Below are 288,358 nucleotides of genomic sequence, written 5' to 3'. Positions count from 1 at the left end.
GACTGTCAAAGAACAGCTTGTTTCCAGCAAACTGTATCTTTGCTTATACAGATGAGTAGAGCACAGAAAAACACTTTCTGGCTTGTTTGCAATGAGCACCAGAAAGACAGTTTTATTAACTGAACTGCACTCAGTATTCAAGACTGTCAAAGAACAACTTGTTTTCAGCAAACTGCAACTTTGCTTTTACAATCCATTATGAAGCATAAAAACACTTTCGGACTTGCTTGCAATGAAAGGCAGAAAGAGTTTTATTAGCTGAACTGCACTCCATAAGAAAGACTATCAAAAAACAGCTTCCTTTCATCAGACTGCATATTTGTTTATACTAACAAGTAGAACCCAGAAAGACACTTTCTGGCTTGTTTGCAATGAGCACCAGAAATACAGTTTTATTAACTGAACTGCAGTCAGAATTCAAGACTGTCAAAGAACAACTTGTTTTCAGCAAACTGCAACTTTGCTCTTACAATCCAGTATGAAGCATAAAAACACTTTCGGGCTTGCTTGCAATGAAAGGCAGAAAGAGTTTTATTAGCTGAACTGCACTCCATAAAAAGACTGTCAGAGTACAGCTTATTTCCAGCAAACTGCATCTTTGCTTATACAGACAAGAAGAACACAGAAAAGCACTTTCTGGCTTGTTTGCAAATAATGCCAGAAATAGTTTTATTAGCTTAACTGCACTCAGTATTCAAGACTGTCAAAGAACAGCTTGTTTCCAGCAAACTGTATCTTTGCTTATACAGATGAGTAGAACACAGAAAAACACTTTCTGGCCTGTTTGCAATGAGCACCAGAAAGACAGTTTTATTAACTGAACTGCACTCAGTATTCAACACTGTCAAAGAACAACTTGTTTTCAGTAAACTGCAACTTTGCTTTTACAATCCATTATGAAGCATAAAAACACTTTCGGGCTTGCTTGCAATGAAAGGCAGAAAGAGTTTTATTAGCTGAACTGCACTCCATAAGAAAGAATATCAAAGACCATTATGCTTTCAGCAAACTGTATATTTGTTTATACTAACAAGTAGAACCCAGAAAAACACTTTCTGGCTTGTTTGCAATGAGCACCAGAAAGACAGTTTTATTAACTGAACTGCACTCAGTATTCAAGACTGTCAAAGAACAACTTGTTTTCAGCAAATTGCAACTTTTCTTTTACAATTCATTATGAATCATAAAAACACTTTCGGGCTTGCTTGCAATGAAAGGCAGAAAGAGTTTTATTAGCTGAACTGCACTCCATAAGAAAGACTATCAAAGAACAGCTTGCTTTCAGCAGACTGCATATTTGTTTATACTAACAAGTAGAACCCAGAAAGACACTTTCTGGCTTGTTTGCAATGAGCACCAGAAATACAGTTTTATTAACTGAACTGCAGTCAGAATTCAAGACTGTCAAAGAACAACTTGTTTTCAGCAAACTGCAACTTTGCTCTTACAATCCAGTATGAAGCATAAAAACACTTTCGGGCTTGCTTGCAATGAAAGGCAGAAAGAGTTTTATTAGCTGAACTGCACTCCATAAAAAGACTGTCAGAGTACAGCTTATTTCCAGCAAACTGCATCTTTGCTTATACAGACAAGAAGAACACAGAAAAGCACTTTCTGGCTTGTTTGCAAATAATGCCAGAAATAGTTTTATTAGCTTAACTGCACTCAGTTTTCAAGACTGTCAAAGAACAGCTTGTTTCCAGCAAACTGTATCTTTGCTTATACAGATGAGTAGAACACAGAAAAACACTTTCTGGCCTGTTTGCAATGAGCACCAGAAAGACAGTTTTATTAACTGAACTGCACTCAGTATTCAACACTGTCAAAGAACAACTTGTTTTCAGTAAACTGCAACTTTGCTTTTACAATCCATTATGAAGCATAAAAACACTTTCGGGCTTGCTTGCAATGAAAGGCAGAAAGAGTTTTATTAGCTGAACTGCACTCCATAAGAAAGACTATCAAAGAACAGCTTCCTTTCAGCAGACTGCATATTTGTTTATACTAACAAGTAGAACCCAGAAAGACACTTTCTGGCTTGTTTGCAATGAGCACCAGAAATACAGTTTTATTAACTGAACTGCAGTCAGAATTCAAGACTGTCAAAGAACAACTTGTTTTCAGCAAACTGCAACTTTGCTCTTACAATCCAGTATGAAGCATAAAAACACTTTCGGGCTTGCTTGCAATGAAAGGCAGAAAGAGTTTTATTAGCTGAACTGCACTCCATAAAAAGACTGTCAGAGTACAGCTTATTTCCAGCAAACTGCATCTTTGCTTATACAGACAAGAAGAACACAGAAAAGCACTTTCTGGCTGGATTGAAAATAATGCCAGAAATAGTTTTATTAGCTTAACTGCACTCAGTATTCAAGACTGTCAAAGAACAGCTTGTTTCCAGCAAACTGTATCTTTGCTTATACAGATGAGTAGAGCACAGAAAAACACTTTCTGGCTTGTTTGCAATGAGCACCAGAAAGACAGTTTTATTAACTGAACTGCACTCAGTATTCAAGACTGTCAAAGAACAACTTGTTTTCAGCAAACTGCAACTTTGCTTTTACAATCCATTATGAAGCATAAAAACACTTTCGGGCTTGCTTGCAATGAAAGGCAGAAAGAGTTTTATTAGCTGAACTGCACTCCATAAGAAAGAATATCAAAGAACAGCTTCCTTTCAGCAGACTGCATATTTGTTCATACTAACAAGTAGAACCCAGAAAAACACTTTCTGGCTTGTTTGCAATGAGCACCAGAAAGACAGTTTTATTAACTGAACTGCAGTCAGAATTCAAGACTGTCAAAGAACAACTTGTTTTCAGCAAACTGCAACTTTGCTCTTACAATCCAGTATGAAGCATAAAAACACTTTCAGGCTTGCTGGCAATGAAAGGCAGAAAGAGTTTTATTAGCTGAACTGCACTCCATAAAAAGACTGTCAGAGTACAGCTTATTTCCAGCAAACTGCAGCTTTGCTTATACAGACAAGAAGAACACAGAAAAGCACTTTCTGGCTTGTTTGCAAATAATGCCAGAAATAGTTTTATTAGCTTAACTGCACTCAGTATTCAAGACTGTCAAAGAACAGCTTGTTTCCAGCAAACTGTATCTTTGCTTATACAGATGAGTAGAACACAGAAAAACACTTTCTGGCTTGTTTGCAATGAGCACCAGAAAGACAGTTTTATTAACTGATCTGCACTCAGTATTCAAGACTGTCAAAGAACAACTTGTTTTCAGCAAACTGCAACTTTGCTCTTACAATCCAGTATGAAGCATAAAAACACTTTCAGGCTTGCTGGCAATGAAAGGCAGAAAGAGTTTTATTAGCTGAACTGCACTCCATAAAAAGACTGTCAGAGTACAGCTTATTTCCAGCAGACTGCATATTTGTTTATGCTAACAAGTAGAACCCAGAAAAACACTTTCTGGCTTGTTTGCAATGAGCACCAGAAAGACAGTTTTATTAACTGAACTGCAGTCAGAATTCAAGACTGTCAAAGAACAACTTGTTTTCAGCAAACTGCAACTTTGCTTTTACAATCCAGTATGAAGCATAAAAACACTTTCGGGCTTGCTTGCAATGAAAGGCAGAAAGAGTTTTATTAGCTGAACTGCACTCCATAAAAAGACTGTCAGAGTACAGCTTATTTCCAGCAAACTGCATCTTTGCTTATACAGACAAGAGGAACACAGAAAAGCACTTTCTGGCTTGTTTGCAAATAATGCCAGAAATAGTTTTATTAGCTTAACTGCACTCAGTATTCAAGACTGTCAAAGAACAGCTTGTTTCCAGCAAACTGTATCTTTGCTCATACAGATGAGTAGAACACAGAAAAACACTTTCTGGCCTGTTTGCAATGAGCACCAGAAAGACAGTTTTATTAACTGAACTGCACTCAGTATTCAAGACTATCAAAGAACAACTTGTTTTCAGCAAACTGCAACTTTGCTTTTACAATCCAGTATGAAGCATAAAAACACTTTCAGGCTTGCTTGCAATGAAAGGCAGAAAGAGTTTTATTAGCTTAACTGCACTCAGTATTCAAGACTGTCAAAGAACAGCTTGTTTCCAGCAAACTGTATCTTTGCTCATACAGATGAGTAGAACACAGAAAAACACTTTCTGGCTTGTTTGCAATTAGCACCAGAAAGACAGTTTTATTAACTGAACTGCACTCAGTATTCAAGAATGTCAAAGAACAACTTGTTTTCAGCAAACTGCAACTTTGCTTTTACAATCCATTATGAAGCATAAAAACACTTTCGGGCTTGCTTGCAATGAAAGGCAGAAAGAGTTTTATTAGCTGAACTGCACTCCATAAGAAAGTATATTAAAGACCATTATGCTTTCAGCAAACTGTATATTTGTTTATACTAACAAGTACAACCCAGAAAAACACTTTCTGGCTTGTTTGCAATGAGCACCAGAAAGACAGTTTTATTAACTGAACTGCACTCAGTATTCAAGACTGTCAAAGAACAACTTGTTTTCAGCAAATTGCAACTTTTCTTTTACAATTCATTATGAATCATAAAAACACTTTCGGGCTTGCTTGCAATGAAAGGCAGAAAGAGTTTTATTAGCTGAACTGCACTCCATAAGAAAGACTATCAAAGAACAGCTTGCTTTCAGCAGACTGCATATTTGTTTATACTAACAAGTAGAACCCAGAAAGACACTTTCTGGCTTGTTTGCAATGAGCACCAGAAATACAGTTTTATTAACTGAACTGCAGTCAGAATTCAAGACTGTCAAAGAACAACTTGTTTTCAGCAAACTGCAACTTTGCTCTTACAATCCAGTATGAAGCATAAAAACACTTTCGGGCTTGCTTGCAATGAAAGGCAGAAAGAGTTTTATTAGCTGAACTGCACTCCATAAAAAGACTGTCAGAGTACAGCTTATTTCCAGCAAACTGCATCTTTGCTTATACAGACAAGAAGAACACAGAAAAGCACTTTCTGGCTTGTTTGCAAATAATGCCAGAAATAGTTTTATTAGCTTAACTGCACTCAGTATTCAAGACTGTCAAAGAACAGCTTGTTTCCAGCAAACTGTATCTTTGCTTATACAGATGAGTAGAGCACAGAAAAACACTTTCTGGCTTGTTTGCAATGAGCACCAGAAAGACAGTTTTATTAACTGAACTGCACTCAGTATTCAAGACTGTCAAAGAACAACTTGTTTTCAGCAAACTGCAACTTTGCTTTTACAATCCATTATGAAGCATAAAAACACTTTCGGACTTGCTTGCAATGAAAGGCAGAAAGAGTTTTATTAGCTGAACTGCACTCCATAAGAAAGACTATCAAAAAACAGCTTCCTTTCATCAGACTGCATATTTGTTTATACTAACAAGTAGAACCCAGAAAGACACTTTCTGGCTTGTTTGCAATGAGCACCAGAAATACAGTTTTATTAACTGAACTGCAGTCAGAATTCAAGACTGTCAAAGAACAACTTGTTTTCAGCAAACTGCAACTTTGCTCTTACAATCCAGTATGAAGCATAAAAACACTTTCGGGCTTGCTTGCAATGAAAGGCAGAAAGAGTTTTATTAGCTGAACTGCACTCCATAAAAAGACTGTCAGAGTACAGCTTATTTCCAGCAAACTGCATCTTTGCTTATACAGACAAGAAGAACACAGAAAAGCACTTTCTGGCTTGTTTGCAAATAATGCCAGAAATAGTTTTATTAGCTTAACTGCACTCAGTATTCAAGACTGTCAAAGAACAGCTTGTTTCCAGCAAACTGTATCTTTGCTTATACAGATGAGTAGAACACAGAAAAACACTTTCTGGCCTGTTTGCAATGAGCACCAGAAAGACAGTTTTATTAACTGAACTGCACTCAGTATTCAACACTGTCAAAGAACAACTTGTTTTCAGTAAACTGCAACTTTGCTTTTACAATCCATTATGAAGCATAAAAACACTTTCGGGCTTGCTTGCAATGAAAGGCAGAAAGAGTTTTATTAGCTGAACTGCACTCCATAAGAAAGAATATCAAAGACCATTATGCTTTCAGCAAACTGTATATTTGTTTATACTAACAAGTAGAACCCAGAAAAACACTTTCTGGCTTGTTTGCAATGAGCACCAGAAAGACAGTTTTATTAACTGAACTGCACTCAGTATTCAAGACTGTCAAAGAACAACTTGTTTTCAGCAAATTGCAACTTTTCTTTTACAATTCATTATGAATCATAAAAACACTTTCGGGCTTGCTTGCAATGAAAGGCAGAAAGAGTTTTATTAGCTGAACTGCACTCCATAAGAAAGACTATCAAAGAACAGCTTGCTTTCAGCAGACTGCATATTTGTTTATACTAACAAGTAGAACCCAGAAAGACACTTTCTGGCTTGTTTGCAATGAGCACCAGAAATACAGTTTTATTAACTGAACTGCAGTCAGAATTCAAGACTGTCAAAGAACAACTTGTTTTCAGCAAACTGCAACTTTGCTCTTACAATCCAGTATGAAGCATAAAAACACTTTCGGGCTTGCTTGCAATGAAAGGCAGAAAGAGTTTTATTAGCTGAACTGCACTCCATAAAAAGACTGTCAGAGTACAGCTTATTTCCAGCAAACTGCATCTTTGCTTATACAGACAAGAAGAACACAGAAAAGCACTTTCTGGCTTGTTTGCAAATAATGCCAGAAATAGTTTTATTAGCTTAACTGCACTCAGTTTTCAAGACTGTCAAAGAACAGCTTGTTTCCAGCAAACTGTATCTTTGCTTATACAGATGAGTAGAACACAGAAAAACACTTTCTGGCCTGTTTGCAATGAGCACCAGAAAGACAGTTTTATTAACTGAACTGCACTCAGTATTCAACACTGTCAAAGAACAACTTGTTTTCAGTAAACTGCAACTTTGCTTTTACAATCCATTATGAAGCATAAAAACACTTTCGGGCTTGCTTGCAATGAAAGGCAGAAAGAGTTTTATTAGCTGAACTGCACTCCATAAGAAAGACTATCAAAGAACAGCTTCCTTTCAGCAGACTGCATATTTGTTTATACTAACAAGTAGAACCCAGAAAGACACTTTCTGGCTTGTTTGCAATGAGCACCAGAAATACAGTTTTATTAACTGAACTGCAGTCAGAATTCAAGACTGTCAAAGAACAACTTGTTTTCAGCAAACTGCAACTTTGCTCTTACAATCCAGTATGAAGCATAAAAACACTTTCGGGCTTGCTTGCAATGAACGGCAGAAAGAGTTTTATTAGCTGAACTGCACTCCATAAAAAGACTGTCAGAGTACAGCTTATTTCCAGCAAACTGCATCTTTGCTTATACAGACAAGAAGAACACAGAAAAGCACTTTCTGGCTGGATTGAAAATAATGCCAGAAATAGTTTTATTAGCTTAACTGCACTCAGTATTCAAGACTGTCAAAGAACAGCTTGTTTCCAGCAAACTGTATCTTTGCTTATACAGATGAGTAGAGCACAGAAAAACACTTTCTGGCTTGTTTGCAATGAGCACCAGAAAGACAGTTTTATTAACTGAACTGCACTCAGTATTCAAGACTGTCAAAGAACAACTTGTTTTCAGCAAACTGCAACTTTGCTTTTACAATCCATTATGAAGCATAAAAACACTTTCGGGCTTGCTTGCAATGAAAGGCAGAAAGAGTTTTATTAGCTGAACTGCACTCCATAAGAAAGAATATCAAAGAACAGCTTCCTTTCAGCAGACTGCATATTTGTTCATACTAACAAGTAGAACCCAGAAAAACACTTTCTGGCTTGTTTGCAATGAGCACCAGAAAGACAGTTTTATTAACTGAACTGCAGTCAGAATTCAAGACTGTCAAAGAACAACTTGTTTTCAGCAAACTGCAACTTTGCTCTTACAATCCAGTATGAAGCATAAAAACACTTTCAGGCTTGCTGGCAATGAAAGGCAGAAAGAGTTTTATTAGCTGAACTGCACTCCATAAAAAGACTGTCAGAGTACAGCTTATTTCCAGCAAACTGCAGCTTTGCTTATACAGACAAGAAGAACACAGAAAAGCACTTTCTGGCTTGTTTGCAAATAATGCCAGAAATAGTTTTATTAGCTTAACTGCACTCAGTATTCAAGACTGTCAAAGAACAGCTTGTTTCCAGCAAACTGTATCTTTGCTTATACAGATGAGTAGAACACAGAAAAACACTTTCTGGCTTGTTTGCAATGAGCACCAGAAAGACAGTTTTATTAACTGATCTGCACTCAGTATTCAAGACTGTCAAAGAACAACTTGTTTTCAGCAAACTGCAACTTTGCTCTTACAATCCAGTATGAAGCATAAAAACACTTTCAGGCTTGCTGGCAATGAAAGGCAGAAAGAGTTTTATTAGCTGAACTGCACTCCATAAAAAGACTGTCAGAGTACAGCTTATTTCCAGCAGACTGCATATTTGTTTATGCTAACAAGTAGAACCCAGAAAAACACTTTCTGGCTTGTTTGCAATGAGCACCAGAAAGACAGTTTTATTAACTGAACTGCAGTCAGAATTCAAGACTGTCAAAGAACAACTTGTTTTCAGCAAACTGCAACTTTGCTTTTACAATCCAGAATGAAGCATAAAAACACTTTCGGGCTTGCTTGCAATGAGCACCAGAAAGACAGTTTTATTAACTGAACTGCAGTCAGAATTCAAGACTGTCAAAGAACAACTTGTTTTCAGCAAACTGCAACTTTGCTCTTACAATCCAGTATGAAGCATAAAAACACTTTCGGGCTTGCTTGCAATGAAAGGCAGAAAGAGTTTTATTAGCTGAACTGCACTCCATAAGAAAGACTATCAAAGAACAGCTTGCTTTCAGCAGACTGCATATTTGTTTGTACTAACAACTAGAACACAGAAAAACACTTTTTGGCTTGTTTGCAATGAGCACCAGAAAGACAGTTTTATTAACTGAACTGCACTCAGTATTCAAGACTGTGAAAGAACAACTTGTTTTCAGCAAACTGCAACTTTGCATTTACAGTCCATTATGAAGCATAAAAACACTTTCGGGCTTGCAATGAAAGGCAGAAAGAGTTTTATTAGCTGAACTGCACTCCATAAGAAAGACTGTCAGAGTACAGCTTATTTCCAGCAAACTGCATCTTTGCTTATACAGACAAGAAGAACACAGAAAAGCACTTTCTGGCTTGTTTGCAAATAATGCCAGAAATAGTTTTATTAGCTTAACTGCACTCAGTATTCAAGACTGTCAAAGAACAGCTTGTTTCCAGCAAACTGTATCTTTGCTCATACAGATGATTAGAACACAGAAAAACACTTTCTGGCCTGTTTGCAATGAGCACCAGAAAGACAGTTTTATTAACTGAACTGCACTCAGTATTCAAGACTGTCAAAGAACAACTTGTTTTCAGCAAACTGCAACTTTGCTTTTACAATCCAGTATGAAGCATAAAAACACTTTCGGGCTTGCTTGCAATGAAAGGCAGAAAGAATTTTATTAGCTGAACTGCACTCCATAAGAAAGACTATCAAAGAACAGCTTGCTTTCAGCAGACTGCATATTTGTTTGTACTAACAACTAGAACACAGAAAAACACTTTTTAGCTTGTTTACAATGAGCACCAGAAAGACAGTTTTATTAACTGAACTGCACTCAGTATTCAAGACTGTCAAAGAACAACTTGTTTTCAGCAAACTGCAACTTTGCTTTTACAATCCAGTATGAAGCATAAAAACACTTTCGGGCTTGCTTGCAATGAAAGGCAGAAGGAGTTTTTTTAACTGAACTGCACTCCATAAAAAGACTGTCAGAGTACAGCTTATTTCCAGCAAACTGCATCTTTGCTTATACAGACAAGAAGAACACAGAAAAGCACTTTCTGGCTTGTTTGCAAATAATGCCAGAAATAGTTTTATTAGCTTAACTGCACTCAGTATTCAAGACTGTCAAAGAACAGCTTGTTTCCAGCAAACTGTATCTTTGCTTATACAGATGAGTAGAAGACAGAAAAACACTTTCGGGCGTGTTTGCAATGAGCACCAGAAAGACAGTTTTATTAACTGAACTGCACTCAGTATTCAAGACTGTCAAAGAACAACTTGTTTTCAGCAAACTGCAACTTTGCTTTTACAATCCAGTATGAAGCATAAAAACACTTTCGGGCTTGCTTGCAATGAAAGGCAGAAAGAGTTTTATTAGCTGAACTGCACTCCATAAAAAGACTGTCAGAGTACAGCTTATTTCCAGCAAACTGCATCTTTGCTTATACAGACAAGAGGAACACAGAAAAGCACTTTCTGGCTTGTTTGCAAATAATGCCAGAAATAGTTTTATTAGCTTAACTGCACTCAGTATTCAAGACTGTCAAAGAACAGCTTGTTTCCAGCAAACTGTATCTTTTCTCATACAGATGATTAGAACACAGAAAAACACTTTCTGGCCTGTTTGCAATGAGCACCAGAAAGACAGTTTTATTAACTGAACTGCACTCAGTATTCAAGACTGTCAAAGAACAACTTTTTTCAGCAAACTGCAACTTTGTTTTTACAATCCAATATGAGGCATAAAAACACTTTCGGGCTTGCTTGCAATGAAAGGCAGAAAGAGTTTTATTAGCTGAACTGCACTCCATAAGAAAGACTATCAAAGAACAGCTTGCTTTCAGCAGACTGCATATTTGTTTATACTAACAAGTAGAACACAGAAAAACACTTTCTGGCTTGTTTGCAAAGAGCACCAGAAAGACAGTTTTATTAACTGAACTGCACTCAGTATTCAAGACTGTCAAAGAACAACTTGTTTTCAGCAAACTGCAACTTTGCTTTTACAGTCCATTGTGAAGCATAAAAACACTTTCGGGCTTGCTTGCAATGAAAAGCAGAAAGAGTTTTATTAGCTGAACTGCACTCCATAAGAAAGACTATCAAAGAACAGCTTGCTTTCAGCAGACTGCATATTTGTTTATACTAACAAGTAGAACACAGAAAATCACTTTCTGGCTTGTTTGCAAAGAGCACCAGAAAGACAGTTTTATTAACTGAACTGCACTCAGTATTCAAGACTGTCAGAGTACAGCTTATTTCCAGCAAACTGCATCTTTGCTTATACAGACAAGAAGAACACAGAAAAGCACTTTCTGGCTTGTTTGGAAATAATGCCAGAAATAGTTTTATTAGATTAACTGCACTCAGTATTCAAGACTGTCAAAGAACAGCTTGTTTCCAGCAAACTGTATCTTTGCTCATACAGATGATTAGAACACAGAAAAACACTTTCTGGACTGTTTGCAATGAGCACCAGAAAGACAGTTTTATTAACTGAACTGCACTCAGTATTCAAGACTGTCAAAGAACAACTTTTTTCAGCAAACTGCAACTTTGTTTTTACAATCCATTATGAGGCATAAAAACACTTTCGGGCTTGCTTGCAATGAAAGGCAGAAAGAGTTTTATTAGCTGAACTGCACTCCATAAGAAAGACTATCAAAGAACAGCTTGCTTTCAGCAGACTGCATATTTGTTTATACTAACAAGTAGAACACAGAAAAACACTTTCTGGCTTGTTTGCAAAGAGCACCAGAAAGACAGTTTTATTAACTGAACTGCACTCAGTATTCAAGACTGTCAAAGAACAACTTGTTTTCAGCAAACTGCAACTTTGCTTTTACAGTCCATTGTGAAGCATAAAAACACTTTCGGGCTTGCTTGCAATGAAAGGCAGAAAGAGTTTTATTAGCTGAACTGCACTCCATAAGAAAGACTATCAAAGAACAGCTTGCTTTCAGCAGACTGCATATTTGTTTGTACTAACAACTAGAACACAGAAAAACACTTTTTGGCTTGTTTGCAAATAGTGCCAGAAATAGTTTTATTAGCTTAACTGCACTCAGTATTCAAGACTGTCAAAGAACAGCTTGTTTCCAGCAAACTGTATCTTTGCTTATACAGATGAGTAGAAGACAGAAAAACACTTTCGGGCTTGTTTGCAATGAGCACCAGAAAGACAGTTTTATTAACTGAACTGCACTCAGTATTCAAGACTGTCAAAGAACAACTTGTTTTCAGCAATCTGCAACTTTGCTTTTACAATCCAGTATGAAGCATAAAAACACTTTCGGGCTTGCTTGCAATGAAAGGCAGAAAGAGTTTTATTAGCTGAACTGCACTCCATAACAAGACGGTCAGAGTACAGCTTATTTCCAGCAAACTGCATCTTTGCTCATACAGACAAGAGGAACACAGAAAAGCACTTTCTGGCTTGTTTGCAAATAATGCCAGAAATAGTTTTATTAGCTTAACTGCACTCAGTATTCAAGACTGTCAAAGAACAGCTTGTTTCCAGCAAACTGTATCTTTGCTCATACAGATGATTAGAACACAGAAAAACACTTTCTGGCCTGTTTGCAATGAGCACCAGAAAGACAGTTTTATTAACTGAACTGCACTCAGTATTCAAGACTGTCAAAGAACAACTTTTTTCAGCAAACTGCAACTTTGTTTTTACAATCCAATATGAGGCATAAAAACACTTTCGGGCTTGCTTGCAATGAAAGGCAGAAAGAGTTTTATTAGCTGAACTGCACTCCATAAGAAAGACTATCAAAGAACAGCTTGCTTTCAGCAGACTGCATATTTGTTTATACTAACAAGTAGAACACAGAAAAACACTTTCTGGCTTGTTTGCAAAGAGCACCAGAAAGACAGTTTTATTAACTGAACTGCACTCAGTATTCAAGACTGTCAAAGAACAACTTGTTTTCAGCAAACTGCAACTTTGCTTTTACAGTCCATTGTGAAGCATAAAAACACTTTCGGGCTTGCTTGCAATGAAAGGCAGAAAGAGTTTTATTAGCTGAACTGCACTCCATAAGAAAGACTATCAAAGAACAGCTTGCTTTCAGCAGACTGCATATTTGTTTATACTAACAAGTAGAACACAGAAAAACACTTTCTGGCTTGTTTGCAAAGAGCACCAGAAAGACAGTTTTATTAACTGAACTGCACTCAGTATTCAAGACTGTCAGAGTACAGCTTATTTCCAGCAAACTGCATCTTTGCTTATACAGACAAGAAGAACACAGAAAAGCACTTTCTGGCTTGTTTGCAAATAATGCCAGAAATAGTTTTATTAGATTAACTGCACTCAGTATTCAAGACTGTCAAAGAACAGCTTGTTTCCAGCAAACTGTATCTTTGCTCATACAGATGATTAGAACACAGAAAAACACTTTCTGGACTGTTTGCAATGAGCACCAGAAAGACAGTTTTATTAACTGAACTGCACTCAATATTCAAGACTGTCAAAGAACAACTTTTTTCAGCAAACTGCAACTTTGTTTTTACAATCCATTATGAGGCATAAAAACACTTTCGGGCTTGCTTGCAATGAAAGGCAGAAAGAGTTTTATTAGCTGAACTGCACTCCATAAGAAAGACTATCAAAGAACAGCTTGCTTTCAGCAGACTGCATATTTGTTTATGCTAACAAGTAGAACACAGAAAAACACTTTCTGGCTTGTTTGCAAAGAGCACCAGAAAGACAGTTTTATTAACTGAACTGCACTCAGTATTCAAGACTGTCAAAGAACAACTTGTTTTCAGCAAACTGCAACTTTGCTTTTACAGTCCATTGTGAAGCATAAAAACACTTTCGGGCTTGCTTGCAATGAAAGGCAGAAAGAGTTTTATTAGCTTAACTGCACTCAGTATTCAAGACTGTCAAAGAACAGCTTGTTTCCAGCAAACTGTATCTTTGCTCATACAGATGATTAGAACACAGAAAAACACTTTCTGGACTGTTTGCAATGAGCACCAGAAAGACAGTTTTATTAACTGAACTGCACTCAGTATTCAAGACTGTCAAAGAACAACTTTTTTCAGCAAACTGCAACTTTGTTTTTACAATCCATTATGAGGCATAAAAACACTTTCGGGCTTGCTTGCAATGAAAGGCAGAAAGAGTTTTATTAGCTGAACTGCACTCCATAAGAAAGACTATCAAAGAACAGCTTGCTTTCAGCAGACTGCATATTTGTTTATACTAACAAGTAGAACACAGAAAAACACTTTCTGGCTTGTTTGCAAAGAGCACCAGAAAGACAGTTTTATTAACTGAACTGCACTCAGTATTCAAGACTGTCAAAGAACAACTTGTTTTCAGCAAACTGCAACTTTGCTTTTACAGTCCATTGTGAAGCATAAAAACACTTTCGGGCTTGCTTGCAATGAAAGGCAGAAAGAGTTTTATTAGCTGAACTGCACTCCATAAGAAAGACTATCAAAGAACAGCTTGCTTTCAGCAGACTGCATATTTGTTTGTACTAACAACTAGAACACAGAAAAACACTTTTTGGCTTGTTTGCAAATAGTGCCAGAAATAGTTTTATTAGCTTAACTGCACTCAGTATTCAAGACTGTCAAAGAACAGCTTGTTTCCAGCAAACTGTATCTTTGCTTATACAGATGAGTAGAAGACAGAAAAACACTTTCGGGCTTGTTTGCAATGAGCACCAGAAAGACAGTTTTATTAACTGAACTGCACTCAGTATTCAAGACTGTCAAAGAACAACTTGTTTTCAGCAATCTGCAACTTTGCTTTTACAATCCAGTATGAAGCATAAAAACACTTTCGGGCTTGCTTGCAATGAAAGGCAGAAAGAGTTTTATTAGCTGAACTGCACTCCATAACAAGACGGTCAGAGTACAGCTTATTTCCAGCAAACTGCATCTTTGCTCATACAGACAAGAGGAACACAGAAAAGCACTTTCTGGCTTGTTTGCAAATAATGCCAGAAATAGTTTTATTAGCTTAACTGCACTCAGTATTCAAGACTGTCAAAGAACAGCTTGTTTCCAGCAAACTGTATCTTTGCTCATACAGATGATTAGAACACAGAAAAACACTTTCTGGCCTGTTTGCAATGAGCACCAGAAAGACAGTTTTATTAACTGAACTGCACTCAGTATTCAAGACTGTCAAAGAACAACTTTTTTCAGCAAACTGCAACTTTGTTTTTACAATCCAATATGAGGCATAAAAACACTTTCGGGCTTGCTTGCAATGAAAGGCAGAAAGAGTTTTATTAGCTGAACTGCACTCCATAAGAAAGACTATCAAAGAACAGCTTGCTTTCAGCAGACTGCATATTTGTTTATACTAACAAGTAGAACACAGAAAAACACTTTCTGGCTTGTTTGCAAAGAGCACCAGAAAGACAGTTTTATTAACTGAACTGCACTCAGTATTCAAGACTGTCAAAGAACAACTTGTTTTCAGCAAACTGCAACTTTGCTTTTACAGTCCATTGTGAAGCATAAAAACACTTTCGGGCTTGCTTGCAATGAAAGGCAGAAAGAGTTTTATTAGCTGAACTGCACTCCATAAGAAAGACTATCAAAGAACAGCTTGCTTTCAGCAGACTGCATATTTGTTTATACTAACAAGTAGAACACAGAAAAACACTTTCTGGCTTGTTTGCAAAGAGCACCAGAAAGACAGTTTTATTAACTGAACTGCACTCAGTATTCAAGACTGTCAGAGTACAGCTTATTTCCAGCAAACTGCATCTTTGCTTATACAGACAAGAAGAACACAGAAAAGCACTTTCTGGCTTGTTTGCAAATAATGCCAGAAATAGTTTTATTAGATTAACTGCACTCAGTATTCAAGACTGTCAAAGAACAGCTTGTTTCCAGCAAACTGTATCTTTGCTCATACAGATGATTAGAACACAGAAAAACACTTTCTGGACTGTTTGCAATGAGCACCAGAAAGACAGTTTTATTAACTGAACTGCACTCAATATTCAAGACTGTCAAAGAACAACTTTTTTCAGCAAACTGCAACTTTGTTTTTACAATCCATTATGAGGCATAAAAACACTTTCGGGCTTGCTTGCAATGAAAGGCAGAAAGAGTTTTATTAGCTGAACTGCACTCCATAAGAAAGACTATCAAAGAACAGCTTGCTTTCAGCAGACTGCATATTTGTTTATGCTAACAAGTAGAACACAGAAAAACACTTTCTGGCTTGTTTGCAAAGAGCACCAGAAAGACAGTTTTATTAACTGAACTGCACTCAGTATTCAAGACTGTCAAAGAACAACTTGTTTTCAGCAAACTGCAACTTTGCTTTTACAGTCCATTGTGAAGCATAAAAACACTTTCGGGCTTGCTTGCAATGAAAGGCAGAAAGAGTTTTATTAGCTGAACTGCACTCCATAAGAAAGACTATCAAAGAACAGCTTGCTTTCAGCAGACTGCATATTTGTTTGTACTAACAACTAGAACACAGAAAAACACTTTTTGGCTTGTTTGCAAATAGTGCCAGAAATAGTTTTATTAGCTTAACTGCACTCAGTATTCAAGACTGTCAAAGAACAGCTTGTTTCCAGCAAACTGTATCTTTGCTTATACAGATGAGTAGAAGACAGAAAAACACTTTCGGGCTTGTTTGCAATGAGCACCAGAAAGACAGTTTTATTAACTGAACTGCACTCAGTATTCAAGACTGTCAAAGAACAACTTGTTTTCAGCAAACTGCAACTTTGCTTTTACAATCCAGTATGAAGCATAAAAACACTTTCGGGCTTGCTTGCAATGAAAGGCAGAAAGAGTTTTATTAGCTGAACTGCACTCCATAACAAGACGGTCAGAGTACAGCTTATTTCCAGCAAACTGCATCTTTGCTTATACAGACAAGAGGAACACAGAAAAGCACTTTCTGGCTTGTTTGCAAATAATGCCAGAAATAGTTTTATTAGCTTAACTGCACTCAGTATTCAAGACTGTCAAAGAACAGCTTGTTTCCAGCAAACTGTATCTTTGCTCATACAGATGATTAGAACACAGAAAAACACTTTCTGGCCTGTTTGCAATGAGCACCAGAAAGACAGTTTTATTAACTGAACTGCACTCAGTATTCAAGACTGTCAAAGAACAACTTTTTTCAGCAAACTGCAACTTTGTTTTTACAATTCAATATGAGGCATAAAAACACTTTCGGGCTTGCTTGCAATGAAAGGCAGAAAGAGTTTTATTAGCTGAACTGCACTCCATAAGAAAGACTATCAAAGAACAGCTTGCTTTCAGCAGACTGCATATTTGTTTATACTAACAAGTAGAACACAGAAAAACACTTTCTGGCTTGTTTGCAAAGAGCACCAGAAAGACAGTTTTATTAACTGAACTGCACTCAGTATTCAAGACTGTCAAAGAACAACTTGTTTTCAGCAAACTGCAACTTTGCTTTTACAGTCCATTGTGAAGCATAAAAACACTTTCGGGCTTGCTTGCAATGAAAGGCAGAAAGAGTTTTATTAGCTGAACTGCACTCCATAAGAAAGACTATCAAAGAACAGCTTGCTTTCAGCAGACTGCATATTTGTTTGTACTAACAACTAGAACACAGAAAAACACTTTTTGGCTTGTTTGCAATGAGCACCAGAAAGACAGTTTTATTAACTGAACTGCACTCAGTATTCAAGACTGTCAAAGAACAGCTTGTTTTCAGCAAACTGCAACTTTGCTTTTACAATCCAGTATGAAGCATAAAAACACTTTCAGGCTTGCTTGCAATGAAAGGCAGAAAGAGTTTTATTAGCTTAACTGCACTTAGTATTCAAGACTGTCAAAGAACAGCTTGTTTCCAGCAAACTGTATCTTTACTCATACAGATGAGTAGAACACAGAAAAACACTTTCTGGCCTGTTTGCAATGAGCACCAGAAAGACAGTTTTATTAACTGAACTGCACTCAGTATTCAAGACTGTCAAAGAACAACTTGTTTTCAGCAAACTGCAACTTTGCTTTTACAATCTAGTATGAAGCATAAAAACACTTTCGGGCTTGCTTGCAATGAAAGGCAGAAAGAATTTTATTAGCTGAACTGCACTCCATAAGAAAGACTATCAAAGAACAGCTTGCTTTCAGCAGACTGCATATTTGTTTGTACTAACAACTAGAACACAGAAAAACACTTTTTGGCTTGTTTGCAATGAGCACCAGAAAGACAGTTTTATTAACTGAACTGCACTCAGTATTCAAGACTGTCAAAGAACAACTTGTTTTCAGCAAACTGCAACTTTGCTTTTACAATCCAGTATGAAGCATAAAAACACTTTCGGGCTTGCTTGCAATGAAAGGCAGAAGGAGTTTTTTTAACTGAACTGCACTCCATAAAAAGACTGTCAGAGTACAGCTTATTTCCAGCAAACTGCATCTTTGCTTATACAGACAAGAAGAACACAGAAAAGCACTTTCTGGCTTGTTTGCAAATAATGCCAGAAATAGTTTTATTAGCTTAACTGCACTCAGTATTCAAGACTGTCAAAGAACAGCTTGTTTCCAGCAAACTGTACCTTTGCTTATACAGACGAGTAGAAGACAGAAAAACACTTTCGGGCTTGTTTGCAATGAGCACCAGAAAGACAGTTTTATTAACTGAACTGCACTCAGTATTCAAGACTGTCAAAGAACAACTTGTTTACAGCAAACTGCAACTTTGCTTTTACAATCCAGTATGAAGCATAAAAACACTTTCGGGCTTGCTTGCAATGGAAGGCAGAAAGAGTTTTATTAGCTGAACTGCACTCCATAAAAAGACTGTCAGAGTACAGCTTATTTCCAGCAAACTACATCTTTGCTTATACAGACAAGAAGAACACAGAAAAGCACTTTCTGGCTTGTTTGCAAATAGTGCCAGAAATAGTTTTATTAGCTTAACTGCACTCAGTATTCAAGACTGTCAAAGAACAGCTTGTTTCCAGCAAACTGTATCTTTGCTCATACAGATGAGTAGAACACAGAAAAACACTTTCTGGTCTGTTTGAAATGAGCACCAGAAAGACAGTTTTATTAACTGAACTGCACTCAGTATTCAAGACTGTCAAAGAACAACTTGTTTTCAGCAAACTGCAACTTTGCTTATACAATCCAATATGAAGCATAAAAACACTTTCGGGCTTGCTTGCAATGAAAGGCAGAAAGAGTTTTATTAGCTGAACTGCACTCCATAAAAAGACTGTCAGAGTACAGCTTATTTCCAGCAAACTGCATCTTTGCTTATACAGACAAGAGGAACACAGAAAAGCACTTTCTGGCTTGTTTGCAAATAATGCCAGAAATAGTTTTATTAGCTTAACTGCACTCAGTATTCAAGACTGTCAAAGAACAGCTTGTTTCCAGCAAACTGTATCTTTGCTCATACAGATGAATAGAACACAGAAAAACACTTTCTGGCCTGTTTGCAATGAGCACCAGAAAGACAGTTTTATTAACTGAACTGCACTCAGTATTCAAGACTGTCAAAGAACAACTTTTTTCAGCAAACTGCAACTTTGTTTTTACAATCCATTATGAGGCATAAAAACACTTTCGGGCTTGCTTGCAATGAAAGGCAGAAAGAGTTTTATTAGCTGAACTGCACTCCATAAGAAAGACTATCAAAGAACAGCTTGCTTTCAGCAGACTGCATATTTGTTTATACTAACAAGTAGAACACAGAAAAACACTTTCTGGCTTGTTTGCAAAGAGCACCACAAAGACAGTTTTATTAACTGAACTGCACTCAGTATTCAAGACTGTCAAAGAACAACTTGTTTTCAGCAAACTGCAACTTTGCTTTTACAGTCCATTGTGAAGCATAAAAACACTTTCGGGCTTGCTTGCAATGAAAGGCAGAAATAGTTTTATTAGCTGAACTGCACTCCATAAGAAAGACTATCAAAGAACAGCTTGCTTTCAGCAGACTGCATATTTGTTTGTACTAACAACTAGAACACAGAAAAACACTTTTTGGCTTGTTTGCAATGAGCACCAGAAAGACAGTTTTATTAACTGAACTGCACTCAGTATTCAAGACTGTCAAAGAACAGCTTGTTTTCAGCAAACTGCAACTTTGCTTTTACAATCCAGTATGAAGCATAAAAACACTTTCGGGCTTGCTTGCAATGAAAGGCAGAAAGAGTTTTATTAGCTGAACTGCACTCCATAAGAAAGACTATCAAAGAACAGCTTGCTTTCAGCAGACTGCATATTTGTTTCTACTAACAACTAGAACACAGAAAAACACTTTTTGGCTTGTTTGCAATGAGCACCAGAAAGACAGTTTTATTAACTGAACTGCACTCAGTATTCAAGACTGTCAAAGAACAGCTTGTTTTCAGCAAACTGCAACTTTGCTTTTACAATCCAGTATGAAGCATAAAAACACTTTCAGGCTTGCTTGCAATGAAAGGCAGAAAGAGTTTTATTAGCTTAACTGCACTCAGTATTCAAGACTGTCAAAGAACAGCTTGTTTCCAGCAAACTGTATCTTTGCTCATACAGATGAGTAGAACACAGAAAAACACTTTCTGGCCTGTTTGAAATGAGCACCAGAAAGACAGTTTTATTAACTGAACTGCACTCAGTATTCAAGACTGTCAAAGAACAACTTGTTTTCAGCAAACTGCAACTTTGCTTATACAATCCAGTATGAAGCATAAAAACACTTTCGGGCTTGCTTGCAATGAAAGGCAGAAAGAATTGTATTAGCTGAACTGCACTCCATAAGAAAGACTATCAAAGAACAGCTTGCTTTCAGCAGACTGCATATTTGTTTGTACTAACAACTAGAACACAGAAAAACACTTTTTGGCTCGTTTGCAATGAGCACCAGAAAGACAGTTTTATTAACTGAACTGCACTCAGTATTCAAGACTGTCAAAGAACAACTTGTTTTCAGCAAACTGCAACTTTGCTTTTACAATCCAGTATGAAGCATAAAAACACTTTCGGGCTTGCTTGCAATGAAAGGCAGAAAGTGTTTTTTTAGCTGAACTGCACTCCATAAAAAGACTGTCAGAGTACAGCTTATTTCCAGCAAACTGCATCTTTGCTTATACAGACAAGAAGAACACAGAAAAGCACTTTCTGGCTTGTTTGAAAATAATGCCAGAAATAGTTTTATTAGCTTAACTGCACTCAGTATTCAAGACTGTCAAAGAACAGCTTGTTTCCAGCAAACTGTATCTTTGCTTATACAGATGAGTAGAAGACAGAAAAACACTTTCGGGCTTGTTTGCAATGAGCACCAGAAAGACAGTTTTATTAACTGAACTGCACTCAGTATTCAAGACTGTCAAAGAACAACTTGTTTTCAGCAAACTGCAACTTTGCTTTTACAATCCAGTATGAAGCATAAAAACACTTTCGGGCTTGCTTGCAATGAAAGGCAGAAAGAGTTTTATTAGCTGAACTGCACTCCATAAAAAGACTGTCAGAGTACAGCTTATTTCCAGCAAACTGCATCTTTGCTTATACAGACAAGAGGAACACAGAAAAGCACTTTCTGGCTTGTTTGCAAATAATGCCAGAAATAGTTTTATTAGCTTAACTGCACTCAGTATTCAAGACTGTCAAAGAACAGCTTGTTTCCAGCAAACTGTATCTTTGCTCATACAGATGATTAGAACACAGAAAAACACTTTCTGGCCTGTTTGAAATGAGCACCAGAAAGACAGTTTTATTAACTGAACTGCACTCAGTATTCAAGACTGTCAAAGAACAACTTGTTTTCAGCAAACTGCAACTTTGCTTATACAATCCAGTATGAAGCATAAAAACACTTTCGGGCTTGCTTGCAAAGAAAGGCAGAAAGAATTGTATTAGCTGAACTGCACTCCATAAGAAAGACTATCAAAGAACAGCTTGCTTTCAGCAGACTGCATATTTGTTTGTACTAACAACTAGAACACAGAAAAACACTTTTTGGCTTGTTTGCAATGAGCACCAGAAAGACAGTTTTATTAACTGAACTGCACTCAGTATTCAAGACTGTCAAAGAACAACTTGTTTTCAGCAAACTGCAACTTTGCTTTTACAATCCAGTATGAAGCATAAAAACACTTTCGGGCTTGCTTGCAATGAAAGGCAGAAAGATTTTTTTTTAGCTTAACTGCACTCCATAAAAAGACTGTCAGAGTACAGCTTATTTCCAGCAAACTGCATCTTTGCTTATACAGACAAGAAGAACACAGAAAAGCACTTTCTGGCTGGATTGAAAATAATGCCAGAAATAGTTTTATTAGCTTAACTGCACTCAGTATTCAAGACTGTCAAAGAACAGCTTGTTTCCAGCAAACTGTATCTTTGCTCATACAGATGAATAGAACACAGAAAAACACTTTCTGGCCTGTTTGCAATGAGCACCAGAAAGACAGTTTTATTAACTGAACTGCACTCAGTATTCAAGACTGTCAAAGAACAACTTTTTTCAGCAAACTGCGACTTTGTTTTTACAATCCATTATGAGGCATAAAAACACTTTCGGGCTTGCTTGCAATGAAAGGCAGAAAGAGTTTTATTAGCTGAACTGCACTCCATAAGAAAGACTATCAAAGAACAGCTTGCTTTCAGCAGACTGCATATTTGTTTATACTAACAAGTAGAACACAGAAAAACACTTTCTGGCTTGTTTGCAAAGAGCACCACAAAGACAGTTTTATTAACTGAACTGCACTCAGTATTCAAGACTGTCAAAGAACAACTTGTTTTCAGCAAACTGCAACTTTGCTTTTACAGTCCATTGTGAAGCATAAAAACACTTTCGGGCTTGCTTGCAATGAAAGGCAGAAAGAGTTTTATTAGCTGAACTGCACTCCATAAGAAAGACTATCAAAGAACAGCTTGCTTTCAGCAGACTGCATATTTGTTTGTACTAACAACTAGAACACAGAAAAACACTTTTTGGCTTGTTTGCAATGAGCACCAGAAAGACAGTTTTATTAACTGAACTGCACTCAGTATTCAAGACTGTCAAAGAACAGCTTGTTTTCAGCAAACTGCAACTTTGCTTTTACAATCCAGTATGAAGCATAAAAACACTTTCAGGCTTGCTTGCAATGAAAGGCAGAAAGAGTTTTATTAGCTTAACTGCACTCAGTATTCAAGACTGTCAAAGAACAGCTTGTTTCCAGCAAACTGTATCTTTGCTCATACAGATGAGTAGAACACAGAAAAACACTTTCTGGCCTGTTTGAAATGAGCACCAGAAAGACAGTTTTATTAACTGAACTGCACTCAGTATTCAAGACTGTCAAAGAACAACTTGTTTTCAGCAAACTGCAACTTTGCTTATACAATCCAGTATGAAGCATAAAAACACTTTCGGGCTTGCTTGCAATGAAAGGCAGAAAGAATTGTATTAGCTGAACTGCACTCCATAAGAAAGACTATCAAAGAACAGCTTGCTTTCAGCAGACTGCATATTTGTTTGTACTAACAACTAGAACACAGAAAAACACTTTTTGGCTCGTTTGCAATGAGCACCAGAAAGACAGTTTTATTAACTGAACTGCACTCAGTATTCAAGACTGTCAAAGAACAACTTGTTTTCAGCAAACTGCAACTTTGCTTTTACAATCCAGTATGAAGCATAAAAACACTTTCGGGCTTGCTTGCAATGAAAGGTAGAAAGTGTTTTTTTAGCTGAACTGCACTCCATAAAAAGACTGTCAGAGTACAGCTTATTTCCAGCAAACTGCATCTTTGCTTATACAGACAAGAAGAACACAGAAAAGCACTTTCTGGCTTGTTTGAAAATAATGCCAGAAATAGTTTTATTAGCTTAACTGCACTCAGTATTCAAGACTGTCAAAGAACAGCTTGTTTCCAGCAAACTGTATCTTTGCTTATACAGATGAGTAGAAGACAGAAAAACACTTTCGGGCTTGTTTGCAATGAGCACCAGAAAGACAGTTTTATTAACTGAACTGCACTCAGTATTCAAGACTGTCAAAGAACAACTTGTTTTCAGCAAACTGCAACTTTGCTTTTACAATCCAGTATGAAGCATAAAAACACTTTCGGGCTTGCTTGCAATGAAAGGCAGAAAGAGTTTTATTAGCTGAACTGCACTCCATAAAAAGACTGTCAGAGTACAGCTTATTTCCAGCAAACTGCATCTTTGCTTATACAGACAAGAGGAACACAGAAAAGCACTTTCCGGCTTGTTTGCAAATAATGCCAGAAATAGTTTTTTTAGCTTAACTGCACTCAGTATTCAAGACTGTCAAAGAACAGCTTGTTTCCAGCAAACTGTATCTTTGCTCATACAGATGAGTAGAACACAGAAAAACACTTTCTGGCCTGTTTGAAATGAGCACCAGAAAGACAGTTTTATTAACTGAACTGCACTCAGTATTCAAGACTGTCAAAGAACAACTTGTTTTCAGCAAACTGCAACTTTGCTTATACAATCCAGTATAAAGCATAAAAACACTTTCGGGCTTGCTTGCAATGAAAGACAGAAAGAATTGTATTAGCTGAACTGCACTCCATAAGAAAGACTATCAAAGAACAGCTTGCTTTCAGCAGACTGCATATTTGTTTGTACTAACAACTAGAACACAGAAAAACACTTTTTGGCTTGTTTGCAATGAGCACCAGAAAGACAGTTTTATTAACTGAACTGCACTCAGTATTCAAGACTGTCAAAGAACAGCTTGTTTTCAGCAAACTGCAACTTTGCTTTTACAATCCAGTATGAAGCATAAAAACACTTTCAGGCTTGCTTGCAATGAAAGGCAGAAAGAGTTTTATTAGCTTAACTGCACTCAGTATTCAAGACTGTCAAAGAACAGCTTGTTTCCAGCAAACTGTATCTTTGCTCATACAGATGAGTAGAACACAGAAAAACACTTTCTGGCCTGTTTGAAATGAGCACCAGAAAGACAGTTTTATTAACTGAACTGCACTCAGTATTCAAGACTGTCAAAGAACAACTTGTTTTCAGCAAACTGCAACTTTGCTTATACAATCCAGTATGAAGCATAAAAACACTTTCGGGCTTGCTTGCAATGAAAGGCAGAAAGAATTTTATTAGCTGAACTGCACTCCATAAGAAAGATTATTAAAGAACAGCTTGCTTTCAGCAGACTGCATATTTGTTTGTACTAACAACTAGAACACAGAAAAACACTTTTTGGCTCGTTTGCAATGAGCACCAGAAAGACAGTTTTATTAACTGAACTGCACTCAGTATTCAAGACTGTCAAAGAACAACTTGTTTTCAGCAAACTGCAACTTTGCTTTTACAATCCAGTATGAAGCATAAAAACACTTTCGGGCTTGCTTGCAATGAAAGGCAGAAAGAGTTTTATTAGCTGAACTGCACTCCATAAAAAGACTGTCAGAGTACAGCTTATTTCCAGCAAACTGCATCTTTGCTTATACAGACAAGAGGAACACAGAAAAGCACTTTCTGGCTTGTTTGCAAATAATGCCAGAAATAGTTTTTTTAGCTTAACTGCACTCAGTATTGAAGACTGTCAAAGAGCAGCTTGTTTCCAGCAAACTGTATCTTTGCTCATACAGATGAGTAGAACACAGAAAAACACTTTCTGGCCTGTTTGAAATGAGCACCAGAAAGACAGTTTTATTAACTGAACTGCACTCAGTATTCAAGACTGTCAAAGAACAACTTGTTTTCAGCAAACTGCAACTTTGCTTATACAATCCAGTATGAAGCATAAAAACACTTTCGGGCTTGCTTGCAATGAAAGGCAGAAAGAATTGTATTAGCTGAACTGCACTCCATAAGAAAGACTATCAAAGAACAGCTTGCTTTCAGCAGACTGCATATTTGTTTGTACTAACAACTAGAACACAGAAAAACACTTTTTGGCTTGTTTGCAATGAGCACCAGAAAGACAGTTTTATTAACTGAACTGCACTCAGTATTCAAGACTGTCAAAGAACAACTTGTTTTCAGCAAACTGCAACTTTGCTTTTACAATCCAGTATGAAGCATAAAAACACTTTCGGGCTTGCTTGCAATGAAAGGCAGAAAGATTTTTTTTTAGCTGAACTGCACTCCATAAAAAGACTGTCAGAGTACAGCTTATTTCCAGCAAACTGCATCTTTGCTTATACAGACAAGAAGAACACAGAAAAGCACTTTCTGGCTGGATTGAAAATAATGCCAGAAATAGTTTTATTAGCTTAACTGCACTCAGTATTCAAGACTGTCAAAGAACAGCTTGTTTCCAGCAAACTGTATCTTTGCTTATACAGATGAGTAGAAGACAGAAAAACACTTTCGGGCTTGTTTGCAATGAGCACCAGAAAGAGAGTTTTATTAACTGAACTGCACTCAGTATTCAAGACTGTCAAAGAACAACTTGTTTTCAGCAAACTGCAACTTTGCTTTTACAATCCAGTATGAAGCATAAAAACACTTTCGGGCTTGCTTGCAATGAAAGGCAGAAAGAGTTTTATTAGCTGAACTGCACTCCATAAAAAGACTGTCAGAGTACAGCTTATTTCCAGCAAACTGCATCTTTGCTTATACAGACAAGAGGAACACAGAAAAGCACTTTCTGGCTTGTTTGCAAATAATGCCAGAAATAGTTTTTTTAGCTTAACTGCACTCAGTATTCAAGACTGTCAAAGAACAGCTTGTTTCCAGCAAACTGTATCTTTGCTCATACAGATGAGTAGAACACAGAAAAACACTTTCTGACCTGTTTGAAATGAGCACCAGAAAGACAGTTTTATTAACTGAACTGCACTCAGTATTCAAGACTGTCAAAGAACAACTTGTTTTCAGCAAACTGCAACTTTGCTTATACAATCCAGTATGAAGCATAAAAACACTCTCGGGCTTGCTTGCAATGAAAGGCAGAAAGAATTGTATTAGCTGAACTGCACTCCATAAGAAAGACTATCAAAGAACAGCTTGCTTTCAGCAGACTGCATATTTGTTTGTACTAACAACTAGAACACAGAAAAACACTTTTTGGCTTGTTTGCAATGAGCACCAGAAAGACAGTTTTATTAACTGAACTGCACTCAGTATTCAAGACTGTCAAAGAACAACTTGTTTTCAGCAAACTGCAACTTTGCTTTTACAATCCAGTATGAAGCATAAAAACACTTTCGGGCTTGCTTGCAATGAAAGGCAGAAAGATTTTTTTTTAGCTGAACTGCACTCCATAAAAAGACTGTCAGAGTACAGCTTATTTCCAGCAAACTGCATCTTTGCTTATACAGACAAGAAGAACACAGAAAAGCACTTTCTGGCTGGATTGAAAATAATGCCAGAAATAGTTTTATTAGCTTAACTGCACTCAGTATTCAAGACTGTCAAAGAACAGCTTGTTTCCAGCAAACTGTATCTTTGCTTATACAGATGAGTAGAAGACAGAAAAACACTTTCGGGCTTGTTTGCAATGAGCACCAGAAAGAGAGTTTTATTAACTGAACTGCACTCAGTATTCAAGACTGTCAAAGAACAACTTGTTTTCAGCAAACTGCAACTTTGCTTTTACAATCCAGTATGAAGCATAAAAACACTTTCGGGCTTGCTTGCAATGAAAGGCAGAAAGAGTTTTATTAGCTGAACTGCACTCCATAAAAAGACTGTCAGAGTACAGCTTATTTCCAGCAAACTGCATCTTTGCTTATACAGACAAGAGGAACACAGAAAAGCACTTTCTGGCTTGTTTGCAAATAATGCCAGAAATAGTTTTATTAGCTTAACTGCACTCAGTATTCAAGACTGTCAAAGAACAGCTTGTTTCCAGCAAACTGTATCTTTGCTCATACAGATGAGTAGAACACAGAAAAACACTTTCTGGCCTGTTTGCAATGAGCACCAGAAAGACAGTTTTATTAACTGAACTGCACTCAGTATTCAAGACTGTCAAAGAACAACTTGTTTTCAGCAAACTGCAACTTTGCTTATACAGACAAGAAGAGCAAAGAAAAACACTTTCTGGCTTGTTTGAAATGAGCACCAGAAAGACAGTTTTATTAACTGAACTGCACTCAGTATTCAAGACTGTCAAAGAACAGCTTGTTTCCAGCAAACTGTATCTTTGCTCATACAGATGATTAGAACACAGAAAAACACTTTCTGGCCTGTTTACAATGAGCACCAGAAAGACAGTTTTATTAACTGAACTGCACTCAGTATTCAAGACTGTCAAAGAACAACTTTTTTCAGCAAACTGCAACTTTGTTTTTACAATCCATTATGAGGCATAAAAACACTTTCAGGCTTGCTTGCAATGAAAGGCAGAAAGAGTTTTATTAGCTGAACTGCACTCCATAAGAAAGACTATCAAAGAACAGCTTGCTTTCAGCAGACTGCATATTTGTTTATACTAACAAGTAGAACACAGAAAAACACTTTCTGGCTTGTTTGCAAAGAGCACCAGAAAGACAGTTTTATTAACTGAACTGCACTCAGTATTCAAGACTGTCAAAGAACAACTTGTTTTCAGCAAACTGCAACTTTGCTTTTACAGTCCATTGTGAAGCATAAAAACACTTTCGGGCTTGCTTGCAATGAAAGGCAGAAAGAGTTTTATTAGCTTAACTGCACTCAGTATTCAAGACTGTCAAAGAACAGCTTGTTTCAAGCAAACTGTATCTTTGCTCATACAGATGAGTAGAACACAGAAAAACACTTTCTGGCCTGTTTGCAATGAGCACCAGAAAGACAGTTTTATTAACTGAACTGCACTCAGTATTCAAGACTGTCAAAGAACAGCTTGTTTTCAGCAAACTGCAACTTTGCTTTTACAATCCAGTATGAAGCATAAAAACACTTTCAGGCTTGCTTGCAATGAAAGGCAGAAAGAGTTTTATTAGCTTAACTGCACTCAGTATTCAAGACTGTCAAAGAACAGCTTGTTTCCAGCAAACTGTATCTTTGCTCATACAGATGAGTAGAACACAGAAAAACACTTTCTGGCCTGTTTGCAATGAGCACCAGAAAGACAGTTTTATTAACTGAACTGCACTCAGTATTCAAGACTGTCAAAGAACAACTTGTTTTCAGCAAACTGCAACTTTGATTTTACAATCCAGTATGAAGCATAAAAACACTTTCGGGCTTGCTTGCAATGAAAGGCAGAAAGAATTTTATTAGCTGAACTGCACTCCATAAGAAAGACTATCAAAGAACAGCTTGCTTTCAGCAGACTGCATATTTGTTTGTACTAACAACTAGAACACAGAAAAACACTTTTTGGCTTGTTTGCAATGAGCACCAGAAAGACAGTTTTATTAACTGAACTGCACTCAGTATTCAAGACTGTCAAAGAACAACTTGTTTTCAGCAAACTGCAACTTTGCTTTTACAATCCAGTATGAAGCATAAAAACACTTTCGGGCTTGCTTGCAATGAAAGGCAGAAGGAGTTTTTTTAACTGAACTGCACTCCATAAAAAGACTGTCAGAGTACAGCTTATTTCCAGCAAACTGCATCTTTGCTTATACAGACAAGAAGAACACAGAAAAGCACTTTCTGGCTTGTTTGCAAATAATGCCAGAAATAGTTTTATTAGCTTAACTGCACTCAGTATTCAAGACTGTCAAAGAACAGCTTGTTTCCAGCAAACTGTATCTTTGCTTATACAGACGAGTAGAAGACAGAAAAACACTTTCGGGCTTGTTTGCATTGAGCACCAGAAAGACAGTTTTATTAACTGAACTGCACTCAGTATTCAAGACTGTCAAAGAACAACTTGTTTTCAGCAAACTGCAACTTTGCTTTTACAATCCAGTATGAAGCATAAAAACACTTTCGGGCTTGCTTGCAATGAAAGGCAGAAAGAGTTTTATTAGCTGAACTGCACTCCATAAAAAGACTGTCAGAGTACAGCTTATTTTCAGCAAACTGCATCTTTGCTTATACAGACAAGAGGAACACAGAAAAGCACGTTCTGGCTTGTTTGCAAATAATGCCAGAAATAGTTTTATTAGCTTAACTGCACTCAGTATTCAAGACTGTCAAAGAACAGCTTGTTTCCAGCAAACTGTATCTTTGCTCATACAGATGATTAGAACACAGAAAAACACTTTCTGGCCTGTTTGCAATGAGCACCAGAAAGACAGTTTTATTAACTGAACTGCACTCAGTATTCAAGACTGTCAAAGAACAACTTGTTTTCAGCAAACTGCAACTTTGCTTTTACAATCCAGTATGAAGCATAAAAACACTTTCGGGCTTGCTTGCAATGAAAGGCAGAAGGAGTTTTTTTAACTGAACTGCACTCCATAAAAAGACTGTCAGAGTACAGCTTATTTCCAGCAAACTGCATCTTTGCTTATACAGACAAGAAGAACACAGAAAAGCACTTTCTGGCTTGTTTGCAAATAATGCCAGAAATAGTTTTATTAGCTTAACTGCACTCAGTATTCAAGACTGTCAAAGAACAGCTTGTTTCCAGCAAACTGTATCTTTGCTTATACAGACGAGTAGAAGACAGAAAAACACTTTCGGGCTTGTTTGCATTGAGCACCAGAAAGACAGTTTTATTAACTGAACTGCACTCAGTATTCAAGACTGTCAAAGAACAACTTGTTTTCAGCAAACTGCAACTTTGCTTTTACAATCCAGTATGAAGCATAAAAACACTTTCGGGCTTGCTTGCAATGAAAGGCAGAAAGAGTTTTATTAGCTGAACTGCACTCCATAAAAAGACTGTCAGAGTACAGCTTATTTCCAGCAAACTGCATCTTTGCTTATACAGACAAGAGGAACACAGAAAAGCACGTTCTGGCTTGTTTGCAAATAATGCCAGAAATAGTTTTATTAGCTTAACTGCACTCAGTATTCAAGACTGTCAAAGAACAGCTTGTTTCCAGCAAACTGTATCTTTGCTCATACAGATGATTAGAACACAGAAAAACACTTTCTGGCCTGTTTGCAATGAGCACCAGAAAGACAGTTTTATTAACTGAACTGCACTCAGTATTCAAGACTGTCAAAGAACAACTTTTTTCAGCAAACTGCAACTTTGTTTTTACAATCCATTATGAGGCATAAAAACACTTTCGGGCTTGCTTGCAATGAAAGGCAGAAAGAGTTTTATTAGCTGAACTGCACTCCATAAGAAAGACTATCAAAGAACAGCTTGCTTTCAGCAGACTGCATATTTGTTTATACTAACAAGTAGAACACAGAAAAACACTTTCTGGCTTGTTTGCAAAGAGCACCAGAAAGACAGTTTTATTAACTGAACTGCACTCAGTATTCAAGACTGTCAAAGAACAACTTGTTTTCAGCAAACTGCAACTTTGCTTTTACAGTCCATTGTGAAGCATAAAAACACTTTCGGGCTTGCTTGCAATGAAAGGCAGAAAGAGTTTTATTAGCTTAACTGCACTCAGTATTCAAGACTGTCAAAGAACAGCTTGTTTCAAGCAAACTGTATCTTTGCTCATGCAGATGAGTAGAACACAGAAAAACACTTTCTGGCCTGTTTGCAATGAGCACCAGAAAGACAGTTTTATTAACTGAACTGCACTCAGTATTCAAGACTGTCAAAGAACAGCTTGTTTTCAGCAAACTGCAACTTTGCTTTTACAATCCAGTATGAAGCATAAAAACACTTTCAGGCTTGCTTGCAATGAAAGGCAGAAAGAGTTTTATTAGCTTAACTGCACTCAGTATTCAAGACTGTCAAAGAACAGCTTGTTTCCAGCAAACTGTATCTTTGCTCATACAGATGAGTAGAACACAGAAAAACACTTTCTGGCTTGTTTGCAATGAGCACCAGAAAGACAGTTTTATTAACTGAACTGCACTCAGTATTCAAGACTATCAAAGAACAACTTGTTTTCAGCAAACTGCAACTTTGCTTTTACAATCCAGTATGAAGCATAAAAACACTTACGGGCTTGCTTGCAATGAAAGGCAGAAAGAATTTTATTAGCTGAACTGCACTCCATAAGAAAGACTATCAAAGAACAGCTTGCTTTCAGCAGACTGCATATTTGTTTGTACTAACAACTAGAACACAGAAAAACACTTTCTGGCTTGTTTGCAATGAGCACCAGAAAGACAGTTTTGTTAACTGAACTGCACTCAGTATTCAAGACTGTCAAAGAACAGCTTGTTTTCAGCAAACTGCAACTTTGCTTTTACAATCCAGTATGAAGCATAAAAACACTTTCAGGCTTGCTTGCAATGAAAGGCAGAAAGAGTTTTATTAGCTTAACTGCACTCAGTATTCAAGACTGTCAAAGAACAGCTTGTTTCCAGCAAACTGTATCTTTGCTTATACAGATGAGTAGAAGACAGAAAAACACTTTCGGGCTTGTTTGCAATGAGCACCAGAAAGACAGTTTTATTAACTGATCTGCACTCAGTATTCAAGACTGTCAAAGAACAACTTGTTTTCAGCAAACTGCAACTTTGCTTTTACAATCCAGTATGAAGCATAAAAACACTTTCGGGCTTGCTTGCAATGAAAGGCAGAAAGAGTTTTATTAGCTGAACTGCACTCCATAAAAAGACTGTCAGAGTACAGCTTATTTCCAGCAAACTGCATCTTTGCTTATACAGACAAGAGGAACACAGAAAAGCACTTTCTGGCTTGTTTGCAAATAATGCTAGAAATAGTTTTATTAGCTTAACTGCACTCAGTATTCAAGACTGTCAAAGAACAGCTTGTTTCCAGCAAACTGTATCTTTGCTCATACAGATGAGTAGAACACAGAAAAACACTTTCTGGCCTGTTTGCAATGAGCACCAGAAAGACAGTTTTATTAACTGAACTGCACTCAGTATTCAAGACTGTCAAAGAACAACTTGTTTTCAGCAAACTGCAACTTTGCTTATACAGACAAGAAGAGCAAAGAAAAACACTTTCTGGCTTGTTTGAAATGAGCACCAGAAAGACAGTTTTATTAACTGAACTGCACTCAGTATTCAAGATTGTCAAAGAACAACTTGTTTTCAGCAAACTGCAACTTTGCTTTTACAGTCCATTATGAAGCATAAAAACACTTTCGGGCTTGCAATGAAAGGCAGAAAGAGTTTTATTAGCTGAATTGCACTCCATAAGAAAGACTGTCAGAGTACAGCTTATTTCCAGCAAACTGCATCTTTGCTTATACAGACAAGAAGAACACAGAAAAGCACTTTCTGGCTTGTTTGCAAATAATGCCAGAAATAGTTTTATTAGCTTAACTGCACTCAGTACTCAAGACTGTCAAAGAACAGCTTGTTTCCAGCAAACTGTATCTTTGCTCATACAGATGATTAGAACACAGAAAAACACTTTCTGGCCTGTTTGCAATGAGCACCAGAAAGACAGTTTTATTAACTGAACTGCACTCAGTATTCAAGACTGTCAAAGAACAACTTTTTTCAGCAAACTGCAACTTTGTTTTTACAATCCATTATGAGGCATAAAAACACTTTCGGGCTTGCTTGCAATGAAAGGCAGAAAGAGTTTTATTAGCTGAACTGCACTCCATAAGAAAGACTATCAAAGAGCAGCTTGCTTTCAGCAGACTGCATATTTGTTTATACTAACAAGTAGAACACAGAAAAACACTTTCTGGCTTGTTTGCAAAGAGCACCAGAAAGACAGTTTTATTAACTGAACTGCACTCAGTATTCAAGACTGTCAAAGAACAACTTGTTTTCAGCATACTGCAACTTTGCTTTTACAGTCCATTGTGAAGCATAAAAACACTTTTGGGCTTGCTTGCAATGAAAGGCAGAAGGAGTTTTATTAGCTTAACTGCACTCAGTATTCAAGACTGTCAAAGAACAGCTTGTTTCAAGCAAACTGTATCTTTGCTTATACAGATGAGTAGAAGACAGAAAAACACTTTCGGGCTTGTTTGCAATGAGCACCAGAAAGACAGTTTTATTAACTGAACTGCACTCAGTATTCAAGACTGTCAAAGAACAACTTGTTTTCAGCAAACTGCAACTTTGCTTTTACAGTCCATTGTGAAGCATAAAAACACTTTCGGGCTTGCTTGCAATAAAAGGCAGAAAGAGTTTTATTAGCTGAACTGCACTCCATAAGAAAGACTATCAAAGAACAGCTTGCTTTCAGCAGACTGCATATTTGTTTATACTAACAACTAGAACACAGAAAAACACTTTTTGGCTTGTTTGCAATGAGCACCAGAAAGACAGTTTTATTAACTGAACTGCACTCAGTATTCAAGACTGTCAAAGATCAGCTTGTTTTCAGCAAACTGCAACTTTGCTTTTACAATCCAGTATGAAGCATAAAAACACTTTCAGGCTTGCTTGCAATGAAAGGCAGAAAGAGTTTTATTAGCTTAACTGCACTCAGTATTCAAGACTGTCAAAGAACAGCTTGTTTCCAGCAAACTGTATCTTTGCTCATACAGATGAGTAGAACACAGAAAAACACTTTCTGGCCTGTTTGCAATGAGCACCAGAAAGACAGTTTTATTAACTGAACTGCACTCAGTATTCAAGACTGTCAAAGAACAACTTGTTTTCAGCAAACTGCAACTTTGCTTTTACAATCCAGTATGAAGCATAAAAACACTTTCGGGCTTGCTTGCAATGAAAGGCAGAAAGAATTTTATTAGCTGAACTGCACTCCATAAGAAAGACTATCAAAGAACAGCTTGCTTTCAGCAGACTGCATATTTGTTTGTACTAACAACTAGAACACAGAAAAACACTTTTTGGCTTGTTTGCAATGAGCACCAGAAAGACAGTTTTATTAACTGAACTGCACTCAGTATTCAAGACTGTCAAAGAACAACTTGTTTTCAGCAAACTGCAACTTTGCTTTTACAATCCAGTATGAAGCATAAAAACACTTTCGGGCTTGCTTGCAATGAAAGGCAGAAGGAGTTTTTTTAACTGAACTGCACTCCATAAAAAGACTGTCAGAGTACAGCTTATTTCCAGCAAACTGCATCTTTGCTTATACAGACAAGAATAACACAGAAAAGCACTTTCTGGCTTGTTTGCAAATAATGCCAGAAATAGTTTTATTAGCTTAACTGCACTCAGTATTCAAGACTGTCAAAGAACAGCTTGTTTCCAGCAAACTGTATCTTTGCTTATACAGATGAGTAGAAGACAGAAAAACACTTTCGGGCTTGTTTGCAATGAGCACCAGAAAGACAGTTTTATTAACTGAACTGCACTCAGTATTCAAGACTGTCAAAGAACAACTTGTTTTCAGCAAACTGCAACTTTGCTTTTACAATCCAGTATGAAGCATAAAAACACTTTCGGGCTTGCTTGCAATGAAAGGCAGAAAGAATTGTATTAGCTGAACTGCACTCCATAAGAAAGACTATCAAAGAACAGCTTGCTTTCAGCAGACTGCATATTTGTTTGTACTAACAACTAGAACACAGAAAAACACTTTTTGGCTTGTTTGCAATGAGCACCAGAAAGACAGTTTTATTAACTGAACTGCACTCAGTATTCAAGACTGTCAAAGAACAACTTGTTTTCAGCAAACTGCAACTTTGCTTTTACAATCCAGTATGAAGCATAAAAACACTTTCGGGCTTGCTTGCAATGAAAGGCAGAAAGAGTTTTTTTAGCTGAACTGCACTCCATAAAAAGACTGTCAGAGTACAGCTTATTTCCAGCAAACTGCATCTTTGCTTATACAGACAAGAAGAACACAGAAAAGCACTTTCTGGCTTGTTTGCAAATAATGCCAGAAAGAGTTTTATTAGCTTAACTGCACTCAGTATTCAAGACTGTCAAAGAACAGCTTGTTTCCAGCAAACTGTATCTTTGCTTATACAGATGAGTAGAAGACAGAAAAACACTTTCGGGCTTGTTTGCAATGAGCACCAGAAAGACAGTTTTATTAACTGAACTGCAGTCAGTATTCAAGACTGTCAAAGAACAACTTGTTTTCAGCAAACTGCAACTTTGCTTTTACAATCCAGTATGAAGCATAAAAACACTTTCGGGCTTGCTTGCAATGAAAGGCAGAAAGAGTTTTATTAGCTGAACTGCACTCCATAAAAAGACTGTCAGAGTACAGCTTATTTCCAGCAAACTGCATCTTTGCTTATACAGACAAGAGGAACACAGAAAAGCACTTTCTGGCTTGTTTGCAAATAATGCCAGAAATAGTTTTATTAGCTTAACTGCACTCAGTATTCAAGACTGTCAAAGAACAGCTTGTTTCCAGCAAACTGTATCTTTGCTCATACAGATGAGTAGAACACAGAAAAACACTTTCTGGCCTGTTTGCAATGAGCACCAGAAAGACAGTTTTATTAACTGAACTGCACTCAGTATTCAAGACTATCAAAGAACAACTTGTTTTCAGCAAACTGCAACTTTGCTTTTACAATCCAGTATGAAGCATAAAAACACTTTCGGGCTTGCTTGCAATGAAAGGCAGAAAGAATTGTATTAGCTGAACTGCACTCCATAAGAAAGACTATCAAAGAACAGCTTGCTTTCAGCATACTGCATATTTGTTTGTACTAACAACTAGAACACAGAAAAACACTTTTTGGCTTGTTTGCAATGAGCACCAGAAAGACAGTTTTATTAACTGAACTGCACTCAGTATTCAAGACTGTCAAAGATCAGCTTGTTTTCAGCAAACTGCAACTTTGCTTTTACAATCCAGTATGAAGCATAAAAACACTTTCAGGCTTGCTTGCAATGAAAGGCAGAAAGAGTTTTATTAGCTTAACTGCACTCAGTATTCAAGACTGTCAAAGAACAGCTTGTTTCCAGCAAACTGTATCTTTGCTCATACAGATGAGTAGAACACAGAAAAACACTTTCTGGCCTGTTTGCAATGAGCACCAGAAAGACAGTTTTATTAACTGAACTGCACTCAGTATTCAAGACTGTCAAAGAACAACTTGTTTTCAGCAAACTGCAACTTTGCTTTTACAATCCAGTATGAAGCATAAAAACACTTTCGGGCTTGCTTGCAATGAAAGGCAGAAAGAATTTTATTAGCTGAACTGCACTCCATAAGAAAGACTATCAAAGAACAGCTTGCTTTCAGCAGACTGCATATTTGTTTGTACTAACAACTAGAACACAGAAAAACACTTTTTGGCTTGTTTGCAATGAGCACCAGAAAGACAGTTTTATTAACTGAACTGCACTCAGTATTCAAGACTGTCAAAGAACAACTTGTTTTCAGCAAACTGCAACTTTGCTTTTACAATCCAGTATGAAGCATAAAAACACTTTCGGGCTTGCTTGCAATGAAAGGCAGAAGGAGTTTTTTTAACTGAACTGCACTCCATAAAAAGACTGTCAGAGTACAGCTTATTTCCAGCAAACTGCATCTTTGCTTATACAGACAAGAATAACACAGAAAAGCACTTTCTGGCTTGTTTGCAAATAATGCCAGAAATAGTTTTATTAGCTTAACTGCACTCAGTATTCAAGACTGTCAAAGAACAGCTTGTTTCCAGCAAACTGTATCTTTGCTTATACAGATGAGTAGAAGACAGAAAAACACTTTCGGGCTTGTTTGCAATGAGCACCAGAAAGACAGTTTTATTAACTGAACTGCACTCAGTATTCAAGACTGTCAAAGAACAACTTGTTTTCAGCAAACTGCAACTTTGCTTTTACAATCCAGTATGAAGCATAAAAACACTTTCGGGCTTGCTTGCAATGAAAGGCAGAAAGAATTGTATTAGCTGAACTGCACTCCATAAGAAAGACTATCAAAGAACAGCTTGCTTTCAGCAGACTGCATATTTGTTTGTACTAACAACTAGAACACAGAAAAACACTTTTTGGCTTGTTTGCAATGAGCACCAGAAAGACAGTTTTATTAACTGAACTGCACTCAGTATTCAAGACTGTCAAAGAACAACTTGTTTTCAGCAAACTGCAACTTTGCTTTTACAATCCAGTATGAAGCATAAAAACACTTTCGGGCTTGCTTGCAATGAAAGGCAGAAAGAGTTTTTTTAGCTGAACTGCACTCCATAAAAAGACTGTCAGAGTACAGCTTATTTCCAGCAAACTGCATCTTTGCTTATACAGACAAGAAGAACACAGAAAAGCACTTTCTGGCTTGTTTGCAAATAATGCCAGAAAGAGTTTTATTAGCTTAACTGCACTCAGTATTCAAGACTGTCAAAGAACAGCTTGTTTCCAGCAAACTGTATCTTTGCTTATACAGATGAGTAGAAGACAGAAAAACACTTTCGGGCTTGTTTGCAATGAGCACCAGAAAGACAGTTTTATTAACTGAACTGCACTCAGTATTCAAGACTATCAAAGAACAACTTGTTTTCAGCAAACTGCAACTTTGCTTTTACAATCCAGTATGAAGCATAAAAACACTTTCGGGCTTGCTTGCAATGAAAGGCAGAAAGAGTTTTATTAGCTGAACTGCACTCCATAGAAAGACTGTCAGAGTACAGCTTATTTCCAGCAAACTGCATCTTTGCTTATACAGACAAGAGGAACACAGAAAAGCACTTTCTGGCTTGTTTGCAAATAATGCCAGAAATAGTTTTATTAGCTTAACTGCACTCAGTATTCAAGACTGTCAAAGAACAGCTTGTTTCCAGCAAACTGTATCTTTGCTCATACAGATGAGTAGAACACAGAAAAACACTTTCTGGCCTGTTTGCAATGAGCACCAGAAAGACAGTTTTATTAACTGAACTGCACTCAGTATTCAAGACTATCAAAGAACAACTTGTTTTCAGCAAACTGCAACTTTGCTTTTACAATCCAGTATGAAGCATAAAAACACTTTCGGGCTTGCTTGCAATGAAAGGCAGAAAGAATTTTATTAGCTGAACTGCACTCCATAAGAAAGACTATCAAAGAACAGCTTGCTTTCAGCAGACTGCATATTTGTTTGTACTAACAACTAGAACACAGAAAAACACTTTTTGGCTTGTTTGCAATGAGCACCAGAAAGACAGTTTTATTAACTGAACTGCACTCAGTATTCAAGACTGTCAAAGAACAACTTGTTTTCAGCAAACTGCAACTTTGCTTTTACAATCCAGTATGAAGCATAAAAACACTTTTGGGCTTGCTTGCAATGAAAGGCAGAAGGAGTTTTTTTAACTGAACTGCACTCCATAAAAAGACTGTCAGAGTACAGCTTATTTCCAGCAAACTGCATCTTTGCTTATACAGACAAGAATAACACAGAAAAGCACTTTCTGGCTTGTTTGCAAAAAATGCCAGAAATAGTTTTATTAGCTTAACTGCACTCAGTATTCAAGACTGTCAAAGAACAGCTTGTTTCCAGCAAACTGTATCTTTGCTTATACAGATGAGTAGAAGACAGAAAAACACTTTCGGGCTTGTTTGCAATGAGCACCAGAAAGACAGTTTTATTAACTGAACTGCACTCAGTATTCAAGACTATCAAAGAACAACTTGTTTTCAGCAAACTGCAACTTTGCTTTTACAATCCAGTATGAAGCATAAAAACACTTTCGGGCTTGCTTGCAATGAAAGGCAGAAAGAGTTTTTTTAGCTGAACTGCACTCCATAAAAAGACTGTCAGAGTACAGCTTATTTCCAGCAAACTGCATCTTTGCTTATACAGACAAGAAGAACACAGAAAAGCACTTTCTGGCTTGTTTGCAAATAATGCCAGAAAGAGTTTTATTAGCTTAACTGCACTCAGTATTCAAGACTGTCAAAGAACAGCTTGTTTCCAGCAAACTGTATCTTTGCTTATACAGATGAGTAGAAGACAGAAAAACACTTTCGGGCTTGTTTGCAATGAGCACCAGAAAGACAGTTTTATTAACTGAACTGCACTCAGTATTCAAGACTATCAAAGAACAACTTGTTTTCAGCAAACTGCAACTTTGCTTTTACAATCCAGTATGAAGCATAAAAACACTTTCGGGCTTGCTTGCAATGAAAGGCAGAAAGAGTTTTTTTAGCTGAACTGCACTCCATAAAAAGACTGTCAGAGTACAGCTTATTTCCAGCAAACTGCATCTTTGCTTATACAGACAAGAAGAACACAGAAAAGCACTTTCTGGCTTGTTTGCAAATAATGCCAGAAAGAGTTTTATTAGCTTAACTGCACTCAGTATTCAAGACTGTCAAAGAACAGCTTGTTTCCAGCAAACTGTATCTTTGCTTATACAGATGAGTAGAAGACAGAAAAACACTTTCGGGCTTGTTTGCAATGAGCACCAGAAAGACAGTTTTATTAACTGAACTGCACTCAGTATTCAAGACTATCAAAGAACAACTTGTTTTCAGCAAACTGCAACTTTGCTTTTACAATCCAGTATGAAGCATAAAAACACTTTCGGGCTTGCTTGCAATGAAAGGCAGAAAGAGTTTTATTAGCTGAACTGCACTCCATAGAAAGACTGTCAGAGTACAGCTTATTTCCAGCAAACTGCATCTTTGCTTATACAGACAAGAGGAACACAGAAAAGCACTTTCTGGCTTGTTTGCAAATAATGCCAGAAATAGTTTTATTAGCTTAACTGCACTCAGTATTCAAGACTGTCAAAGAACAGCTTGTTTTCAGCAAACTGTATCTTTGCTCATACAGATGAGTAGAACACAGAAAAACACTTTCTGGCCTGTTTGCAATGAGCACCAGAAAGACAGTTTTATTAACTGAACTGCACTCAGTATTCAAGACTATCAAAGAACAACTTGTTTTCAGCAAACTGCAACTTTGCTTTTACAATCCAGTATGAAGCATAAAAACACTTTCGGGCTTGCTTGCAATGAAAGGCAGAAAGAATTTTATTAGCTGAACTGCACTCCATAAGAAAGACTATCAAAGAACAGCTTGCTTTCAGCAGACTGCATATTTGTTTGTACTAACAACTAGAACACAGAAAAACACTTTTTGGCTTGTTTGCAATGAGCACCAGAAAGACAGTTTTATTAACTGAACTGCACTCAGTATTCAAGACTGTCAAAGAACAACTTGTTTTCAGCAAACTGCAACTTTGCTTTTACAATCCAGTATGAAGCATAAAAACACTTTTGGGCTTGCTTGCAATGAAAGGCAGAAGGAGTTTTTTTAACTGAACTGCACTCCATAAAAAGACTGTCAGAGTACAGCTTATTTCCAGCAAACTGCATCTTTGCTTATACAGACAAGAATAACACAGAAAAGCACTTTCTGGCTTGTTTGCAAAAAATGCCAGAAATAGTTTTATTAGCTTAACTGCACTCAGTATTCAAGACTGTCAAAGAACAGCTTGTTTCCAGCAAACTGTATCTTTGCTTATACAGATGAGTAGAAGACAGAAAAACACTTTCGGGCTTGTTTGCAATGAGCACCAGAAAGACAGTTTTATTAACTGAACTGCACTCAGTATTCAAGACTGTCAAAGAACAACTTGTTTTCAGCAAACTGCAACTTTGCTTTTACAATCCAGTATGAAGCATAAAAACACTTTCGGGCTTGCTTGCAATGAAAGGCAGAAGGAGTTTTTTTAACTGAACTGCACTCCATAAAAAGACTGTCAGAGTACAGCTTATTTCCAGCAAACTGCATCTTTGCTTATACAGACAAGAAGAACACAGAAAAGCACTTTCTGGCTTGTTTGCAAATAATGCCAGAAATAGTTTTATTAGCTTAACTGCACTCAGTATTCAAGACTGTCAAAGAACAGCTTGTTTCCAGCAAACTGTATCTTTGCTTATACAGATGAGTAGAAGACAGAAAAACACTTTCGGGCTTGTTTGCAATGAGCACCAGAAAGACAGTTTTATTAACTGAACTGCACTCAGTATTCAAGACTGTCAAAGAACAGCTTGTTTCCAGCAAACTGTATCTTTGCTCATACAGATGAGTAGAACACAGAAAAACACTTTCTGGCCTGTTTGCAATGAGCACCAGAAAGACAGTTTTATTAACTGAACTGCACTCAGTATTCAAGACTATCAAAGAACAACTTGTTTTCAGCAAACTGCAACTTTGCTTTTACAATCCAGTATGAAGCATAAAAACACTTTCGGGCTTGCTTGCAATGAAAGGCAGAAAGAATTGTATTAGCTGAACTGCACTCCATAAGAAAGACTATCAAAGAACAGCTTGCTTTCAGCAGACTGCATATTTGTTTGTACTAACAACTAGAACACAGAAAAACACTTTTTGGCTTGTTTGCAATGAGCACCAGAAAGACAGTTTTATTAACTGAACTGCACTCAGTATTCAGGACTGTCAAAGATCAGCTTGTTTTCAGCAAACTGCAACTTTGCTTTTACAATCCAGTATGAAGCATAAAAACACTTTCAGGCTTGCTTGCAATGAAAGGCAGAAAGAGTTTTATTAGCTTAACTGCACTCAGTATTCAAGACTGTCAAAGAACAGCTTGTTTCCAGCAAACTGTATCTTTGCTCATACAGATGAGTAGAACACAGAAAAACACTTTCTGGCCTGTTTGCAATGAGCACCAGAAAGACAGTTTTATTAACTGAACTGCACTCAGTATTCAAGACTGTCAAAGAACAACTTGTTTTCAGCAAACTGCAACTTTGCTTTTACAATCCAGTATGAAGCATAAAAACACTTTCGGGCTTGCTTGCAATGAAAGGCAGAAAGAATTTTATTAGCTGAACTGCACTCCATAAGAAAGACTATCAAAGAACAGCTTGCTTTCAGCAGACTGCATATTTGTTTGTACTAACAACTAGAACACAGAAAAACACTTTTTGGCTTGTTTGCAATGAGCACCAGAAAGACAGTTTTATTAACTGAACTGCACTCAGTATTCAAGACTGTCAAAGAACAACTTGTTTTCAGCAAACTGCAACTTTGCTTTTACAATCCAGTATGAAGCATAAAAACACTTTCGGGCTTGCTTGCAATGAAAGGCAGAAGGAGTTTTTTTAACTGAACTGCACTCCATAAAAAGACTGTCAGAGTACAGCTTATTTCCAGCAAACTGCATCTTTGCTTATACAGACAAGAATAACACAGAAAAGCACTTTCTGGCTTGTTTGCAAATAATGCCAGAAATAGTTTTATTAGCTTAACTGCACTCAGTATTCAAGACTGTCAAAGAACAGCTTGTTTCCAGCAAACTGTATCTTTGCTTATACAGATGAGTAGAAGACAGAAAAACACTTTCGGGCTTGTTTGCAATGAGCACCAGAAAGACAGTTTTATTAACTGAACTGCACTCAGTATTCAAGACTGTCAAAGAACAACTTGTTTTCAGCAAACTGCAACTTTGCTTTTACAATCCAGTATGAAGCATAAAAACACTTTCGGGCTTGCTTGCAATGAAAGGCAGAAAGAATTGTATTAGCTGAACTGCACTCCATAAGAAAGACTATCAAAGAACAGCTTGCTTTCAGCAGACTGCATATTGGTTTGTACTAACAACTAGAACACAGAAAAACACTTTTTGGCTTGTTTGCAATGAGCACCAGAAAGACAGTTTTATTAACTGAACTGCACTCAGTATTCAAGACTGTCAAAGAACAACTTGTTTTCAGCAAACTGCAACTTTGCTTTTACAGTCCAGTATGAAGCATAAAAACACTTTCGGGCTTGCTTGCAATGAAAGGCAGAAAGAGTTTTTTTAGCTGAACTGCACTCCATAAAAAGACTGTCAGAGTACAGCTTATTTCCAGCAAACTGCATCTTTGCTTATACAGACAAGAAGAACACAGAAAAGCACTTTCTGGCTTGTTTGCAAATAATGCCAGAAAGAGTTTTATTAGCTTAACTGCACTCAGTATTCAAGACTGTCAAAGAACAGCTTGTTTCCAGCAAACTGTATCTTTGCTTATACAGATGAGTAGAAGACAGAAAAACACTTTCGGGCTTGTTTGCAATGAGCACCAGAAAGACAGTTTTATTAACTGAACTGCACTCAGTATTCAAGACTATCAAAGAACAACTTGTTTTCAGCAAACTGCAACTTTGCTTTTACAATCCAGTATGAAGCATAAAAACACTTTCGGGCTTGCTTGCAATGAAAGGCAGAAAGAGTTTTATTAGCTGAACTGCACTCCATAAAAAGACTGTCAGAGTACAGCTTATTTCCAGCAAACTGCATCTTTGCTTATACAGACAAGAGGAACACAGAAAAGCACTTTCTGGCTTGTTTGCAAATAATGCCAGAAATAGTTTTATTAGCTTAACTGCACTCAGTATTCAAGACTGTCAAAGAACAGCTTGTTTCCAGCAAACTGTATCTTTGCTTATACAGATGAGTAGAAGACAGAAAAACACTTTCGGGCTTGTTTGCAATGAGCACCAGAAAGACAGTTTTATTAACTGAACTGCACTCAGTATTCAAGACTGTCAAAGAACAACTTGTTTTCAGCAAACTGCAACTTTGCTTTTACAATCCAGTATGAAGCATAAAAACACTTTCGGGCTTGCTTGCAATGAAAGGCAGAAAGAATTGTATTAGCTGAACTGCACTCCATAAGAAAGACTATCAAAGAACAGCTTGCTTTCAGCAGACTGCATATTTGTTTGTACTAACAACTAGAACACAGAAAAACACTTTTTGGCTTGTTTGCAATGAGCACCAGAAAGACAGTTTTATTAACTGAACTGCACTCAGTATTCAAGACTGTCAAAGAACAACTTGTTTTCAGCAAACTGCAACTTTGCTTTTACAATCCAGTATGAAGCATAAAAACACTTTCGGGCTTGCTTGCAATGAAAGGCAGAAAGAGTTTTTTTAGCTGAACTGCACTCCATAAAAAGACTGTCAGAGTACAGCTTATTTCCAGCAAACTGCATCTTTGCTTATACAGACAAGAAGAACACAGAAAAGCACTTTCTGGCTTGTTTGCAAATAATGCCAGAAAGAGTTTTATTAGCTTAACTGCACTCAGTATTCAAGACTGTCAAAGAACAGCTTGTTTCCAGCAAACTGTATCTTTGCTTATACAGATGAGTAGAAGACAGAAAAACACTTTCGGGCTTGTTTGCAATGAGCACCAGAAAGACAGTTTTATTAACTGAACTGCACTCAGTATTCAAGACTATCAAAGAACAACTTGTTTTCAGCAAACTGCAACTTTGCTTTTACAATCCAGTATGAAGCATAAAAACACTTTCGGGCTTGCTTGCAATGAAAGGCAGAAAGAGTTTTATTAGCTGAACTGCACTCCATAAAAAGACTGTCAGAGTACAGCTTATTTCCAGCAAACTGCATCTTTGCTTATACAGACAAGAGGAACACAGAAAAGCACTTTCTGGCTTGTTTGCAAATAATGCCAGAAATAGTTTTATTAGCTTAACTGCACTCAGTATTCAAGACTGTCAAAGAACAGCTTGTTTCCAGCAAACTGTATCTTTGCTCATACAGATGAGTAGAACACAGAAAAACACTTTCTGGCCTGTTTGCAATGAGCACCAGAAAGACAGTTTTATTAACTGAACTGCACTCAGTATTCAAGACTATCAAAGAACAACTTGTTTTCAGCAAACTGCAACTTTGCTTTTACAATCCAGTATGAAGCATAAAAACACTTTCGGGCTTGCTTGCAATGAAAGGCAGAAAGAATTTTATTAGCTGAACTGCACTCCATAAGAAAGACTATCAAAGAACAGCTTGCTTTCAGCAGACTGCATATTTGTTTGTACTAACAACTAGAACACAGAAAAACACTTTTTGGCTTGTTTGCAATGAGCACCAGAAAGACAGTTTTATTAACTGAACTGCACTCAGTATTCAAGACTGTCAAAGAACAACTTGTTTTCAGCAAACTGCAACTTTGCTTTTACAATCCAGTATGAAGCATAAAAACACTTTCGGGCTTGCTTGCAATGAAAGGCAGAAGGAGTTTTTTTAACTGAACTGCACTCCATAAAAAGACTGTCAGAGTACAGCTTATTTCCAGCAAACTGCATCTTTGCTTATACAGACAAGAAGAACACAGAAAAGCACTTTCTGGCTTGTTTGCAAATAATGCCAGAAATAGTTTTATTAGCTTAACTGCACTCAGTATTCAAGACTGTCAAAGAACAGCTTGTTTCCAGCAAACTGTATCTTTGCTTATACAGACGAGTAGAAGACAGAAAAACACTTTCGGGCTTGTTTGCAATGAGCACCAGAAAGACAGTTTTATTAACTGAACTGCACTCAGTATTCAAGACTGTCAAAGAACAACTTGTTTTCAGCAAACTGCAACTTTGCTTTTACAATCCAGTATGAAGCATAAAAACACTTTCGGGCTTGCTTGCAATGAAAGGCAGAAAGAGTTTTATTAGCTGAACTGCACTCCATAAAAAGACTGTCAGAGTACAGCTTATTTCCAGCAAGCTGCATCTTTGCTTATACAGACAAGAGGAACACAGAAAAGCACTTTCTGGCTTGTTTGCAAATAATGCCAGAAATAGTTTTATTAGCTTAACTGCACTCAGTATTCAAGACTGTCAAAGAACAGCTTGTTTCCAGCAAACTGTATCTTTGCTCATACAGATGAGTAGAACACAGAAAAACACTTTCTGGCCTGTTTGAAATGAGCACCAGAAAGACAGTTTTATTAACTGAACTGCACTCAGTATTCAAGACTGTCAAAGAACAACTTGTTTTCAGCAAACTGCAACTTTGCTTATACAATCCAGTATGAAGCATAAAAACACTTTCGGGCTTGCTTGCAATGAAAGGCAGAAAGAATTGTATTAGCTGAACTGCACTCCATAAGAAAGACTATCAAAGAACAGCTTGCTTTCAGCAGACTGCATATTTGTTTGTACTAACAACTAGAACACAGAAAAACACTTTTTGGCTTGTTTGCAATGAGCACCAGAAAAACAGTTTTATTAACTGAACTGCACTCAGTATTCAAGACTGTCAAAGAACAACTTGTTTTCAGCAAACTGCAACTTTGCTTTTACAATCCAGTATGAAGCATAAAAACACTTTCGGGCTTGCTTGCAATGAAAGGCAGAAAGAGTTTTTTTAGCTGAACTGCACTCCATAAAAAGACTGTCAGAGTACAGCTTATTTCCAGCAAACTGCATCTTTGCTTATACAGACAAGAAGAACACAGAAAAGCACTTTCTGGCTTGTTTGCAAATAATGCCAGAAATAGTTTTATTAGCTTAACTGCACTCAGTATTCAAGACTGTCAAAGAACAGCTTGTTTCCAGCAAACTGTATCTTTGCTTATACAGATGAGTAGAAGACAGAAAAACACTTTCGGGCTTGTTTGCAATGAGCACCAGAAAGACAGTTTTATTAACTGAACTGCACTCAGTATTCAAGACTATCAAAGAACAACTTGTTTTCAGCAAACTGCAACTTTGCTTTTACAATCCAGTATGAAGCATAAAAACACTTTCGGGCTTGCTTGCAATGAAAGGCAGAAAGAGTTTTATTAGCTGAACTGCACTCCATAAAAAGACTGTCAGAGTACAGCTTATTTCCAGCAAACTGCATCTTTGCTTATACAGACAAGAGGAACACAGAAAAGCACTTTCTGGCTTGTTTGCAAATAATGCCAGAAATAGTTTTATTAGCTTAACTGCACTCAGTATTCAAGACTGTCAAAGAACAGCTTGTTTCCAGCAAACTGTATCTTTGCTCATACAGATGAGTAGAACACAGAAAAACACTTTCTGGCCTGTTTGCAATGAGCACTAGAAAGACAGTTTTATTAACTGAACTGCACTCAGTATTCAAGACTATCAAAGAACAACTTGTTTTCAGCAAACTGCAACTTTGCTTTTACAATCCAGTATGAAGCATAAAAACACTTTCGGGCTTGCTTGCAATGAAAGGCAGAAAGAATTTTATTAGCTGAAAGGCACTCCATAAGAAAGACTATCAAAGAACAGCTTGCTTTCAGCAGACTGCATATTTGTTTGTACTAACAACTAGAACACAGAAAAACACTTTTTGGCTTGTTTGCAATGAGCACCAGAAAGATAGTTTTATTAACTGAACTGCACTCAGTATTCAAGACTGTCAAAGAACAACTTGTTTTCAGCAAACTGCAACTTTGCTTTTACAATCCAGTATGAAGCATAAAAACACTTTCGGGCTTGCTTGCAATGAAAGGCAGAAGGAGTTTTTTTAACTGAACTGCACTCCATAAAAAGACTGTCAGAGTACAGCTTATTTCCAGCAAACTGCATCTTTGCTTATACAGACAAGAAGAACACAGAAAAGCACTTTCTGGCTTGTTTGCAAATAATGCCAGAAATAGTTTTATTAGCTTAACTGCACTCAGTATTCAAGACTGTCAAAGAACAGCTTGTTTCCAGCAAACTGTATCTTTGCTTATACAGACGAGTAGAAGACAGAAAAACACTTTCGGGCTTGTTTGCAATGAGCACCAGAAAGACAGTTTTATTAACTGAACTGCACTCAGTATTCAAGACTATCAAAGAACAACTTGTTTTCAGCAAACTGCAACTTTGCTTTTACAATCCAGTATGAAGCATAAAAACACTTTCGGGCTTGCTTGCAATGAAAGGCAGAAAGAGTTTTATTAGCTGAACTGCACTCCATAAAAAGACTGTCAGAGTACAGCTTATTTCCAGCAAACTGCATCTTTGCTTATACAGACAAGAGGAACACAGAAAAGCACTTTCTGGCTTGTTTGCAAATAATGCCAGAAATAGTTTTATTAGCTTAACTGCACTCAGTATTCAAGACTGTCAAAGAACAGCTTGTTTCCAGCAAACTGTATCTTTGCTCATACAGATGAGTAGAACACAGAAAAACACTTTCTGGCCTGTTTGCAATGAGCACTAGAAAGACAGTTTTATTAACTGAACTGCACTCAGTATTCAAGACTATCAAAGAACAACTTGTTTTCAGCAAACTGCAACTTTGCTTTTACAATCCAGTATGAAGCATAAAAACACTTTCGGGCTTGCTTGCAATGAAAGGCAGAAAGAATTTTATTAGCTGAAAGGCACTCCATAAGAAAGACTATCAAAGAACAGCTTGCTTTCAGCAGACTGCATATTTGTTTGTACTAACAACTAGAACACAGAAAAACACTTTTTGGCTTGTTTGCAATGAGCACCAGAAAGATAGTTTTATTAACTGAACTGCACTCAGTATTCAAGACTGTCAAAGAACAACTTGTTTTCAGCAAACTGCAACTTTGCTTTTACAATCCAGTATGAAGCATAAAAACACTTTCGGGCTTGCTTGCAATGAAAGGCAGAAGGAGTTTTTTTAACTGAACTGCACTCCATAAAAAGACTGTCAGAGTACAGCTTATTTCCAGCAAACTGCATCTTTGCTTATACAGACAAGAAGAACACAGAAAAGCACTTTCTGGCTTGTTTGCAAATAATGCCAGAAATAGTTTTATTAGCTTAACTGCACTCAGTATTCAAGACTGTCAAAGAACAGCTTGTTTCCAGCAAACTGTATCTTTGCTTATACAGACGAGTAGAAGACAGAAAAACACTTTCGGGCTTTTTTGCAATGAGCACCAGAAAGACAGTTTTATTAACTGAACTGCACTCAGTATTCAAGACTGTCAAAGAACAACTTGTTTTCAGCAAACTGCAACTTTGCTTTTACAATCCAGTATGAAGCATAAAAACACTTTCGGGCTTGCTTGCAATGAAAGGCAGAAAGAGTTTTATTAGCTGAACTGCACTCCATAAAAAGACTGTCAGAGTACAGCTTATTTCCAGCAAACTGCATCTTTGCTTATACAGACAAGAGGAACACAGAAAAGCACTTTCTGGCTTGTTTGCAAATAATGCCAGAAATAGTTTTATTAGCTTAACTGCACTCAGTATTCAAGACTGTCAAAGAACAGCTTGTTTCCAGCAAACTGTATCTTTGCTCATACAGATGAGTAGAACACAGAAAAACACTTTCTGGCCTGTTTGAAATGAGCACCAGAAAGACAGTTTTATTAACTGAACTGCACTCAGTATTCAAGACTGTCAAAGAACAACTTGTTTTCAGCAAACTGCAACTTTGCTTATACAATCCAGTATGAAGCATAAAAACACTTTCGGGCTTGCTTGCAATGAAAGGCAGAAAGAATTGTATTAGCTGAACTGCACTCCATAAGAAAGACTATCAAAGAACAGCTTGCTTTCAGCAGACTGCATATTTGTTTGTACTAACAACTAGAACACAGAAAAACACTTTTTGGCTCGTTTGCAATGAGCACCAGAAAGACAGTTTTATTAACTGAACTGCACTCAGTATTCAAGACTGTCAAAGAACAACTTGTTTTCAGCAAACTGCAACTTTGCTTTTACAATCCAGTATGAAGCATAAAAACACTTTCGGGCTTGCTTGCAATGAAAGGCAGAAGGAGTTTTTTTAACTGAACTGCACTCCATAAAAAGACTGTCAGAGTACAGCTTATTTCCAGCAAACTGCATCTTTGCTTATACAGACAAGAATAACACAGAAAAGCACTTTCTGGCTTGTTTGCAAATAATGCCAGAAATAGTTTTATTAGCTTAACTGCACTCAGTATTCAAGACTGTCAAAGAACAGCTTGTTTCCAGCAAACTGTATCTTTGCTTATACAGATGAGTAGAAGACAGAAAAACACTTTCGGGCTTGTTTGCAATGAGCACCAGAAAGACAGTTTTATTAACTGAACTGCACTCAGTATTCAAGACTGTCAAAGAACAACTTGTTTTCAGCAAACTGCAACTTTGCTTTTACAATCCAGTATGAAGCATAAAAACACTTTCGGGCTTGCTTGCAATGAAAGGCAGAAAGAATTGTATTAGCTGAACTGCACTCCATAAGAAAGACTATCAAAGAACAGCTTGCTTTCAGCAGACTGCATATTTGTTTGTACTAACAACTAGAACACAGAAAAACACTTTTTGGCTTGTTTGCAATGAGCACCAGAAAGACAGTTTTATTAACTGAACTGCACTCAGTATTCAAGACTGTCAAAGAACAACTTGTTTTCAGCAAACTGCAACTTTGCTTTTACAATCCAGTATGAAGCATAAAAACACTTTCGGGCTTGCTTGCAATGAAAGGCAGAAAGAGTTTTTTTAGCTGAACTGCACTCCATAAAAAGACTGTCAGAGTACAGCTTATTTCCAGCAAACTGCATCTTTGCTTATACAGACAAGAAGAACACAGAAAAGCACTTTCTGGCTTGTTTGCAAATAATGCCAGAAAGAGTTTTATTAGCTTAACTGCACTCAGTATTCAAGACTGTCAAAGAACAGCTTGTTTCCAGCAAACTGTATCTTTGCTTATACAGATGAGTAGAAGACAGAAAAACACTTTCGGGCTTGTTTGCAATGAGCACCAGAAAGACAGTTTTATTAACTGAACTGCACTCAGTATTCAAGACTATCAAAGAACAACTTGTTTTCAGCAAACTGCAACTTTGCTTTTACAATCCAGTATGAAGCATAAAAACACTTTCGGGCTCGCTTGCAATGAAAGGCAGAAAGAGTTTTATTAGCTGAACTGCACTCCATAAAAAGACTGTCAGAGTACAGCTTATTTCCAGCAAACTGCATCTTTGCTTATACAGACAAGAGGAACACAGAAAAGCACTTTCTGGCTTGTTTGCAAATAATGCCAGAAATAGTTTTATTAGCTTAACTGCACTCAGTATTCAAGACTGTCAAAGAACAGCTTGTTTCCAGCAAACTGTATCTTTGCTCATACAGATGAGTAGAACACAGAAAAACACTTTCTGGCCTGTTTGCAATGAGCACCAGAAAGACAGTTTTATTAACTGAACTGCACTCAGTATTCAAGACTATCAAAGAACAACTTGTTTTCAGCAAACTGCAACTTTGCTTTTACAATCCAGTATGAAGCATAAAAACACTTTCGGGCTTGCTTGCAATGAAAGGCAGAAAGAATTTTATTAGCTGAACTGCACTCCATAAGAAAGACTATCAAAGAACAGCTTGCTTTCAGCAGACTGCATATTTGTTTGTACTAACAACTAGAACACAGAAAAACACTTTTTGGCTTGTTTGCAATGAGCACCAGAAAGACAGTTTTATTAACTGAACTGCACTCAGTATTCAAGACTGTCAAAGAACAACTTGTTTTCAGCAAACTGCAACTTTGCTTTTACAATCCAGTATGAAGCATAAAAACACTTTCGGGCTTGCTTGCAATGAAAGGCAGAAGGAGTTTTTTTAACTGAACTGCACTCCATAAAAAGACTGTCAGAGTACAGCTTATTTCCAGCAAACTGCATCTTTGCTTATACAGACAAGAATAACACAGAAAAGCACTTTCTGGCTTGTTTGCAAATAATGCCAGAAATAGTTTTATTAGCTTAACTGCACTCAGTATTCAAGACTGTCAAAGAACAGCTTGTTTCCAGCAAACTGTATCTTTGCTTATACAGATGAGTAGAAGACAGAAAAACACTTTCGGGCTTGTTTGCAATGAGCACCAGAAAGACAGTTTTCTTAACTGAACTGCACTCAGTATTCAAGACTGTCAAAGAAAAACTTGTTTTCAGCAAACTGCAACTTTGCTTTTACAATCCAGTATGAAGCATAAAAAACACTTTCGGGCTTGCTTGCAATGAAAGGCAGAAAGAATTGTATTAGCTGAACTGCACTCCATAAGAAAGACTATCAAAGAACAGCTTGCTTTCAGCAGACTGCATATTTGTTTGTACTAACAACTAGAACACAGAAAAACACTTTTTGGCTTGTTTGCAATGAGCACCAGAAAGACAGTTTTATTAACTGAACTGCACTCAGTATTCAAGACTATCAAAGAACAACTTGTTTTCAGCAAACTGCAACTTTGCTTTTACAATCCAGTATGAAGCATAAAAACACTTTCGGGCTTGCTTGCAATGAAAGGCAGAAAGAGTTTTATTAGCTGAACTGCACTCCATAAAAAGACTGTCAGAGTACAGCTTATTTCCAGCAAACTGTATCTTTGCTTATACAGATGAGTAGAAGACAGAAAAACACTTTCGGGCTTGTTTGCAATGAGCACCAGAAAGACAGTTTTATTAACTGAACTGCACTCAGTATTCAAGACTATCAAAGAACAACTTGTTTTCAGCAAACTGCAACTTTGCTTTTACAATCCAGTATGAAGCATAAAAACACTTTCGGGCTTGCTTGCAATGAAAGGCAGAAAGAGTTTTATTAGCTGAACTGCACTCCATAAAAAGACTGTCAGAGTACAGCTTATTTCCAGCAAACTGTATCTTTGCTTATACAGATGAGTAGAAGACAGAAAAACACTTTCGGGCTTGTTTGCAATGAGCACCAGAAAGACAGTTTTATTAACTGAACTGCACTCAGTATTCAAGACTATCAAAGAACAACTTGTTTTCAGCAAACTGCAACTTTGCTTTAAAAATCCAGTATGAAGCATAAAAACACTTTCGGGCTTGCTTGCAATGAAAGGCAGAAAGAATTTTATTAGCTGAACTGCACTCCATAAGAAAGACTATCAAAGAACAGCTTGCTTTCAGCAGACTGCATATTTGTTTGTACTAACAACTAGAACACAGAAAAACACTTTTTGGCTCGTTTGCAATGAGCACCAGAAAGACAGTTTTATTAACTGAACTGCACTCAGTATTCAAGACTGTCAAAGAACAACTTGTTTTCAGCAAACTGCAACTTTGCTTTTACAATCCAGTATGAAGCATAAAAACACTTTCGGGCTTGCTTGCAATGAAAGGCAGAAAGTGTTTTTTTAGCTGAACTGCACTCCATAAAAAGACTGTCAGAGTACAGCTTATTTCCAGCAAACTGCATCTTTGCTTATACAGACAAGAAGAACACAGAAAAGCACTTTCTGGCTTGTTTGAAAATAATGCCAGAAATAGTTTTATTAGCTTAACTGCACTCAGTATTCAAGACTGTCAAAGAACAGCTTGTTTCCAGCAAACTGTATCTTTGCTTATACAGACGAGTAGAAGACAGAAAAACACTTTCGGGCTTGTTTGCAATGAGCACCAGAAAGACAGTTTTATTAACTGAACTGCACTCAGTATTCAAGACTGTCAAAGAACAACTTGTTTTCAGCAAACTGCAACTTTGCTTTTACATACCAGTATGAAGCATAAAAACACTTTCGGGCTTGCTTGCAATGAAAGGCAGAAAGAGTTTTATTAGCTGAACTGCACTCCATAAAAAGACTGTCAGAGTACAGCTTATTTCCAGCAAACTGCATCTTTGCTTATACAGACAAGAAGAACACAGAAAAGCACTTTCTGGCTGGATTGAAAATAATGCCAGAAATAGTTTTATTAGCTTAACTGCACTCAGTATTCAAGACTGTCAAAGAACAGCTTGTTTCCAGCAAACTGTATCTTTGCTTATACAGATGAGTAGAAGACAGAAAAACACTTTCGGGCTTGTTTGCAATGAGCACCAGAAAGAGAGTTTTATTAACTGAACTGCACTCAGTATTCAAGACTGTCAAAGAACAACTTGTTTTCAGCAAACTGCAACTTTGCTTTTACAATCCAGTATGAAGCATAAAAACACTTTCGGGCTTGCTTGCAATGAAAGGCAGAAAGAGTTTTATTAGCTGAACTGCACTCCATAAAAAGACTGTCAGAGTACAGCTTATTTCCAGCAAACTGCATCTTTGCTTATACAGACAAGAGGAACACAGAAAAGCGCTTTATGGCTTGTTTGCAATGAGCACCAGAAAGACAATTTTATTAACTGAACTGCACTCAGTATTCAAGACTGTCAAAGAACAACTTGTTTTCAGCAAACTGCCACTTCGCTTATACAGACAAGAAGAGCAAAGAAAAACACTTTCTGGCTTGTTTGAAATGAGCACCAGAAAGACAGTTTTATTAACTGAACTGCACTCAGTATTCAAGATTGTCAAAGAACAACTTTTTTCAGCAAACTGCAACTTTGTTTTTACAATCCATTATGAGGCATAAAAACACTTTCGGGCTTGCTTGCAATGAAAGGCAGAAAGAGTTTTATTAGCTGAACTGCACTCCATAAGAAAGACTATCAAAGAACAGCTTGCTTTCAGCAGACTGCATATTTGTTTATACTAACAAGTAGAACACAGAAAAACACTTTCTGGCTTGTTTGCAAAGAGCACCAGAAAGACAGTTTTATTAACTGAACTGCACTCAGTATTCAAGACTGTCAAAGAACAACTTGTTTTCAGCAAACTGCAACTTTGCTTTTACAGTCCATTGTGAAGCATAAAAACACTTTCGGGCTTGCTTGCAATGAAAGGCAGAAAGAGTTTTATTAGCTTAACTGCACTCAGTATTCAAGACTGTCAAAGAACAGCTTGTTTCAAGCAAACTGTATCTTTGCTCATACAGATGAGTAGAACACAGAAAAACATTTTCTGGCCTGTTTGCAATGAGCACCAGAAAGACAGTTTTATTAACTGAACTGCACTAAGTATTCAAGACTGTCAAAGAACAACTTTTTTCAGCAAACTGCAACTTTGTTTTTACAATCCATTATGAGGCATAAAAACACTTTCGGGCTTGCTTGCAATGAAAGGCAGAAAGAGTTTTATTAGCTGAACTGCACTCCATAAGAAAGACTATCAAAGAACAGCTTGCTTTCAGCAGATTGCATATTTGTTTATACTAACAAGTAGAACACAGAAAAACACTTTCTGGCTTGTTTGCAAAGAGCACCAGAAAGACAGTTTTATTAACTGAACTGCACTCAGTATTCAAGACTGTCAAAGAACAACTTGTTTTCAGCAAACTGCAACTTTGCTTTTACAGTCCATTGTGAAGCATAAAAACACTTTCGGGCTTGCTTGCAATGAAAGGCAGAAAGAGTTTTATTAGCTTAACTGCACTCAGTATTCAAGACTGTCAAAGAACAGCTTGTTTCAAGCAAACTGTATCTTTGCTTATACAGATGAGTAGAAGACAGAAAAACACTTTCGGGCTTGTTTGCAATGAGCACCAGAAAGACAGTTTTATTAACTGAACTGCACTCAGTATTCAAGACTGTCAAAGAACAACTTGTTTTCAGCAAACTGCAACTTTGCTTTTACAGTCCATTGTGAAGCATAAAAACACTTTCGGGCTTGCTTGCAATGAAAGGCAGAAAGAGTTTTATTAGCTGAACTGCACTCCATAAGAAAGACTATCAAAGAACAGCTTGCTTTCAGCAGACTGCATATTTGTTTATACTAACAACTAGAACACAGAAAAACACTTTTTGGCTTGTTTGCAATGAGCACCAGAAAGACAGTTTTATTAACTGAACTGCACTCAGTATTCAAGACTGTCAAAGATCAGCTTGTTTTCAGCAAACTGCAACTTTGCTTTTACAATCCAGTATGAAGCATAAAAACACTTTCAGGCTTGCTTGCAATGAAAGGCAGAAAGAGTTTTATTAGCTTAACTGCACTCAGTATTCAAGAGTGTCAAAGAACAGCTTGTTTCCAGCAAACTGTATCTTTGCTCATACAGATGAGTAGAACACAGAAAAACACTTTCTGGCCTGTTTGCAATGAGCACCAGAAAGACAGTTTTATTAACTGAACTGCACTCAGTATTCAAGACTGTCAAAGAACAACTTGTTTTCAGCAAACTGCAACTTTGCTTTTACAATCCAGTATGAAGCATAAAAACACTTTCGGGCTTGCTTGCAATGAAAGGCAGAAAGAATTTTATTAGCTGAACTGCACTCCATAAGAAAGACTATCAAAGAACAGCTTGCTTTCAGCAGACTGCATATTTGTTTGTACTAACAACTAGAACACAGAAAAACACTTTTTGGCTTGTTTGCAATGAGCACCAGAAAGACTGTTTTATTAACTGAACTGCACTCAGTATTCAAGACTGTCAAAGAACAACTTGTTTTCAGCAAACTGCAACTTTGCTTTTACAATCCAGTATGAAGCATAAAAACACTTTCGGGCTTGCTTGCAATGAAAGGCAGAAGGAGTTTTTTTAACTGAACTGCACTCCATAAAAAGACTGTCAGAGTACAGCTTATTTCCAGCAAACTGCATCTTTGCTTATACAGACAAGAATAACACAGAAAAGCACTTTCTGGCTTGTTTGCAAATAATGCCAGAAATAGTTTTATTAGCTTAACTGCACTCAGTATTCAAGACTGTCAAAGAACAGCTTGTTTCCAGCAAACTGTATCTTTGCTCATACAGATGAGTAGAACACAGAAAAACACTTTCTGGCCTGTTTGCAATGAGCACCAGAAAGACAGTTTTATTAACTGAACTGCACTCAGTATTCAAGACTGTCAAAGAACAACTTGTTTTCAGCAAACTGCAACTTTGCTTATATGGACAAGAAGAGCAAAGAAAAATACTTTCTGGCTTGTTTGAAATGAGCACCAGAAAGACAGTTTTATTAACTGAACTGCACTCAGTATTCAAGATTGTCAAAGAACAACTTGTTTTCAGCAAACTGCAACTTTGCTTTTACAGTCCATTGTGAAGCATAAAAACACTTTCGGACTTGCTTGCAATGAAAGGCAGAAAGAGTTTTATTAGCTGAATTGCACTCCATAAGAAAAACTATCAAAGAACAACTTGCTTTCAGCAGACTGCATATTTGTTTATACTAACAAGTAGAACACAGAAAAACACTTTCTGGCTTGTTTGCAAAGAGCACCAGAAAGGCAGTTTTATTAACTGAACTGCACTCAGTATTCAAGACTGTCAAAGAACAACTTGTTTTCAGCAAACTGCAACTTTGCTTTTACAGTCCATTATGAAGCATAAAAACACTTTCTGGCTTGATTGCAATGAAAGGCAGAAAGAGTTTTAATAGCTGAACTGCACTCCATAAGAAAGACTATCAAAGAACAGCTTGCTTTCAGCAGACTGCATATTTGTTTATACTAACAAGTAGAACACAGAAAAACACTTTCTGACTTGTTTGCAATGAGCACCAGAAAGACAGTTTTATTAACTGAACTGCACTCAGTATTCAAGACTGTCAAAGAACAACTTGTTTTCATCAAACTTCAACTTTGCTTTTACAATCCATTATGAAGCATAAAAACACTTTCTGGCTTACTTGCAATGAAAGGCAGAAAGAGTTTTATTAGCTGAACTGCACTCCATAAAAAGACTGTCAGAGTACAGCATATTTCCAGCAAACTGCATCTTTGCTTATACAGACAAGAAGAACACAGAAAAGAACTTTCTGGCTTGTTTGCAATTAATGCCAGAAATAGTTTTATTAGCTGAACTGCACTCAGTATTCAAGACTGTCAAAGAACAGCTTGTTTTCAGCAAACTGTATCTTTGCTTATACAGATGAGTAGAACACAGAAAAACACTTTCTGGCTTGTTTGCAATGAGCACCAGAAAGACAGTTTTATTAACTGAACTGCACTCAGTATTCAAGACTGTCAAAAAACAACTTGTTTTCAGCATACTGCAACTTTGCTTTTACAATCCAGTATGAAGCATAAAAACACTTTCGGGCTTGCTTGCAATGAAAGGCAGAAAGAGTTTTATTAGCTGAACTGCATTCCATAAAAAGACTGTCAGAGTACAGCTTATTTCCAGCAAACTGCATCTTTGCTTATACAGACAAGAGGAACACAGAAAAGCACTTTCTGGCTTGTTTGCAAGTAATGCCAGAAATAGTTTTATTAGCTTAACTGCACTCAGTATTCAAGACTGTCAAAGAACAGCTTGTTTCCAGCAAACTGTATCTTTGCTCATACAGATGAGTAGAACACAGAAAAACACTTTCTGGCCTGTTTGAAATGAGCACCAGAATGACAGTTTTATTAACTGAACTGCACTCAGTATTCAAGACTGTCAAAGAACAACTTGTTTTCAGCAAACTGCAACTTTGCTTATACAATCCAGTATGAAGCATAAAAACACTTTCGGGCTTGCTTGCAATGAAAGGCAGAAAGAATTGTATTAGCTGAACTGCACTCCATAAGAAAGAATATCAAAGAACAGCTTGCTTTCAGCAGACTGCATATTTGTTTGTACTAACAACTAGAACACAGAAAAACACTTTTTGGCTTGTTTGCAATGAGCACCAGAAAGACAGTTTTATTAACTGAACTGCACTCAGTATTCAAGACTGTCAAAGAACAACTTGTTTTCAGCAAACTGCAACTTTGCTTTTACAATCCAGTATGAAGCATAAAAACACTTTCGGGCTTGCTTGCAATGAAAGGCAGAAAGAGTTTTTTTAGCTGAACTGCACTCCATAAAAAGACTGTCAGAGTACAGCTTATTTCCAGCAAACTGCATCTTTGCTTATACAGACAAGAAGAACACAGAAAAGCACTTTCTGGCTTGTTTGAAAATAATGCCAGAAATAGTTTTATTAGCTTAACTGCACTCAGTATTCAAGACTGTCAAAGAACAGCTTGTTTCCAGCAAACTGTATCTTTGCTTATACAGATGAGTAGAAGACAGAAAAACACTTTCGGGCTTGTTTGCAATGAGCACCAGAAAGACAGTTTTATTAACTGAACTGCACTCAGTATTCAAGACTGTCAAAGAACAACTTGTTTTTAGCAAACTGCAACTTTGCTTTTACAATCCAGTATGAAGCATAAAAACACTTTCGGGCTTGCTTGCAATGAAAGGCAGAAAGAGTTTTATTAGCTGAACTGCACTCCATAAAAAGACTGTCAGAGTACAGCTTATTTCCAGCAAACTGCATCTTTGCTTATACAGACAAGAGGAACACAGAAAAGCACTTTCTGGCTTGTTTGCAAATAATGCCAGAAATAGTTTTATTAGCTTAACTGCACTCAGTATTCAAGACTGTCAAAGAACAGCTTGTTTCCAGCAAACTGTATCTTTGCTCATACAGATGAGTAGAACACAGAAAAACACTTTCTGGCCTGTTTGCAATGAGCACCAGAAAGACAGTTTTATTAACTGAACTGCACTCAGTATTCAAGACTGTCAAAGAACAACTTGTTTTCAGCAAACTGCTACTTTGCTTTAACAATCCAGTATGAAGCATAAAAACACTTTCTGGCTTGCTTGCAATGAAAGGCAGAAAGAGTTTTATTAGCTGAACTGCACTCCATAAGAAAGACTGTCAGAGTACAGCTTATTTCCAGCAAACTGCATCTTTGCTTATACAGACAAGAAGGGCAAAGAAAAACACTTTCTGGCTTGTTTGCAATGAATGACAGAAATACATTTTTATTGGCTGAACTGCAGTCAGATATCAAGGCTGTCAAAGAACAGCTTGTTTTCAGCACACGGCAACTTTGCTTTTACAATTTAGTATGAAGCATAAAAACACTTTCTGGCTTGCTTGCAATGAAGGGCAGAAAGAGTTGTATTAGCTGAACTGCACTGAAAGTAGACTTTCAGAAAGATTGTCAAAGAACAGCTTGCTTTCAGCAGACTGCAAATTAGTTTATACTAACAAGTAGAACACAGAAAAACAATTTTCTGGCTTGTTTGCAATGAGCACCAGAAAGACAGTTTTATTAACTGAATTGCACTCAGTATTCAAGACAGTCAAAGAACAACTTGTTTTCAGCAAACTGCTACTTTGCTTTTACAATCCAGTATGAAGCATAAAACACTTTCTGGCTTGCTTGCAATGAAAGGCAGAAAGAGTTTTATTAGCTGAACTGCACTCCATAAGAAAGACTGTCAGGGTACAGCTTATTTCCAGCAAACTGAATCTTTGCTTATACAGACAAGAAGAACAAAGAAAAACACTTTCTGGCTTGTTTGCAATGAATGACAGAAATACATTTTTATTGGCTGAACTGCAGTCAGAATTCAGGACTGTCAAAGAAAAACTTGTTTTCAGCAAACTGCAACTTTGCTTTTACAATCCATTATGAAGCATAAAAACACTTTCGGGCTTGCTTGCAATGAAAGGCAGAAAGAGTTTTATTAGCTGAACTGCACTCCATAAGAAAGACTATCAAAGAACAGCTTGCTTTCAGCAGACTGCATATTTGTTTATACTAACAAGTAGAACACAGAAAAACACTTTCTGGCTTGCTTGCAATGAAAGGCAGAAAGAGTTTTATTAGCTGAACTGCACTCCATAAGGAAGACTATCAAAGAACAGTATGCTTTCAGCAGACTGCATATTTGTTTATAATAACAAGTAGAACACAGAAAAACACTTTCTGGCTTGTTTGCAATAAGCACCAGAAAGACAGTTTTATTAACTGAACTGCACTCAGTATTCAAGACTGTCAAAGAACAACTTGTTTTCAGCAAACTGTTACTTTGCTTTTACAATCCAGTATGAAGCATAAAAACACTTTCTGGCTTGATTGCAATGAAAGGCAGAAAGAGTTTCACTAGCTGAACTGCAGTCCATAAGAAAGACTATCAAATTATTCATTCTCTAACTACTTGTTAATGTTTTAATTATTTAAGTCAATCATAAAATTAATAATTATTATTATTAGTCAAACATCAGTAAACATAAGGGTTTGAATAAGATCAAAAGCTACAAACACAATATATAAATCAATATAATATATATATATTTATATATATGACGGTGTTTACACAACATACACTATATATATATATATATATATATATATATATATATATATATATATATATATATATATATATATATTTGGCGCCCAACGTGGGGCCAGGAAAAAGGCTTTTTAATGAACAAACACTGATAAATCATCTATGCTTGGGTTTATGGAAATGCTTTCCGCTGTTTATGTTGCTAAATAACGATTGAGATTCAAAGCTTGATGTGGGCTTGTTCCTAGCAAACTGTATCTTTGCTCATACAGATGATTAGAACACAGAAAAACACTTTCTGGCCTGTTTGCAATGAGAACCAGAAAGACAGTTTTATTAACTGAACTGCACTCAGTATTCAAGACTGTCAAAGAACAACTTGTTTTCCGCAAACTGCAACTTTGCTTATACAGACAAGAAGAGCAAAGAAAAACACTTTCTGGCTTGTTTGAAATGAGCACCAGAAAGACAGTTTTATTAACTGAACTGCACTCAGTATTCAAGATTGTCAAAGAACAACTTGTTTTCAGCAAACTGCAACTTTGCTTTTACAATCCAGTATGAAGCATAAAAACACTTTCGGGCTTGCTTGCAATGAAAGGCAGAAAGAGTTTTATTAGCTGAACTGCACTCCATAAGAAAGACTATCAAAGAACAACTTGCTTTCAGCAGACTGCATATTTGTTTATACTAACAAGTTGAACACAGAAAAACACTTTCTGGCTTGTTTGCAATGAGCACCAGAAAGACAGTTTTATTAACTGAACTGCACTCAGTATTCAAGACTGTCAAAGAACAACTTGTTTTCAGCAAACTGCAACTTTGCTTTTACAATCCAGTATGAAGCATAAAAACACTTTCGGGCTTGCTTGCAATGAAAGGCAGAAAGAGTTTTATTAGCTGAACTGCACTCCATAAGAAAGACTGTCAGAGTACAGCTTATTTCCAGCAAACTGTATCTTTGCTTATACAGACAAGAAGAACACAGAAAAGCACTTTCTGGCTTGTTTGCAATTAATGACAGAAATAGTTTTATTACCTGAACTGCACTCAGTATTCAAGACTGTCAAAGAACAGCTTGTTTCCAGCAAACTGTATCTTTGCTCATACAGATGAGTAGAACACAGAAAAAAAACTTTCTGGCTTGTTTGCAATGAGCACCAGAAAGACAGTTTTATTAACTGAACTGCACTCATTATTCAAGACTGTCAAAGAACAACTTGTTTTCAGCAAACTGCAACTTTGCTTATACAGACAAGAAGAACAAAGAAAAACACTTTCTGGCTTGTTTGCAATGAATGACAGAAATACATTTTTATCGGCTGAACTGCAGTCAGAATTCAAGACTGTCAAAGAACAACTTGTTTTCAGCAAATTGCAACTTTGCTTTTACAATCCATTATGAAGCATAAAAACACTTTCTGGCTTGCTTGCAATGAAAGGCAGAAAGAGTTTTATTAGCTGAACTGCACGCCATAAGGAAGACTATCAAAGAACAGTATGCTTTCAGCAGACTGCATATTTGTTTATACTAACAAGTAGAACACAGAAAAACACTTTCTGGCTTGTTTGCAATAAGCACCAGAAAGACAGTTTTATTAACTGAACTGCACTCAGTATTCAAAACTGTCAAAGAACAACTTGTTTTCAGCAAACTGTTACTTTGCTTTTACAATCCAGTATGAAGCATAAAAACACTTTCTGGCTTGATTGCAATGAAAGGCAGAAAGAGTTTCACTAGCTGAACTGCACTCCATAAGAAAGACTATCAAATTATTCATTCTCTAACTACTTGTTAATGTCTTAATTATTTAAGTCAATCATAAAATTAATAATTATTATTATTAGTCAAACATCAGTAAACATAAGGGTTTGAATAAGGTCAAAAGCTACAAACACAATATATAAATCAATATAACATATATATTTATATATATGACGGTGTATACACAACATACACTATATATATATATATATATATATATATATATATATATATATATATATATATATACATATATATATAGTGTATGTTGTGTATATTATATATTATTTTTGGCGCCCAACGTGGGGCCAGGAAAAAGGCTTTTTAATGAACAAACACTGATAAATAATCTATGCTTGGGTTTATGGAAATGCTTTCCGCTGTTTATGTTGCTGAATAACGATTGAGATTCAAAGCTTGATGTGGGCAATTTCGTGTTGTGTATGATACTGTTGAAAATCTGTTCTGTGGTATATACCATTGAAAAAAAATAGGCTTGTTTTTTTTTTTTTTTTTTAAGTGCGCGGCCATTTTGCATGCATTAAATTGTGGCCTAGGCCTAGGACATTGCCACGGTTCGACCCTCGGCCGCAGATTCCGGCGGGAACGACCACCAAACCGAATTCCTCCGTTCGTTTTAAAACTGGGTCACTACCAGCGTTAAAACGTATCGCGCGCTAGGCGATTGGAGATTAATAAATAGAACAGCCAAAAATACAGCTTGTGTAGAGAGCGGTCTGCTCTGCTCAGCTCTCCCTGTTAAACTGAACGCAAATTCAGGAAAGGAACGACCCCTTTGAAGGGGCGGAGCTGAAACTAAGGAGGGAAATTCAAAACGCCCCCAAAACAGAGGAAGACTAATTCCCTCTTGTGGTTAAAGTGTGTAATTGCAGGGAAATCACTTCATAACTAGCGTCTATTGAAGCGTGTCCTCCCGTGCCCCTCCTTGTGGTCAAGTGTGGTGCTACCCTTGACGTTTGATTCCTGTACACCCTCCACCCTCTAGTGGTTGGGAGGTTGTCCGCCGAGGCAACCTTAAGTGTTTAGCAGCCCTCTGGTGCTTAAAAGCTGTCATTACAGATGAAATTCTTTTAAAGTACCTTAGTCTAAAATCTCTGTTCCATTGTAGATTTTAATTTTTATAACGTACCTTAGTGTCTAAAATCTCTGTCCCATTTGAGATTTTAATTTGATAACACCCTCTAGTGTTAAAACTTCCCGCTACATTGGAAATTCCCATTTGTGTTACATTGTGTCTGCTCGTGCCGTGTGTATTAGAATTTCCACCAGCACCGACTGGTGTTCATTGCTGCTATTGCTTTATAAAACTTGCTTGTCGCCCTCTGGTTCCCCAGTCTGGTATTACAATTTAAGTTCAACTTTAATACTGAAGCTTGCTGTTGCCATTCAGATTTACCTTCAGTACCCTTTAGTGGAGAAACTTGCTATAGCAATTGAAATTGTTGACCAGTTCACACTAACAAGATCTGGTATTACAGCTCTGGTGGCTGTCTCTAAACTCTGCACATCTGAATAATTACAATTAAAGGCTTGGAAACATAGTAAGCTGATACAGCTATAGCAGACAAAGTGCAGTAGTTAGAGATTGATGCTTTAACTTGATACCAGATCATAAACGCAGTTAAAAGGGAATGTCTTTTAATTTCGTTATTCTTAATAACTCTTTAATTTGGAAAATTCTTTTACTTTCATAATTCTTTAGTTGGAAATTTTATTTAGTTTAATAAATTTTACTTTAAATTTTTCTTTAATTCTTTAATCCAATTTTTTTTGACAATTCTTTAATTCAATTTTTTTTAAATAATTTTAATAATAATATTGATAATAATAATAACAACACATTACATTTAGATAGCTCTTTTCTAAAACTTTGTCCTTAACAAACAGTATAGAACAAGCACGAATAGGTTAAGTTACGTTTATAAAATTCTTCACAAAGATATATTACTGTGACTTGGAGAATTGCACAATTTTGTAAAACATGAAATTTTAAATAATTATTCAATTATGATTAACTTCAGCGACAACACCATTCAGCACAGGAAAAATGTATTTAAATAAACACTTTATTTCATTACAGTATTAAATGTGTAAAATAAAAACCTTGATCGTTTGTTGGATGGGCTTGACATCTGGCAACATATTCAGGCATGACATGGCTTCAGCAAAAATGCTGAAAATGACTTTCTACAAAAGTTTCATAAATTCTCATATTAAAACAAAAAACAGTAGTAAAATATTGTAATAGTCATCACAGTTAAACTGAGTTATTTGTTTGTTCAATTTCAATATAAAGTGGTTTCAAAGAATTCTGTCTCATATAGGTACCTTAAGGACGACACATCCTCAAACCAAGATCTAGACCGATCCATACAAATGATTTCAAAGCTGTGAGGAAACATTTACACACACTACTTGATGCAGGAGTGATTCGCAAATCGCAGTCCCCTTACTCCTCACCAGTCGTAGTGTTTGGGAAAAAAACTGTAGAGGTCTGTCTTTGCATCGATTTTCTGCAAGCTGAATGCACTCACCATACGAGATGCATATGCTGTTCCTAACTTGGAAAAAGCTTTCTCTGCCTTTGCTGGATCCAAATGGTTTTCAGTAATGGATGTGAAGTCCAGTTATTATCAGATTGAAATGGGGGAACATGATAAGGCTAATATAATATCATAATATTTAAGAAATAATACATGAGAGATATTTTGAACGTAATGTCTCACGTTCGTAACAGATTTAAACTTTGTCTTACCGGAATTCTGTGAAGCTATAAAAAGTGATATACAAATAAATTTGACTTGATTTGATTATGAATGCATACGAGTGTATTATTGCAAAAAATAATAGCCAGTGTTACGGTCAATTCAGCTCCCGCTCTTCCCGCTAAGTGAACATGTGTGAAATCATGGCGTTGTTCAGCTGGCACAGCATTAAAAGGAGCAATCGGTGCTTGTAGTTTTACAGTGTTTTTTTCTATCTATCCCTCAGAGTAAACTAAGCGTTACTTTGGTTTATAAACAATGTATAATAATAATAATAATAATAATAATAATAATAATAATAATAACAACACATTACATTTAGATAGCTCTTTTCTAAAACGTTGTCCTTAACAAACAGTATAGAATAGGCACGAATAGGTTAAGTTAATTGTTTAAGAAGCTGTCCATCTGAACCACTAGCAGCAAAACCACCTTCCCTAATTGACTTTGCTCATGGTTGACAGAAATGGCAAATGTTACAGTAAAAAGGTTACAGATACAGTGTTGAACCCAGCTACTCTCCTTCCCACAGAAATGGAAGGGGAGCCCCATGACTGCACACACTAGACCTTGTCTGCTCTCCACGACTTGATCTAAAAGATGTTCCACTCGATAATGCTGATTTAATCCTCAATGTAGATGGATCCAGCTACAAAGATTCTAAAGGCGTGACAAAACCGGGCTTTGCTGTTGTTACACTAACAGACACTTTGCTTACCTCCCAGTTTTTCTGCACAGCACAGTAAACTAGCCACAGAAAAGGTAGTCACCATCTACACTTACTGCAGGTAAAGTTACGGGGTTGTTCACAGCTTTGGGACCTTGTGGAAACAAAGAAATTCCCTAACATCATCAGGTAAGGCAATTACAAATCACATACAAGTGTCAGCACTTCTGGATGCCATTCTTTTACCAAAACAGGTGCCAGTAGTAAAAATAGGCCATCCATTGATAACAACATTTTAACACATCTGCAAAGTAATTGGTATGCCACTACACAAACAATGTGCCAATCACCCTAGGAGTGCAGGGGCAGTAGAAAGAGCAATTGGCACAATAAAACAAAAACTGATCAAACTGTGTCAAGAAACGGGGCTAAATTGGCTGGAAGCACTGCCGCTGGTGTGCATGAGTATGAGACAAAGAGTGTCGTACAGAACGACACTCTCCCCTTTTGAGATAATGTTTGGCTGTCCGTCAAATACAGGATGTGCTCCAAAAAGAGAAACACTGACCTTGGAAGACGATTACATTAAAAAAAAAATATTGGTCAACGTTGTGTTCTGTTTTGTCTGATGTGCACAGGAGGTTGAACGAATCTCTAACATGCCCAGCAGTTACAGCACACACGGTGAAACCTAGGGATTGGACTAAGGTCTATAAGAGGGCGAACTGGAGAGTGGATCGCTGGCAAGGACCATTCTGGGTGCTCCTGACTACTCAAACCGCAGTGACGATTGCTGAGAGGGACACATAGGACACATGATGAAGTGAATAAAACTTGTATGGGTTTGGACACAACTAGTTTTAATCTTACTAGCAAATTCATGCAGGAACTTTTAAATCCCCATTCTCCATTCTCAGTTCATCTTGTTACCTCTAAAAAAAGGTATCTATATGAGACAGAATTCTTTGAAACCACTTTATATTGAAATTGAACAAACAAATAACTCAGTTTAAATGTGATGACTATTACAATATTTTACTACTGTTTTTTTGTTTTAATATGAGAATTTATGAAACTTTTGTAGAAAGTCATTTTCAGCATTTTTGCTGAAGCCATGTCATGCCTGAATATGTTGCCAGATGTCAAGCCCATCCAACAAACGATCAAGGTTTTTATTTTACACATTTAATTCTGTAATGAAATAAAGTGTTTATTTAAATACATTTTTCCTGTGCTGAATGATGTTGTCGCTGATGTTAATCATAATTGAATAATTATTTAAAATTTCATGTTTTACAAAATTGTGCAATTCTCCAAGTCCCAGTAATATATCTTTGTGAAGAATTTTATAAACGTAACTTAACCTATTCGTGCTTGTTCTATACTGTTTGTTAAGGACAAAGTTTTAGAAAAGAGCTATCTAAATGTAATGTGTTGTTATTATTACTATTATTATTATTATTATACATTGTTTATAAACCAAAGTACCGCTTAGTTTACTCTGAGGGATAGATAGAAAAAAACACTGTAAAACTACAAGCACCGATTGCTCCTTTTAATGCTGTGCCAGCTGAACAACGCCATGATTTCACACATGTTCACTTAGCGGGAAGAGCGGGAACTGAATTGACCGTAACACTGGCTATTATTTTTTGCAATAATACACTCGTATGCATTCGTAATCAAATCCAAGTCAAATTTATTTGTATAGCACTTTTTATAGCTTCACAGAATTCCGGTAAGACAAAGTTTAAATCTGTTACGAACGTGAGACATTACGTTTGAAATATCTCTCATGTATTATTTCTTAAATATTATGATATTATATTAGCCTTATCATGTTCTCCCATTTCAATCTGATAATAACTGGACTTCACATCCATTACTGAAAACCATTTGGATCCAGCAAAGGCAGAGAAAGCTTTTTCCAAGTTAGGAATAGCATATGCATCTCGTATGGTGAGTGAATTCAGCTTGCAGAAAATCGATGCAAAGACAGACCTCTACAGTTTTTTTCCGAACCACTACGAATGGTGAGGAGTAAGGGGACTGCGATTTGCGAATCACTCCTGCATCAAGTAGTGTGTGCAAATGTTTCCTCACATCTTTGAAATCATTTGTATGGATCGGTCTCGATCTTGGTTTGAGGATGTGTTGTCCTTAAGGTTTATAATACACTTCACTTTTGATGCATGCCCAAAATCTAAATTATGCTGGGCAAAACATAAGCATAAGAATTTAAACACTTTGTTATCCTGTCATTTCATTCTTTTGGAAGAAGAGAATCAGCAAAGTAAAACAACAGATCTGATTTGGGAGATTTTGTGATTGGCTGTATAACATTTTACAGTGTGAGCATCTTGATTTGAAGCAGGTAAGTAATCATATATCTTACTAGGCGTGTGAATTTCGGCGAGAACACATCTCGGGGGGGGGGCGTGATGTCATGATCAGCTTCATTTCTAATCCACTCAGGTAATTTGTGAGAATGCTGCTTAGGTAAAGTGACAAGACAACACTCTAGAAAACTACCACCTGTCAGAACAGAAGTTGTTGGTTGCACAATAATTGCACATTCACCAGCAGCATTAGCCATGAGAAAACCCTCAACCAAAACCCTTCCTTGAGCAATTACATTTAACCCCTGAAACAGCAACGTTGGCTATACCTTTCTGTCCTACTAGTCCTTTAGATAGTTGGGTTTGGGGTACTACCTTGTAAAAATGAATGGATGGTTTATTCTGAGTTCTTTCTTTGGGACGTTCACAGTTAATTTCAGTTCCTGGTAGGTAGTCCCTCCAAAGGAACTGAATTCAGTTTAAACTGTCACCAAATGTTCATCCCATGACCATTGTTTTTTGCTTATATTCTTTGCGTTTCATCTCAACTAGTTTAGGGTTTGGTTCATTACTCCATGAGGATGCAATGTGGCCATCCTCGCCACACTTAAAACAGTACCAGAGACGAGGCTTCTTTGTAAGCATGGAACCCTTGGTATAAACCCTTTATACTTTCAAGGAAGCCAGTCATCTGGGCTTGCAACTTCACAAGTTGTTTTTCCAACTTGTGTGCTCTATGTAACGATGCCTTTTCTGGAGTAGCTGCTATGTCAGTCTCATTAGTGGCATGTTCTTCCACCATGTGCTTTGGCTCTGGGAACACCCAAGTGTTGTTTCATTTGGCTGGACTTAGCAGTTTGCCTTGGCTCATAACAGAAGGAGTAGCTCTGGAAATGAGGGTGGGTGCTCATTTTTTTTTGTTCAAGCTAAAGACTGGTTATTAGGTCATTACTCCAACAACCTCTACAGAATTGTTTAAGAAGCTGTCCTTCTGAACCACTGAGGTATTTTAAATCAGAAGGCCTCATAAGTGCAGTATTAAGGAATGCTCAGTGTTTTTTCATGTTCAGCCATATGCTCTATGTCTGTGCTAAACAGAGAGAAATGTTTAGGATGAGCTGTCAGTGAGAGCAGGAAACTATCAATTTTACACCCTCCCTTAAGAACATGCAAATGTAAACTATCCTCTATGTTTGCCTTATTTGGAAAGGAGAGAACTATATAGATTGGGTCCTAGCAAGATGTGAGTGAGAGATTTTTAGACATGGAACAGAGATTATTAGAGATGAAGAGGAGAGAGAATCTGAGCGCTCAAATGAACACTACTCTCACGGGATCCTTAAGAACCCGTAAGACACTGTTTTGGTAAATAAAGATGTATTTACACTTTTAACCGTGTCTGCGGAGATTCTTTTCCATCACCTGTCTTCACAACACAGCAAAAGTTAACAACAAAGATGGCGACGAGGATGGGATTCGAGCTGTCACCTACCTGCTTCGAACGGCCCCTGCATTCGAACCCCTGCTTAAATGCCGGCAAATAGAAGGTGAGATTTTCACAAATTTGAGCGCTGGTTGGGTGTTTGGGCTGTCTGATGCAGAAAGAGTTGCACCGAGATAGACTCATTAGTGTATGTAGAGTTGTGTTGATGATGGTGTTGGATAAAGTTTCTCTGTTCTAAATTTCTAACTATAGTCATAGTAATAGAGAAATGAAGGAAATAAAAGGGAATAATGAAGAAAAAGTAAAAAGGAAAAATAAAAGGAAAGGAAGTATAAGTGTAGAATAGCTTAATTAGTAACGATAAGGAGAGCTGATGATGACATGCACGTTTGGGTAAACAGGGCCCTATTTTTGCTTGAAACTGTAAGACATGAATCACAGTTATTGCGTGAAAGTAAGCTTTGTGTATTGTGGAATTGGATTGTATTGAAATAGTGAGAAGCCCTGGGCCCAGTGGCATTTGGTTAAAATTTATTTAAGGTTAAAAGGAATTTAAGGTTTTAAGGATAACGAAAAGGAATAAAAGAGGAATATATGGAAAAAAAGAGGAAAAGAGACAATAAGAGAGTTAAATAAAGAGAGGATGCCGCTGATTCGGATAAGCCCTTGTGGAGGCGGGAATAGCCCAGCCGCAAATCCTGAAAAATTCACTAGGTGATTTTTTGGGTCAGTTTGATGAGAAACTGGAAGTGTGATGCAGAGATTTAATTAGGGGTGCCCACTCGAAACACTGTTGACGAACACTGTATTGATGCTGCCTCTTTTTGAATTATTACACCTCATAAGGTAGCATAAATTAAAATAAGGAATAAAGAAATAAGGAAATAAGCAATAAAAGAAAGGGCGGCAATAAAAAAGCATGCTGTTAATGTGTGAAAGAGTCGACTATGAGAATTGTGTTAAATGTTGAAAGTGATGTGATGTGTGTGTAAGTGCTGTTTGGAGGATGTTGGATGATGTGTATGTGTGTGTGCTTAGTGAGTTAAGAAAAAAAGTGTGAGTGTCTTGCTGTGTATGTGTGTGTGTCAGCTGAGTGTGTGTGCCTCACCCCCTCCCTTTTCCCATCTTATAACTTTGTCCCTTAGTCTGTAACTATGTGTGTGTGTCAGCTGAAAGAATTTGTTTGGGAGAAAAAGAGAAAGTGGGGGAATGATCAACCCCCTCCCTTCTTGTGTTGTTCATGAGTGTGTGTGTGGGGAGAACTAGTCTCTCCCTTGCGCTGTAAAAGAGCCATGAATTTTCTGTGGGTGTGTTTAGAGAAAGGGGGGAAAGGACACCTCTGCCCAGAGAGTGTCAGAGAGAGAGAGTGTTTAAAGAAAGAGGAGAACTGTAATAAAGAATGAGAGATTTAGAAATTAATAGAGAAAGAAATTTGTAATGGTAAAAATTATGAGCTTCGTTCAAAGGACAGTTATTTAAAGAATATGAACCTCAATAAAATGAGGGGTTTGTTTATTTATGACAATGAGCCTGAACGGAAGACGTTTTTAAATTAAAAATATATAAAGTAAAAATAAATGAGCTTTCTGGGAGACAGTAAATTAAAGAAAACAGTAGAAAATGAGCTCCAGAGAGACGATTTTATGAGCTTTCTGTGAGACTATACATTAAGAAAATATAGACAATGAGCTCCAGAAAGACGTTTTTAGATGCTGAGAATAGGAGAAAGGAGAGCAAGGGGTAAAGCTGAGTAATTAATAGGGTACATTGGGGAAACTGTAAGGTTTAATCATGGGAATTAAAGGGAAAATTGTTATTGGGGAAAGGAGAAACATTTTGAAATCTCCATATGATGGCTTTTATTGGAAAAAGAGGGGTCTAAGTGACAAGTGTGTAAGGCCTAAAATTCACTCTTGAAAAAGAGAAAAATGGCAGGACTTTGATTTGTGACCTACTGATAAAATTCACGTTGCTTTGATTTAAATTGAAACTAATAGTTATTGGGCAAATTAGAAAATATGGATGTATAGTGCTGTGCAGGGGTTTGGAGCTCCTGATAATGGGTGCATTGGGTGAGTTTTTCTATGGGTGTAGTGCTTGTGTTGTGCTTATGATCTAAAACAGAAGGGAATAGAGGATTAATTTAACGTAGTGTGTGAGAGTGAATTGGTGGAGCAGTAATTTGTTTGTGTTCTCTTTGAATGCAATAGTTTGATGAAATTGAGATACATACATGGGGTTTGGATCTCTGTGAGGTGCTGTTGCTTTGTGTGAAGAAATTTTTAGCTGCCAACTGATAAGTGCAAGTACTGCAAATTGTTTGAATATTGGAAAACTCTGAGTGTTTGACATTGGTGCTTTCTGGGGTTTAAACATACCACTGCGATGTTTATATGTGAAGATTGCAACATAGTACATTAATCTTATCTTAATATATACATCTTAGGAACCAAGATGCAGGGTTGGAAATTTACTATCATGTGGTCATAGAATAGTATGTGAAATGTTTATGTTAAACTGGTTAAGCCGGACCAGATGTTAAAGGAAGCTGCATTGAGGATGAACTTATTGCCATCAATCACTTTAGACCCTTTTTTAGGGGGGTTGAGATTAAGGTCATTTAGGCTTCAAGCCAATGAAAAGATTTGTTGGAGGTGTTTACAATATTGAATGAAGGGTAAAAATGTTATGAATGAACTAAATGTTGGTAAATAAAATACAAATAACCATATTGAATGTTTAATTACTAAGAAGTAAGCTGAATGTATTAAATTTCTATTTGTCTTTTATCCTGTGGGGTGTGTGTGTGTGTGTGTGTGTGTGTGTGTGTGTGAGTTCTCTCATCTGTGAGGAGACGGTGAGACGAGGACCAGGAGGAAAAAAGGGAGGTCAAAGTTACCCAGAGCAGAGCAGACTGCACAAAGGCCAGTCATTTTATCCACAAACTTATTTCACAAACACCTGCATTGATACATTTAGATTAAATCATTAATAGGTCTCATTATTAAAAAGTAATAATTAGAAATTCGTTGATTTGTTTATCTATTTGCATTTAGTCCATTATTGGTGCTATAGTACATGACATAGGCTTCTTCAAAGAAAGCTTGGCAACAGGTTGTTCATTTTTAAGATAATAATTTGATTATAAAGAATTAACAACGAGGTTTATAAAGAAAAATTATTATTTGAAAAGGGGCTTCTGATTTAAGCTTTGCTATAAGTGTAATGTGGTTGCAAATATTTAGTGGTAATCATATTTAGAAGTGCTTGTTGAGCCTTATATAAGTTTGTATATTCTTTAATTACAAGATAGTTATTGAATGTTTAATAAATCTAGGTTTATGGTGCACTTAGTAGTTATATCACTTAGTAAAGGGGATTTAGTGGTGTGAATTGTATTGCATATTAAGGTTTGATTTCTCTGAATTTGGCAAATTCAATTGGGGATTAATTTTTATTGATTGTGGTAATATAGTGGCATATAAACAGAGGAAAAAAGGGGAGAGAAATAATTAATAAGTGTAAGTTGGGAACATATTTATCCATTATTATGCCAAAAATGGGCACTAATGTTTCAAAAGGGGTTACTCCTGTTGATATAGTTAAGAAAAATAATCCTTTAATAAAAGGCATTGCAAGAATATCAGAAAAATTTTAAAAGCGATGGCCTGACATAGACCAACCATGGCCGGTAGAGGGGACACTTAACCCAGATGTAATTAAAACAATAGAGGTACTTGTATCAACATATAAAGCAGGACAGAAGAAAGGGCATCAAGGAGAAAAGCGAAAGGAAAAAAGAGAAATAGAGCTTGGCATTCTCCAGTTATTTGAACAAGAGAGTCAGAAACTGATGAAGGCGGCGAAGGACAAGAGGGAGAAAGGTGTAGAAGCGATTAACCAACTTACTAAGAAAACTGAAAGACAGATGGCCGAAGTTAATGTGTCTTTTTCACATGTGGACTCAGTTAAGACACCACCACCTTATGAGAAGGAAGTGAAAACTGAAAAAGCCTATCCTCAGCTTCCAGAGATTAGTCAAGGTGGATATTATCACACTGAAGACGAAGATGAATGCATCATTGAAACAGGACAAGCAGAGACAACGATAAAACTGTATCCGAGTTCCAAAAGCAAGAAGAAAACTCGACGTCTGCAGACTAGAGGTGAACTGAGAATGAGAAGAAGGACCATTGGAGATGAGGATCTGAGTGACCAGGAGGAGGCCATGGGTGGATATGACCCAGCCATCAGACAAATGCTAGCTAAAGCAGAAAAAAGAGGAGATGTGAGTAGAAGGAAAGAGGACTCGAGAGATGGAAGTTCTGATGAAACAGAGAATGAAGAAAGTGATGATGGATGGAAGAGTAAGGGATCTTTCTCTGAAAGAGGATTCTTTCCTGCAACATCCAGCGCAAGAGGAGAAGACAGACGGAGAGCTTTGAGAGAAGTAGAAAAAAGTATAGACCAGTGTTTATTGAACTTAGATAATGCTTCTAGCTCACTGGAGACACAACTGAAAGAGTTGCAGGCATATGAGGAGGATCTGAAAAATTTGAAAGACAATACACATTGCATCCAAGGAAAGGGAAATCACTTGAAAAGATGTGTCCAGTGATAGTCCGTGTACGGAATTTGGAATACAAGCCTTGGCAAAATACAGATATGTCAGATATCATGGAAAAGTTGCCTACTTTGCAAGAAGGAGCACATCCTTGGATTTCAAGATTAGAAGAGCTTCTTGTGGGAACGCAGCCTGCAATAGGTGACATAAAGAGACTTTTAGCAAATCTCCTGGGAGTTCCAGCCATGGAAGAAATTCTACATAAAGCGGGCCTAGAATGATATGTAAGAACTGCTGTTAATGATCCAGAGCTGTTTGCTGCAATCAGAGGTCGAATGTGGAGAGCATTGAAAGATTCATTTCCAACCAATGTGCATCCTGACAATATCCTGATTAAGCCTTTGGGAGAAGAAGAGAATCCGAGAGCCTATGTGTCAAGAGTCCATCAGGTATGGAGAAATGTCACAGGAAATGATCCAGATTTAAATCAGATGGAGCAGTCAATTTTGCGAGCCAAATTACAGAAGGGACTACCCTTACCAGTGAGTAGTAAACTGGCAGAAGTAGTGGGTCTCGGAAGCATAGAGTGTCTATACAGATCATATAGCCCATCAAGTGGAGCTATATAGAAAGAAGGAACATGATCAGAAAATACAGGATGAAGAGACCCTCAGAAAGCTGAACCAAATACAACTGGTGGACAACAAGAAAAAAGAAAAGAAACAAGCTGTAGTCATACAAAGTCAGCCTCCTAATCAGCCAGGACCACATCTGGATCAGACTCAACCTCAAGTGAGCCAGTCAACATCAGATGCTCCAGTGACTCCCTGGCCACAGCCAGTGTTTGGTCAGGTGCAGACATGGAGAGGAAGAAGTCAAGGAAATCTAGGAAGAGGAACACCAAGAAGATTCAGTCTGAAATTTCAGCAGCCTCCTGAAGTGTGCTATAATTGTGGACAGTTTGGTCATTTTGCTCGTGAGTGCAACCGGCCAGGAGGAAACTTCAGGGGATACTTTAGAGGGGGATACAGAGGAGGATTCAGAGGACAACCAAGGGCAATCAAGGGACCTGTGAACCCTTATAGGGGCCCGGAACCAGGATTCTAGGGATGCCCGGAGAACTCGTGTGGGAGGAGTCAGCTGGTAGCAATAGGGCCGGAGAGAGATCCAAAAATAGAGGTGAAAATAAATAATCGACCATTGACAATGATGGCAGATAGTGGAGCTGCTTTCACCTGTATTCGGCCTGAAGATGCTATACACCTCCCCAGGTCTGGTCAGATGATTCGGACAATCGGGTTTGAGGGAGTAAAACAGCTGATTCCTCTCACAGAACCAATTGAGCTCTGCTATAAACATCTGAAGACTACAATACCCATACTGGTATCAGAACATACACCTATTGCACTTTTGGGAAGAGATGCTTTGTGCAGACTGAACTGTACAATAAAATGCACACCAGACGGCTGCCTGGTGGAAGTGCCGAGTGAAATGATTGATCAATTGATGATGAAAACAGAGACTGAAGCTTCTTCAGTATTTTGGATTGGAAATCTTAGTGAAGAATTCTTGGAACCAGCCAAGAGGTGGGAGAAGTTTATTGTAGCAAACATGCCTGATGCAAAGACTCCAGAGTATCTATTTCATTGTACACTGAAATACTTTAAGGATGCTGAACAATCAGATGCAGAACAATGGCTGAGTCATCAACCAAAGCAAGTTGAATTACGTTCATGTTGCATAATTTTGGGACCACAAGGAGCTGCTATGAAGATAGACAAAAATGATTACTTGCATAAAGAGTTTGAAATGGGAAAAAGTGTACCACATGTGACTTTACTGGTGTCTGAAGATTGTGAGCAGAAACAAATAGGTGAAATGATGGCAGAAGCAGAAGAAGTTGTCTTTAAACCGCTAAAAGAGAATCTTTCCATCTGGAGGAGTGAAGATCAGCAATTTATTAAGATTATGATTACTGCTCAAGGACAAGGACAGCCACAAGTTGTCAGGATGACACATGAATCACTTTACAATGAGAAGATGGATTCAAACTCTTTGAAAGAGGAAATGCTGCGATGTGTTCCAAAATGTTTATGGTCACAACATAGTACTGACTTTGGATTTGTGAAGTCAGCTCAACCAGTGAAAGTTGAACTCCGACCAGGAACAAAACCTCCATGGAAGCCTCAGTTTCCTTTGAATGAAGAGGCAATCAAAGGGATTGAACCACAAATTGAAGGTCTTGTGAAGGCAGATGTTCTGAAGATAACACAGAATCCGCAGAGTAATACACCTTTGTTGCCTGTGAAGAAGCCAGATAACTCTTATCGTTTAGTACATGATTTGAGAGCAGTAAATGAAGTAGTTGCAGACTTTCCAGCAGAAGTGCCAGATCCACATGTTTTGTTAGCCCAAATTCCTCCTTTAGCTTTTGAGACAAAAAAACAGAGGTTACAAGAGCATTAGCTCTGCCAGATTATTCTAAGAATTTTTTGTTATATGTGTCCACTTCTACTGGAGGAAAATATGCATGTGCAGTTCTTTGTCAGCCAACAGGTACGGGAACCAATCCGCAACCAATTGCTTATTATTCAACTGCTTTTTCAGAAGTGGAATTGGGGTTACCAAGTTGCTACAGAGCAATGGTGGGAGTGTACTTAATGTATGAGAAAGCATCATCTGTCACGATGGGTTACCCAGTGACAATTCTTACCCATCATAGTCTTAGAAATCTCCTAAATTTTGGTAAATATACTCTAACTATGCCTAGATTTAGAGATTATCATAGGCTCTTAGAACAAGAAGATGTCACCCTAGCGAGGTGTGTAACAGTAAATCCAGCTGAGAACTTGCCAACTCCAGAGGATGGTGAACCACATGACTGTGTACGAGACGTAGAGAGATATTCGAGACTTAGATCTGATTTGCAAGCTATTCCATTGCGTGAGGCTGAAGTGGAGTATTGGACTGATAGGTTCTGTTATCATGTAGGAGATAAATTGAGGGCTGGCTATGCAATAGTAAGAGCACAGGGGACCGAATTTGTTGTTGAAAAGGCTGAAGTAATTCCACAGCCTGCATCTGCACAACTTGCTGAACTTGTGGGGTTAACAGAAGCATGTTTGTTGGCTGAAGGTAAGCGAGTGAACATATACATAGATTCGGCGTATGCCCATAATGTGTGTCATTTGTTTGGATCAGTGTGGAAAAACAGGGGGTTTAAGAAAACTGATGGGTCACCAATACAGCATCATGCTCAAATAATGAAACTGTTGCATGCTATGATGTAACCTAAAGAAATAGCAATAGCTAAATGTGCATCTCATAAAATGGATGCATCAAGAGTCTCACAAGGGAATAGAGCAGCTGCCAAAGCCATTACAGGAGCTGACAAACTCAGGGAAGTGTTTTTGGTAACTCATGAAGTGGACTTCGAAGAGAAGGTGACTTAATGATGTACTTTTAATGCAGGAAGCTGTTCCTGAAATAGATAAGCAATTGTGGTTAGATCGAGGTGCCAGCAGGGATTCTACTGGTCTCTGGAGAAACCATGAGGGGCTGATAGTAGCACCCCCAGACTTGTTAGGTCTGATGATTCAAGAGGCGCATGGGTTAGCTCATGTGGCTAGGGGAGAAGTTAGGAGGAAGATTACAAAGGAGTATGGTTTTTGTGCACCATATTTGCTTTAACAGATTGATTACGTAATTAGCAGATGTACAATTTGTTTGAAAAATAAAGTTCGCAATAATGTTGATGGCTCCGCCTGGTTACATTCCAACACCAAGGGGTCGTATGCGTGAGTTAGTTGTGGACTTTGTTGACATGATAAAACCAGTTGAAGGTAAGAGGTATATGCTGGTTGTTGTGGACAGGTTTTCACGATGGCCTGAGGCATGTCCAACTAAGCGTAAGGATGCTCAATCGGTTGCCAAGTTTTTGTGTAGAGAAGTCATAAGCAGGTGGGGACTTCCAAAAATGAATGGTGTCTTGAAAAATCGGATTGTTAAAATCTGTCAGCACACGGGGTTAAATTGGATAGGAGCACTTCCATTAGCATTAATGGTGTGGCGCTCAAGTGAGCTGCGTGATTTACACGTGACTCCTCATGAGTTGATGACAGGCAGACGAATGCCAACACCATGTTTGCGTACAAGTGGGAAAGGTCCAAGTTTAGCTCTTTTAGAAGATGATATGAGAGCATATGTTTCATACTTAGCTAATTTACATAAAAGAATATCCACATACGTTTCAGAAAAGCAAAGAAAAGAGGAGGAGCAGGAGAGGCTGGATGAGCACAGTGCAGCCTGGAGAGAAGGTGTTTGTAAAGGTATTTAGAAGAAAATGGTGTAACGAACGCAGAGAAGGACCTTTTGAAGTTGTTCGCAGTACTGGAACGGCAGTTCAAGTCAAGGGGTCTCCAACGTGGTATAATTTATCTCACTGTGTTAAAGCACCAAGTGAAGAGGAGCCTTTCTCAAAGGGAGGAGAGGTTGCAGGTTCAGGAGAACCAAAAGAACATGGAGAATAGGTTGAAAATAACATGCAAGAAACAAACCAGAGTAGATCTCCTGAAGAGGAGATTGTCCCTGGCTTGGATGATGCTGATGACTCTGTGTATATTTCTGACGATGCCAGACATGACACAGCAGATTGTAAACGAGACAAAAAGTTTGGAGAAATTGAATTTCAATATGTCCCAGAAACAGCAGGTCCCATTCCAGAAAGCAGTAATTCCATTTCAAAACAGTTCAGAGACTTGGATCAAGAGAAGAGTCCAAGACCAGTTCGGAAAAAGGTTAGACCTAAACGGTATGAGAACTAAAGAGAATGAAACTTTAAAGAATTTTACTTTTAGAGTGTCAAAAGTTAGTGAGGGGGTAAATGGATCACATCTAACTACACTAGTGCCTTTGATAATTTCAACAACGTCATCACCTTTCAAGACAGTGGTTAAAGCTAAATTAGGTAAAGCAGTTCATCTTCCCTGTAAATGTGGAAGATTTAATACAGGGAGTAATAGTCCTCCTGAGTGGAAAAATAGTCGTGGTGAAAAAGTGGTGTTAACAGGACCTGAAGTTGATCATTTGCCTCATGACCAGAGAAAGTATCTTTTGTTTAATGCCTTTAGGCGGTTCAGAGTTAGAGATGATTGTCCAATTCTTGTACGTAATGTTACATGGGAAGATCAAGGGTAATACACTTGTACTTATTTTGAACCAGAGCTTAAGTTTGTGCCATTTCAAATGTGTGGAGAGAAGGGTACATAACTCGTACAGTGATAGTGATGATAAAAGACCAGAGTCCTATTGAAGTTTTTACATCTACTAAAAGAGTTCAGGACCAAACCACTATGGCAATGGCTTTAAAGGTTACTAAAGAACAAATTAAGCCATTTACTTTAGCTCCAGAAATAAGTAAAGGAAATAATGTAACTAATCGGATTACTACTTTAGATATGCCATTAAAGGAGATGAATAGTACTACACTGCCAATGATGACTTCTGCTTCGGGTACATCTGAATCTAGCACAACTGTTGAAAATGGAAAAATAACAAGATCACATAATGTTGTAAAAGTAACCCAGACTCCAGAAGTAATGTCCTTTCCATTGCAAAAGAAAATAAACATAACACAGGGTCCAGAGTTAAATATGGAGCATGAAGTGAATATCAGTCAAGTGACTTTTGAAGCTAGAAACCCAATGGAACACATGGATTCAAATGGTTTAGTAACCACTCAGAAAATAACTTTAGAAGGGCAGAGAGAGTTTTTTGATTTTGACTGGACATCTGAAGAAATGACTGACCATTACCATGCATTACAGAAAAGAGAAGCAAAATGGAAAGCATATGGATTTGATTCTTCAGTGTTACAAATCACAGACCCATGGGCATATAGAAATTTATGGTTTCAGCAAATAACCCATTCCGTAAGAATGAGTACGATGTTGACTGGTCCATGTGTGGTGAAAGTTCCATCACCAAGCACATGGCCATCAATTTTAGAGACAGTACCAGAACCACTGCATGCTATGTGTCAATCTTATGCTTTATCGTGGTTAGTATATCAGCAAAACTCTGAAGAAGATAGAATAATGGCTTTATCAGTGCATTTGTTTAGACCTAGATTAAATTGTACTTGGTTGATGGTACAAATATGGTTGCCATATGTGAATTTCCTTAATCAGCATGAAAATATACTAACAGCACGGCCTGATGTGATGGAAGTAAAATCTGTGGAGACTAAAGACTGTTTTTGTTCCAATGATACTCACAATGGACAGGGGATGTTTATGGGAATATCTGATTGTGTTCGTTATAAGATGAATTTTAAAGAGCCTAAACCTAAGGCTTTTGTTTAAAGTGAATTTTCATACACCAGATAGCAAACAGAGTAGAACATTAATGGTGCAGTATGACATTTTGCCTGTAAATGTGACTATAGGAAATTTTAAAGATATTTTGTGGGTTCGTGGAGATAAAGCATACATATTTCTACCATATGGGTGGAGAGGCTGTTGTTATATGGCAACATTAAAGCTTCCTTATGAGGTTTATACTCTCCAAAAAGTTGAAGCAACTGATGAAGGGAATTCTGAAGGTAATTCTGTGAGAAGAAAGAAAAGGGAAATGGCTCAATTTCATAACTTGGAAGCCTACCATTGGAGAATCAGTATAGGAGAAAAATGGGGTATAGGATTATTCCCATGGTATGGTGTGACATTTTTAGCAGATCATATAGATAAATATTACGTACAATTTACAAGGGTTTGCTAATGAAACAATAAGAGGGTTTCAGTTTTTGTCAAATACTCAAAAAAGTCACAGATTAACATTGTTGAAACATGACATGGCTCTGGATTACATTTTAGCTAAGCAAGGGGGTTTATGTGTGGCTTTGAATCTAACAGGGGATGCAGGTTATACTTTGATTCCGGATTATTCTGATAATATGACTAGTGTTATAGAAGCATTGAAGCATATAAGGGAGGCGTTTGGTCCATCAAAAGGAGCTGGATGGTCTGTGAATGCTTGGTTATTGGAGAAATTAGGACCACTAGGAGCAATGTTCTAATGCTCAAGTTTTTGGAGCAGCTCTTTTAGCAGTGTGTATAATGTTTTGTTTTTGTACACTGTTGTTAGCTTGTGCAAAAGCTATGATTTTGAAATGGGTTGGAGTTGTAATGCCTGGAGATCACATACAGATGCCATTATTAAGTAGAACAGACTCAGACAAACATGAAGAGGAAATGTTGGAAAACAACCTGGTAGAAAGATATCCATTTTGAATATCCACTATTATATATTTTTCTATTTACTTATGACATTATCTTTTATTTTGTTAGGTTTCTTATTTAGTAATCAAAGATAAAGATTGTAGTATACACTGTAGCTTATAAAACGTATTAATCCTTTAGTATTACTATTATTAAAGTTTTATTTGATGTTTATTTGCATCTGTCGTTTTTGCAAAAGATACTGGCTGTTGTTTCTTTCTTCCAGAAAGAAAAAGAGGGGAAGATCACTGTAAGGGAGGATGGTTGTTCGAGATTCCTGAAATGCTACAGGGATCCAAACACTCAAAAGGGGACAATAAAACAGAAGGACTTTGAAACAGAATAGTGAAGACTTGCTGAAGCTCAATATGTCATCAACATCACATCAGAAGACAAAATTGCTGAAAAGACAATATTATGTCATATGTTTCTATTGAATTGTTTATTATTAGTAATCTTTGATATTGATAAACCATTATACGAGTGATATTAAAAATTGTAACAACTGTGTATTATGAAGACTTATAGACTGATGAAATGTAATCTGTGTAAGTGTATTGAAATCTCAGAGTTTTTTTTTTTTGTTTTTATCGATGTTAGGGCCAAGGGGTGTGTCAGGTAGGGACAGGTCCACTGGAAGGTCCGATGGGTCGACCAGCCGGAATTTGGACATTGGTTTGATTTTATTTTCTGAGATTTTCATATACATTTACTTAAGTCAACTCCCTACACATATAGAATAAATTTAATTGGACTGGAGTACAATTTTGTGATCGCCTAGGCAGAGGGATTGTTGAGGGAATTTTTCCTGTCTAAAATGTTTGAAGGATTTTCAAGAAAGAAGGCTGCTGGGCAGGTTTTTTCGCCCTCACACTCCATGAAATTTTGTTACATCATAATGCAAGTGATGTTAAAATTGTGTGTAGGAAGGTATCACTTATTTGTTATGACATTAACATGTATGAGTTGCTTAAAATTTTACGAAACTTTAACAGTCTCGAAGGGAGGAAATTATGAGGTATATTAAATCAGAAGGCCTCATAAGTGCATTATTAAGGAATGTTCAGTGTTTTTTCATGTTCAGCCATATGCTCTATGTCTGTGCTAAACAGAGAGAAATGTTTAGGATGAGCTGTCAGTGAGAGCAGGAAACTATCAATTTTACACCCTCCCTTAAGAACATGCAAATGTAAACTATCCTCTATGTTTGCCTTATTTGGAAAGGAGAGAACTATATAGATTGGGTCCTAGCAAGATGTGAGTGAGAGATTTTTAGACATGGAACAGAGATTATTAGAGATGAAGAGGAGAGAGAATCTGAGCACTCAATTGAACACTACTCTCACGGGATCCTTAAGAACCCGTAAGACACTGTTTTGGTAAATAAAGATATATTTACACTTTTAACCGTGTCTGCGGAGATTCTTTTCCATCACCTGTCTTCACAACACAGCAAAAGTTAACAACACCACTAGCAGCAAAACCACCTTCCCTAATTGACTTTGCTCATGGTTGACAGAAATGGCAAATGTTACAGTAAAAAGGTTACAGATACAGTGTTGAACCCAGCTACTCTCCTTCCCACAGAATAGGAAGGGGAGCCCCATGACTGCACACACTAGACCTTGCCTGCTCTCCACAACTTAATCTAAAAGATGTTCCACTCGATAATGCTGATTTAATCCTCTATGTAGATGGATCCAGCTACAAAGATTCTAAAGGCGTGACAAAACCGGGCTTTGCTGTTGTTACACTAACAGACACTTTGCTTACAGGTAGCCTACCTCCCAGTTTTTCTGCACAGCACAGTAAACTAGCCACAGAAAAGGTAGTCACCATCTACACTTACTGCAGGTAAAGTTACGGGGTTGTTCACAGCTTTGGGACCTTGTGGAAACAAAGAAATTTCCTAACATCATCAGGTAAGGCAATTGCAAATCACATACAAGTGTCAGCACTTCTGGATGCCATTCTTTTACCAAAACAGGTGCCAGTAGTAAAAATAGGCCATCCATTGATAACAACAATTTAACACATCTGCAAAGTAATTGGTATGCCACTACACAAACAATGTGCCAATCACCCTAGGAGTGCAGGGGCAGTCGAAAGAGCAATTGGCACAATAAAACAAAAACTGATCAAACTGTGTCAAGAAACGGGGCTAAATTGGCTGGAAGCACTGCCGCTGGTGTGCATGAGTATGAGACAAAGAGTGTCGTACAGAACGACACTCTCCCCTTTTGAGATAATGTTTGGTCGTCCGTCAAATACAGGATGTGCTCCAAAAAGAGAAACACTGACCTTGGAAGACGATTACATTAAAAAAAAAATATTGGTCAACGTTGTGTTCTGTTTTGTCTGATGTGCACAGGAGGTTGAACGAATCTCTACCAAACCCAGCAATTACAGCACACACGGTGAAACCTGGGGATTGGACTAAGGTCTACAAGAGGGCGAACTGGAGAGTGGATTGCTGGCAAGGACCATTCCAGGTGCTCCTGACTACTCAAACTGCAGTGACGATTGCTGAGAGGGACACATAGGACACATGATGAAGTGAATAAAACTTGTATGGGTTTGGACACAACTAGTTTTAATCTTACTAGCAAATTCATGCAGGAACTTTTAAATCCCCATTCTCCATTCTCAGTTCATCTTGTTACCTCTACAAAAAGGTACCTATATCAGACAGAATTCTTTGAAACCACTTCATATTGAAATTGAACAAACAAATAACTCAGTTTAAATGTGATGGCTATTACTGTTTTTTTGTTTTAATATGAGAATTTATGAAACTTTAGTAGAAAGTCTAACATGTAATAGTGGATGTTCAGTACTTGTATTTTTTACAGGTTTTGTAAATGTTTTATAAATTATTTTTTCCTCTTTTAACCTATGTGTCGTAATATAAGTTTCCTTATCAGCAGGATTTTTTTTTTTTTAAGGCATTTTTGCTGAAGTCATGTCATGCCTGAATATGTTGCCAGATGTCAAGCCCAACCAACAAACGATCTAGGTTTTTATTTTACACATTTAATACTGTAATGAAATAAAGTGTTTATTTAAATACATTTTCCTGTGCTGAATGGTGTTGTCTCTGAAGTTAATCATAATTGAATAATTATTTAAAATTTCATGTTTTACAAAATTATGCAATTCTCCAAGTCACAGTAATATATATAAGTCACTTAAATATCCTATGCATATTTTAGAATTTTCATGATGCCTGGTGCCAATAATCTAATCAAGCCCTGAGTTACAAAGAAAAATGAAAACACTACAATATACTGAAAATGGGTACTTCAGGGTTAGGACTGAGAAACTGGTGTACTTAAACACTGAAAAACTATAACCTAGTCATTTAATCTTAGTAAACATTATAAAAATCAAGCTTGTTGTAACTTGTTATTTAACTAAATAGTAAATTTTAGAATAAATTGATATTAAATTCGATTTAAAAAGCATACAGCAGCTGGAGAAAATGTGGATCCAGGTCAGAGGAGAAACAGATCTGAAATGCCTGTCTGCAGATCTGGGCTAGAGCTGGACCGGATCTGATCCAGATGAGGTTGCTGACCATGGATCTGGACCGCATCTGGACCGGAGGAGCACAGGAAGCATGAAGATCTGGGACATGGTCGGCTCAGCTCAGTTCTAGGTCCGTAATCCTTGTTTATCTAAATAAATAACTTTTATATATTATCCGAGTGTGCTGTGTTTATGTGGAATTTGTTCATTGAAGTAAATTGTAAATCTGAAAAAAAAGAGGCTGCAATAACCTTTTGTATTAGTTATCCACTCAGCAGGTCAATCATAATGAAATTAATCAAATTGCATTATTGCTGTTTCTGCTACATGTCTAAACTAATGAAATAGTAATAAATGTTTTTGCATAATTTTTACACTTTTAATTGCATTCTAGCAGTAATATAGACACAGGAAAATGTTTCTTCGGTTCCCCCTGTATTCAAAGTATAAAGGTGAGTTGGTTCACTCTAATTTACTATGTAAACTGATCATACAGTGATAACTAATTTGGATCATTTTTAACACTAATATCTCTCGTGTATTATTTCTTAAATATCATGAATTAAGCAAGTAAATACAATAGTTGCACAAAAATAATTCTTATACTTTTAATTTGCCTCTTTAGATCATCTAAAAATAATGTGGTATCTGTCTTTTTCAGTGATGTATGATTTTTATTTTTTTAGTTTTTCTTTAGAAAAGTGTTCAGAGCCAGTTCTTTAGATTTGAGGTTTCTAAAATCCAGATATGCATAAAACTTTATATGCATTAAAATCCAATGTGTGCCTCTTATTGTTGTTCCACATAGATTCATCTTTATTTTATCTTTGTTTTATCTTTATTCATGCAGAAAGTTGTGTCCCATTCAGTTAGTGATTTGCCCAAAGTACACAATGTGTCAACTGGACAATGAGTCAGATATAACTTTATAAAACTTCAAACTCCTGCTTGCTAATGTTATTCTTTCCATCATGTACAATTTCACTGTTGTTGTTTCGCTTCACTGTTGTGTACTCTAATATTATTGATATTCTTAAGATGGTAAAATGCTGATCTAGTAACTGCTTTAACATGAGTTCTAAAAGACCTGAGTCCGTTAATACACCAAGGTGTCAAAGAAAGCACTGAGATCAAGAAGGAGATAAAAAGGGATACTTTTTCAGACTCTGTATTTAAGTGAATGTCATTAATATCCAGAATTAGAGCTGTCTTAGTGCTGTGATTGGCCCAGAACCCAGACTGGAATTTGTCTAGGTAGCGGTTTAGGGAATAGAAACTATTGATTTGCTTGAAAATAATTTTCTCAATGATTTTGCCAGTGAACAGTAAATTACAAATAGGTCTGTAGTTACTAATCTGAAATGATTCTATTTTTTTTTTTGAGAAGTGGCTTCATAACTGCAGTTTTTAATGTGCTGAAAAACAACAACACATGGCTGTAGAGTGAAACTCATTCTTTAAAAATTTGGTTGGAAGTATGTTGAGACTGCATGTGGATGCTTTGAGATGACTAAGTTTATCAATTAAAACTTGAGTTTAACTTGAATTTAAACTCTGACATTTTTACCAAGATGTCTTTACGAACTGATGGAGAAGGTACAGGCTAATTGATATGGATGTACTAATTGTTAGTTTAATATTCTGGATTCTGGTGTTAAAAAAAAATCCAGAAACTCATTACATGTCTCAGCAGCTAGAAGTCCAACTTCTCTGCTGGCACATGATACATTTAAAGACTGAAAATTTGGAGGAGTTCACTCCATTAACACAGTTGCAGCACTACACTCATTTAGCCAAGTCTCAGTTAAAAGAAAAAAAACCATGGGACGTAATTAAATCATTAATTAAATGTGATTTGTTTGTAAGAAAAGCACTAACTTAGTAACTTGTGCACTTTGCCAGAGAATCTTTGTCTCACATTGTAAATTGCCTAGCTTCACAGAATATACTGTCTTTGAAATGGTGTCATTGTACTGTAGGGTTCATGGGTGTTGTAGGGTTCAAATCTGGCACTTTCTGTGTTGTGTTCACTGCATTTTTATTCTCTCCAAGGGCATGCAGTGGTTCAAAAAATATTTTTTCAGCTGAAGTGATTAAGGCCAATATTTTGGTCTGGTTACTTCTTGTGGTCTAGGAGCCGCAAATGAATTTTCTGGGCAGGCTGTGGTAGCAGTAGTAGATTAAACTATAAAGCATAGCATTTGGGTCTATCAATTTGCACCCACTGCTCACCCCACCATCAGCGTTGCCACCTGTACTATCCTCTAGTGCTTTTCTGCGTATCTCCACTGTCCACTGTTCTGTTAAGTCCGCCACCCACTGTCTGCTGCCCACAATCCCACACTGATACTCCTTGCACAGCACTGAAATGCCAGTAACTCTGATAGCAAGCTCAGAAAATTCCTTTACATAGCTGTCATTATTTGTAGAATTTTGATAGCACATATTGAAAAAAACTGATAAAGCATTTTAAAAATTTGCTCTGCTGTAACCTGTTGGAACTGTCCTGGTTCCTAAAACGATCACACTACTTTAAAAAGTATATAAAAAAAAAACATAAAAATATCCAGTTATGGCTATGTAGTACTGCTGACTTGTGTATATTTAAAAAGCTCAGATACACTATCGCAAAAATACAAGAAGCTTTTAAAAATAAAGAACTAAAATGTAGCAGAGCTTAGCAGCAAAGCATATGAATGACAAGGAAGCAGTATGTCACATCTGCTGCTGCAGTTCTTCCTCCAGGCCAACAGAATTGTCGTCAGAATTCTAGGCTTTGAACTTTCAGCTGTTTCTAATTAGCAGCAATTTTAGTGTTTGGATGAGTGTCTTTGTGAAGTCTTGTATGAGTAATGTCAGTTGTTGTGGGTTCCTGTGTGACACTAAGTGTTCAAGGAGTTATTTGCCAGAACACTGTTTTGTCTTTTCAATATTCTACAACTCCTGGCCAATAACAATGCAGTTTGGGTTTTCAAGTAAACTCATTTGATCTATTTGTTCTTTGTGGCGGAACAGATCCTCCCATGGCTGACACCAGAGCAAAACAACCAACTAAAGTGTAGAAGATAAAAAGAGCAAGAGAACTAGATGAAGTTATTATAATTAAAATTAAAAGCAGTACTTATAAATTAGCTTGTGTTTAGGGTGTATTTCTGATTCTTCTTTTATTTCAGTTCTTCCCACATATTACCCATCCACAGATTTCTTTTATAGATTACCTCCATTGGAAAATTTATTACATAGGCACTACAACTGCTGCTTGACCCTGTAGCAATGTCTCTGGATTTGGTTTCCTAAAGCAACCAAAAGCAGCAAGTATTATGGTTATGGTTACTGCTGGGTTTTGTTGCTCAGTGTGGGGCATGTTTAGTTTCATTCCCATTTTCACCTTTAGTGATAATGACAGTGGCTGAGGTTGTGCTAAGTGCCTGATAATTAACTCTCTGGTGGAAAACGTGGACAGCTAGGTGTGCATCTGGGAATTATTAGGGGATAGAAAGTGAGATTTGCAGCTAGCAGCCCCAGGAGTCTTGGGGAGAGTCAGCACTCCCTTGACTCTAGCTTTAGTGCCCTAACAGTGGGGCATATTCACATGTCTAACAGGTTTGCCCTGCTCAGTGAAGCACTCGCCGAGTAGCCTGTTAAATGTGCTCTGGTTATAGAAGACACACAAAACTATTCAACACACAAAATTAGCTAATACTTTAGGGATGCCAGCAGTAAGAGTTAGCTGTATACCAGAAGCCAGAGCATCGGATTTTAGTGGCAACCTTAGACTGTAGCTAATAAGAGATTTGAGGCTAGTCATTCATGTAGTGACCAATTATATTTGTCTGTACTTTGAGGTAACTATGGGTAATATTAGAGAGGTGATTAAACTGGTGCAGATGTCCAATGCTGTAATGTGCTTTGGTCCCATCCCAAGTCTTACTTTCTTGCAGTATATCTCAATCTTTTAGTTGGCAGAGAAATGTGAACAGCTCAATCCAGGGCTGGGACCAGGCTGCAGACAGACAGGCAAATCTGACCATGTGCAAATTGCCTTGGTGTCACCTAGGTTCAGCTGTACTGAGACTGTCTTTGCCCTGAATAAAATCTAAATGTAGAAAAAGTCAATCAGCTCATTTCAACAACCTAATCATTATTAAATTATATTCAGATTATAGCAGCAACACGTCAAAGTTTGGTTTACTCCATATACAACCACTTAACTCAAAAGAAGTCATGGTAAATGAAATTATAAGTGATCATAAATTTGATGATTTTTCTCATCAAAACATTGGGTAGACATGATGAATATGTAGCACCTGCAGGCTGTGATTATGTACACAGCCCAAGATCAGGCAACTGAGGTACCAAAATACCCTAGATATCAGTCAGAAACTACGTGACATTCACTTTTGAGGTTCTTTCCATCAAAATTACAAATCCGCTCACAAATAAGAATGAATTATCATTCGTTTTATGATTTTGCAACAAACCTAGCTGTGTGCCATGATTAAATAATAATGGTTGGAGATTTTAACATCCATTTTGAGAAGGCAGATTACCTATTAGATGTTAAAAACATTACAAATCATAGTTTTTCAAAAACTTTATTTCCAGTCACACACAACTGTTGCAGCAGACGACTGGTAGTGGAGATAAACCATCATTCTCACTCTGCCATCTGAAATAGAAAGAATAGAATATATAGTTTATGGTAATTTTTGTGATTGATATATTATGAAACTGCTTAGCTTGCCTTGCTGCCCTGGTCTCTTGTACGGCTCCGCAGCTTATTGACCTGAGACTCAGCAATTTCAGCACGTTCTTCTGCGTCATCCAGTTCATGTTGAATTTTTCGATATTTAGTCAGATTTGCATTTGCTTGCTGCTCCTGAATATAGGCAATGGGATAGGTCACTTTAATTTATGGTAATTAAACATTCAGTAATAGAGAAATTTTGTTTTCTTAGAGTTGTGAAATAAACTGGCAACTCACCGCATCCTCTGCTTGTCTCTTAAAGCTCTTAACCTTTGCCTGTAGTTTGTCAATAAGATCTTGCAGACGTACCAAATTCTTTCTGTCCTCTTCTGTCTGTGATTACAGAGAGCAGTACAGGCTCATTTTTTTCTTGATGTATACAACATAATTTCTTGTATCAGAGGTACATGCAGGCATATGTATTTTCTTTCCATGCTAACAGCAATTTTACCATTTTTAACATTTTAACATTTAAACAGAAGACATGCTGTTTTTGATTAGGATATTTGTGTGTATACATCACAAAAGCATAATTTCAGCAACACAATTAATTTTGAAAAGTATAAAAATCCCCACCTATTTCTGTTAGTAAAAAAAAATATCTATTGAATCTGTACCTGATAGGTGAGTTCTTTGATCCTCCTCTCATATTTCCTAACTCCTTTCTGATATTCGTTACTCTTCTTCTGCTCAGACTCCAGCTCACTCTCCAAATCCCTCACCTATATCACACAAACATTATTAAACATGACAATATAAGATCTTTATTTAAATTGTATGTAAAGGATTATTAGAGAATGTTGTAAGCATCATGTCTGTTTCTCACTTTGCATTCTAGTTTCTGTATTTGTTTTTTGCCCCCTTTGAGGGCAATTTGCTCAGCCTCATCCAGTCTCATCTGCAGATCTTTTATTGTCTGCTCCATGTTCTTTTTCATCCGTTCAAGATGAGTACTGGTGTCTTGCTCTTTCTTCAGCTCTTCCGCCATCATTGCTGCCTGCAAACAAATACATAAACACCACACTCTTACTTGGAGTTAGGGCATTTATATTAATATGGATTCTGTGGTCATAATATTTCCTTGTAGTCATATTTCCTGAGTGAACAGCACAGACAAAATAGGAAATCAAATCAAATTTATCTGTAAAGCGCTTTTTAAAACTGATATTGTCACAAATCATCTATAGAATTCCAGTAAAGACAGAGCTTTAAAATGAAATGTAAAACCTCCAGGTGAGCAAGCCAGGTGTGACAGTGGCAAGGAAAAAGTCCCTCAGAGCAGAGGAAGAAACTTTGTGAGGAACAAGTGGGGACCTATCCTCCTCTGGTCAAACTAACTACAAATTACTGAGAAAAAAGGTCCCTCCTAAGGACCATCATATAGCTGTTATGCTAATGTGTACTTATATATTATTAAAAATAGATAAATCAATGATGGTGATAATAGCAATTATAAACATAGTAATAGAATTCCACAAAAACGTTAATATAGGGTGGGCAGCTATTCAAGGCAAGTAGCGGTAGCTAGAGGCATGTGGGCAGTCATTTACTCAGAAAAAAGATAGAGGAGATGGGATTAGTTTGGTTTTATGTAAAGCAGAGAATGTGAACATATCCAGAGTGTGGCTGCGACGGCCCACTAAGGTCCCCACATGTAAGAATAAGAGATGCAGTGTGCTGAGGGAGTAAAGTATGAATTTTAATTTGTTCAGCAGAAGTTCAGAGTACATTGTTTATTGTTAGGTACTTTGCAGTAATAGCCCTAGCTCTGATTTTAAGATTGCCCAGAATGTATACATTGGTTATATTTACTCATTTTAAAGTTAATGTTTTCCATTTAAAGTTAAGTAAAAATTAAATTTTACTAGTTGTGCACGTTAGTAAAGAAGAGTCAGACCATAAGATGGGACAGCTTTAACATTTTTATTGATCTCACCATAACATTTCTGCTGACTTCTTTGTTTAATTCCCAGGAGCCATGTCTGCAGCGTGGGTCAGTGGGTGTTGGTTTAGAGGAAGTGTGGTCTTACTGAGCATGTCTTTATAGAAATGCCTGGAATTCTGGGTAATCTAGACTGTACTACTTGGAGCCTTTCTAGGGGGTAAACCATGTTCGTACAAAGAGCTAGTCAGTATTTTACAACATTTTTTCCATTGAAATTTAATATTGAAATATTGTGATAGTTAATGCAAAGTGTGAGACTGAATGTGAAATAGTGATGCCCAGCTAAGTGGAGTTCTTCACATTCACTGTTAGTGGGGAATGTACCTTGAATGTTAAATGGTTTGATCCATGGTGTTAAAAGAGGACTGATTGTGCTGTCAAGGATGATTTTTTTTCTGTTCTCTCTAGCTCACAGGCTAGAAGCTGTGCTTGTTGCATAAACTTTAAATTTGCAAGTGTCAATACATGTCTAGATATGGCTCCTTAATGTGCCTCATAGCCTTGTTTTTGGTCACACCCTGACAGGTTTATACCTTTTTCTGTTTCTGTGTCCATTTTCTCTAACAATTAACAAATTATTTTCCCTTTTAGTCAAAAAGTAATTATTTTAAAAATATAATGTGTCTTACAAATTCTACACATTGTTCCATTGTAGGGAGTTCTAACCTCTAAAAATGGTTTTGCTTTTTTGCTTGCTATCAACAATTTTTGAAATAGCACTATTTAGAACAATTATTATTGCCATGACACATAAATGATTTTTTTTTAGGTTTTATGTAACCCAGGATGTCTTTGATGCTGTCATTATATTCTCCCAAAAAGCCTGTAATTTATTATGTAACACTGAAGTTACTTAAAGGATTTCAGTTTACTAAAATGTAAAATACTTCATTTTTGATTTGGTTTGGGCCATAAGGTGCAGCTCATGCGGGAGATGGGAAAAGAATGAGACTCAGACAAAAGCTTAAAGTTTTGAACATGCCTGGCTTGTGTATTTAGACAAAACAAGAAAAATAAATAAAATATTTGGAGCAAATAAAATAAAATAATTTGTTTTCTTAAATAAAAGTTCTCTTTTTGGTACCAATAGTTCTATTCAATCACAATCCTATTTCACAATAACAGTTATCACTACTTTCAACTTATTTGGGTGCACCCTTCTAATTTACAATAGGCTTCATTTCACTTCAACTTCAAAATAAATCTCAAATTGCATTGATCTCACCAACTGTTGCAACTAAACCTTATTTGGGGGGATGGATCCAACCTGTCCATACCAAGTCCACATCCTGCTGTGTGGAATGTGTAGAGTCCTTAAAAGTCCTTAAAAGTCCCAGCAAAGCATCCAAAAGTCCAAGGGAATGTCTGTGTGTGTGTGTGTGTGTGTGTGTGTGTGTGTGTGTGTGTGGTGGGGGGGGGGGGGGGAGGGACAGCAGGTGCAGAATGGTGCAGCAGAGGTCCTTGTTGTAGCTGGCCTACTGCACTGTGCAGGGAAGCACGGGAAAAGGTTAACCGGCTCGTCTGTGGGGTTGGCTAGCCATCACATCATGGAATGATCCAAATCAAGCGACACAATTAAAATAAAACCAAGGAAAAATAAACCTGACCTGTCAACGACAGCGTCATAAATCACAATGAGTTTTCAATTAATCACAACTCACAACTTGTTAGCAATTTCTGTAACATTAACCATGTTTACAATTTAATGAAGAGTCGTTTAACGCTACTCTTAAGAGTTTAAACATTCACCATTTCACTCACATTCTTAATAAAATTTACAATATAAACAATTTCTTTAATCACCCTTAGGAACATTTTACTCGCACTAAACTGATGAAACTGCAAATTAACCATAGACAGAGAAAACAGTTTGCTCACCGATCTCACAATAAGACAGCGCAGCAGCACAAAAATGGCGCCGCCTCTAATCTAACTCTCTTTTCTCAGCAAATCTCTGTCTCCTTTATTCAATAAGCCCGCTCAACACTGAAACTGCAGCCGGAAAAGAGAGAGCAAGGCCTGCACTTGGAGGCAAAAGCAGTGGGCGGGACAATGCGCCGGTTGGCAGCAACCCATTGGCTAAGAGCGATACCTCTTTAATTGCCGACCATGACAATAATTCACTATAAACAAAACACAACTATTAACCATACAAGATGTTTTACAAGATCAAAAAGAATTTTTTAGATACAACCATAGTTAACTATGGGTTACAATTACATTCCCAGGAAATGTGGGCATTATTGGCCTCCATAGTTGCACATCTCCTCCAACATAAAGAGCACAGGTGGAACAAAATCAGTTATTTCAGGAGTAATAAAATACAGAGAAAATTATTTCCAGATTCTTGAATTAGTGGGAGCCATGGAGTGTGGTCTGTGGGATCCAGCATGGTGGCAGGCTCTCTGCACGCCACCCCCAGAATCTGAACATTCCTTGTAGCAACAAATATTGCATCCTGGAAGAACTGGAGGACATTTATGTCCGTAGATCAGCTGCCTCCTCACCTCCTATGCCATGTGTTTACCAGATAATACTCTCCTCCACAACAAGCCCTATCAAGGCCACACTCACTCCAGGCCCTGACACTGAACACAAATGCAAGACAAATGCACCGGCTCCCATTACATGACCCAAACACGCAATCCCTGCCACTGGAAACCAACGAGCAGAAAATATGCTGATTTCCACCACTGGAAACCAACGTGCAGCAAACACACCGATCCCTGCCATAGGAATATTGCAAGCAAAAGGGGTCAGAATTCCCCAGGGTTGTGACGATGCATGCGCTTTGTCTAAAAACGCCGTCCAGAACGCCGTTAACTAAACAGAGCCAGGCATTCTCAAAATGATGTGCATAAACTATTAAAATACAAACATCATAACATCATAGAGTTTATAATGCAATAATGTCATTTAAAATAAAATGTAGTAAATGTACATTTGTCTTACTGAGTTTTCACTGTTTAGTTTATTCATTTATATGCAGTACCATTAACAATCAGGTATAAGCATTCATAAAAGCTTATATAATGCATGAAAAATTAATGTCATTTTTTTTTTACAGTAGGTCAAAGGCAGTTCTCTAAACCAAATTAAATCTACACATTTTAGCTGGTGATGTTTCTGTTTGGACAGTCACGTCCAGTTGAGCTCCACCCTAGGAACCAAGCCAGTTGAAACAAATTCTCCAGGAGACTCACAGCAGAGCTAAGATGAAGTCAGAGGGCTGACCCTATCAGAGAATGAGGAGAGATGTTAATTCAACTCTTTTCTATTAATAAGACATGTGGTGGCATTAACTAAATGCCTGACGCTACCTGGCATTTTGAGAATGTTTGGCAGTGTCAGCCATGTAGTTAACGCTGTTCAGGATGGCATTTTTAGACACCTTCAAAACCCTGCCGAATTCTGACCCCTTTGGCTTGCCATACAGGAAGCCAATGAGCAACAAAAACGGCAATCCCTGATGCAGGAAACCAATGAGTGGTCAACAAACCCATCCCTACCACAGGAAACCAATAAGTGGCTAACACGCGACCTTCCGCCACTGGAGACCAACATGCAGCAAACACCCCGCTAGATTCAAACATGCATCAATCATGCCGGCCAAAACAACTAACAGATCCTGTTGGTTTCTGTCAAAGAAAAAGCCTAGGCATAATACATTTAAAAATAACTGGATAAAAAATTTTAATTTCACAATCTGATCCAGATATTTTAGTACAGACAGAATCCTAGTTGAAACATCTCTCTAACAAATGACAACATCTACAGAGCAGACAGGAATGCAAGTGGTGGAGGTGTGGCTATTTATTTTAAATCCAACAGGTAAAAAAAAATATAAAAATACTAAATATACTATCCAAAGAAAATGCTTTGTATTAATAGCTTTTCGAATCTGATTAGGGTGAAATAATAGTCTACAAAACTCCATCAGTACCCTCTCACACTCTGGATGAAACAGCTGGGATTTTATTCACATATATTGACTCTGAAATGCTGATCCTAGGGGACTTTAATCTAAATTGAACGATCTCTCTCAATCAACTAATTACAGAATCAGCAAGACCAAACATGCATGACCCCACTAAGTCAACTCTAAAAGGTTTAATTTTATCAAAGAAACAAATAACAACTATCCAATCGGATATATCAGATAACATTAGCTGCATAAAAAAGACAGGCTTTCGGATTGGGGTTAGAAAGTATTTTAAACAGTTTAATGATCACGCCTTTCTAAATGATCTGGTGTTTAGTGACATTAATTATACCTATGAATGAGAGGGGCTTAAAGATGCAATGCAAGATGAAATGTTTCACAGAAGCATCGATGACAATGCACATAGGTCACTTCTGGTCAGACACGGGAGGAGCCTGGCCCAGAGACAACCCACAGTGCCCTGAGCCTCCTAGTGTCACCAACATCTATTTGCCAGCAGCTCACCTGCCACTTTGAGGCCCCCCAAAGAAGCACCATCTCTGAACAATCCGCAGGACCCCCAAGGCCAGCAAGTGTCTGCAACAACTAGCTGTGTTCCTTCAGCCCAAGGGTCCAGTGGCCCCAGTCCTCAAAAAGAACAGAGTTGAAGCAGTTTAAGGAGGATGTGGATCAGATCCTGGAATTGACAGCCAAAGGCGACATGGATCATCAGCTGGAAACGATTACCACCCTGATAGTAAACATCACAGCAGACCAATTTGGGACTGAAGCAACAAAGCCTGCACCAGAGACATATGTCCAGTGACTCAGGGAACAGCTCAAGCTGTTAAAGTGGCAGTACAAGACAGCAGGTGATGTTGAGAGAGCTGGCGTAGCGGACCTGACAGCAATACTAAGGAAACATCCTGGCCAATACCTTTAAGTTGACCAAGCAGCTTCTTGGCCATAAGAGGACTGGCCTCCTCGCCTGCTCAAAGGATGCTATTTACAACTACCTCAAGGCCACATACTGTGATCCATGCAGAGATCAACTGCTAGGCCCATGAGATGCACTGACAACACCACCAGAGACCATGTTAGACTTTAACCTGAAGGAGAATTTGAGGAAGTGGTGAGGAGAGCAAGGTCAATCTCAGCACCAGGCCCAAGTGGTGTGTCCTATAAGGTGTATAAGAACAGGGTAGCTCGTCTATCACTGGGGCTGAGGTGGCCAAGGTGGTAGGGAAACTCCTTGGCGGTAGTGCCCCGGGGCTGGATGAGGTTCGCCCCGGGTTCCTCAAGGCTCTGGATGTTGTGGGGCTGTCCTGGCTGACACGTCTTTGCAACATCGCGTGGACATCAGGGGCAGTGCCTCTGGACGGGCAGACTGGGGTGGTGGTTCCCCTTTTTAAAAAGGGGGATCGGAGGGTGTGTTCCAACTATAGGGGGATCACACTCCTCAGCATCCCCGGTAAGGTCTATGCGGGGGTACTGGTGAAGAGTTGGTGAAGTGATAGTTGAACCTCGGATCCAAGAGGAACAATGCGGATTCCGCCCCGGTCGTGGAACACAGGACCAGCTCTTTACCCTCGCTAGGATCCTGGAGTGTGCATGGGAGTTTGCTCAACCAGTCTACATGTGTTTTGTTGATCTGGAGAAGGCATTCGACCGTGTCCCTTGGGGTGTTCTGTGGGGGGTGCTCAGGGAGTATGGGGTACTGGGCTCTTTGCTACGAGCTATCCAGTTCCTGTACAAACAGAGCAGGAGTCTGGTTCGTATGGCTGAGAGTAAGTCTGACTGGTTTCCAGTTGGAGTTGGACTCTGTCAGGGATGCCCATTGTCACCGGTTCTGTTCATAATTTTTATGGACAGAATTTCTCGGCGTAGCCAAGTAGCGGAGGGTGTCTGGTTTGGTGGTCTCAGGATTCCATGTCTGCTTTTTGCAGATGATGTGGTCTTGTTGGCTTCATCGAGCCGGGACCTCCAGCTCTTGCTGGACCAGTTTGCAGCCGAGAGTGAAGCGGTAGGGATGAGGATCAGCACCTTCAAGTCCGAGTCCATGGTACTCAGTCGGAAAAGGGTGGAGTGCTCTCTCCAGGTTGGAAGTGAGATCCTGCCTCAAGTGGAGGAGTTTAAATACCTTGGGGTCTTGTTCACGAGTGAGGGAAAGATGGAGCGTGAGACTGACAGGCGGATCGGTGCAGCGTCAGCAGAAATGCGGGCTCTGTACCGGTCCGTTGTGGTGAAGAGAGAGCTGAGCAATTTACCGTTCAATCTACGTCCCAACCCTCACCTATGGTCACGAGCTTTGGGTAGTGACCGAAAAAAAGAGATCGTGGGTACAAGTGGCTGAAATGAGTTTTCTCCGCAGGGTGTCTGGACTCTCCCTTAGAGACAGGGTTAGGAGCTCGGACATCCGGGAGAGACGCGGAGTGGCACCGCTGCTCCTCCACGTTGAGAGGAGCCAGTTGAGGTGGTTCGGGCATCTGGTCCGGATGCCTCCTGGACGCCTTCCTGGTGAGGTGTTCCTGGCATGTCCAATGGGGAGGAGGCCCCGGGGCAGACCAAGAACACGCTGGAGAGACTACATGCCTCGAGTGGCCTGGGAATGCCTCAGTATACCCCCGGAGGAGCTGGAGGCGGTGGCTGGGGAGAGGGAGGTCTGGGTTTCTTTGCTCCAACTGCTTCCCCCACGACCCGGACCTGGATAAGCGGTAGATAATGGATGGATGGATGGATGGAGGTATGCTGAGGGAGTGTACATACGAAATGAAGGGAAGTCCAAGAACATCCACCAGTTTCAGGTAATGTCCTTGCTCAGTGTGGAGAGCAAGATCTTCAGTATTGTGCCTAAGAGACTCCCCAGCTTCCTTTTGAACAGCAAGTACATCGACATGTCTATGCAGAAGGGAGGAATACCTGGAGTCCCTGACTGCCTGGAACACACAGGTGTGGTAACCCAGCTCATCAGGGAGGCAAATGAGAACAGAGGTGATCTGGCTGTACTGTGGCTGGACCGCACCAATGCATATTGCTCCATACCCATAAGCTGGTGTAGGTCATACTGGAGAAACACGCACCCCTGAAGGTTAAACTCCTAATTCTGGATTATTACAGCAAGTTCATGTGGTCAGCTGACATCTGACTGGCACCTGCTGGAAGTGGGTAAAATCACTAAATGTAACATATCAGTGATGCCGGCATTGAACAAGGGAGCTGAGAAAGATTGTAGAGGCACTTAGCAAGTCTGGAACAAGGCAACCACCTATCAGAGCCTTCATGCATGACCTCATGGTGACAACAACAGCTGTACCTAGAGCCAGGTGGATTCTCCAGGTGTTGGAGAAGATCATGGCATGGGTATGCATGAGTTTTCAACCTGCAGTGTCCAGATCCATGATTCTAAAGAAGGGGAAGGTCACAGACATATTCCGCTTCATGCTGGGAGAACAGCTGATTCCATCAGTCACCGAGAAGCCAGTGAAGAGCCTGGGGAGGGTCTTTAACTGAAGCCTGAATGACATAAACTTGACCAAGGCAACCAGAGCTGATTTAGAGGTCTGGATGAGAACAGTGGAAAAATCTGGGCTTCATGGAACATTCAATGCCTGGATATACAAGTAAGGAATTCTTGCAAGAGTCCTCTGGCAGAGGCTCATCTATGTGGTCCCCATGACTGTGGTTGAAGGTTCTGAGCAAAAAGTAAGCAGCTATCTTTGCTGATGACTGAGTCTGCAATGCAGCCTAAGTAGCTGCTCCAAGGCGTTGGGCGAGGGGCGTTATCGATGGAGACATGACCAAGTCCTAAAATCCATCGCTGAAGCAATCAGCAAGGGGATTAAAGGCAGTCGATGAACCCAAGCTACAGCCAATCAGTTTGTTAATAAAAGACAAAAGTCAGAGAGAACATCAAAGAAACACTCTGCTGGGTTGCTCTCCACTGCCCAAGACTGAGTAATGACATTTGACTTGGAGAGGCAGCTGAAAATTCCATCATACATCACCCAGTCCAAATTGAGACCAGATATCATCTTGGTCTCTGAAACCACAAAGCAATTGGTCTTAGCTGACAGTTCCCTGGGAAGAGAGGATGCACGAGGCACAGGAGAGAAAGAGGGAGAAGTACCAGGAGCTGGTGGAGGATTTTTGGAGGAACTGTTGGAGGAGAAGATGCATGCCAGTGGAAGTGGGCAGTTGAGAATTTGTCAGCCATTCCCTGAATAAGGCCTACGGCACACTGGGCATAATAGGTGACAACTGGAGAAGAGCCATTAACAACAATGCGGAGGCTGCAGAAAAAGCATCCAGATGGCTCTGGCTGAAGAGGGGCAAGAGGTGGAGGTAGTAGAATGCCACTTGGACACAGGCTGGGTTGGCTAGCCTGGATGAGGGTGTCTGTTGTGAGACCCGACCTGTTTGCCTTAAATTTCTCTGTTCCTCTTGTTTACTCATTTATGAATTTTATTATCAGATTCTTATTTTATTTTATTTATTTGTATTTTTTTTCTGGTTTTAGATTATTTAAATGTCTTGTATTCCTTTACAATTTATTTTACTTGATTTTATCATCATTTTCATTACATTATTTCTTTTATATTTTATTTTCCCATATTAAAATGTATTTACATTTCTTTTCTTTTTTCAATCTGTTTATGTAAGTTTGTATTGCCTGGCTTCATTGTAAATGAGGATTTCCCTCAATGTACTTCAAAGTGAAAATAAAGTTTAATTGATTTAAGTGGTCCTAATTGCACAGCCTGAAATTTATTTTTAAGATTTGGAAGAGATAGCACACCCTATATCTTTGGACAATTGTAGTGTTATGTATTTTTGGTTTTCTACCACAGATGGGGACTTGAGTCTGATACTTGAGCTCCAGTCGAATTTAAGTCGCTGAAAGAGTGACTTCAGACTTGACTTGAAACTTGCATTCAAATGACACTGATTCGACTTGAAGAGGCAATATTTAAGCCGATATTTAAAGGAAGACAGTGATGAACAGAGACAGAGAGACTGAGTCAAAATATTCCAAAGACTTGGAGCAACTACACTAAAAGATCTGCCACCCATGGTTGAGTGTCTGGTATATGGGACAATAAGAAGTCCGTTGTTGGTAGATCTAAGTGTGTAAGAGGGATGGTAAGGGAGAATCTGATCAGAAAGATAAGCAGGATGCAAGCCATGTAATGCTTTAAAGGTTACAAGAAGAATTTTATATTTTATCCGAGAAATGAGAGGGAGCCAGTGCAGTTGCTGGAGGACAGGTGTAATATGAGAAGTGCATTTGGTAGATGTAAGAACTCTAGCTGCAGAGTTCTGGATGTACTGGAGACAGTTAATTAATTTGACATGAAGGCCATAGAAAAGGGAGTTATAGTAATCGATTCACGAGAGAATATAGGAATTGATCAACATTTTAGAGTCAGTATCACTAAGCATGTGGCATAATCATGCAATGTTATGCAAATGGGAAAAACACTTTTAGTGGAAGGCTTGATATGAGACTCAAAGGTGAGTGTGAGTTTTTAACAACCTGGACTCGCTTGATAATTGCACCATCAATGAAACAAAGAAATGAGAAAGTGGTGATTTGGCTCCAACTAGTAAAACTTCAATGTAATGAGCATTGAGTCTTAGTTAATTAGTGTGCAGTGTTTTAAATCAACAATATAGAAACTCAATACCAAGCAGTGCTGATATAGATTTAAAGGCCATCAGCATAGCAGTGAAAATTAAGACCATGATAACGGATAATCTGACCAAGTGGGGTATTGTAAATAATGAAGAGGAGAGGTCCAAGGACAGATCCTACGGGGTACACCCTGATCAACAGCGGCCATAGATGATTTCTGAGATTCTAATGCAACGTAATATTGTCTATTTGTGAGATATGACCATAACCAATTAAGAGCTAGGCCAGTAAGATGATAGCCTGGAAATGAGGATGTCATAATTAACAGTGTCAAAGGCTGACGATAGATCTAGAAGAACCAGGACATTGAAAAATCCAGCATTTGTTATAGCATCATTCAGACTTCATTACAGACTTTTACAAGGGTGGTCTACGTGCTGTGCATGGTGCAAAAAACAAGATTGAAAGGGCTCATATAGATGGTGCTTGATAGAAAGTCATGTAACTGGGTGGCTACCACTTTCTTTTATTATCTGGTTAATTTAGCTGACAGCTGTTTAATTTTTACCACTATCTCTTCAGCAAAGCACAACCTACCGAAATAAAGGTACTTTATTTATATACTTTCTTGGTGTTTATAAAAAATAATGGTATTCAAAAAAATTGAATGGTAATTCTGGTGGACATGTAGAAATACAGATTACATTTTACTGTCATTAAACAGAGGTAGCTCACTGTATAATTTTCTCATGAATTTATACTGAATACCTACCGATATGGATTTCTCAAAAATACCCATAATGCCTAAACCATTCCACTGTCATTAAACAGAGGTCTCTCTTGTCTATCAACTGTATGATTTTGGCAGAATTTCACTGTGTACTTTTCTCATAAAGTCATATTAAATACATACAGATACGGATTTCTCAAAAACTACCCATAATGCCTAAACCATTCCACTGTCATTAAACAGAGGGAGCTCTTGGCTATTAACTGTATGATTTTGGTAAGATTTCACTGTATACTTTTCTCAAAGTCATATTAAATACCTAATATTGTGATATGTATATGGATCTCTACCCATAATGCCTAAACCATACCACTGTCATTAAACAGAGGGACCTCTTGGCTATCAACTGTATGATTTTCTCATAAAATCATACTGAATACCTACCAATATGGATTTCTCAAAAAATACCCATAATGCCTAAACCATTACACTGTCATTAAACAGAGGTCCCTCTTGTCTATCAACTGTATGATTTTGGTAAGATTTAACTGTATACTTTTCTCATAAAGTCATACTGAATATTTACCGATATGGATTTCTCAAAAAATACCCATAATGCCTAAACCATTCCACTGTCATTAAACAGAGGGATCTTTTGGCTATTAACTGTATGATTTTGGTAAGATTTCACTGTATACTTTTCTCATAAAGTCATACTGAATATTTACTGATATGGATTTCTCAAAAACTACTCATAATGCCTAAACCATTCCACTGTCATTAAACAGAGGGACCTCTTGGCTATCAACTGTATGATTTTGACAGAATTTCACTGTATATGCTTCGCATAGATAAGAAAGATATTTTCATAACATATGGCAAAAGCATTTGAGTTATAGTTGTATTTCTGTGATGCTTGGAAGGCAGACTGCACAGCTGTTTTTAAACAGAATCTGGAATCACACAGTAATTCAAGTTCTTCATAATTTTGATAATTATTAACGTTCAAGCTGTTAAGATGTTGGAGTGGGGGGCGGGTGGGTTAGAGGTTGGGGGGTATAGGTTGGAAACTAACCCTAGCTGTCTATGTTTTTGAACATAACCTACATGACAACCAATCAAATGAGAGCATCCATCCACTACAGAGCAACCCATAGCCCAGCATGCCATGCTTATGTAACTGCAGGGAAGAGACCACTAATGCAACAGCACAATATATAGTGCCTTGGGAAAGTATTTGCCCCCCTTGAACTTTTCAACCTTTTGCCACATTTCAGGCTTCAGACCTAAAGATATAAAATTTTATTTTTTTTAAAAAAATCAACAACAAGTGGAATACAATCATGAAGTGGAATGAAATTTATTGGATGTGTCAAACTTTTTTAACAAATAAAAAACTGAAAAGTGGGGCGTGCAATATTATTAACGCAAGGGGGCTGAATAATATTGCTCGACTTAAGACTTAAGACTTGACTTGTATAAAATTACTTGTGAATAGCTCTGTTTCCTACCATTCTGGATTCTTCCATTCTGGATTCTACCATTCTTCAAATAATTCTGGAAATTATTTTGTCCCAGATTTGGAACCTTTCCAAAGTGGGGGGAGGGTTAAAATATTTTATAGGTACAAAAGTCTAGGAACAACATTCATTTGAATGATTTCAATTCTAGAACTAAAATATAGTGGTAGGGTAGACCAATTCTCTGTATCTCTTCTAATATGCAGATGAATGAGATTGTTTTGAGCTATGAAATATTCAATATTATTTGTTTAATTAAACCAAAGACAGATTTTGCAATTTGATTTTTAATCTGCAGAAGCTATGGGTTTTAGGCTAACTACAACAACCAAAATATACAGCATTTAGTTCTGAGCCCACAATGTGACTGACTGAGAGATGTTCCAGGAGTCCCAATACTGCATGATTATGGCATTCTGACCAAAACACTTTTGGTATTGTTCTGCAAAATACATGTAATCGAGCAGCGGCACCAGTGCTTAAAAGAAACAGTGGGGTCCCTAGATTTTTTCAGCCTGATATATTGCTTTGATCTGAAGACACTGTAAATAGGCTATAAACTTTAACAAATTGTGGAGTATGTACACTTAGTAGATGGTCCCTTAACTATGTACAAACAAACGGTTTACTGCCTTGTTAAACTGTCCTGTAATTTGTTCCCTCAATTTAATAATCCGTTCCCTCAGTTTAGCAATCTGTTCCCTCGATTTAGTAATTAGTTCCCTCAATTTAACAATCTGGTTCCTCAGTTTAGTTCCCTCAATTTAAATTAGTTTAAATTGCTCCCTCAATTTAAAAATCGTTTTCAGACAGACATGACAGAGGCTATGCATTAAGACACACATTTGGTGTCTTGTTTTCATTCCTTATTTACATGTTACAACCACTTTATAGACTAAATCATTAATTGTTCAGGTAGAGGAATTTGTGAATATAGGCATAATTTTGAATCCAAAAGGACTTTTAGCTGAGTGAGTTTGCTGCAGCATGCATTCAGCTGGAGGTGGGATAAGGGGCTCCTGTTGTTCATGCACACAGCCGTGGCTAAAATCACATCTCATTCTCAAGCAAATTTTTCAATAAAATCCAATTTATCTGCTATTGTCATTATTTCTCAATTACCACGTTAAAATAAAATCTCACCTTTTGGACAGAAGTCATCTCAACCCAGGAAAATGACATAAAATCATGCAATACCTTATGTTGTCCACAAGATGGCAATAAGCTTTCATTTGACACCTCATTCAAGGTAACAGAGCATTGTGTGTGACATAAGGGGACCCTAATTTTTGCAAACAGGACACATAGTTACACACATAGTAAGACCATTATTACTTGTCAGAACCAAATATTGCCCAATATAGCTTGTCATGTCTATAACACAATCCATGCAATGTATGTTTTATAATCAATTAATATTCACATAAGCTACACTACTCCAAAAGAAAGCGGACAGTTCCAGCTTGTCACTTTCATCTTGTATCTATAAAGTATTGTACCTTTATTTCATAAGCTACTAGGCTACGCTTTGATTCAGACAACATACAATTAAGTGAATATGCATAAGTAAATAGATACATAGGTAAATTAATCAGATAATTACAAATAAAGAAGCAGCTCTACAATGGTGCCGACGGGAGTAATCCTGTCCACACTATTATTTTATATTCCAAAACAGTTGGGACACTAAACAAATTGTGAATAAAAACCGAATGCAATGATGTGGAGGTGCCAACATATAATATAATATTCAGAATAGAACACAAATCACAGATCAAAAGTTTAAACTGAGAGAATGTATCATTTTAAGGGAAAAATATGTCGTTTCAAAATTTCATGGTGTCAACAAATCCCCAAAAAGTTGGGACAAGGCCATTTTTTACCACTGTGTGGCATCCCCCCTTCTTCTTACAACACTCAACAGACGTCTGGGGACAGAGGAGACCAGTTTCGCAAGTTTAGAAATAGGAATGCTCTCCCATTAATGTCTAATACAGGCCTCTAACTTTTCAATCGTCTTGGGCCTTCTTTGTCGCACCTTCCTCTTCATGATGCGCCAAATGTTCTCTATAGGTGAAAGATCTGGACTGCAGGCTGGCCATTTCAGTACCCGGATCCTTCTCCTACGTAGCCATGATGTTGTGATTACTGCAGAATGTGGTCTGCCATTATCTTGTTGAAAAATGCAGGGTCTTCCCTGAAAGAGATGACGTCTAGATGGGAGCATATGTTGTTCTAGAACCTGAACATAGTTCTCTGAATTAATGGTGCCTTTCCAGACATGCAAGCTGCCCATGCCACAAGCACTCATGCAACCCCATGCCATCAGTGATGCAGGATTCTGAAAGGAGCGTTGATAACAACTTCTGTTATCCTTGTCCTTTCTGGTCCAGATGAGATGGCGTCCCAGTGTTCGATAAAGAACTTCAAATCGTGACTCATCTGACCACAGAACAGTCTTTCATTTTGCCACACCCCATTTTAAAAGACCCCTGGCCCAGTGCAAACGTCTGACCTTCTGGAGCTTGCTTAGAAATGGCTTCCTCATTGCACTGTAGAGTTTCAGCTGGCAACGACGGATGGCACGGTGGAATGTGTTCACTGACAATACTTTCTGGAAGTACTCCTGAGCCCATTCTGTTATTTCCTTGACAGTGGCATTCCTGTTTGAGGTGCAGTGACGTTTAAGGGCCCGGAGATCACAAGCATCTAGTAGAGTTTAACGGCCTTGACCCTTACGCACAGCAATTGTTCCAGATTCTCTGAATTTTTTGATGATTTTATGCACGGTTGATGATGATAACTTCAAAGTCTTTGCTATTTTACGCTGGGTAACACCATTCTTGTATTGCTGCACTATATTTCTGTGCAACAATGGTGGAATTGGTGATCCTCTTACCATCTTGGCTTCAGAGAGACACTCTGAGAAGCTCTTTTTATACCCAATCATGTTGTCAATTGACCTAATTAGTTTTAATTGGTCTTCCAGCTGTTCGTTATATGCTCAGTTTCCTTTTTCCAGCCACTTATTGCTACTTGTACCAACTTTTTTGGGATTTGTTGACACTGTGAAATTTTGAATCAACATATTTTTCCTTTAAAATGTTACATTTACTCCGATTAAACTTTTGATCTGTCATCTATGTTTTATTATGAATAAAATATTGACATTTGCCATTTCCACATCATTGCAATCAGTTTTTATTCACAGTTTGTTTAGTGTCCGAACTTTTTTGGAATCCGGTTTGTATATATATATATATAGCCCTGTGAAGGACTGGCACCCCCTCCAGGGTGTATTCCCGCCTTGTGCCCAATGATTCCAGGTAGGTTCTGGACCCACCGCGACCCTGAACTGGATAAACAGTTACAGATAATGAATGAATGAATGAATGAATATATATATATATATATATATATATATATATATATATATATATATATATATATATATATATATATTGTAGTGGAGTATGGATCCGGATCAAGAAATGAAAAATTAAGACTCTGACTCTCCATTCTGTTTTGTATGGAGGGAGAAGACGGGTCCTGCATTCCACAGAGTGTGTGTGTGTTGAAAGACTACGCACCCCCACACACACGCACACACACACACACACACACACACACACACACACACACACCTATATCTGATATCGAAGGCTAAGCAGAACACTTTTCAGTGACCCCCAGGATGGCACTGAGTGGTCTTCTTCAAACTTTATGATGACCAGATGACTAAGACGCCCTTCTTCTGACACTAAGTCGTACCCCCCAATTTTATGACCCCATTAAGCCTAAAAGATCAATCAGAGCCTTGGAGACCGGGATTAAAGAACCTCAGCGTTTATTATGATCAGCGTCGGACTGGTGAACAGCAATCTTATCGCAAAATCAACAGATGGATCGGACGCATATGTTTCTGCTGAAACTAAGCATGTATTATGCAATGTGTTATTAATGTTATCCTGTTATTCTCCGGTGACTGTCTACTAACTAACCGAGTAATGTGAATTACTGTTTTAATCACGAGGAAAAATTCCTGTCTCAATTTATAAAAATGAATTAATCTCTAACATCTAGAATAGTTGATAATATACTCGATCTATATATATATATATATATATATATATATATATATATATATATCTATAAAAATACTCCAGTATACTCATTATGCTATATTCAAGTATGTATGAAGTATTTTTATTCATTGAGGTTATGTATTCGCCCAGAAAATGTGACCTTTTTCTTTCTCTGGAACTGGAGACGGTCACGTGGACTCCCAGGAGCCAATCAGAGGACGGAGACCTCCCAAATGGGCGTGACCGCGCCACCTATGAAAAAGGGAGTCGCGTTCCCTTACGCATTTTCTTCTCGCTTACGCTTTTTCCTCTTCTTGCACTCTCGATTCTTAAGCTCTCATTTTCACTCCTTGTTTTCTCTCTCCACTGACAAAGCCGACTCTTCCAAAGACTCTTAAAAGAAGACATACCTTCGTAAAATTAATATTAGCTAATTAATTCCAATAGCTCCTGAAGATCGGATGAAACAGAACGCTTCCTTGCAACGCTCTCCCTCACTCCGGGAAAACCAGCCAGGCCAGCAGCTCTCTGTGAAGGGAATCCCCGACTGACGTCACTCCATCTAAAGGATGCTGAAAGTGGCTGACCCATCCTGGAGGGAATTCCCTCACTAACTAGCCTACCTCCAGCTGTGACAAGTCAAGCACCGGAAGAACAGTTTGAAAATCTGCTGGACCCATCAGCTCGGTTGTGAGTTGCACCAAAGAGTAAGCAAATTCCTCATTTTCAGAAGCTGATGCCGAATTAAGTCTCTTGATAAATTTATACACTAATTAAATCATTTAGCAACACATTATTCACAAGTCATATAGCCTAGCCAATTATTAAATTCGAACTGGTTTCACCTGCGTTGATTCCGTGAGATTTTGATGATTGTGCTATGTTTATAAACAATTATCATTCCTTCTAATAAAGTATTTCCATTAATTGAAATAATACAGTGTGTGGAGTTTGTTCCTTAAGAGTCTGAAAATCCTGAGAACTCATCCCTAGTGTTGAAAGTATTTCAATCTCTGATAAATTATTAATATTTTTGTCATTTAATTCTGTAATAATAATAATTATTATTATTATAAGTGATAATCACCATTAAACATAACCAACTCAAATACTGTTACTACGCTACTATTTATATATATATTTGTGGCCACTCACATCAGTCATGGCTTTTTTGGCTTTCTCTTCTGCATTTCTGCATTCCTGCACTGCTTCATCCACTTCACCTGACAGCACTGATAGATCACTCTCCAGCTTTTTCTTCTGGTTAATCAATGCTGTGTTCTAAACAAACACAGACAAATATACATTCATTACAAAAACTCATTCTCACAATCTACTTTTTGAAAATGTCTGTATTTTTCAAAGGAAAATTGGTGGTTTCCTGTGTACAGTTTATAATTAATGTGTGATGCTTGTGTTGATCACCTGTGAGTGCAGCAGGTTTACTCTTTCCATTGCCTCCAACAACTCATGTTCAGCCAGTTTTCGGGCACGGTCAGTCTGTTCCAGCTGACCCCTTAGCTCTTCCACTTCTGCAGCAAGCAAATTGTTCCTACGGTCAGTGACGGCCACCTGCTCCTTTAGGTCCTCATTTTTATGAATTGTTTCATCAAGTTCTATCTGCAGGTCCTGTAGTTAAACATTTTAGCTCATGTTAATAATAAAAAATGTCATATGTATCAGCTAAGAGTGTTTGATACATTTGTTATGTTTTGTTTCAATTTTGTGTGTGAAATTCTAAAAATTGAACTAAAGAACAGTTATACAAAAGTTCTCCTGAACATTATGGAATATATGATATCACAGTTTTTGTGTTGCATCCAAAACTACCTTACTGTATATAGTACAATATGCACTTTTAATGCTGGTTTACCATTATTTTGAAAAACCAATGCAACATCTAACAGTATTTGAATTGTGCAGTTACATACACCGGTTCACAACTACATACATACCCATATATGTATTGTTAAATAAAGTGAAACCAATTATTTGCAAATTATAATCCAATAACAGGAAAAACTTTTGTTCTTACAAAATTTTATTGATCTACATAAGATTTGTATTACAAAACTTTTTTGTCCATGTATAATTAGGTCAACATGGTGTCATAGACAAGGAAAAGCAAGGCAAGTTTATTTAAAGATTACCTTTCATACACAAGGGCAATTAAAAGAAAACATGATTAGAAATATTCAAACAATTAAAATGATACAATAAAAGAAAGAAAAAAAACACTAATGTGAGAATAAAATGTGAGGAGTATTTTAAACTGAGCTGTAAGCATGCTCAAAGAAGAATACCTTCAATCTTGATTTAAAAGTGTCTAAAATCTTTTCTAATCATCTCAGTAAGCTGGTTCCAGTGTAAGCAGTTATCATTTGGTGACTAAACAACATTCAAGTACCTCTGTGCAGGTCTGAAAGGGACACCACAGATATTCCTAGTAACAGTCTACAGGCCTCCAAAGTACAGTGCTAATTTTATTGACGAATTTACAGAGATGCTGTCTTTTATTTCTATGGACTTCGACCATTTTGTTATTGCTGGTGACTTTAACATACATATTGACAATCCCAAGGACTCTTTTAGCCTTTCACAGGAAAAAAATGGCGCCGAGGATGGCAGCCACGGTGACGAGCTCCTCCGTGTTATGTTTGTTTTTGTTAATTAATGTTGTCTATTGTACCTCAAACTTGGTCAGCTGGAACAGAGAACAGTTACTAACCGCCAGGGACAACATTTCTCCTGATTTTATGCCGGAATTTATTCAAGAACCTTCAGAGTGTGTGGAAATCTTTGCAACGGCCGCGCTGACGCTGCTCGGCCTCGCAAGGAGACGCTGGAGGCGCAGACGAAGGGGCAGATGCACGGGGGCGCTCGTGCGTCTCAGGCAGCGTGGGCCTCGCACACCTCTACCATCATTATTCCTCTCCAACCTCCGATCTCTCAGCAACAAAACTGAGGAACTACTCCTGCTCCACCGGACCAACAAGGACTTCTCCTCTGCTTCTGCCCTCTGCTTCATGGAGACCTGGCTGAACGAGCTGATCCCGGACAGTGCGCTGGACGTACCGGGCTTCCAGCTACTGAGAGCGGACAGAAACGTGGAACGTAGCGGGAAGAGTAGGGGAGGAGGAATCTGCTTCTACATCAACGAGCGCTGGTGTAGAGACACTACAGTATTGTTAACATCATGCTCTCCTCATCTGGAGTCTTTCTTCATTAACTGTCGACCGTTTTACTCTCCCAGAGAATTCAGTTCCTTCATTCTGGCCGGCGTGTACATTAGGCCGAGCGCGTGCACCAGCGACGCGCAGAGACAACTGGCCGAACAGATAATGCTGCTGATCATTCTGGGGGACTTTAACAGCGCTAACTTCACGAAGGAGATGCCCAAATACAGGCAACATATCGCGTGCGCTACACGTGAAGGCAACACACTAGACAAAGTGACTGTTGCGCGCGCCGCTCTTGGGCTCTCCGATCACAGCCTCGTTCACCTCATTCCCACGTACTGGCAGAAACTCAAAACCAACAAGCCGGCCATTACAACAGTGAAGAGGTGGACCAGTGGAGACATAGAGAAGCTGCAGGGCTGCTTCGAATCCACAAACTGGGCTGTGTTTGAGGAGGCGACAGACGGACTGGACGAATACACAGACGCTGTGACATTATATATAAGCATCTGTGAAGACAGCTGTATTTCAACTAGAACACGTGTTAAACACAGTAACAGCAAACCCTGGTTTTCTATAGAACTGAAACAGCTTAGGCAAGAGAAGGAGGTCGCATTCAGGAGTGGAGACAGAGCTGTCTACAAAAAAGCCAAGTACAGATTGGAGAAAGGGGTTAAAGCAGCGAAAATAAAGTTCTCAGAGCAGCTGGATAACCACATCACAGCTAACGACCCATCGTCAGCCTGGAACAGTCTTCAGCTTCTCACTGGCTACAAGGTGAGAAATACCCCCCTCCACCTGAACGACCGTCAGCTCACCAACGACCAGAATGAGTTCTTCTGCAGATTTCAAACAATAGACAATCAGCAGACTCTCTCACCCCATCATCAACCCCCCTCCTCCCCCACACTGGCTCTCACACCTCCACCCCCAGCTTGTCTCACCATCAGCCTGCAGGACGTCCACAGACTCTTCAGCAGACAGAAGGTGAAGAAAGCCCCGGGACCTGATTCAGTCTCTCCATCCATCCTAAAACACTGCTGTGACCAACTAGCACCAGTCTTCACCAGCATCTTCAACAGATCACTGGAGCTCCGTTGTGTTCCAGCCTGCTTCAAGACCTCCACCATCATTCCAGTCCCCAAGAAATCCACCATCACTGGATTTAATGATTACAGACCTGTCGCCCTGACATCTGTGGTCATGAAGGTCTTTGAACGCCTGGTCTTAGCCCACATAAAGACCATTACAGACCCCCTGCAGTTTGCATACAGAGCAAACAGATTTGTTGATGATGTGGTCAACCTAACTCTCCACTTCATCCTTCAGCATCTGGACAGCCCTGGAACCTACGCTCGGGTTCTGTTTGTTGACTTTAGCTCGGCTTTCAACACCGTTGTGCTGCAGCTACTTCAAAGCAAACTGTCCCAGCTGTCAGTGCCGGACTCCATGTGTCAGTGGATTGCAAACTTCCTTACAGACAGAAGACAGTATGTGCGGCTTGGGAAACACACCTCAGACCTTCGAACACTCAGCACTGGAGTTCCACAAGGGTGTGTTCTTTCACCCCTTCTCTTCAGCCTTTACACCAACGACTGTGTCTCCAAGGAACCAGCTGTAAAGCTCCTGAAGTTTGCAGATGATTCTACTCTGGTGGGCCTCATAGCCAATAGTGATGAGTCTGCTTACAGAAAGGAGGTTGGTCAGCTGGTGTCCTGGTGTAGTGACAACCACTTGCTGCTGAACACAGACAAGACTGTAGAGATGGTGGTGGATTTCCGACGCAACCCACCCCCTGTATCCCCCCTCTACATCAATGGCACCGCAGTTTCCACTGTAGAGTCACTCAAGTTCCTGGGCACCACCATATCCAGGGACCTGAAGTGGGAGAGGAACACCGTCTCCATCACCAAGAAAACTCAGCAGAGAATGTTCTTCTTGAGACAGCTAAAGAAATTTGACCTGCCACAGACCCTGATGATCCAGTTCTACACAGCAATCATCGAGTCCATCATCACCTCATCCATAACCACCTGGTTTGGTTCCTCTACCTCACAAGAAAGAGCCAGGCTCCAGCGCATCATCAGATCAGCAGAGAAGATCATTGGATGTAACCTGCCAACGCTTCAGGAGATCCACACCAGCAGGGTGAGGAAACGCGCTCGTAAAATTACGCTTGACCCCTCACATCCTGGACATCACCTTATCCAGACTCTCCCTTCTGGTAGAAGACTAAGGACCATCAAAACCAGCACAACACGACATGCTAACAGCTTCTTTCCCAGAGCTGTAGCTCTCCTCAACCACAGTGAACACCTCGGAGTCTCCAAACCACTGAACTAAACCGACTGGACCGATTCTTGAGCAATTTTAACTTCAAGATTGTACTTTTTGCAGTGTGTCTCTTCCAAAATCACAACAGCTATAACCAGCAAACAAACATAGAAAATTTAGGAAATCTTACCAGAAGAGATTTCAGAGTCACCGCTCTGATCAATAGTAATTTCTTCTCCATCGGAGTCACAGGGGTTGACATGGTTGAGGATCATGTCCAAAGCCTGCTACTGTAAACCTTTGCCATCTTTGCTTCTCGGTCAACAGAGTTAGTGAAATATGTGGTGATGTGGCTTTTTATCCACATGGAGGTGGATACATACATAATCGTTATCATCATCGTTCACGCTATCACCCACCACACCCATCCCTGTTCACTGTTACCTGGTACTGGCATATTTCCACCTAATGGCTGCAACAACAACATTTTTAAAATAAATATAGAACCCATCTCAGTTACCTCCATCGTGTATATTTGTAATATTGTATTATAGTGAGAAAGGTTTATTCTATTTTATTTCACTCAGCATGTAGCCAGATAGGCTATTTACTTTGGTGCAGTTTATTATATAAAGTTTACACACTTTATTAACAAGTTTTCCTGTGTCTGCAGTCATCTTTCTCTTTATTCTAAAACTGACACAAAGACATTTGAACTATAATTTCAAAACATCTCAAGTCTGCCTCCTTTGTACTAATTTTGGATTGTTTTCTCACTGATGATTTGTCAAAATAGCCAAAGTTAAAATTTTTTAACCATTATTTTAAGTAAATTTGCCTTTTGAAAAACTGACTCCTTTGTACTAATGTAGGATTGTTTTCACAGTGCAAAAAGTGGCATATTGATTAGTCAAAATAGCTCTGATATGTTGTAACCTTATTTTAAGTAGTTTTTGTCTTTTGAAAAACTGCCAATAGGTAAAGATATTTTTACATAAATTTATACAAAAAACAACCCTCAGCTACTTGTAAAAAGGACATTTTTACTTAAACTTTTTAAAACTCAAGTAAAAGAATATTATCAGGACATTTTTTCTTGTTTTAAGTCAAAATATCTCACCTCATTGGTTTTTCTTGAGAAGTAAATATGACTCAAATTAAACTTAAATACTATTTTTGAGCAATTTTTACTTAACTGATTTTTTAATTTATATTTCTCAAGGTTTTTGTAGGTTTCACATCAAATAATATTGCATTAGATCAACAAATATAAACTAAAAAGCTTAAATAATTCTTTATTGTGTGTATTCTAAATAAACAAGTATTATTTCATTATATTTTTAAAAGATTATAATAATAATTATTATCAGCAGCTGAAAAAACTGCCAAAGTTCCAAAATATTTTTTATTTGTTGAGACTGTTGCCCTGAACTAAACTCCTGAAAGTCTGTGCCTGCTGTGACTCTCAGAGCTTTGTCAGTCAACACAGTTCACACTATCACCCATCCCCCCGTTTTAGCACCTAGTAGTGGCTTAATGTACATAACAAAAGGTGGCCTAATGGGTTGCAAATTACCCCAGCACTGCCATTTGGCAGCCTCTGGTAGAAAAAGGGGGTATATGAAATCCTGGTAGTTCTAGTGTTAACTGCACTGAACAGGACACTTTACTCACTTGCACTATGCTATTTTGCACAGCTGTACAGACGTTCTATTTCTGTAACTCCTACAACAATATATAATATAACCTACTTTAAGAATATTTGGAAACATTTATATTCATACTCATATCTGTACAGTATAGATTTTATATTTTATGTTGTCTAATTTATGTCTTAACGCTCTTTTTTTCTAGTACTTAACTGTATTCTTTAGTTTATTTATTGTTTATTGTACCTCCTTTAGAGTTATGTTTGTTAACAGTCTGTGTTACATGTCATACATGTGTTGCTGTCACCAAGACAAATTCCTAGTATGTTTAACATACCTGGCGAAATAAAGAGATTCTGATTCTGATTACAGGGAGTATACATTGTCATGGTCACACGTTGGATGTCGTTATCTCAAAGAGTCTCAACATATCGGCCACTGTGAAGGATGTCGTGTTGTCAGATCACTACCGTGTGTTCTTTGATATGTGGGCCTCACCAGTCATCACAGGCAGAAGAGTTTGTGTCAAGAAAAGGATTATAAAGGACGGCACAGCTACACTTTTCATGAGTAAAATGTGCACTACACCATGTGAAATAATCCAACTCTGTTGATGATCTGCTGAATAGTTTTAATTAAAAAATTGTCAGTGTTATGGATGAGAAGGTTATGCAAACAGAAAGCACCATGGAGAAATGCTTCTGTTTTTCAGATCCAAAAGAGGGACTGTCAAAGGCAGAACTCAGATGGCGTAAAAAAAGTCTCATATTCACAAAGAAATCTATAAAGATAGGCTATGTGAATACAACACGATAATATGCAAAACACAACAATCCTATTTCTCTAGCATCATGAACAACAGCAAAATCCTCTTCACCATGGTTGACAGACTTACTAACTCACCCACACCAATGGACCCTGAATTAGTATCAACTGAGAGATGTAATGAGTTTGTATTCTTTTTTAACACTAAAATCCAGAATATCAGACAAGTGATTAATACATCTATATCCAACAATGAGTCTGTACCATCTACATCACCTCATAGACTCCTTAGTTAAAACGGCAGAGTTCAGTACTGTAAATAGTGAAATTTTAATTGATACAGTTAGTCATATCAAACCATCCACTTGCAGTCTTGACACACTACCAACCAAATTTTTAAAGAGTGTGTTTCACACTATAGCACCAGACTTACTCCACATTGTCAAACTCACTCATGTCAGGGGTCTTTTCCGAGCTTAGTAAAAACTGCAGTTGTAAAGCCTCTTATAAAAAAGAAAAATTTAGAATCATCTCAGATAAGTAACTACAGACAAATTTCTAATGTACTGTTCATTGGCAAAATCATTGAGGAAAATAGTTTTAAGGCAAATCACTAATTTCTTGTCCATTAACAGTAGCCTAGACAAATTCCAATCCGGTATTTCTGGTCTAATCACAACACTGAAACTGCTCTAATCAAGGTCATCAATGACATTCGCTTAAATACAGAGGCTGGAAAGGTATTTCTTCTATTACTTCTTGACCTTAGTGCTGCCTTTCATACCACTGGCCATAAGATTATTATAGATAGACTCGCAAACTCGGTTGGACTCTCAGGAACAGTCCTGAAGTTAGTTTCTTACCTGGAAGGCAAGAACTACTTTGTAGAAATAGAAAATAATATTTCAGAGAACTTGCCAGTGACCTGTGGTGTCCCCCAGGGTTCTATTCCTGGTCCACTTTTATTTAATTTATACATGCTCCCTCTTGGCCAGATTCTACAGGACTATGGGCTGTCCTATCACAGCTATGCAGATTCTACTCAGATTTATATGGCCCTGTCCCCAGACGACTCTGTTCCAGTTTAATCATTAAGCAAGTGCCTTCAACACATCACTAACTGGACGGGACATAACTTTCTGCAGCTGAATAAAGATAAAACAGAAATTATACTATTTTGGAACAGCGATGAAAGACAAAGATTGGCTGCTTATCTGGACTCGAGAGCACTCAAATCTAAGGAACTGGCAAAGAACCTTGGTGTATTTGTGGACTCAGATCTCAGTTCTGGTAGTCATATTAAAGTGGTTACTAGAGCAGCATTTTTCCATCTTAAGAACATCAGTAAAATTAGATATTTTCCGACTAAACCTATCCATGCTTTTATTTCTAGCAGGATTGATTACTGTAATGGTCTCATAAATGGACTTCCAAAAAAGACCATTAAACAGCTTCAGCTGATTCAAAATGCAGCTGCCAGAGTTCTCACTAGGAACAAAAAAGAGATCACATCACCCCCATTCTCAAATCCTTACACTGGATACCAGTCGGTTACAGAATAGACTTTAAGGTGTTATCACTGGTTTATAAATGTCTTAATGCGGTAGGACCAGTGTATTTATCAGATCTGCTACAGAGATATGAGCTGAACAAAGATCTCAGATGTTTAGTAACTTGTCAGTTAGTCCTGCCTCAGGTGAAAACTAATGGAGAAGCAGTGTTTAGCTACTATGCCGCTCTTAAATGGAACCAGCTGACTGAGAACATTAGAAGAGCCCCGACTTCAGACACTTTAAATCAAGACTTAAAACATTCCTGTTTGAGCAGGCTTACAGCTCAGTTTAAAATACTCTGCACTTTTATTCAGTAACAACACTTTAGTTCTTTTCTTTTATTGTATCATTTTAAATTGTTTTAATCAATTTTATCATGTTTTGTATTACTCTTTTTACATATTTCTTTTTATTGCACTATTTAAATTGTTTTATTGAATTACGATGTTTTTTATTTTTTTATGATTTTTATTCTTGCTTTTAATTTAACATTTTTTTCTGTAAAGCACTTTGAATTGCTTTTGTACAAAAGATGCCTTGCCATACTATATGTTTTGGCTTTAATTTAATACTTTAAGTATTTTTCCCAATATGGACCTGTGAGAGATTGTCTAAAACTACGTCAGGAAAATAGCAATGCCAACGTAGAGATTTCAGTTTCTTCTGTCCCCCTCCAACATTTGATGTTGCTTTGGTACTGCTTTTTAGGGAAATAGGTGGATATGTTTTTGAACATATAGCTTTAAACTGGCCAAAAGATGTATGGTCCCTTTTGTTACAGTGCCAGTTGTTAGGCAAGGCTCAGTAGGTGTGCTCAACTCTGCCATTACAGGATAGCTAGCAGTATGATGCTGTTAAAGCTTATAAAATACAGTGGTATGAAAAAGTTTGGGCACCCCTTACAATTTTCAGGATTTTACTTTATAATCATTGGTTGTTTGGATCAGCAATTTCAGTTAAATATATTGTATAGCATATGACCACAGTAATATTTGAAAAGTGAAACGAAGTTCATAGGATTTACAGAAAGTGTCCAATAATTATTTAAACAAAATTAGGCAGGTGCATAAATTTGGGCACATCATCAGAAAAATTACATCAATATTTAGTATATCCAATATTGAGTATCCAGCCTGGCACCAATTCTTGAATATTTTTCTTAAGAATCTGCTGATATTGACGGGAATCCACAGTACCTGCACTGGCCACACGGCCACACAGCCCCACAGCATTATTTTTATTGTGAATTAGAAAATTTTACTAGGAGTAGCAAGTGGTTATCTTGGACTGCTGTGTTCTTTTTCCGCCATGCAAACCACCCCTGTTTATGTCACAATAACTCAATTTTAGTTTCATCAGTCCACAGCACCTTATTTCAAAATGAAGCTGCCTTGTCAAAACGTGTTTTAGCATACCTCAAGGGACTCGGTGTGTGGCGTGTGCGCAGAAAAGGCTTCTTCTGCATAACCTCCCCCTATAGCCTTTCTTTGTGCAAAGTGCGCTGAATATTTGAATGATGCACAGTGACACCATCTACAGCAAGATGATGTTGTAGGTCTTTAGAGCTGGTCTGTGGGTTGACTATGACTGTTCTCACTATTCTTTGCCTCTGCTTATCTGAGATTTTTCTTGGCCTGCCACTTTGGGTCTTAACTAGAACTGTGCCTATGGTCTTCCCTTTCTTCACTATGTTCCTCACAATGGAAACTGACAGTTGAAATCTCTGAGATAGCTTTTTGTACTCTTTCCCTAAACCATCATGTTGAACAATCTTTGTTTTCAGGTCTTCTGAGAATTGTTTCGAGGCTCCCATGTGGCCACCTTAACCATTTCTAATAATTGGATTCACCTATGTCAAGGGTCTATGAGCTTACAAAACAAATTTTGTGTTCCAATAAATTGTACATATGGAATTCAAATCTATAAAACCACAAGGGTGCCCAAATTTATTCACCTACCTAATTTTGTTTAAATAATTATTGTACACTTTCTGTAACTCCTATAAACTTCATTTCATGTCTCAAATATCACTGTGTTTGTCTGCTATATGATATATTTAACTGAAATTGCTGATCTGAACAACCAATGATTTATAAAGGAAAATCATGATAATTATCAGGGGTGCTCAAACTTTTTCTTACCACTGTATGTGCATATGAACTTGTGCCTGAAGCATACTGACAAAAATTTTACATACACAAAAAGAGCTTATTTCAAACTTTTTTAGAGTTTGCCAGAGAAAAAGTGATTCTGCTGGATAAATAATGCTCTGCAAGTTAAGTAATGATTTTGCATCCTTGTGTAAGTTGATTCTGCTGCAGAAATTCAAATTCTCACATTCACTCACACCTACGGACACTTGAGTAGCCAATCCATCTATCAACGTGTGGTTTTGGACAGTGGGAGGAAACCAGAGCACCAAGAGGAAACCCACATGGACACAGGGAAAACACACCAAACTCCTCACAAACAGTCACCCAGAGCAGGGTTCGAACCCACAACCCCAGGACCATGAAGCTGTGTGACAGCTAAAGTACCAGTTGCATCACTGTGCTGCCCTTAAAGTAATATATTTAGAATATTGGGTAACACTTTACTGTAGGGTGCTGTTCTTAAAGCTACATGACACCTACATAAAGCCTTTATGACAACTGATATAAGCTTACATTTATAAAATTTTATTCCAAAAGGTGGCAATTGCCATAAAGGCTGCTTTTGTCAACTTTGATGTCAAGTTGACATAAGTATATCAAGTACAGATTTTTGGTGACATTAGGGTGTCTCGTAACCTTTTCTGGGGTGACATGACAGTACTTTATGACAACTGATGTTGCAAAACATTGTTGCTGTTATGTCAGATGACAGTGATGATGATGTGACACTGTCTGCCAAATGACATTGGCTTTTAACATTTTTAGCATGTAGATTCATGTAGTCTCACTTTTTTTTTTTGTATTTTGTTTTGCTTTACATTTGTTTCCAAGGTCTGGTTTAGTCATGGTATTTGCACAAGAATTCATAAATATATTATAAAGTATTTAATAGTACTCACTTTAACTTGAGGGCTAGTGAAAACATATAGGTGTTGTAACAGTGTCAAAGTATTTCAATAAGAATTCATAAATATATTATAAAGTGTTAAATACTACTTTACCTAAACATAAAACATACATAAAGGTGTCATAATGGTGTCATGGTACTTCGTTAGGACTCATAAATTTATACATAAAAAATAATTTTAATTTACCCACTTGCAGTTTCACTTGTTATGGGATGTATATTTACATGATTCAGTAAAGTAGAAGATAATCTTAACCAGCATAAAATATGGAACTGTGGCAAAGCAAAACAAAATACATAATAAGTCCAGAAGTTGAAAAAAACCTAAGCTGGTGTGTAGCTGTGCTTAATACCTGTAAGGTAAGAACTAATTGCTTTCTGCCTCAGCCAGGGGAGTGATCTCAACAGAAAATCACAAAAAAAAAAATTGCAACTTGCATTCTGCACCCTTGTTCTCTCTTTTATAAAGAATGAGTAAAGCATTAAAGAGTACATGCATGAGAGAACACAACTGTACACAGACATTTATAGTCCTGAGAATTGTACATTTTCCGTACTGCCATTTTACAAAAAAAAAAAAAAAAAAAACTTTATTCAGTGCATTTATTAAACTGTTGTTTTCATGTTATTTCCAAATCAAAGTACTTGCTGATGGTGCAGAGCATCATCTTAAAGTTCTCATGTTCAGTTTTTTCTCTTTTTGGCAAGTTATTTCACATCATTACCACTATGTCATTTGACATAACAAAAAAGAAAAAAAAGAGTTGCAGCATCATTTGTCGTAACGTTCTATGTCATGTCACCCTAGAAAATGTTAAGACACATCATAATGTCACCAGATATCTATGTCATTTGACATCACAGTTGACAAAATCAGTCTTTATGACAATTGCTGCCTTTTGGAATAGAAGTTTATAAACGTTTATGTATGGTTCTGTCAGTTTTCATAAAGGCTTTATGTCGGTGTCAGGTAGCCTTAATAACAGCACCCTACAGTAAAGTGTTACAGAAGATTGTAGAGCATTCTAGAAATGTATAAAAAAAACTTCCCAACATTTAAAAAAAACACATTCCATGTTAAACTGCTGGTGGGTTATGTTCACAACATTTTCTTAACTTAAAATGCATTCTTTTAATAATATGAAGAAAACTTGACATTTTCACTTTCAGAAAATATTGCAGTGAAAATAAAAGGTAAGGAGAATATTTTAAGAACTTTATAAACTGGTGTAATCCAGTGGTTAATGATGTCCTCACATCACTAAAAATCATAATCCAAAAATATTTTTGGAATTTGTAGCAGGCAAAAACTCTGGAAAGAGCATGATTTTACAAAAATATTAGATTGAGATTAGATTAATTGTAATTAATATCTATTTTTATAGTTTATATATAAAACCTATAAAACATAAGTTGTTTTTCACTTTAAACAGTATTTACTAAATCACAGCTGTTCTAGGCTCTTTGGAACTGGGCTTGTACTTAACATCAAGTGGCAGATTTTGTTTGACTTTACCTTTATTTGGGTCTGCAGATTCCGGACCATTTTCTGTGACTCTGCTGCAATGCGGTTTGCATGGTTTAGTTGAACCTCCATCTCATTCAAATCACATTCCATTTTCTTTTTCAGCCGCACAGCCTCATTGCGAGATTTTGCCTCTGCGTCCAGGCTCGCCTGAATGGACTCCAGAGCACGCTGGTGATTTCGACTAAACATGGAGAAAGTAAATGGTCATGTTCAAAGTGATCTCTGCTAATGTGCACACATAGCATGCTTGAAGACACCCACCGTAAATTATCAATTTCTTCATCTTTCTCTGCCAGCTTCCTGTCCACATCAGCTTTGACCTGACTGAGCTCAAGCTGGATTCGCAGAGTTTTACTCTCCTCGTGCTCCAGAGTACCCTAACATAGCAACAAAATGTACATTACTGACACCAAGGCTTGAGCAACATTGACTTTCTCTAACTGCAATTATGATAGAAGTTGTTGTCAAGAGTTTAATTTGAGGAGGAGTGGAGGGAAGAGGCTGGGCCCCTGTCAGACATTGTGTATGGGTGTAGGAGTGGAAGAGGTAGTGGTGATGGGCTGATGAGAGCACGATAGACTGTGTGCTTTAAATGCACTTGTGAAATTTTACCCACATATATTTGATTGTGGTCGTCCCTAGATAATAACCCAATATGGACATATTTGGTGTAGATTTTTAAAGGTGGTCCTTGGTGTTTTGGTGTTTATGTGAAAATAGAGTGTGAGAGGTAGGGGTAGTTGATAAGTGGGGGAATTTCTGGTCTGCAGAATGGAGAAGGTGGGTGTTGGGTTACAGATAGAGCTCAGAGTACAAAACTCACTCTGGTGTTTCAGCCTGGTTTCTCACCCCATCCCCAATGGATAATTATCAGCACTGTAGTGACACTGACATTGTGGTGATATATCAGTGTGTTTTGCACTCTTTTGAGTGGATCAGACACAGTAGTGCTGCTCGAGAATTTCAACCTGTGTCCACTCACTGTTTGACACACCAAACTTGTTGGTTCACCTTATAGATATAAAGGCAGAGAGAGTTGCTCATCTGTTGCATCACAATTTGTGTTGCTCGTATTCTAGTCCTTCATCAGTGGACACAGGACACTGTCGGCTGGAGGACTATTCTCATCTAAATCACTCTCAGTCCATCACTGAGGCTGAGGGGTTTATAACTATGGAGTCAAAAAGGTCTGCTCTTGCACATATTAAGCCGTTTGAGAAGGTACTGGTTCACACATTCATGACACTTGATTTAAAAATGCAAATCGTTTTTACACATTTATGAATTTAAATTATTATTATTGTTGTTGCTGTTGTAAATTTGTGCATTCCAATACATTTATGGATTTTAGTTTTACGTGTATGTAGTTGCTCAAATGCAGTTACAAATTTCGTTTTTACATGTATGTAGCTGCTCAAACGCAGTTACAAAATCCGTTACTCCATTTGTGAGTATCGTTTTACAAACTCTTTACAAAATCTTTTTGACCCTTTTTTGACTCCATATAAAACTCCAATATCTAAATCATTGCAGAATTATACTGTAATTGTAGAATTACAAAGCACTCCTGTGGACAGTGGAGCTGAGAGAGAATGGACAGTGAGTGTAGTGTTGAGAGGAGGTGTGAGGGTGGGCCTTTCAGTCAGTGTGTGTGAACGATAAGGAAATGGAGGGGTCAAGGGAATTCTGCCATAACCGTGTTTTGGCATGCAATGGTTTGAATGCAATGGTGAGATAATACCCACATATATTTGAGCACAAACTCATCCTTGGATAACAACCCAATACGGACATATGTGGTATCAGGAGAATCTTAACAACCTGAACTTTTATAATTATCAAAATTGTCCAGAATCTGCTTAAAAATAGCTGTGAGACTGCCTTCCAAGCATCAAAATATACAGCTATACCTCAAAAATGATTTTGCCATATGTTATGAAAATGCACAAGGTCCTTTCCCATGGGCTTCAGAAAATATCTTTCTTATTTTGGAGTTACTGCATCCCTAGGTTGCGCTATAAGCTATAAAAAGCTGTCGAACCAGTTTCTGGGCAATTATAACATCCCCAACGTGCATTTTGAGCATATTTTGCACACTTCTTCAGAGTAAAGCCTTACAGGTGCTAATCATAAAATTAGAATATCAAGAAAAATTTGATTTATTTCAGTAATTCCATTCAAAAAGTGAAACTTGTATATTATACTCAATGCTTATTTCTTTTAATTTGATGATTATAACTGGCAACTAATGAAAACCCCAAATTCATTATCTCAGAAAATTAGAATATTGTGAAAAGATTCAATAATGAAGACACTTGGTGCCACAAACTATTCAGCTAATTAACTCAAAACACCTGCAAAGGCCTTTAAATGGGCTCTCAGTCTAGTTTTGTAGGCTACACAATCATGGGGAAGACTGCTGACTTGACAGTTGTCCAAAAGGCGACCATTGACACCTTAGATGTGCTCATTTTAGTTTGATTTAGGTCAAGTTTTATTGAGTTATAGTTCATAGAGTTTATAAACTCCAACCATTTTCTTTAAATACTGCAGCAAAAGCATGGCAAATGTTGTACCAGGCTGGCCTAGAAGAGGCATTTTCCCTTACTGACTGTCTGATTTCCTTGACTGACTGACTCCTAATATTGAAATGCGCATGCACAAATAGGAATGTTATTTCACCTTCTACTGTTTGTTCAACTGTTTTTTACATAGCACTTTTCCACCGACAAGGGAACAATTTATCTCCCAGCTGGAACCAAAGTAGAGTAGGTTCTTCTGTGCGAACTGTACTGTGGCACAACTCCGGGGTTTTGAGAGCCCATGTTGCTCTGATAGTGGCCTTCAGCTCTTCTGCATTGTTGGTTCTGGCATACTGCATCTTCCTCTTCACAATACCTCATAGATTTTTTATGGGGTTAAGGTCAAGCGAGTTTGTTGGCCAATTAATGGACCCTATGTATATAGCTATTTTGTCATTCTGCTTTTTTTTAGTGCCTCTTTCAGTTGCATTTAAACAGTAATTATGTGACATTAGCCATATTCAATGTGTTGTTTTATTTTCTGAAGACCCTTGGCAACTCAAATATACAATCACTTGAGGTTTTCATGCTGACCTATAAGTCAATTTTTCCATAAATTTGTCATGTTTTGACCAAAATTTTACCAAGCGCCTGCTTTTTTTCTTCATATTTCTCAATGTATAGCCTTAAAATCATACTCCCACATCAGATATCTTGACACAGATTGTTAGTGTGAGGTGTATGTTAGTTGAAAACATAAGCATTTTTGATGCTAATTTATTACATGGCATATTTCTGTGACAAAATAAATTTGTAGCATTAGACGGACTTATATTTCTTGATATCCTAAGGTCTGGGATGTATGACTGATAAGGCTCTGACAGTCACAGCAGGCCCAGATTTCAGGAATTTAGTTCACGGCAAATATGGACAATATCTCAACAAATAAAAAATATTTTGGTACTTTGGCAGTTTTCTCAGCTGCTGATAATAATAACAATTATTATTATTATTATTATAATCTTTTAAAAATATGATGAAATAATACTTGTGTATTTAGAATACACGCAATAAATAATTATTTAAGCTTTTTAGTTTATATTTGTTGATCTAATGCAATATTATTTGATGTGAAACCTACAAAAACCTTGAAAAACTATACATCAATAATAGGAATATGTTTTTGCTGATGACTCATGTTTTTCTGCCCAGAGACAGCGTGGGTGCCCAGAGACAGAGTGACGAGACACTTCTGGCTTGATACAAGGATTGCGACAGCTGAAACCCATATCTTGCATACGTCTGTGTGTGGCGGTTCTTGACGTTCTGACTCCAGCTGCAGTTCAGTCTTAGTGAATCTCCCCCATATGTCCATATTGGCTACATATCCAGGGTTAAGAAGAAAAAAAGAACAAAAACTACAGGGCTAGAGCACTTTCAAGGCTTGTACCCCAAATAACTAAAAACGTACACACACACACACACACACACACACACACACACACACACACACACACTGTCACGGAGGTGTGATGAGTAGATTCAGGAAGGCGGACACACTCGCTACAACACGGAATTTAATATAGAAATGACAAAACAAATGGACTTGAAGATAAACACGAAACACGGAACAATATTGACTAGAAACAGAGCAAGCAAATACAAAACTACGTGAATGGGGGATGAAACGAGCAAGAGACCAAACGACAACACAATGAAACAAATGAACAAAATGACCGATACCAGGAAGTGAGGGAAGAGGGCTTAAATACATGAACTTAACAAGAAACAGCTGAAACGGATAACAAGGGAAACGATGAGGAGGCGGAACAAAGGTGGAGCTAGGAATGAACATAAACAAAGCCATGTGCAGGGATAGGAAAACAACAAAGAGAGCCACATAGAAAGAGGAAAACAAACCAGAAAGTGTCAAGATGTGACAGACGCCCCCCCCAAGACGCGCAACTCCCGGAGCGCGAAAAACGAGACTCTCCAGGAGCTGGCGCAGGAGGGGGCCAGAAGAACAAGACAAAAAAAAAACGAAACTAGAAAAGACTCAGGATGGAAAAAGGGAACAAGGAACTAGACTTTAAACGGACATCGGACAGAAGTAGAAAGAAGAGACGGAGATAAGGCAGGAGAAAACACACGTGACTGGACCTTGGGCTGAACACTGAACGGGGACTGAGACAAAACAGGAGCAGATACACGTGACTGGACAGAGGACTGAAGAGGACTAACAGGGAATTTGACATGAGACTGGACAAAGGGTTTAACTGGGAACTGGACATGAGGCAAGGGAACAGGGACCATGACATTAACAGGAACTGAAACAAACACGGTGACAGGGACCGGAATAGAAACAAAAACAGACAAAGGCACAGGGACAAGGACAGAGACAGGAACCAGAACAGGAACAGAAACAACTGGGTGGTACCCAGGACTGGCATGTGTCTGTGGGACTGTCCAAGGTGCCAGCCTGGGTACAGTTCTGGGGATTGGCCTCGAAGTCCTTGGGGCCAGAGCCACAGTCACAGGCTTAGAAACGGCCGGAGCCACAGTCACTGGCTTAGAAACGGCCGGAGCCACAGTCACTGGTTTAGAAACGGCCGGAGCCACAGTCTCATGGGCAAAAACGGCCTTAGCCAAAGTCACTGGAGTAGAAACGGCCGATGCCACAGTCTCAGGGGTAGAAACGGCCGTGGCCACAGTCTCAGGGGCAGAAACGGCCGTAGCCACAGTCTCGGAGATAGGAGCAGCTGAGGGAGCCGTACTCACGGAGACTGGAGACCCTGCGACGACGTCCACGGAGACAGGGGAACCTGCAGTGACGTCCGAGGAGGCAGGCGGAACTGCGACGACATCCACGGAGGCAGACGGAACTGCGACGACGTCCACGGAGGCAGACGGAACTGCGACGACGTCATCCACGGAGGCAGATGGAACTGCGACGTCATCCAAGGAGTCAGGAGGATGTGCGACGACGTCCACGAAGGCAGAGGAATCTGCGACGTCGTCCACGGAAACAGAAGAGGCGGGTGTCGCTCTCATGAAGACAGGAGAGGCGCGCGCCGCCTTCAAGGAGAGCTCCAGGCGTGCCATGATGCCTGTAAGCTTCTCCTGAATGTCAGGAGTGGGCGCAGAGCGGTGATTAGGAACTGGGGTCCTAGCGACGACGTCCACGGAGGCAGAAGAATCTGCGACGTCGTCCATGGAGACAGGCGCAGCCGGAAGCGCCGCGCTGAGGAAGACAGGCGCAGCCGTAGGCACCGCGCTCAGGGAGACAGACGCGGCAGTAGGCGCCGCGCTCAGGGAGACAGACGCGGCCGTAGGCGTTACGCTCATGGGGACAGGCGCGGCCGTAGGCGCTGCGCTCAGGGAGACAGGCGCGGCCGTAGGCGCTGCGCTCAAGGAGACAGGCGCGGCCGGAGGTGCCGCGGGCATGAAGAGAGGCGCGGCCGGAGGTGCCGCTTTTACGGGAGCAGGAGTTAAAACGCCCAGCGGGGCAGGTGCTCGTGCTGCTCGCCGAGCACGAGTTGAGGATTTAGCGGGTTTGGACGCACTCTCGAGGGACTTCTTTGAACGTAGTTCCCCCGGAGATGCGTCCCTGTTAGCCTCATCTCTCATGTCCTGTGATCTGAGGCTAACAGCCCTTGTACATAACGCCCCCCCAAAAATCTCTCCGGACCTGAGGGGGTAATTCTCTGGAGCTGGGTTTTCAGCCTGCTTTCTCCTCCGGCTCCGTCGATTCCCGCTGGAGGAATCACTCGATTCCTGAATCGAGTCTTCTGTTCGGGGGAAAGGAACCACACCGGAAATGCGCTGAAGCCGTTGACTCCACTCTGAAGCCGCTTTCAACGCCTCCTCCACGGGATCTTTGCGGAACGGGGTACGGCAAATTACACCTCTCTTAACCGGGTAGTCCGTGCTAGCTGTGTCCATTTTTCGATCGGTCATTCTGTCACGGAGGTGTGATGAGTAGATTCAGGAAGGCGGACACACTCGCTACAACACGGAATTTAATATAGAAATGACAAAACAAATGGACTTGAAGATAAACACGAAACACGGAACAATATTGACTAGAAACAGAGCAAGCAAATACAAAACTACGTGAATGGGGGATGAAACGAGCAAGAGACCAAACGACAACACAATGAAACAAATGAACAAAATGACCGATACCAGGAAGTGAGGGAAGAGGGCTTAAATACATGAACTTAACAAGAAACAGCTGAAACGGATAACAAGGGAAACGATGAGGAGGCGGAACAAAGGTGGAGCTAGGAATGAACATAAACAAAGCCATGTGCAGGGATAGGAAAACAACAAAGAGAGCCACATAGAAAGAGGAAAACAAACCAGAAAGTGTCAAGATGTGACACACACACACATATTAAATGATGTTTGTTGCCTGATATTTCATACTGGTTATCAAGGGCTGTAACCAGCTTCTTGATAGAGGCCTCTTTGGGTTTGCTCAAATGATTCATTATTCTTGCCAATAAAAAAAGAGCAGTCTTTTTGGTACTTTATATTTTTAGCTGTCAGCAACAACCACACCATATACTAGCAGAGTTTTCACAATAGCTAATACTCTAACTCATATCTAATAGCTCATATTTTCTTTCTCTCACTCAACCACCCATACTACCATCACATTACCCAATCAGAAACCATGAAAAAGTTAACCAATCCATTGCAAAACTGAGAACACATAACCTAGAAATACAATGCCCAAAAACAATCTCTGGACATCGTCATTTCAAAAACGTCTACTAATTTCTATTATTGTTGTGGTGTAAACACAGATAATTAAAATACTAACACCTACGTACCACCATTTATTTGGTTAAAGTCACTTCTTTATTCTTGAAGGGATTAAACCTACCTCAGCTTCTTCAAGTGCTGCCTGAATCTCAGTTTTCTCCAGATCTAAACCTTTCTTCATTTTCTCTAACTCATGGATGGTCTTCCCTCCCTGGCTAACCTGGTCATTCAGGTCAGAAATCTCCTCTGTCAGACAGAAAATAAAATAAAATTCTAATTAGAGAATAATAGGGAATTAACTGCTTTTGTTTTCAGTTAAAGCTTAAATAAACCCATTAAAAACGTTTGTCCTCTGACATTACCCTGTAAGTTTTTGTTCTCGCGTTTGACAGACTCCAAATGATCCATGGCTTCTTCATATGAGTTCTTCAGTTTGAAAAGTTCTGTGCTTAGGTGGCGAGATTCTTTTTGTGAAGACTCCAGCTCAGACTGGCACTCTTCATACTTCTGCTTCCATTCTGCAAGTACTTTGTCAAAGTTACGTTGCTTTCTATCAAGTGCAGTGGCAGCAGCATTAGACCGTTCCAGATCCACCAACAGATCCTCAATCTCTGTCTGTAGACGGTGTTTGGTCTTTTCCAGTGAAGAACACTTAGCATTTGATGCTTCTACCTGCTCCTCTGCTTCTTGTAGACGAACTGCAAGCTTCTTCCTGTTTTTATTTCAAAGGAAATTATACTTGCAAGCAGTAGTACACAAAACGTGGAGAGAGTCATGATCATTTAGCTTAGCATGTACAAATTTAACGATACTGATTTTGAAAATCTGAAATATTGTGAGGAAGACTACAGAGATTGGGACATTACAAACAGAAACATTCAAAACAATATTGAAAAAAAATGTGGGAGGTAGAGGAGAATGATTGGACATGGATAGGGAACATGATTGGATTTTCTCTGAAAATGACCATATTGTTGCAGTCCAAAGACAAAAACCTTAAATTTCAATGGAAGTCAATTTAAAAAAAGATTATATTCTAAGTAATTTTGGAGCATTTCTACTGGTCAATTTATCATGAAATGTCCACATAATGTGAAAACAGCTGTTTTGTTCAAATTATGTATTAAATTAAAAATCAGCACAAATGGAGATGTTTTTCTTTGGATAGTGACCATATATAAACCTGGCACTCACTTTGCTTCTTCCAGTTCCTCTGTCTTTTGGATAGCATCAGTCTCATATTTGGTTCTCCATTGGGCTACTTCAGCATTAGCCTTAGAAAATGCCCTTTGCAGCTCAGATTTATTCTCTTGCTCCTCTTCATACTGCTCCCTCAACAGGTCACAGTCATGTCGGGATGACTGTAGAGCATGAGCTAATGCATTCTTCACCTGAGGATTCACAGAAAAAAAGATTTAAGTCACAGCATGGAGGTAATCGTTTATTTATACTAAGTACATTGTCTTACACATCAAATGTATACTGTGAAGATATTCAAAGTTACATTGGGCAAAGTAAGGCCTGACTGATATAAAAACGTTTTGACCAATAACATTTCCAGTAGTTTCAGTTAAGGTGATTCATAGAAATTTAAATCCTTAAATACATCTGTTAAAAATCAACAGTGCACAGAAGTGTAAAGTGCAAACAATGTGAGCTTAATTTTATACTGTTTTACTAGTCTCAATATTATTGTGTTTTACTAGAGGCTAAATATTAACATTCATTAATTCATTCATTAATTATCTGTAACCGCTTATCCAGTTCAGGGTTGCGGTGGGTCCCAAAGCCTACCTGGAATCATTGAGCGCAAGGCAGGAATACACGTGGGAGGGGGAGCCAGTCCTTCACAGGGCAACACACACACATTCGCTCACACCTACAGACACTCTTGAGTCATCAATCCACCTACCAACGTGTGGTTTTAGACCATGGGAGGAAACCCACGCGGACACGGGGAGAACACACCTCCTCACAGACAGTCACCTGGAGCGGGACTTGAACCCACATCCTCCAGGTCCCTGGAGCTGTGTGCCCTAAATATTATCAGCATTTTACTAAAGTCTAAACATTATTGTAACTCAACATTACAGTGATTTACAGTGCCCGCAAGGTCCCCCTGCTCAAGAAGGCACATGTGCAGGCCTGTCTGAAGTTTGCCAATGAACACCTGGATGATTCTGAGAGTGATTGGGAGAAGGTGCTGTGATCAGATGAGACAAAAATTGAGCTCCTTGGCATTAACTCAACTCGCTGTGTTTGGAGGAAGAGAAATACTGACTATGACCCAAAGAACGCCATCCCCACTGTCAAGCATGGATGTGGAAAAATATTTTGGGGGTGTTTCTCTGCTAAGGGCACAGGACTACTTCAATGCATCAATAGGAGAATTGATGGAGCCATGTACTGTAAAATCCTGAGTGACAATCTCCTTCACTCCGCCAGGACATTAAAAATGGGTCGTGTCTGGGTCTTCCAGTACGACGATGACCCAAAGCATACAGCCAAGGAAACAAATGAGTGGCTCCAAAATAAGCAAATTAAGGTCATGGAGTGGCCTAGCTCCAGACCTTAATCCCATGAAAACGTATGGAGGGAGCTGAAGGTCAGAGTTGCCAAGCGACAGCCTCAAAATCTTTATGATTTTTAGATGATCTGCAAAGAGGAGTGTACCAAAATTCCTCCTGACATGTGAGCAAACCTCATAATCAATTACAAAAAACGTCTGACTGCTGTGCTTGTCAACACGGGTTTTGGCACCAAGTATTAAGTCTTGTTTGCTAGAGGGATCAAATAGTTATTTCTATCTACAAAATGCAAATAAACTTATATATTTCATACAATGTAATTTTCTGGATTTTCTTTTAGATATTCTATCTCTCACTGTTAAAATAAACATGTTCATATCTTTGTCAGTGGGCAAACTTACAAAATCAGCAAAGGATCAAATAATTATTTCCTCCACTGTAGTTGTGCTAAAGTGATCTTACTTTATTCTCTTCTTCCAGCTGTTTTCTGAGTTCCTCCAGGTTCTGTGTGAATGATTGTTTTGTACGTTGTAGCTGGTTCACTAATGCATCTCTCTCCTCCAGCTTTCTGCCTAGCTCAGCTGGAAAACAGTAAAAACAATATGTGTAAATATGAGATTTAAGCTGATCCTATTATTGCTGTTATATTATTGTTTGCATGTCTTTTGTTGGTGTACCGCATTCTGCTTGAGCACGGGCACGCTGTGTGTTTGTGTCATTTAACTGCCGTTGGAGCTCCTCTACTTTGGCCTTTGACTCATTCAGCTGATCTTCATACAGCCGGCACATTTTCTCAGAGTTTGCCTAGATAATGTAGCAGAAAGAGTAATAAGATTATTTGGTTAACTTTCATAAAATACACAACAGTATGTTATTTCGGGTGTGAATAAATTGAACAAATTACCATTTTTACTAAGCATATAGCTTAGGCACCTAGATCAAGTTTGCATGCAAGCTATAGAAACAGAATATAATAGGGAAGTATAGTCATATGATAAATTGTTTGCGTGTTTAGTTCATAACCAGACTCTGCTTATCTGACCTTGTTCTTAGCCAACTGCTCCAGGTTAGAGGCCAAGTCATCAACCTCCATCTTAGCTTCACTCCGCTCTTTCTCTAGTTTCTGTTTGACCCGCTGCAAGCTGTCTATTTGCTCACTCAGCTCAGCCACACTGTCCGAATTTTTTTTGCGCAGTGAAGCGACTGTTGCCTCATGGTGAAGCATTGCCTCCTCCAGGTCGCGCCGCAACTTTAAAAAGTCTGTCTCTCTCTTCTTGTTTATTTCTATTTGAGCAGATGTTGCACCTCCTGCTTCCTCTAAACGCTCACTTAGCTCCTCTAGTTCTCGGGTTGTGTCACCACGCTGCTTTTCCACTTTTGCTCGCACTGAACGCTCCGCTTCCAGCTCCTCCTCCAGCTCCTCAATCCGAGCCTGAGGCATGAAAACAATCTTAAATAAACATACTGTACATTTAAAATGAATATCCACTTGCTGTATGTGTAAATTTCAGTCCTTTAACATGGCTACGGCCCACTGCCATTTGTTTTGGGTAAAGGTATTTTTTTTTCTGTGTGTGTTGCAATGGCATCAAAATCATATGATATGGTATAGATGCAGCAGGATTGAAATTATTTTGCAAAATACTAGTATTCTTTTAAATATCAGTGATAGGCAATAGTCCCTCTGACCTGCAGTTCCTTGATCCTTTTTTGAAGCTGAATTACAAGGGCTTGCTCATCCTCAATCTTTGAACTCATTTGATTAATTTCAAAGTCCTTTCTGAAAAACAAAAATATATATTGTTCATGAGGTAACTTCAGAGTTATACTAGAATTCAGGTAATGGGAATACTTATTCAGAATTAAGCCTATTCCATCCAAATCACATTTTGTAAAGCCAGTTTTCTACATACATACATACATACATACATACATGTGTGTATGTGTGTGTGTGAGGGAGAACACATTCCTGGAGAAATTCCAGTCAGAATCAGACTAAAATTATTTGAATCACTATGTTAAGAACTGAAATACTCTCATGTATTACTACCAGTTTGGACACTGCAAATAGATATATATAGATTCTTTTTTATAATATGTATATAATAAGAGCAGAACAGCAGACTGGTACCACGGATTTGACCTTTACAAGAAATAATCAATTGATCCTACAGAAATACAAACAAATAAACAATTCAGAATCAACAATTAAAGCAAATTTTCCCAAGGCAGACTTGAGTGGCTGCAAATTATATATGTATGTATGTATATACCTTCTTTTGCAGTGCACAATTTATATTTATCCATTAAATGCATTCACATAATGATTCATGCAGTCAGTCATTCATTCTTTGTCTGTAAGCGCTTAGTAAAGCAGGAACAGACCCTGGATGGTGCGCCAGTCCTTCACAGGGGGACACAGACCTTCATTTTTTTATTATTATTATTTTTTACATTGTAAGTGAATATACAGGGTGGTCCATTTATGTAGAAGACATTAAAACTATGAAGGAACACATAGGGAATTATGTAGTAAACAACAAAGTGTTAAACAAACCAGAATATGTTTTATACTTTAGATTTTTCTAAAAGTAGCCACCTTTTGCTTTGATAAAAGCTTTGCACACTCTTGCTGTTCTCTCAGTCAGCTTCATGAGGTTGTCACCTGGAATAGCTTTCAGTGACCAGCTGTGGCCTCGTCAAGAGTTCATTTATAGAACTGCTCGCCTTCTTAATGGGTTTGAGACCATAATTTGGGTTGTGCAGAGGTGAGGCTGGTACACAGTTCTATAGAGTGAGATGTCCAAACTTTTGACTGGTACTGTATATCGATGGGGCGGCATGGTGGTGCAGCAGGTAGTGTCGCAGTCACACAGCTCCTGGAGGTTGTGGGTTCGATTCCCGCTCCGGGTGACTGTCTGTGAGGATTTGGTGTGTTCTCCCATATAATGAATGAATGAATGTATATCGATGTTCATTCCATATATTTTAGGGTTCATTCTACATATATCAATGATCATTCTATACATATCAGTGTTCATTATATATCAGCATTCATTCCATATATATCAATGTTCATTCCAAATACATGTGCTGGTCATAAAATTAGAATATCATAAAAAAGTGGATTTATTTCAGTAATTCAAGTTTAAAAAAGTGAAACTTGTATATTATGCTTATTCATTACACACAGACTGATATATTTCAAGTGTTAATTACTTTTAATTTGATGATAACTGACAAACTTACATCTGTAATTGCAAACAAAGGTTTCTGTACCAAACATTAAGCTGTTTTTCTATTGTATCAAATACATATTTCATGCAATTAAATGCAAATTCATTATTTAAATATCATACAGCGTGATTTTCTGGATTTTTGTTTTTTAGATTCTGTCTCTCAGAATTACAGACCTCTCAATCCTTTGTAGGTGGGAAAACTTGCAAAACCGGCAGTGCATCAAATACTTATTTTCCCCAGTGTATGTATGTATAAATAAATAAGTGAAAGAGGAAAAAAAAAAAAAAATATATATATATATATATATATATATATATATATATATATATATATACACACACACACACACACCCAAAAACTGGATTCCAAAAAAGTTGGGACACTAAACAAAGAGATGGCAGATGTCAATATTTTATTCATAATAGAACATAGATGACAGATCAAAAGTTTAATCTGAGTAATTGTAACATTTTAAAGGAAAAATATGTTGACACTGAAATTTTGAATCAACAAATCCCAAAAAAGGTGGGACAAGTAGCAATAAGTGGCTGGAAAAAGTAAATTGAGCATATAACAAACAGCTGGAAGACTAATTAACACTAATTAGGTCAATTGACAACATGATTGGGTATAAAAAGAGCTTCTCAGAGTGTCAGTGTCTCTCTGAAGCCAAGATAGCAAGAGGATCACCACTTCCACCATTGTTGCACAGAAAGATAGTGCAGCAATACCAGAATGGTGTTACCCAGCGTAAAATAGCAAAGGCTTTGAAGTTATCATCATCAACCGTGCATAACATCATCAAAAGATTCAGAGAATCTGGAACAATTGCTGTGCGTAAGGGTCAAGGCCGTAAATCTCTACTGGATGCTCGTGATCTCCGGGCCCTTAAACGTCACTGCACCTCAAACAGGAATGCCACTGTCAAGGAAATAACAGAATGGGCTCAGGAATACTTCCAGAAAGCATTGTCAGTGAACACAATCCACCGTGCCATCTGCCGTTGCCAGCTGAAACTCTACAGTGCAAAGAGGAAGCCATTTCTAAGCAAGCTCCGCAAGCTCAGACGTTTGCACTGGGCCAGGGGTCTTTTAAAATTGAGTGTGGCAAAATGGAAGACTGTTCTGTGGTCAGATGAGACACGATTTGAAGTTCTTTATGGAACACTGGGATGACCAGAGAGGACAAGGATAACCCAAGTTGTTATCAACGCTCCGTTCAGAAGCCTCCATCACTGATGGTATGGGGTTGCATGAGTGCTTGTGGCATGGGCAGCTTGCATGTCTGGAAAGGAAACCATGTTCAGGTTCTAGAACAACATATGCTCCCATCTTAATGTCATCTCTTTCAGGGAAGACAATTTATTATTTTTCCAACAAGATAATGCCAGACCACATTCTGCAGCAATCACAACATCATGGCTATGTAGGAGAAGGATCCGGGTACTGAAATGGACAGCCTGCAGTCCAGATCTTTCACCTATAGAGAACATTTGGCACATCATAAAGAGGAAGGTGCGACAAAGAAGGCCCAAGACGTTTGAACAGTTAGAGGCCTGTATTAGAAATGAATGGGAGAGCATTCCTATTTCTAAACTTGCGAAACTGGTCTCCTCTGTCCCCAGACGTCTGAGTGTTGTAAGAAGAAGTAGGGATGCCACACAGTGGAAAAAATGGCCTTGTCCCAACTTTTTTGGGATATGTTGACGCCATGAAATTTGAAACAACATATTTTTCCTTTAAAATGTTACATTTACTCAGATTAAACTGTTGATCTGTCATCTATGTTCTATTACGAATAAAATATTGACATTTGCCATCTCCACACCATTGCATTCAGTTTTTATTCACAATTTGTTTAGTGTCCCAACAAAGTCCCAACTAAAAGTTTTTAACTTTTAGTCTTTTTAGATTTTGTTCATGCCCAAAGCACAAAAATGGCCCTAAGTGGTATCAAAAGACAAACAAACAACAAAAAATGATTAGATTCCAGTAGTCAAAATTCATCTAATAACAGCAATGAAAAAAATGAGAACTGGGGAAACAAGCCAGTCTTTTGTTTTCCTTTCAGGATGGCCTATCTGTTCAACCACCCTTAGTCTCAGACACAGATGCTCTGACCACAAGTTGATGGAGAGTCTAATACCTTCAGTGGACTAACCTGGCCTCACTGTCACGATTTTGCATACTGACTGGCTCTCTCTACATCCACATATATGCACTTTCGTACTGTTTTGTCCTGGCTCTTACTGGTCCGAAGTGAAGCATAAAGCTTGCTTCCTTCTACGTGTCATGCCAAAATAGCACCCTTTTGATTGGTCATTTTGTGTGTCAGTCAAATTTCTTTTCCAGCAGTAGTAGGTGGTTCTTGGCCACCTAAAATGGCGAAAAGCACCAGACTCTCCCTATAGAGATGCAAGACTAAACCACCATTGACCCCAGTATTTGCCCTCTTTCCCCCAAATTTGCAGAAACATACAGCTGTACTCAACATTAAAGTCCCTGTTCCGGTCTTACCATTTAAAAAAAAAAAAAAAAAAAAAGAAGCAGATAACATAAATAAAAAAAAATTGATATGCATCCACCCTTTTCCAGTAACCAAATCATCTTCCCCCAGCTGAGGCCTGCTGAATTCTGGGAACTATTTAAAATCCAGTATTCTGTGATCTGAGTAAACATGGAGGCTCATAATAGGAAATAGTATCTTGACGGTATTATGGAGCAAGCCCATGTAGAACTTTATAGGTTAGTAACAGAATTTTGTAATCAATGCGGAATTTTACAGGCAGCCGATGAAGTGATGATAGAACTGGGCTGATGTGTTCAAATTTTCTAGTTTTAGTGAGGACACTGGCTGCAGCATTTTGAACTAGTTGAAGTTTTCTTAAATTTCTGCTGGTGCATCCTGATAGTAGTGTGTTACAGTAGTCAAGCCTTGAAGTAATAAAGGCATGTACTAATGTTTCTGCATCCTGCAGGGATAAGGCATTTCTAATCTTAACGATATTACAAAGATGTAAAAAAGCTGTCCTAGTGATACTGCCTATGTGTTGATCAAATGATAAATCCGGGTCAATTATGACACCAAGAGTTTTTGCTGCTGAACCAGGTTTAACTGGAAAGTCAGCGAGATTTAAAATTTTAAATTTATTTCTTGCCACCTTTGGACCCAAAAGCAAGACCTTGCTGTTTAGAAGGAGGAAGTTACGCAACATCCAGCCTTTGACGTCTTTTACACAGTGCTCTATTTTCTTTCATCTGTGTTCGTCATCAAGGCTTGGCTGAAATATACAATTGCATGTCGTCTGCATAACAATGAAAGTTAATGTCATGGTTTATTATAACTGTGCCTAGCGTTAACATGTATAATGTAAATAATAATGGTCCTAAAATAGAGCTTTGCGGAATTCCAAATCTTACTTTAGAATGGTGATAATCTTCTCTAGTTCTAACTGTGGGGGTGGGTAAAAGGTTTCAAGTCTTTCTTTTACAATTACATTATGTTTTATATCAGTCACATTGGGTGGCAGCCAGGTCAGATTTAATATGCTGTTTGTTTTAAAGTATGGGTTTTATCATTATACTATGGGCCAAGCTTTTTCTGTCCTATACTTTTTCTTTTAAGTGGTGCTACATTTTAGATCATTTAGATTGTAGATCGACAGGTATTTTCTAAATAGTCAGTTAGTACATCTAGCTCCACTGGGCCTGATGGAGTGGGAACTGGTGTTGATATTTCTGGGAGGTTTTCTATAAATTGTAGGGTGGTAGATGGTTTTATTATACGCTTTGTAGAATAGCGAGGGGACTTATATATACATATATTTGTAAGATTTGTAATAATGGTGGAGAGAACCTCAAAAGAATTGAATGTGTCACATTGTTTAAGACTAATTTCTAGGGTATTTTGGTAAATTACACATACTCCACCTCCTTTGCCTGATAATCTTGGGCTATGTACATAATTATAGTCTAGGGTGGGTGGCTTCACCCACCCTAGACTAGTGCTGAATATTCATTTGGTCTAACCCACATTTCCGTGAGCCAGAAAACATTGAATTTATGATCACTTATATCATTTACAATGACTGCTTTTGAGTTTAGTGATCTTATGTTGAGTAACCCAAATTTTAGTTCTGAGGTGTTGCTGCTCATTATCATATGTGTATGACTTAATATTGATTAGGTTGCTGAAACAGCCTGATTTTGTATTTCTACTTTTACATTTAATTCGGGAGAAAGACACAGTCTCAATACAGGACTAAATAAGTCCTGCCCATTGTGTTGGATTGTCAATGCAACCCTCTTCTCCCACTCTTCACACACTGATAGCAACACTGCAGGAGAAATGCTAGCACAGGCTTCCAGTACCCGTAGTTTCAGGTGCTGCACATCTCATATCATCACAGCATAGACAATTGCCTTCAGATGACCCCAAAGATGAAAGTCTAAGGAGGTCAGATTAGGAGACATTGGGGGCCATTCAAGTGCTCGAACCTGACACACTCAATGTGGTGGTGCACCATCTTGCTGGAAAAACTCAGGGAATGTGCCAACTTCAGTGTATAAAGAGGGAAACACATCATCATGCAGCAATTAGGCATATCCTGTTTCCATTGATGAAGAATGGCCCCACTATATTTGTACCCCATATATCACACATTAACATTATTTTCTTTTGTTCCAGGAGCCTTCTATCCAATGTGGATTAGTGTCAGACCAATAGTGGTGATTTTGTTTGTTAACTTCACCATTCACATAAAAGTTTGTCTCATCACTGAAAAAAATCTTCTATGTAAACTGAGGGTCCTGTTTCAATTTTTGTTTTGCCCATTCTGCAAATTCAGTGCATTGATCTGGGTCATCCTCGTTGAGATGCTGCAGCAGCTGGAGTTTGTAAGGGTGCCATTTGTGAGTAGCTAATTTCCGCCAAAGGGATGTTCGACTGATGCCACTCTCCAGTGGCATGCGGTGAGTGCTACGCTGTGGGTTCTTGCTGAATGAAGCTAGGACAGCCACTGATGTTTCTTCATTAGTGACAGTTCTCATGGGTCCACATTTTGGCAAACCCAACACTGAACCAGTTTCACAAAACTTGGCATGCAGTTTGCTAACTGTAGCATGGTAGATGGGTGGTCTTGTTGGGTGTCTTGCATTGAAATCTGCTGCAATGACCCGGTTACTGTGTTCACCAGACATCAACACAATTTCTATCCACTCCTCATGTGTTAAACTCTGCGACATGTCAATGGCTGTAAACAAATAGAAACTTATAAATAACTAATGAAAGAATAAAGTTACGTTAACTCCATTGTTTTTCTTGTGAAATTCCTAATAAGTTATGTGTCACATGACCCTCTTCCCATTGAAAAAAAACAAAAGTTGGATCCAAAATGGCCACCATGGTCATCACCCATCTTGAAAAGTTTTCCCCCTCTTATATACTAATGTACCACAAACAGGAAGTTAATATCACCAACCATTCCCATTTTATTAAGATGTATCCATATAAATGGCCCACCCTGTAAAATAAAAAGAGAACAGGTCCAAGGATGGTGTTGTGGCACTCTAATTTTCTATACCACACCAAAGATGTTTATTAAACGTAAAAATTATTTACACAATCATGCGGTCAAAAACTGTGTTGCTATCTGGCTTCTAACCGCTTCTTCTAGAAAAACAGCAATCTAGTATACCACTGCCCTTTAACAAAGCATAATACTCTATTTTACCTTCTTATTGTTCGTAATTTCAAAATCAAGTGGAATAATTATCATACATACTAAAATATATTCCATACGTACACATGCACAAAATTGTTGGTACCCATCATTTAATGAAAGATAAACCCACAATGGTCACAGAAATAACTTGAATCTGACAAAAGTAATAATAAATAAAATTCTACGAAAATGAACAAATGAAAATCAGACATTGAATTTGAACCACAGTTCAGCAGAATTATTTTAAAAAGTACACTCATTAAACAGGCCTGGACAAAAATGTTGGTACCCCTGAAAATAATATGACCAAAGGGACATGTTAAATCAAGGTGTGTACACTAATTAGCATCACGGGTGTCTAAAATCTTGTAATCAGTCAGTGGCCCAATATAGAGGGCTACAGGTAGTCACTGTGCTGTTTGGTGAAATGGTGTGTACCACACTCAACATGAACCAGAGGACACGAAGGAAAGAGCTGTCTCGGGAGATTAGAAAAAAAATTATAGACAAGCATGCTAAAAGTAAAAGGTTATAAGACCACCTCCAAGCAGCTTGATATTCCTGTGACTACAGTTGCACATATTATTCAGAAATTTAAGATCCATGGGACTGTAGCCAACCTCCCTGGACATGGCCACAGGAGGAAAATTGATGACAAATCAAAGAGATGGATAATACGAATGGTAACAAAAGAGCCCAGAAAAACATCTAAAGAGAGGTGAAATTCAAGCTCAAGGAACATCAGTGTCAGATCACACCATCCATCGTTGTTTGAACCAAAAGTGGACTTCATGGGAGATGACCAAGGAGGACTACATTGTTGAAAACAAATCATAAAAAAGCCAGACTGGAATTTATGTTAATTACATGTTGATAAGCCACAAAAGCTTCTGGGAGAATGTCCTATGGACAGATGGGACAAAAATGAAACTTTTTGCCAAGGCACATCAGCTCTATGTTCACAGACGGACAAATGAAGCTATCAAGAAAAGAACACTCTCCCTACTGTGAAACATGGAGGAGGCTCTGTTATGTTCTGCGGCTGCTTTGGTGGAGCTTGAAAACTAATGTCTGACTTTTATTAACCGAGGCGTACCAACAATTTTGTCCACGTGTGTACATACATAACCATATGGTCCATCCATCCATTGTCCACCATTTATCCAGGTCCAGGTCGTGGGGGGAGCAGTCTGAGTAAAGAAACCCAGACCTCCCTCTCCCTAAGCACTTCTTCCAGCTCCTTTAGGGGGATACAGAGGTGTTCCCAGGTCAGTCGAAACATAATCTCCCCGGCATGTTCTGGGTCTTCCTTGAGCCATTGGACATGCCCGAAATATCTCACCAGGAAGGCATCCAGATCAGATGCCTGAACCACCACAAATGGCTCCTCTCAATGTGGAGGAACAATGGCTCCACTTTGAGTCTCTCTCCGATGTCCAAACTCCTAACCATATCTCTAAGGGAGAGTCCAGGCTCCCTGTGGAGGAAACTTATTTCAGCCGCTTGTACCCGAAATCTCATTCTTTCGGTCATTACCCATTTACCTCATGACCATAGGTGAGGGTTGGGACATAGATTGAGTAGTAAATCGAGAACTTTGGTTTTTGGCCAAAGTTTTCATCACAACTGACCGGTACAGATTCTGCATTACTGCAGACACCTCACATCCCACTCCATGTTTCCTTCACTCTTGAATAGGACCCTAAGATACTTGAACTCCTCCACTTGCGGCAGAATCTCACATCCAACCTCCAGAAAGCACTCCACCCTTTTCCGATGAACCAGACTCCTGCTCTGTTTATATAGGGACTGGATAGCTTGTAGAAAACAGCCCAGTACCTCATACTCCAAGAGCACCCCCCCACAGAATAGTTCAATCCACTTCTCCAGATCCACAAAGCACATGTGGACTGGCTGAGCGAATTCCCATGCACCCTCCAGGATCCTAGCGAGGATAAAAGAGATGGTCCTGTGTTCCCTGACCAGGGCAGGATTCGCACTGTTCCACCTGGATCAGAGGTTCAACTATCAGCTGGATTCTCTTCTTCAGTACCCCTGCAGGTACTTTACTGGGGAGGCTGAGTTGTCTGATCCCCCTATAGTTGGAACACAACCTCCAGTCTCCCTTCTTATAAAGGGGAACCCCCACCCTTGTCTGCCAGTCCAGAGGTACTGGCCCAGATGTCCTGGCGATGGTGTATAGACATGGTGTAAATCTGGGCGGACCTCATCCACCCCCGGGGCCATACCGCCAAGCAGTTTTCTGACTACCTCGGACACCTCTGTAGAAGATTTACTGTGGGATTGAGAAGAACCTCAGAGTGTTCTTTCCACCATTTAATGACGTCCCCAGTCAAGGTCAACTATTCCCCACATCCAACATATACAGTGTTGGTGGAAAACTGCTTTCCCCTCCTGTGTCACCTGACAGTCTGCCAGAATCTTCTCGGAGCTGACTGAAGGGACAGCTAAAACCGCAATCAGCTTAACAGCCTTCCTCACCCAGGGTGTCCACCACGGCAAGCACTAACAACCCTTCAGCCACAGTTCAGGTTACACAGCTCCTCCTTAATAATGGAGGTCCAGAACATGACTCAATGTCACCAGCTTCCCCATGGATGCAGGTCTGTCCAGCATCTTCCCCCACCATCTGATCCAACTCACCACTAGGGGGTGATCAGTTGACAGCTCAGAACCTCTCTTCACCCGAGTGTCTGGAACATATGGCCAGAGGTCTGACAATATGGCTATAAAGTCGATCATCGAAATTCGGCCCAAGGTGTCCTGATGCCAGGTGTATTTACAGACACCCTTTTAGTGGAGGTAGAAGAAGTATGCTGATCACCTTCAGGATTATGGATTATTCAAATCATTTGATCAAGGAATCTAAGATTCTCCCCTTTGCCCTCCAAGTTCCTGATCACCAGGAATCCTATGGTACTCAGCTTGGGCCATAACGACTGCAATAAATCACCCACACAGTTGTCTATTTGGAGACAAAAGCCCATAAAATTACTCTTCCCCAAATTCTGAAGCATTCCTTGTGACTCCCTATAAACATCTCCTGTTGAGGAATGGTCCAGTTTAACCCTGTGCTCAAGAAGGGCTGTCATCACACAAAGAAGCCTGTTCCGGTTTGTGATCATTAGCTCTTAGAACTGGTGACCAAGTTAAGGGGTCATCGTGTGATCCAGCCTTCACACCCATTGGGGTCGACCATATCCTGATAACTAACTTGTAAACATGTCGCATGATGAAGCCCAGGACTTTCACAAAACCATCTATCATCCTAACTGTCAGACCCAATCTCAAAAGGAATCAGTGGATGGGTCAAATGAGAAATTAAAGTGATTTTTCTCTCAACTCTCCTTTAAAGAAGGAGAAAAAATCTTCTATCCTACAGATAACCTCAAGGAAACACCTACATCAGTCTACAGGATATTATGTGACAAATTGATACCACACTCGATGGTAAGGATCCTTTATTTGAATGTGTAATTTAAATCATACCTTCACAATAAAAACCGGAAGGAAAACAGCATGGACCAAAAGTGCCTCCAAGTGGACATTTGAGAAACAATACTTCACAAAACCATCCCTTGTTTCATCTCTCTTCCCCAAAAAAGAAAAATATCAAGACATAACTATTAATATTTAATCCAATAATGTGTGATTCTGCATTATTCTAATATCAAATGTGTGTAACCATGCATGTATGATTTTATATGAATTTTTGTGACAAGGAGATTAATACTTTCCTCAGTGTAAATGTGTATGAATTAATGTCTAATAACCAGCATAGTCTTTTTGTACCCATATTGATGCACTCAGTTTATTAATCCAGAAAAGAAATTGACACTAAAATATTAAAGAGGTTTTATCCACTACTATCTTCCTAAGCAAAAGGAGTAAATTGAATTCATGTGGAACTCGAGACCCCAAACCACATGACAGTCAGATAGTATCATTAATACATCATTGTATTTACAGTTCTCTGCATTTAGATCGCCCTCTGGACTGGGGCTGGTCACATGTTTAGGTTCAACAGCCAATCAGGGGATAGCTCTCTCAAGTGGGTGGAACTGCATGCAACCCTGAACAGAGGAGACACTTATTAATTCTGAAAATTCAGCTAACTTAGCTATCCTTAGTGCCATTTATTTGAGCCTTTTAAGAAATAACTCTGTCAGTGTGAGTCGCAACCTAGTGTTTGTTTGTTTTCTTTTATTTATAAGAAAAATTAATAACCAGAATTAAGCATAAATAATCCAAATACTGTTCTCACGCTACACCCATATACTCGAACATGGGGTTCGTTATGCATAGACTGTGATGGGCACAGAAATTCAATAACTGAACGCCATTCAGAGTTAGATCAGCTGGGCCGTACCTCCCAATCACACCCCTCCAGGTCATTGCCCATGTGAGTGTTGAAGTCCCCCAGCAGAACAATAGAGTCCCCAGAATGAGTACATTCCAGTCCCAAGAAGGCCAGGTACTCTGAGCTTCTGTTTGATGCATTAGCACAAACAACAGTCAGAGCCTGTTCCCCAACCCGAAGGTGCAGGGAAATTACCGTCTCATCCACTGGGGTAAACCCCAACATACAGGTGCTGAGCTGGGGCACTATGGGTAAACCCATTCCTACCCTATCCCTCTCACCTTGGGCAACTCCAGTGTGAAAGAGCAATCAGCCTCTCTCAAGGAGATTGGTTCTAGAGCCCATGCTGTGTGTTAAGGTGAGCCGAACTATATCTAGCCAGTTCCTCTCAGCCTTGTGCACCAGCTCAGGCTCCTTTCCCACCAGAGAGGTACATTCCATGTTCCAAGAGCCTGTTTCAATAACCAAAGATCAGAAGGCCAGGGTCCTTGCCCTCAGCTGCCACCTCAGCCACATTGCACCAGACCCAGATTACTACCTCTCCCACAGGTGGTGGGCCCCTGGGAGTGTGGTTGCTCTTTAAGACAAAGCCTAGCCGGACCACACGACGAGATGAGGAGCCCCTCCCCAACGACTGCATCCAGGGTGGTAGGATGATAATCCGGCCGCTATTATTGGAGGATTACAACATGTGAAAACTCTCATATTAGTCATATAAACAAATGCGCAGAGCTCCAAGACTGCGCAGTTATGCATTTCAGATGCCTGAGGAGGAACTGCTTCATTCTGTGATGAGTAAGTGAATTATACTGGACTTGTCTTGTTAGCTTCAATGCTAGGCTACTTTTGTACTATTACTTTTGTAATTCAAGTGATAGAATTAGTGAAGCTGATAGTAGATGTTTTGTAAATGCGCAGAGACACAGAGCTCAGTTGATAGAGGGAAGCTCATATGTATTGCACTGTCTTTGCTAAATAAATAGCAATTTACAACTAAATTATTCAGTTGGTCTCACTGATGGGGTGCTGTGGGGGCTAATGGGCTATTATCTTTGACAGTGGGGAGGGGATTTCTCATCTGTGTTTCACATCTGTCTAATAAATAATCAACGTGTGAGGTATTGAGAAAAACACTGTCACGTCAGATTCATAGCAATATAGAAGAAAAACTAATTAAAATATTAGAAAGCTGTAAACACCAGTGTGTAGCCAACACCCATGTCTACAAATAGGTTTTTGGGAAGTCCATGTTTAGAGTTAATATATATAAAAAATAATAATAATAATAATAAACTGATGAAAGAAATATATAGACTTCTAACACATTACTGTTGCTGGGTTTGTGCTGAATTTTAGCATATGTAGCTTTTGGGAACTAACATTTTTAGGTAGGTGAAATTTGTAAAAAAGTTAAGGCATGTCAGATCAGATCACCTCAGATGTGCCTGAAAGAGCTCAGACTCCAGGGGGTTAAGGTGGTAACCAGAGAGGGGAAGCCATTTTTCCAGTACACTGCAAAAAACAGACACTAAAGAGGCAATCCACATCCGTTCATCATCCTTTATGCCAACATCATCCAGGCAATCCAATTGAATGGTGTGATTATAAAGATATAAACAATGCTGATCAAATTCTGGACACACCTAAAGCATTAACAGCTTTCCTCAACACTGTGTTATGATATTGTTTTCCAGCAATACTATTTCTCATCCTGTCCCACTTGAAACACCAATGACATAGCATATTTAAGTTTTTTTGGATTTTAATATTTTATGTTCAGTTCACCTAACAAATATCAATGTTTTTTTTTAAACAGATAGAGATTTATAAATTCATTCATTACTTAATATATGTGAAGGGAAATTTTAAATGTGTGTTTCTTTTATAAACATGTGCTCATTGAATCACTAGTATTTAGTAGTAATCATTAGTATTTAGTAGTAATCACTGATGATTAGTAAAGGTCTTTGTTCTATATAACGATGAGCTGTTTTATGAAATGTATGTTGCATTATTCTGTCTTTAGACTGTTTCACCAACTGAGTCTTTATCAGAAAAGGAATTTGATGGGAGTACATAGGAGTGCAGCTTTAAAATCTATACTCCTGCATCCAAGGTATCAAGGGCATTTTTCTTTTTTAATGAGCACAAGATGTAGCTGGTTCCTAGAACTTTGTTTCTGTATGAAACTGTTATATTTTTCTCCTTGATAGGTGGCTCAGCTAAGAAAGAAGGGTTTTTTGTTCTCTGTCTCAGAGCAGAGCAGAGGGTTAGTGCATGCTTTAGCTGCTCTCAATAAAAGTTACTTAAAAACCACTTTAAGTCTCATTTCTTATTAGTTGATAATTTCCATGACAATACAATAGGTATCACTTTTTCCTTAAAGCCTGGTTGGACAGAATACAGCTACAATATATCCAACTCCTACATCTAGGATGAGGATTTGGGGCAGAATATAGCCCTGATTTACAAGCCTTTTATTACCTTTTTTGAAGTTGGGAATGGATAGAAGGGATGGGGATGCAATTGAAAAGGTCAGTTAGGGTCTGTAAACCTGAAAAATAAATAAATAAATAATTGTTCAACTAGTACATTAATACAAATAAAAAGCAAAGTTAACTTTCTCTCTGCTCGGTGGGGGACTTTGGTTATCTGAGGAGCTATTCACTGCACTGGTAGCAGATGCTTCAAAGCAAGTGGATGTGAGTACCTGTGGTTTTCACAAGTGTAGCCCACTGCGCCACTGAGGATCACTGCTGCATATTAACAATATTAATAAATTTTCCCGTCCCTGGATCACCACCTTAACGTGGTGGAGGGGCTTTCCTTGCTCGGAGTAGGTTTACCGGGGCCCCACCCTAGAGCCAGTTACTGAAACTGGTTCTTGGAACATGGAACGTAACCTCTCTGGTGGGAAAAGAGCCTGTGCTGGTGAGCTAGGTTGATAGCTGGATATAGTTATGCTCACCTCGACACACAGTATGGGCTCTGGAACCAATCTTCTTGAGAGGGGCTGGATGCTCTTTCACTCTGGAGTTGCCCAGGGTGAGAGGCATCAGGCAGGAGTGGGCTTACGCATAGGCCTCTGGCTTAGCACCTGTACGTTGGGGTTTACCCCAGTGGACGAGATGTAATTTCCTTGCATCTTCGGGTTGGGGAAAGGGCTCTGACAGTTGTTTGTGCTTATGTACCGAACAGCAGTTCAGAGTACCAGGCCTTCTTGGGAGGCCTGTTCAGTTATTGGATTTCAGTGCCCATCACAGTTTATCCATTACGAACACCATGTTCGAGCATAAGGGTGTCCACAAGTACACCTGGCATCAGGATACCCTATGCCACATTTCGATGATCGACTTTATAGTCATATCATCGGACCTGCGGCCGTATGTTCTGGACACTCGGGTGAAGCTGAGCTGTCAACTGATCACCACCTGGTGGTGAGTTGGATCAGATGGCAGGGGAGGATGCCGGACAGACCTGGCAGGCCTAAACGTGTGTTGAGGGTTTACTGGGAACGTTTGGCAGAGGAACCCTGGGTTCCTCAAGGCTCTGGATGTTATGGAGCTGTCCTGGCAGACACACCTTTGTAACATCGCGGGCAGTGCCTCTGGTCAGGCAGACTGGGGTGGTGGTTCCCCTTTTTTTCGAAGTGGGATCAGAGGGTGTGTTCCAACTATAGGGGATCACACTCCTCAACCTCCCCGGTAAGGTCTATGCGGGGGTACTGTAGAAAGAGTCCGACTGACAGTTGAACCTCAGATCCAGGAGGAACAATGTGGATTCCGCCCCAGCCATGGAACACAGGACCAGCTATTTACCCTCACTAGGATCCTGGAGTGTGCATGGGAGTTTACTCAACCAGTCTACATTTGTTTTGTGAATCTGGAGAACGCATTCGACCGTGTCCCTCGAGATATTCTGTGGGGGGTGCTCCAGGAGTATGGGGTACTGGGCTCTTTGCTATGAGCCATCCAGTCCCTGTATAAACGGAGTAGGAGTCTGGTTCGTATGGCTGGCAGTAAGTCCAAGTGGTTTCCAGACAGGGCTACCCGTTTTCACTGGTTCTGTTCATAATTTTAATGGACAGAATTTCTCGGCGTAGCCAAGTGGCGGAAGGTGTCCGGTTTGGTAGTCTCAGGATTCCATGTCTGCTTTCTGTGGATGATGTGGTCTTGTTGGCTTCATCGAGCTGGGACCTCCAGCTCTTGCTGGACCAGTTTGCAGCCGAGTGTGAAGTGATAGGAATGAGGGTCAGCACCTCCAAATCTGAGCCCATGGTACTCAGTCGGAAAAGGGTGGAGTGCTCTCCCCAGGTTGGAAGTGAGATCCTGCCTCAAGTGGAGGAGTTTAAATACCTCTGGGTCTTGTTCACGAGTGAGGGAAATATGGAGCAGGAGATTGACAGGCGGATCGGTGCAGCATCAGCAGAAATGCGGACTCTGTACCGGTCCATTGTGGTGAAGAGAGAGCTGAGCAGAAAAGCAACGTAATTGATGACCCAATGGGAAAGGCAGTACAGAACCCCGTCGACATCAATAACACATTTCAAAGTTTCTTTATAAATCTGTATTTATCAGATCATGACTTTAAATTGGAAGACTTCAGTAGTTTTCTCAAAAACATGATCCTAGCTACATTAACAGAAATACAAAAACAGACACTAGAGGAACCAATTTTATTAGAAGAATTCCACAAAGCATTAAATCAAATTCCCAACAATAAAGCAGCAGGTCCAGATGGTTTATCATCACTCTTTAATAAATTAATAAAAGAAATCAAACAATATATCAAACCGATTTGAATACGGCTACAATTTCCCTCCACCACAAACCCAGTAAAGACCAAACCATACCCTCTAGTTATCGACCTCTCTCACTTATCATTACAGACACAAAAATTATAAGCAAGACATTATACAATAGACTACAAACAGTAATCCCATATCTAATCCTCCCTGAAGAAACAAATTTCATCAAAAGCAGACATTCCCCCACTCTCATGCATAGGCTATCTAACATAGTCCAATATGCAACCAAACAGGAATTACCAACAGCAACCATAACTCCTGGTGCAGAAAAAGCTTGGAAATTCTTATTTACCACATTACACATATTTGGTTTCGTGGAATCATTTATACAATGGATCAAGATCCTATACACCTCACCCATGGCCACTGCAACCATGAATGAGGTAATTTCACCTTTTACAGAGGCACTTTCATGGAATTGTTAGCTGTAGCAATATGTCAGAATGTGAATATAAAAGTAAAAACAGACATCACACAGCCAACATAAAATTAGTTTATATGCAGCTGACATCTTACTTTTCTTACAAAACCCATCTCTGTCAATAAAAGAAACAATTCAAACTATTGAATATTACTCTAAAATCTCAGATTACACCATTAATCGGACCAAATCCACTATTCTTTGGGAAAGGAGTAAACACAAACCTATATAACACTCCAACTCAGACACATTATTCCACTGAACACTAATTTTATCACATATCTGCATGTTCTCCCCAGCTTACTCGGTATCAATTATAACCCCCTTCTGAAAATGATGTGTGAAGATCTTCAACACTGGGCAATTCTTCCCATCCCTCTGACAGGTAGAATAACCAAAATTAAAATGTCCATATTGCCCAAAATCACTTATTTTCAGTGCTCCCAGTGGAACCTCCCAGAATTAAGTTTACCACTTTACAGAACAAAAATGAGGGCTTAGAAGCCCCAAAGTTGTACAAATACTTTCTTGCAACTCAAGAGCAATATATACTAAAATGGATTACACCTAATCACTCTGACAGCACATGGATTGATATCGAACAAACCTTATGCAAAGATATCAAGATAGCTAATCTTCCATTTATGAGCCATATACTCAAACACGCCTGCTTCAAAAATTCATAAGTAGCAACAACTTTGACAGCTTGGTGGAATCTTCACAAAAGCACAAACTCCACTCTTTCGTTGTGCATGAATACACCCATCTGGAACGACCCTGACAACAATAACTTCACTTTATTGAGGAATAAAGGCATCACACATCTTAAACATCTATTCCACAATAACACCCTGGTTTCATTCCCATACCTTACATGGAATTTCTTTACAGGAAGTAATCATTACATTGAACCCCACCAATTAAAATTACTACTAAACTCCAAAATTAAAATAATTGAAAACACATTAGAGCTACCTCCTGCAATTTCTGATTTTATCAGTATATCCTCTCCAACAAACTACTATCTAAAATATACAAATGAATACCAAAACCTGACCCCAAAATAACATTTCCAACTAAACCATGGAAAATAGACCTATTCCTAGTGCTGAATACTGGACAAAAAAAAAAAAAAAAAACATAAAAATATAAATATAAAAATGCCTTCTATATAATCACAAAAACTAATCTACAACTCATACAATATAAAGTCATTCACAGAACACACTACACCAGGCAAAAGAAAAAAAAATGAGATTTACCAATTCTGAAATCTGTTCATACTGCACCGAGAACACCACAGATAATCACATCCAGTCCATGTGGCACTGCACACCCATACAACGCTTCTGGGAAAAATGATCAATAACTTAAGAATATAAATATATATACCCTTCTTTCCCCAGAATTATGTTTAATAGGAGCCACATCAATACCAAACAACAAAAGAAACCACCTCCATCTTATTAACTTAAGATCCAATACCCAATTCAGCAAAACTCCATGTATGCTATAGCAAATACACACATACAATTGTGGTCTGTTTGCTTATAATAATAATAATAATAAGTTAGATTTACATAGTGCATTTCTAATACCCAAAGTCGCTTTACACAAAGAGGAGGGAGCAAAAAAAGAGGGAATACACTTATGCCTGCAGAGACGAAGACTTTGTGGTAATGAATTCCAGAGCTTGGGTGCCATCACGCTGAATGATCTACCACCAGCGGTAACTAATTTAAATTTTGGTACTGACAAAAGACAGCTCTCAGAAGACCTCAGTGATCTTGTAGGACAGTAGGAGTTTAAAATTTCAAAAAGGTAGGCTGGCGCCAGACCGTGCAGAGCTGTGTATGTGAGCAGGAGAAATTTAAACTGAATACGGAGTGAGACAGGTAACCAGTGGAGCTGATGAGGAACAAGGGTGATATGAGCTGATTTTTTAGAATAAGAGAGAACCCGAGCAGCAGAGTTCTGAACACACTGAAGGGAGAGTATGGTCATAGAAGGAAGGCCAATGAGGAGAGATTTACAGTAGTCTAAACGGGAGGAAATGAAAGCATGGACCACAATTTCAGCACCCTTAACAGAACGCATGCACTCTAAAAAGTGTATTTGGGCAGTAGTTCCTATTATAGACTTATTTACATTAACCTCACTTAATTATTTATGCTTTAGTTACTACAACATACTTTCATGACTTCAATTAAATTAAAAGTCACACATTTTATCTCAAAAGAACTTTTTACTTTGAGACTACGTGAAACAATTAAGTTTAATGCAGCTTTACGTCTGACGTCATTACGTAAGCTTTGCATGAGGCAGATCTCTGCTTATGACAACAGGTGCGTCCGCCTTTTCTTTTGAACACCAACGGTCGACGTGACTCGGATAAAGCAGTAAGTATGCTACCTACCATAACCAAACATTTAATAAACCTTAAATTTGAAACAGACTGTGTTTAATGTTGAAGTATCGTTAGCTATTTGCTCTTAATATATTTGCTAGTTGTAATTAGACACGCTGTTCGGCGGGGTTCAAATCTTAAAATGTTTTAACATGGTTAGACTGAACGTTTATTGTGTGTGTACATTTAGTTTTACCCTAAAAAACTCAAAGAGCTCAAAGCTGAAAGTCGTGTATGTAGTGACAAACATTATATTTGATTCGAACTTCAGATGTTCTGGTCAGGTTCAGGTGAAAATTTAATATTGGCCTAACGTGCTTATTCAGAGGACTGCGCATTCCTGCGACTTCTCTTTGTAGCATTAACCACTGTGGACAAGTCGTTTATTTATGGGTAAGCTTAAATTGAAATTACGGAGGTGTGGTTGTCCCATGCAAAACTAATTTAATATGCTGCAACTCCACTGTGCTAATCACTGTGAGCTGCAGCCAGTGAAGACATTTTTTTTCCACTTTTCTCATGCTGCTTACTGGCGACATGATATAAAATGCCTAATCCACAGATTTCTGTAAGCGTGTACGTAGGCTGCTATGACAGACTGCTACTTCCACCTAATGGTTTCATACTTCCAGCTTCCCAAAATCAGTGACAGAGTTAATGACAAAATTCGGTTACCTCTTGCTGTAACTGGCGGCTATATTAGATGCAAAATGAGCTCGGGTTCAACTTGTGAAGTTGTTGGTTGTCACAACTTCGGTCAGGACATTTTTTCAAATTATTTTATTCGGTATATTTGTTCATTTTCCTCAAAATTATATTACGCAATTGCACATCCTATCACTGTATATTTTCCTTGTTTGAAGTTTTCCTTTAATGTACAGCCTCTTATTTTATTTTACGTTGTTTTATTTATAGTGTGACACTATAGCATACAGCCTACACAAAGCTTTAACAATGCATGGCTTCCACTGTTACTGAATTATCCTCGCTGCTTTTTAAAACGTCTTTGCAATACCATTATGCCAGGTAAAAGAAACTGCTGCCTCAAAATGTTTAAATGAACGACAAGTGCGTAGCCCTGCAAATGTAAACAACAGCGCAAGCAGAATTAAACGACCGGCTTCCGCTATGAATTATGGGTAAAGGTACGAAGTCAAGAATACTGTGGATACCCTGATATCGCTAATAACACACCAGCTGTCATTTCTTTTTAAAAAGCAAAAGAAAAAAAGAAATATATATTTTTGTAGGTAATGTTGTAATAACTTGTCTACCCCACTTCTCTTTCCAGGCCTCGAACCAAGATCAAACCATATAAGGTGAGCCAAATTTGCTTCAGAAAAGGAATTGCTTAATATCATAAAGTTTCTAATTTAGAAAAAAAAACATTAAATACAAAATTAATATGAAAAGTGAATATACTATATTGATGATATGAAATACGTGGTCTAAACTAATTCAAATAATGGGCTCTATACATGGCATAATTGTAGGCAGTTTACACTAAAAGGAATAATAAGTGGGTGGTGACAGAACAAGATGAAATGAATTTCCTCCAAAGGGTTGATGGGCTCTCCCTCAGAGATGGGGTCAGAAGCTCAGTCATTTAGGAGAGGCTGAGAGGAGAGCTGTTGCTCCTCCACATCCAGTGAAGCCAGCTGAGGTGGCTCAGGCATCTGATTAGGATGCCTCCTGGAAGCCCAGGGAGGTGGCTGGGGAGAGCTGCCCTTGCAACCCCACCCTTGATTAAGCAGTGGAGAATTGATTATAGTCAAATAAGCTTTTGTTTTTTTTTCTCCAATATCTGAAGCTATTGTAATTTCTGAGAGTGAACAGACACAAAATAAGAATGGAAATATTGTCCCTTAGTGGGAAAATTCCAGTGCCACAGCAGAAAGCCACACATACGTATGTGCATGTATATATGCACACACACAGAGTTAAGAGTAACATACTATACAGCCAGGGCAAAATTACAAACTAAAAATACTGTGGAGTAATTAAAAAAGCTTACTGCCATCCTAAGGAGTGTGCAACTGAGAAGGACAATTTAAGAAATATGTATATGTACATTAAAAAATTACTTTCAATATTAACAACATGACATTGTTTTAATATAGAGAATGCTTTCAGTAAAAACATAATAAAAATAGTAATGGTAAAAAATGCATTTTGATTCTATATTTTACCAAGCAGTAAAACAAACATGTCAAGTATTGCATTTGGCTAGGAAGTCAAAAGTGACTGTGCCTCCATATTTGTTTAATCTTCCTTGCCTTCTTGGCAACATATAGGTAACAAAGTTTCTCTCTTGTCCTTCTAGTGTTGCACTTCATGTGGAGATGCAAAGACTGCAGGAGTGTGTTTTCCAGAAGATCTGAATTGCTCAAGCACTACAAACTAAACCATAGGCATTATGGACGGGGCTATTCATATCCATGCACATATTTAAGTTGCGCATGTAGATTCAAGACCTGGAATGCTTTACTGAGCCATTTATCAAGAAATCATCCAGTGAAACAAACAGTTACCAAAGACTTAACCAGATTCAAATGCCCCATTTGTGATTCTAATCAACTTTCCACTGAGAGAGATTTTTTTCAACATATATTTCAACATCTCAAGAACAAAGAAACTGTCACGTGTGTGTTTCAGGACTGTGTTTATCAAACAAATATTTACGAGAACTACAAAAGTCATAAATACAGAAAACATTACGGCACTAGCAATGCATTTAAGACTGGGATTACCGAACAAAAACAATTAGACTGTGGTGAAGAATTTTGTGCTAGTGCTGGTAGTGATATTTTTGATCAGGAAAGTACTGTAGAAGATCCAGATCACACACTTAACAAGAATGATTCTGAAAACCTAGAGAGAGATATTGAACTTAAACTTGCATCAGTTCTTCTGAAGTTAGAAACCAGTTTTCTTGTGTCAAATGCAGCTATTGATGAACTATTTGATAATAGATATGATGATCTATTGGTTCTTTGTCCCTGCCAGCTACATGCAGAACTATAACCCAAATACTATATGATCATCATTGCCAGTTTGACCAGTCAGTTGTTGAAAAACTTGCCAATGCCCTCTGTGAAACAAACCCTGTAAAAAAAAGCAATAGGAGATAATGGCTCCCTTTCTAGTGCTTGGAGACGAAAACAATTCTATAAAAGACATTTTAAAGTGGTAGAACCAGAAGAATATATTCTTGATAAAAAAAAATAATAAGTCATTCCAGTATGTATCAATCCTAAAGTCTTTGCAGCAAGTTCTTGATTGTGAGGCCATCTTGGATCAGACTGATAATTTAAATAGTGTGAATAAACTACTACAAAGAAGTAGTGTTCATACATATAGGTTGTTCTGTGACGGGTCATTTTTCAGTGAAAATAAGCTTTTGTGTAAGGAGGAGAGCATTACATTAATTTTGTATATTGATGATTTTGAAATATGCAATCCTCTTGGTACATCTAAACAGAAGCATAAAATTTGTGGCATATACTGGATTCTTGGTAATTTGCCACAGGGGTGTAATTCTAACTTGTCTTCCATTTACTTGGCTGCTTTAATTAAAACCAATGACTTGAAGTGCTATGGTTATGATTCGGTTTTAGAACCTTTACTTAATGAGCTTGTGATTTTGGAACAAGAAGGGGTCTTTGTGTCAAAGTTTGGGAGAGCTGTAAAAGGCACAGTTCAGTGCGTGGTTGCAGATAATCTTGCTGCCCACAGTATTGGTGGCTTTGTAGAAAACTTCACAGGGTCATACATATGTAGGTTTTGTCTGGCAGTTAAAACAGACATTCAAACTACAGAGGTTAGAAGTGGTGCATTTACCCTGAGAACGAAAAGCATTCATGCAGATCACTTAAAAATTCTTGAGGAACGTGAATTGCCAAGTTATCAGGGTGTGAAATCGGCTTCCATTTTATCACGTTTGTTGTATTTTGATATTACCACAGGTCTTCCTCCAGACATTGTACATGACCTTTTTGAAGGAGTTGTTCCTTTTGAATTAGCTTTGTGCCTGGGTGTTTTGATTAAGAAAAAGTATTTCACATTGGTGTCACTGAATGACACAATAGCATCTTTCAACTTTAAGGGGACTGATAAAACTAATCGTCCTCATCCAATTGCTCTTAATTTTGAAGCCAAAAAAAGTGTTGGGGGTAATGCACATGAGAATTGGCGTTTGATCAGATTTTTACCATTGTTGATTGGACACAAAGTGCAACATGAGGAGCCAGCTTGGCAGATCTTAACAGACTTAAGGGACATTGCTGATCTTGTGGTCTGTCCCATTCACACAGAGGACTCGATTGCCTACCTTGATTTTAAGATCTTGGAGCACAGAACACAATTCCAGGAGGTTTTTCCTAATTGTGACCTTAAACCAAAACACCATTTCTTGGAACATTATCCGCACTTAATTTGCCAATTTGGGCCTTTAGTAGCCTTATGGTCCATGCGCTTTGAAGCTAAGCATAGCTTTTTTAAAAAAGTTGCACGAAATATCAAGTGCTTTAAAAATGTCCTCTATTCCCTTGCAGAGAGACACCAGTATCAGATGGCACATAATTTGCATTTATGTTGTTTTCCTAAACCTCTTCTGGGAGTTACAAATTTTTCCACAGTAACAACTGATGTTCTTGACAAGGGAATTGTAAATGCTCTCAAACAGAAGGTTTCAAATTTGGCCACGGTGTGTATGACTAAAAGTGCAACATTTAATGGACTGAAGTACAGATGCGGGATGATCTTGATACATGGTTCATTGGAAGGATTACCAGAATTCATTGAAATCATCCAAATGGTGATCCTGGCAAACCAGTTATTCTTTCTGGTCAGAAAACTTGAGGGGTGGTATGTTGAGCATTACAGATCTTACGATCTCAAAACATCATCAGACAAAGAACTGAAACTGGTTGAGTTACAAGACCTAACGGATGTGTACCCGCTGGTAGACTACAAAATTAGTGGGATGCGTCTTGTTACTGTGAAAAGATATATCCATGTTTAAAGGGTGAGTTAATTGTACAAAAAATTAAATGAATAGTAAAACAGATTTTTATTTTTTTATGGCTGAACCTGAAATACTGTAATATTTTAATATCCACCTTTATTTTTTTGCCCTCTAAAGGCAAATGTTTATAAAATATTTTGTTAAGACTTTTAATAGCAACCAACATTGCTTAACTGTGTTTGTGCCCTTTTCATAGATTGCCATGGCAAGTTCAAAACCTGCAAGACTGAAGGTGATTCTAGGAGAGAGCAACACTGAAAAACTGACACTTCCAAATGGCATACCAGGCTCTCTGGATGAGCTTCTCAGCAAGGTGAAGGATACCTTTAGTTTAAAGACCAAGATCAGGCTCCAATATATGGACAAAGATTTTGGTAATGACTTCTTTAACCTCAGCTCAACTTCTGACCTTGAGGACTTGGGAACAGTCAAGGTGATTCAAGAAGAAGCCATTCAACCTTTTGTTGTCATTGAAACAGCTCCGTCTTCTACAGTTTGCTCTGACGACAGCAGTTCTTTAGCTTCAAATGACACTATAATCTTCTCCTCCTCTGAATCCTTGTCATTGCGAACACAATGGCCAGCCAACTTTCCCATTCTCATGTTTTCCTATGACACTGAACTCCAGCTAGAGAAGGGGAATTCTGAGTATCAAGCAAACAACAAAATGTTGACAGTCACCTCGCGAATGAAGACTGACATCCTAAATAGATTAGTAGAAGAGATCTACAGATACAGAGCCTACCCAGAGGATGCACAGTTCTGTGTAGTTGCAGAGGCCTTGGTTAAGAAACATCCCTGTTTAAAAGAGCCCAGTTCATTCAATGGTTGCTACGGTTGGAAGCAAAGTCTGAAGTACAAAATGGGAAACTACAGGACTCTAAGTCACAAGGATGTCCAGAGTTGTCTGTGAACTCACTTAAAACCAAAGCTAGTAGTTCTGTTTTTCCCGCTGCAAAAATAAAGAGGCCAAGACGAGCTGAAGCCAACTTTTATCCATCCTTTCCACTGGGAGAAACCCAAGAAAGTATGGAAAAAGAGAGAATTGAACTCTTGACAGCGATCAAAAAGAGGAACAATGAAAGGGTCATTGCGGACAAAATGGATCGTACCTTTGCCTACAGGCGTCAGGAGGTGGTGAATGAAGAACCGGGCATAGAGGATTTCAAGGACAGATGGCCTGCTCTGTTCAAACAGAAAGAGGTAGTAATGCAGATTGAAATGAAATGTGAAGGGTTTTTACTTAGACTTTGGGAATTATTTCTCAGTATTTACTTTAAATCATTTTTTTGAATGTACTAAGTAAGTTTTATTTTGTGTTTCTCAGATTAATGCAGAGTTCCAGAGGCTAATGGCCCTTCCCCTTGAGCAGACTTTCTTGGCTCAGTTGGACAGGCACTTAAGTCAGCTGATTAAAGTCATCCAGGCCAAAGGAGGAGCAACTCGTGCAAAAATGGCTGGCATCCTGAGAATTTATGAAGAGGTATGGATATCATTGAGGGAACTACGTTTTGGCCATTTACTTTTTTCCATTTAAAACAAAGAATGTAAAGTCATGAGTTATTTTCAGATTCTTTGTCTTAAGTATCAATACTTGATACACTTTTTGTGCAAAGCTGATATCATTTGAAGAAAAGCAAGTTTGCCTGTCTTGTATAATTCTGCTGCATTTAGTAGTTATAGTAAGTCTGTATTGTGGTTCATTCATGAATTCAATAAAATATAAATATCAAACTTGCCAGAAACTGGTGCAATTTAACTAAATTTTTTGAGCTTTTGTTTTTTCAATTTTAAGCTTTTTAAATTTTAAAGTTGGATCAATTCTATGCTGTAAGATATCTCTTTAATGGCAAATGATATTCACTATGTCTGGTAGAATGTGCTAAGAAAAAGCCTTAACAAAACAGTCTAGTTTCACAAATTGAGACTTGAAGGATAAAATGTGGCAGAGGTGTAATTTGCGTAATTGTGAACAGCCCAAATATATTACTGTTGCATCATGATTGTCTTCAGAGATATGAAATATTGATAACGATAACTTTTCTCCAGGTTGAAGACATTGGGATTCGAAGGGAATGTGTTCTGAAAGGGCTCATAACCTTTGGACCTCATAAGGATGCAAAAGACCTTATTAAGGAATACTATGTAAGTTTTGCTTATTTATTTTAAAGGTTTAAAGCTGCCTTTTATCCCATTCAGGCAAATTGATTTTACCTTCTTAAATTATTTATGGGCTGGCTTTTCTAAATGTGAACATCTGTTTGAACACGGTGCAAATTTGGTGTCAGAATTGTAAATGTAACATGGCTGTGTCCTGCTTAAATCCAGACATTGTTTGCTTTGCTGTTCAGCATAGGGCATTCTCTTAACTTCATTTCCTGTTCATTAAAATGTCAAACAAGATAATAAGAATATATGTTTTAGAGTCATGCTATTTTGATACCAGCTCCAAAATATCTGACAAGCAACACAAATATGTATTTTGTGTTGAGATCCACCCTAAGATGACCATTGGCTGGATCAGTATTCTGCCTGCTATATTACAGAACATATATAAAGCTATATACAACCATTATCGTTTTAAAAACATAACAAATCACTGATTTATTCAATTTGTAATGCAACTTCGAACTTGGAAAATTTATCAAAGATGTTTCGAATGCCGCAAACCATTCTCTTATGTTCACAAGCTGTACATGTTATACTTGATGCTTGCATTTACAAGGCTTTTATTTTCCAAATTCTGTGCTGAGAGATTAGTTACAATTTTCATGTTTTAACATATTGTTTACCTCACTCCAGGACAGCAGCGGAGATGATGCCCAGATGGAACTCAAACAACTCACCATGGCAGTGTTTGTGATTCAGAAGGAGGGAGAGGGATTGAAAGAACCCCCAGAAGACATTGGCATCGTCATAGAGGGAGTGGAGGTGTTGCATGACCTTACTTCAGTTGCCTCAGCATGTGCCCTGCTTCTGGGTTTGATATATGCCCTTAACCTGGCTTATCCAAAGGCTCTGCGCTTCACATTTGAAGTGTTCCAAAAAATCTTCATGAAACTTGAGGAGCACAAGATGTCTCCCAAAGTTCAGAATTTGTTTGGAAGACTTCAGACCTCACAGTAAAGACATTGGCATATTGTGCAACAGGACAAATTATCTTCTGTGTCCTTTGTTTGAACAGAAGAGCACCATGTTTTGGAAGCTTAACCTCAAACTGGACTTTTTGAAGTTCTTTTGGGACATATTACTATTATTACATATTACATATTTGGGGCATATTAAAGCTACAAGTAATACAGAGTTTAATGGATAACAATTGTGACTGGCATTTCTGCAGGGTGTTTACTGATGAGGTTTTGATGAGCATTATCTTTTTGGGAGGTCTTTTTTGTTGATATTTTATAAAGTTATATGATTTATCTCTTTGGTTTTGTGTGGACAAAACACGGGTGGGGGGGGGTAATGAGCAGTTCATTTCATTCATATGTTTAATGTACTGTTGATTTTGTTTAAAGATTTTGTGAAAAACTAAGTTTGTGATGTTTTCACAATAAAATTTTTAAATGTTCCTTTTGTGCAATGTAGATATATTATTTTAACCAAGTTGAATTTCTGAGTAGCGTAAAGGTATTTTACTCCTATTTGCAAAACTAAAATAACATGCTAAAAACACTTTTAAAATTATTTAAATGTAAGTTGTATTTTAAGTATAATGTGAGTGATAATGTAATTTGGAGTAGTGTAGTTTAAGTTGGAACAACTTAATTTTATAGAAAGTCAACTAAAAAGTTTAAGTAAGAGGGATTTAAAATTCTTATTTGAAATAAATTAAATAAATTGAGTAAGACTGACTTACAATTTTCAAGTTAAAAAACCTTAAAAAATTAAGTTGGATAAACTTAATTGAATTACTTGTTACCAATTGAAGCAATTCAATTAAGTTGGTTCAACTATTCTCTTTTTACATTGTGGAATGAAGGCGAGCAATAGTACGTAGATGGAAAAAGGATGTTTTGGTTAGGGCCTTAATATGAAGTTTGAAGGACAGAGAGGGGTCAAGAAGTACACCTACATTGCGAACAACTGGAGAGGTTTTTACAGCCACACCATCAAGTTAAGTGTGATATCAGAAATTTTTGATAAATTGGACTTGGGTCCAGCGAGCAAGACTTGAGTTTTTTTTCTGTGTTGAGTTTCAAAAGGTTGGTGTGCAACCAGCGTCTCAGATCCTGAACGCAGGAAATAAGGGCAGAGTGGAGGTATTTTTGGTGCTCATGTATATTTGAGTATTGTCTGCATAACAATGAAAATTAAGACCATGGCTGTTGATGATCTGACCAAGTGGCACCATGTATATGATGAATAGTATAGGGCCTAGGACTGAACCTTGGGGAACACTTTGCGTAACAGTACTAGCAGAAGATCTGTGTGTACCAAGAGCAACAAAATGAGATCTATTGGTAAAGTAAGAGATGAACCAGGAAAGTGCTGTGTCAGTTATGCCAATAACTGAGAGACGGGAGATGAGTATGCTGTGATTAACAGTGTTGAATGCTGCACTCAAATATAAGAGAAGAAGGATACTGAGTGCACCAGAATCAGTAGCGATGAGGGTATCATTTAAAACCCGCAAAAGTGCTGTCTCAGTACTGTGTTTTGTGCGGAAGCCAGACTGAAAAGGCTCAAAAAGATTATTGCCCATCAGGAATGACTCTAACTGAATGGCCACCACCCTTTCTAACAGCTTAGGTAAAAAGGGTGAGAATGGGTGTTGATCGCAGATGTTTTAAGGCCTATGGGGACATGACCTGAGGCAAGAGACATATTAATGAGACGGGAAATGGGGCTGGATATGATGGCAGAATATTTTTTTAAGAAGTGGGGTAGGAGCAGCATCGAGGAGACAGGTACAAGTGTTGGAATTAACTATAAGCTCTGATATAAAGGCTGGATCAATGGGAGAGAAATTAGCCAGGGGTTTATGAGCTGGGCTCAAATGGAAACATTGCTCAGCAGTGTGTGTACATGTTCTCAATAAGAATACATTAATAAGAATACATAAATAAAGAATAACATCCGAATAGTCCTCTGAAGAGAGGGGGTGGTGGCGGAGCAAAAAAAAAAAATAATAATAAAATAAATAAATAAATTCAAGCAAGTGCCCTGTGGGCTGAGGAGTTGGCAACCCCCTGCTCTGGTTGTGCCTGTATTCACTGCCCTTAGTGTGTGTGAACGATTGCTCACTAGTGTATATTTGTGTTTTCACTGCCACAGATGGGTAAAATGCAGAGAAGCAATTTCCCTAACGGGATCAATAAAGGTGTTTCTTCTTTTTATTCTTAACCCATTGGAGTCTGAGGTGACTTGACATGCCTTGATATTTTAACAAATTTCACCTACTAAAAAAAGTTTGTTCCCAAAAAGCTACACATGCTAATATTGAGCACAAACCCAGCAACAATAATGTGTGAGATGTCTGTATATCATTCATCTGTATTCTGTTTAAATTAACTCTAAACATGGACTTCCAAAAAACCTACATTCAAAGGTGCCGATATATAGTGGGACGGCACGGTGGTGCAGCAGGTAGTGTCACAGTCACACAGTTCCAGGGACCTGGATGTTGTGGGGTCACAACCCGCTCCGGGTGACTGTCTGTGAGGAGCTTGGCGTGCTCCTCTCGGTGTCCATGTAGGTTTCCTCCGGGTGCTCCGGTTTCCTCTCACAGTCCAAAAAACACACATTGGTAGGTGGATTGGAGACTCAAAGGTGTCCATAGTTGTGTGTGTGTGTGTGTGTGTGTGTGTGTGTGTCTCTGTGAAAGACTGGCACCCCCTCCAGGGTGTGTTCCTCCCCTCCACACTATCAAAGATAATTATCATACTATTATCATATGAATATGAATGGGTGGGCCATCAAGGGTCGTGGTCTGAATCTCAGAGAGAGGCGTGCCTCTTGTTACTTATTGTTCTATTACAACCAAGTAAAAGTAAACTTTTTTCAACCTCCATATATTTGAAAAGTAGACTTTTAAGGTTTCTGGGGGTATGTTTAGTATGTTTATAGGACAAAAACTCCCGCTGGCAGATTTTCATAATGTAGTGGAGTAAAAAGTAAGATATTTGACTTTGAAATGTAGTGGAATTAAAGTAAATGCCATCCAAAATGGAAATACTTCAGTAAAGTACAGATACATGAAAAACAGTACATTATGTTAGTACATTAGTAAATTACATTTACTTTGTTGCTGTCCATCACTGGCAATATGTAACAAGCCAAATTCAAAGTTTATTCATGCACTTTCCATCTCTAGTTAATTTGGTGTGTTAGAGCCAAATTACTGTTGTTGTTAATCTTATTATTATTATTATATATAATATAATATAAATATAATTAAATAAAGGCTTACTTCTTCATTTTCTCTTCCAGTTGCTGTTTATCATTCTCCAAGTCCATCACTGACTCCAGAGAAAGCTTAAGATCTCCCTCAAGTTTCCTTTTGGCCCGTTCCAGATCCATGCGAATCTTCTTCTCCTGCTCTAAGGAACACTCCAACTGGAAGATCAAACACAGACCATGCCTCTCAGAATTTCATTATTTCTTTTTAGCATATTTTGAAAAAGTTTATTGTTATATATCCCTGCCATTTCATAGTTTTATTTTATTGCTTGTTTTCCCCAAGATATTTTTGCTGTATTTTTTTTTATCCAGATATTATTCATTCTCACATGGTTATATGAAGTGCCATGTGCCTCAGCAGGGTGGTTACACAAGCATGTGCTTCCTCTGAGACAAATGAGGCCAAACCAGTGTTGTGTTAAATGGATGAGGAATCCTTTGTAATTGAATTTGTAATCTTCTTATTATAGGCCCAACCATTAGACAAATGTGCCTTGTTGGGAGCCCAAAGTTGCCATTTTTAGGTGTTTTTGGCACCTTAAAGGAGCAATCTGTAGGATATTTACTGAATTTAGTCATAAAATGTCCAGGGATGTGTTCATAGATTAAGGAAACTGTCAAAGCTAAAACAGCATTGCTAAAGCAGTATATTCTCCTTGAGAAGTGCCCAGTCCAGTGAGGAGCTCCTATGATCCCACCCTCCGAGGTCCTGCCTGCCATCCTGCCTTCTGTTAAGTCATTTTACAGTCCACTGTCTGGCCAGGTCTAAAAACAGTGTCTCACAGACATGAAATTACCAAGTAAACATAGTTAATAATATCTTTTTACCAGACCCAAAAAGCCCCACTGCCCTTCTATAAATGTCCATGACCAGAGCTGTAGTAAAATGAGAGGTAACTGGCCCTGTGTTTGAAATGTAGGGGCAGTTTACAAGCAGTGACACTATGGAACTGAGCCATAAAATGTCAAAAAAAAAAAAAATTCCTTCAGAACAAGTAACAAAAAATAATTTCAGAAAAAAATACAGAAGTGCAGACGCCTATCAACAGATTAAAAGGAGTAAACGCCATAAGTTGTGTGTGTTTTATATGTAACATTCTGCCTAACTACCTATGAAATAAAGGTAGAGCCCCCCCACCCCCAATAAATTTCAGTTAATACTAAACATACATAAATCAAAAAGGAGGAATGTTTCAAAATATAAATATATATAGTAGATTAGTCAAATGAGAACACCAAAGCCACAAAAAAACATTTTTAGCTCTATCAAATTTTACTCTGAACATAATATTAATTAGATGTGGATAACAGAGTTTTAAATAGAAAAGTAAATATGCATTTGAATGAATAGTGTCCCATATATTGTCCCAATATCAAAAGGTATTGTATATTCATACAATGTACTATTTAACAGTGGTATAAAACCTCTAAACCAAGTTCACGGCTCTGAACAAGTACACATGAATTGTTACCCATCTAACAAGTGGGCCCACACATGCGCGCGCGCACACACACACACGCAGCAAATGTAAACGGACAAAACGTCGCAGGCCTGAATCGTGGCTTGTGTACAGTGAGGCTCAAAACATCAACAGCCACTTCACTTCACACAAAACTCTAGTTGGTGCGCGCTCAGTACTCATGACCTCTCTAGGGAAATTTCTGGATCTCTGGTGTTAGTAGGAAGATGTAGAAACTAGTTCAAGAGCAGCAAAGGGAAAATCCGATGTCCATGGAGTGGTGAAAAGTCCGAGCAGTTAAATACAGCTTCCAGTTCGGCAGCTCTAGCTCTGTGTAGCTAAGTCACTGGGTTCTGTGGGGAAAAAACGAACCGTGTCCTTATCCCCTGCTTAAAAATGTCCCACGAGTGGTCTAACTGTCCATTAGCCACATTTTGGCGGCTGAATCAGCGTGGTCCTCTCTTGCTCTCCCCAGTCCCCACAGCTCTTAGCTCCGCCCACTCCCAGACTCTTAATTGACAGGCAACATCCAATCGCCTAGCACAGACAAAAAATAAAGATATCTCGACAGAAATTAGTGAAAAATAAGATGTGTGAGCACATTAGCTGTTACACCAACTAACATGAACTTTCTAGAATTTCCTTTAAAACTTATATATTTTAAAACACCTTTGAAATTCAACCAGGTTACATATATAAAAAAGTGAGGCATAGCGATGTTTGAAAGGTGTTAGGACTGTGTTTTGTGTGTTTTATACGAAGAAGGTGAATAATAACATGATGGAAAATGTAAATACCATTGTTTATTTTAAAGAAATTGATGCAGAATTATGTGTTTCTCCGTTGTGTGTGTTTTAAACAAATTAAGGAGTAAGAATTGTGTTTGAAAAGCCTCGTAAATTCCCCTATTTAAGGTGGAACGGAAAAACCAAGCCTGGTAGTACAAAGCAAATATAAGCGTTTTACTAGTAGGTATATCCCTGATAGCAAGGAGACGGGGGACCACTGTTGGCCCACTGTGAGCAAAGTTGGAGGTCCACTATACTGTTATATAACAGTATATATAACTGTTTTCTGGGCAGACCACTGGTGATTAAACAGAGTTTTAGACAAAATACCACATTTTAGTACTTTTCCATTCACAGTCCAATTTACATTTTTCCCTTTGTTAGGTTATTTTGTTATCCTTTATAAATAAGATTAGTAAATAATTTTAATCCAGCACAGTGTCAACAATTTTAGCATAATCATTTTATATCAGGCATACTCATTATTATATCTCTCATAGTTGTTGGTAATATTTGTATTAGTTTGTTTTCCAGAATAAAAGTCTCTGAATTTAAAATCTGTTTGAGGAGATTGTGATGGAAATTTGTTTATAGAAATGATTCATAATCAATAGAGATATTTTAATCAGCAATGACCATGCATGCTTGTGTAAACTGAAATTGTTTTATTCTTAATCCTCTGTGTGAGACAGCAGACTTATGTGTGTGTGTGTGTGTGTTTCGAATAACATATCGACACCTTCCCTTCAATCAACTCCCTTTGTCTCCAGACCAAAGAGGTAGAGGGGGAGGCACAGGGCATGTCTGGAAAGGTGTTAGAAATACAGGAGAAAGTGGAACACAAATGATGGGAAACTCTGAGTTTTGGGAACAGGATACATTGAAAGATGATGGAAATGTAAAAGAGCTAACAGATGGTGAACTTCAAAGGGTTTTCCAGGTATAAAAGACGCTGATCGAGAAATGGTCAGCAGAGAGGTGTAAACAGCGTTGCGTGCGGCGTTCCTCTCTCACGTTAATAAATTGCTGTCTCACTTGATGCCGACTCAGAGATTCAGTTGTCTTATTATCTGTCATAATTTTCCACCACAATTTGGCGTAGTCGGCAGGATGAGCAACAGATTGTGGCAGAGAGAGGAGCAGTGAACACGGACCAAGGACGCTCTCCAGCAGAGACTGGATCTAAAGGCAGGGAAGAAACAAAATTAGTACTGCGGGGGTACGTATGACTGATCATCCCTCCGCTAACAATCCAAGCCTCATCTACAAACATTGGTGGTGAGTGACGGTCTAATTATTTGAGAGTAATTATAGTTTAAACTTCCCCTCCACCTCCTTTTAAACACTCCATCCTGGGATGAAGTTTAGTTACATGACAGTGTAACGTGTGATGACTAGCCTTGTCATAGCGAGGCCTCTGGTGGTAAAATATATCACCGGAGTAAAAGAGTAGCCTGCTCATAGCGAGGCCTCTAGTAATAAAAATTATTATCACTGGAGTAAAAGACTAGCCTGTTCATAGCGAGGCCCCTAGTGGTAGACGTATCACTAGGGTAACAAAAGGAAAAGGGTAGCCTGCTCATAGCGAGGTCTCTGTTGATAGACGTGTCTCCAGAGTATAGGTCCGGACCGTGGGAAGGAGTGCTAATAGTGTTAAGTAGGTAAAAGGAGGTGAGACGTTGTTGTTGGGGCTAAATTTCTCTGAGTCACTAAATCAAGTAAGAGAGCAAGATGGGATCCCAGTTAACAAAAATTATATAAAATTATACTATATATATATTATTATAATTATAAGATTCACACTGCGGCTCTTTTTAGTCAGATGAGCCAGGTTTGTGGCACTGATAGTGTAACATATGTCCCATTGCGGATAAGATATTTCGGATTCCTGACTACTGGGAACCTCAGTGTGAAATATTTAAATAAGATCAAGGACAGGGTGAAACAACCACCCGTGAGGTGCCCACGAGTGGTGATTAAACACTGTGCAAAAGAAAAGAAAAAATTACCTGTGGGGTGCCCACAAGCGGTGATTAAATATTTGAAAAAAAAAAAAAAAAAAAAAAAAAAAGGGAAGGGGGCAAAACTAAACCAGTGTCTCAGTGTGTCCCTTTTCCAGCTGATCCTGACCTCGATGCCGCCCCGCCGAAAAGAACCGCACCAGAGAACAACGAAGCCGCAGCAGTACCTGAGCAAGTGGCAGTGCAACCACCACCTCCACCCACCGGAGCACCAGGCCTTATGTCAATCTGCAGTGGGAAATCGAAGTGTTGGACAGAGAGCAGGAGGGAATCGGCTTTCACTCTCCACCTGTCTCCACCCGAACCCGAACCAAAACTTCAGGCGGAACTGAAGGGGGAGACCAATTCCCCTGCCCTCCGGAAGCCCGACCAACCAAGGACAGGTGATAGCCATGCTCCAGAACCCAAACAGCTCTTTCCCCATGGTAGAAGTGGCTGGCCCAGAAGAACCCCTGTTAGTACGATGGTACAAGCAAGTTGCGACCCCCCCACCAACGTTTCACGTAAAGGAGGCAGAAGAGGAGGACAAGGGAGGGGTCGAGGGCAAAGCAGAGGATGAGGATTTGCAGGCAATGGGCCAGCTTTCCAGCCAAACGTGTTTCAGAGAGATACATGGGTGAATCGGTGCTACAATTGTGGCAAACAGGGACATTTTGTCAGAGACTGCCCGGAGCAATATGCTCAGGAGGAAGAAAAGCCAGAAACAGCACACTGTGAGAAGTGATGGACGGCGAAGAGGCAGGACACGCTGAGATGGGACCCACTGACACAGTGAAAAGGGAAGTACTCTCTTCTTCTCAAAACTTAAGTTATCTGCCTGACTACATAATTGCTATAAATCTGCAGATCAGATAATATTATAGAAACTAATGATAAAAAATAATAAATAAAAGGGATTTTATTGACAGACCATGCAAAATATTTATTAGGAAAAAAATATATAAAAATGCTTCTATTCTATGTGTAGATTGGCTGATCTGAAATATGTGATTTCAAGGGATTACCTAAGTCTGAATGGAATCCCCCAGAGCTCTGGTGTAAATATATATATGCATTTAGCATGACGTATAGATATATTTATATAGACTGTATGCAAACATGTCTATATAAATAAAAATATTAAAAATCCCCTATTTTGCCGCGTAGAGGCCACTGCGCTACAAAAAAGCGGGATTCATTTGATAAGGTGATTCGGTTGAGTCATTGGTTTGATTCAGATTGAATAACAGTTGATTCATTGAGGTGACAATTTGATTCACTTGAAGCTTACATTTGAGTCATTGGTTTGATTCAGATTGAATCACTGAGTTGATTCTTTGAGGTGACAATTTGATTCACTTGAACCTTACATTAGTTTAATTTAAGTTTATGATACTTTGTTTCAAATTTCAACTTGTTGAAATTGATTCATTAATTATCATCGAATTTGTTGAGTTTGGTGATGGTTTGATTGACTTTTATTCTAAATATTTGAGATTTAAAATTATTATTAATAATGAGATTCATTTTATCCCCAGTTTGATTAATGGTTACCGGTTATTGATATGAATTGAGTCATTATTGATTTGAGCCAACCAATTTGTTTAATACAAGAAATGATTTAACATATTTCAGAACATGTGATAACTGAGAAATCAATATATCACATTTTGATTAATAAATCTATATCACATTTATTAGATATGCATGCGTGTGGAACCCCAAGAAACCTGACATGGCATGGGATAATTATAAACTCATGTAGCTAAATACACAGCTTTCACAGCTCCGGTCGCCGCCACACAACTTCCTGTAACAGATCAAGAGAAACCCACTCTGCAGGCTATTCAATCCATTGCCAGGGTGCATTAAGCAAAATAATGTATGGGTACACACTGTAACGAACAGACCATGTCACCCAGAAACATACATAAAAGGGTTAATTGCTATTGCTCATGGGAGATATCGCATGAGTAAAAGGATGGAATGATAAACTATGATACCCAGGCATTGGTATGCACCCAGACTCTCTACACTCATTCAAAAGTTTTGTTCAACATGCCTCACGTGTGCACAAAACACACACAGGCACAAACAACCCCTGTCGCAACAACCTGTAGGTCACCCCTCAACGACAGAGCCATTCCATTGGCAGATTGATTTTGTGGAGCTAACACCAGCAGAAGGGAAGCAGTGTCTCCTGGTCTGTGTATGCATGTTCAGTAAATGGGTTGAAGCTTTCCCCACAGGTATTCAAGATGGCGAGGCAGTAGCCAAAACATTCCTCAGAGAAATAATCCCCAGATGGGACCTGCCACAATGCATCTTGAGTGATAATGACACTCCATTTGTACATACAGGCCTAATTAGTCTAACTAAGTACCTAGAAATAGACATGCCACCACCCCACCGATGCTGGGGCAGTAGAAAGGGTTAATGGAACCATTAAAAATGGTCTTGCAAAATGACACAACAAACAGGCCTTAATTAGGTTAAGTGTCTCCCTCTGGTCCTCTGGCAAAGCAGAACCAGACCACAGAAAAGATCTGGTCTTAGTGCCTTTGAGATAGTGTATGGCAGGCCTCCCAACACGGGGTTAGGTCCACCTCCACTTGATAATCAGTTGCTTGACCCTCTCTCTCACAATGTATTGCGTCTCGAGACATTTCTACCCATACCTAAGAAACCAGCCGACAAGCCCTTCCATGACCACAAGCCAGGTGACTGGATGCTGATACGAGACCGCCACAGACGAAGGTGGAACCAACCCAAGTGGACTGGACCACACCAGGTGCTCTTAGTGACCCACACGGCCATGAAAATGGCAGGACGAAGGGCATGGGTACATCATACTCACTGCAAGAAGGCTCCAACCTCACCTGAAGAAACAACAACTTCCATCCATCCATTATCTGTAACCGCTTATCCAATTTAGGGTCGCAGGGGGTCCAGAGCCTACCTGGAATCATTGGGCGTAAGGCGGGAATACACCCTGGAGGGGACGCCAGTCCTTCACAGGGCAACACAGACACACACACACACATTCACGGACACTTTCGAGTCACCAATCCACCTGCAACATGTGTTTTTGGACTGTGGGAGGAAACCAGAGCACCCGGAGGAAACCCACGCGGACAACACACCAACTCCTCACAGACAGTCACCGGGAGCGGGAATCGAACCCACAACCTCCAGGCCCCTGGAGCTGTGTGACTGCGACACTACCTGCTGCGCCACCGTGCCGCCCGATTAAGAATCAAAGGAAGGAAATGTGATGGAAATTTGTTTATAGAAATGATTCATAATCAATAGAGATATTTTAATCAGCAATGACCACGCATGCTTGTGTACTGTTGTGTGCCAGCCTTTTTATGCCAGTGGACAGATATATGCTTGCTATCAGGGATGTTTTATTGATGCACACTTGGTCGTTTGTTTTAAATGGATAAAATGAGAAATAAGAAATGTTTCACAATAAGTTTTGTTAAATCCTAACCCTAACTTTAGCATCGCATAGCTGTTTAAGGTGGAAATTAGTATTCAAGAAGACGTTAAGGTGGAACTAAATGCTTGAATAAGAAAATGGTGAATAATTGGTTGAATAATACAATTGGTTTGTGTGATTTTAATGGATAATGTGGAATAACGGTTGCTCCAAATAGTTTCAAGAGCTATAGCACTAGCTTCATCTCTTAAGGTGGAACAGAGAATTCAAGAAGCTGGTGAAAAGTGCAATTAGGACTTGTAAACGGACACATGTAATTTGGAACAAAATGTTTGACTACAAAAATTGTGGATAAGAGCTGCCTCCTAAACGACATTTATGGTGGAAGGGAATATTGATATCGCTAAGTAACACCAGTCCTGTCTGGTCGAAATATTGCAGGTGGATTTGGACAGTAATGGCTTGTAAATGCAGGGAAATGGCAGCCGCATGGTCACTTTTTTTGCATAGATAGATGTTTTAGTGAAATGATGAACACATTTCTGTGTTAATATGTTGATTATGGCACATTCTTCTTAGCTATTACAGCCAAAGTTCTTAAAGTTGTCTCTTGCTTGTTCGTACAGTTTTCCTCAAACTGGCAACCTGTTCGAGCTTCATGTCTGCGAAGGTGGGGGAGGAGGCAGACAGCTCTCTCCACTGTTTCGAAATTGTATTATTGCTCCATTATTAAATGCTTGGTGTCACTATTACAGATAGCTCCTTTAAGTCATATTAAATCAAAGGGCAAAATGAAAAAGCTCACATCATCTACTTGCTGTTCCAGCTTGGCTCTGGCCTTGGTAAGAATATTGACTTTATCCTCCTCAGCCTGCAGGTCATCCAACGTTTGTTGATGACTCTCCTGCAGAGCTTTCTTTTCCTTAGTCACCTTCAGTATTGTTTCATCCAGAGCAGCCATTTCTTCGACCAGGTTCTTCACCTACATCATACATTTTCACATCAAACTGGTATGTCAACTTCAGATAAAGTTCTGCTACATTCTGAACTTACGGTAAAATGTCATGAATCATAAATGAAGTGTCGCTTAGTTACTGTTATTGAACAGATACCTTGTTCTCTGTGGCATGTTTCTCTTTCTCCACTTTGGCTAATGTTATCTCCAGGTCATCAATATCTTTCTTTAGCTCTGCACATTCATCTTCCAGCTTGCGTTTCTTGGATAAAATGTTAGCATTCGTCTCCTCTTCATCCTCCAAACGCTCTGTCACTTCTTTTACCTTTGCCTCCAACTGTATTTTAGTCTTAATGAGCAGATCACATCTATCTTCTGCATCAGCCAAGTTGTCTTGTTCCTGCAGAGAATTATTATTATTATTATTTATTTATTTATTTATTTTACCAGCATTAAAATTAAAAGGATATTTTCTGTGGTCATACAATATGCAATAATGCTATTAATCAGACAGTTGGTGGTATTACTTACAGCCTGGATTTGCAGGGACAAATCATTCTTCTCTTGGATTAAGCTGACCTGTTTTTCCTCAAGCTCTTTGCGTTTAGCCTCAGATTTAGTCAGCGCTTCCTTCAGCTTAAGAAACTCTTCCTTCAAGCTGGCAAGTTCTTTCTCTGTGGCTGCACTTCTCAGAAGAGGCTTGATTTTGAAAAAGAGTCGCATCCATGGCCAATTTTTCACAATGTTAAAGGCTCGAATGTTCCACTGAATTATCATCACAGCTTCCCTGCAAAAAAAACAAACAAAAAATAAATAAAAAAAACACCACAAATAAAGAGTATAAACAATTTATATATAAACTATGGAGTGAATTTGGTGTCAAATGCAAAAATAGATCTTCAAATAAAATAAGAATCAAGAGCAGAAAATATATGTTCTGAGTGCAAATATAAATATATCAAAAGTATATTTTAAAAAGACACTTTACTTTTTGCATATTTAATACTTTTTTAATCCAGTAAAGTCTTTTGCTTCTGGAATCTCTCTTTGCTTCTGCTTTGTTGTTTTTTTATTTCTGACTTTTGGGACACTTTTCGTTGGTGGGTGGTCTTACAAGAAGGTGTTCACCTTGAATCTCCAATGGTGATTGACTCTGGACTGAGAGGTATTTCGAGCATTTTCTGGGACTGAGAAACACCCACCCCTTCAGCATTCAACCAAATTCAGTCAAGGCAGAATTAGCTTTTTTCAATACACAGCAGGAGGTAAACTGAAGTTTAGCATAAAAATGTTTATTCAACTATTATAATTCAGTGAAAAATGATCTGTAGATATTGAAGTTGCTCATCTTTCTTCATTATGTCAGTGATTTCAATCCATCCAGTTCACTAGAATGCTCATATAAAAGGGTATAAATAAATTAGATATTTGAATCAGTTCCAAATGTATGATTTAAATTTGGAAATATATAAATAAGCAAAACATAAAATAATAAATATAGAAATAAAGTAATACTTATTATTTTTACACCTGCCTAGTAAAAATATATAATAATATTCAATGCAAACTTGTATATTGTGTGTTAATAAATGTGCCCTTGTATGCATTTGACAAAAAAATAAATTATGTGGACTTTTATATCTAGATGGTATAATAACTAAACTTAAGGTAAGGTAATAAGGTAATTTGTGTTTGGTAGTTTATTTCTTTGTTGTAACAATGCTTCTTGGCAATAAATCATATACCGCTGGAAAGTCTGTTAATTTCAATTTTAAATGGTGTCACATTTGTGGAATGAGCAGTAGGGATAAGTATGTGGGTTGCACCCATGAAAAATGTGCCAAATCGTCTCTGCCAATGTCAAACAGCTTATTCTGCCATTGACTCGTTTGGTGTTTGATGGACTGGATGATTGAAGTTTGAAGAAACAAGACATATTGGCATCCCATTCTTCAAACAGCATTTGTTGCAAGTCAGCCAGTGTGGTTGTGTTGGTCACTCTGTCACGAACAACATGCCCAAACTGATCCCACAGGTGTTCAATGAGGCTGAGGTCAGGACTGCTGGCAGGCCATTCCATCCTCTCCACTCTCAAATTCTGGAGGTAGTCTCTGATTAACCCCTCTCTGTGGGTGCAAGTGTTGTTATCTTGGAGGATGGAGTTTGGTCCCAGACTGTGGAGATATGGGACCGTACACTGTCTTATACATATTTGCAGTCAAGATTTGCAGGACGATATGGCAGACGGCTCTGTGCTCAGACAATCCGGAACAGACTGCACACAGCCAATCTCTGGTTGCAGAATTTTATCTCGATATATCTCTGCATTGAGATTGCCTCCAATGACCACAAGCCTTGTTTGTCCAGTGAGGGAGATGGCACACCACACCATCACACTGCCTCCACCAAAAGATGTTACTCTATCGGTGCAGTAATCAGCATAGCGTTCTCCGCATCTTCTCCACACTCAGACCCTACGATCCAACTGCCGTAGGCAGAATCTGGACTCATCGCTGAACATAATGTTTAGCCACATGTTCAAGTTCCAGTGCACGTTTTGCCGACATCAGTGCAAATGTGCCTGGCGGTGAAGTGCAGTCATGGCAGGCCTCCTGACAGCCCGATGAGACTGGAGATTGGCTGTGTACAGTGTATTCCGGATTGTTTTAGCAGAGAGCCATCATTGCTCTACATATCGTCCTACAAACCTTGACTACAAATCTGTAGAAGACAGCCTACAGTAACTAAGTGCTGACAGGGTGAGGAAACAGTCTTCTTGGGGTGTTGTCTTCTTGGGACACCTACTTCATGACCTGTCTCTGACATCCCCCATTATATTGAACTTTACATTTACATTACATTTATGCATTTGGCAGACGCTTTTATCCAAAGCGACTTACAAAAAGAGGATCTAACATTCAAACTACAGCACAAATTATACAAAATACCTTACATTAAGTGCAATATGCCAGGAAGTAATAAGTGCATTAAAGAAAGACTTTCAACTTGGCCTTCAATTTGGAGATGGTACTAAGGCTCACTCCAAATAATGCCACAACTTGGTTTTGAGGAACACCAGCTTGAAGTTGCCCTATTGCATTGGTCCTATCCAGATCAGTCAAACATGGCTTGCCTATTCTTGGAGCAGACACCTACTAACCACAGTAGCAGGGCCCATGCTCACAGGTGCTACATATCAAATAAAGTGTCAATAGTAACAACAAAATAAGCTGCTTGGCATTAATTATAGGACAATAATATGTTTTTCCGGTTAGACCAAATCAATCTATTACAATCAGACATACAGGAGAGTCTTCAGTGCAGTTGCCCATAATTTGCATTGTAGAAGTTCTTGCAATTTCACACTGCCTCAACTTGCAAACTGTTGATGGAATTGATTCATTGACATGGTATGTCATGAATCAACCTAAGTGTCAAATGTGCACTTCCATTACATTAAAAAAGCTATTTAGTATGAGCTTCTTTTTAGACCCAGGTCTCTGGAGAAGGGACCAGCCACAGCTCTGCAGAATCAGTAGTGAACTGTCAGGTGATTTTTTTTTTCAGCACAACGCACACAATGATGTGCATGGACTGATGGTGTGGAAGAGCAGATGCAGCTCTACAAACAGGAAAAGTCATTCCTTTTGGATTAAAATTTACAGCGCATGGTAGGTTTTACTAACAAGAAAAAAAGTGAGGAGGAAAATCTCCACAGTTTATTAATCCATGCTCTTGTTTTATGATCAGTACCCACCAAATTGTAATCTATTTTCCAGATTTTATAAACTACCCATGGATTTGTAAAATGTAATCTCAAATTTAAAATCCACAACCTCTTTTACCTTTATACTGGTGTATTATTGGGTGGTGGACTGTTCATCAGTGATAATTTTCTGTGAACAAGGTTAGGCCCCTTTTACCCTCTTTTTCAATGGTCAGAACCACAGCAAAGCTGGTATTATTTGGGTGGTGTATGATTGTCAGCACTGCAGTGACACTGATGTGATGGTGTGTGGGTGTGTGGATCAGACACTGCAGTGCTGCTGGATTGAAAAAAGTCCATCAAACTTAAAACAAAACAAAACAAAAAAAAAAAAAAAACAGCGGTCCTATGAGCAACATCATGTGGGCATTGATGAAGGACTAGAGGATAAAAAACAAACTTTGCAGCAACAGCTGAGTTAATGTCTTTGACTTTACATCTACAATGTAAACCAACAAGGTAGGTGTGTCTAATAAAGTGGATAGTGAGTGGACATCAGTGTCACTGCAGTGCTGTATCAGCTAGTAATATACATAATCGTGGATAATGCAGTTTACAAACTGGGGAGTATGGATTACAAATCCATGGGTACGTATTACAAAACTGTGGGGACAGATTTTTTTTTCTTTTTTAGTGACCGCTTCCAGGCTGAAAAAATCACTGAAAGTGGAATAAGCAACTGCACCCACATTTCCAAAACTCTCCAAACATTGTCTTGCTATACAAACAACTATTGTGGGAAGTAAGAAAATTTTCTCATGGCAGGTGACACAGGCAGCCCAAAGAGCATCCATCTCTCTAGAGAATGTGAACAAACTCATCATCATAAAGAAGAATTTGAAAATGTATATGTCACTGGTCAGTCTAAATAATAGTGTAATTTATTTAGATATTAGGTTGTTAAAACTGTTCAAAGAATGAGAACATGGTGATTCTTTGTTCTCTTAAACATCATTCTGTCTAAGTCCATTTGTATATTACAATCAAACTGTTTGATTTTTATGCTTGTGGTTTACTATGCCACCATCCTTCCACTACAAGGTTTTCTTGCTATCAAGAGCTTGAATAGTGTATGTTGTTTAATGTGAAGAGTGCATACTGCAGTTAAAAGAAGAACCACTTGATAGAATCCATCTAGATTAGTGGCTTTTTGAAACAAGGAAACTCAAGTTGTTGTAAAGTACCCTTCTGCCAACTAGTAACTCATCTTTTTGTTTTGTTTTACTGCTTCAAACCTACTGGTGAAATGTTTATTTTTGGATTTTAAGTGTTTTATTTTGTTTTTGTTTGATCATATGTCCTTAGTGTAGTACATAAATTACATATATTTTTAAAGAAGAATCTGAATGTAAATGGCAGTCGTCTGTGTGTAAAATAATATTTCTTTGAAAAACGGTATTTAAATGTTAATTGGATTTAGGTTATCATGACACTGCCAATTTCAAATGTCCTTTCTATTTAATCCTTGATTTTATACACTGTGTACATTGCACTTGTTGTATGTTTAAAATATGTTTCAAGGTTGTATGAAAAGCATGTTTCAAGGTTGTATGAAAAGTTATTGATCTCATTGCATTGAATTGGGCTTTACACAGTATGTAAGTAAATTGTTATTTAATAAAATAGTCATTTCTCCATGAAACTGATTCTATCCTGTTCTAAGGGAAGGGTGGGGCAGGGAAGGGTGGGATGGGGAATATAGAAAGAACTTAACAATTACAACCAGTAATGAGCCAAACCTGGATGGAGTCTGGCACTCATGGCGTACTTCTGCTTCAAACTAGGTTGTAGGCCAGTTATGGTCAATACCACAGTATGATAAACAAGTGTTCTGGATGTCAGTGAAAGTACTTTGTGTGATTTACTTTTAGTGACTAGCTTGTTACTGTTGTACATGCACAGAAGAGGTTTTTTTTTTAGTATTATCCAGCTTTACCTGTCAGATGCTGGTTTTGCTCATCTAGTATGTATATTAGATGAACACTGTATAATTAAGCATTGTATGTACGGAAGTTTGTAAATACACCTTATAAATAGCCGAATCAACTACCTTAAGGTTCCAAGTCAGCTACATTAATGTTTATTCATTCAGCTACAACTGAGCCATGGACACCATGGTCAATGCCAAGAAGTACAAAAGCTACCAATTCATTTGGTTGTGGATCAGTGGAACAATGTTCTCTGGAGTGATGGAGTTCCTTCCAATACCTTAAAGATGATTTTGACTGGTGTGTACATTGCAAAGCTAAGCACGCAACATCAGCATGTCTTCATTAAAATTTGTATTTCCTTCAAGTCCTCACAGTAGTGTTGCAGTATCTAATCTAAAAACTTCCCAGAAGATTAGAAGATGTTAAAATTACATCATTAAATGCAGACAAACATTTTATTATAAAAGTTATTTATACCCTTAATTTCAGACCAAATCTTGGATGAACAGTTATTTCTCAAACTTTTGGCCACATAGTATATCTCAGCCTAAAATCACTTTAAGCATAAGACTCACACATTTATGCAAAAGCTGATATGTAGTTATTGTGGGCTTTTTAAATATTAAATAATTTCTCTGAAACATGAATGTAATGTTGCAGTGAGGAATACTTTACCATTTTATAAATGTCAACAAGGTGTATTCCAAGTTATATTAGAATATATTTATGTAACACCACTAGGACACACATGTCGCCCATCCTCTTCTTTTTTCATGATCAGTCTGGGTACTACATGCTAAAATCACATATTAGAATGTTTCTCCTCATGTTTGATCAGTCAGATGTGTGAGTGTGTCAGTCCAGTGACTTTTCTTTTAAAGTGTTCAGAAAATGTTGTGTTCAATCATATATAAACATTTTCTTGTACATTTAAAACTTCAAGATGTCATCCATCATGTAACCATGCAGACTGACAAGACTAGTCAACTAAAGGTTCAGTACATAATTCCCATCAGAAGTTTGCCTAATGTTTTTAGTGAGCTAAGCTTCCTATTTTTCTGATGATAAATTTAAACAAAAAGCACAGAAATATTGTAGCATGTTCTGTAACGACATCTATGTACAGTGAATTTTTAAAGTTGCCAAATTAAATAGATTAATGAGAATACAATTTCTGACATCAGTGCCCATGAGATCCCCCGCAGTCATTCAAGTTGACACTTGATCTGCCATCATAGTCCACAGCTCTGTTATATACTTAAAATAACCAAATTAAAGTTCTGTAAATTTTAAAATACTAAAATACTAATACTATACATATATTTTTTTAGTTTATTTTGTTGGGTTTTTTTGAGCACACAGAGTCCCAATAAGGTACAGCTGCTGGTCATGAAATTAGAATATCATGAAAAAGTTGATTTATTTCAGTAATTCCATTCAAAAAGTGTAACTAATGAAACTAATGAAAATTATCATGTAAAATATAAAAAATATTATAATAAAAATATAAAATATATAAAAACAATCTATTTAATATATTACCTATACAAATTATTATTCCATGATGCATACATTATAATCCTAATTTAATATATTTTGTGTTGTGCTTTAGCCTGTTATCAAAGTAAAAAATATAGCTGGGTTTTATACCTTTGACTCTGGTCAGTGATAACCCCATTCACAGTAGTCAGAGAATTCAGAGTTATCCTATTTTGTGCTAACAATAATTTTAAATAACTTTGAAGTGAACATTAATGTGTCACTTTCTCTTTCTGCAGGTAATGCTGAAAGCTACCGTAAGACCTTCCTTAATCTCTATGCACTACAGGTGGTGTTGTCATTACAACAGGTATATGTAGCTTGTAGCTAATGTGTGGGTATTTTGTAGAGTTGCAGTTACTTACTGTAGCTCATCCGTTGCTGCACAATTCATCACTCTACCTCTACCAACAGTGGAACCCAACATGGGTTCTCTATTCTCAGTGGAGCAGTGACACTTACAAGACAGTGTTGGAGGTGGTTTTGACAGTGTTGTTCATGATGTTGTTGACGATGGTGTTGATGATTTATGTTCAAGAAGGTGTTTTGTAGTAGTGTTCAGGATGTTTTTCGTGGTTATGTTGAAGGTGGTGTTTGTGGCGATGTTCATGGTAGTGTTTATGGTACTGATAGAAATGTATCAGTCATAGTGGCATTACTGAGGTTTTTACATACATCAGTGTCACTGCTGGGTTGAGAGTGTTCCTCAAATCAAGAACATCTGAAAAGTTGCAGCTGTTTGATCAGATTCTGGCGATCACAGACCATTACACATCAACAGATGAGCTATAGTCTCTAACTGTCCACCAGAAAAGTGGAGTTAAAAGGGGGCTTGTATAAAAGGCCCTTGGAATTAGAAAAGCCCTTTAACAGTCACAAAGCCACCTGTAAGCAGCAGCGCCATCTTGCAACAGTATGCAGGGAACAAGGGCGCTGTGTAGATGCATTTTTTAGGAAGGTAGTTTTTTTTTTGTGGCTCTACTATCATTTCTGATTCTGCCAGTTTTGCTGTCAAGAAATAAAATAAATAGCAGGAGCTCTTAGAATCCACTGTTAAAGACAAAGCAATTAAGTCTGACTCCACTCTCTCGCTGAGGATTATCGGTGGGCTGAAATTCTCATTCTGAAACAAGCCCAACAGGAGTCATTTCCTGATGACTATGAGAGACTAGCTACAGGGAAGCCAGTGTCATCAGGAAGCCGACTGCTCACTTTAGCGCCTGAGATTGATACATCCACTGGACTTATCAGAGTTGGGGGTAGGCTGCAACAAGCTGAAACCCTAGATGAGTACACAGTACATCCTGTTGTTTTAGACCCCATGCATCTTACTACTCACCTGCTCATAAAAGACTATGACCATCGACTACATCATCCAGGACCTGAGCGGGTTTTGCAGAGATACGGCGAAAATCTTGGATACTTCGTGGACGCAAAGCTGTCTGCTGTCACCAACATACCTGCCCAGAGTGTCAGCGCTGAAAGGCACAGCCGGCCATCCCTAGAATGGCTGACCTACCTGCTGCCCGCCTCCGCCTTCACAAACACCCTTTCCATTCAACAGGTATGGACTGTTTTGGACCACTATTGGTTAAGGTCGGGAGACGTACAGAATGGAGGCAACAGATGGGGCATCATTTTTAAGTGCTTAACAACAAGAGCAGTGCACTTGGATCTTCTGAGCAATATGGATGTGGATTCCTTTTTAATGGCTCTGAGGCGGTTCATATTTCGAAGGGGTAAACCAGTTGAGTTGTGGTCAGATCAGGGGACCAATTTCAAAGGAGGAGACCAAGATCTAAGAGAGACCGTTGCATATTTAGCCCCTAATCTGCAGAAGCAACTAGCCTGCCAGCAGATAAGTTTTCACTTTAACCCCCCAGCCGCCCCACATTTTGGTGAATTGTGGGAAAGGGAGATACGCTGAGTCAAGTCTGTACTCTACACAATGGTGGGTGCCCAAACAGTACCTGAGGAATTCCTATTAACAGTTCTTCTGGAGGTAGAGGCGATCCTGAATTCTAAGCCATTAGGCTATGTTTCAGCTGATATTGCAGATGCTGACTCCCAATAGCTTGCTCATGGGGCGGGCAAATGGATCCTTGCCACAGGTAGTATATCCTGAGACTGAGCTCCTAAATCGTAAACGCTGGAGACATTCACAAGTTCTAGCTGACCGATTCTGGGCCCGGTTTATTCGTGATTACCTTCCTAGCCTACAGATCAGACAGAAGTGTCACTCTTCCCCCACTAAAATATCAGAGGATGCAGTTGTCATGATAGTGGACCCACAGCACCCTCGAGCATTATGGCCCATTGGACGTGTCACTAGGGTTAGTCACAGTGCAGATGATCGAATCAGGTCGGCAGATGTGAACATCAAGGGGCAAATATATACGTGACCAGTGGTGCGAATGGTTGTCTTGCTTGCACTTCCAGCAGGAGAAGAATATATGTGCACTAGTTTAGATGACTCTTAAGCTAGTGATGTGATTGGAGCATTTCATTGGGAGCAAATGTGGTACACGTTTGGGGGCGGCTGTATAAAAGGCCCTTGAAATTAGAAAAGCCCTTTAACCGTCACAAAGCCACCTCCGCATTTGTTCCTAAAAGTCTGAACTTTTAAAAGGATTGCTATTGCTGGTTCATTGTGGGTTTATTTTCTTCATTTTAGTCTGTGACACAAAGTAAGCTATTATGCTCATTCTTTGATAATAGCTTAGTTCTAATTGTATGCTAGGTCTGTAGAAATGTAGCTTCAGTATCTATCTGTATTTCCTTTAATATTCATAGGTTTGGTAATATTTTCTAATATATTTTACAACATTGAGCTGTTCCATGTTAGTATTGATGGTGTAACTTGGTGAAAATTCGCTAAATCTGTGTTCTTAGTCGATTTCATTGGTGCATAATCAGTTACTGGGCGGCACGGTAGCGCAGCAGGTAGTGTCGCAGTCGCACAGCTCCAGGGGCCTGGAGGTTGTGGGTTCGATTCCCGCTCCGGGTGACTGTCTGTGAGGAGTTGGTGTGTTCTCCCCGTGTCTGCGTGGGTTTCCTCTGGGCGCTCTGGTTTCCTCCCACAGTCCAAAAACACACGATGCAGGTGGATTGGCGACTCAAAAGTGTGTGTGTGTGTGTTGCCCTGTGAAGGACTGGCGCCCCCTCCAGGGTGTATTCCCGCCTTGCGCCCAATGATACCAGGTTGGCTCTGGACCCACCGCGACCCTGAATTGGATAAGCGGTTACAGATAATGAATGAATGAATAATCAGTTACTGCTCAGAGACTGTTGCTAGTCTTTTTTTGTCCACATGGGAGCGCTAAAATCCCATTGTTTAAGCTGTGTAACCGTTAATGTGATAACATAGCTTGTGCTTTGGTATAATATTAATGGGTGTTGCGTGTATTAGCCTTGTTTATCTCACCATTTATATGCATATGTACAGTATGTGTATATATACACTTCTTCTACTAGTTAATACTGTACATGTATGTTGTTCATTTCAGACTCATCATTCTTCCGTAACATTGTCATTCAAGTCTACTGCTCAATATTCTATGATTCAGCTTCAATGTCAAACCAATCCATTTAATACAACAACATCCAGAATCCACACAGGAGTGTTTGCTGCTAAAATCTTACTGTATCAGCGCATTCAACAATCATCCTTCATTACAGGGTTCCTGATATAAATTGTGGGGAATGTATACAGTGTCTAAACAGTACTGAGAGATTTCTTACACAAACTTTAATATGTTTTGCATGAATATATTTATTTTTCAGATTCCTTGCTCTACCTGAAGAACATACTGACACATCAAGGTTTGTTGCACTATAAAACTGCAGTGACTGACGTTTATATATGTATTTACGTTTGTCATTTTTGTTTATATTGTAGGTTTAACTGAGGTTACAAAAAGTTAACAAGGCTAAATGTTACTAATCATGAAGTTATTGCTAGTCTAACGGTTATTGCTATTTGTTGTTGTAACATTTTGTAATGTATTGGTTAAGAGAACGTGTGTAAACAATCTTAATGTATGTTCTCTTCTCGCCCTCCAAATAATCCTGAGAGAGAAGCTCACCTTGCTGCTGGAGGGTTATGGTTTGACATTACTTCTCCAATATAGGACAAAGGTGTGGTTTTCTATTGCCTGATTTTCTTGGAAAAGTTAGCACACTATTTTTTTCCTTTACATACACATTCATAGTGAATGCAATTTCATATGACATAATCCTTATATTTAGTTGATAAACATGAACCTGTTAAAGGTATATTCTGAATCAAAAATTCACAAACATGTATTACCATTTTTATTTATCAACTTTCAACAGTTGATATATAATCTAATTTGTTTAAGCTCATTCAAAGTTATTTAGGGAGTGTTGGTGAAATGTAACTAGTCTATAGGTGAGGAACCTTGGGAGTAGGTCTGGGGCAGTATTACAGGGAGATTCTCTTTTTAGCCCTAAGTTAGGAACAGATTCCCAGTGGCCACAGCAGGTGCTGTGATAAATTTATAAATTTATTTTATAGGTATCATAATGATTTAACATCTTCAAGAAATTTTATACATGCATTTTACATCAATGTTAGTCACTGCCACAGACGCTCACAAGTAGAGTCTGATACTTTCCGTGCGTTACTCTACACTTCTGTGTACCGTTTTGTTCTTGCTATGCTACTTGTCCACCACGAATCTTGAAAACTGCAGAGCAGAGCGCGCACACACGCAAGTATCGGATCGATACCAAAATTGCCGGTATCGCCCACCTCTAATGTTAAGTAGTGAAAGGTACTAGACTCTCCCTAGAGACTCTGGAAAAGCGAGATTATATGAATATAATCTGTATTTGCAGGGAGATGTAAAATTATAAAGAAGGCATTTGCAAATGTAAATGTAGGTGGCAATGTTGCAATTGTGACTTTAATGTTGGAAATGTGACTGACCAGTTAACTGTATCCTAAATTATCAAATTATTTCTTAGGATGTTGCAGTAGTGAATGAAGATTTGAAGTAAATTTATCCTACAAATAATGCTTATTTTGGAAATGTTTTTGATTTTGTGTGAGTTGTAAGTTTAATAAAGACATTTTGCAAATTGGTCCTAAATATTTACTTTACTGAGTGAGTTACATTTAGATAAACATTAATAAGTGACTAATCAGCTTTTTTTTTTTAAATAAAAAGGTATTTTTGCTGAAGCCATGTCATGCCTGAATATGTCAAGATGTCAAGACCACCCAAAGAATGATCTAGGTTTTTATTTTACATGTTTGATTCTGTAATGTAATAACGTGTTTATTTAAATCAACCGTGATCACTGTAGTCAATCATAATTAAATAATTATTTAAAGTTTCATGTTTTACAAAATTGTGTCCAGCAACAGTAATATATCTTTGTGAAGTATTTTGGTATTTATGCTTTTCAGGACCCTCCTATGCATATTTATTGTTTTCTCTGCCAAACATCATGCCTGGTGCAAATAATCTAATCAAGATTACAAGTTACAATGAAAAATGAAAATACTACAATATGCTGAACATTGGCACTGCAGGATTAGGACTGAGAAACTGGTGTACCTAAATACATATTGTAATGTAATGTTAAGTGTATATATACACATGTAGATTAAATTCAATTTAATTTGGAATGCAGATCCAGGTAGGAGGAGAAATTGGTCTGAAATGCCGGTCTGCAGATCTGGGCCAGAGCTGGACTGGATCTGATCCAGATGAGGTGGCTGATCACGGATCTGGACAGTATTTGGATCGGAGGAGCACAGGAAATATGAAGATCTGGGCCACGTTCTGCCCAGATCAGTTCCGGGTCCGGAATCCAGATCCAAACCGGATCCAGTCCGTTGTGCAAGTGAACTTAGGACCGGACCCATTTTCAAGATTATCCAGACCGGATCTGGACCAGATCAGTTTTGCTACCTGGATGATTTTCTTGATCGTATGAATTTGTGAAATAAGCAGCAAACTTTATTTGGCATAATGATAACCTCAAATAAAACTGCCCTGCCACAAAGCGAGATGTTAAAGTTTAAAACAATACATTAAAACACAGAACATCACACTTACTTTAATAACTAAATCAGTCTATTGCCTCACTATACTTTTCCTTAAGTCAGCAAAAAACATAGAACAAATCTAAAATTTGCAGATTTGAATGCATTTCAGTAGAATAAAAAGGATATTTGTTTTCTTTTGCTTTTCTGTAGAGATTTTTAAGGCTTTTTGCTGCGGCTCCTCAGTCCGAGCGCTTCCCTATAAGGCAGTCATTTAAAATGTATGAATTATGGTAATGGTATATTAATTGCAAATGAACCTGCACACCTACCATTTATGCGAACATCTGATATTCACTAATGTACACAGGTTCTACTGAAAAACTGGTGTTTACTCAGCGCTCATGAATCTGGCGTAAAGTTTTCGGGAATGTCCATTTTTTCGTACATTACATGCAGTTTGCTCATGTTATTTATGAAGGTTTCATGAATGAGGCCCAATGTGTTTCGTATCTTCACAGTTTTGGATTTGCATATGATGTGTTTAAGCACTGATTAGCAGATGTAAACAATACGCTTCAAACTTTATACATTTAAGGGAATCAATGTTGAATGGTCCAGGTGTGAGAGAAATGAAACAATTGTTTGACTTATTAGTGGGGACCCATGGCCTAATGGTGAGAGATGAGAACTTAGGACTGAAAGGTCATTGGTTCAATTCCCACGACTTGAGCAAGGCACTGAACCCACAACTGCCCACAGCTTTGGGTGTGTGTTCACAGCCACTAGTGAATGCATTTTGCGTCCTCACAATGTAGGATTTGGACTTGATGTGTTTACCCCATTTCCAGACATGCTGGAACGCTGAGCAAAATGTAAATTAAACCAGAACGCATTGATGTGCAAATCAGTTAAACTCCATATTTAACTGAATAGTCAGAAGACAATAATTCAAAAGTATTTCAAGTTTCCTGGCAAAGAAAATATAAGACAATCCTCTGTTAGAAAGAGGTGGGGAAGCTCAAAGTGTTACAGCAGCAAAGGGACAGCTCATTACTCAGTAATAAAATAAGGTAACAAATGAAAAACTTAGCAATTACTATAAATATAAATAATAGGATTCAAGACAGGTACCAATTGTTATTCAGCTATTCACAGATGTTTATAACTCTGGAAATATTAAAGGTCGTATAAGTAAGTTATGTTGTGGCTTCATGTTACTAAATAAGGATTCAACAGACAATGTTGAATCCAATGAAACAACGATGGGATAAAGATTTGGACATTGAAATAACTAAGGATATATGGCTGGATGCCTGGAAAATGCAGTCACCCACTACCAACACTTTGACTGGATATATTTTTGCTGGAATAACTTGATTTGCATCTTCTTCACTCCTAAACATAAGTCTTAACAATCTGTTACTTAATTATGCTCCTGGAGGAAATGTAGAGCAGTTATGGTTGTTCATGCTCATGTTTTTGGTATACATCCATTCAGGACTTCTGGAAAGATGTGGCATCAATCATTTCAGGAACCTTTGGCATCAGTATAACTTTTATATCTCTCTACCTTGGTCAGGTTCCTGATGGGATAACAAATGATGATACTTAGATCTTAAAGAATTTATTAGCGGCAAACAAGAAAGCCATAATAAAAATTTTGGCTCCAGAAAAATTCTCTATAACAGATGACATATACCAGTGTGTGTGTATGGATTGAATGTTGTGTTGATTTTAAAGTATCCTTTCACCCCCACTCTCACCCCGCATTTATCTGTTTCATTGTAGCTTCTATTGGTGGCATTCACATGGCTGATCATACCATAGCTGCTGTTGCTATGGGTTGGTAGCCCATGGCAACCCAAGTAGGGTTGATTTCCCCTATGTCAGCTGTTTCTCCAAGCTGCCACAAAGTATTTTCTGTTTTCAGCTGCTCTGTTCACACCAGTCACTAGGTAACCTAGCTTTCCCTCTAGGGCCCATCCCACTCCCCCAGCCCATTAATAACTAAACCACACACTGCCTCACTTGCTCTTAACAGGGGTCATCAAGTAGGGACCTCCCCATATCAGTGTTTCGCAGGATTAAGTCTACAACACCTCCGGAATGCTCAACAAGCATCTCACCCAGCTCCAAGGTTGCTTGAAATATAGAATGATATATACAGGTTGTGAAGCAACATGCTGCAAATTAGAACAATGTCTTTTTCTGGAAAGGCTTGGTTTATTTATGTAAGACAAAGGTAATTCACATTCTGCATGGATTACAACAGCACGGATCCTTAGTAAAGTGTCTGGGAGCCATACTAGTTCAAACCTGTCATTCTCTGAAAACAACTGGTGCAGTCCAGACTGAATTTACTAGTGATTCTTGATTTATATTAATGTTGAAGTCTACATATGTTGTGGGTTCTCTCAGTCAGACTGCTGAATAATAATGTATTTGACCAGCTAAAAAAGGAGTCCTTTTATGTTACATATACTGTATGCATAATTAGCTATAAATATCAGAGGTACATATATTTGAATTTGGTATTTTAGAAAGCTGACCATTCACCTATACCTATTAATTTTCAAACTGCTCTAACTCAGTCATTTTTCAAGCTACGGACACGGGATTTCAGACGGTCGGACCCGGGCGCACCGGGTCCCATCACGTCCGTTTTCGGAATTTTTGCACTCATCCTTCCCTTTCTATCCCTCCTTCAAAATCCCTCCATTACTTTCAATCGGAGGCCCTTAGAGTGGGGTGATGTCATACACTGTAGGTTCACTGGCCAAAAGCCGTTTTTTCGCTTTTCAGCCGAACAAATCACCATAACTTCCTCATACTTTCACCTAGAAACTTCATTTAAATTTTAAATGGTAGAGAAACGTATCCTTTCTAGCACCTGTAAATGTGAACATTATTGAAAATACGGTTTTTGAGTTATGAATTTTTGTTCGGCACTAGGGACGGTTTCGGCTCCCATAGAGTTCAACGTATTTTTGGAGCAGCTCAGAGTGCGGTTTCTAAAATTTTCTCCTGTTTTTAACTCATCATAACATGCTCAATTCTCACTTAATCTGCATATTTTTTATACCCTATCGATCCCCAGACTCTCCTTGTCGCAACGGTATATACGGTTAAGTGATGTGGGGAAATCTTTCCGAGCTATAAGCATTTGTTCGGAGGGTGGGTACGCTCCCATAGGAACGCATTGAAATTATTTTTTTTCTTTTTCAATTTTCTGCCGAACATTTCACCATAACTTCCTTATACTTTGTTTAAACTTTAAACGATAGAGAAATTTCCCCTTTCCCAAACTTGTAAATTTCAGACCGTTTGAGAATACCGTTCTAGAGTTATGAATTTTTGTTTGACACTTGGGAGGGTTTTCCTCCCGTAGAGCTCAATGTATTTTAAGAGCGGGTCGGCACGGAGATTTTCAAAACTTTGCCTGTTTTTAACTCATAATTACACCATCAATTCTCGCTCAAAGTGCAAACATTTTTACACCATCTCGAGCACCAGACTCTCCTTGTCGCTACGGTATGCTTCGTTCATTTTTGGACCTGGAAAAGTTTTTGAGATATTTGAGGTTTTTTGGAGGGTCGCCCCCCTGGTCGAAATTCATTGAATCATGAGTCTGTCAGTTGTATTCTGTGAGCGTGCCTGTGAGAGAGATAGGGGGGAGGGGCAGAGGCAGAGAGTGAGGGGGAGAGGTGTGAAGGACACAGGCCATCTCTAACACTTTAAAGGTCATCTTTAAGGGGGACGTCTTAATTATCCAGGGTTTCTTAAGGTGGAATTTTTTTAGAATACCTCGTTCACAATATACTGGCTGTCTTTTCAACATTTTAATCTTTATTTCAAGTGGTCATTTTTAAAGGTGGACATCTCAATACAACTGTGGGTTTCTTAAGGTGGAATTTTTATTAAGCTGGTATTTAAAATGTATTGGCCATCTTTTTTTGCTTTTAAGAATCTTTTGGCCTGCGATGTGGACATCTCAATACAATTCTGAGTTTCTTAAGGAGGAATTGTTTTTAACGGTGGAATTCAAAATGTATCGTTTTCCATTCACGCCCTACTGAGCTCCATAGAGTCCAATGTAAACTGCTGTGGGAGAGTGCTCTCTTAACACCCCACTACCAACAGCTTAGCAGTCAACACCTTCACCATAGCGTTGCCTAGTGACCCACGCAGGTTTTCCGTACCGACGGCCTCGCTTTAATTGGAAAAGACGCGGATCAGGGGACGGGGGTTTCGGCGGCGCAACATCTCGCGTTTCATCCTGGAAATGCAGACCTCTAGTTACATTTTAAATTGTATCCCCACAATATTATGTAACAATGTAATTAGTATGTATGTAAATTAAGTATTTAGGTAATGCCCTCATTGTGTTATGAAAACCAAACTGTTTTGTGTTATGTAAATTAAGTTACTAGTAATGCTGCAATTATGTTAGGGAAATGAGCAAATTTCTGTGTTATACAAATTATGTGATGAGTCCCTAAATGTCTTGTGTGACCACCAAACACTGTGTGATCTAATATGTATTTATAACCTGTGCCGCAACAAAAAACTTTGATTAACCCTGATCCAAGCTGCAGGTCAGCATCTGTTAGAGGATGCCAACATTAAAAATCAGATAAGAGTGGGTAGACCATAGAATGATGCAACTTTTAATCTTTGGTCCTGTCTTTGAGTGATTATTAAAATTGTCTCTGTCCAGTGAAAACATCCATCCATCCATCCATCCATTATCTGTAACCGCTTATCCAATTTAGGGTCGCGGGGGGTCCAGAGCCTACCTGGAATCATTGGGCGCAAGGCGGGAATACACCCTGGAGGGGACGCCAGTCCTTCACAGGGCAACACAGACACACACACATTCACTCACACACTCACACCTACGGACACTTTCGAGTCACCAATCCACCTGCAACGTGTGTTTTTGGACTGAGGGAGGAAACCGGAGCCCAGTGAAAACATGCATCTCCAAAATAGCAACATCATATGAGAATGGAGAACTTTTTAAGTAATTTTGGAGCAAATCTATTGGTCCATTTATCATGAAATTAACACAAAATGTGAAGGACAAGTGCTGGGTTCAAATGATAAACTAAAAATTAAAAAAAAAAATGAGATACATATCATTCGTTGCACAGCAACATCATATTAGAAACAGTATAGCAGTAAAAATACCCAATCAGATTTGCTGTCATACAGAACTGTTGTTTAACTTACTTCCTCTCTGTCATCTTCTGGAGTTCCATTCTCATGAGTTTTCCACGGCTCACTGCCTGCAGCAGTGTCAAGATTTTAGCCAGCCTTTTATCTCTCATTTCCTCTAGATGGCCAAGAAGCCCTGCTTTAAAGAACACCTGCATATATATATATATATATATATGTATATATATATATATACACACACACACACACACAAACACACACATTCTGGTCTTCAATAGAATCCACTGCACTGTATTGTGTATTAAATATTGCATGGTCATTATAGCTGATTGTGAACTGGCAGGTTGTGTTGATGAACCTTTGTATGCCCAAATTTGTACTGGTTGTGATCAATGTCCAATGATGCTAACAGCTTTTCAGCTGCTTTCCTGCTGTCTACAAACTTATCATCAGGGATGGCATGTGGGTTTAGGATCCGGTACCTGTTCAACAGATGTGAATTAATATAATTGTATTCTTTACATTAAAATACCATAGAGACAGATGAGAAATGAAAAGACAAACATGAAAAACACAAGAAATGCAGATGTTTCACTGTAGACATATGTCATGATGTATTTAAGAAATCGGGATATGAAAATCAATGTAGGATATTACTGAGCTGTGTAAGCGAGAAGAGTCTATCATGAACTATGTAAGGAAGACTACCATCAAAAATTTACAATCTATGAATACAAATCTACTCTACAGGGATAAAACCAATAGTCATAGTGCTGAGGCCTCGGTATTTAGCTGTAATAGTTTATGCTCATGAAGGGACTGAAGGGTTTGTGCAAGTAAAGATATTATGGTTGATCACTTTTATCATATGACAAACAATGTCTAAATGGAAATAATTCATTCCAGGATAACAATGCCCCAGTCCACTGGGTTTAACACGTCATTTTATGGTTTCATAAATATTTCAATTTATAAAAAATGTTTTACAGCCTTAACATTGACCAAATCTCAATCCAACTCAAGACCTCAAACAAAATAAACAAAAACACCAATTTAGAGAACATATTTTGGGAGTATTGTTTTGCATGTCTTCAACATAGTTCCAAAGACTATAATCTGTGCCAAGGTGCATAGATTGTTTTCCGATGGCCAATGAGGTCATTTAAACTGTTTTGCTTATTTTCTTAAAAATTTCCATCCATCATTATGTGTATGTGTAGCTGTCCTGACCGTTGTTTAAAGTCTGCATAGAGGATGCGGTTGGGAAAGCCTTTCCTGCAAATTCGGATTCCCTCCAGTACTCCATTACAGCGCAGCTGGTGCAGAACCAGGAATGAATCCATTATTCCTGCAATGAAAACAATCCCGTATATCATCATCCTCAAAGTTTATTAAAATTAAAATTGCAGAACAAATTGACTTGTGTTCAAAATCAATTTACTACTCAGATGTATTGAATGAAATAGGGAAGCTTGGGGATATCAGAATGTCTAATATTAATATTTACTTAAAAAATGTGTGATATTGTCAGAATCCAAGAAGACATCCAAGAAGACACCTTTATGAAGTGAAGTTATGCTAATAACATAATTTTGGGAGTAGGACCACGCCCAAACTCCTCCTCTCAGCCCTATATATACCCTGCAAATTCACGTCATTTCTGCATCAGACAAACTCGCCTCATTTAGTTCAGGAGACGGATCTTGACTCGACTGCTTCACGACGTCAGCTTGCTCCTCTGCGCCGAGTCTTACCTGCTGATCCCCATATTCGGAGCCGTGTTCGGCCTTTATCAAGCCCACTGAGCCTCCTGTTTTAAACTCGCTCCTGCTAAACAGCTATGGGACTGCCCGGTATCTGAAGTAACGTACGGCCGTTGTCACGCCTGCAACCGCTTCAACTGTTCTATGCTCTGCTGTCTTACCCGCTCCGGATCAGTGCTCTGTTCTCCTGCTTCTCCTCCCGCTGCATTCGCCCTCCCGAGTGACCCCCCGCATCTGCCTCCGACGCTGACGAAAGGCTTCGAGCCTCCCCTTATCTTCATCTTCGGCTACGCTGCTACGGGACTGCCTCGTGTTTTGGGGAACGCGAATCTACCGTCGTCACAGCTGCGGCTCCACATCTACGAGCTCTACAGCGCTTTGAGACTCCCATTTCCTCCTTTCCAGCAGAACAGCCTCGGCGTTCCAGCAACGTGCTTCGAAACAATGGCGTCGCTCACTCAGCTAAAGAGAGAGAAACCCGTCTGCCGGTGTAAGGATCCCCTGCGCAGCAATGCGATGACATCACAACCGTCTATCTCCGACGCCCCCTGCTGGAGTATCCTTCGTGTTCCCGTTACCTTTTCTGGTCGTGTCTACGCTGGAGACATTAGCCTCAATGTCTTATAGTCTTTGCTGTCTCACAGGTTGGTGCCTTAGAGGGCTGTTTTGATAATAATATAATTATCTGAGCTGAATTGGATAATGGCTTAGAATCTGCATTATTTATGCACATCTCCCATGCAGTAGTTTACCTGCACTGCTTGCCAAACTGGTCCTATCTGAAATGTTGGGAAAAAAAAGCAAAGCAGGCAGCATGTTTAAGCCTCCATTCCAAACTGGCTCCTCTTTCCATCTGAATACTACCTTGACTGACAGCATCGCACCCATTTAGACACAGCCCTCCGAGTTCATTTCGTTCTCTCTTATCCTCTCTACGCATCATCCCACCCCTCCCTTTATCATCCCACCCCTCCCCCCTTTTTTCTTCCTCTACATCTGTCTCTGCGCATCATCCCACCCCTCCCCTTTTTCTTTCTCTACATCTGTCTCTACGCATCATCCCACCCCTCCCTTTATCATCCCACCCTTCCCCTTTTTCTTTCTCTACATCTATCTCTACGCATCATCCCACCCCTCCCTTTATCATCCCACCCCTCCCCTTTTTCGTTCTCTACATCTGTCTCTAAGCATCATCCCACCCCTCCCCTTTTTCTTTCTCTACATCTGTCTCTATGCATCATCCCACCCCTCCCTTTATCATCCCACCCCTCCCCCCTTTTCTTTCTCTACATCTGTCTCTACGCATCATCCCTCCCCTCCCTTCATCATCCCACCTCTTCCCCTGTTGCACCCGCAGCTGCATGCCTCAGACCTTCTAGCTCGCACCCCTCTATAGGTGCTGCGGCGGGCATGTATCCTGTCCAGCGCTCTGACCACTCGACGCGGTCTACTCTATGCATCATCCCACCCCTTCCTTCATCTTCCCACTTTTTCCCCATTGCAGCCGCAGCTGTATGCCTCAGACCTTCTAGCCCACACCCCTCTATAGGTGCTGCAGCGGGCCTGTCTCCTGTCCAGCGCTCTGGGCACTCGATGCGTTCTTCTCACTGCATGGCTTCTTCATTGCTGATTCATTTTCTTTCCACCCTCTTCCCCTGCTGCTGCTCTATGCCTCATACATTCCAGCTCACACCCCCTCTATAGGTTGCTGTTGCGGGCCTGCCTCCTGCCTGGCGTTCTGGGCATTCTATGCAGTTTCCTTGTTGCACAGCTTCCTCACCCTAGATTCGCTCCCATCCGATCGTCTCATTCTCCCAGCCTCTACATCAGCAGCTTGCATACTTCATGGACGCTCATCCCAACCTCTTTAATTTGTGGCCACGCCATACCCCGCCTCTACAATTCCCATTTTTCTATTTAGGTGCTGCTGCAGACCCTCATCCTGACTCCTCTGCTGATGTGCTTCTCCCAACCTCTGGCTTCCAGTTTATACTCTCTTTTCAGATGCTGCTGTGGACTATCGTACCAGACCCTCCTCTGTGCTGCCTTGCTGCTCACACTCTACAGCTTCTAACTCCTGCTCTGTTTTCAGGTGCTTCGGTGGACCTTCATCCCCCACTTCTTACTGCAGCACTACTCAGAGTCTCTGACTTTCCAGCTCATCGTCTTCCCGGGTGCCGTTACAGTCCTAATCCTCTGCTTTGCATCTGTCCCGCACCCCGCCTCTTCCTTTACAGCACACCCTCTCTCCTGATGTGGACCTTCATCCTAATCCCCTTCCCCTCGTGGTTTCGCTGCATCCTGCCTCTTCCTTTACAGCCCTCCTCTCTCATGCCACAGACCTTCGTCCCAACCCCATAGCTTTGCGGCCGCACCGTTCCAGCTTATGCTCTCTCCCTAGGTTACCTTGGACCAACACTTGATGCCATCTAGGGAACCTGTTATTTCAACACCCTCTAGGCATCTTCGTTATCTTGTAGTCAACTTTCTACATTGCCACCTTGCTTGTGCTCCTTGGCACTTTTTGGATTTTCCTGTTTCAGAGTTTCTCCCGTGTGACAAAATGCCTTCTTTCTATCTCGCCTTTCCTGCAGTGCTGACCTTTTTGGGCTTCTTAACTGGCCTCATCTGTCATCCCTCTAGATCACCATTCCGTTCTCGATTCTCGCTATGCCATTGGAAAGGCACCACCAGGGCACACCTGCCAACGAAGAATATCTCGCTTTATTAACACTGCCCCTCTGTAGTACTTGACTCCAAGGCTGCTACTAATCCACTTTCCACCCTCACTATTACCCAATCACCATTAATTACACTGAAGTAGAAATTGGGTGCATGGTGGCCTAGATAAATGTCACTATTATTGTTACAACGTAGCAAAATGACATTTAGCTGGTGATACGTTAAAATTCTATTATTAGTTGATCAATTTGATTTTTGCCAATGTGATGATCTTCTCCATCTTAAGACCAACTCTGACTCTATATCACTTTTCAAAATCATCACCCCTTTACCACTGCGGCATCTGAATACTCGAATTACCAGTCACACTAGAATTTCCGTTATCATAATCAACAAAGGACATTCAACTTACTCATGCTATTTCTCTACCGTCTCACATGGCACTCAGTCATACACCAGTTTATTAAAGGTAGTTCATTCAAAGACTCACTAACCCCTTCATTTCACCTAAACACAATCAGGACACCAATCAAACCCTTGACCAGAGTACTTGAACCTATCCATTCTGTAGCACTTAATGACCAGCATTCCTGAAAATTTTTGGGGGTCCGGCTTCATACGCATTCATAAGCCGCCCTGAACTCTTCCCCAAAAGACTTCTGAGTTTGCCTCCCCGTTTCAGCCTCTGCATGCGTGGTCTGTACTAGCAAATAGTGGAACAAGGAAATCATTCACCCCAGCCAGAATGGATGAATGTATAGCCACATTCGTGGTACTATTAACACTGCGTTCACACTAGCAGGCGACAACTCGCTTACGTCACCCCAAGTTTGTCTCTTTTGGGTGTGTCGATTCCACTCCTCTCTGGGGTGGGCCGTTCAGAGAGCAGAAGCTGGCCGAATTTCAGACCCTGTGTCTACGTTTGGTTCAAAGAATTTCTTGCAGCCAATCATTTAGAATGTCGCTTCACGTTGTCATAACTCATTTACATAAGGTTGAGAAAATCTCAACTTGTTTTGTTGATTATTGCACTGTCGCCATATCGCTTGCAGCTGAATTGTGGCTACAAATTACATTCTTCCATAGGAAATGACTGGACACTTGTTGCTTTATCGCCAGCTAATGTGAATGAGAGGTAAGCCAGGGTTGAACTCAAAGTTAGCTCACTAACCGTGCAATCCTGCTTCAGGGTATAGCCCTCAGCAGGTCAGTGTTGTAACACTCTGAACTGCAGCTCTGCTTTTATATAGAACTAATGTTAGTCCTGGACTACATTAAATTCTCCCTCAACACAACACATTTTTTAATCAAAGTAATTTTTTATACATAAAAATCACATCACATTTTCTACAGATTTACAATAAGTACTAACTATTATTAGAGTGTAAGACAAATATTATTCCTAAATACACAATTAGGTATTTGCTTAATATAAATACAGTATTTGTAAAATATCAGATTGTGCCCTGCCATTGTTCAAAAAGGCTACGGACAGTCAATAACAGAGAAAGCTGTGCACGCTTGTGCTGCTTCTTCTCACTGGATTTTCAGGATCCACAAACTGATATTCCTGCTGGTTTATCAGCCACCTCAATATTCCACCTCTGATTTTTGTGAGACTCTTACTTTCTATGTCACCATCACTGTTTGCTCTACTCAAATCCTCGTCTCTCTCCATAAACTGTAAGCTTTCTTCTCCTGATGAGGCTGTCTCTCTGTATAATGAGTGTGTCACTGCTATCTTTGATGCTGTAGCTCCTCTCAAAACCAGAACTATGCCTTCAATACACTCCTCTCCCTGGTTTACTCCTGAGCTTTGTACTATGAACCATTGGCAGACATCTTGAGTGCTTTACATGGTTTACATGTACATTCGCTCACCTTCATCCATTATATGTTCAAGTATAAATCTGTGTTAAAACTGCTCGTTCTAATTACTACTCTGAGTTAATAATGATCTGTTCATGATCTTAAGTGAATATTTTCATCTGTTAACAATTTACTTTGTTCTCCTATCCCAGCTATTCCCTCCTATTCTGATATATGTAATTAATTCATTCATTGTCTGTAACCGCTTATTCAATTCATGGTTGCGATAGGTCTGGAGCCTATGTGGAATCACTGGATGCAAGGCAGGAACACACACTCACACATTATGGACACTTTTGAGTAGCCAATGATAGATGTAATTCATTCATTCATTCATTATCTGTAACCGCTTATCCAATTCAGGTTCGCGGTGGGTCCAGAGCCTACCTGGAATCATTGGGCGCAAGGCGGGAATACACCCTGGAGGGGGCGCCAGTGATAGATGTAATGCTTTTCTCAATTTTTAAAAAAAAAAAATAAATAAATAAATAATCACTAATATGTATAAGGATTTTCCCAACCCTGTCTCTTTTGAATGCTCTGCCTCTTCTCTCAATCCCTGTATAAGTTCTTTAAACAAATTTTGTTCTGTTGACACAGATGATGTATCACTTATCATGTCTAAATCTAAATATTCATCCTGTCTACTTGACCCTGCACCAAATTCTCTTCTAAAGCTTTGTCTTTCTGACATTTCTGTTCCTATTTCACATATTATTAGTTTTCTCTTCCTACTGGTCATGTGCCCTGCAACCTGAAATTGGCCATTTTTAAAAAAACAGGGCCTTGATCGCACTGTTATGGAGAATTTTAGACCTATATCTAACCTACCAAAGTGGCACAGTGGTGCAGCAGGTAGTGCCGCAGTCACACAGCTCCAGGGACCTGGAAGCTGTGGGTTCAAGTCCCGCTCTGGGTGACTGTGAGGAGTTTGGTATGTTCTACCCATGTCCGTGAGGGTTTCCTCCAGGTGCTCCAGTTTCCTCCCATGGTCCAAAAACGCACGTTGGCAGGTGGATTGGCAACACAAAAGTGTCCATAGGTGTGAGTGAATGTGTGAGTGTGTCACCCTGTGAAGGACTAGTGCCCCCTTCAGGGTGTGTTCCAGCCTTTTGCCCAATGATTCTGGTTAGGCTCCGGACCCACCCTGACCCTGAATTGGATCAGCGGTTACAGATAATGAATGAATGAATCTAACCTTTTTTTGACTATTTGCTGATTAACTTCTTGACAGCCAAATATCCTTTCAGATTTATAGTGTTTTTGTCTTCTAACAGTGAAAGGATGGACAGAAACAGATCTGAAACAAGAGTGGATCTAAATCCGTACAAATTCATTGAGATATTCTTTAACTTAAGGTAACAGTTTTGGCGGGTCTATCAAATCTTGCAGTTAAAAGGTTTCAGTCTCCACAAACTCCACTTGTGGAGTCCTATTTTGTCACTTATTTTTCTGTGATTTTTCCATTACGAGTTTGTCTCCTCTGGGTGCTCCATTTTCCTCCCAAAGTGCAAAAACACATGCTGATAGGTGAAAATCAGCAAATGCAAAAATTTGGCTATGCAAAAATGTCCACAGGTATGAGTGTGTGAGTAAATGTGTGAATGTTTGGTGTCCTGTGATAGAGCAGACTCTAGACACATTGCAAACCTAAACAGCATAATTAAAGAAAATGAATGAATGGATGAATGAATGAATGAATGGTGGGAAAAAGTGATCTGATATCATATTGTTTCAAAATCTTTCATTAAAAAAAGTACTGTTTCAATTATGGCTGGGATTAATAAATCAAGGGGGAAACCTAGTTTTGTAAATATGGTTCATGGATTATATTAAATATCTGTTCATGCTGTTTTTGTTTGTTTGTTGTGTTTGTTGCTTTTCACTAAACATTTTTTAAATTAAACGTCAAAATTAAAATGTATTGCTTTTTTCCAATAAAATCTAAATGTTTTATGTTTGAATCTGTGTGTCCAGCCCAAATAATTCCTAAGGGCCTGCTTATTTATTATTTGTTTTCAAATAACAAATTATGTACATTTGATATATAATATGTTTGTGTGTGTGTGCGTGCGTGTTTGTATGTACCTGGTGTTTTTGTCTCATTTGGTATGATGCAGCGAACAAAGTGTGGCTGAGTACTGCGCAGGTTTGTCATCAGCTTATTCAGATTCTCCTGCAGGAATTCATTAAAAGAAAACAAACAAAAATGTTGCAGTTACACCATTATAATTTGTATAAAACTTGCTCTGTATATTTATGCTTCCTGTACTAATTTCAAATGTGCCCACTACACACAAAAAATTTTGTATTACTTATTATAATGCTTATTATTCATGGCTGCCAACACTCAAACATTGGCAGTGACTCAGACATAAAGTCTAATTGCACTAATCTAATCTCACACTTGCAGTCTATCCCTAAAACACAGTTAAACAGCCATAAGGCTCAAAATCTTCATCAGTCAGTCTATGATCTTACTTGAACTTCAACACATCATGAAACAATGTGTCTATAAATGTTTATGTATTCAGTGTTTCTCATGTAATATATGTGTAATAGGTTTACCTTTTTTTATTTATGTATTTATTTATTATTTTTTTTAACCAGAATACTCTTTCAGTCACTACAGCAAGCATTGATTTACTCCGTCTAAATCGAATCTCAGTCCAGCTCTGCCAATTCAATCAGTCTTTTTTGTATTATATATACAGTGGCTTGCAAAAGTATTCAGCCCCCTTGAACTTTTCAACCTTTTGCCACATTTCAGGCTTCAAACATGAAGATATAAAATTAAAATTTTTTGTGAAGAATCAACAAGTGAGACACAATCGTGAAGTGGAATGAAATTTATTGGATGTGTCAAACTTTTTTAACAAATAAAAAACTGAAAAGTGGGGCGTGCAATATTATTCGGCCCCCTTGCGTTAATACTTTGTAGCACCAACTTTTGCTGCAATTACAACTGAAGTAGCTTGAGGTATGTCTCTATCAGGTTTGCACATCGAGAGACTGAAATTCTTGCTCATTTTTTCTTGCAAAACAGCTCAAGCTCAGTGAGGTTGGATGGAGAGCGTTTGTGAACAGCAGTCTTCAGCCCTTTCCACAGATTCTCGATTGGATTCAGATGCAGATGCAGATGCAGCCAAGAGGCCCATGATCACTCTGGATGAACTGCAGAGATCTACAGCTGAGGTGGGAGAGTCTGTTCATAGGACAACAATCAGTCGTACACTGCACAAATCTGGCCTTTATGGAAGAGTGACAAGAAGAAAGCCATTTCTCAAAGATATCCATAAAAAGTCTTGTTTAAAGTTTGCCACAAGCCACCTGGGAGACACACCAAACATGTGGAAGAAGGTGCTCTGGTCAGATGAAACCAAAATCGAACTGTTTGGCCACAATGCAAAGCAATATGTTTGGCGTAAAAGCAACACAGACGAAGATTTATCTTCCAACAAGACAATGATCCAAAACATAAAGCCAAATCTACAATGGAATGGTTCACAAATAAACGCATCCAGGTGTTGGAATGGCCAAGTCAAAGTCCACACCTGAATCCAATCGAGAATCTGTGGAAAGAGCTGAAGACTGCTGTTCACAAACGCTCCCCATCCAACCTCACTGAGCTTGAGCTGTTTTGCAAGAAAAAATGGGCAAGAGTTTCAGTCTCTCGATGTGCAAACCTGATAGAGACATACCTCAAACTACTTGCAGTTGTAATTGCAGCAAAAGGTGGTGCTACAAAGTATTAACACAAGGGGGCTGAAAAATATTGCACGCCCCACTTTTCAGTTTTTTATTTGTTAAAAAAGTTTGACACATCCAATAAATTTCATTCCACTTTACGATTGTGTCCCACTTATTGTTGATTCTTTACAAAAGAATTGTATTTTATATCTTCATGTTTGAAGCCTGAAATGTGGCAAAAGGTTGAAAAGTTGAAGGGGGCCGAATACTTTTGCAAGCCACTGTATATGTGTGTGTGTGTGTGTGTGTGTGTGTGTGTGTGTATATATATATATATAAAGAGAGAGAGAGAGAGAGAGAGAGAATTTTATGTTAACAAGAACATTTTATATTTACTATTACTATTATTAGTAGTAGTAGTATTAGTAGTAGTAGTAGTAAATTAGTTAAGTTAAAAAGTTTAATCAAAAAGGTAAATAAAAACACTTTTTGGGGGTTAATGTAACAATATCTCAGTGTGTTATTTACATTTTACATTTACATTTACATTTATGCAATTTATTTATGCAAAAGAGGAGCTAACATTCGAACTACAGCACAAATTATACAAAATACCTTACATTAAGTGCAATATGCCAGGAAGTAATAAGTGCATTAAAGAAAGACAGTTATTTAGGCAGCTGTATCTATAAATGTACACTGTAACTTCCAGGTCAATAAGGCCCAGCATTTCTAGTGTTAAGCAACTTTATAGGAAAATAAACTAATAATAAAATAATATAATAATCTGCACAGGATGACTGAAACGGCATGTGGTTTCCCTCCCCAGCAGAATTTTTTTTTATTTTTTTTGCAATTAAGGGTTTCCCACCTCAGAGACTAAAGCTCCCAATTTTGAAAAGCCTTAAAGTAATACTATGTAAGAACTGGTATGGAGAGGAATTAGTGCCAGATTGAAAAGCAATGACTGCAATAGGACAATGGGAAATGCAATCCTCACACGTCATTGCTTTTCCAAACTAACATGAACAATAAGTGCCAAAATTAAAACAAAATTATTTTCACGTTGCTTGACTTCTTTACTGAAAAACAATACATGAGGATTCGCATTTAAAAAAATTACATGCTGAATTAGTGTCAGAATTTACAAACCGAATTCCAACAAAGTTGGGACACTAAACAAATTGTGAATAAAAACTGAATGCAATGATGTGGAGGTGCCAACATCTAATATTTTATTCAGAATAAAACACAAATCACAGATCAAAAGTTTAAACTGATAGAATGTATCATTTTAAGGGAAAAATATGTTGTTTCAAAATTTCATGGTGTCAACAAAAAAAGTTGGGACAAGGCTATTTTTTACCACTGTGTGGCATCCCCCCTTCTTCTTACAACACTCAACAGACGTCTGGGGACAGAGGAGACCAGTTTCTCAAGTTTAGAAATAGGAATGCTCTCCCATTCATGTCTAATACAGGCCTCTAACTTTTCAATCGTCTTGGGCTTTCTTTGTCGCACCTTCCTCTTTATGATGCGCCAAATGTCCTCTATAGGTGAAAGATCTGGACTGCAGGCTGCCCATTTCAGTACCCGGATCCTTCTCCAACATAGCCATGATGCTGTGATTATCTTGTTGAAAAATGCAGGGTCTTCCCTGAAAGAGATGATGTCTAGATGGGAGCACATGTTGTTCTAGAACCTGAACATAGTTCTCTGCATTAATGGTGCCTTTCCAGACATGCAAGCTGCCCATGCCACAAGCACTCATGCAACCCCACACCATCAGTGATGCAGGCTTCTGAACAGAGCGTTGATAACAACTTGGGTTATCCTTGTCCTCTCTGGTCCAGATGACATGGCGTCCCAGTGTTCCATAAAGAACTTCAAATCGTGACTCATCTGACCACAGAACAGTCTTCCATTTTGCCACACTCCATTTTAAAAGATCCCTGGCCCAGTGCAAACGTCTGAGCTTGTGGAGCTTGCTTAGAAATGGCTTCCTCTTTGCACTGTAGAGATTCAGCTGGCAACGGCGGATGGCACGGTGGTTTGTGTTCACTGACAATGCTTTCTGGAAGTATTCCTGAGCCCATTCTGTTATTTCCTTGACAGTGGCATTCCTGTTTGAGGGGCAGTGATCTTTAAGGGCCCGGAGATCACGAGTATCCAGTAGAGTTTTACGGCCTTGACCCTTACGCACAGTAATTGTTCCAGATTCTCTGAATCTTTTGATGATATTATGCACGGTTGGTGATGATAACTTCAAAGTCTTTGCTATTTTATGCTGAGTAACACCATTCTGGTATTGCAGCACTATCTTTCTGTGCAACAATGGTGGAATTTGTGATCCTCTTATCATCTTGGCTTCAGAGAGACACTGAAACTCTGAGAACATCTTTTTATATCCAATCATGTTGTCAATTGACCTAATTAGTGTTAATTGGTCTTCCAGCTGTTCGTTATATGCTCAATTTCCTTTTTCCAGCCACTTATTTCTACTTGTCCCAACTTTTTTGGGATTTGTTGACACTGTGAAATTTTGAATCAACATATTTTTCCTTTAAAATGTTACATTTACTCAGATTAAACTTTTGATCTGTCATTTATGTTCTATTACGAATAAAATATTTTTGCCATCTCCACATCATTGCATTCAGTTTTTATTCACAATTTGTTTAGTGTCCCAATTTTTTTGGAATCCGGTTTGTAATACAGTCACCGCAAAATATACCAGTACACAACTGTATTGCTTTACATCCTGAGATACTGAGATAATCGTCTCATTGAAATGCAATACACGTGAGACTACATTTAAACACAGATGTGCGGAAAACGTGCCATAATGAAAAACAAATATTCAGTTGTATTTAATACCATGTCGAATTATAAGGCTGTGTAGTGAAGTAATCACTCCAGTCACCATTCCCTTTCATGTCACCAGGTGCTCCAAATTACTTTGTTGTTTATTCCACAAGACTGGGGAAGAGTACCCCAGATTCCCTTTTATTACTCTAAACATGTCAGATCAAAAGTAATTTAGGGCCTAGTGGAGACAACCACCAATCTTTTGATTAGAGTTTTTAATCTATATACACGAACACAAAAGATGGCCCACGGCCTCTTCTTCACATCTTGCATGTTAATTTATATTTTAAGTTTACTTACCTGTGATAGTTAATATGGTAGTTCCTTCCTTTGTTCTAAGTTGTGATAAGTATTGAGTAAATGAGAGAACATAAGAGCCTGTTCTTTTTTTACTTTAAACCTTGTGCGTTTTGGCAGATATATGTACATATTCAGTGTAAGAGGGGATATTACAAATGTTATATTCGGGCTATGTTATCTAAAATTTGGGAGGTGTTGAATTATTCAGAAGCCCTGTTATAGTAAAACTGTTTGGATCATGTTGAAGTGAAGCAATGAGGCATTTGTGTGTGGTAGACGCTATTATTCCTCTTTTTTGATTATTACCTCTTTTTCTTTACATGATCTGTTTGGTAAACAAGGTGCGCTTATTTCACTTGTAGTGATGTAACTTTTGTATGTAACTTTAGGTCATTTGTTACTACGTATACTGTAATGTTTACATTTAGATTATCTAAAAGAGCATTGATCTGTATAGGCTTATTATATTTCTGTTTCCTTTGTTTATTATCTCGCTGTTAAAGAAACTAGTGTCTAATTGAGATTTACTCATTGTTTCTGAATGAAAACAATGCTGCCTATCACAATATATTGGTTGCACTGCTGAAACAGACTACTGTTTATACAGTAGTCGAAGTAGTCAAAGAGGACCGCCCACTCTTATGAGGCCTGTGGACTTATCTAATTCAGGAGCTAGTGTAAGCAAGCAACTCCTAGACGAGACACAGTAGTTAGAAGCTTATAGTCCTCAGGAAAAATTGTTGTTGAGCTTGCGGAAGGACAATTGTCTCTGCAGGCCAGTTATCAGGGTTCTGAAGCAAAAATGAGGGTTCTGTGCTGCTACGAGTGCTGCACAGAGCTCCAGGCATGGTATGGAAAGCAAGCATCTTGGAGCCACATGTGAACGAGCAAAGATGAAGGCCAGGTGTATTTGGCCTTTGTTGTCTTCAGTCCTCATGTAGGCCACAGCTCCTTAAGCCTGGTCTCAGGCATCAGCAAATATATGCATATATTTAATATATCGAACCCTCTAAATTAATGTTTACTGTCACGTATGTACAAGGAAGGGTAATCAGAGGTAAGTTCATAAGTTCAGCCTCCCAACTACCCCAAACTACTGACAGCAATTTAGAGTCATACCAACCTCACTGCCTTACCCACAACAGCCAAAATATAAGCTTTGCTCTGGGAGTGTAAGGTAACGGATAACCCTGAAGGTCATATTGAGTAGCTAAGACTTGATAAATATTCCTCAGGTTTAGGGTCTAATAGATCACATGTTTGTGTCTGTAGTCCAAGGAGTCAATTTCCCAGATCCAGCTAAGTCCAGGCGTTGATTCCAGAGGGTTATACCACAAGTTTAGACTTTTGGATCTGGCTTCTTGAGGCAAGTAGCTCAGAATTCTGGTGTCATTACAGGCCCACTGATGCAGCTCAAATCCTGCCCAGGCCAGAAGTTCTAAACTAGTAAACTAGTTTCTTGGCTTTGTTTGAAGTGTCCCCACTCTGTAGGTAGTTGTCTAGATAAAAGGTGTTCTGAACAGAGAACCTCAAATTTTTCATCCTTTTTATTGTTATCAACAATAAGACATTGTTGAGCATATGATGCACAACAGGGGCTGCAGGTCATGCCAGAAAGAAGGACTTGCCACTCAAATGTTCGGGGAGTTTTGCTTACTTCCAGGTAAGGTCTCAGAAAGTGTAGTAGGGAGCAATCTTCAGAGAGAAGGAGCACTTGATGGAACATCCATTTGATGTCTCCACTAATTGCCACTGGATGTTCCCTAAATCTCACTAAAACTCCCAGCAAAGAAGCACCAAGTGGAGGACCAGGGAGCAGGTACTGATTCAAACTCCAAGATACTGATGGGAGAAGTTGAACACTAGGCCTTTTTTCTCATTATGTCTGACAAGGTGATGAGGAATGTACCACTGTTCTTTAATGGGCTCCTTTTTAATGATTTCCCGCACTGCACCTGCTTCAATGAGTTTCCACATCTTGGTCTTGTAAGCCTCCACTTGCTTAGTGTCCTTAGGGAGAGACCTCTCTGTGCTGCGCAGTATAGACATTATGGATTCCGCAGTAGTGGTGTCGCATACCTCAGAATTCCATCAATTTCAGTATGCACTTGTCTTGGATTCCAAAAAGCTACAATCTGTTGATCCTGTTTTGATGTGGTCACCTCTCTCTCATTCTGATATGGTACAGTGTCTACCTCCCAAAGCCTTTTGACATGCTTTTATAAATCCTACATTAACCTGTAGTGTACTGGCTTCCTCTTAAATTGGGTCCAATTCCATTCAACCAAACTGGAGTGTCCAACCAATCTTGGTATATACTGCTGCTGGGCTGGCAGGTGTAATAAGATGAAGCTGGTCAGACACTAAAAAGAGGGAAGTCTGATGTCTTTAAAGGCATGTATGGGAAACCTCTGAGGTGCCTGAATTCCCTTTTAAGAGATAGATAGGAAAAGTATGCTAGGCTAAACTAAGGAGATTCAGAGGCAGGCTCTGAATTGTTAGGCTTGTCAATGTGCACAGCACCAGCAGTGTTTATTAACCTGGCTAGACTGTTTCAACTGGTCTTGTGGGAGTTTAGCAACACCACTACATTGACTGAAGTAATGTTGGGTACTACCACAGTAGGCACAACATGCTTTTAACTTTCTTCCTTGTGAGGATCTCCTTGTGTTGGGAAGCAGCTTTAGAAGTCTCTCTGTCCCCATGCAGAACAGTTTCTACCCATTTATCATGGAGAGCTGTCATGGTTTCTGTATAGGGTGCTGATGAATTTAAGCAGGCATCAGCTATAAGCTTGGCTTCATCCAGCTTTAAACGAGCCACCAGTACTTGATACTTGAATTGCTCAGTAGCATTAGGTGGGAGTAGATTCTCTAAAGCTATGTGGAGTCTTGCAAACTCACTGTGATCTGCATGAATGAGCTTTGGAATGGTAGATTTGGGGCTCCGATAAACATGTTCAAATACAGGAGACTGCTCAGGGTGAGTAGATGATAGAATGCTGGAGGCCGCCCCAGTGGCTGCAGAGGAAGTGTTGGTTTGTACAGGCATTGGATGTGATAGGCTGGCATAGGCTAATTCTATGCCAATTCTATGCTAATTCTATGGGGGGGGGGTCACCTTTGCTGCCGCTGAACTCTTGATTCTCAAGCTTAAGACTGCATATTTCCCTAGGCAGGATCTCATCAGGTTCAGGCCATGGTGGAGTATCTGGCTGATCATCCTCTTTCTCTACTGTGGGCTCTGTCATCGTCATAAACCTTTAGGGCTACAGCACTGATTCGTGGAAGCTGACTGGTGCTATAATCTGTGGCTGGACTATGAGGTTGACCTAGGTCTGATCTTAGTGTACGGGCTACCTCTATGACTTTTTAATTGCTCTTCGTGCCTCATTAAGTTCCTTTATGCCTGAATGAAAGGGCCTGTTGTGATTGGAGCAGCTTGGAATTTTCCTCTTGTGTCACCCTAATTTCTTCATACAAAAATCCCTATATTTATGTAAGGGTGTATGCTCAGGTAGGACATGACTATCTGAATTTCTTCTCTACATGTGGTGTGGGACTGGCTGAGCACTCTAATAGATGTTAACCACATAGGCCTGAGGTGTTAGGGAAGAGGTGAATGGAGCTGGATCCTACCTTGGTAAGGAAGCAACATGCATTGCAATGGGGGGAGGATGTTTCCCACTTTAAAGGATCTCCATTATAACAAAATCTTGAAATCTGTCAGGAAGTGTGTCTGCCATTTGGGCCTCATGTCAAGGTACATAACTTCATCTAGCTCCATCCTGAACACTAACAGCAAACAGGATGGTGTGTATATCATATACTCAGTATATCACAACTTAGAACACAGGAAGGGCCTACGATATTAACTATCACAGGTAACCTAGAGACCTCATTTCCAGCCCTTATTAACATAATCAACAGACTAGGTTTTTCTCTGGCTATAAAATTAACTTCACAAAATTAAAAGCTATGCCAGTAGATATATCTGTGGTATATTTGTGACCTCAGAATTCAAACAATTATATACCGCAAATTTTACCCCTTTGTTGGAAGGATAAAGAGATCTAGAGAGATGGAGCCCTTTATCTTGGCTGAGGTGTTTATCACTCCTTAAAATTAATTTACCAAGGCTTAATAACCAATACAGATGTTTCCTGTAATAAGTTAATGAAAGATTAAAATAACTGCCTCAGGTTTTCAAGTGGAGTAAACATAAACCAAGACTTAATTTGGAAGTTATGCAGCTACCAGCTACTATTGGCTTGGAAGAATCAAACATTAAACTCTGTGGTCTGCACAATTAAAATATATTTTTGAATGGGTAAACAATGGAAAAAAACTCTATATGGTTGGATCTTGAACAGTAACTATTAAGATATCCCATTTGTAGTTACATCTTGCTAGGGTTAGGGGAGCTTTTCTTTTTGTGCTCTATTGCTTAAATTAACTTACTTGATACACACTTAATACTGCAATGCTACAAAAACAGAGATGCTTGTATGGCAAGATAACCTCATGAACAGAATGCTGGCCTACCTAGTGGCGGGTGGCTCACTCACTTGTAACTCAGATCTCGGCTTGTATCATAAAGCAAAAAAATGGACCAAGCGACGGCTTGTCTCAGGGAAAACTGGTAAGTTGTTTCACTCATAAATCATGGTTTCACTCTATATATGTAATGCTGAGCCTAAATCTGTTGAATTTGTAGAACCAGTTAATTGTGGTAACTGTGGAAATTGGTAAATTGCAACCTTTTTTTGGTCTTTTTTTGTATTGTTTATTATTTTAAATACAAAATTTATTAAAATGATTTAATGAAAAATGTATTTGTAAATTCTTTTTTTTTTTTTTTTGATCATTTGTTTTCTTTATTTCTCAACAAACATCTTCATGTTAAATTATGTTAAATAAAGGCATGTAAAATTTATTTTGGCCAAATTAGTCCACAGATTAGAGATTATAAAACAATGGATGTTTTGGTTTCATATCTTGAAGGACATCTGAAGAGTTTCTGAATCCAGGCTTCAACAAACTCCAGCCAGCCCAAACCAAAAAAACTACCTTTAGCTTTTAAGCAAATCTGGAATAAGGCTATGTAAGCTATCCAAAAATCTAAAATTGAATATTATGAAGAACTGTTCTTGATATGGGCAGCATGGTGGCGCAGCAGGTAGTGTCACAGTCACACAGCTCCAGGGACCTGGAGGTTGTGGGTTTGATTCCCACTCCGGGTGACTGTCTGTGAGGAGTTGGTGTGTTCTCCCCATGTCCTCCGGGTGCTCCGGTTTCCTCCCACAGTCCAAAAACACACATTGGTAGGTGGATTGGTGACTCAAAAGTGTGAGTGAATGTGTATGTGTCTGTGTTGCCCTGTGAAGGACTGGTGCCCCCTCCAGGGTGTATTCCCGCCTTGCGCCCAATGATTCCATGTAGGCTCTGGACCCACTGCGACCCTGAACTGGATAAGCGGCTACAGATAATGAATGAATGAATGAATGAATGAATGTTCTTGATATTTGGCTCTCCAGTGATTATGGAAAATAGTGAATGATTTAGAAAATGAATCCAATCTTCTCTAACCATATCAATTGGTTACAGTCTAAAGCAAAGTATAAATTTTGAATTTTTTACAGAATACATGCTTCTCTAAGTCACCCTGCTAAACTGACTCTAGGTCAAATGATAATCCTGTCTATGTTCAATGTTGTTTAGAGGCCAGCATGTAAAAGCCCTTGTCAGAAATTGGACATATTGTACTACTCTGCCATTCAGTTTGCTATAAATGCTCCTTTTAAAACACATCATTGCTCTCCTCTGTAAGTTGGCTGTCATTACACACCCATCGGGTGACATATGCTTGTGTACAAAACCTAGGTTACACTTGTGCTGCCCATCTCATCTTGTTGACAGTCCCAACAAATACAGTCTATGGTCTGTCTTCATTTTAATCAGCTGCAGAAAAGACACACTGCAAAAACTATTAAGATTGAATGCATTTATCCCCAAGTCAGCTTTTAAAAATATGTTGCAAACAATTTAAATGACATATACAACTGTTGTAAGACTAACGTATAATGATACCATCTTTTGTTTGTTTTATTTTTGTCTTGTTACTTTCTTGAAATTTTTTATTTTTCTTATGTTTCTTTGTGTTTTCAAGAGTCTGCCTTTTGTCAGACTACCACTGTAAATAAGAAACTGTTCTCAATCAACTGAAGAAAAAGAAATTCTAAAGATAGAAAATTCATCAGTTTAACAAGTGGAGTTGTTAATTAATGCATATACCTTAAGATTAAAAATGGTATTTAATATATTTACTGTACTTAATCATAAAATAATCATACATTAAAAAAGCCTTAACTCTGACAGCACTGCTACAGCCAGTATGTACTTTCTTGAGAAATATCCACACTCTTGGTTGCCAGGTATGAAAGAACATAGTAGTCTTCATCAACAAAATGCTGCAGCCTGAGTAATGCGAGAGTAAATATCATGATGCATTAGAAAGCTGGAGACAACTTAGTTCCCGTAGTTCCATATTCTGTGTTTATTATACAAAGAAAGTAATAATAACATGATTAAAGATGTAAATTCTTTGGTTTCTTTTAAATGGACAAAGTGAGGAAACAGGAAAATAATGTCAATACTGGCCTCGTAAACTAACATTTTTAAAATGGAATTAAACATTTAATAAAACGTATTCATTTATTTATTTAGTTAGTTTAAACATGCATTTTCAGGGATTTTTCAAGGGAGGATAATGTAAGGAAAATTCCTGGTCCCATTTTTGTGTTTATGCTTTTGTTTTGTCTTGTGTTCCATCTGATTACAGACACAGATGCTTTTCATGTCATGTTTGCTATTAATTGTGCTCTTGAACTCATCGGTTATTCAGTGTGTCAGTTTTAGTCTCTAGTCATGTTAGAGGAATCTAGCTTTTTGTTGCACTGTTAGTGTTTACCTGTTTTTTTCTAATAAATCCACCCCTGCATGTTAAATCCATCCTCTCTTCACAAAAAACCACACCATGACACCCTCATACCTAACGGATGATCAATGAATGTTGTCAAATTTTGCTAGCGCATATATTTTAGCACATACTTTCTAGTGAAATTATGTACATATGTAATTTGGAAATAGGCTGATTATGACATATGCTTTTAAGCAAGGAATACCCAAATTCCTTGAAATCATTTTGTGCTTATTTGTGAAGGTTCAGTGTCCTGGCAACCTGGCAACCCATGTGAACTTTGCATCTGGGGTGACAGGAAGAGGGGGCAGACAAAAGTTTTTTGAATTTGGACTGCTCAAGTCATTTTAAATACTTGCTGCCATTATTACATATTGCTTTGTTTAAAATGCTTTGTCATCAAATTATTTCTCACCAGGTCTAATAAACACCAAACAGAATGTGCTAAAGAAAGAGAAAGTCAAGGTCCAGTGACAATTATGGATGAAGTGTGGAGGGTAACATGTCAGTGTCAGTTGAAATGCACTTTAAACATTGAAAATATTGTGTTGGAAATATACAAGCAGATATTTATTATAAACCTGCAGAAAGACATACTGGGAAAATAAAGGAATTCAAGCAGTATATATTTAGAAAGGACATACTTATTTCTTATACTTACAGAAACACTATATTTGTGTTCACTCTGAATTAAGATTGAGCATGTCTGGATAAATATGAACATGTCATTTTTCTTTTTCCTTTAATGTATATAGTTGATAATTGCAAAAATAAATAAATAAATAAAATAATAATAATAATAATAATAGTTTTATTGGGTTATAATGGTATAATATCCATGTAGTAAATCAACATTCTCAGGTAATATTTTAGATACACTTACACTGTAATGATGGAGAATACTCTGGAAGTACATAGAAGTAAAGCCAGCACAGACTTAAAGTGATGTTCATATATTCACTGCTCTAAACATCACTGCAAGTCTTAACTGCCTCTGCCTCAGTACTACTGCTGTGTTTGGGTTCTATAAACCTCTCTGTTGTGTTCTTATTTTGTGTCAGTGAACCTAGAGGCAAATGTAACAGAGAGGATGTCTGTAGTGGTGTATATAAAATTCTTTTTGTCAGCTCACCTTGTGCAACTGGGAAACTGTCTGAAATGATGCAGCCTTTTTCCTCTTTTCTTTACCTCCTGCTTTGGGGTCAAAGGCTAAAAGGTTGGAAAATACTAGGTTTCAGCAGTTTATATAAGTCATAAATAGTATTTGAGTTATTAAAATGACGTCTCTTACACACACATACATACACACACACACAACTATAATAATACTATAATAATAACGAGTATTATTAAATAAATAAATATATATAAACTAACCTGTGTCTGAGCTGATGTAATTAGCATAAAGACTTGCTAGAAGTTTGCTGGAGGACTTCTGGAAGCAGCCCACGACAGTTTCATTTAAAGGGTCTTTATTTTTGTCCAGCCACCCAAAAATATTGTATGGAACCTATAATATATATTTTTTTACAAAACCCAAAAAATTGGAATATTAATTTAAAAAAATGTTTTGTGTATTTAAATGCATATGTAATTCCAGCTAAACTCCACACACATTTTATTTGCACAAACTCACCACTCCTGCATAGTGCACCAGTTCAAAATGAGCCTCATATTTCCTCTTTTTGTCTGGTCGGGGCTTTTGAAAATTTGGAGATTTTCCAAGATGATTATCGTACATCTTTGCCTTGAAGCTGTTGTCAGTGGCCTTGGGGAACATGCACTCCTCTTCAAGGATGGACATGATACCCAGAGGCTGAAAGAAAATAATACATTTGAAATGAGACATAAATGTATGTGAGTAAATGTGAAAAAAAGCTTCACAAAGATTATGTGAAGAGTTCAAATCTTACTTTTTACTTTTCACACACAGTAATATATCTACAACTCAGAGTTTTCAAGTAAGCCTTTCAAGTTAAAACGAATGCGGTCAAAGAGCAGAGCAGAGAGCAACTACAGGAGTGTGTGTGAGGTGGAGCTGTACTTGGAGCAGTTGTGTGAGCATGTTTTTCTTACCAGTGAGCTTGATATTAGATGTTTTCTGACATTGAGTGTGTTGTGTATCAAATCAAATCAAATTTATTTGTATAGTGCTTTTTACAACTGATGTTGTTACAAAGCAGCTTCACACAATTCCAATAAGTATAACTGTGTGGTTATTTTCCCATTTTGGCATTGCATGTTAGATACAACTACACTAAGTTTCACTCCTGTCTGTGTTTATTTCAGTATTATTCTCCTCTTGATCCCCACATGAATTTTGCTGGTGTGGACAGGTTAGTTTAGGTGCATTTTTAATTTACTCACATAGAAAGCACTGTATATGCACTACAGTATGTATGGGGGTGCCATTATCATTATTTGTTTAGTTTAGCATGGGCCATGATATTTGATATGTGTGCCTCATATATATAGATAAAGACATATATTCATATATAGATATATGTTGATACTATAGACCATACACACACAAACATATTATATATACTGTAACAAGGTTGTTGTTGTTTTTTTTTTTGTTTTTTTTTACAAAGCAGAAATAGAGGTATCATAATTTACATATGATTACAAAATGTGTGCATGCATGAGATAAAGTGTTCAAAACGGTCACTTATTTGTAATTTTCCATCTTAAAAATAAACTACCAAATAAAAGGAATCCAGTGACCATTTTCTGAAAGCTGAATACAGTTAGGACCTATGCGTAAGTACAGTATCATTCAAATGTTTTGACATGCCCTCTCAGGGAGGGTTTCCTATGTTTTGGGCCATTTTCCACATATTGTGAATGTACAGTACCAGTCATAAATTTGGACATCATCTCATTCAATGGTTTTTCAATGTTTATTATTTTCTACATTGTAAATAAATATGGATGACATTAAAACTATGAAGGGCTGGTACTCAGTACTGTACAGTGAAAAGCCCTATTCCACCAATGACTAAGGAAAAGTTGTGTCCAAACCTTTGGCTTGTGCTGTATTAAATAATTTTTAAAACAGAATTTAATCTGGGTTTTCATAAAAAATGTCTTCCACACCAACAGCTTTTTTAGTCCACATGAAAATGCAAAGCTACAGAAGAACACTTTCCTTCATCTATATATTCTGTGTTTTATATTCTCTCACTCTCACATGACCTGACTTGAACTGCAGTTCTCTCTGTTTTGTTTTTACATTCAGAAGCTCTGCGTCTTTTAACCCTCTGGAGTCTGAGGCCTTTCAGCCATGTCTGAGGTAATATGACATGCCTTGATATTTTTACAAATTTCACCTACCTAAAAAAGTTTTTTTCCAGAAAGATACATATGCTATTATTCAGCAAAAACCCAGCTACAAAAATATGAGAGATGTATGCCATTCATCCATTTTTTGTTTAAATAAACTCTAAATATGGTCTTCCCAAAAACCTATTTTCAAAAGTGCTGATATATAGTTAAAAAACAAACAAACAAACAAAAAAAAACCCATTGTGAACATGTATGAAGTTTTCTTAAGAGCTCTGAACTTATTCATTGGTGTTGGTCACACATTGGTATTTACAGGTTTCTGACGATCTGTTTTGTTTTTCTTCTATATTGTTACAAATCTAATAGGTGTGAAACACAGGTAGGATATCCCCTCGCCACTGTCAAAGATAATGGTCCATTTAGTCCCATCAGTGAGACCAACTGAATCATCTGTAAACTGTGCCATTTTAGTTATTTAGCAAAGGCACAGACTGCTTTGGAGGGACAAAGCTATACATATGAGCGTCAGATGATCATCCAAACTTTACTACATGTTAGGGTCGAGGGGTGCGGACTGACGGATGCGGACGCAAACGCTAATAACACAGACTTTATTTGACAGGAAATAAACAAAACAAACATTAACAAACTAGAGGGCAATCACTAAGCGAGGGAAGAACAAGACTACGAACGAGAATCGGGAACAAACAGTACGAAGAGCAATACAAAGAACAACTGACATAGCAAACCATGGGAAGAACAATGAACAACACCAGGAAGTGAGGGAAGGGGACTTAAAAACACCAACAAACGAGAAACACCTGAAACGGATAACGAGAGTGACGAACAAGAAGGCGGAACAATGGCAGGGCGTGAACGACAACAAAACAAAGCCATGTGCTGAGATCAGGAAATCAGACGAGACGAGGGCGTGACACTACAAGCCGTTTTTTTTCTGTCAGCTAAGCTCTGTGCATATTTACAAAACATTTACTGTCAGCTTCATGAATTCAGTCACTGGAATATATACTGAACTAGCAGAGCATCGATGCTATTCAGTGCCAAACACGCTTCAGAAAAACTATTAAAATATATTTACTCATTATAAAATGAAGTTGTCCCTCTTCAGGCAACTGAAAAGCATGACTGTGCCATCCTGGAGCTCTAACCTCATTGTGAAAACAAGGCAATATTCTTCTGTTTTTATGACTTAAATGGGCATATCCACATGTTGTGTTGCGGTTGTAATCCTCCAATAAGAGTGGCTAAAATTAGCATGCTATTATTATATGAATATGAATGGGTGGGCCAAATGAATCATTGGTCGCAGTCTGAGCCTCAGAGAGATATTTACATTTTGCATTTATGGCATTTGGCAGAAGCTCTTTTCCAGAGCGACTTACAAAGTTACTGGTATTACATATAGGCGTTCCTCGTTGCTTATCGTTCTACAACCCCAATTTCAATGAAGTTAGGATGTTGTGTAAAACATAAATAAAACAATGATTTGCAAATCTTTTCAACCTATATTCAATTAAATACACTTACAAAGACAAGATATATAATGTTCAAATGGATAAATGTATTGTTGTTTTTGTAAATATTCACTCATTTTGAATTTGAGACCTGAAACATGTTCCAAAGATTTGGCATGTTTACCACTGTATTACATCACTTTTCCTTTTAAAAACACTCAATAAGTGGGAAATGGGAAATGAGGACACTATTTATTGAAGCTTTGTAGGTGGAATTCTGTCCCATTCTTGTTTCATGTACAACTTCAGTTGCTGAACAGTTCGGGTCTCCGATGTCAAGTACCTGAACTCTTTTACTACAAAGCCACACCGTTGTAACACGTGCAGAATGTGGCTTAGCACTGTCTTGCTGAAATAAGCAGGGACGTCCCTGAAAAAGACGTTGCTTTGATGGCAGCATATATTGCTCCGTGACTCGTCAAACCACATGACACTTTTCCACTTTGTGTTAGCCCATCTCAGATGAGCTTGGGCCCAGAGAAGTCGGTGGCATTGCACAGTGCTTTGCAAGCTTTGCTAGTGCTCAGCTTCCCCTAAAATGTAAAAAAATAAGTGATCAAATATATACTGTTGTGTGTACATGTCATTGAATAAATATGCACTACAACGCGCTCGATCAGAATCAGCTTCTTATCGCTGGTAAAAACGCAGCTTTCCCGCAGTTTCACAGTGCTTTAAACAGTGTGGACGCTGAGTTCAATAGCGAAGCAGCAAAGTGCAGCGAAACGAGATGAGACATTGGATAAATGCTGGGCTTTGTCCCACCCATCGGACGCTCAGCGTCTCTGGGGGTCTATGGGGCAGTGGGCCGGCCTCGGCTGGCCCGGACGCTCGGCTTCTGCATGATGATTGGATGCTCTGTCTGAGGCTGAATCCCTTTTTGATTGACAGCGAAATGAGCGAATCAGCGATCCTTTGGTTTAAAGATCCGTGGGAGCACAGGCAAACACACTTCACATGGGCCAAGGCCGTTTAAGCAGCCTAGCTTACTGCTTGCCATTGAGAGGACACTAGTCAAGTCCCTGGAAAAGATGCCTTGTTGGTACGACAGTGTCACAGATCATTTTCTTGAAAAGGAACGGAGGGTAGAATTTACGTATAAATAAACCGACACATTTTATGATGTAGGCCGAAATTGAGCTTCCCCTCCTTGAAAGACCAGCATCCGCCACTGCTGCGAACATATGAGGCGATGATTAGCTCACTGCTGCACACACCTCCCAAGAGAACTCTATAGATTGTTCAAGAGGTCGCTACACCTCTTGTTGCGTGCGCATGGACACCTGGTGGAACTGCTTGTCCTTTACTGGAATATGACAAAGTGATGGCATCTGAAATCCAATGTGATAGTCTTTGCATTGAAATCTCTTTCCCTGTGTATGGCTTAGCCACAACACAAAAAGCTGATCACTGTTCATAAAGACCTTCATTTTGCCCACATAAACTCGCAGCGCTCAGGGCATAGCATTTTCAGCTGATGCTGGCCAGGTGAGGTAAAAGGTGGAGGATAAAATCCCTGAAGCTTAATAGGGAGACAATGCTGGATAACCTTGGAAATACAAAGCAGGGTTTGGACCCAAGTATAATCTAGAGTCCCCCGGCAAAAACTGCATAGATGCAGATCACATGGAAAATGTGTGTATATCACTCACATGCCAGAGTAAAAGTGCTGACTCAAAGAACAAAATCTTTAAATCCACCTGGTCCAGTGGCTCAAAAGTTGCAACTGACATAGCCTCCAGCACCAAGGACAAATCCTAAGATGGAGACAGAGGTTTGGAGACTGGCAATCTACACTGTCCCCTCTTCATGAAACAGCACACTAAATGATGTTGCCCCTCTGTCTTCCACTCAAAGCCCACACAGCATTCTTCAATAGCTGCTAGGTACACTTTAACTGTGGAGAATAATCTTTGTCAATCAGGTTTTGAAGGAAACAGAGCACTGAAACAGGGTTTTGAGCTTATCTGAGCACCACTGCTCAAAAATCTGCCACTTGAATTATAAAGAGACCTGGTAGATGGAGCTCTGGCATTCAATCCCATTCAGCAACAACCCTGTTACACTTAAATTAAACCGCTCAAGGGCCAAGCCCATAGAGCCAGACCTTCCGGGTGTGGGTGATAAATCTACCCTCACCTGTGTCAGTAAACCCTGAGTAGTTGGAGGGGCCATGGGTTACCATGGGGGCCCTGAGCTACCAAGATAACAGTCAGGCACCTCTCCCTGACTCTGGCTTGAGTCAGGGAGATTGATGCTATCGGTGGAAATGCATAAAGCAGTGTTTTTGGCCACTTGCTCCCAAATCTGTTGGACAACTGCGATGTTGAATGCCCATTCCCCATAAAGGGGATTGCCTCTCGGCAACAGATCTGCTCCCCCGAACATGTGTTGCTCTCAGAGTTAGAAAGTAAACTCAGCTCCATAAAATCAGCCGGCATGCCAGCGTGTGTAACGGTTAGGACCACAGGCACTCTTGTTGATTGATTGATGGCCTGTCCTAACGATGTGGCACCCCTTTAAAAAAGGGAGAAAATGCCTCACAGTTAGATCTCCAAGTATCTTCATATCCTCGCCAGTATCTCCAAGCAGTTTATGTGGAGGGACTGCTGACTGTGATTCCACGTCTGGCATACCCTATGCCCATAGAAATACCCTGTGTGAGAAAGCCTGTGTGCTTCCACTGTCAGAGCTACCAATGCTGCTCGAGTAATTTTCACTCTCTGGCATATATGATGCAGTGGGTCCAGCCCTAGTGAGGCCACCCAGCGCTGAAAACCCCTCATGAACAGATGTCCCAATGGGATTATGTCTAAAGCTGAGGCCAGCAGGATTCATTCTGCTGTTCCTTTGTCTTGTTAAATGTCATAAATTATATGTGAAAAGAGATGAGAAAATAGTAGTTCAGCAGAGTCCGCAGGCCACTAGGCACAGTCAGTGGACATCAAGGATGTGCTCCCGTGCCATCACCAGGTGCAAAACGTCCCAACGCAGAGCATTGGTACAGAGGACACACTCCTCAGCAGAATCAGCAGCAGCTAGCACCGGTGTCAGCAAACACCCTCTCAGTCAAAAACAGGGACAGCCAACAGCAGACACAGCAAGACACTAAGCACAGATGACAGCAGCAGGCTCAGTCCTAGTCCTAGTGGACAGAGCAACGAAGACAGACAGGCAGCTGCCGAACAGTAGTGATGGAGACAGGCTCACCCTGCTTTAACCTGGCACTGACATCAGACAGATGAACACATAGATTTATAATTTATGAAGTACACTATGTAGGGAGTTTGCCACTCGAACTTGTGCCTCTTGCCCTGTGTATTTCTGTGAACTTCATGTGTCTTTTTGCCTGTACATATGTGCCTAGAACATATAGATCAGCCAGTCCTGTCAGCGCAGAAGAAAAACACAGGAAACGAGGCTTAAGCTTGAGTGCCAAACATAGTGCACTTCACAGATTATAAAACTAAATCTGTTACACTTAGACAGGGAAACAGTTCCAGTGGAAAATGTGAAACGTATGGCTGATTATTAACAAATTTGTAATTCAACGTACAGTATGTGAGTGCAGAAACCTTTTTTATTATTATTTTATAATAAAGTACACTATAAAGAGTCTATGGAGACATTTGGAATTCAGCCAATTTCCATGTGGCAGTAAAAGCCTCCTTTTTGTCATGCAATCAATGTTTGGCATGCAATTAGGTTGTTGGGCAAGTTTCAATGAGAACTATTTCCACTCACTCATAGATATCAGACATCATGGTAGAGTCTACAAAGACACAGGATTTAGTGTGGTTATCTTTATTGAATAACAGCACATCATCCATAAATGATTAAAAAATAAAAGGGGACAGCCTTGACATAACGGCTAGAGGCCTGGGCTTGATACTGGAAGGTTGCTGGTTCGATCCCCAGGACCGGTAGGAACATCCATGGCTGAAGTGCCCTTGAGCAAGGCACGGAACCCCCAGAATGCTCCAGTAATGTTTATTGTGGATTTGCACTGCATAAGAATCTTGGTGAAAATAACAAAGATTGGAGTGGATACTTGACTTATGCACTGCCGTCACACAGTGTGGATCATACACAGCAGAGCTACTGGAGTTTTTAGACTGTCACCATCCCACCAAAACATACAACCCTAAATGACTTTTTTTCTTGTCTTTCCTAACAGATAACAGGTGAGAAGCTCTCCTCCAGCTGTAGCCCCGAAATCAATCAAACAGTTTTAAACACATAAGTCCAGTAGGGAGAAATCTTAAGACACTCCCAAAAAGTATGAAAGTGGCCTACTGATATATACTGTCATGCTTTTGCCCTGCCTAGTGTGTTCCTGCTCTGTCTGTGTCTCCCTTGTTTCCTTGTTTGCCATGTGCTAGGAGCCCCACAGATCATGTATGATTTGGGTGGCTGAGTTTTTATATCTCTCAGTGTCAGTGCTGGACAGAGAATAATCTAACAAACAAAAACATCAAACTAACCAAGCCAAGGCTTGTTGGTTAGCATTTTCACCTCCCTGCACTGGAATCTTGAGTTCAAGTCCTATCTGGGTGTGATTTCCATGTTCTCCCTGTGTCTGCATTGCACCCTCCAGGGTGTCTGGTTTCTTTCCACAGCTTGTAACTTTACCTCAAGGTGTGTTGAAGAGCTTTATATGCTCCTTGGGCTAATGGCCAACGATAAAAATTTCCAGCAAAAGTCAAACGTGCAACAAGGAAAACTGATCTGGGAGTGCCGAGCCATGTTCAGTCCCAAAAACAACATGCGAAAACATGATAATTAAACAGTGCATACATTTATAAATTTACCGCTACAGTTGTGGATTTAACAGCCCGTGATTCCCGTTAGAGACTGGGTTTTGACGTCACCGACTCAATTTCACAGGGGAGTTGTGCTAGTGGAAAAACAACACGCTTTAAACAAGTCGAGCCAGACACATGCAGTGGAAAACACCATAACACAAGATGGCAGTGCTGCACTGAGAATGATCCACCACATGGCCGATTTTTGGCATTTTTTATATAATCGGCATCAGAGCGTAAGAGGTTGATCTTTACACAACGCACACAGGTAATGCTGTGGCCAGCTCCATCATTTTGGCTGTTAGAGTGCCCCTTGCGTCCATTTTGTCATCTTACAGGCAGACATCATTGAGCACAAGTACAAGCCTCAAACCTGTAGCTGCATGCAGTCTCATCAGAGAAAACAGTATGAATTATTTTCTCTTCTTCAGCTCTCACTATTTGTTACTGACTGCTCTATGTAACATACACTCAATATTCTGCTATCATAGTTGTAACCTAGAAACCCAGCGTTATTTAGCCTCTTATTTTGCTCATTGGTCGGCGGCACCTATAAAAAAAAATCACTTGTTATATCCATCAGTATCTCAAATACTAATGGTCAAATGTTGACAGTTAATGTACCAAATTAAAGCTTAAAGTCACTGATTTTCATTGATTTAATCATTTTATATATAATCCCACTCGATAAATAAGTAATTTTGGTCGAAATATACCCTGCCAGGAAATTGTTAGTAATAATTAAAAGAAAAATTATTAGTAACAGTGCAGTTTTTCAGATATTTCACGGCGCCATATGAGTCAATGTGTACATATACACCAATCGAACGGGCAGATTCTCAGGATCATGAGGATATATGCGAAGGGGGGGATGTAGGGCGAAGGAATTAAAGCCAAAAGAATAAGATATTCCAAACTTCAGGTTTCTTCCTCACGAATTACAAAACCGCTGCTTCTCGAAGCCTGAAGAACCCACAAGCGGCTCACACACAAAGTTAGCATAGCAGCGCTTACCTTAGTTTGTCCCCTTCAAAACGAGTGTCACATCCTGGCCCAATCCTGTTTGTTTTCCCCTGCCATGTGGCTCTGTCTGTTTGTTGTTGTTCCTATCTCCGCCCTGGTTCCACCCTAGCTCCACCTTTGTTCCGCCTCCTTTACCCTCGTTATCTGTATCAGGTGTGTCTCGTCTGTCCGTGTATTTAAGTCCCCTTCCCTCACTTCCTGGTGGCGTTCATTGTTCTTCGTATTGTTTGTGGCGTTTCTCTTGCTCGTTTCATGCCCCATTCATATAGTCTTGTTCTTTCCCCGCTTCGTGTTTGCTCTCCAGTTCGTTTGTTTTGTTAAGTTTTTGTAAATAAAGTCTGTGTTGTAGCGAGTGTGTCCGCCTCCGTCAGTCCGCCCCGTGAGCCGTGACAGAATGAACGCCTTAATTAAGGACGCAGCTAACACAGCTAGATCCATGGAAGACACCCTGAAAACAGCAGAGAAATTACTGGCCAGAACAGTGGATTATCAACCTGCTGTTTTACAGTCTTTTATGGGAGTCCCTGCAGAATTTGAAGGCGGTCCTAAGTGTGAGGGATTTATTTTGCAGTGCAAACTTTATTTTCAGTTTTTAACCTGAACAAATCACTGGACATGGGAGGTGAGGCTAACAAGGGCGCATCTCCGGGGGAACTACGGTCAAAGAAGTCCCTTAAGAATGCGCCCATCAGTGCCCCTAAACCCGCGAAGTCTACAGCTCGTGCTCGGCGAGCAGCACGAGTCCCTGCCTCGGTGGATGTCTCCGTGAGAGCGGCGTCTCCAGCCGCGCCCGTCCTCGTGAAAGCGGCGTCTCCAGCCGTGCCCGTCCTCGTGAAAGCGGCTCCCTCAGCCGCACCTGCCCCGTGACTGTGGCTTCGGCCACTTCTGAACCCGTGACTGTGCCTCCGGCCCCAAGGACTTCGGGCCGATTCCCAGAACTGTGCCCAGGCTGGTTCATCAGACTTCTCCACAGACATTTGCCAGTCCTGGGCACCCCACAGTTGTCTTGGTTCCAGTATCTGTTCCTGTCCTGGTTCCTATTTCTCTCCTTGTCCCTGTACCTGTGTCTGTTTTTGTCTCTGTTCCGGTCCCTGTCACCGTGTTTGTGTCTATCCCTGTGAATGTCATGGTTCCTGTTCCCCTGCCAAGCCCAGTCCAGTCCCTTGTTAGTCCTGTCCAGTCACCAGTTAAACCCTCTGTCCAGTCTCATGTCCAGTTTCCTATCCATTCCCAGTCCCACCAGTCCTGTCACCATTTCCGTTAGATGTCCAACACCCTGTCCAGTCATGTGTATCTGCTCTCGTCTGTCACATCCTGGCCCAGTCCTGTTTGTTTTCCCCTGCCATGTGGCTCTGTCTGTTTGTTGTTGTTCCTATCTCCGCCCTGGTTCCACCCTAGCTCCACCTTTGTTCCGCCTCCTTTACCCTCGTTATCTGTATCAGGTGTGTCTCTTCTGTCCGTGTATTTAAGTCCCCTTCCCTCACTTCCTGGTGGCGTTCATTGTTCTTTGTTCTTCGTTGGGTCGTGCATGTTCTTCGTATTGTTTGTTTCGTTTCTCTTGCTCGTTTCATGCCCCATTCATATAGTCTTATTCTTTCCCCGCTTCGTGTTTGCTCTCCAGTTCGTTTGTTTTGTTAACTTTTTGTAAATAAAGTCTGTGTTGTAGCGAGTGTGTCCTCCTCCGTCAGTCCGCCCCGTGAGCCGTGACAACGAGATTAATTTGAGTCTCTCCCTCTAACCGTTCGTGAGTAATCTTCATGTTTGTGTCAAGAGTACTGGCTGAAAAATAATCACGAAAAAATAGTACACATTTTCAAAAAATAATTAAAATATGATTCGCGTAGCTTAGGCTCTCAGCTTCCCAACGACATTGTCAATCAAGTCTGTAGACCAATCAGGGGCAGAGTTATGTCTATGAGCACCCAAGGAGAAGGGACAAACACGCAGCAGAGTGCCTAACAGACCCAGACAATGCAAGAGAGACTCAAACGGTTCTATTTGGCAGCCAAAAGCTCCACAAACAATAATCAAGTCAATAAACTTGTTTTGAAAGCTTAGATGTCTTTTACTTGTTAAATTTCCCCCACTGAGGACATTTAAATGCAGCATGGGGTGGGGGAGGTTGCTTCACTCTACAGCCAATCAGAGTGCAGCTCGCGCCTTTTAACAGGAGACTAGTTTCTCATAGAAAGTAAAGAAAAACACTAAGATGTTGACATTAAGTAAATAATTTTCCTTATGGGGAGCTAGACACTTGGAGAGGCCATATGTCTGCTCCAGCATTAATAACTTCAAATTAGTATGACATATCAACTCCAAATTTTACATGGTGAAAACAGACCCCTGGAGACACATGTTTAAAAAGAAAAAAAGTAATGGTCAGTTTTATAGTCACTAACATTTTTTTTTAAGTTTATAGTCACTAACATTATGGTTTTCATAAGCGTTTGACCACCTCATATATATTTCCGGAACTAAATGGTTTCTTTTACAGATTTGAAGGGTTTTCTCTAAAAATAAATGATGATAATACCCCTAGTTTATTCACTGCCTGAGGAATGGGAATATCGGCTTTACATATTGGCCATTGGCCACTACTGCTGTCTAAATATAGGTATCAGTCATCAAAAAAACCATATCGGTCGATCACTCGTCACAACCATTTAAGAACAGCATGAAAGAGGGGGGGGGGGGAATACAGAGCAACAAATGGTCTGTATTCTTTAATTATAAAATTATACAAAGTGCTCCTGTGTGGTCTGTAGAAATCAGAGAATAGAAAGTGATTGTTGAAACAAGGAGGTGGTCATAAAGGTAAGGTACACACACACAACCCAACAACACTGCAATGGCATGCAAGGCCTTATACTTGCAAATGTAAGCAAAGATTCCACATCTTATTGAATTCAAACTATAATGTTTTATGAACAAAGCTCCCCTTTTTTGCCTCTCTGCTGTTTCATCACACTGAATATCAGATGCCAAGACAGCCCACACTCACCATAGTCCCCCTCCACTCTTTCCATCTCTCCACACACAGACAAAGGACCACAGAGCTCACACTCACAGTAACATCCAACTTCTTCTGCTCCACAAACACTGACTGAGAGGCCCACAGAGAAAGCATACTCTGAATTGCTGCATATACAAAAAAAAAAAAAAAAAAAAAAAAAAAAAAAAAACTCTGCAATGGCATATAAGGCCTCATACTTGCAAATATAAGCAAAATTTACAAACAGACTGTGAGTAGCCCGTAAATTGCTGCTTCCAGCTACATTTATTATTAATAATATAATAATAATAATAATCATTATTATTATTGTAGTCCAGAACACACTGCAGAACCTAGAGCAGTTGGATTGGCATGGGAAGCAGGCATGACAATGGCCGAACACAGCTTCAAACACGAGGCAGTAGATCAGTGGAAAAGAGCCCAATAGTGGAAGAGCAAGGTCACTTTGGGAATAAACCGAGTCGAGGCCTGTCACCTGAGCAGATTGAAGAGTTTATCTTGATTCAAAATTACTACATTAATTTTAATGTGGATAATAGAATATATAATTTATATGTATCAGAGACCATGCTGAATTTACAGGCTTAGTTGTATACATTTTTGAGAAGAGTCATATAAATATATAATTTGACTGAAAAAAATGGAGAAATGTTTTATAATGAAGATTTTACATAATTTGTGGAGCCACATATGTTTAATAAAATAGTTCTTCACAGCATCTCATATTGAATTCCCTTTAATTGGCTTCATTGTTTCTATTTCCATTATTTCTGACAAATGTGTGAATTTGAGATGACCATGCAATAGTTCATATTTTTGTCTGTCTTTGACATTAAACATTGAATTAAACTGTTATTAAATTCACTGTTTCCTTACCTTCTCAATTAGGTCAATGCAAGCTTGAAGGTCAAGTCCAAAGTCAATGAATGTCCACTCAATGCCTTCTCTTTTATACTCTTCTTGCTCCAGGATAAACATGTGATGATTGAAAAACTGTTGTAGTTTCTCATTGGTGAAATTGATGCACAGTTGCTCAAAGCTGTTGAGCTGTGTTTGAAATATACACATCCACACTAATAAACACACACTGCTGGTTGTTTGATTAAGGCACTTAGTCTTGAAAAAAACTTGAAAAACGTACATCAAAGATTTCAAATCCAGCGATGTCCAGCACACCAATGAAAAACTGCCGGGGTAGGATGGTGTACAGTGTCTTATTGATGCGTCCTACCAGCCATTTGAACATACGGTCATAGGTGGCTTTGGCCAAAGCGCCCACTGCATAGTTAACCTAATGGAGCGGTACATTCTCACATTAAAAAAAAAACACAGGGAAGCTGCAGATGTCATTAACATGGATGCTAACATTTGCCTAAATACAGGTGCCTCTCAATTAATTAGAATAAAATCAAAACATATTTCAGTAATTCAATTCAAAAGGGAACCTCATTATATAGATTCATTACAAACAGAGTGATCTATTTCAAGTGTTTTTTTCTTATATTGTTGATGATAATGAAAACCCAAAAAAACATTATCCCAAAAAAATTTGAAAAATCAACACAAAACACCTGCAAAAGTTTCCTAAGCCTTTAAAATGTTCCCTTAGTCTGGTTTAGTCAGCTACACAATCATGGTGAAGACTGCTGACTTGATAGATGTTCAGAAAGCACCTTCTTGCTGTATCCAAGCATATTATTGTAAAGTTGAGTAGAAGGAAATAGTGTGGTAGAAAAAGGTGCACAAGCAACAGGGATAACCACAACCTTGAAAGTATTGTCAAGAAAAGGCCATTCAAAAATTTGGGGGAGGTTCACAAGGAGTGGACTGCTGCTTGAGTGTGCTTCAAGAAACAGTCACATTCCTTGCGTCAAGCCACTCATGTCCCAGAGACAATGCCAGAAGTGTCTTACTTGAGCCAAGAGGAAAAAGGATTGGATTGTTGTCTTGTTTTCAAATAAAAGTAAATTTTGCAATTCATTTGGAAATCAAGGTCCTAGAGTCTGGAGAAAGAGTGAAGAGGCACACAACCTAAGCTTGAGGTCTAGTGTAAAGTTTCCACAATCAATGAGGGTTTGGGGAGCCATGTCATCTGCTGATGTTGGTCCACTGGATTATAACTAGTCCAAAGTCAGCACAGCAGTCTACCAGGAAATTTTAGAGCACTTCATGCTTCCCTCTACTGACAAGCTTTCATTTTCCAGCAGGACTTGGCACGTGTCCACACTGCCAAAATACCAATATACTACAATTTCAAAACAACGGGGGCTTCCAAGACACCTCAGCAGTGCCACAGGCTGATCGCCTCTATGCCACGCTGCACTGATGCAGTAATTCATGAAAAAGGAGCCCAGACTTGAGTGCATATACTGTACAATCTTTTCAGTAGACCAACATTCCTGTATTAGTTTTTTTTATTGGTCTCATATATTATTCTAATTTTCTGAGATAATGACTTTTGGGTTTTCAATGGCTGTAAGCCATAATCAATATTAAAAGGAATAAACTTTGATAAACAGTGGATCTTGGAATAAACAATGATCTTGATTAATGACCCTGGAGGGGGCGCCAGTCCTTCACAGGTCAACACACAGACACTCACATTTACTCACACACTCATACTTACGGACACATTTTGAGTTGCCAATCCACCTATCAACGTGTGTTTTTGGACTGTGCAAGGAAACCGGAGCCCCCAGATGAAACCAACATGGACACGGGGAGAACACACCAAACTCCTCACAGACAGTCGAGCAGGACTCGAATTCACAACCTCCAGGTCCCTGGAGCTGTGTGACTACGACAATACCTTCTTCACCACCATACCGCCCACTGTTTGTAATGAGTTTATATAATTTCATGTTTCCCTTTATAAATTGAATTACTGCAATAAATTACATTTTTTAATGATATTCTAATTTAAGTTGCACCTATATCATTATATTTTGTTACAGAAATTTGTGTTTTATTGTATTTTTATTTCAAAACATTATTTTGATTGTTGCCAAAAACCTAATTTAACTCATTTTTAGATTTGAGTAAACACATTTAATTTGTTTTTAAACTTTAAGTTCTGCTATGTCATTAAAAACATCAAATAATGTGTGTGTGTGTTTTTTTATTATTATTTAAGCTCTTACCTGTTCCACATTTTGCCCCTTCACAACATACTCATTTCCCACCTTTACCCGAGGGTGAAGCAGGCCTTTAATAAGGTCTGCCGAGCTCACTCCCATGAGAAAGGATGCTTTATCAGCACCTGTGAAAAAATAAACACTCATGACCCAGAGACAATGCCAAAAGTGTCAAGAAGAAAAAGGATTGGACGGTTGCCTTTTTTCAAATAAATCAAAGTCCCATAGTCTGGAGAAGGAGTGGAGAGGCACACAACCCAAGCTTGAGGTCTGGTGTGAAGTATCCACAATCAGTGATGGTTTGGGAGCCATGTCATCTGCTGGTGTTGGTCCACTGGATTATAACTAGTCCAAAGTCAGCACAGCTGTCTACCAGGAAATTTAAGAACACTTCATGCTTCCCTCTACTGACAAGCTTTCATATTCCAGCAGAACTTGGCACCTGTCCACACTACCAAAGTAACAATATTCCACAATATCAAAACAACGTGGGCTTCCATAACACCTCAGCAGTGCCACAGGCTGATCGCGTTTAATAAGGTCTGCCAAGCTCACTCCCATTAGAAAGAATGATATATCAGCACCTATAAATCATAGTAGACAGACCAATGTCCAGAATAAAAATGAGATATTTAACAGAAATGCTACTTAAAAAAAGGAAGATTAAAATGAAGTGTAAGGCCTGAGGTACTATCACTGTGAAAAAGGTGAAAAATATTTGCAGTGGAAATTAATGTGTCCTGATGCCAATCCTGTTAACACATAGTCTGCACATTGTTTTCCCTGTTTTAAGATACTTGATAATGCCAGATCATATTTTGTGCTTTGTCTCATTTAGCAAACTTTATTAATATACAAGGTGGGCCATTTATATGGATACCTCTTAATAAAATGGGAATGGTTGGTGATATTAACTTCCTGTTTGTGTCACATTAGTATATGGGAGGGGGAAACTTTTCAAGATGGGTGGTGACCATGGCGGCCATTTTGGATCCAACTTTAGTTTTTTCAATTTGAAGAGGGTCATGTGACACATCAAATTTAATGGGAATTTCACAAAACAATGGTGTGCTTGGTTTTAACGTAACTTTATTCTTTCATGAGTTATTTACAAGTTTCTGACCACTTATAAAATGTGTTCAAACTGCAGCCCATTAGTATGGTGTGGTAAATGGGGTGCAAAGATAGTGGGGCAATTCTTCATCAATGGAAACCTCAAAGCCACTGGGCATGCGAAATTGCTACATGATTATGTGTTTTCCTCTTTATGCAGCTGGCACGTTCCCTGAGTTTTTCCAGCAAGATGGTGCACCACCACATTATGGGTGTTAGGTCCAGACTTTTATTTTTAGGGTCATCTGAAGGCAATTGTCTACACTGTGAAGATACGAGATGTGCAGCACCTGAAACTACGGATACTGGAAGCCTGTGCTAGCATTTCTCCTGCGGTGTTGCTATCGGTGTGTGAGGAGTGGGAGAAGAGGGTTACGTTGACAATGCAACACAATGGGCAGCACGTACGTTAAAACAAAGCACACCATTGTTTTGAAATTCCTAATAAGTTTGATGTGTCACATGACCCTCTTCCCATTGAAAAAACAAAAGTTGGATCCAAAATGGCCACCATGGTCACCACCCATCTTGAAAAGTTTCCCCCCTCCCACATACTAATGTGCCATAAACAGGAATTTAATATCACCAACCATTCTCATTTTATTAAGGTGTATCCATATAAATGGCCCACCCTGTACATTATATTGCCATATAAAATACATTGTGTTTGCCTTCACACACACATGAACTGGAATGGCATCCCATTCTTAATCCATAGGGTTTAACATGATGTTGACCCACCCTTTGCGGCTATAACAGCTTCAACCCTTTTGGGAAGGCTTTCCACAAGATTTACGAGTGTGTTTATATTTTACCATTCTTCCAGAATCATATTTGTGAGGACCCTGATGTGAGATGAGAAGGCCTGCCTTGCAGTCTTCACCCTAATTCATCCCAAAGGTGTTCTATCAGGTTATGGCCACGACTCTGTGCAGGCCAGTCAAGTTCTTCTACACCAGACTTGCTCATCCATGTCTTTATGGACCTTGATATATATACAGGTGCGCAGTCATGATGGAACAGGGACAACAAACTGTTTCCACACAGTCAGGAACATGAAATTGTTCAAAATCACTTAGTATGAAAAAACATAAATAGTTTCTTTAACTGGAAATATAGGTGCAGAGCCCAACTCCTGAAAAACTCCCCCCAGCATAATCCCCCCTCCACTAAATTTTACACTTGGCACAATGCAGTCCAACAGGTACCATTCTCCTGGCAACTGCCAAACCCAGAAAATTGGATCGCCAGATGAAGAAGCATAATTTGTCACTCCAAAAAACACATCTCCAATGCTTTGCAATGTGCTTGATGATGTAAGGCCTTTATGCAGCAGCTCGTCCATGAAAACCCATTCCATGAAGCTCTCTACACACTGTTCTTGAGCTAATCTGAAGGCCACATGAAGTTTGACCTCTGCACACTATGCCCCTCAACACCCGCTAACCCCACTCTGTCAATTTATGTACAAACCGGATTCCAAAAAAGTTGGCACACTAAACAAATTGTGAATAAAAACTGAATGCAATGATGTGGAGATGACAGATCAAAATTTTAATCTGAATAAATGTGTCAACAAATCCCAAAAAAGTTGGGACAATAGCAATAAGTGGCTGGAAAAAGGAAATTGAGCATATAACGAACAGCTGGAAGACCAATTAACACTAATTAGGTCAATTGACAACATGATTAGGTATAAAAAGAGCTTCTCAGAGTGTCAGTGTCTCTCTGAAGCCAAGATGGTAAGAGGATCACAAATTCCACCATTGTTGCGCAGAAAGATAGTGCAGTAATACCAGAATGCTATTACCCAGCGTAAAATAGCAAAGACTTTGAAGTTATCATCATCAACCCTGCATAACATCATCAAAAGTTTCAGAGAATCTGGAACAACTGCTGTGCGTAAGGGTCAAGGCCGTAAAACTCTACTGGATGCTCGTGATTTCCGGGCCCTTAAACGTCACTGCACCAAACAGGAATGCCACTGCCAAGGAAATAACACAATGGGCTCAGGAATACTTCCAGAAAGCATTGTCAGTGAACACAATCCACCATGCCATCTGCCGTTGCCAGCTGAAACTCTACAGTGCAAAGAGGAAGCCATTTCTAAGCAAGCTCCACAAGCTCAAACATTTGCACTGGGTCAGGGGTCTTTTAAAATGAAGTGTGGCAAAACGGAAGACGTCTCTGTGGTCAGATGAGTCACAATTTGAAGTTCTTTATGGAACACTGGGATGCCATGTCATCCGGACCAGAGAGGACAAGGATAACCCAAGTTGTTATCGACGCTCCGTTCAGAAGCCTGCATCACTGATGGTAGGGGGTTGCATGAGTGCTTGTGGCATGGGCAGATTGCATGTCTGGAAAGGCACTATTAATGCAGAGAACTATGTTCAGGTTCTAGAACAACATGTGCTCCCATCTAGATGTCATCCCTTTCAGGGAAGACCCTGCATTTTTCAACAAGATAATGCCAGACCACATTCTGCAGCAATCACAACATCATGGCTACGTAGGAGAAGGATCCGGGTACTGAAATGGGCAGCCTGCAGTCCAGATCTTTCACCTATAGAGAACACTTGGCGCATCATAAAGAGGAAGGTGCGGCAAATAAGGCCCAGGACGATTGAACAGTTAGAGGTCTGTATTAGAAATGAATGGGACAGCATTCCTATTTCTAAACTTGAGAAACTGGTCTCCTCTGTCCCCAGACGTCTGAGTGTTGTAAGAAGAAGAGGGGATGCCACACAGTGGTAAAAAATGGCCTTGTCCCAACTTTTTTGGGATTTGTTGACACCATGAAATTTTGAAACAACATATTTTTCCCTTAAAATGATACATTCTCTCAGTTTAAACTTTTGATCTGTGATTTGTGTTCTATTCTGAATAAAATATCAGATGTTGGCACCTCCACATCATTGCATTCAGTTTTTATTCACAATTTGTTTAGTGTCCCAACTTTTTTGGAATCCGGTTTGTAGCCTACCACTTCATGGCTGAGTTGCTGTTGCAAGGCAGGAGTACACTTTGGAGGGGGCGCCAGTCCTTCACAGGGCAAAACACACAGTCACACCTATGGACACTTTTGAATCGCCAATCCACCATCTACCAATGTGTGTTTTTGGACTGTGGGAGGAAACCGGAAACCGGAGCACCCAGAGGAAACCCACACAGATCACACCAAACACCTCATAGACAGTCACCCGGAGCGGGACTTGGAAAGTCCCTGGAACTGTGTGACTGCAACACTACCTGATGTGCCACCATAATAATTGCATAATAATTTTTGGCTGGAGTACCTCAATCAATCAGTGCTGTACGGTTGTAAATAATTAATAATTAGTTCTATAAGTTTATTATGGATTTGCCAATTGTGATCAAATGTAAAATATTTTTGCTCAATGTCAATATAAACTGAATGTTAAATTTCATTATTTTGAAATACTTGCAGGACTGGGGCTTGATTCCATATTGCTTCACCATTTCATGAGACTCAAGATGTGCCAGGGTCACTTGTGGCATAATATGAAAGATAGTGCCCTCTTGTCCCATAGGTTCAGGGTTCAAACCCCATGCTGAGTCACAAATAAAATGTGATCATAAATGCCTTGGCAACCTTGTACACAGAGGCTTTTACAAAATTGTGTTAAACTGAAGAATAAGTCTTTTAATGTTCATAGTAATATTGCAAAATTTAGATAAATAAATCACAAGTTTAAATAAAGTGTGAAAAGTTTAAGGAATGTTAAGTTAGTGCTATTAGTGCTTGAACTTGGAACCAGATGGCATCCAACTTGTTAGTTGTTGACTTTGTAATTTACGGCCTAGTTTCCAAACCACCCACTGATTAAATTGGTGAAGTGACCTTTTCTGACTTTTAATTAAGGAAATTTAAAGAGTGTGTCTAAAATCTTACAACATATTTCAATAAAGCATGTTTCTGAAACTGTGATTGTATCTTTATCTTTGCTTAAAAACTGCAAATGCATTCTAGGTACATGGCATGAAGCTGTCAGCAACTATGAAAATTGTCTTGAATTAAAGCTAGGTAATCGGCTTTAGCCAAAATTGTGAAAAATTCCCACATGTATGATCAATCTAATTTCACTAAGCTAACAGTTATTAATATACCACACAATTTAGTTTGAAAAATTTTTACAGACATGATTATATTTAAATATTAACATATAAACCTTACTTAACATGAACAGAATTCATGGATAGACTGACACCATAGTGTTTAAATAATAAGTTATTAATAACAATGTATAAAAACAAAATAATAAATTAAAAGTATAAAAACAAAATAATACATAATAAAAGAGAATGTAAATAAATAAACTGGTTCTATTAAGTCTATTTACCCTGAAGGTAAAATGAAGATGCTGGTTGAGGTGGAGGATGGGTGAGTTTTTCATTTCGTGCTTTATTGCTTAATTTAACTTACTGGCTACACACTTAATGCTACAAAATCAGCAGTATGACAGAGGCTTGCATGGCAAAATAACCATGTGAACTGAATGTTCGCTGTGCTACCTAGTAGCAAGTGGCATAAGTTTGCTCACTCATAACTCAGATCTCGGCTCGCGTCATAAAGCGAGCAAAAACAAAAACAAAAAAGAAAATAGACTGAGCGATGGCTAGTATCTCAGAAAATTCAGAAGTTGGTTCACCCGTAAGTCAAGGTTTCACTGTATTTATATTAAATATGACTCCATATAAAACTAATAAAACATGAGTCTTTAGAGCTTAAATAAGCTATGCATATAAATGTCAGTCAACATGAAAGTTGCAATGAAATGCTATTAAAAACTAGTCTAAACAAAAGTATAAAATATCTTATAGCATGTCTTGTAGTATTGTGTGACGCAGACTGATACTGTTGTGGCTTTTTGTGCACCAAACTTCATAATTATGCATTTCAAAGAAGTGACACTTTTAAATGGGCAATATAGGGGAGGACTGCATGCTCATGGACTGAGCATCAGCTCACATATATACATTGGTGCAGCTTCTGTGCAAATCACTTATTCTCAAACTCACAACCTTCTATTTAATAACAGTTTAAATGTAAGTGAGTAGTGTGAGCATTGGAGGAACACTGTAGGAATTCAAAAATATAATTTACAGTTTTTACTCTGAAACAGCACAAAAATAATTTTTTAGTTACATTTTAAATGCAGAGCATTTTCATTAGGTGCTTTATAAACCCTTGATTTTGGGGGGCATTATGGTACTGTGGTTTTCATGTGTGCTCATCTTATCAATACATTATTTTAGATGTGACTTGAATGCAATAGTATTACATAGGCATGTCATAGGCAAAATTTCTTTAATTTTCTGGTTTAAAATATGGTTTCTATTTAGGTGAAATTTAATGGTTCTGATTTATTTATGCAGTGAATTGTATTATTACTGTGAAAGTTTAAAAAACAAACAAAAAAGAAAGTGGAATTTACTTTCAGTTCCATCTGCCTCCGCTTGTTCCTCGCGCTGTTTCTGCTTGAATTTCATGTTGCCAAAATGCATGATAGCTCCCACTATTTTATAGCAGCCATGTTTTTCATCTTGGCTGAAGCCCAGTATGTCCATTGCATGCTAGGGAAAAACAAAACAAAACAAAAAAATAAAACCCACAATGTATTGTGGGTGCAAAAGTAAGAAGCAGTTTATAGATATTACATTTCAAGCGATATTTTCAAATTATGTTATACTATATATTGTTTTATTTGCTGATAGGTTTTACATCGGTAGCCATGAACTCTCGAGCATCATCCAAATTCTCTACTGTGATTACTCCTTGGGAGCAGAAATGATAATCATAGGGATTTGAAGAGATCAGAAGCATATCTGCAATGCAGAAAACCATAAAATTATTATATTTACTGGAATTTGTGATAAGCTAGTGTTATGGCTTTTTGAATATGAGCAACTGCTGGATGTCTTACCAAGAATATCAGCCTTTTTCTGAGACATGATCTGGTAGTAGATGTGGTAGCTTCGCTCTCCAGGTTGCTGAAAGATCACCCTGGATTTTTCCAGAAGATCTAAGACAAATTAACACAGAAATATTAACAGAAATATTTTCATCTTTAAAATAGTAATACTTCATTGAAATATACATAATTCAAAATAATACAAAGATGTGTTTCAATTCAAATGATGTGAACAGAAAATCAACTGGAGTAAAAATTGTTAAAGGTATTTTATGGAATGTAACCTCATTAATGCAAGAGGGTGGAAATATGTCAGTGAGGCTGGAAGAGCATTTTTAGTTGCATCCAAGTCTGCCAACTGTGTCATTATATGACATTGTTTTGAATGATATGCCAGACAAGTTTGTCACATATTTTAAGTTCAACAAACATTAATCCTTTTCAAATCTTGTGAAATATTTTTAGATTAAAATTGTTCATTGTTTCTGAACTACTCAAAACAGCTTTCTATCTAAGCTCATCTTTATTTGTCTTAAAACAATATATTTCTTACAAGTCTGTATTAGCTCCAGCAAGCAATAATAAATGAAGCTGGGGAGATACTAAATAGATTGTTCTTTGATTGTACCCGACAGTCTAAAACTAATCATTATTACCATCGTATGCTTTTAAAAATATATATTAATTATGAACTTATTAAACTTTGAACAATGTGTTGCCGCTTTAATCTGGTCATAAATGTGTTTCTTGTTTTTGTGGTGATTCATTTTATTAAACTCACAGATGTCTATATCTGCAGAGGCAAGCTTCCCTGTGGGGCCAAAATGGATCCTGATGAACTTTCCCTAAAAAAAATTAAATACATAAAGAGAGAAAGGCTTATTGATATTACTTGTGGAACTGTCATCTAATCTAAATCTGTATGTTATTGACAGTGGGGTAAAGAAAGGGGCTGAGCTGTTAACTTTGCATCATTTGGGTTTGAACTAGATCAGAAGGTGGGAAAACTGCCAGACAGACATGGAAGTAGTGAGGGTTCAATGGAAAACGCTAATAGATGAGACTGTCTAGATGGATCTTAACTCCCAGCTTCAAGAAAACTTCTTACATGTGGAGAAAGTGTGAACATATAGGCCAAATGGACAACAATCCTCTGTGAAAGTGGCTGCTTAAAGCTGTTTTAGATTAGATTAAACTTTATTGTCATTACTCATGTACCAGTACAAGGCAACGAAATATAGTTTAGCATCTAACCAGATGCAGAATGTACAAATATAGAAGATATAGGCATGAATATGGACAAATATACATGTGAATATATATATATATATATATATATATATATATATATATATAATAAAAACATGATATACAAATAACTAATTTACAGGTTGGGTTACCAAATGAGGGTTGGATATGTTTACATTAATTGAATGTGCAGAATATGTAACCCAATATAATATACAATTATGTACAGTATAAAAATACTATACAGAGAATGTAGTGCAGTCAATGACAAGATTACAGATGAGTATGTGTTATCGGTGGACAGAGTTCAGTAAGGAGTTCACCAAGGACTTCTTGGTGTCTGTTGTGGAAGCAACCCAAGGGACACAGTACTGGACACCATGGAGGCCATAAAATTAAAAGAGGTGACTTTTTGAGCTTGTAGGGCTAGGCAAAAAAGGCAGTTGCAGAAGCAAACTCCCAGGTATGAATGAGACTTCCAGGTAACATTAAACATGTCTTGTAAAGAATACTTTCCCAGCTCAGGATGAGAATGTGGGAACTATATCCAAGCTGTGCTTTGCAAGCGTTGTGAACTGCTATGGATTATATCATAGTTTTGAGGTACACCTAAACCAGAGAAAAAAGCCTTCTAAGCCCTGGAAAATTCCTCACTGGTACGCTGCCTGGAATAGATGAGATTCATCAAGATTTGCTGAAGGTACAGGGATAGCACATGGCCTTGATGAGACTAAATATGTGTTAAGAATCTAATCTAAAAAGGTTTTCTATGTTATGCTGTAACATTTGGTACAACCCCAAAGAATTCCAGTTGAAGTAACATACTTTTATATGCACTTGTGTGACCTGGAACTGAACTAATGTGGAACAGCAGCACATGTACAGGTGCTAGTCATAAAATTAGAATATCATGAAAAATGTTTTTTTATTTCAGTAATTCCATGCAAAAAGTGAAACTTGTATATTATAATATTCATTACACACGGACTAATATATTTCAGGTGTTTACTTATCATTTGAAGATTATAACTGACAACTAATGAAAACCCCAGATTTAGTATCTCAGAAAATCTGAATATTGTGAAATGGTTCAATATTGAAGACACCTGGTGCCACACTCTAATCAGCTAATTAACTCAAAACACCTGCAAATGGTCTCTCAGTCTAGTTCAGTAGACTACACAATCATTGGGAAGACTGCTGACTTGACAGTTGCCCAAAAGACGACCATTGACACCTTACACATGCAGGGCAAGACACAAAATGTCATTGATAAAAGGACTGGCTGTTCACAGAGCTCTGTGTCCAAACACATTAATAGAGATGCGAAGGGAAGGAAAAGATGTGGTCAAAAAAAATGTGTACAAGCAATAGGGATAACCGCACCCTGGAGAGGACTGTGAAACAAAACCCATTCAAAAAAGTGGGGGAGATTCACAAAGACTGGACTGCAGCTGGAGTCAGTGCTTCAAGAACCACCACGCACAGACATATGCAAGACATGGGCTTCAGCTGTCGCATTCCTTGTGTCAAGCCACTCTTGAACAAGAGACACCATCAGAAGCATCTCACCTGGGCAAAAGACAAAAAGGACTGGACTGCTGCTGAGTGGTCCAAAGTTATGTTCTCTGATTAAAGTAAATTTTGCATTTCCTTTGGAAATCCATGTCCTAGAGTCTGGAGGAAGAGAGGAGAGGCACAGAATCCACGTTGCTTACGGTCCAGTTTAAAGTTTCCACAGTCAGTGATGGTTTGGTGTGCCATGTCATCTGCTGGTGTTGGTCCACTGTGTTTTCTGAGGTCCAATGCCAATGCAGCCATCTACCAGGAAATTTTAGAGCACTCCATGCTTCCTGCTGCTGACCAACTTTATGGAGATGCAGATTTCATTTTCCAGCAGGACTTGGCACCTGCACACAGTGCCAAAGCTACCAGTACCTGGTTTAAGGACCATGTTATCCCTGTTCTTAATTGGCCACCAAACCAGCCTGACCTTAACCCCACAGAAAATCTATGGGGAAGAGGAAGATGCAATATGCCAGCCACAATATGCAGAAGAGCTGAAGGCCACTATCAGAGCAAACTGGTCTCTCATAACACCTGAGTAATGCCACAGATTAATCGACTCCATGCCATGCAGCATTGCTGCAGTAATTCAGGCCTGAGTTTGAGCCAGAAGCACACCATAAGTTCCAGACACTGCCCAGATCTGGCTCATTACTGGTTGTAATAGTTTATTTCTATACATTTCTATCCCCCTCCGCCTTCCCACAGAAAAGGATAGAATCAGGTTCTTGGAGATATTACTGCTTTATTAAATAACAACTTACTCTCAGAAAAAAGGTACAATATTGGTCACTAAAGGTACAACAGTGTTTAAAAGTCCAGTTTTGCTCCTTAAAGATACACTGCATTCTCTTCTCCAGGAGAGTTGCATGTTCGTAAATTTTCATTATAGAAAATGTAATATAACAAAAACATAATGAAAGTCCTAGAGATGAAACAGGGTATATGAAATCAACAAGAGTTTAAAATCTGTCTGATCATTGACTCAAGGAACGACAAATTGACGACAAGGAACTAATTGGTGTCAGAATCCGGTTCAGACATTTCGCCTGCCAGTACTTTTTTTGTCAGGCAACCTATTACTTTTTCCCCAATGTGCTGGCAGGGAGGAACAGGTGTAGGTAAAGACAAGTATAAGGGTAGTTAATTCCTATGTGAGGGGAGACTCTTCACTTCAGAGGTCCCAAAACAAATGTGGACACCCATGGAGATCTTTGAATGTCTTGGAGTGGGCCAGTAAAAATAAGTCCTGTTTGGACATAACACCAGGATTTTCACAAAGAAAGGACTCCCTACTGAGAGTTTCAACATGCACAACTAGCACATGGCACCTATTCTTCACATATTCTAAGTAAATTTACTCTCAACACTCATCTGGTAGATGGAGTAAAGAACTGCACCAAAGGTCATTTAGACTAACCAGTTTCAGTGGACACAATTCTGTAGATATTATTGAAGAGTATGGGGTTCCAGGCTGCTGATGTGTGCCATTTTGATCTTGCATGCTCTTTCAGCATGAGCTGTGTTTACATTCTTGTTCTGTGTGAGAGCTGGAAACATTCAGAGTTGTGCCTTGTTTCCACTCCTGTTTGCAATATTCATGGACAGGGTAACAAGGCATAACAGGTAAGGGGGCTTCTGCTGGAGTATCTAGAGTCACAAAAAAGTACGCATTTTTATTATTAAACATTTACAGACCACCAGGGCCTTACTCAGAATTTCTTAAAGAATTCAGTGATTTTGCAGCAAACCTAGCTGTGTGCAATCATAAAGTTATAATTGTAGGAGATTTCAATATCCATTTTGAGAAGGCAGATGACCCACTATTGTTATTACTCAAAATGTAACAGGGCCTACACACTACTGCAGTCACACTTGAGACTTAGTTTTGACACTTGGTCTTAACATAGACCATATTAATATCTTACCGCAAATCTCAGCAATCTCCGACCATTACCTAATTTCATATGAACTACGTCTTAGCCATAATATATGTATGTCCCCTCGCTATTCTATCAAGGGTATAATAAAACCATCTGCCGTCCTACAATTTATAGAAAACCTCCCAGAACTGTCAACCCAAGTTCCCACTCCATCAGACCCAATGGAGCTAAATGTAAACTGACTATTAGTAAACACTTGTCGATCTACTTTAGAAAATGTGACTTAAAAGAAGTATGAGACAGAAAAAGCTCACCCCATGGTACAAAAATAATCCTAGAGTACTGTTTCCTGTGTTTTCCAGAATTACAAAAATGGGCTCACTCCTGAATATCTTCAAGATACTATTTCCTATTATGAGCCTCCACGATTACTCAGATCACAGAGTACTGGATTTTTAATAGTTCCCAGAATTCAGAAGGCCTCAGCTGGGGGAAGAGCTTTTTCTTATAAAGCCCCCCAACTCTGGAATGATCTTCCAGAAAATGTTCGGGACTCAGACACAGTCGCAATCTTCAAATCTTAAAAACTCTTTTGTTTAGTTTAGCTTTTGGTAATTAATGCTCCTCAATAAATAATGGTGCAGATCCAGGAGGTCCATGGACACAGGGAATTATAGTAAACTGAGGCGTTGGTGTCATCCCTCCGCTTCACGCGATCACTCAGGTTTGTTGAAGGTGGAGCGGAGGGAAGCAAGTGTTTCAGGATGCTCCCATATCTGTGTGTCCTTCTGGTTCTCTCCTTTTAATCAAAGCTGTCATAGTCAGGTCTGTCATTAGCCACACTCTGGAAATGTTCACTTTTTGCTTTACAAACACCAAACAGATTAAAACTAATTCCATCCCTTTACTTTTTTCTGAGTAAACGATTGCCCACCTTTCCGGCTGGACAATGATGGATGACTGTCGAGCTCCTGCTCCACGCTTCAGACCAGCTGCCCACGCTCCAGCCACCACCAAGTGCCTTGGACCTGCCCCTACACTGAAGTTTTCACAGACCCCTAACTATTCTTATCAGTAGATTGACCAGAGGAGGATAGGTTACCCAGAGGAGGATAGGTTACCCCTTGTGAGCCTTGGGTCCTCCCAAGGTTTCTTCCTCAGCTGAGGGAGTTTTTCCTTGCCACTGTCGTCCTTGACTTGCTCACCTGGGGATTTTTACATCTTTACATTTTTACATTTAATATCAAAACTCTTACCAGAATTCTGTGAAGCTGCTTTGTGACAAAATCAGTTGTAAAAAGTGCTATACAAATAAATTTGATTTGATTATCAGAATCAGGGCTTACTATCTGTGATCAGTTGAAAAGTTCTATAGTCTGGCAGGAGCAAAAGAATCAGAAAAAGAAACACCTTTATTAAACCCCTTCCGAAATTGCTTCTCTGCATTTGAACCATCTGAGGTAGTGAACATCCAAACACACACTAGTGACCTCTGGCCTCAAACTTGTTTGACTAACCTCAAGGCCATGGCTGCCCCCAAAAACCTTGAGTCCACCAACAACAGAATGAGGAAAAAAAGCCAATGTTGCAACCATAACCAGAAAGAACACATGACCAGTTGGGGTGATTTGGGCATCTGATAAAGATTCCCCCTGGGCACCTTTATCATGATGATTTTTACATTTTTTATACCCCTCACTCTATGGCCTATTCTCTGAATCAGAAATCCACACTAGACCGTAAAGAGTTAATAAGATGAACAAATGTTAAATACTCACAAATCGAGATGAATTATCATTCCGGAGTGTTTTAGCATTTCCAAATGCCTCCATTGCAGGATTAGCTTCAATAACCTGATCTTCTAGTGTACCCTGGGAGTTAGAAATACGAAATATATGCCTGTTCAAAATTTCATAGGTTGTTTAACAATTCAGACCATTAAAATTATTTATTATTAGAATAGTTTTCTTACCCCTGTTTTTGTGGCAGGACCCTTTATAGAAGAAAAAACATCATGTGGGTTATCATTATGGCATTTGTATAGCATAATTTTTCTTTTCATATTGAAACATTCTAAGAATTCTAAGCAATTCTAAGAAAGAATTCTAGAATTAAAATGAACAAATTGTTACATATGTTGAAAAAACATGAAAGGTGCATGCAATGTGTGAATGGTACTTCATATGAAATTTTCAGTAGGAATTCTTAGCAGTAGCCCCTTTGAGTGCAGAGCAGAATGAAAGTACAAGGGCATAATGGAATGAAAAAAAATATCAATGTTTAAAAAAGTGGAATCAAGATCAAAATGTGATTTAAAGAAAAACAAACCAATTTTGTGTGGATAAACCAAAATGGTAAAATACAAATATGAGAAAAAAAAAATTAAAATATCAAGATGAGACTGGAAAAAAAAATTGTTCAAAGGTTTGTAGTAGTAGAGTGGAAAAACTGCCAAAAAATGAAAGAACTTTTGATCTTACTCCTTTTTTAGCCGCTGCCTCACCCAGGGCTGCAACTATGGCAAAATACTGTATTACTCGTTTGGTGTTGACAGTTTTCCCAGCACCGGATTCTCCGCTGAGAATAGAGGTAATGAGGTGGAGAAAAAAATGTTTATAAAAAATAAAGAAAAAATATTTTCTTCTTTTTTTTTTTTTTTTTTTTTGTATATATATATTTTAGAGTCATATATTTTTCTGTCCTTACACTTTAAATTTCAACCTGCTAAATAGAGTACATACAGAATAAATGCTTATTATGTAAGTTGTAAGATAAAAATCATTACAAAATAAGTAAATGTAATGATAGTACTTGTATGCAGTTTATAATTGGGTAATTCTGCCAGACATTGTTTCCCCTTACACCCGGAGAACAATTACCACCCAAGCTGAGCTGACAAAGAAAACCAATGACATCCAGCATCTACTCAATTCACACTTTGCTGCCCATAAATGTCTTGACTCTAGGAGAAGTTTGTTGGTTAATACAGAAGTACTGGTGTCCAGCACAGCTAATGCCAGGGCCAGCAAATGTCTTAAACGGTGGAAATACCCAGGCAGTCAGACAGTCCAGAGAGAGGGATCACCCCAAATGAATACCTTACCTCCTGCCATGACCAACCCTGGACTATCTGAAAAACTCTGAACTGCCTACGAGTCACATTATACTGGTTTCAAGCACACACACAGACTGGCGAGCTAGCAAATGGTGAGGAAACATCCTCAAATGTTATCTAAGGTGTTCTTTATTACAATCATAATCATCACTTTTAAGTGTAAAGACATACACAAAGAGTAAAAGAGGGTATGATAAAAGATGTATGTAGGTATCTCCCTTTTTACAAATAAGGTACATTGCTAAAATTCCAAATCCATTGTTTCTCTAAGCATAATAATAAATTACATAAATTACTCAGAAGTATGAGAGCAGAAGTAAGTTACTATTGTAACATATTTTCATGAATAAGGATTGCAGCTACAATTATTAATTTACTGCAATTCTACACACAATTTATGTAACCTCTCCTTAAAGGTGCCTTGGTAAAATTATACGGAAAGTCCATTTCATACATGTATCCCTTCATGCAACTTAAATGTTGACACTTCTTAATAGTCTATGGCAATACAATTCTAGTGCAGTGCCCCCTGTTATGTTCTCTGATACTTATTAGGAATCAATTCTTCACTCCATTGAGAAAAAACAACATGAAAATATTGTTCCCCTTTGAATAATAAAAAAAACATTAATTTTGCTTCAGAATAGGTCAGAAAATTTCAGAAATTTTGCCACTAAGAATGGCCAAAATGAAAAACAATATAATAAGCCACCTTTAAGTAGTGGTAGAATAAATAAAAAATTGGAAGAGACCAAAATAAGATCAAGATATTAAAGTAACCTTCACATTTAAATGAGAACAGAAAGAAAAAACACAACGTCCTTCAGTTATAGTTATATAATGTCATAGTATATAGTATAGTTATAACGTAGTATATACGTTATATATTATTACATAGTATAGTTATATATCATCGGGCCCCATTTTATTGGTGCAAACAGATTCCAAATGCAAGTGTTGGTGACTCAACCAATTTAGGGGTTAAACTGACACATGTACGGTGTACATTTTAGGACATCCTCAGACCTCAGCGTCAGTACTCAGGCATTGAACAGAACGGCATCATTCCTCGTACGAAACGACATCAAGTCTCGGGAAAACCATCGTCATGTCTCAGAACTCGTGTAATTAAACATCAGACTTCAGACCAAACGGCCTCAGCCCAAACTCCCTCAGAAAAAAAGCTTCAGACCAAATGCCCTCAGGCCAAACTCCCTTGGAACAAAAGGCTTCAGACCAAACTCCCTCAGTCCAAACTCCCTCGGAACAACAGGCTTCAGACCAAACTCCCTCAGAAAAAAAAGCTTCAAAACAAACTCCCTCAGAAAAAAAAGCTTCAAACCAAACGCCCTCAGCCCAAACTCCCTCGGAACACCATCATCATGTCTCAGAACTCATGTAATTAAACATCAGCCTTTAGACCAAATGGCCTCAGCCCAAACTCCCTCGGAAAAAAAGCTTCAGACCAAACACCCTCAGCCAAACTCCCTCAGAACAAAATCTTCAGCCCAAACTCCCTCAGAAAAACAGCTTCAGACCAAACACCTTGAGCCCAAACTCCCTCGACTATACATCAGAAAAAAGGCTTCAGAATATCTAACAACAGTAGCGTTGTCCGTGCCACTGACAACACAGCTTTTCGTTTTTATATTCAATATTGGACACACATTAGCATTTCTCATGTCAATGTTGTTAAAAGTGTGCTCATGACAAGATTTCTACTTTTATTCCTTCTCCAGAGAACACAAGTTCAAGACTACACTTTCATTTTATTTTGTTGTTCGTTTAAAGAAAGTCTGAACAGTTTTCCGAACTGAACGGTGAATTAAGTGGGTCTTCAGGCGTCAGTGTAAGGGACCACTATCAAAGTACACGTCCTTAAGTCCTGTGCTGAACTTCAAAATCTCAATAGTTACTGTAGTACGCAAACTTTAAAACCAATAGCATTAAGGCGTATCATGTTGTATATTGTATATTGGTCATACACCGTAATATATGTAAATATATATTTGAAATATATATTTATATATTGTGTTTATAGCGTTGACCCTATTCAAACTCTTATAATTACTGATATTTGACTAATGATAGCAATTAAAGTTTATAATTGGCTTAAGCAATTAAAACGTTAATAATTAGTTTGAGAATAAATAATAGTCAAGCTAAGTGAGATCTTCAGGATTTTCAGAAATTTTAATGAACAGACTGTACACACTGTAATTTCAAATAATGAAGATATTTATTAACAAAAGGAAGGAGGATATTTAATTAACATAGCATAATCTTGTAATCTCACGGCATCAACGCAGGGGAAGCCGATTCGACTTTAAAGATAAGCTAGGCACTATGACTTGTGACTAAAATGTTGCTAACTGAGGTTCGATTACGTATAAATTTATAAAGGGACTTAATTAGGCATCAGCTTCTGGAGAATGTGAGAATTTAGCTGGCTTACTCGTTTGCCGTTTTCACCAAGCCGTCGCGTCCCGCTGTTTAACCTCCGTGCTCTAGGGGTTGTTTCTCGTCCTTCCCGCGTCGTGAAAGACAGGCCCGCTTGTGAAGGAGATTCCCTCCCGGTTGAGCCAGGCACTCTCGGCCTCAGGCGGGGCGGCGTCGATCGAGAGTTCCCCTTTTCGGAGAATCGTAGGCGTGGCTGGTCTCTCCCCCAAGTTGGGTGGCTTCTTCAGAGTGTTTAGCTCGTCGCTCGATTCTCCAGAAGTAGTGCCCTCAGAAGTCAGCTTATAACGCTAATATATCCGCTATCAACTAATCTAAAAGGGTGATATCTTATTCTGGCCACGAATAAGTTTCACCTGCTTTGATCACTCGTGAGATCAAACTTCGATGGGCGATAAAACAAAAACACAATTAAAAGAAAAGAAGGTATTCAAATCACTCGACGTATTCGTAAATTTCTCTCACACTAGCTAACTCAAGACGTCTCCTGGGAGCTTAGTGAGATTTCTTCAAAAGTCTTTTGTTCGTCATCGTGAAGAGGAGAAAACTTCTCGCTTGGAGAGGTTGGAGCTTGAAGAGATAAAACAAAGAGAACGCGTGCAGGCGTTCAGAGCAGAAACGAAGTTAAGAGAGTGAAAATGAATAGAAGTGAAGTGAAGAGAAGTTAAGAGAAGTGAGAGCGAAGAAAATGAGCCGGCATCCTCTTTTCAAAGGCAGCGCGGTCACGCCCTATTGGGAGGTGTCCTTCCTTTGATTGGATGCGGGTCCGAGGCTCACGTGACTCGCCTCCCGAAAGAGAAAAGAGGGGGACAGGCAGGAATCAGATTCACAAAGAATCAAGATAGAAAATTCGTGTATCGAAATTTTCTAGACATGTTAATGACATATCACAATGAGTGTCCTGGATTATTAATATCAAACATTTACATAAGATTTTATCTTGGGTACGTCGTTTTTACGTCCCATTTACAATATTATGTTAGAAGATATTAATCCGTTTTTCTAATCAGAGACAGAAACTTTCTTTCATGATTGAAACAGTAATACACATCATTTCATTAGAAGGTGGACATTCATCTGAGGACACAGAGAGTGACATTCATACATATTACATAAACATACTTATTAAAATTTCATTAAGTCCATTATGTATTTAGACAGCCTTAGGCGAGACATGATCTCACAAACGTCCACCTGGGGTCGCTGTTGGTCCATGCCGTTGGTTAGGTGCGGATGAGTTAACGGGGTTCAAGCCGAGGTCACCCCTTTTAACCATCTGCTGATTCCCGCGGGAGATAACGAGAGACATTTAGGTGCCACTCGTCATAAAACGGGATTATAACTCCCCTCTTTTTTTGAGGTTCCTGTTTCTTAAAAGCATCGTAAAAAGTTTGTTATCTTTAAATTTCTGAAGAGAGGAAGGGGGCCGGGGGCCAGGTGTCCTGGTCCGTCTTTTGATATAGACCTTATGTGCGTGCGTGAGGGGGTGTGTGTGTTTTAACGGATCTGCGCACACACATACAATCCTGTGGAATGTTCGTTCTGTTGTAAAATGAAAATCCTTGTCAGAGTGGAAAGTTTTTTTTTATTCAAAATTTTTAATTTCTTTATTTCTTCATTTGATTTGGTCCATACTCCACTACAATGTTACTGCTCTTTGATTTTACAATTTAGTGTCCTACATTAAAGATTTCTTAATATTTGAACTGGTCATTAAAATTAAACACTAAAATATACTCTCTTATGGCTTACTGTAGACTGTATTAACTTGTGATAATAAGGCAGGCAATTGACGAAATTATATTTTGAAATTCAACACTAAATATGCCCCCTCCAGGGTGTATTCCCGCCTTGCGCCCAATGATTCCAGGAAGGCTCTGGACCCACCGCGACCCTGAACTGGATAAGCGGTTACAGATAATGAATGAATGAATGAATGAACACTAAGTATGTGCACTTTGACGAAGGTCCCTTACATTGGTGCCTAAAGACCCGCTTAATTCACCATTCAGTTCGGAAAACTGTTCAGTAGAGGTGGGCGAGGAGGGCGATACTGTGCTGCTCTGCGTTGTGTCACACACAGAGAGTAAGCTTTCATGAACCACTGCGAGCGGGAGAGAAAAAAATCTCAATTCGTACCAGCATTGGTGTCGATATTATCGATATTTGGATCGATCCGCCCACCTCTACTGTTCAGACTTTCTTTAAATGAACAATAAAAATAAAACGAAAGTGTAGTCTTAAACTTGTGTTCTCTGGAGAAGGAATAAAAGTAGAAATCTTGTCATGAGCTCCCTTTTAACAACATTGACATCAGAAATGCTAATGTGTGTCCAATATTGAATATAAAAACGAGAAGCTGTGTTGTCAGTGGCATGGACAGTGCTACTGTTGGATATTCTGAAGCCTTTTTTCTAATGGTGTTTTTATCTAAGGGAGTTTGGGCTGAGGGTGTTTGGTCTGAAGCTTTTTTCCCGAGGGCGTTTGGTCTGAAGCCTTTTGTTCTGAGGGAGTTTGGCTGAGGGCCTTTGGTCTGAAGCTTTTTTTCTGAGGGAGTTTAGGCTGAGGCCATTTGGTCTAAAGCCTGATGTTTAATTACATGAGTTCTGAGACATGATGATGGTTTTCCCGAGACTTGATGTCATATTGTACGAGAAATGATTCCATTCTGTTCAATGCCTGAGTACTAACGCTGAGGTCTGAGGATGTCCTAAAATGTACACCGTAGTCATGCTGAGAGAGCTCACTCAGAAACAGGCCTATTATCCTTAGCAATGAATTCAGCTGAAGAGTACTCACTTAATCCACTCTATTTACAACGCACATTGAGGTTCAACAGAGCAATTTGTAGCACTGAATTTTTTTGCACTGAAATTATGCATCTGAATATAATTGCGCTTGAATTCAAGAACACATTTTCACTTTCATTATTCAAGTTTAATAAATTCAGATAAAAAAATTCAAGCTTAAAATAATTCAAACAATATTTTTCGAAGTTGCTCAAATTCGACAGACGAAATTCACATGCCAAAATATGAGTGAAAGGATCCAGAGTACACATCTGGGATTCAAAGGATAAGCAATCGATCAATTTGGATTTTCTGTTCCACCTTAGGCCGCACGGTGGCGCAGCAGGTAGTGTCGCAGTCACACAGCTCCAGGGACCTGGAGGTTGGGGGTTTGATTCCCACTCCGGGTGACTGTCTGTGAGGAGTTGGTGTGTTCTCCCCGTGTCCGTGTGGGTTTCCTCCGGGTGCTCCGGTTTCCTCCCACAGTCCAAAAACACACGTTGGTAGGTGGATTGGCGACTCAAAAGTGCCTGTAGGTATGAGTGTGTGTCTGTATTGCCCTGTGAAGGACTTGTGCCCCCTCCAGGGTGTATTCCCACCTTGCGCCCAATGATTCCAGGTAGGCTCTGGACCCACCGCAACCCTGAATTGGATAAGCAGTTACAGATTATGAATGAATGAATGAATGTTTCACCTTAAATGGTGCACTAGTTGCATTCTGTCGCCGCTAGATGGCAAAATACAAACACAACTTCCATACCATTGAAAAAATACACGTTTAGCTTCCTTCCACGGATATTTTCTCTTTATCTTCAAAGTGTCTCAAAGATCTCACTGAAAACACAATATAACAGACTATTGATGTCCTGAAGATGAAGAAATTTTACTGATGAGACAGATTTGCTTCCATAGCAGTCCTCCAGACTTGTCAACTGGACCAGAGTCCAGTCCTGGAAGGCAGGAACTACTTTGTAGAAATAGAAAATAGTATTTCAGAGAACATGGCAGTGACCTGTGGTGTCCCCCATGGCTCTATTCTTGGTCCACTTTTATTTAATTTATATATGCTTCCTCTTGGCCAGATTCTACAAGACTATGGGCTGTCCTATCACAGCTATGCAGATGGCCCTGTCCCCAAATGACTCTGGTCCAGTTGACTCATTAAGGAAGTGCCTTGAACACATCACTAACTGGATGGGACACAACTTTTTGCAGCTGAATAAAGATAAAACAGAGATTATACAATTTGGGAACAGCAATGAGAGACAAAGATTGGCTACGTATCTGGACTCGAGAGCCCTCAAATCTAAAGAACTGGCTCGCAACCTTAGTGTATTAATGGACTCAGATCTCAATTTTAGTAGTCATATTAAAGCGGTTACTAGATCAGCATTTTACCATCTTAAGAACATCAGTGAGATGTGAGATTTTCTTACTAAACCAGACCTGGAGAAACTTATCCTTGCCTTTATTTCTAGCAGGATTGACTACTGTAATGGTCTCTTAGCTGGACTTCCAAAAAAGACAATTAAACAGCTTCAGCTGATTCAGAATGCAGCTGCCAGAGTTCTCACTAGGAGCAAAAGACAAAGCTGACATTCTCTGTAGAGGTCCGTAACAATTCTGACAGCACATGTGTTGAACAAAATGATGAGGCATTTCACAAGTTGTTGGAACAGTCCTGGTTCCTAGAGCAATCACACTACTTTAAAAGTATCAAAAGCAGAAAATATCCAGTTTTGGCTTCGTAGTGCCGCTGACTTGTGTATATTTAAAAGCTCAGATACTCTATCACAGAAAAACAAGTAGGTTTCGAAAAAATAAAACATAGCAGATCTAAGCAGCAAAGCGTCTGAACGGCAGGGAAGCAGAAAGCCAATGATATGTATGATATTTTTGTACTTGTGTGTGTAGAACTGGATTGGTGCACCTGCAGTGAAGAGTTTATGAAGGTGTAACTGTTAAGCTGTACTGGGGGGAGGAAAAAAATCTACAGGTTTGCAACTCCTGAAGTGATTTTCTCAGTGACTTCAAATTTGCTAATACACACGTGTGTATTACAACTACAAATCTCACTGTCACAGGTGCTCAGGGGTTTGGCACCAAATATACCTCCATAGCCCTAGTCCGGCAAGCCGTAACTAAATCGCGATAACCGGACCACGACCGAGTTTGAGCCAGAAGCACGCCATAAGTGCCAGACTCTGCCCAGGTCTGGCTCATTACTGGTTGTATTAGTTTATTTCTGTACATATTTATTTCCCACAAAAAAAGGATAGAATCGGGTTCATGGAGATATTACTGCTTTATTAAATGACAATTTACTCTCAGAAAAAAGGTACAATATTGGTCACTAAAGGTACAACAGTGTTTAAAAGTCCAGTTTTGTTCCTTAAAGGTACATTGCATTCTCTTCTCCAGAAGGAGAGATACATATTTGTAATCTTTCATTATATAAATGCGTCATATAACAAAAACATAAAAGTCCTGGAGATGAAACGGGGTGTATGAAATCAAAACCATTTTAAAATCTACAATTATATGTTCCCTAATTAAATGTACAAATATTGTACCACCACAGAGACACCAAATGGTACCACCACATTGAGAACATTTCTGACAGTGTACATACGTTCAATGCAAAGAGATCAGTAACTGTGCTTTGCATACAACCTTGAAACAATGTAAAGTCTAAGAACTGCCTTTTACATTCAGACTTTTCTTTAAAAATATGTCATCTTTATACTACACTAAGGCCATCAGGCCAAATAAGAAAGCTTACAGCCTACAAGATTGAGAGAACAGAATTAAAACTCATCCTTGACAGCACAATCGGTCCTCTTTTAACACTACTGAACTATTTAATATTTAGGGTACATTCCCCAGGAACAGTGAATGTGAAGAACTCCACTTAGCTGGACAACACTACTTCACATTCAGTCTCACACTTTACATTACCCACCACAATATTTCAATATTAAATATAAATGGAGAAATGTTGTAAAATACCCATTTAGCTCTTTGTACAAACATGGTTTACCCTTAGAAAGGATCCAAGTAGTACAGCCCAGATTACCCAGAATTCCAGGCATCTCAATAAAGACATGCTCAGTAAACCCGCACTTCCTCAAAACCACCAGCTACTGACCCATGCTGCAGACATGGCTCCTGGGAAATAGGCAAAGAAGTCAGCGGAAAAATTATGGTGAATTAAATAAAAATATTAAAACAGTCCTACCTATGGTCTGGCTCTTCTTTACTAGTGTGCACAAGTAGTATAGAAAGGATCAGTTTAAAAGATGTTAAATTATTGACCATTACATGAAATATAGGATTTGAACAAAGATTTTAACCTTTTATTAGATAATCACTTTAAAGGATTTTAATGAGAAACATTATTAAATTCAGTAAATATAACCAATGTATCTGTTCTAGGGCAGTCTTAAAATCGGAGCTAGAGCTATTACTGCAATGCACCTAATGCAATTAACAATGTACAATGGACTTGTGCTGAACAATTTAACTTCATACTTCAATCCCCACACTGTATCCCTCATTCATCTTACATGTTGGGTCTTCAGTGGGCCATCACATTTTCTCCCACCTTTAAGCGCTGGCAAAGTAGCCTAGACATAAAATCAGCAACCACATTGTTTCTGCCTGGTTGGTGTTTGATAACAAATTGAAAAGGCTGCATAGATCAATACCAACGTGTTAAACTGGCATTTGTGTCCTTTGTTCTGTCCATCCATTTAAGGGCTCTGTGGTCAGTTTCCACAAAGATTCTTCCCAGCAAGAAATATCTGAGAGAATCCAAAGGCCCGGTCAAGTACAACATTGCAGTGAAATTACATTCCGTCTGTCCAATCACCCAAACATGGGTTAGGTGTGCACAACAGACGCGACGGCAGCAGGTGCCCATGCCATCTTACAGTTAGAAAAAAACAGCTGGATTACAACAGGGAAGTGGTGGTAAAAAAAGAAGCACAGTGTGTGATCTTGAAAAAAACAACACCTGTAGCACACAAGCAATACACACAGATAGTTTCAGTGACGTGGACAAAAGCAGTAGGAGGAGCGTTCAAGGGGGGAAAGTGGGGGGCAAGGTTCAGTCTGTGAAAAAGTCCAAGAATATAGTAGCAGTCACGTGTCATTGAGCCCGCAGTTCAGACAGGGAGGTGCAGCAGATCTCCATAGCGACCAATCCTCCGGAGGAGTTGACTATCAGCAGCTCAAGGCCACTGATAGCTGGGGCAGCCAAAACAGATAATATTCAACTGGTTAGAATCAGAGACCTGAAGCTAAATTTTGAGCTAATAGTCCCTCTGATTCAAAGTTCCATTTTTGTACTGGTCTTCCAAATGTTCAATCTTGGAGTTCAAAGCCGTTAGTTGCTCCTTGATGGAATCCAAGTTTCTACTTACAGTCCCAGTCTGTGTGCCAATGGATCTGCCCATCCCATCAATCATGTTGGTCAGTTTCCTTGGACTGTTTACAACTGACTCAACCCTTTAAATTTTCCGATAAACCTAATCCACTCAGCAGAAAGCCCACGATCATAAATTTAAATAGGTATACATCTTCAATTGTCCTCAGTGGAAAGAGGCGCCAGACATACCACGCGCCAGCCCTCCCATCCATCCATGGCATATCCAGCCAGCATCGTTCCATCAGGGCAGGTGGGCTCCCCCGTGCCCAAGCTTCTCCTTGAGAAGATGGTGTCAATAGGGTTAAGAGACCAGTTGATCAATTCAATTTTTTATTTTAATTCGAAGAGCAGTGTTAAGAGAGGCTCCGAGGGTAGACAAGAGCAGAGAAGTGAAGCAGGAAAGATAAGAAACGGAGAGGGAGAAAATGCGACCGCCTCCCATGAGAGCAAGAGAGAGGAAAAAAAGAAAAAAAAAAAAACCCACAAAACTGTCATGTCATGTCAGTCAACAATGCTGTCTGGGTGGCAAAATTGGGAATAAAGAGCATATACCATCCAGCAAGGCCCAAAAAAGAAATCCTTTTTGGTGCGGGGAAGAGCACAAGATTGAATGGCTTAAATCTTCTGTATCTGTGGTTTAATGAAACCATTTCCCAGCACATAACCTAAATACTCCATTTTATGCTTTACAAGCTTTGTAGGGTTTATGGTTAAGCCAGCATCTTTACTGCTTGCAGATGTTGAAGATGTGCATCCCAGGAATCACTAAATAACATTATGTCATCAAGGTAAGCAGCCGCAAAGCTACCTAACCCTTGTAGTGTCCATCAGTCTTTGAAAAGTGGGAGGGGCCCCATGTAACCCGAATGGCAAAACCTGGAATTGCATTAAACTGGAAGTACGAAAGGCAGTTAATTCCCAAGATTTAGCTGCAAGGGGAACCTGCCAGTACCCCTTACACAGACCAAGAGTACTTATAAACTTAGCTTTTCCCTATTTTTCCAGCAACTCTTCAATATGAGGCATTGGATATGAATCAAACTTGGAAACAGAGTTAAGATTGCGATAGTTATTGCAAAACCACAGACTGACTTCTTTCTTTGGCACAAGCACTACAGGGTTACACCATTCACTTTTTGGTGGTTCCACAAAGCCAATGGCCTCCATCAATTCCACTTCCTCCATAAATGCTGATACTAACCATTCAGGAATCCTGTGTGGATTTCCATCAGGAAAACTCATATATTTGGGTTGAGCATTCTCTTTCAGCACTATTTCATGTTGTACCAAGGCTGTATAAACTGGATGACTCCTAAAAACATCAGGGTTGCAGAGACTTTGAATTTGTTCTTGACATTCAGATGTTAAATGACTAAGGTCAATAACAGAAGATTTTTTTGGAACTGGTAAATATTGTTCATCCACAGATCCACATCTTCATCATCAACTGTTTTAATAAACACATGAAGAGCTTCATGTTCTTTCTTTGGAAACCATTCTTTCAGAAGATTGATATTCAGAGCCCTATGAGAGCGTGCCTGTCCGGGTGTGGCAATTTCATAGGTGATAGGTCCTAACTGTTTATTGACTTTAATGGCCCTTGCCACTTACCCAGGAGTTTTTCTTCTTCAATAGGGAGCATTACCAGCACCTGCTGTCCAGGAACAAACAATTGTTGCTGAGTTTTTTTTTTATTTTTTTTTTTATAAATCATACCAAACTTCCTTACGCTGAGCCTCTTGCAAATGGCTAGCATCCAGCTTCGTCATTTGTTCCAGGTTCTTTCTCATGCTCAGTACATAGTCAATCATACGAACCTTGTCTGGATTTGAATGTGTTTCCCATGTTTCCCCTCATCAGTGACAGAGGTCCCTGCACTTCGTGAGCATACACCAGTTGGAATGGTGAAAAACCTGTTGATGCATGGGGAACTTCTATATGCAAATAAAAGATAGGGGAGCCACTGGTCCCAATCTGATCCAGTTTCAAACCGCTTTACATATGTTTCAGGATGGTAGGGGGTTGTTCTCAGTCCTTTGATGCAAAGTAGATTATAGACTTGTTTTAAAAGTGCAGATATAAAATTAGAGCCTTGATCAGTTAGGATTTCTTTTGGGAATCTTATTCTAGAAAAAACTGCACAAGACAGAAAGCTAATGATTGGGCCTTGATGTTTTTCAAGGCAAAGACCTCCGTGTAAGAAGTTGCATAGTCACAAATGATCAACATATATTTGTTACCTCCACTACTCCTTTCCAGGGGGCCCACAATATCCATACTCAAACGCACAAAGGGAACGTCAATAACAGGCAATGTATCAAAGGGACTTTAGGAGGACCTTCGATCTAAGTGCTTTGGCATTCTGGACAGGTTTTACAGAATTCAGCGATGTCTTTTGACATTCCTGGCCAATAAAAATGTTTACTTATCCGAGTGTGTGCTTTGTGTCTTTCAAGATGACCGGGCCAGGGTATTGAATGACCAATGGTCATCACTTTAATGCACACACATTGGGGAAGCACCATTTGCAAACGTCTCCCATTTTTTCAGTACAAAATGTCGTTTTGCATGCAGAAATTGCTCCCTTTATATGCAAACTGAGCCAGGATGTCTGGAGTAACCAAGAGATTTCAGCATCTTCTTGTAACCGTTGCATGTCATCAGGTGTTTTCCACTGCTCAGAACCTACAAATTCAATTGGCTCCTTAAGAAATGGACAATGAACTTTGGTAACTTGAAATATAGAAAGGTAGCATTTCTAATGAGTTGTCTTCTATTTGTTGTAACTTGGATTGTGCCTGCATTAGCACCACATTACAGGTACTCACAGAGGACAACACTTCAAACAAAACAGGAAAATCATGACAGATAATTACAGAACATGTTATATCTGGTACAAGACCTACTCTTTCATGAGGTATGTTGCCCCTTGCCCACTGACGTTCCTCCCCATGAACACATTTAGTTATAACCAGATCTATATTATTGGAAGAAATTTCAGGGACTAGGCTAGCTTTTACTAGAGTTTGAATGCATCCTGTGTCTATCAGGGCATCAATTTTTGACCATTTAATATGATCTCTGATCCATACTGAACTCAGAAATTGCTCCAAGATAAATGTTTCCCCAATTTGTTTGACAGATTTTGTTGTCGGTTTTACCCACTTTTGATACAGGCCCCTCAAACTAACATACAACTCATTTGGAGTCTCTTCTGCTGGCACATATAGGGAACAAAACCTCTGACGATAAGTCTCTGCATTGACTGAATATTTCATCAATATGGCCTCATTTACCAATGCATACTCACTCGACTCGTCCACATCCATGGACACACAAGTGCCTTCCCCGTCAACAAAGGAACCAACCGTACAGCCCATTCATCCTGGGGCTACCTGCTCAAATGTAGTCAAATAATGTTCTATGTCATCTTTCTCTGCTAACTGCTGCAATTTTGGCTCTTTGAGAGGGTGACTGTGGGTTTCTGGATGAGAACTTAAGAAAGTTCTAAATGATTGCTCAGCCTCTTCAATCACGCTTGGCTCTTCACTCACTCTTGCTCAAATATCTTCTAAAAATGTGCGTTGGTTCACCTCCCCCTGCAACAAACGAAACTGATGTTGTAAGGACTTCCTCCTTGCTCTTGTCGAGTAGCTTCTTGCTCCAGGTGAGCGTCCGTCACTTGCTATTTCACTAGAAACTGGTGAAGTATTTGTCTGAGATCACTTGTCTTTTCCTCTTCCTGTAGCCATTGTTCAACCACTCCATCGGTGCTTCCATTTCCTCTTGAAACAACCTGGACTCCACTACCTGCTCAGCCCATGGCTTCTTTGGTGCCTTCTTACTGTGCCTCCTATCTGGACACATCCCACCACTGCCACCAAATTGTCAGGATGTAACCATAGACAAGGCTAAGAGGCACAATGAGGAGTCATGTCTAGACATAGATCAAAAGTTTTAGTTTCCTCAGACGTGTGGAAGTACACATTTCACACTTAAGCTCAGGTTCATGGAATACATTAGTTCCATCAACAGTTTGCAAGTCTCTGCTATGTTGTCACATTTTATCAATACCTCACTGCCCTCAACAATGATGGAAATATCAGCTGTATCCTAATCTCTGGCAGCCTGGCAACAAGGACCTTCAGGATGTGCAGTGTAGTGAAAGAACGCACAAGTGTAGTCACCTCAGTTGTACTCCTTGATGAATTCCATCTCTACAATTAAACAGATAGAGATTATGTACATGTTTTGTTCACTTCAATATATTTTCTTTAAAATCTTTAACGAAAAACTAAACGGCAAATTCATTAACTACAGAACTTCAAATGTGGCACGATTATCAGCTTATAGTACAAACAGTTATACAAACGATTATGCTACAAATGATGCATAAAAAAGATCTTAATAACTTAAATTAACCTCCTATCTGCATTTCTCCCTGCCCCACTAGTTTTCTTGCTGCAGTCCAAGTTTACATAATTATATAAAGGATATGAATTAGTTTATGTTGTTAGTTTTGAAAATTTTATTTAATTTTGAAGTTCCAAAAATTAACAAACTTGCTTTTGTTGATTTTTTTTCTCTCAATAAATAGGCATCTATCATTTTCAATATAACCTCCTTCAACCCAATAATCACTAGCCCAAAATCAGTGCTACTCCCTAACAAAGAATTATTGTATGTGGAATTATATTTAAAACATTACACCAAAAACTGATGTGCAGAATGTATTTTAACCTACTTAGCTAGTACCTTATGTCTTATTAATGTGTTTAAGCAGTTTTATTTCTTATTTTATACCTTATACTTATTGAAGCGGTTCTGTGTGACATAAAATCCCACAATAATGCTCACATCTTCTTGTAAAATATGACATCAAACCACATAATTACTAAAATTTAAAAATACTCATGTAAGAGCGATTATCATATCACTTAAATGTTTTGTATGTCGGGGAAAAAAGGAGCTAGCTAAAGTTAAATAGGTTAGCCTAGCTAAACTATGAAAAAAAAAGTGAGTGAGTAAAGTACTTCTATTTATTTACAGTTAGCTAAGACTTCTAATATAATATGTATGTATAATATGTAATTAAAGTGGCCAGAGGTTGGGGTAATTATGCTATGTAACATATAGCAACATGCATAACATTAGCAATGTTAACTACATTGGCGATACCAAAATACTTATGTATCCAAAAATATAAGGTTAAACTGAAATACTTACGGGATGAAGCTGTTCCATGAGGCCGGTGAGAGTTGCTCGTGTGCTGTGGTCACAGAAAAGAGCGCGAATCTTCATCGTCTTCTTCATCTGTGTTTTTACAGTGGTTCACTTCTGCCGCCTTCAGGTTTCTCATTCAGAGCTCATTCATTTTAAAGCTGTCCCAGTCCAGTCGTTTTCAAAAACTTAAATAACAATCTCCTCCCTTCAGCACAACACTGCTCCATATTAACAAATACATTTTCTAAAATACTACAATATTAACAAAGCTTACCTATAACTGTATGGTATTTAACAAGTTAAAATATTTATTCTGTTTATTTAACATTTTACATAGTTTTCCAGTCTTTACTAGTCTTTAATTTTTAGATGTGGGCCACATATGATTAATATGAATTACTTCTTAAAATGCTCTGAGCAGTGTAGTGTGCTAACTGCAATAGCAATTGCCTCGTCAGCCAGCAGTGCCAACGTGCAGCTGGAATTGCGCCAGAGGCAGGGAACCGCATTCACGCCAAATCACAGCCAGTGTGCAGCCAGAATTGGGCCAGATACAGGGTGCTGGCAGCCAGCCGACAGTGCCGAGCCTGAGCCAGAATCAGCCCAGATCTATCTTGCTAGCTGGGGTGAATTAGGCTGCATTTGTATTTGAATTGGGTGAAACACGAAAGAAAGTCTCAAAATCCTAAAACCCACAAGAGGAAATGAACAAATACACGTCATGGAAAACACTCGAGTGACTTGATCCACAAATGCAGATTCAACAATTTACAAATACATTTTAAATTCGAGACTTCGACTTTACAAATATATGCAATGTAAATGTACACAAATGTATTTATTTTCGCATAAAATTATGATTTATATATGAAATCCAAACACATATGTATTTATGAATTGAACTGTATTTGTACAAATTGCAGACCGTGAGACACCCCACATAGCAGGCGACTCCGATCCGGATCCATTTTTCCTCAGGCAGATCCGCATAACAGTCAGCTACGGTTAGCAGATACAATCTAGATCCAGTCAGGGTTCTATTTGTGACTCTAATCTCTTACGTTTCTCTGATTTGCAGCCGCACCTGGCCTGGAGTCACTGCAGGATCAGAGCAACACTCAAGTGACTTAACGGTCACTCTACCAGCGCAGCTGCAGCCTTTTTGGTTCTCTGACACTTCAGGTGAGTAACAGTAGGATTTTTGTTAATTTAACTGTTTATAATAGCCCTATAAACTGCTTAAGAACGACCAAGTCTCATGAAATAAAGATGGTGAGACACCTTTTTAGTGCTTTCCAGATGTTTAAATGCAATGTTAGCTATCGAAGCTTTCCAAAACGAGCTTTATTGCTAATATGAAATGACAATATCTCTGTATATACTTACTTCGGTAAAAATAATTAAAAGCAGTAAAGATGTATTAGTTAACTGCTGCAAGTTGTACATAAGTAATGTTTTCCTCTTTAAACAAAAGAAACCAAGTTCAGTAACATTGCCATACTGCTAATGAACAGTTTCACTTATATGAAATTCAGTATTATCAAATAAAATATAAAAAAATATTTTATAATAAAACATCTTTCAGGTGTTCTTTAGCCTGTCATCAAAGTAAAAAAAAATAGCTGGGTTTTATAGCTTTGACTCTGGTCAGTGATAACCCCATTCTCAGTAGTCATAGAATTCACAATTATCCTATTTTGTGCTACAATAATTTTAAATAACTTTGAAGTGAGCATTAAATGTGTACCTTTCTGCAGGTAATGTTGAGAGCTACCGTAAGACCTTTAATCTCTATGCACTACAGGTGGTGCTGTCAGTTCAACAGGTATATGTAGCTTGTAGCTACTTTGTGGGTATTTTGTAGAGTTCCAGTTACTCACTGTAGCTCATCTGTTGCTGCACAATTCATCACTCTACCCCTTCCAACAGTGGAACCCACCATGGGTTCTCCATTCTCAGTACAGCAGTGACACTTACAAGACAGTGTTGGAGGTGGTGTTGACAGTGTTGTTGATGATGGTGTTGACAGTGGTGGTGATGTTGATGTTCAAGAAGGTGTTTCGTAAAAGTGATCAGAATGGTTTTCGTGGTTATGTTCACAGTAGTGTTTATGGTGCTATGGTGTATCTGTCACAGTGGTGTTATTTAGGTTTTGCATAAATGGGTCACTGTTGGGTTGAGAGTGTTCCACCAATCAAGAACATCTGGAAAGCTGCAGCTGTGTGATCAGATTCTGGTAATCACAGACCATCACACATCAACAGATGAGCTATAGTCTCTAAATGTACACCAGAAAAGTGGAGTTAAAATGGGTTTTCTGATTTAAATTGTTGGGAATTTATACAGCGTCAAAATAGTGCTGAGACAGTTCTTTTACAAAATTTAATGTGTTTTGCCTTAATATATTTATTTTTCAGACTTCCTTGCTTTACTGGAAGAACAAACTGACACATCTTCAAGGTTTGTTGCACTATAAAACCATAGTGACTGACTTTTATATATTTACTTACATTTGTTATTTTTGTTTATATGTAGGTTTAACTGAGTTAATGGATAAAATAATGGAATGTGCTCTGTAACCCAAGACAAGTTAGGTATTAATAGTGTTTGTATTTTCTCTAAATCCACATAATGACACCATGCTGTCCCAAAACCTAGTGAACTGTCTAACTAAAGAGCATTTTAAGTAGTGATTGACTGATATGGGTTTTTTGATAGCCGATGCCGATTTTTAGAGAGCAGTAGTGGCTGATGGCCGATATGTAAAGCCGATATTCCCATTTCTCAGGCAGTGAATAAACTAGAGGCATTATCATGATTTATTTTTATAGAAAACCTTTCAAATTTGTAAAAGAAACCATTTAGAGGTCCTGATATATATATATATGAAGTGGTCAAAAGCTTATGAAAACCATGAAAAAATGTAGTCTTATTTTTTTTTTTAAAAATTTAAAAATCTAGTGACTATAAACTGAAGAGTTTGTGCGTCCCATTACTTTTTCCTTTTTAAACTTGGGTCTCCAGGGGTCTACTTTCATCAGGTAAAATTTGGAGTTGATACGTCATACTCATTTGAAGTTATTCACGCTGGAGCAGACACCAAAACAAACATCAATGGGTAATCTAGCTTCATGCCCCAACAAAAGATGAGAGAATGAGAGAAACCGGTGTTCTCATTGGAGTGCAATTATAGGCATGCACAAGATGAGTAATGTGCTGGCTCCATTTTGATTTTTGCTGCATGCTTAAAAATATTAGCATATCCATCAAGGTGACATGGGGATTTTCTGGATTTCTTTACATCCAACATAGTCAACATCTCTTGGATTAATCTGCTTTCAAAGTCCTTTCCGTGAATGGAATGAATTTGGTTGGGCAAGCCAACAGTGAATGAAATATTTCTCACACAATGTTCTTGCCAATTAAAGTTTTTTTAGTTTATGGAGGGAAAAGCTTGAGCATATCTTGTAAAATGATCTGTAAACATATGTTGCGTGAATCTGGCTCAGTGGTAAGTTGATACAGATTAGATCCATTAGGTCCAGAACTAGTTATAATGAGTTACTCCGAGTCAAAATAAGTACAACTAAGCAACACACTAACATTACCTAGATTCAGAAGAAACATGAAGCAGTGTGCAGGGTAGTCAATAACACTTTTCATACAAATGGGTTGAATTTATTACTAAGTGCATGCTTATTCTGATCTCTTTTCTCAGTTTTGTGGCTATTCAAAAGAAAGGAGATTAATAAAAAATAATATAAAAAAGAAGCTCTCAAGTAAAGTAAGTACTGCAAAAATATGGGCCCACAACTACCTAGGTAGTGAATGTATATTTGTGTTTATCTTCATCCTGTTAGGTGAACAGTTCACAGTCACAAAGTCTTTGAAAATAAACAGGTCTGTTCAAAGTCTTTGAATATACATGGAGGAGTTTTCTAGGATCCATTGGGGCTGACTTCAAATTTGACCCATGCAAATAAAATAAAAAAATCTGCAGTACATACAACAATATGTTCAATAAAGCAGCAGTCCTCTAGACTTGTCCTGGCAGTGAGCGATGAGCAGTATGAATTCCAGGATACGTGTTTGAGCGATGCACAAAGCACTTTACTTCATACTTCCTTCATAAATAATGGGCTGTAATTGAAACTGCTACAATAAGTTTTTAGTTTGTTTTGTATTTTGGTATTTAGAGTTTTGAGTATTTTGACATCCAACACTGAATACTTGATTAGACCTCTACAGATAAATATTTAGAAGGCATTAAAGTGAAATGGGGAGAGAAAGAAAAGAAAAAAACAGCCAAACCAGCTGTTCTTATAACATAGTAAATGTGTGCTTTTTATTTTGTTTCAAGATGCATATTTCTGAAGAACAAAATTGTCTGATATATCTTATATCTATATATAAATTATTTTTTCTCATCTGTTTATTTTCTTTAATAAACTCATCTGTTTATAAAACTTTGTGCAGCCTTACTGCAAGTCAAATCACTATTTTTGTAAAGGTAGAATATTCAGTATAAAATCCAAAGTTCTGCATGTTCTCTAAGCAACATACTGTTGTATCCACTAAGGAGAATAAAAAGTGAGAATATAAATAGGAATTTAGACTTACGTGATCAGCATTGACTGATTCTCTCGATCTGTGAAGAGAAATCATAATACAATTATGTGTTTGATATCACATACAACTTTTTACAGCAGGCATATAATTAGGAAAAATAATTACATTATTGACTTATTATTGATGTTATGTCTGTATATTGCAATATATGTGCAGAATTCAATATCGCCCATTGCATTTACTGGCTTGTTTTTTTTTTCACAACAATGAATGCCATCAATATTTAGCCGCTCTGTCGGTTATATTCTTTAGAATCCCTGAACACTCTGTTTAATAATAAAATTTGTTTATTAATAATAATAATAATAATAAGGTGTGTGTGTGTGAGATTTATTTAGGATATTGAAACATATTTGCATTTCAAATATTCTTAATGCTCTTTAAAAGAGTGTAATTCCAATATTATGCCATTATATATTGTCATTATAACATTATAAGATGTTCTGAAATTGACAATAATTATATCTGGGACAATATATCAACCACAAAAAATGGCTATTTTGACAATCCTACATATAATGCAATTCCCACCAATTTGTGGCCCCTTAGCTTTTCCCAATGCACTGTATTTTTTTCCTAAAATATGTTTACATTTTAACTGAAAGGTGTACAATTTACATAACTGAAAGCAAACTGGAATTTTCTTCTGTGCATGTGAGCAAGGACTCAAGCAAGGACCCTTGACTTTTATCAAGGTAACAAATTACTTGGTCTCCTGCTAATATAATTGGTAACACTTAAAATTACCACCTGCTAATTACTGGGGAAGTACAGAGTAAGTACCTGTTTAGTAAGCCGTAAAATAAAATAAGTACTGAGTAAGTAAAGGGTATGATATTAGAAATATGTGGTTATTACTGGGTATCTTCCAAACATTTTACAAATAAGACATGGTGTAAGTACAGAGTAAGTAAAGTGTATGATAGTAAAAACATGTTTCTTACAAACATTTCACAAATAAGACTATGTTCAGAATACATTTATATTTCTCAGCATATTTATAGATTACAAAATTGAATTAAAAGTATGACAGTTTATGCAAGTGACTATTACTGTCCTTTTTTTTTATATAAATAAGGAATCTAGCTACTTTGAATTCACTGTAGTTCTGAATGTAATTATAGATGCTTTAAAGTTATTTATAGTGCACATTCAGAGAAGGACATGGTCAACTGCTTTCATTACAGGCAGGAGCAGAGTTTCATGGTGCTTTGTACGCATTAGGCATTAGGTTCAGCACATGTGATTTACCACAATAATCATCGGCATATACTTCTGAGATATTTTACACTATTTTTACACTATTTAGCCAATATTTTTTCTTGTTTTAACTCCTTTTTCTCTTAATTGCACCAGGGGAAGGGAGGGGGGGGGAGGCTGTAACCCAATTTCATTGTATAAGTAAAATGTACAGTGACAATAAAGGTTTCATCATCATCATCATCATGTACCGAGGCACAATATCTACATAGCTGACTAATGAGGAAATGATTAAATTAATTGTAAGATACCAAGTAATAACCACATATTTTTAGTATCATGTCCTTTACTTACTAAGTACATACTTTATCTTATGGCTTATTAACAGGCACTTTCTCTTTAATTAGCTGACTGTAATTTAAAGTGTTACCATATAATTTTCCCCTCCTAGTCACACAGGATCTTATTAATTCATTAATAAAACCTGAGCCTTCCTTGGTAGGTTCATGTTACACAGCATCATTTTAAGTCCTTTAATAAGCGCTTCAATGCATTCCAAGGTGGTCTTTGGATTCTTAAAGCATTACAAAACTCAGCTTTTTGTTAATTTTTGTTAATCATCACCCCATTTTATTTAATCGTAAATGATGAATAAAATACATGCCCCACGCAGTCTCGCTTGAATTTAAGAGCGTCAACATCTTTCATATGTGTTTCCTGTATATATGCAACATCAACCTATTTCAAGATATAACAAAACTTTTCTCCTTTTGACGGGTTTCCATAGCCATTGATATTCCACGACACAATTTTAACAGAATTAACCATTTCCACATAGGCTACCGGCACAAACGTGCATGGTATCAAAAATAATGTGTGGCTTATAAGTGGCCTGATAAAACATGCTGTTCCATTTTTCCAAATCAACATAATTAATGCAAACATTTTAAATGTAAAGAATAAAACAAAAACACACAAACTGACAAACAAAAACAAACAGAAATTGTAACAAAACCACCAGTGGGTACACTATCCCCAAATGTCCCACAAAACAAAATTTCGGTCTGTGAGGCATTATGTCGGCTTCCAAGTTTGCTAGCTGTTGTCAGGCAACACAGTCCGCTTACACTCTCTTTTTTGTCTGAACACACTCAGCACTTTTTCACTCACCGATGAACACATACATCTAATCATCACTTGCCTGGGTTATTGATCCTCAGCTGATTGCGTTGTGAGAGCACAATTTCCCCTCTCCATCTCAAACTTTGAGTCCAAACTAATGCCCAGTCCTTCAGACATCCTTAATCATGCCGCCTGTTTCAAGGCGCTCTTTCAACACAATTAATCGCACGTTATTCCGCCGACTCCTGTTCTCGAGGTTCTCAACATGGCTCCAAAATGTTTTTATACATTTGTCATTTCGTTCACCGTCGCTCGTCAGCCGTGCAGTAACATGCTCTATGTTGGACCGTCGCTACTTCCAACCTCTCTTGCATTGCATTGAGCGAGTTTTTTTTTATTTGGTCATGGTTTCTTTTATTGTTGATACTTCAGTAGCCATTTCACGTAAAGTGGATTTAATCTGGCTGATTTCAGCAAACAGACTATCCATGTTTATATTTTGACTTGTGGGGTGAGCTATCACTTAAAGGCGGACTTTGTCTTGAAATATTTTTAAGTTGAAGTAGACATGACACTGAACGCATAAGTGTTTACCTCAAATATATTGCTATATTATACCAAGATAAAGGCAAGTGTTGCAAGTTTTATATATTTATTTTAAATAATTAACTGTAGCCAAAAAGAAATTAATTTCTCTACATTACATATATCACAAATGTTCAGACAATACCCCCAAAATGAATTTCTCTGTACCCCTAAGGTTTGGGGTTATGTTTATTCTAGGACAAATAACTGCCCACCCATTCTTAAGTCTCACCTATATCATTTTCTGGCTATGCCACGGCTTGCTCTCTCACTCTCTTTCTCTCCCCATCAGACACGGTCCTCGTCTGATTTGTCCTCGTCTGTGTCCGTTTTTCTTTTCCATTTCTCAAGACAAAAATGATGGTGATGTGCAGGGCCAGCGCCAACCACACTGTACTCCAAGTGACAAGTCTTGCAATTTGACTATCATGCATGCGCACAATTTGATGATGATGATGCTATAATGATACAATTAGGTCCATATATATTTGGACACTGACAAATTTTATTTTTTTACCTGTTTACGTGAACATATTCAAGTTATTATTATATAATGCATATGGACATAATAAAATCCAGACTTTCAGCTTTCATTTGAGGGTATCCACATTAAAATTGGATGAAGAGTTTAAGAGTTTCAGCTCCTTAACCTGTGCCTGTTTTTAAAGTGACCAGATGTAATTGGACAATTGACAAAAGGTGTGGGCAATTCTTTTATGATGTCATTCTCAAATGAGCAGATAAAAGGCCTGGAGTTGATGTGAGGTGTGGTGCCTGCATTTGGAAGATTTTGCTGTGAAGAAAACATGTGGTCAACGGAGCTCTCCATGCAGGTGAAACAAGCCATGCTTAAGCTGCGAAAACAGAAAAAACCTATCCAAGAATTTGCTACAATATTAGGAAGGGCAAAGTGTCTACAGTTTGGTAGCTCCTGAGAAAGAAAAAAGCACTAGTGAATTCATCAATGCAAAAAGAACTGGACACCCATAGAAGACTAAAGTTGTGGATGATCTCAGAATAATTTCCATGGTGAAAAGAAACCCAAGTGAACCTCTCCAGGAGGTAGGTGTATCAATATCCAAATCCAAATGAGTGGTGCAAGCCACTCATAAGCATCAAGAATAAAAAGGCTAGATTGGACTTTGCTAAAAAAAACATCTAAAAATAGCCAGCAGAGTTCTGGAAGAACATTCTTTGGACAGATAATTCCAAGATCAACCTCTACCAGAATGATGGAAAGAAAAAAGTATGGTGCGAATGTGGTACAGCTCATGATTCAAAGCATACCACGGCGGAGGCAGTGTGATGGTTTGGGCATTCATGCCAGTGGCACTGGGTCACTAGTGTTTATTGATTATGTGACAGGACAGAAGCAGCCGAATTAATGCTGAGGTATTCAGAGACATACTGTGTGCTCAAATCCAGCCAAATGCAGCCAAACTGATTGGTCGGTTTTTCATAATACAAATGGGACAATGTATTTGGGACAATGACCCAAAACATACAGCCAAAGCAACCCAGGAGTTTATTAAAGCAAATAAGTGGAATATTCTTGCATGGCCAAGTCAGTCACCTGATCTCAACCCAATTGATCTCAACCCAATTTCACTTGTTAAAGACTAAACTTCAGACAAAAAGGCCCACAAACTAACAGCAACTGAAAACCGCTGCAGCCTGGCAGAAAAGGAGGAAACTCAGCATCTGGTGATGTCCATGAGTTCAAGACTTCAGGCAGTCATTGCCAACAAAGGGTTTTCAACCAAGTATTAGAAATAAACAATTTATTTACAATTATTTAATTTGTCCAATTACTTTTGAGCCCCTGAAATGAAGGATGTGTTTTAGTTTGTTTTGTGTTTAAAAAACACAATGAATTTTGGATTGAGTAATTCTGCCCAACAGGACATTTTTCACATTTAAAAATAAAAAAAAAACCTTATTTGACAGCCTCCTAAAACAGCTAATCTGATTCCCTTGATATATGGAAGGAATTACCATTAGAAATGTGACAAATTATACAGTTGAAATGAGGATGTAATGGCATGCAGCTGATTTACTTCAGACACCATTCCAAAACACAAAGTGGATATATTCTGGTGATGCTTATTTTTTGAGGGCCTTATATTGGCCAGAAAGCCATGAAACTTTACACTTCCATTGGTTCTAGGACAGTATTTGACATTTGATCTGGTTTGTTTATGTTTTATGCTTTCAAGCTCCATGTCTTTTAATGTGGAATGGTATGTTGGAATGGCATGGAATGGAATGGGGGAAAAACAGTTGTTTGTACATTGCTGAGGTTTAACATGTCTGCAAGTTTTTATTCACTGTTTGTGACAATTCCACTTTAAGTAATATGAAACAGCAAAAATAATTCAATACTCCCCACCTATGGAGCAGGGAGCAACATCATCTCAGTTCATGCCTTTCAAGTTTAGAGTCTTATAAAATCCAGATGTCATCTCTCTGCCATGAACAGATTCTATGCCACAGAAACTCCACCCACAAGTTAATGGAGAGTCTGATACTTTCAGTGCACTAACCTGGCCTCACTGTCAGGATTGTGTCAGTTGCATTCTAATTGGCTCTGTGTATATTTTTGTACTGGTATAGGTCTGAAGTGTATTGCCTCCTTCTACACATTATGCCAAAATAGCAGACTTGTGATTGGTCCTTTTGTGTCAGTTAAAGATTGATAGTTATTGGTAATTAATTAGGGCACAGGATTATAGCAGCCCCCACTTTCAAGAAGATCTCTCTCTTATCTAAAATTTGTCTGAACAGAGAAATTCGTTAAAGAAACTACAGATTAAACAACATGTCACAATTTATGCAGACACACATATGAGCACACTTAGTGTTTCTGCTAATACATATTTGTTTGCTAATACATATTTGAGTGTTTTTATTCTAAAAAAAAAAAAAACACTGAAGCCCCACCTAGAATATTTATTTACCAGCCACCAGTGGATGTTTCCCATGGATTCTTTAATGTCTCAAAGGTTTTAAATGCAAACTGAAAGTCTGGAAAAGCTGGAAATCTCAGCAAGTTTGTCAAATTCTCTAAAGTTCAGAAGAAATGGACATTTCTCTGGTCATTTCCTTTGCAATAGTTTCAAAAGAATTGTGGATGGTTAATATTGAACCAGTCCTAATTATTGAATGTGGCAATTATAAGTGAAATATATTGCGCCCCAATATAAGCAGATGTTTTACAAATCACAACTAGGCGCTACATTGATTTGTTTTGCATTTTGTCCTAAGTGTGTAAGGGTCCTTCTTCCCGTGTAGTGGAATTTCTCTTGAATGAACTTGTTGCCTTTGTGGGAGCTGCAGAATGTATAAATGGTGTGTTGCCGCTGAGGCAGATTCTTAAGAAGTAATTTCATGCACATTAGATTTTTTGACTGTTGCCTCAGAGGAAGCTGCTTAATGTCATATAATAAAATTCTGCTGACTCTTAGGCAGATTCTAAAGAAGTAATTTGCCAGTACAGGCCACACCCGTAGAGGCTGGGAGGTGAAGTCTTTGGGTGAGAGTTCAGGGTGGCTTATGAATGCGTACAAAGGCAGACCCCCGAGTTGGATAAATGAATATGAGAAAAAGATGGGGTGGAGGTGGGAGCAAGTTTAAAACAGGAGGCTTGGTGGGCTTGATAATGGCTGAACACGACGAATATGGGGATCAGCAGGAATGACCCAGCATAGAGGAGCGAGCTGACGTAGTGAAGCATTTCAGTCAAGATCCGTCTCCTGAACTAAATGAAGCAAGTTTGTCCGACGTGGAAATGACATGAATTTGCAGAGTGTATATATAGGGCTGAGAGGAGGAGTTCGGGCGTGGTCCTACTCTCAAAATTATGTTACTACATAACTTCAATTTTTGCACACTTGATTTATGAAAGCTAAAAGTGCTACTCAGCACTTCTAGCTTTGAACAGTATAATTAAAAGGAAGGGACATGTAACAACGATAAAGTTGCCCCTATTACAACATTCTAGTAGTGTGCTGCAGTCATTAAACTGGAAATGTGTTTAAATTTACAAAACAATCAAGTTGTTCAGTGGTAACCTTACAAATGTATATCTATTGCTTTTGTCTTTTTTCAAGTGAATTTACAAATCAGATTTTTATTTTATTGCAATTTCCAAAATGTCCCAATTTTCTTAAATTTGGGTTTGTATAAAAATGTATTGTACCATAAATGATCATGCCATTAGCCTGTCATGTGATTTTTGGCATTTGCGCTTACTGACTGACTGACACCTAATGTTGAATGCATGCACGTGTCGGGACTGTTAGTTCAGCTGTATTCCACAGAGAGTACTTAAGGTGGCACCACTACACCGTCTGTTAGTTCAGCCATATTTCACATTCCAGTTCGTGAACTGAATTTGGAACCATTCAGCGGTGACCAGATGTCTTCTTTTCCCTGGACAAGTACTCTTTTTGGGACCAAGTGTTCAAGGGGTCGGAGAGTTCAGAGCTGAATTGAGACACACTCACGCCACTTCAGCACTGTAGGTCCACCATCCACGGTGGTGAACAGCTCAGTGTTTTACTGAAGCCTCAAACAGAAAGGTGTTGAACGTTGTTGAGGTAATATTTATCATAGACTCTCCTTTATGTTTGGAGAATATTTCTGTGATACAGCCTTTTGTTTTCTACTATATATTTAACAAACAAAAAGTCATCTTGTCTCTCCCTATTACAACAAAAATACACTGACATCTCACCGTTACTGACTTTCTGACGAGTAAATTACATCTGCTCAGCTTCTTGTTTAACTTGTTAACAGGCTTTCCATGATCATACATACACTGTCAGCAACTGACAAGATAAACTATTTTTATAGTTTATTATTATTTGTTATTATTGTAAACAAAGACACGGATATGATGCCCCAAAGCTTCTCCAGACCTTCCAATGACAAGGGTATGTATTTTGGGCTTTCCTGTTTTTGAAATTCCAGAAAAAACCTTGACAGTGGCTATATTGCTAATTGGGGTCTAGCTAACCTTGGCTTGCCTAGTTTCTCTTTGCTAGTTTTTTTAAGATGTAGCAACAGTGAAAAGAAATCGTCTTCTTTGCATTCATAAACAGTTAATATTTCAGTCTGTCATTTGGTGAAGTGTTAAAAATAAAGTAAATATATACAAACATAAAGTATAAGACTAAGTGAGTACAAAACATTGTAACAAATTATTTTTAGCAAATTTTCCTAAAATTTGCATTATTGCATGTACTTAGGAAAAGAAGGCTGTAAGTGAGATGGCGTTTAATCACTTCTGTAAAATCACCATCACAGAACATTAGGCGGATACACTGTGTGTGTGTGTGTGAGTGATGTCACTTACTGCGCAACATATCATTGTAGGCATTGTCTGCAATGGAGTAGATATGAGGGGGTGCCTCAGAGCGGCGCTTCCCTTTATAGGCAGCAACCACGGGAGCTGTGTACACCGGTAGCCATTTATATGGATTTACCGTAACGCAGAAAAGTCCAGAATATGTCTGCATACACAGAGAACATATAATGCATACTTTAATAAACATCAAAATTAATTTAAAATGAGCAACTGAAACACATGCATAATGAAAGTTATGCCACTGAAACAAGTTGTTGGTTTTTTTTTTACTTAAAACGATATACTACATCATAGACAAGTCTTCAGAAAAATTTACTTGTTTGTGTCATATTGTATTTGGCAGCCAAAGTGCTAAATGTCTTAGTGTGGTAGTGAACCTCTATGAATAGCTAGGTTCAATGTAGTGCTGTTGTGGTTATTTGTGGAGTCACAGATTAGTGGGAAAGGGCAGGCTCTTCCTTTAGTACTGACATATATCATCCAGTTGCTGTAACGCCGCCGAAGGTTGTATAGCACTGATGCTTCATTCAGATGGGTCAGCATGGCCATGTCTTCAATCATGTCAAACTTTGGAGGATTCATCTGCTGAATATCACCCTCCTTCACTGTCAGATACTGTAGAGTAAAACCAAATGGTCAGAGAAATGTTGAGATATCAATACATTTCTTTTTGATATTATTGATTAAGTTTTGATTAAGTATATGATTGTCTATGTCAAATTTTAAGTGCTTACTTTGCCATCTTTTGTTTCAACTATGACTTTGTCTTCGCTGATCTCTCGTATCTCCACATCAATGTAGGATTCTTTATCATCAGGTATCCACACTCGTCTTTTACCTGTGCAAAAGCGAGCAGTTTTCAATGTTTTCTCTCACTGTTAACAGCATTACAACCAGCATTAAGGCATGGAAAGGCTGTAATATCTCTATATTAAACTTCGCCATAGTGGTCAGTACAAATTTTAAACTTAAAGGTTTATGGAAAAAAATGAGGTACCATCAAAAGTTTTGGTGTGTGCAGGCATTAGTTCCAGGTCTGATTTTCGGAGAAAAGGTGCTGCCTCTCCAAACTCCTTCATATCCAACATGTGGGACATGGTGGCTCCAAAAAAACTGCTGATACTGTCCTAAACGATCAATCATGAAATCATGAAAGTTAAGAAATAAAGACAAATAACTGTGTAAAGCTATGTTTGTCTAAGGTGCAGGGAATAAGAAATAATAAGTTCCTTGTAGCCATTAATTATTTCATTTTTGCTAAGAACCAATAAACAGAGAAAACAAACCACATTAATTGAGCGCAAAGATCATAAGCATAGAGAGGTCACTAACCGGTTTGATCAGTTCGACTGTAGCTGATGCAGAGATGTGCAGTCTTTTATTGAGTCCAGCAAGGTCAGGATGAGTGCAGGGAGGTCAGAAATGATCCGGCCCACAGCTCACTAAACACAAAAGGCAAGCTGCACTTTCAGCTTTGCTTAAAGCCAAGCTGTTGCTTTTTATATCAGGATTATGCTCCGCAGACTAAGTGGCTGGGAGGAGATATAATATAACTGTGAAAAGCATGAAATTTAAGAGTCAATGATTTCTGTGAAGTTTTACACATATACTATATTTGTTTGTTCTCGTAATGTAAATGTTTTTGGGGTTGTTTTTTTTCTGTAAAAGAGTAAATAGGGAATGTGTGCACTTATTTTTGTTTCTCATAATATAATTATCTTGGGGTCATTTGTATGTAAGAGAGTTAATTTTCAGCACAGTTCTAATTTTAAAAGATTAATAGGTGAAATTCTAAGGGTTTACACAATCACACTCTATTCCCATTAAATATATATTCTCTCAGCAGGGATGTGCCATATACCGACCAATAACTTTAACATCACTCCAAGAATTTGTTGTCAGTACACTCAACATATAGCTGAGCACTGGGTGAACATAATAAACTCACTGGAACTCGCTGTTTTTTCTCTCTTTTTACTATAATTTCTTGTTCATGGAACTCTTTGTTGTAGACACAAAGAGGTAGGTCTGCCACTTTATGTGCGGCAATGATTCAAGCAAATCTAGACCAAATTATTTAAGAATTACATTAGTGATTAGTGAAATATAGAACATAAAATTATTTTTTATTTACCCTATTGAGTGTAGTCTACATAAAAATTATTTTCTTATAAATATTCTAATATTGAGAATTTTCACTAACAAAAATATTCAAAATGTCAGGCAATATAGTGTGTATGGACTGGCCTTTCTTTTACCCACAGGGCCAAGAGGACTTAACCTTGAGCTCTCCTTGTATGTGGAAAGGCAGTAAAGCATGTGTCCTGATATAGACAAAAATAACCCCTTACACCCCCAGCCATCCCCCACCCGCCAAACACACACCCCTAAACAGAGCCAGTCTCTTGCACTTCTGCATAACCCTATTGTTAAAATCCTGGTGCAGTAGGGCATTCTTCATACAGTTCCACAACAAACTGGTGAAAAATAATTTTACTTACTTTTCTCTAATTTTACTTACAAATCCTGAAGGTACCAAATTGATCTGTATTTTATGGAGAGTTAACAGAATAACTAAAAATCTAACCATCTCAAATTTAGTAATGGATACAGTAAGGTTATATTAACAGGAGACTAAAATCCATTTAGCAGATAAATATGAATGCTGAAAATGATCTTTTTACTGCAGTTATCTCTTGACAGGAATAAAATTATATTATATTGAGTACTGAACCTTGAGATTTGGTCTGATGTCTGGCTGGTTCAAAGACATTCTGAGACACTGAGCAGATTTGAATTGCAATGATATGGTTGTGTAGAGTCTCATTTGATGTTAATAAGCAAGCATTTTGAGAAAATGTGAAGGATGAAGCCAAAGTGCCAATCTTGAAGTGTACTACACTTCGTATTCTTTCAGGGCAAAAAGAACCATTCGAACAGTAGGGAGATCTGTGTGATATCAGCCAGATCAAACTGAGATCCAAGGAAACTAGTTAGGATTGCAGCTGGGTCACAGTTGTTTTAGATCATCATACAGCAAATGCCAGTTGGCTTAGGCACTGAGGCTGAAATTTACAAATGCACTGATACACATATGAATGTGTAGGAACACACACACACACCATCTCCACCTTGTGGTCCCAAAATCTGAGTTTGTAAACAGGTTTTAGGGATATATTCCTGGTACACACACACACACACGATCTCCACCTGGTGGTCCCCTAAATTTGAGTGTGTAAACAGGTTTTAATGATATATTCTTTAAACACACACACACACCTAAAGCTGTCATAAATACTCAATTTGAAAATTAAGGCTTGGTAATTCATATTAAATATGTATGCTCCAATGTGTTATAAGGCAGAATAGCAGTGTTGGCAGTGTTTCACTGGAAAATAAACCCAATGCTCAGTGTCTTCATTGTTCACTAATCACCAAGAGATGATGTGTAACCGCATGAAACAACTGCTTATTCCCAACATAAAGCATCTTGTCTTTAAAAAAAAGGCGATGGACGGATGCCAACTAATGCCTGGATACCTCTATAAATTTTTTCAGTGACTTCATTGGCGCCCTGTACAAACACACACACAAATAGAAGCCAATCAGTTGTTCCGCTAGTGGAAGCTGACAATAATGACCCATATTTCGTTAAGACACAGCCTTTGACCATATGCTTGGTGTAGTGTTGCCCTCAGCTGTTTTTCTATTTACAGCATGTTGAGGCAAAGCTACTTGGCTTTATCTAAACCAGTGCAGACAGACAGTCGCAGGCCAGGATAGGAGATTGATCCCTGCTCAACTCAAAAGGACACCAATCTACTTTATATTCCTGGCATCCTCCAGTAGCTTCAGCAAGTCAAATTATATAGGGGTCATGGTTAGCAAGGACATCTAGTCTCTAGATTCTGATGATTTTAGGGTGATTCAGGAATATGAATTAATCATATTAACCATATGTCACTACTGCACAGGGATTCATATAACAGTCAGATTTAATATTTTATTTTTCACATTATTTATATATTATTCTGTGAATTAGACAGTTATGTCTAGAGGATGTCTGAGCCCGCTGTGTGAATACTGACTGATTGTACAGATGAACCTGGCAAACAATTCATTATTAAGATTACACTGTTGTTTGTGGTGATTAATAGTTAAGATTATTTACATTTACATATATGCATTTGGCAGACGCTTTTATCCAAAGCGACTTACAAAAGAGGATCTAACTTTCAAACTACAGCACAATTTATACAAAATACCTTACATTGAGTGCAATATGCCAGGAAGTAATAAGTGCATTAAAGAAAGACTTTCAGTGCAAAACATACTTTCGGAAGAGTTGGGTTTTCAAGGATTTCTTGAATGTGGAGAGGGTTTCTGTTGCTCTGATAGTGCTTGGAAACTCATTCCACCAGTGTGGTACCAGAGATGAGAATAGCCTCCACTGACCTGTACGGGGGGATGGCTGTGTTAGTTGGCACTCCTTTGAGGAACAGAGAGGGCGGGCGCTAAAATATGGTTTTAAAAGAGTCTAATAAGGTAGATGGGAGCAGGACCAGTGAATACTCTGAAGGCCATCATTCATGATTTAAATTTGATGCGAGCAGCTAAGGGTAGCCAATGCTGCTCAACTAATAGGGGTGTGACATGTGCTCTTTTAGGCTGGTTGAAAACCAGGCGTGCTGCAGCATTCTGGATCATCTGTAGCAGTCTCACAGCACAGGCCGGAAGACCTGTCAGGAGGGTGTTGCAATAGTAAAAATAGATTATGTTAAAGTTATTTTTGAGAAGGAATAAAAATGCAGAACAAGGAAAAAATGTAGATGCCAGGGGTAAAAAATTGCTATTAGGAGCATGAAAAAAGTGGCGACTTTGTATATGTTGCTTTCTTGGCATCACATGCTGTACCAATTAGAGCTCTAACTCTTAACCTAACTGTATTTTTAAAGCACCATTTTATGTTTGTTTGATGCTGTCACAAACAAGTGTTAATTTTGTAGCAATCCTTTGGAAATATAACAGAATTTATGTGGATTTAGTGAAACAGCTGCAGGGAGCTCACTAAAAGCCAATTTTTGCTTCAGCCTGTCAGGTTCCCTCTGTTTTTTGTTCTGTGTGCTCTGTATTCTCTCCTGTCTCCCTTAGCCAAGTTCCAGACCTGTAAGCAGTCATGTGACAGGTGTATACATTTACCCCTTGTAATTTAAGCCCTGTCCAGTTAGTCAGTGTTTGTTGCGCATTTGTTGTGTTAGTGTTTTTGTTTTCTTTCTTTCCTGTGTGCATTAGTGTTTCTGTTCTTGCATGTTCTTTTAGCGAAATTTTAGGACTTTTAGGATCTTTTTAATGCTAATTAAATCTAGAATCTAACAAACATATCCATGAATACATTTAGCACACTGTCACGCCCTTGCCCTGTCTTGTGTTTTCCTATGTCTGTTTCCCTACCATGTGCTCTGACAGCACATGGCTTTCTGTTTATTTTGGTTCCTTGTCTCCGCCCTCTTGTCAGTGTCTTCACCTGTTTCTTTTGTAATCCTGCCCCCTCGTTATCTATCTCAGGTGTCCTAGTGTGTGTTTGTGTGTGTGCGTGTGTATGCATATACCCCTTAGTTTCAGTGGTTCTTGGTCTGGTGTTGTGTGTGAATGTGTGTTTCCATGTCTGAGATTACCCATGTCTACCCAGGTTCACAGCTTTTTCCTGTCTGTGCTTGTCTAGTCCTGTTTAGTTTTTCTAGTTTGCTCATGTTTGTTTTGTTATATTTTTGGGGTTTTTTTTCTGTGTAATAAATCGTTCCCTGAGTGTACATCCACCTCCTCATCTTTCCTGCCCAGCCATGACTCACACGTTTTACAAATAGCAATCATATGTACCCATCCATCCATTATCCACCAGGGGTTATTCTCATGAAATCAGTCTTATGAGGTGGCATGAGAAATTCTGATAAACAAAATAAATTTTAACAAAATAATAAATATAAAATCATCAACATCTTTCTGTGGTCTATCTTGCATATGTTTTGAAATGGATATTATGCGTATATTTTTTGCAAATTTTAGGGTAAAATTCTCATTTTTGCAATGTGTCCATCTCAGAATAAGTATGTTGTGTAGAAAATGTAATATTTAAAATAAACAAATGAAAACTTCAATGCATGTCATACTTTAAACACGGGTAGTAAATGAAACATGCAAATATGACATTTTTCAGTTAAAGAAATAAAATTCAGGGAAAGGAATTTGTCCAACATCAATTTTCTCATCCTCTGCAACAATTTTCAATCACTGTTTAAATCCAAAAGGAACTTAAATTTTCAAGGCATTTTCACAGTAAGGGAAGACATTGGCTGTGACACTCTAGATGGCAACCAGGTAAGCAGATCCTCTCATATCTCTCTAGATAAAAGTTAAATGTTTGCTTATCACAATGTGTGCACAACTTTCTGGTATTCATTACCAATATATTAAGTTTAAACTTTAAAAATAATTTACAGTTTTTATTTTTGATTATGATATACTATATTGTAGTGGAAATAGTATGCACACGTTGCGGTGGCATAAGCCAGTGTTTTTCAAACTCTGGGTCGCGACCCCTGGATGGGTCGTGAGCCAAAAAAAATGGGTCGCTCAAAAGTAAATTAATAAATAATTAAAATAAATATATTTTTCACAGGCTCACAAAAACAGTGTTGTTTTAACAGCCACATCACGAACGCCCCCTAGTGCGGGCTTTATAACAGTGCTGCAGCTCAGATATGTTGAGCCTAGTTGCTGCTGTTTAAAAGTTTTATTCAGAATAATATCGGTATTGAAAAATGAATAGGCCAACTACCACTAGCATTGAAAGGTTCTTCTCCAAAAAACGACAGACTGAGACAGTGGCTCCAGAAACAACTGAAAGGGTGTGCAATCTTGAAGAGCAAACGGGAGAATGTTCTAGAGGAGACGGCAGTGACCTACAAGCTAATCGCGTTGCTGTTGAGCCAGTAAAGAAAAAACAAAAAACGAGTGCTAGGGTCTATAAAGATGAATTTTTGAAGATTTGTAAACTGTCCCAGTGCAAGTAAAGATGATAAGCCAATGTGCCTTATTTGTGGTGAAAAGTTGGCAAACGAAAGTTTGAAGCCGGGAAAGTTACAACGTCATTTAACCACCCGTCATGGTGATTTGGCGGATAAACCCCGGTCGTTCTTCCAAAGGAAGGCTCAAGAAAGGCAAATGTCAGCACAGGTGCTAAGTAGGGTGCTGTCACACAATGACAAATTGCTCTTAGCATCATATAAAGTTGCATATCGTGTTGCAAAAGAAAAAGTGCCCCATTCAGCGGCAGAAAAATTAATACTACCTGCTGCACTTGACATTGTGAGCACAGTCCTGGATGAGAAGGCTGCTGAAAAAATTAAAGCGATTCCTGTCAGTGATAATACTGTGTCACGGCGAATTGAGGATATTGCAGAGAATTTGGAAAATCAGCTAATATCCAGATTACAAACAGCCAAAGATTTTGCTATTCAGCTGGATGAAAGCACTGATATTTCTGCATGCGCGACGTTGTTGGTGTATGTGAGATACGTTTGGGAAAGCGAATTTGTTGAGGATCTGCTTTGCTGTTTGACACTGCCCTCAAAAACCACAGGTGAACAGATTTTTGAACAATTAAACTCATATATAACAACTCATGGGCTGGACTGGAGTAACTGCAAAGGTGTGACCAGCGATGGGGCAGCCTGCATGACAGGGAAAAACAGTGGCGTCATTAAAAAGATTAAGGACGCGGCAGCCCAGAATATTACTTGGAATCACTGCTTTATTCACCGTGAAGCACTCGCAGCTAAAGGAATGCCACCAGAGGTGGAATTAGTCATGAAGGACATTGTAAAAATTGTCAACTTCATCAAAGGCAGTGCTCTCAACAGCCGTCTGTTTGAGAGCTTGTGTTCTGAAATGGGAGCGCAGTACACGCATCTTCTTTTTCACACGGATGTCAGATGGCTGTCGAAGGGTAGAGTGGTCAGCAGAATTTACGAGCTGAGAGAAGAAGTACACACTTTTCTCTTGGAAAAGCAGTCACAACTTGCGGATTTCTTTTCTGAAGAGAAATGGCTGCTAACTGTGTCATACATTGCTGACATTTTTTCCATCCTAAATGAACTGAACCTAAAACTTCAAGGACATGACTGTCTTTTCAGACACTGTGAACAAATTCAAGGTTTTCAGAAGTCAGTAAAGTTGTGGCAACTTCGAATCAAATCCCAGTCTTTCTACATGTTTCCCAAAATGAACAAGCACATAGAGGAAATGTGTGTTTCAAAGAAAGTGGTTGCTGACATGACACACCTTATTAAAGCACATCTGGAAGGACTGACACAAAATTTCATGCACTACTTTCCACCTGGGAAGTTTGATGATCTTTATAACAAGCGGTGGGTGAAAAATCCTTTTGAATTTGAATCCCCAGAATCAATAGCATCATTAAATCTAACCCCCCTGGAGGAGTCAGAAATGCTTCAATTGACATGTGACAGCACCGTGAAAACATTCTACAAAAATGAGAAATTATCAAAATTCTGGATTAGCCTCTCAGGTGATTACCCACTGCTCAGCAGAACAAGTGTTTTATTACTACTGCCTTTCACAACAACATATTTGTGCGAAGTGGGATTCTCCGTTCTAACTCAGATGAAGACAAAGCTGAGAAACCGACTGAAAGCTAGTGCTGATATGCGTGTTGCCCTTTCTTCTTGTCAACCACAATGGGACCAGATCATACATAGCAAACAGGCCCATCCTTCTCATTAAGAAAGTTAATTTTGTTTTGTGTTTTAGTAAACATTTATAGAAATATATATATATATATATATATATATATATACACATATGTTGCCTGGGTCACGTGAAAACATCATGGACAAAATGTGGGTCACCAGAAAAAAAGTTTGAAAAACACTGGCATAAGCGCCACATAGCGGAAATATAATGAAATATAATGAAATTGATTACAGCTATACGTGAGGGAACAGGGAATCTTAAGAATAAAAAAAAGCATCTCTGAGGCTGATTTTGCAAGTAGGCTTAACGCTGCCTAATGCATAATAATGCCTTCATGTGGATAACAAATAATAAATCACAAATTTTCAAAGTCTAAAGACAAAGTTAATTTATGCAATAATGGTTTAAATGGGTGTCTAAGCAAAAATTAGCTCAGAGAGGCCATATGCAGTTTGGGCCAGCGACACTTCAAAAAGTACTAATGAACTATGTGTCTTATTTACATAGTGAGCAAGAAAAGTAAAAATAAGTAAAGTTTATCAAAAGGCCTATACTTACTTCTGTTGGTTCGTGCTGCTCTCAGTTGTGATCTTTGAACTGTGCAGATGAATAGGATGTCAAATTCAATATAGACCAAAAAAAAAAAAAAAGTCTTGCAGTGCCATGGATATAAACTTTTTTCTGAAAAGTGAACTGTTACTGAACAAAGGGTGAGCTGAGGTAAGAATCCTCATAATATAGTCTTCTGCAGCTTATGCTAGTGAGGCTTAGCAAACACTAAATTTGGGGCTTATTTACACAGAGCATAAAAATAAGTAAAAACAAAATTATCCACGAAGGTTGAACACTGGTCTCATGATAAGCATTTCGGTTTGTATGTTGTGATGTCTTGAGCAGTTAATAACAAAAAGTTGTTTTTGTTATTGAAATTTGTTTACCAGAGGTTTAGGTTCACAAAAACTGAGACTGTTTGAATTAATTGTGTAAAAAAAAAAAAATTGTACAAACATATTTAGTAAAAATTCCATCTCTGTACTTTTATAAAATATTCATTCAACTTTGAATTTACTGTGTAAATGTTCAGTGTCCTTTAGCAAATTTTTACTGTGTAAACATTTATTAAATTAGAAAATGCTAAAAACAAAATGCAAAAAGTAAATTTTTTGTGCAATAGTAGCTACATTTTCAATTTACTGTGTAAAAGCTCATTGTTTGTCTATTTGTACATGTTTCACTATGTAAAAGCTGAAAAAAAAACCCTGAAAAGTATAATAGGACAGGCCATGTCCAGGGGTGATGTTGCTTTGCCAGTGAAAATGAAAAATCTGCTGTGTAGCAATTCTTTTAGTCAGCCAGGACAAACCCCAGTTTTCTGGGTTTTGACTTTATATCATCAAAGTTTTAGTATTGGCAGCAACCAGTCTTGCAACCACAGCCAGGTCATTGTGGGATGCTAAAATTATTTGTTTATGTTCCTGAGAGTGTCCATCAGTGGTTTTAACTGTGGCCTTGGTGTCTGAGCTGGTTGAAGCTTTGCAACATGGGTAGCAGTGTTTTTATTGTTTTTTTAGCATAGCTGGCTGTGTAGGTGTGGGCACTGTAGCATTATGTGCTGATGACTGGAGCGAGGTTTCTGTTGCGTTTTGCTGGACTGGCTGGTGGCTATGAGGGAGGCAGTTCACTCAAAGCTGATTGTGTTGAAACAGGTAGAGGAGGGATTGTGACTGATGAAGTGATGCTGAGTGGTGCAGACACAGCATGATGTTCACTGGGCCCTGAGAGATGTGAATCCTTCCTGTAAAATAAATAAAAATGCAGGTAGGAAATAAATTGAAAGAGGCTTTCACTACCTTTCTCATACACATACCTCAGAAGAATGTACACCTGAACGACAGGGTGGGGACAAACTGTCAGTGTTTCTCTCACAGAAATCTAATGTTGCACCCTGCAATTCAACAGATATTTCTAGTAAATTTAAATTCAATTTAAAATCATATATGCAAGTAACTAAATAAATACAATTCTAAGAAAGAATGTATCATGTGACTGGAAAATATGATTAAAATATTTATATTGTTTGCAAGGGAAACTTACTTTTACACAAATAAAAACTGTTACACAGTATACAGTACTTAGGTAGGGAGTATGAAATTTACTCAGTGCAGTGAACATAGTCTATGTCCTTTTACAATATGCAGTAAACATTAGTAAAGATTAAAACTACAAACTTTTACAATGTGAAGTAAACATTACTAAGGATTGACTATGAAATTTTATAATGCAAAGCAAACATTACAAACTGTAAGAAAAAAAATAATGAATGAGGAATCTTCATTTGTTTCGTGATTATTGCAATTTTAGTTTTATACATGCATGTAGCTCAGTGTTTTCGATGAAATAGCAACTATAAAAAGTAAATTAAAAATGAAAGCAAAGATAGGATCAAATGTAAATAAGCAATTAAAATTATAATTAAAGTGTGGAGATGGCGAATACAGGTGAAAAAATGTGCTCTTATAAAATGCTGATTTCATGAATTTACAGGGGTTGGACAATGAAACTGCAACACCTGTCATTTTAGTGTGGGAGGTTTCATGGCTAAATTGGACCAGCCTGGTGCCCAACCTTCATTAATTGCACACTGCACCAGTAAGAGCAGAGTGTGAAGGTTCAATTAGCAGGGTAAGAGCACAGTTTTGCTCAAAATATTGCAATGCACACAACATTGTGTGTGACATACCAGAGTTCAAAAGAGAACAAACTGTTGGTGCACGTCTTGCTGGCGCATCTGTGACCAAGACCACAAGTCTATGTGATGTATCAAGAGCCACGTTATCCAGGGTAATGTCAGCATACCACCAAGAAAGACAGAGGAACGCAAGAGGAAGCTGTCTGAAATTAAATGTGCACCTCAACTCTCCTGTTTCCGCCAGAACTGTCCGTCGGGAGCGCCAAAGGGTCAATATACATGGCCAGGCTGCTATAGCCAAACCTTTGGTCACTCATGCCAATGCTAAACGTCGGTTTCAATGGTGCAAGGAGCACAAATCTTTGGCTGTGGACAATTGTGAAACATGTATTGTTCTCTGATGAGTCCACCTTTACGGTGTTCCCCACATCCGGGACAGTTACGGTGTGGAGAAGCCCCAAAGAAGCGTACCACCCAGACTGTCGCATGCCCATGGGGGTGGATCAGTGATGGTTTGGGCTGCCATATCATGGCATTCCCTTGGCCCAATACTTGTGCTAGATGGGCCCTGCCAAGGACTACTGAACCACAAACATTGTATCCTGAAGGCAGTGCCATGTATCAGGATGACAATGGACCAATACACACAGCACGACTGGTGAAAGATTGGTTTGATGAACATGAAAGTGAAGTTGAACATCTCTCATGGCCTGCACAGTCACCAGATCTAAATGTTATTGAGCCACTTTGGGCTGTTTTGGAGGAGCGAGTCAGGAAACGTTTTCCTCCACCAGCATCAAGTAGTGATCTGGCCACTGTCCTGCAAGAAGAATGGCTTAAAATCCCTCTGACCACTGTGCAGGACTTGTATATGCCATTGCCAAGACGAATCCATGCTGTATTGGCCGCAAAAGGAGGCCCTACACCATACTAATACATTATTGTGGTCTAAAACCAACTGTTTCAGTTTCATTGTCCAACCCCTGTATTTTTTCATTAAAAAAAAGTAGTAAATATTTGTCCAACAGATGACAATATTGAGCGGTATTAAGTCACTGAAAATCCATATGCTTATGCTGAGATCCAGCACATCTGAAACCAATCTGAAAATGTTCTGATTATTTTGATCCTGGAGAGGGAAAAAGGGAATATTTGAATAAGAATTAAACTTTTTGAAATAACATCAGAGGTGCTCTTTAAAAATATTACTACTTAATTAAATAATAAGTGAAAGTTTTAAACTATAAACTTTGTGTAAAGGCTAAGAAACAGACGGAAGTATTTTGGCGTTTATTGCAAAAATGGCAAAGTGGAAACAAGAAAATACATAGCTACTTAGACCAACCCCGCGAAATAGTCCTTCATTCAAGTGCTGAGAGCCGTTGTGAACTAGATATATAGTTTATTAAAGCGCATATTAAATTGATTTTTCTTCTAGGTTTTATTTCCTTTAAAATGTTTATTTCCCTAAAATTGTATATGTTCTCATAAATGTATAATCAGTTTAGGCCTAATAATTTCTAGGTGGTACTTAGGTTTTACTTGCTCTAAAAGTTTGAGAAACACTAAATCAGACTATATAGTTTTACCAAGATTACATAGCTATTAGAAAACATGTTTATAAAACACATTTACCCACCCTCAAACGGATACATTTTGTTTTAGTATTCCTCCTCGTCATTTTACTCAAACTCCTCGGTCTCTAAAGATCCGTTTTCCTCTGTTTATCAAAACGCCTCAAAAACCTCAGCTGTTATAAACAACTTCAATCATTTCTCCGACGTCGACAGAATAAAACATGGAAGGTAACTATCTGGATGGGTAAGGCTTTAGTGATTTTCTGATAGCCCATTGGTCAGGTTCAAGCTAAAACTTTGACGGACGGACTAATTCACCAATTAACAAAGACAGAATTCGGACAAGCGAATCCACCCATTAGACAACGCTAGAGGCAGAGGTGTGTCTCAACATTATTTACAGTCTTCTTGTATGTGAGCCCGTGTGTAGAGCAGTGGCGATTGCTCTAAGACTGCAAGGGAAGCTCAGCTTCCCCTAAAATGTCAAAAAATAAGTGATCAAATATATACTGTTGTGTGTACATGTCATTGAATAAAGATGCACTACAATGCGCTCAACCTTTGTTCAGAATCAGCTTCTTATCTCTGGTAATGACGCGGCTTTCCCGCAGTTTCACAGTGTTTTAAACGGTGTGGACGCTCAGAGTTCAATAGCGAAGCAGCGAAACGAGACATTGGATAAATGCTGGGCTTTGTCCCGCCCATCGGACGCTCAGCGTCTCTTGGGGTCTACGGGGCAGTGGGCTGGCCTCGGCTGGCCCGGACGCTCAGCTTCTGCATGATGATTGGATGGATGATCTGTCTAAGGCTGAATCCCTTTTTGATTGACAGCGAAATGAGCGAATCAGCGATCCTTTGGTGTAAAGATCCGTGGGAGCACAGGCGGACACACTTCACATGGGCCAAGGCCGTTTAAGCAGCCAATCTCTGCTGGCCATTGAGAGGACACTAGTCAAGTCCCTGGATAAGACGCATTGTTGGTACGACAGGGTCAAAGAGCATTTTCTTAAAAAGGAACGGAGGGTAGAATTTACGTATAAATAAACCGACACATTTTATGATGTAGGCCGAAATTGAGCTTCCTCTCCTTGAAAGACCAGCATCCGCCACTGGTGTAGAGTAGTTGAGTTTGTTTTAATGCCAACTTAAAGCAAAGTAAAAAAAAAATTATACGTTTTATGTTAATAGACTAAACTGATGAATTTATAAAGATGAAGTGTGTAACAGTAATTTTAGGGACAAATTATTAGTTCATTGGGGCATTAGCATTTTGTGTTTGTGGTATATTCAATTACCTACTGTGAACATTAAAATTATAAAAATATAATAAACCAAAAGTCCACACTGAAATTAAATTAGAACCAGTTTATTATTAAAAATCACCAGTGACAATACATCAAACAGCAATTATAATTTAAAGGGAAAGCACTGGAAAACAATGTTCTGCCAGAACACTTTAAACCTAACACACAAATTAAAGTTTCTTTTAGTAAGCATAACATGCCGATGTAAAAATTAAGAACATAAAAGTACAATAGAACGACACTGTGCAGTAAATACCTTAAACAATTGCAACAGTTTTTCTTAGCAAGCAGAACATGGCGATGTGAAAATGAAGAACATACAAAAAGTACAATTTAAGAACAATGCTGTCAACTCAAAAAAATTACAACAGTTTTTAGTAAACAGAAATTGGGGATGTGAATTAAGAACATACAAAAACAAAGTACACTATTAAAGAACGACTCTATTCAGTAAATAAAAAAAATGAACTAAGAAAGGAACTATATACAAGAACGTCCAGTAAAACCAGTGCCAAAGTCACTCTTTGGCAGTATATTCAGGACTGTAGGGCACTGTGGCCTCAGTTTGAGTGATTTCAGAGATGTGGAGCTCGTTGTCAAAGGAAACAGAGACACGTTTGTCCCAGCTTCTGCAAGTTGTACCGGTGCAAGTCAACAGAGGCGAATTACTTACACACAGCGTATATACCTCGCTGCCGCTGGTCATTTTGATTGTCCCAGAGAGCATTCTGTTATAGGTGCCCGTCCTCTGCATCATTCAGCACTTCTGGCAGTGGAATTTGTTTGTATGCTCAAACGTTTCCTGCCGGCTGCCGCACAGACTGCAGTTCATTGTGGCCCGGATTTCCAGTGCAACAATGGGGCCCGTGACGGGGGTCAGCCCTGTGTCTGCAGAGTCAGCGGCCGCTAGGTCGTCGATGTTGCTAAAGGTGGTGCCGATGGTGGCGGTGAGCTCCGCCCCACGGATGTTCACCGTGTGAGTAGACGGACTGATAGAGATGACTTTGGCTTCCACCAGGCTCACCTGTAAACAGAGAGCATACAAAGGTGAAACAGGTCAGTGCAAGGCAGAAAATACATTATAAAGTATAATTTGCAAGATAGATTGTTTAAAATGCTTACCATTCTGCCTACTTGCATCTCGCTGATCTCATGCAGACTCGTCTTCGGTTGGGTTGAGGGCATCCATTTGTTGAAAAGCACGGTGGTCACTGAAACGTCAGACCTGTTGTTGACTATCACGTCGAAGTCCGAGGTCCCTCTGAAACCTGAAAAACATCAAATAGCACATTAACACACGCTGCTTAAACAGTGAGTTGTTTATACAGCTCTACATAAGAAAAATACTTAATTATTTTCTCCTTTATGTTTTTAGGCACAGCAGGGTGCCATTCTGTGCACTTAGCAGGAATTTGTTTCTCTTGGAAAGGCTGAACACCACAATGTCGTGGAACTCCTCCCAGCCGGTCTGTAGCACCGTGTTCAGCAAAATTCTTTGTTGTTAGCCGAGAATTTCATGGCCGAGACACAGTGGATAAAGCCCGAAACGGTGTCCGGTTCTTGTCTTGGGATTTTAGCGGGACTTGCCATGTCGGTCATCAGCAACAGTAGCCTGCAAATAAACTTTGTTTGTCCCGCGGCCTTATTTATACTGAATCTACTAGTAAACAGCAACATAGTTTCATTTCTTAGAATAAGCGATAATTAGGTTTGCAATAAAGTTGTGACAGGTGTGCATCTGCTGATCTCCAGACCAGACAACAATGTTGAACTTTTGGCACAGATCATGGAGCAATTAATGTCCAGCATGCGTGTGTGTGTGTGCTTATTGCAGACCAATGTATTTGTATGGTCAAGTATTCTACACTTTATTTTCGATTTCTTAATGTGTTTTCCATTGGTTTAAAATTAAATAAATTAAATGGAGACTGCAGTTTCATATGTTTTGTTGACACTATTTTCTGAAAATCCAGCATATTGTCGAAGACACATAAAATGTTGTTCTTTTAAGTTTTTATTTATTTATTTTTTGTAAAGGGAATGGTTCTGTTTAGAATCATGCGTTCTATAAAGAACAGTTTCATGCTTAATTTTTTTTTTGCATAGTGAAATTGTTCTTCAGATTGATGGAGAGCTTGTATATGGTTCTATATGGCCTGAAAAACACTCGTTCTGCACTAAAAAAAAAAAAAAAGTATCAAATGGTCTTTTAGCTTTACAAAAACATTTCTTGTTATAATAACACAATTAAATAGGTTTTTGCTAAAGCATGAGTTAATGACTTAAAACCTATTTAATTTAAACAAATATCAGACCTACTCATTCTCAATGTGGAATTGATGTGATCAATAGACGTAACATTGATAAGATGTAATTAAGTAAAAGGTCATATCTCGCGAAATGCACGCTGTGAGAAGATTTGGGTGGGAAAGTATCAGCTTGTTCTCCTGAAGTGGTTTTGAAGCAGGAAGGTAAATTCAAGTTTGATATTTTTTAAATATTGTGCGTTTAAACATTGCCAGCTCTAGACTATATTTCTTTACATATTTTGTAGTTCTAAATATATATTAATTTACGCATTGATAAGTTTTGTACAAGATAATCCAATAGTTTTCATTCATTCATTATCTGTATCTTATCCTGTTCAGGGTCGCGGTGGGTGCAGAGCCTACCTGGAATCATTGGGTGCAAGGCGGGAATACACCTTGGAGGGGGCGCTAGTCCTTCACAGGGCAACACACACACACACTTGCACATTCACTCACACACTCACACCTACGGACACTTTTGAGTCACCAATCTACCTATCAATACGTGTTTTTGGACTGTGGGAGGAAACCGGAGCACCCGGAGGAAACCCACGCGGACACGGGGAGAACTCCTCACAGACAGTCACCTGGAGCGGGAATCGAACCCATAACCTCCAGGTCCCTGAAGCTGTGTGACTGCGACACTACCTGCAACACTGTGCCACCTCCAATTGTTTTATAGCAGTTAATACTTGTTATAGAGAGCTTTTGTTATTTCTTGCAAGGCCGTCGTCGCTGCAGACCACATCCCCTCTGTGTCCCACTATTCTAGGGTGAC

At 38.6% G+C, this 288,358-nt stretch overlaps 2 protein-coding genes across 2 annotated transcripts; one reads left to right on the top strand and one right to left on the bottom strand.

The window, feature by feature from the left end:
* Positions 1-89,879: 89,879 nt before the first annotated feature.
* LOC136697847 (myosin-7-like) lies at positions 89,880-272,026 on the bottom strand. Its single transcript, XM_066673137.1, has 41 exons — positions 271,927-272,026; positions 271,664-271,767; positions 271,401-271,544; positions 270,918-271,074; positions 262,646-262,673; positions 242,481-242,589; positions 241,791-241,883; positions 236,097-236,160; positions 235,328-235,426; positions 235,126-235,229; positions 234,839-234,977; positions 228,273-228,391; positions 226,274-226,423; positions 226,009-226,179; positions 213,105-213,284; positions 212,846-212,978; positions 212,601-212,677; positions 199,721-199,808; positions 192,549-192,666; positions 191,677-191,800; positions 191,373-191,509; positions 173,417-173,672; positions 173,043-173,285; positions 172,736-172,912; positions 164,248-164,393; positions 133,521-133,611; positions 132,874-133,263; positions 132,509-132,635; positions 132,294-132,412; positions 130,498-130,694; positions 129,666-130,015; positions 129,425-129,549; positions 122,273-122,388; positions 122,000-122,192; positions 109,429-109,632; positions 109,159-109,284; positions 90,996-91,166; positions 90,787-90,891; positions 90,407-90,502; positions 90,167-90,301; positions 89,880-90,091 (listed from the first exon to the last, which is right to left on the bottom strand). The coding sequence occupies exons 1-41, from the start codon at positions 272,024-272,026 to the stop codon at positions 90,080-90,082; spliced, it is 5,817 nt and encodes a 1,938-aa protein (XP_066529234.1). The 3' UTR covers positions 89,880-90,079.
* On the top strand, positions 157,700-161,167 carry LOC136697848 (uncharacterized). Its single transcript, XM_066673138.1, has 5 exons — positions 157,700-157,835; positions 158,032-159,038; positions 159,163-159,318; positions 159,885-159,980; positions 160,638-161,167. Exons 2-5 carry the CDS (start codon positions 158,865-158,867, stop codon positions 160,959-160,961), a joined length of 750 nt encoding a protein of 249 aa, XP_066529235.1. The 5' UTR covers positions 157,700-157,835; positions 158,032-158,864; the 3' UTR covers positions 160,962-161,167.
* Positions 272,027-288,358: the final 16,332 nt, after the last annotated feature.

Source organism: Hoplias malabaricus, chromosome 5 (assembly GCF_029633855.1).
Source record: "Hoplias malabaricus isolate fHopMal1 chromosome 5, fHopMal1.hap1, whole genome shotgun sequence".
Taxonomy (NCBI): Eukaryota; Metazoa; Chordata; class Actinopteri; order Characiformes; family Erythrinidae; genus Hoplias; species Hoplias malabaricus.
Note: the sequence above shows the minus strand (reverse complement) of the source record. Positions and strands in the feature narration are given on the sequence as shown.

What these genes read in the sequence shown, in the direction of transcription:
- LOC136697848 (XM_066673138.1), top strand. Translation starts at nt 158,865, where the DNA reads ATGGAAAAAGAGAGAATTGAACTCTTGACAGCGATCAAAAAGAGGAAC. An exon ending in CTCTGTTCAAACAGAAAGAG is followed by an intron (nt 159,039 to 159,162) that starts GTAGTAATGCAG and finishes TGTGTTTCTCAG; the next exon opens with ATTAATGCAGAGTTCCAGAG. An exon ending in ACCTTATTAAGGAATACTAT is followed by an intron (nt 159,981 to 160,637) that starts GTAAGTTTTGCT and finishes ACCTCACTCCAG; the next exon opens with GACAGCAGCGGAGATGATGC.
- LOC136697847 (XM_066673137.1), bottom strand. Translation starts at nt 272,026, where the DNA reads ATGTCCCACATGTTGGATATGAAGGAGTTTGGAGAGGCAGCACCTTTT. An exon ending in AGGGGCAAAATGTGGAACAG is followed by an intron (nt 226,424 to 228,272) that starts GTAAGAGCTTAA and finishes CCGCTCCATTAG; the next exon opens with GTTAACTATGCAGTGGGCGC. An exon ending in AAATGAGACAAAAACACCAG is followed by an intron (nt 192,667 to 199,720) that starts GTACATACAAAC and finishes TTTTCATTGCAG; the next exon opens with GAATAATGGATTCATTCCTG.